General features: G+C 39.3%; 1 protein-coding gene across 1 annotated transcript; it reads right to left on the minus strand.

Moving 5' to 3' along the window:
* Nucleotides 1–10,618: 10,618 nt before the first annotated feature.
* On the minus strand, nucleotides 10,619–186,678 carry FBXL7 (F-box and leucine rich repeat protein 7). Its single transcript, XM_083865099.1, has 4 exons — nucleotides 186,096–186,678; nucleotides 145,851–145,940; nucleotides 18,480–19,091; nucleotides 10,619–13,919 (listed from the first exon to the last, which is right to left on the minus strand). The coding sequence occupies exons 1-4, from the start codon at nucleotides 186,130–186,132 to the stop codon at nucleotides 13,183–13,185; spliced, it is 1,476 nt and encodes a 491-aa protein (XP_083721225.1). The 5' UTR covers nucleotides 186,133–186,678; the 3' UTR covers nucleotides 10,619–13,182.
* Nucleotides 186,679–288,358: the final 101,680 nt, after the last annotated feature.

Raw genomic sequence — 288,358 nt, forward strand, 5'->3', positions numbered from 1 at the left:
AAAAGCCAAAGAATCCCAGTGAATCACTGTATGCCCTCTGCAGCAGAGGAAAGTTGTTCAGACTTCAAGGATCTGCTCAAGGACCACTGTCTCCAGACAGCAGGTCTTTGGAAGAAATCTTGCCCTCAGAGGCATTGCTTTTCTCAGCAAGACACAGGCAGCAGAATGTCCTCAGACCAATTTTGCAAGGCAAAAGAAACATGAAGGTTCTAACTGCCAAAACTGCCGTGAACACTTTGGTGCCATGAAACCAGAACACTTCTTATATCTATTATACTTGATATTTGGCACTTGTATAGTTCAGTATTTTAAACATAAACTATCTTTTCATAACTGATATTATTTCTCCTAGTGATTTATGAGAATGGAGTCTGATATGTACCAAAGCTTTTAACCTAACAACAGTGTTAAAAGCTTTGGTACATATAAGACTCCATTCTCTATTTGACTATAAGACTCTCTTTGTCACATTGTTGTGACAATATGTGGCTTTATTTAGGGAAATATCTATTACTTAAGTAAATATAAATTTAATCACATTTTTTATGAAAAGAATTTAATCTTCTTAGAAAGGATGAAGAAGGAAAGATGGGAAATTAGCTCTGCAGAATAAATCCATTAACACCTTCTTTTTACAAAAATAAATCAGGATAATCTTTCTTTATGGTATGAAGATAAAAAAGGCATTTCTACCTCTTATTTTAATAGACAGTGTTGGTTAGCAACAAGAGCTGATACTGCCTCCAACGAGTATCCCAGACACTGCAAGTCAGCAGAAATATTTATCATTTTCACATGAATTGTTCAACTTGGGTAATGATCCAGGATGACTCTTCTGCAGTAAAACATTCATGCACAAAAGTAAATTAAGTTCATGCTGTCAGCAGCTGCCAGATTTTTCCATACAAACCAGCCTTTACTTGCAAAGGCTATCAACTGTTTTAGCTACCAGGAAAAAAAGAAATTATTTGGGGGATAACATTTGGGGGATAGCTTTCAGCATTTAATAGTGTGAAATCATGGAAAGCAAGACTCTAGCTCCTCTTTTATATATGCAGTTAATGCTTTATAGTAAAATCTTCCTCGTTTGGCCTTTTGAGTCAAACTTAAAAAAAAAATATATAAGAAAAAAGTAAGGATTTCTGAGAGACCTTCAGGGCATCTCCTAGGTGGAGAGAAAATTTTAAATCAAAATGAAGCAGGTAGGGTGTAAAAGCCACCACAGAAGTAGGGAAAATGAGGTAGGAAAACAAACCAACAAAGCAAAAAATACCCAGGGAAAAAAAAACAACAGACAGAACAAAGAAATGATTTAATAGCAAGTTATTTCATACTGAAAAACAGGCAGCAGTGTAAATTGCCATTACCTGGTAGAACATCATGCAGCAATAGAAACCCAGGATAACACTTGGAAACCCTTAAAGGTAAGCATATGTCAGAGTGTGATGCAAACAGATGTTCTGCAGCTGCTGGAACCTGTGCTGCACTCCCCACTTCAACAACTCACCGGGGCTTCAGGTTTTCATCCCTCCCTCCCTCTGACTGCCACTCACCTGGGATGTGAAGGAGAAGAAGGAGAGGAAGGAGGGGACACAAAGACCTCCCGCAGTTCCCTGTGTGGACATCCCCAGCTATGGGATGAGGTAGGTCTGTCCCAGCCCAGGCTCTGGGACAAGCCCTGCAGGTGTTGCCTGACACCATCCCTCACAGCAGCTGTGCAAGGCACACTGAGCTGAGCACCATCCCTGGCACAGGGTTGTGCAGGAGCCCGGCTGTGGCCACCAAGTGTAGCTGGCTCTGGGCTGCTTCCCACAGCCCTCAGGCCCAGCATGAGGGGCTGTTCCTCCAGCAGAACCAAAAGAAGAACAGGGTTATATCCTCACAGCTGTTTTAGGTATTAGGATGTTCTCAGTGATTTCTAGGCTGTGACTCTACATCCCCATCCTTCAGCTGGGGATGAAACCAGTGCCACAGCTTGAGATTACTTCACCTTTCAAATCCCAGAGACCTTCAGCAAAGTCCAGGCAGTAAGAGCTAAGATGTCTCAATTTTTTTTCTTTTTTTCTTTTACTTTTAAACATCAGAAGCATTTTGGTTTTGAAAAGGAAGCCCAAACTGTCCTTTCTTCAAAAATAAATATTTGCACAAAAACTGCAGCAGGCAGCAATACAAAATGATCATATTCTCACATGACAGTAATTTCTACACTTGCCTGCATAGCCAATCATTTGTGGTTTACTTTTTGTGTGTTTGTGGCCCAGCCTGTCTGACCTTAACCACAAACATTTTCCCGATAAGTTTCGGAAGCATCTTTGCCCAAGTAAAGGGAACTAAAGACATTTGAGATGCCTGATGGCATCTGCCTGGCCTCCCTCTGCCAGCGCAAAAGGGCACAAATCTTCCCCAGGGACTGTCATCCTAACCAGCCTTCCATGGATGTCTCAGACACCCTTGTACATCTCTAATGGCATCCAGTACCTCTGTTATGTCAACTAAATTAAGCTTCTAGTGTAACACTTTTCCCAAGACTCTGGCCTTCATTAATGTAAATCAGGAATTAATGTAAACCTGCAAATGTGTCACGGATCCAGAGATGTGTAGATTGCTTCACAGTGACAAGTCTCCCTGCAAACAGCTGCTCTGCACTGATATGATTTTCCCCAAAATGAGTTTACATTTACATTAATCTGTAAAGGTATTACTGGCAGAACACCTTATTAGAAAAAGGAAGGCAGGCTGAGATTACACAACAAAAATTAGCTATCGATGACCCTAGAGAAGAATCAGAGTATAGTTAAATATTAGTGGTATTTTTTCTACCTTTTTTTCATGCACTAAATGGGCAAATTAAGCAAAGTTTGTAAACTCATGAAGCATTGCCACCCTATAGGCAAATTCTGTGAAGAAAATTAAGTGAAGCCCAGGAGTTTCAAATAGTGTCTCAGTACTCCAAGGTCAGCACAGTAATTCTGCACTTTCTTTCATTTTCTTGGTATACCATGGGTGACTTCAGTCCTTATTCAAAGCAAGAACCTGATCCTCTCATACTGCCATAATTTCCTATTTTTCTCCATGTTTCCCTAAAAAATTTATTAAAGAAAGAGTTATGTTCTCCAACACTCAGGTCTTGGTTCGGTTGTGCACATTTGGGGCATTTGTCTGAAAACCTGAGTGTACCTTGACATTCAGCCATGAGGAGAATGCACTAATTTTTTCCAATCTTGGCAAGACGAGCTCACTTAAATCAAAACAACTTAGTCATATTATGAAAGCTGAGACCCTTGCAAATTTATATTCCTCGCTGTGTTTGGGTATTTGTGTGGGCCCAGGGCCAGAAGCAGGCAAAGGGTTTGAAGGAGCAGAGAAGGGACTCTGTGTTGCTGATTTGGAGATAATTTCTGCCTCCTCCAGATGAGTCTGGGAAACATGAGCTGGCACTTGGTGACAGTAGTTTTTCTGTCAAGTGTATATTCATTGGTTGTGTTCTGCCTTCTAAGAATCTAAGGGAGATTTAATTCTGATGCCAAACATCACAGCCAGTTTGACCTGAGTGGTCAACTGCCCTGACACAGCTGCTTGTGTCTGACACATGGCAGGCCTTGCTAAAAATTAATAAAGGGAAGCAGGAATGCTTAAACTTCTTTGACTGAGCAGAGGGTCTGGGCAAATTCTAGTCTTGATTACAAAGACACAGTCTTACAGAAATCAAGAGGTTTCTTGATTTCCAGAATTCTCCCTGTAGATGAAAGGAGTGAGAGAGACCTGGAAAATCTGTCTCTGTGACCAGCTTCCCAAATGGCAGGAGGTGGAAACAGCACAAAATGCTTTCCTTCCCCTGCTCTCTCTTCAAAATATAGACATGCTCTCATTGCAGCCTGCAGCAAAAGGGCTTAAATATGCAGAGTACCAAGCCCTCAGCAAAATTTCAAGTGCCTACTTCCATGAGAGTCAATAGATGAGAATCTTAGCTCCTGAGTGGATTGAGTTTTCCAGTCTGAAGCACAAATATTTCAGAAAAGAGGGTGATGAAAATACTTGATTTGGAGAACCTTGAGCAACTCTGAATAAGGGCATTGCAAGCAACAAATGAGTATGTGCTGTCACAGATCTGCTGAGACAGATACCAAAATATGAAAACAGCTGCTGACAAAAAGGTCCATGTAGCTGAGCAGTCTGGCTGACTGTAGCCAAAACCAGATGCCTAGAGAAGCACAAGAATAGAGCAAGCATATTTCCCCAGCATAGCCTGCCAGGCTCCAAGACTTGGTGCCTCAGGCATTTCCTGAGCCAGAGGTTGCCTGTTGTATTTAATAGCTGCACACACGCTTTTCCTCCACAAACTCATCCAGTCTCTTCTTAAATGATGTGAACATTTAGCATCCACAACACTCCATGGCAGGGGTCTGAGGCTTTAACAAATGGCAAAAAAAGAACCACTCTAATTTACTATGGATCTCTTACCTACTGGTTTCACTTGACGCCCCAACCTTCTTTTTCCCCACTATTATTCATAGTAAATGTTCAGTCCCTTCATCCATTCAGCCATCCATGATTACATTACCTTTGTGTCATATGAGTCACATCTTGCCATAGTTAACTCTTTTCCAGACAAAGCATCCCAGCTCACACTGTTATGCCAGACACAGAAACAATCGTTCTCAAAATTTTTTTGATGCCTCCAGCTCCACAACCTGACAGGCTCCCCATGGATTCATCAAATCTTTGGATTTCTCGTAGAAAAGCTGTGTTGGTTCTTTCCTACAGCCTCCTTTATCCATGTGCTCACTTCATGTAATCTTTATGATAACTTCAATTTACCCTTCAGCTTCGCAGTACCACATTTGACTCCCACAGGAGAAAATATCTTATAAGCAAGAGATTACACATTACCACTTGCAGTTCAGCTTTCAGCCTTGAATTCCTTTGCTCTCTTTACTGGGAATTTCGATGCAATTATTCCTTGTTTTTTCTTATTTCTTGGCATGGAAAGGGGCTGCTTTGTCATGCTCTCAAATTTAAGCTGCCAGAGATTTATGAACTCCAAAGTTCAGACTGCAAGGCCATCTTGTGTCTTCATCAATTTGCCTTACAAAAAAAGTAGACCAATGTTAAGAAATCAGATACCCCTCCGATCTGAAGATAAGCCAGTCTCAGTGGTTTTGGATGAGGTTCCCCTACAAAGGGCAAATACCAAGCAACTCTAAAAGGCCACTACTTAAAAAAATCCAAACCAACAAAAAAACACCCTTCCCTTCTCATTTTACAAAAATAAATTTAAGAGCCTGGAGTTTCTCTTAACATGTCTCTGTGTTGCATCTTCAACAACCTCCCCTTAGCTTATCAGGACATGGTCACTTCAGCCTTGTCACAGCTCCTTTTGCTGCTTCTGAGCAGTCTCTGCTCTGTGTAAACTCTGGAGAAAAATCTGTCCAGGCTGGATGCCAGGAAAGCCCCTTCTGGAAAATGCACATTTCTAGAAGGAGCTCCTGACCCCTTTCTCCAGTTTCTGTCCTGGGTTTTTGACAGGTCTTCAACAGTCCCTGTAGTATGAAAACCCCACCAAACAGACTTTCCTCTTGTATCTCCAGCCTTTTAGGAATGGCATTGGAGTGACCTGTGTGCCAAACACCTGACTGAGGCCAGGCATGTCTCAGGGCACTCCAGAGTCCCTGACTGGCCAGAACTTCTGTACCTCTCCAGCCTGGATCCACAGGGAAGGATGGCATTTCTTTTTCCTTTTCACTGGTAGGATGTTGACAGTGGGGTTGTTGATTTAAGACTGCAGGTCCCCCTGCACACACAACCATGCAAATATTGTGAATGCCCCAGCAGCAAGAATGTACTGCTGCTAAACATTTGCCAGGTGTTCCATTGCATGCCAGGCTGTTTCAAGCAGATATACTTCTGGAATATTCTTCTCTATCCTGAGAGATCAAGTGAACCTGCATAGCTCCGTGATTACTGCCAAATGCCAGGCACTTGCTTGCTTGAATTTTTATTTCCTTCTGGTCCTCTGGAAAATGCAGCAGAACCCACCACGGTGGCACCACTGCTCTCCTGCCCCTGTGAAGGAAGAGCTACTTGTGGTGAGCAAATCTCAAGGAAAGGAAAAGGGAGAAGCAACCACATTTCAGAAGGAACAACAGCAGGGATTCAGGTTTCAGCACTGAGGGAAGCTGTCAGCCCAACTGGGGAGGTGGCAGCAGCAGAGATGATACTCTTGGCCAGTTCCCACTAAGAGGTGGCCATTGGGATGGCTCCCCAGCATGTCAGCTGCTGAGAGAGAGAGGGAGGACAGGAGGTTGTGGGAGCTTAAAAAGCAAACCACCAGAATTTCACAGTCACTTGGGACACAGATACAGAAAGTCTGGGTAATTTCTCTGCTGTTCAGGTACAGGAATACAGTGCCAGAGAGAAAAAAACACAGTGGTGCTACCCCAGCAATGTCACCGAAGTATGATATAACCATATACATCATGTTAGATGTACACCTGATTTTCTACCACACTGCTTTAACAAAGCATTTAATAAGCATCCAATGGCTTGATTATGCAGACCACTTTCCCCCAGCTGATTCACCTTGTAGTTCCACATATCCCCTTAAGAAAAAGCATCAGAAATCATCCTATTTACTGACATTTGTGCATGGACTTCCCACCTCCATTGAGAAACATCAGCAAGATTTGGCCACTGAGTAACTTGTAGTCAATCCCCTCAGTTAATCACCTGGAATGCCTGCCAAGTAAATGGCCTTACTCATCCTAATAAAACTGAGACATCCATCATTTGAATTATCCTGTACTGTGGAGGTGGAATACCTCAGACTGTCACAGGAATTTATGTAACTCTATGAGGACAGAAGAAAAAATGAAAGGACAGCATGGAGGAAAGGTCATGCCTCTACTACCTTGCCCAAAGCAGGAGCTGTAGTTAGCATTTGGTCCTGTCATTGATGTCAAATAAAACAGAAGCTGCTTCATGCAGTTAAGGAGTAAATCACTACAAAAGAACTGACACTGCTAGGGTGGGTATTTTAAGACCCAGAGCAGCCACCACCCATGAAGATGCAGGCTCTGACAACTGCTATGTCACAAACACATCATGTTAGTCCATTCTATTTCCATGTGGAAATGCAGGCAGTCGCTCTGCAGCGTCATGTCACAAAAGACCCATCAACAATTGTAATACCACATGAGATACATGACCATAAAGCAGTCAAATAGAATGTAATTCAAGTCTGGAAATAAGCCCTGTTCTTGAAAGTATTTTCACAGCATACAACAACAGATCAGGAACAGACAACTAGGGCAAAATTGGAGTGTCACATAAATTAGAAATTGTTCTAAATATTTAGAAATATTTTTGCTGTTATCCTGATAAAGGCTTGGGATATATCCTTTGTAGGACAAGTGATTAAGATGGGAAAAAACTTGATCAGGCTTAAAATAAATTAAATCACAAATTATACATTAGCTACACTTATTTTTCATAGCTAGAAATTCAATTTTTCCAAAGCTCTGATGTCTGTCTGCTGAGGCAACTGTGCGAATGGAATATATTGAAGAAGTAACAAAACATCTCAAGAATGGCCATTTACTCACTTAAAAATCCCGTATTTTAAGAGCCATCAAGGATAGACAATGAAATGTGAAACTGTTAAAACATTCCTTTTGGCATGGATCCCTCTCTGCATTCTTTCTCCACTTTGCAAGATGATTTTTTCCATTTCTACCATTTGTGTGAGCTTGAGGCTACAGCATGCAATGTTTCTTTAAAAAACAGAGGAAAACTAATCTATTCTAACCCAAAGAACACAGTAGCTTTAGTGCTAGAAGGAATGGCTAAGATTTCTGTTCTGCATTAAAAGTAACAGAGTCATTTATAAAAGCTTGGGGGGGTTATTTGTTTTAAAAGATCCCTCCTTCTAGTTCCTCTGATTCTTCCTCCAATGCTCGTTTAGTAACTTTTATATTGGCTTAATGTGACATATCTATGGCCAACTCGATTGTTGCACTCGTAATATTTTTTAAAATTTGCATTAGCAGAGCCTACTTGGAAAAGATTTCTACTGAATATTCAAATTTCAGTTGTACCTATGTGATCATCCAGACAACAAGGGAAAAATGACCTGAATTATCCAGTTTTCACAGAACACAAAGATGGAGAAAAAACCTGCTCTGAATCTGTGAAGTAGGGCGCATGAAAATAATGAAAAATCCCTCAGCTATTTTACAGAGAAAATTGATTTAATCTGTTTAATAGCATACAGTAATGCTGTTCAGTCAAATGTATTTTTGTTAGGCTAAGTTTGAATTCTGATGTCTACTGCCTGGCAGTAACTTGAACTCATAATCATAATGCCCTTTAACAGTCCTCAAAAATGGCATGAGTCTGGGTCCACACTGGTGGCTGCACCTTAGCAAAGCTGAACAGCTGATGTTGCTGAAATGCAGTTCCAAAGAGGAACAGACCTCACAAACCTGCCTTCCTTGTTCTTCTCACCAGGCTATTTCACACAAAGGTGTAAAGGCAGGAAAAAGACACTGACGCTGACTATCTCTCAGACCTTCATATACTGATAAAGCTATATACTTCTGCTTGTAAAGACTTCCAGCAGAAGTATATAGTATATATTCTGAGAATATATATCTATGAAGGAAAATATTGGATGCAGTAGATGCAAAATTACTGCTTTATTTTTGGTTTCAAACTTGAGGTATTCTCACTGAAACAGTTTGTAAGCTTTCCTCAGAGCCTGTACCAAGGGGGTGTACTGTATTTAAATGAAGTTCAACTAATTTTCCTCATGTTTCTTTTCCTACCCCAAACTTCATTCTTCACTATTTACTTCCTCTGGCCCAACTCTCCCTGCTCAACCAGCCATACAAACCCACCTCTCTTAACCTCAGTCCCAGTTTCTTTGCTGAAAATTATTTAATCTCTTGTCATCTCAGTCCCAGTCCCCCTTGCCCAGGAAATCTTCTTCATCCTTCTTGTCGCAGTTCTCAAAACCCCATCTTTTAACCCTGCCCTGACTTTCCAGGCAGCTTCCATATAATTCAGGTCATTTCCTCCTTCACACTGCTGGAGTGATAAATGTCTCTTAGCTTTGCCAAATCCTAGTCTTGCCAGACTACAAGCTCCAAAAGATCTGAGCATGTCCCTTTTCTCCCTGGTTACAGAGTTAGAGATATTCAAAGACATGTAATGCAGCTAAATTTAGGTGAAACTTACTGAGAGATCAGGAGGACACATCCTTGTCCCAAAGCTGACCTCCGGGCAAGGCTCACACTTCCATTCTGAAGGCCTTAGAGGAGATGAAGAGCAATGGACCATTTTCAAAGGAAAGGTCACCTGGAGTTTAACATGAGCAAAATGACATTTCCTCCAGCTTTATTTACAGAACCAGATGAACCATTTCAACTAACATTTTCAAAGCCCAGCATGGGAAGTTTCAGCATGAATAGCTAAACTGACAAAATTACAAAAAACTGAGGGTAGGTTACTTTCCTGGGGAATGCTGGGCGAAGAGGAGCCATGCACCAATTCTAAACTAACACTGGCAGTTGAGGGGCAGCCAGCCTGCAGTCCAAATAATCACTGTGTTTCTTTTTAATAAGAGTTTGGACCTGCTTCAAGCCTAGTGCTAAAATTAGATATTTTACTAGCTTTTTAATTTTTCAGTTCAAAGCCTAGAAGTTTTGAGAAACCGCATAAGCCACTACTGAAGGTTTCCGTCTGGATCACGGTTCTGAGTTCAAGACATCCAACAGAAGCTGTTTTGCATTCTGTAGGGAAGCCAGATGAGCACAGCTCAAAGAGGCAAAAGTGTTGCACTTCTCATCAGTTTCATGCTGCTAACAGGAAAAATACAGTTCTACCTTTTACAAAAGCCAAGGGAAGGATGAATACCTATACACAGAGTTTTGGCTATAATCACAGTGCATGGTAGTTTAGATGTGCTTTTTCTAAGAGACCCCTCTCTAGAGGACAGAAATTATTCCAAAGATATAAACAGCATGCCAGCCTGACTGATGTGATTAATTGCTGCCTTTCTTTGATGAGATCACCATATGCTATTGCAGAGCAGAAGATGCCTCAGTGCCTGAGCCTGAATTTTATGGTTCAAGAATCACCTATGTTTTCACTTAGGAAATTTATAGTCTTTGCTAACCCTAAACTAGAAGACACATCAGTCACACATTGCAACCTTTCCAGCAAACTCAGTTCCACATGCACTATTTCAGTTTTTTCCAGTGCAGTTTTTTCCAGTATTTTCTGGTTCTGTCATTTTGGAAGTAGACAGGGGAAAAAAGGTTAAAAGTCAAATCAGGCAAGCTGCATCAATAACTTCTTGAAATAAGTAGCAGTCTCATAGTACCAACTCAAATCATGTAAGACTATGTTCTTAAAAACATTTGGCTTAGAAAAATTACCGTTATTAACTTTCCACCAGTACCCCCAGAGAAGGGTTTCTAGAGCATTCAAAAGGCAACACTGCTCCAGTAACTGCTCTACCCTTTCAGTTGTTCCATTTTACTTTTCTCATCAAATATGTTAACGTGCCTTTAAACCAATGCAGAGACCTTCCTGAAATGTTTACACTTTTTTTTATATGTTGTTTTTTTTCTTTTACTTACACTTCTAGTTTCCATATGAGGAAAAACAAGAGAGAGATAGATGAGGTCATATTCCATAAAAATTTTTCCCTCTTTTAATAGTCATTCACCTACCTGATGGGTTAATACGCTCAAACACCCACCTACTTTTCGAGTTTTTCAAGTATTTAATATTTTCTTTTTCACTTGCAGTAAATCAGTTAGTGCAAATGACGCTGCATGCTCATCAGTTACCAATATATTGCTTTATTTCTTGATAGCAAATTAAGGCTTTATAGTGAGATTTGTACAGTACAGGCCAATTTAAACATTAGAAACTTTAAAAACCATGTAGCACTATTCACTCAATTTAACATAGTCAGAAAAGTAGCTTTTTTTTTTTTTTTTAATAAACAATTAAATGTTGCTACTGAGGCCTTATATTTCATGAGTGCAAATGGCTCAAAATCCCACCATCCTCAGGGCTCAACATTTAAGTTCCTTGAGGCCATTATTAGATAAAGGACAAACAGAGAGTATAGCTGGCTCGGATAAAATATACTGTATTATTGCTGGAGAAGAATCTCTTCTTTTAGAAATATGGAAAGGAAAACCAAAATGAAATTAACTGTCCAAAGGATGGTATCACTTCATATTAGTCACTGACCAGCAACAGTAGCAATAACAAATATGTTTTCCGTGGCCCTCTTTGCTTTAGTATAATTTAATTTATAATTCAGAGGTGATGCCATCCTGTATATAAAAAAAAATCCAAAATTGGAGGAACATACATAAGTTACAGGAATTTTTGCAGCAGTAGGACAAGTTCCATCTCCAGGGACATGTCCAAGCCATTGCCCCTCTTTTTTTTTTTTTTTTTTCGATTTTAGAGAGTATTGTTATAAGTATTTCCTCAGCAGTAACATGTTTTTTTTGAGCATATTGATTTTCACTTCATACCACTGATTTTATTAGTGTTGTCTGGAGATAATGGGACTACTGCTTATGAAAACCAGACACAGGGCTTCCCTTCTTATGAGACACTTACAGTGTTTGAGCTGAACACATGAATTCACCTGTCAGTCAGGCACAGGGGGCCTGCCTGAAAATATCATCACTCCTCACGTGTCTGGCTTTACATTACATTACATGTGAAAATGCAGAGAAACAGCTGCCAAAAAATTGTGAAGAAAGTAACCATGAATCAACCACACACTCAGGGGAAGGAGCCAACAAGATGAGGGACTTCCAAAACACTCCTGCTCATGCAGGAGCAAGAGTGACCATGAGAGTACCAGGAGCTCCCAGTGTCACAGGGCACCTCTGCTGTTTAGTTCTTTGTTGAATGCAGCTGTATCTCCAGTCTAAGGGAACACACACAGCCAAAGTCAAAAACTCTAAATCTAATGTAACACTCCAAGCCCCTCTGTCGCCAGGGCTGTTATCTAGCATCAGGCTAATGTCTTTGAGGATCAGCCATCTATCCTTTGAACTGGAAGGCCACAGAAAAAGGTCAGGTTTCCAAGTGCATTAAGGCACATACTAACTTTACCTCAACGCAAGTGCCTGGTTTGCCCAGGGAGGATCCACTGCAGTGGTGCCACAGCTGCTGAAAAGGTTCAGCAAAGGGACAAAGCCAGACTTTCTGGTGACAGCTGCACAGCAATTGGGACTGCTCTGTGCAAGCTGCTCCACAATGCCTCAGAGCCCCTCTGCTATCCTACAGTACTATCTCAGCTTGTTGCAGAACTACAGCAACTTCTCAGGCTAGTTTGCTGGCCTTTTCTTTTGCCAAGCCACCAATATCTCATTTGTTCTCCTTCACTCAGGTGAATACACCACTGCTTATCAGAGGCAGAAGTCCCTAACTACTACCAGAGGGTGGTACTACACATGCAGGAGAGGACAAATTTAGAAATGAAAGCAAGTAGTGATGACACACCAATGACCTGGAGGTGAGCTTCCCCAGAGAATCCATGCATGGGCACAATCTCCAGATTCACTCTGCAGAAGTGCTCAGCAATGGCCAGCAGGTCTTATTCTGCCTCAAATGAGTATGTTTAAGAACATTACCCAGTATTTCCTGAGGGATTACAATGGATGACTACCAAAAAAAACCTACTTGGAGACAAGAGGATGTTTTACCAGCCACACTGGAAAAAGTTGGGGAACACAGACACAATATTGCATAGTGAGCTTCATGAGCACAGCTAGAATTCAGATGTTTTTGACACAGCTTAGTAGCATTTCCAAAGGAGGGATCATGTGCTATTTCCTTTGGCGGCAGCTACTGTAGCCTGGGACAAGATCATGGCTCTTATGGAAATGACACCCCACTGGGGATGCTGAGCACTCATTGCTTTTGCATTAAGGCAGCCTCTTCACAGAGACCTACGGCACCTTAAAAAGTGATCATACAAAAAGCAAACAAAATAGTCCTCTAGAAACCCCCTTTACCCATAAGGTACAAGAAAAACTGACTCCCGTGAGCGACAGAAAAGACAGCATTACTGAATATGGGAGCGTGTGTTTACACATCAGTGTTTTTAATACTGCATTGCAATGACAGGTGTGGGGTGTCCCTTCAGAAGAAAGCAGGGTTGGTGTGCTCTATAATACAGCGCTTGCAATGTCGTTTAACAAATCGCAGAGCATCCACAGAGACTTCGCAGTCCTGCACGTTCAACATCTGCAGGTCAAAACAGTTGGCAGCTACAATCTGCAGGCCCTGCCCAGTGATGCTCTCGCAGGATTTCAGGCTCAGGCGCTTTAGGTTGAAGCAGTTGAGGGCTAGAAACTCCAGGCCGGTGTCTGAGACCAGAGGGCACTTGCCGATGTCAAGTGATTTGAGTTTTGTGCAATTTTTGGCGAGGTACTCCACGCCGTGGTCCGTGATGCCCTCGCAGCCCCGCGCATTGAGGTAGCGCAGCTTGCTGCAGTACTTGGCGATGTATCGGATGCCCACGTCCGTGATGCGGCCGCAGTGAGCGATGCTCAGGTACCGCAGGCGTGACTCCAGCTTGGCGATCTCCCGCATGCCGAAGTCACTGATGAAGCGGCAGTCGCTGACGCTCAGCTCCTTGATGGATGTGCAGTAAATCATCAGGTAGCGCAGACCCTCGTCGGTGATGCGGACGCAGCGGCGCAGGTACAGGTGGGTCAGCTGAGTGCAGTGGGCAGCAATGGTGTGCAGTCCTTCGTCCTCCAGGACGAAGCAGTCTGTCATGTCCAAGTAGCGGATGGAGATTTGCTTCCCGTGCAAGGGAGACAGCTTGATGGAGGCTTCGCGAGTCAAACTGATGCACGTTACTTTGGAGCAGCCTAAGTGGAAAAACACAGTGAGGTTAAGGAAGCAGCAAAAACAAATCACACAGCAGGACCAGAAAGGCGGGTGTGGAATGGTGTGCTGGACACGATGAAGGTATCCTCATGTTTCAAGAGTGGAATCGCCCCAACTGACTGCTCTGATTTGCTGTGTGGAGTCCCCACACCAGAGGAAACAAGAAACTCCAGTGGAGTCAGTGAGGTTGCTTTGAGATTGTGAGCCCTGGAAAGCAATGGATTGATTTTGTCCATATCCCAAATGTAAAATGGTGGCCCTGGGTCTATCTGGGGACAGCCTACTGCAATATAAACCCAGTGACAGTTAGAGAAAAGGATTCTACGTGACAACCAATGCAGTTTTTTGATCAGTCTCATTGCTGACTGCCTGAATTTGCAAACCAACATCAGAGGCTCTTTCACCATCCAAACTCATTATAGAAAACACAACCCTGCTCCCTTTCCCCCCCTTCCCTGCCCCAAGCATTTGGAGAACAGATGTGAATCCAGCCCCAAGCCTGCAGTGTGGGAAGGATGCAAAACTATGGCACAACTGTGTGCTTGCAGAAGGGTGGAGATTTGGATAACCTAAGGAGAATGGGGAGAATTGTAGGAGCCAACAGACTGGTAAGGGCATGTGAGGATACAAACAGACAAAGAAAAGGATTGTGTCCAATGAGAAAGTCTGGCCATGAATGGAGGTAACTAGACTAGAGGAGAAACATCAGACTTTGCAAGGAAAGACAAAGAACTAGATTAAAGGGGAAAACACACACAGACTTTCCCCATTTTTAACCTCCACTCATTGCATAGTGGAGAGTAAAAGCTTTTTTTGGAAAGTGTGGTTTCTGCTGCACTGCAAACTGGCAGTCTCGTGCTTCTTAGGGAAATTCTTAAGCTGTGCCAAGTTCAGCTGGGCACTTTGTATTAGCATAGCTAGAAACAGCTGCAAGAAGGGAGAGTTTACCCATTAGTGATTAAGGCCCAACAGTTTTAGCCATAAACGACTACTCAGAGAAATTCTGCAGGTTATGCCCCCAGGTAGAAATAAAAAGACCTTTTCTATATTGCTGGAACACTGGCTAAGCAGTATGAAATTACTTATAAAAAACTATGACCTTGGAGCTCCATGTATCAGAAACCCTGCAGAAATAGTGTAGTGTGGAATTAAAGAGCATGATGATGTATGGAGACTGCTTCAAAAACTTTCATGACCCAAAGCTCTATCACTCGCTATTAGAGGTTATCATTCAGAGGCTTAGTGGAAGGTATGAATATGCTTCAGTTCTTAAAAGCAAAAAGGAAAAAAATCACTTGAGATAACCATGTGGACTCACACAAATGCTGTAAGAAGTGTGGGATATGGACTTGAAACGCTTTGTCACCTGCACCTACATTCCTACATTCATAATTTAAATTTATGCTGGATCTTTAACTTGGGTTTCAAATTTAGTTGAACAGATGCAAGGTCTATCTTAGGTCTCCCACAATTAAATGGGCAAATTGCCCACAGGTCATGCAGAAGCAGGACCTTGAAGTATAACACTCTGTTCAACAAACATCTTAAAACTGAATACTATTTTCTCTTCAGACTGTTTCAGATCCGTCTATGCTCTGGAGCAATCTCTGGAAATACTTTTGCCTTCAAGTATGTACTATATACACATCCAGTAACACAAAGGATTTTTCTAAAGGGAAGAAATACAATACTAATGGTGTAAAAAATTCACCTCTAGTACATTCTTTGAAGTAGGTGATACAAAATGCATGAAAGGAGTTTCACAGAAGAAGTTGGCACCTAGGCAGAGTTCTGCTGCACCTGATGTAGCTGCTGCTGTTGCATTTGTCTGATTGCTGAGGTTGCTGGATTAAGAAGTCAATCTGGATATTTTATATTCTGACCAGGATTCAATTTTAAATCTGGCTTAGTGAGAATGATCTCCTCCACAAGGCCAAGGAGAACATTTTGCCTGCTGAGAGTCCAAGAAGGCTTAATGACCATAATTAGAATGTGAATGGGTCAGAAGTCTCACAGCAGGGCTGGAGTCACATATATCAGTTGTGTGATCACTGTTTAGTCAAGCTCAGCATTGCCATGTCTAGTTACTTTGGCTACACTGTAAAACATTTCATGGGAAGGATATTCAAAACTGTTTCATCAGAAAAGAGTCCACTCTGATATAGAACTGACTGATTTTTAGGCAGAGTGACAGGTTCCTGGGTCCGCAACAATTTTTCTGTCCTAAATAATACAAAATGTAAAAATAAAGCTCTTGTAACAGGATTTTCCATAAAGTAAGTATAACTGATTTCTAAAAGGGAGGAGTAGCGTCCAAACAGACTGAAAAACATATTGGTTAGAGTGTTAGATAATAACTTGCAGTCAAGCTCAACCAACTTCTAGCAATATCTCAGACCTGCCCACAAAGCGAATGCTGACAGTGACAGAACTTACATTGTGGAAAGCTCCTAAAGTTAATACAAACATCTGGTTTTGACATTAAAGATTTTGGTAAGTTTTTGCTTCCAAGTAGTCATCCAGGGGTGAAAAGGATTCAGCTAGATGTACAAATGTGAACTGGGGTTTAATTAACTAGCAACTAGTATCACCCCCCAATACACACCCTCACGTCCTCTTGCTCAGTATGGGACCAAACCAGTGAAACACTTCAGTCCTGAGAATTCTTTGAGCATGTAGGTGCAAGCCTTGTCCTCATAACTACAGAGAGAAGCAGGGGAAAATAGAATCTTCTTTCCAAAACATGCTCCAAAATTACCCACATCAGAATGAACGAAGTGGACTCAAAACAAGAGCCCAGAGACTGATTATCCTCAATTCACATGGTACATGCAGCAAAAGCAATATCCAAACCCAAACACCCTGACTTCTGAGCATATTCAAAAGCAGGATTTTTCCCTCACATGCTCCAAAGAGAATGACGAACTTAGGAAAAAAAATTAAAATTACTTTCCTATCTCATTGATGAGACAAAATTGAAGGAAACAGGTGTTTTATTTGCACCCTGCACACTTTATACCAAACTGATGAGCTCTTAAGTACAGACATTACCTTCTGGGTCTGAGAGTAAGAGGGTTGGGAAAACCAAAAATTATGGCAGACCTCAAAAGAATCTATTTCAAGACCTAGTATCATCTTTTCCCTGCCTTTGAAAAAGTCACCTTTGTTCTACAGCACATCCATAAATAAGAACTGTGGACCACAGCTTTTTGAATCACCTATAAGCCCCCAGGTACACTCAGGGTGTGAGCTTCAAAGCTCTAGGTCTAAATCATACAGGTACATACATTTTCTCCTGGCACTGGAGATGCTTCAACCTGAATGTGTGATTAGTAATCCAGAACTAATGTCAGTGTGTACCAACAACAAGTAATTAATATACAAGGTCACTGTAAATAGAGTCCTGTGGAGTTGCATACACTCCTTATTACCTTGTGGTTTCAGAAAGCAATCACAAAAAGGGCATAATTCTGATTTATTGATATTTTTTTATGCCTTCTATGACATTCTGCCATCCTAGGAATGGGGTGAGAGAGTTGGATAAATCAGCTTAAAAAAATAAAAAGGCAGAGAAAAGAATGCAAATCAGTGTACACCAGATAGGTAGCCTTGGAAAAAAAAACCTGGTGCAAGTGACTCAATAGTATCATCTTCTATCCCCTGTTGTTTAATCCCCTGTCTTCATCTTGCTTGTTGCCACTGGTGCCTCTGCAATGGCAAATCTGGTATGGCTGATTTATGATGGCATTAGACTGATAACAGATGAGATCACAAAGTAAATGTTGAGCAGCAAATTTACTTCAGTGCTCTGCTTGGCTGCATCCTTTCCATTAAGTGCCAACCTATTTGCAGAGAGGAAATTCTATGCAGCTGACCTTGGGAAAAATCTTGTATCCCCAGAGCAGGCTTGAAGAAAATTGTCTAAAACATTTCTGCTGATCTAAACAGCTGCAATGGCAGTTAAAAAAAAAAAAAAAAGAAAAAAAATGGAAGAAAAGAGAAAAAAGTTCAAGCTGGCTAAGTCTTGTTAAAATAGCACTGGAAACACAGGGACCTTGAAGTTTAGCTAGGGATGACAACTAATATTATTACCCAGAAACAAAGCCTAGCACTTACTCTGAACTCCTCCTCAAGTCACTTACCAGACTACAGATGTATCCATTACCTATATATAATCTACCTATATATGTGTGTGAAAAAGATAAAACAAATTTTGCTGAAGTATCTAGGCTTCACCACATGATGTAGCACTGACTGCATCACGGCCCCTTCTATGGGTGCTTTGTGGAAAAATCTGTAATAACTTCTTGTGGCATTTGAACAGGCCATCTCTGCTAGCTCACTTCTTTTGTAAAAGGCTTGGCCCCCACCAGAGGTGCTGCTGGCATTAGGGGCACTGAGATTTTAGTGGTGCCTGTCTCACAGGTGCTCTGTTAGGAGACAGGCATTCCTACTTTGGAAGACAACACAGAAAAGATAAGCGTGCAGTTATGGAGTTTGACAAACATCAGAAGCGTCTGTATTGGAAGATTCCCTGTTACCTGACACATCCAGGTGTTCCAGGTTTGGGCACAGTGACACGACATCAAAGACTGCCTCATTGGAGATGTTGTAACAGCCCGACACCTCCAGCCTCCGCAGTTCTGGGCAGCACTGGGCAATGGTGTAGAGTCCTCTGTCTGTGAGCCGCCTGCAGCCACTAACAATTACCGTCTCCAACATGAGACATACGTTGGGAGTATCCTGACAAAGCCTGCGGGTCAGCACTTTGAGAGCCCTGTCCACGTTGATTGTCTCGCCGGTCAGGCGAATAGTCCTCCAAAGGCGCGGGTCCCAGGCCAGGTTGTACCAGCGGCGGCACACGCGGGCACAGCGGCACAGCTGGTTGGTGGGCAGGAAGGAGAAGATCTGGATCATGGAGTGGTCGGGCAGCCGGTCTATGTGGGCCTGCTCCTTCTGGTGCTTGGATGCCAGGCGGATGAGAGGGTGGGTGAGACGGGTGGGAGGCGGCGAATGGACCATGGCCACGGTCTCCCCAGTGACTGAGGACGAAGATGTCGACGAACCTCTGCCATTTTGGAACCCAGGGGAATTCGGAGGAAATATTAATGCTGGACTGGGTGTGCTGAGCGTGCGCATGCTCAGGTCGGAATCTGGAAGAGAGAACACACAATTTCAATGAGCACTGGACGGACACAGAACCCTCTGCACAGCACAGCACCCTGCTAGCCCATTTGCCAATGCAGTGTGATGGTCTTTGGGGGTTTCCTGGGGGTTAAGCAGTCACTTCTGCCAGTCAGAGTGAGAAAACGTATTTCAGAAGCCATGTCAGCAAAGGAGATGATGCAGTTCCAAGTCCTGAAGAGGAGACAGCAGAGGAAGGATTTTTTAAAATCCAAGGATTTTAATTCTTTATACTATTAATTAAACACTGTAAGGAATTATTATGTTCGAGTCACAGGCTTTTTTTGGCAGAAAGTAACTGTCCATAACCTTGGCACAGCTGTGAGCTCTTAGGGGCAGAGAATGCTGTGGTCCTTTACCTCTCAGCTCCTTCAGCCATTCAGCAGGAAGCAAAAAAAGAGGACACAAGGCAAATACTGCTTCCTTCACCAGGTATAGGCAGACAGGAAAAGCTCAACTCCATACACTTATTTTCAGTGTGTCATCAGAGAAGCTAATTTTTCAGTTATGCAAACTGAAACTCAGTTCAACCAAGAGCCCAGTGATTAGTTCTTCATGTGCACACAGAAAACACTCCTTTCCAATGGACTAAAGTGAACTTCAGTTGGATTGGAAGAAAAAAAAAAAAAAAAAAAAAAAGCCCAGAAAAATAACAGATGAAGAAACAGCATGCCTGGAAACTTGTTGGAGAATTGTTATACAATATTTACAGACTTATTGCTAGGGCTATTTGTCACACTGGAAGCAGTCAACTCAACTCCCCTCCCCAAAACAATTTGCTACTTCTTTACCTTCTTTAGTTCATTTTATTGGCAAAAATCAGACACAAAAATTGAGTTATTTTGCTACTAAGAAAGGTTACCTTTGCTGTAAGATCATTCCAACTGTTTTCCCTGTTTGCTGATATTGCCTACAAGTAATTTCCATTCCTGCTCCCAGTTTCTCCAAGCAAACCAAGTAAAACACCAGAAGACAACTAAGGTATAACTTTGATAGTCAAGCAAATGCCATGGGCAATACATTTAGAGACTCAGAAGATATTTTAGCAGTATGCTACTCAATATACAACCAGTGTATGAGAGATGCATGCTGCTGCTGAGCACACTCCCTCCACCTCAGTACTGACCTCAAGAGAAATTCTTTATAAAGGAAAGCTCCACCCAGAAATGAACACAGTAACCACGATTTAGTGGTTAGAATAACAAGTTCCACAGACAGACGATGCTTTTAGAGGACCAAGCTTTTCTCCACATCACATCTCTTGCCATCATATCAATGTTCAGGCCTTTCAGGGAAGTATACAAAGGCAGTCCCTTAAGCAACACTGACTCTGCAACTGTGTGACTCTGACAGCACAGATAAGGGCTAAGCAAGATACAGCCAGAAATGCATTCAACAAACATGTCCACACCTGGATCTGGGCAGAGTTTTTAAATTAAGTACATTTTTGGTGAATTTGATCATTACACATAAACTTCCCTGTCAAGCTTTTACTTTGCCCAGCACAGGCCTGCTCTGATCTCACTACCTACAACAGCAACCACAGGCCTGTATTTTCACAGTGTGTCTGCAAGGGAAAGAGGCACAAATATTCAGCTGAAGAACCCAAGACACAAAATCCAATGGCTTGCTCAAGATCACCTAGCTGAGTTGCAGAGAGATCAAAATCATCTTCTCACATGGTGGAGGAAAAACCTATACTACCCAGTTTCTTCCCTCTTCCTCTTCTGCATCTTGTTTTACTTAGAAACTCACTGTTTCAGCAAATGAAAGGAAAGAACATTTCCCCCAAGGCTTCTGAGTCCGTGCTATGCCTATGTGGTCCTAACAGGACAGGGATTTGTGTATTTATGAGCAAGAACAGTATCTTCATGCTGAGTGGGTTTTGCAGACACCCTGGTCCCTTTGAAACCTCCTAATACCCCCCTGGCAGCTATTGCAAATAATTGCATTGAGGAGTGTTATTTGTAAGCATCTGGTATACGCTGGTATTTTAAAAATGAGATTTACAGCTGGAGAGAAAAATCCAACCAGCAGCAGCCAGGCTCCTGCAGACAAGCACTGACTCCACAGGCCTCTTAGGCAACAGTCCATGAGATTAATTTTTGCAAGGACTTACCATATGTTTGACCTCCCTCACATTATCACCAAAACCAGTGACAGTGCCTGAAGCTAAACATGTGCAGAATATGGGGCAAAGCCTTTACTTTTTGCTCCTTTTTTGAGATTTTAATAAAATAATGTTTCTAATATAAAAGAATATACAGTTTTTTCCAAGTGCTGGATGCATCTTCTACTATTACATGTATTTGATATCATCAATTCCTTTCTTTTTACTTTTCCATTTCCTTTGGGCCTTTTCCTTGGTTGATTGTTGGTTGTTTGTTTTACACAAACCAGAACAAAAAGGAAAACAAAATGACATAAATAAAAAAAACCCACAGAACAAATACTTGTTTCTAGTCCACAAAATAGAATCACAATCAAAAGTAAAAAGTTTAAATTATTAAAATAATCTTTAAACTATTTTTCAGTCCTGGGGAATGAGTACCTTCTGTAAGATACAGCATATTTGGAAAACATATCTTTTTAGCCATTTATCATTAAAAACACCTTAAAATTTCTGTAGGGCTACAGTCTTCATTAGTTTCTTTTTCTGCCTAAGCATAAAAAAGGTTTTCATACTCCATGATTCTCCCCCCTTCCCCTGCTGAGCAATGCTCCAAGCTAATACGGCTAATCTCCACTGCTTTTGGATCAGAAGTGGCATTCCTTCATCACTCCTGGGCACCGTGAATAATCAATACCTCAGACATTCTGGATGCGTAATTAATTACAAATATATGTTTTTTAACTTAGACTTCGAGCTAAGAAAGGCCTGACCCTCTGGTTTATGTGTATGCTCCGTGCTTTGTGCTCTCTTAATTCTCTCATTAGTATGGCAGTTCCAGATGTGCATCCTGTATTTCCTTTCCCTTCAGTCCTAAAGGTGCATCATGTGAAACTTGGTCCCTCCATCCTCGGGGCATGTACTTCCAGACAGACACATACACATGCACCATGTTTCCCCTCCACAAAGTCCTGTGGAAAAAGACTGTAGTCTTGTTATTGTGTTTAAAAAAGGGAATTGCGAGCACATTACTGCTCTGCTGAGCCCGTAATGCAATATGCTCTCAGGCAGGAATTTTGCTGGTAGCTCAGCTGAACTCCACACAGAGGTATTCCTGCTTACTGTTCACTGTACACCCCTAAGGGGAAACAAAACAAAACAAAAAAAATAGCAGGTGAGTCCAGGAGCCTTATTGCCAGGAAAAACTTGGAAAGCTTTTTGCTAGCATTTAAAACTTCAGCAAAACACTTGGTCTACTGTACATTTTCCAGACTTTTCTAATGTTGTTGGGAGGGGCTTCCTATAGCACTATCTCAACCTTCAGGAGTTTCCTCCAAATTTCGTTCTTCACCGTTTATTGAGTGCTAGCCAACAGGCTGGGGCAGTCTGAGAAAGAGTAACTTAATGACAGCAACATTAATAAAAACAACCCTGCAAAATTATAAATGAAGTTGCTCATTACGTTCTCAATACACATCTTTAAACACACACATGCCCTATGCAAGCATTTCTCTTGTAAACTCAATTGTTTACAAGGCAGAAATGCAACTTAAATTTTGGTGATCTTAGAAAGTAAAAGCAAATTAGAAAGCAGCCCTGCACTTCCCTCCCTACAACTTCTTTTGCCCCTTTGCTTCCAATCTTCTGTGTAAGATGCCTTTTATTAAAGCTTTGATCAAGCTCTGAAAGTTGTTTGTTGATGTAAGACAAAATTTCTTAACAATCTTTAAAGAAATCTCAAAAGATGCGTGCCAGAAACAGAACCATAAAAGCTGACACAGAGGGAGAACATGCACTAGAGGGAGTTTTCTTATTCCGCTAGGAATCTGGTTTATTTCAAAGGATTCTTTCACCCCAGTTTGTTTCCCAATTAACACATACATCTGGGAATAAAAAACCTTTAAATATATAAGATTTAAGCCAAGATCTAGTTTCCATTCCTTTTGGCATTGACAATAATATGCAGTCTCTGATTTCAGAACCAGAGAGAGAAACAACGTTGTATTTCCATTACTCCAGCAACACACACTAACAAGGGAGACTCGATGTTTGGATCCCAGCATGGACTTTTTAAGATTTAACCATTTTCCATGTTTAAGGCATGACTCCATTCATCCACACCTTCCACTACGGTATTATTAACGAGTCTTTTTTGAAATTAATACTATACTGAGTTCTTCAAGCTAACAAAATTAAACTGAAAATTTTGCAAATGTCAATCAAACTTCAGATTCTTATCTGACAACTGAAAAGGATTCTCCATGGTGATCTGTCCCCACTGATGTTTTTAGCAAAACTAAGTCAAGAAGTAAACCAAACTGCGTTCAAGCTCTGACAAAGTCAGTATAGCTGAGAAAAATAAAAAGCAATTGCCATTTTTGTAAATATTAGCTGCAGAGCAATGTGCACAAGAAGCATTTACGAGTGCCAAAACCTCACTGACTTAGCATCTCTTCAGTAAGCATTGTGTAGATATTACATATTTTACTAAGTGCAACATGCGTATAGACTTCACATTTTTACCACAGTACCATCAACCTCAGGCATGCCAAGTAAGTACTCCTTTTCCAGGGACTGGGGAAAATGGGAACTTAATGGTTGTAGCAGCTCCAATCAACAGTGCAAAGGGGAACAGAGGCTTCTACAGGGGATTCAGTGTGGGCTGATTCAAGGAGAGCCTTGTGAATTTGACAGGCAGATTTCAAATATGGCTCTGTGCCCTTAGATGAGAGTAGGAAAATGAGGTAGCTAGGACAGCAGGGTATAACATAGCCATTTTCTTTCCAAGACCCTGGGTATGGACTAAGTTCCAGAAACAGTGATACCTACAAAAAAGAAAAAAGGAGAAAAAAAAAAAAAAAAAAAAAAAAAAAAAAAAAAAAAAAAAGTCTTCCACATGGCAAACACCCTCAGGCATTTCTCTCAGAATAAGTTACCCTACTGACCTCAGTTCCTCCCAGTCCCAGGAGGCTGGGAGGAATTGGAGACTCTGAGATAGCAAAAAGGCAGCTGGAACAAAACTCACATGCAAACTTGTGTGGGGCTGCAGCAGTCAAGAATGCCAGAAGAAAAGGGTTGCCCAGTGGAGATACCTACATGATTTTGCAGCCTTTTATGATGAAGAACATACAGAAAGAATTGGATGAGCTCTCATCTCTCTCCAAGAACACTAAGTACATCTAAACCATCCCTCATGAGCATGTCTGCCCTGTTTTTAACTGCTAAAGGCAGTTACTAGTCAGCTCACTGAGGTGCCTGTTCCAGTGTTGTCACTGTATCAAGTTTCTAAGCTTTTCTTCTTATTTGGCCCATATAGGAAGCTGTTTCTTACCCTCCTTCTTGTGCTTGTGAAGAATGTGAGGTCTTCACTCTCCCTGTAAGGATTTCTTATATGCATTTGCCTTTCTTTTTATTAGTCATGTTACTAAAATTACCAGTTCTTCTACCTTTTCTTTTACATTTTCTCCTATCTGTGTGTTTTTCTCTTAAAGTGCAATGCTCCAAGCTGAGCACCATGCACCACCCAACCTCACCAGCAGGGGTGAAAATGGAGTCCTTTGCACCCATATTTAATGGAAACCACATTTTCAACCTTCCAGGTTTCAACAGTCTCAGAAGGCTGATGCATTTTCACTATGTGACTCAAGATAATGGTGGGATTCCCATGTGCCATACAGGCCTAAACATTTATTTTTCTCATCTGTGTTTATAGAATCCATTAATCTACCCTACACCTGTCTCCTCAGACAATGCTATGCTTTCTCTCTCCTCGATCTACTTTTTCAAGAGTATTTTGAGTACTGAGCAACCTTCTCAATGTGTGTTGTTAGTTTTCAGTTTTCCAAATACCTTGCCGCTCCAGAGCCGTAAATTTTAACCCATTTCTCCAGATATTGGTAATTTTGTGTCTCAGTTCAATTGAAAAAGATGGTTCCTAGAGAGAAATGGAAAGTCTGGCAACCTGCTAACAAATATTATAAGCCATCAGAGATGAGACCAGCTCAGTTGGTCAGAGCATGGTGCAGATAACACTAATGTTGTGGGTTTAATCCCTCTGTGGGCCATTCACTCCAGAGCTGGACTCAATGGTACTTGTGGGTCCCTTCCAAATCAGCCTATTCTGTGATTTCCAAAGGGTTCTTTCTGAAACACCATCACAGTTGACAAATATTCAGTGATAATTACACAAAATACTATTCCCCTTCAGTGCCCATCTTATTGTGATTTTGTTTACTCCATATTTCACCTGCTTGTTTCCAATACACACATGCAAAAGCCAAAATAAACCTGAGATATGCTACAGTTACTGCTTCCCTCTCACCAGACAATTTATTTTTGCCAAAATAGAAAATTACATGGAAAACTGAGGTAAAAGGAACAAAAACACTGGCAAAGGTGAAAAGTAATTCTTTATCCTGTAAGATCCTGTCAGTCATACAATTCTCATTTTGAGAGCAAAGACCAGAGCTCGATTTGTCAGTGTAAGAATAAGCAACTTTGGAGCTCACAAAGTAATCACATCCACATGGTCTTGGAAGGAACAGTTCCACAGAACTTGAAATAACCTTTTATGGTTTTTAAAAACCTCCTTCAGAATGTAATAATAAACTGTTCCTGTTGTATAAGAGCAGAGGCATTTTGGAAGAGGGTTGTGTTAACTAAAATTTGTAGCCATTTCACAGTAGTTTCTGTGTGACACTTTACACATTGGATTATACCGGTGTAACTTCCCTGTGATGTTGAGCTCCAGTTTTCTTTAGCCTATAAACTCCTCTACATACATTTGGAGACCTGATCTTGCATTCCTGGCATACTCACAATAGATGCTTAAAGTCAAACAGCATTGCAAGTGAAGTAATCATTACAGTTTTATTAAGCAAATAATTCTTCCTTACAATGTATTTGTCAAAAGCTGGAACTAATTTCCCCCCTACTGACTTTGTCCCCTGCCACTTGGCAGGAATTCATTTTATCGCCATATTTTTGAACAGAGCTAAAAATACAAAGAGGGAGAGGAAAAGTAAAAGGTAATTCATTCTTAGTTTAGGAAGTCAAAGCATCTTAATTTAGCCTTCAGTACCACTGATGATACTAGCACACCAGCTTTGAGGAAAGTGTTTCACAGAGAATTACACAGAGATGGATTGGAAGGTGCATTTTTTCCATGTTCAATAAATAAGTATCTCAAAATGAATTCCACACGTGCTTAAGTACAAGCTCTATTTAAATCCTTCAGGTCAGATGCTCTCCCAACTCTATGGTATGCCAGGGAGCTCCTCCAGCTGAGCTAGTTTATATTGACATTAGCAAGGAGTGTAGCCCAGAAAGAGGAGTTCTGTGGAGCAAAACTAATATTGCTGAAAACCCAACATCCACAGGCCTGTGAAGTGGTTGCTATTTTTTTTGCCAATATTCAATTTAATCCCCAACCCTGAATGCTCAGTAGGGGTTGCCTTTGGTGCTTTAGGTGTATTGCCAGAACATATTTTTTTGCTTTAGTTTTTCCTGAGTATAACTGGTTCATATACCTTTTGGTGGTTACTAAAACAGAGGAAGAAGGAGAGGTATTTCAAAAGTGACCTTTGGACTTGAACAAAAATGCTAATGTAGATAAACCCACTTGTCAGAAGGAGCCCCTGTCTACCTCCTCCAAATCATGAGTTATCATCTCCCAGACTATTCCATACCACTTTGAGGAGAGGTATCCTGTGCCCTGCTGGATTTTCAGGGCTGGATTATCAATGGTCCAGACACGTTGCATTTCATCATCCCCCATTTTCAGGATTATCACACCTATGGGGATCCATGTGGTTCAATGCACTGCTCTGAAATGTGCAAACCAAATGTAGTTAAAATTAAAATAATAATTTTGCAAGATGCTTTAAAATAAGCATCTTCAATTTACTCCTATATATAGGTTTAAATAAGTCAACAAAAAGATAGGAAGTTTGCTTAACTTCAAATCATACTAAAAATCCTGCCATCATCTCTCTCTCTTCTCCTGATAAGTCTGACAGCCTTAAATAACCCAGGAACATCATCCTGGTGTATAAAAAAACCCCTTCTCAATTTATCCAGAGAATGACTTGTTTCAGTGAAACAGGCTTACAACTATAACCTGCCTTTCCTTTGAGTTACTCTAACATGCTCCAAGGTCCAAATTTTGTCAGGTAAAACATTTCTCCACCTGACTGGACAACATGTACATTACTGTGTTCCAATTTTTAAATCTATTGTTCTTTATTTTTCATTTAATATCCGTTTACATAAATGTAAAGAAGATAAGTGCACACTGCTTGATAGTGGTTCTCAAGCTACATATAAATGGCCAGAGCCAGTCACTTAGAATAACTCTGAGACAGAACAAACAGATCCTACTCTGTCTTTGAATGATAAACATTCAGTTTGTGTTGATGCAAATGTATCTTTGCAATTTATATAGAAAACTGGAACAACTGCTTAAGGGGTCTCAACTTCAAAATGCAGAAATCCAGTCAGCTGCTCTGGACAACTGTAGCTGTTCCACTATTTCACCTTTCCAAAATGGGAAAATTTGGAATAAAATATGTATCAGTTTACATTATGTCCTGGAGTGACACATTATTATAAAACTTCAAGACAAGTTGCTGGAATAAACTTATGGAAGAGAAATATTTTTAAAATCCCCAGTTCACATTGGATGAAAACCATGGGGACCTGCAGAACTCTGAAGCATAGTTCTGGTAGGTGTGTGTGACTCTAAAGAGAAAATAATATACAAAGCAGAGGAATGCTTGCCTCTGAGAAAAGTTGACAATATAATCACTTTGTTGTGTAATCAAGAGGACTTCCATCCAGTTGGTAGCAAATGCAGCAGTAGACAAATAATTCCCCCAAGAATGGCTGTTTCCAGCAAATTCACCATAAACAAATTATTTGTGTAAAAGAACATTGTTTTTCATGATCAACTGTTGGCATTTTAAAAAGATGCAGCTCTCAAAAATTACTGACTTTCGAATTAACAGGAAATCCAGGATTTGACCTTCAAAACTGGAGAAACAAAGGGTAAGCAGAAGGATAAACAGTAATGCGAGATTTAAAGCCATGAAATTGTGCTTTTCTCCTATCACTCAAGTTTAGATTACAGAATCATAGAATGCTGATGGGTTGAATGGGACCTTAAAGATAATCTAGATCCAATCCTCCTGCTGTGGGCAGGGACAACTAGTAGAACAGATTGCCATCCAACCTGGCTTTGAACACTTCTAGGGATGGAACACCTACAACTTCTCTGGGCAACCTGTTCCATTGCCTCATTACCCTCACAGTAAAGAATTTCTTCCATATATGTAATCTAAACCTACTCTTTTTGCATTTTGAAGCCATTTCCCCTTGTCCTGTCTCCACATGTAAATAGTGCCTCTTCAGATGCTAATGATGCATTAAATCAATGCAATTTAGAATAGTACAAATAACCTTCCTAAAATGATAAAATTTGGAAAGGATAAATCTGCAAATTATAAGACAGAGTTGTTGTACACAGCACAAGAAGAAGCATCTAGATTAAAAATAAGAAAACAAACTCAAAATCCAATCGGTAAAGCCAATCCCAACTCAGCTTGGCTCAGCCCAACTTGTTATGGATTGTCCATGAGGTACCTGCAAGTGCCCACTTGGTGTCCCAGCTGATGAGTTGTGAGTCAGAGCAGCAGACACATCCCCCTACCAGCTAAACTACCAGTGAGTGATAAGGAAACAACAACAAAAAATGCTGCCAACAGACAAGAGAACATAACCTTCATTTATAAAAACTGCTTAATAAGCTACCAGTGCTTAATAAGTCACTGCTCACTCCAGGGTGAGTTTGGTGGGCTCTTTTCAGTCCTGTAGAATTTCATCGAGGCAGTAACAGTTTTCCTGACTTTACAAAGGAGATATGTTCACTCCCAGACTAAAGCTTTTGCAGACTAGGAGCCCTGCCTGCATCCATTTGTAGGATGCCCATGGATTACAGAAAATCAGTGTAACTAAAGGCTGACCTGCAACACCTGCACCTGATCAGCTCAGATCCACTTACACCTCAGTTTTCAAAGTTTATTTTGTTTTCTAGGAATGAGATTCCTTCAAAAGCACCTGCTAGCATCCTGGCAAGGACTCTCATGTTTTGAGGGCAAATACCTCGTTTCTAGGGTTGTATCCCTCCTCCCTTCTGACCCATGGCCAAACTGAGAAAAACAAAGCTGGTCTCCAGGGCATTTTTGAAGCAATGGTAGAAAAATTCACTTAATCCCCATTTTTGCATTTCTTACAAACCCACAGTGTTGCCACTACATGTACAGACAAAGGAATGCACTCAGCAAAGAGCTGGTCAGAGCCAATTCCCCAACAAATCACCTTTGGGACCTGGGTGACAGGAATACTCTGGAGAGGATGAAAGAAAAGAAACATAGGCCTCCAAAGCAGAAACCCACAACACTAGCTCAATCTAACTTATCCAGCATCTGTCCAACAAAGATACATAAACCAAGGCTTTTTCATAATAAACACGTCACGTTATGAGAGCCCTTGAGTGACAGTGAGCAGTCCCCTCTTGTTACAAACACACACAACACACACACAGCAACACACTGAGCAAGCACGTAGTGCTTACTCAGAACCACAAGGATTAAATTTTTGTTTATGGGAAATTTGGGAGTTAAGCTGGGAAAGAGACATGGCCACTGGCAGCTTTCTTCCACTAGAAAAATGTAACTGGCTCAAGCCCAACTGCACTAAGTTACATGGATTCCTGACCACCAGTGTGAAGCAGCCCCAGACTGTGTCAAAACAGATGGTACTCATGACTGCAAAAGCATTCAGAGGGCATTAGCCACCCCCTGAAACCCAGCCCTGCCGTCTGAGGTCCCAATTGCTGTGTCTGTGACTCGTGCTGTATAAATTGCAGATCACTTTTTATACGCAACAGCATATGGTTCTCTGACATTTGAGGAGTATCAGATGTACATACATGCAAGTAAATCAAGAATTCAGCACTCAGTATTTATGGCAACTTCAATAACTTCCCAGTCTACTGAACGCCACAATAAATAACTGCTTTATTGTGCATAAAATATGAACTGACTGTAATTATTCCTTTTCAATTCGTTATGATTTTAATTTACCAAAATGAGATAAACAAAATTATTCACCGACTCTTTCAATGTCACTTTGATTTCATTAATTCAAAATCAATGTGCATAAAAAGAAAATGTGATGTTTATGTCTACACAATTGCTGAGTTATTATTCAAAGCAAGAACTCTGGCACTATCTAAATCTTTCAGTCTGTTTCATGTTAACCTAAGCTAATTATTTAAAACATCATCACTAGCTCTATATAGAATTTTACATTTATCTTCAGATTTCATTATCACCAGCTTATGGCAGTATCTCAGGGAGTAGACTTAAAGGCAGGACAGCAGCAAAAGTAGCATTTAGAATTGAAAAATATTAGATATTTTGACAAAGTAAGAGGAAGATGAAGAGAAAGGCCCTTATCTTCACAAAGCCCAAGGAAAATGGGTACTGGTCTGGTGGTTCCCTCTCTCCCATGAGACCAGGGTGGTCTCATGAATATGTATATACACTTGACAGGAAGGTGTACAGGAGTCCTTTCTAAATGTAATTATTCTGTGTTTACCAACTCAATTGAACTTAACAACGCTCCTCTTTTTGAGGCCTTGCACAGAAGAACAAACTGTGCCCGATTAAAGCAAATCAAATCCTTGTGAAAATGTCATAATAAATGTGCTTATTCCCAAACTCTGAGTGTTAAGGTTAAGTGATCTTGACCTGCGCAGCTGAAGATCAAAAAGGATATGCTAATATGTACCATGACCTCCAATGCATGTCGATAGAGGACAGAGGTGATGGAAGGATTACTGACTGTACTTGCAGAGCTACGTAAGAAGGAGCAGTAGCCAAGTTTGACTAAGAGACAACATTGTACTTGAGGGTTAAAAATTATGACACAGTACACAATATAGGCCAAGGCATAGGCTGAGTGGGTTAGGATTGATATCTAGAGCTTTCTAGGAAGCAGCAAAATTTTTAAAAAAACCCAATAACAAACCAAAACACAACAACAGAGGAATCTATGAAGAATCACAGACAATCTATGAAGAAAATTCTGCTTTAAGATGTTGTTTACACAGGATGACCCAAGAACTCTCCCACCTTTTATCATCGGCCAGCCCTGATTTTTTTGCCATCCTGGTCTTTCTAAAGCAGAGAAGTAAATCTCTTACTGAATTTGTCAGGGGGCTGAAAAAATGAAGGAGTAACTGATGCTTATTTTCATCATTGGCATGGATACACATTTGGGGCTGAGAAGCAATGCCCTTGCTACAAATTTTTCTAAGTTGTTTCAGTACACACTTTTACAGAATTTGTGCTCTGTACATAAAATATAGACTGTTCTCCATTTTGAGAGGAAAGAGGATGAAATTCACTCCAATGCACATATCCACAGGAGCATATTAAAACCCTACTCACGTAGACTCTGATAAGTGTCCTGAACTTCAGTGAAATTCCTCAAGATTTTTTTTTCCTCACAAGACAATGAATATACCAAACATCCTTGTAACTTACAACTTGAGTTTGAGACTCAGCATTCACCGGCCTCAGTTCTGAGACTCCTGAGCAGCACACTCCACTGTCACTCTTCCTTCTTGCTGTAGAAAAATTAGCATGTGGTCTCCTTTTAAAAGAGTTGAGGCTACAGATTTCTTGGTGGAATGCACTGTGCTAAGCTTGGAGACAGGGACTACCAGAAATACTAAACTGGTACTGAAATCCTAGTGAATTCACCCTCAGACCACTTCCTTTTGAACTGACGCCTGTCCTTATAACACCTGCTTCAGAAGTGAGGCTGATGGACACGATGCACAGGGGAAAGTTATAATCTTTCAAAGAGAGAAGAGCACTGTCCAACTGCTCCACTACCACTATATTTAAGGAGTGATGACAACTTTGTGTTTACAGGATGTGTGATGTAAATTAAGGTAGATGTAATGAGGCTCAGGTTGTAGAAAAGACATTTAACACTGTGCAGTAGTTCCATTAGGTACTGAGGCTTGAGGTGGAGAAATTATAGTAGCAACTTACTTCATCATCTCCCTCCTAATTGCACAAGACTTCAAGCAGAACACTAATGCAAACAAAACAAAACAAAACAAAACAAAAAAAAAGAGAAAAAAAAAAGAAAAAAAAAAGTCTTCCTAGCATTCCTCAGTATAACTTGGAATCACGGAACACAGCTAATAAAGAGAGATCACGAAGTTGCATTTAAAAGCTTTTAATGAGAAGGTAAAAAGAATTTTTATTAGGAAACATTTAGAAGCATGTAGTGACTTCACATTTTCCAGCTCACCGAATTTACAAGCGAAGAGGCTGATTCTGTAGTACCTGGATGCCAAGTAGTTCCTAGGATGTGCAGAGTACCAGAGGCTACTGTAAGTTCAGAGCAGCCAGCATCTGACAGGATCACAACTCTTTTCACTACACACTAAATCTGAAACACTGCCAGGTTAGTTCCCTCTCTCTGTTCTACTTGTGGCAAAGATACTTTTATAGCATCAGTAATTGGCTGGAAAGTATTGCCCACATTTCATCATACTAAGTTACACTCCACTCATGTTGTATTCGTAACTATTTATAGCATGAACCATGTATAGGGACATGACACTGCAAAAGTGTCACTATGAGAAATGCTAAAGTAAGAAGTGAGATGAGATTACAAACACTGGGCCACTAATCTGCTATAATCCAGTTAGACATTTACTTGCTCCATCATTTTAATTCCATTTACAGAACACATGAACCATGTGCAAGGCACTGATACTACTGGTATTACACACAATTCAGGAAAACACCTCCATAGCCCTGAGGATGATTCAAAAACTAGTACAAAATGTTGAAGTTTTCACTATTTAATATCTAATCCAGTCTAGGAGACAGCAAAATCTGTTGCCAATTCCTGATCACCCTGTAGTTTGTGGGAATAGGTGTCTATCACAAGATATCCCTCTTGTTCAGTTTGGACCAACTGTTTTGACATGATATAAGGATGGAAACAGAGGTGGTAAAAGCCCTGAAGTAGAACATTTTCAAAGACACAAGTGCATGTGTGGCTGCTTATGTCTACAGAGGTGTCTCTATACAAGGGCACTGAAGTCCTTCCATTTGTATCTCAGGAATTAAAATCCTCCCTAGGACTATCTCCGTAACACAGGAAATGGGTCTTTTGTTCACTCCCTGCCAGAATGGGATGTCTGTACATCAACCTGGAGATGGAAAAGAAACTCTCTACCAACCTGCTTCTTATGTGACTTTTGCAGTACTTGAATTCTGCCACTGCAAAGTCAGAATGTGACTTAACTCATCAAATCCTGGCACAAAAGTATGGCACATACCTGGCATATACCTTACAGAAAGGTGTCTGTCAACAAGGCTGAAGAGAAGAGTGCAAGGACAGACTGTATAGTTCATATGGAGCATCACCTCTTACTGAAGAATCCCTGGCCTTCACCATCCCACCTTTTTAAGGAAAGATCTTACAAAGATTTTAGTTTACTGAAATGATGTAACAAACACATATGCTGCTGAAGGGACATTTGACTTGCAAGGCTTTTATGTTGAATGGCCTCTGTTGATTTAGCAATTTCTATTTCATAAGCTCTGGAAGGCAACAATACATTTCCAAGTGATCTGCTATGTTATAAACCAGCCAGAAACCATTTGAACACCACAACAAGAAAAGGCTTCAGAGAGGCCACAATGCCTCTAGCCACAAGAGCTGACCATTAGGCATGGCCATCCAGCTCTTCCTTGTTCCAAAACACATGTGGGATGCCTGTCTTGGGACTGAGCCACGGCTCCTGCACACCTCAGTGAAGCAGTCACTTCATTACTTTCTATATCTACGGCACTCACCAGTGATGCTACTGAGTCTTCTTTACTGACTATAATGAGTTTCATGCAAGTGAAGCCATATCTGGGGAACAATTCAGGCAGAATAAGTTATTTTAGCTGAGACTACAGCTGGCAGAGCCTGCCCCTTAGGCAAATTGCCTTGTAAAACAACAAAGCCTCATCTGTCTGCATACACTACAGCAACCTTGCCAGCCTTTCTCTGAACAGATATTTGCTCCTTGAAGGGAATTAAGATTTTTGTTTATAGAAAAACTCCAGACTCTCAAGAACAAAAAGCAATCTCATCACACTGGAAGTGCATTTAGCAGCCTTGCACCCTACCCCACAAAGGTAGGGGTAGAGAGTGTGCTTCTATGCCCTGCCAATGCAGCAGAAGGTTACTCATGATAACGAAGTGAGATATAGGAACAGATGGTGATGGCATGGCCCAACCTTGGCAAATGGTCTGGGACACCACCTTTTAAGACAGAAATGTGAGTGAATCACTGGTAGTGTGCATGTGTAAAAAGCACATAAAATCAGCATGTGCTTCCCAACACTGATCATGTTAAAATGCATGAAAAACATCATCTCTAACCAGTCACCTTAACAATGAAGAAAATCATCATCACCAGACAGAGCAGCTTCCTGGTCAGGCCAGGAGCTGCCTGCTTTCAGGCAGGCTGCTGCAGACAAAGACCCACAGTTCATGAGGTGCACCCAAGCTCGTGGGTGATGCCCACCAGCTGCAGGGAGTAGCATTGGATCGCAGGAGGCAAGAGCACCCACATCTCCTGTAGGATATGGGTGCATTTCAGATGGGGAAAGGGGGGAGTCTGTAACCCACACAAGCTGGTAGAGTGTGTGAGTGTACTTGTGGAAGAGAGTCTATAACTTTTGGGGATTAGTTAAATCTGTTTTCTCTAAGTGCTTACTAACATTAATTCAGTGTTCAGGGTTGTAATTTATCTGTGGCATTACCGGTAATGATCCCAAATAAGCAGTTCATTGACTACTGATTAAATTCATGCCATTAATTAACTGCTTTGATCCTAATTTTAGTTTAAGCTGTGTGAACTGAATAGCACTCCACTGCAGCACATGTGATTCATCACTCGCTGTTGTTTGTTTCTGTTACACTTTTAAGGATGAGAAAACTGATTTATATCAGGTGTTGACAAGAATTTCAAAATAAAGCTAGGGATTAAAGAGTGTTGTTTAACCAGCTGCAACAAGCCATTGCCTAGAAAAGGTGTGGACAAACTCCAAAAGCAACCTAGATGTCACTGTAGATTTGTGGAGCACTGGTAGTGCTGCGTAGTGGAGCAAAAGGGAGATGCTGAACACCTGCAATGAGGGATCATGTTCTGCCTTGGCAAGGACTGCAGCTGATTCAGACTCTGGTTTCTCCTGCAGGGAATCACAACCTTGGTATAATCTAATTATTTCTCAATACATATATGTGCATTATTTCCATATATAGCTACATTTGGCTGTACCTATAGGCAGTTTACTATAATTACAGATGGCCAGAAATGAAACAGCAGCTTTGAATTGTCTTACTAAATATGGAAAGTAATGGAAACCACAGAAGTGGCTATGACTGAATAAAAAGCTCACCTTTCATTTATAAAAGTGTGTGCCAGGGAAAACTTAATAATATACACCTAATATAATTAGGGAACCAAATTAAAGGCAATTAAATAATTTAAAACATTTTTCTAGGAGAAGGTATCAAATTCCTTATGAGTAATATTCTAATCACACAATTAAACCATAATAAATACTGACTTTCTCTCTTTTCTTGTTTTTTTTTTTTGTGTTAAAGTATGTAAGATCAGGAATTGGCATATTACAATAGATGAATGTGAAATAAAGCCAAGCACCCAGTGGCACAGTTGTAAGGACTATTTTTAAGCTGGGTTAAATTCAGCTTATTATGTTAAAATTAATTAAAAATTAATCAGGCAAGCCACAAAATACAGCTTTACAATAAAGGGCACTTGCAGAGGCTTCATCTGCTTTGTTTAAAATGGAGACACTTCATGATAGCACTGTTCAGAAAACAGATGGATACTGTTGGATGGAGCTGTAAACTTTAAGACAAGCCACCAAGATATTATAACTTTAAGTTAAGTTTACACTGAAAGGAAAACAGCTTTTAGTGTGTGTTCAGCACATCCTTGGAACTCAACCAGGCAATGGCCCCTCTCACTTTCCTGAGAGTAATGCTACTTGCACCAATTTTTAAATCACATTCTCCTTTATTAAACAGTAATTCTCCCCTTTCAGCAGAGTGGCAAAAGCATAGACACAATAGACCATGAGAATGACTTTGGATTGTACCAAGCCTTCAGGTGAGCTCCAGTGCAGCCCATGAGACGATGTATCCTGGGGATGCACCAATGCAGGACCAGAACTCCCGACTGTGGAAAACATGGAGCATGGCCCAGAGCTGGGGACAGCTGCAGCTGTGGGAGACATGCTGGGGAAATGGGACTCTTTCCCAAATCATGGGAAGCACCATGGTTTCAGAGGATATGAGCACTGAGCTGTTGTCAGCTATGATGGTGTAAAAAGTGCTGCTGTTTCACTCTTCTCCCTTTTTTGCACACTCTGCTAAAACCCATAACTCCACTACACAATATGATGTCAAAAAAATGTCATACAGATAATGATGAGTGGAGCCAGCGGATGAAGCCAGACATTTATTCTTATGTTGTAACCAATATAAACTGGATTAGGAAATTCAGTTTATATTTAATTGTGTATTTTAAAATAAGCCGTAATAACTGTTGCACTAACATACAAGGAATTCAGAAGCTGTTGGATGTCTTGGCAACCTTGATGTAAATTCATATTCTGCTTCTTTTAAAAGACTGTATCCAAAAGAAACACTGTATCAACTGTATTGTTGAGACTTTCCTCAGCACATTTTGACATCTAGACAAATCTTATGAGTCAGGGTGGTTGAGAAGCTCAAGCAACAGACCTGACACTGCTGCATCTGACAGATTCACCACTGGGAGAAAGCAAATTGCCTGCCTTCTTTTGACAGCTGAACAGGAGATCTCAGCCACTTGGCTTCATGCTCCCCATGAGTACCCTCCTATCTCTCCAGCTTCAGCATGGACCAGCTAGGCATGCAGCAGGGCTGAGCAGCCTCCTCTGCAGCTGGCACTGAGGTGTTCCTGGTGACACAAACAGAGCTCCAAAGGAGCTTCAGGCCACTTTGAGACACCCATGCTCTCAAAGCAGCTGATAGGCGCATAAACTGCATCAGTCTACCTGTGAACATGGCACAATATTATTACCTGTCCCCTGTGCTCCTCACCAAAGCACTGGCAGCTTACTTCTAACACATCTAATTAGTCAGCAGGAGTCATTCAGCAGCCTGAGAGCAAGCCCAACCTGGTCACAGAACAGGTCTGCTTCCTTGCAATTGCACATTCTGGTACCAGAGCATTAAAGGCAAGTTAAATTCACAGAAAGGCAGAAAAATTTCTTTTTTCACAGGAATATTACACATTGGCATAACCACATGGTGTCACTAACCTGTGTTAGGCATCCCATGAAGATCACACAGAACACGACATACTGCAACACATCTAATATTTGTGCTCACCCAATCATGCATCTTTCTTTGCCCCAAGGTCCCTCTACTACTCTGAGTGTTCAGATACAGTTGCTGAAATGGAATCTGTTGTTGGTTTTCCACTACCAGTAGTAGAGCTCATGCAGCCAGAGCCAGGTGTTACTTCTTCACCATCACAGACAGTAGCTGCAGCAGACAAAATCTGAATACACAGATACAAAGCATTCTAGTTTAATGCGGAAAAAAAAAGTAAAGGAAAAGCAAGCAGATTAGAGGTGCTCAGGAAAGAGGCCAATGCATCATACAACAAAAACTTCATTAACACCTCAAGTTAGAGGTGGTAGCAGACTTGAAATACAACTCTCTGGACACACCATCATGTACAGTGTGGAATCACCAGATTCTTGCATGCAATGGTGAAAAGCCTGGCAACCCTAAGGTTCATTATTGGAAACAGTTTAAATTTTCAGTTCGAGTTTTTTACCTGTAAGACAGAATATATCCAAGCTGAGACATGCTGTGAGGATTCTCCTAGTAAGGCAGTAATCACAACAGAAGTCTGTTTAACAGGAATATTGTTTTCACATTCATTTATTAACTGTTTTAAAATCAATGAAAAAAATATTTTAAAAAGAGAGAGAGAAATCAAAGCAGGTAAATTAACCAGCCTTCCTCAAGCCATGGAGGTAACCATTGTTAGAGGCTGTGGTGAAAGCCTTTATCACTGGTTTCTACCAACTGGCCAATACATGACACATGTAAATTTTCTATACACTGTACTTTAAACACACTCTAGATTCAGGATTTTTACATGAACCTTCTACCTGCCAAGCCCAAAATATCATGTTGCCCACCACAACAGAGAGTTGCCATCTGTGGGATGGTTTGGTTCTGCCTCTAACTGCTCTCAGTCACAGCACCCTCCCACTCCCGGGACACCACAGAGGAACTCCCAGAGCTTGTTCCCCTGTGCAGATATCAGCACTCAGCACAGCCCTGCTAGCAAGGAAACTTGGCAGAGGCTCACAAAATACACAACTTAACAATCAAGGGCCTTGTTGAGTTGGACCTTTTATTGAACACAACTCTGGCCCTTGTCTCCTGTCTCTGTTTATAAGGCTTACCAAGTGTATAAACTATTGCTCTTAAATTATGAGGACCCACATTTATGAGAGCAATTATCCTTTGTTTGTTTAGAAAGGCTATTTGTCTTTCTCCTGTCTTTTACATGCCTCCCTGCCTCCTTTGCCCAAAACAAAGCAAAATGTTTGGATTTTTATTTGAGGGTGGGCTCCATCTGAAGTTCACTTAATGAGAGGAAATCTCTGCTACAACAATTGGATGGGGGGAGGAGCTGGAGGAGGAGATCAAGACTTGCTTCAATTCAAATGAAAGTTAGGCAAGGGAATTGTCTGGAGGAATAGATAAAGTTTTTGCTTTTATACATCTATAAAATTAATTACAAAGTTGAGGTGGCTTGGCTTTAAAAAATAATTCAAAAATGACAGTACACATCAGATAGTAAGTACCTCGCTGTCACTGTGCACTGGAACAGGTAGGGTTTGAACATTGGATTGGTCCTTCTGCAGTCTGTTCAGATGAGATGGAAAGTAAAGACCCACTGCTGGGGCTTTAAGAAGAACATGCTATCTCTGGAAAATGGATTAAACTATATCTTCCAAAAGACTAAAATATGTCTTTGTAAGACTGCTCTGTTCATAATTAATACTGCCAACATAAGACACATTTGAGCTCTGCAAGTGAGCACACTTGGCTGTCTGACAGTGCTTCCCAGAGAGGTGTCAAGTACCAAGAATAGATGGACTTCCTTTAACAGTTTCAGAAAAATGATCCCACACACCAGCTCTGTCATTCCTGTAACTCCAACAAGAATCTAAGACCTGAACACCCCTGTGGCCTGCAGCCAGGCAGCTATTACCCTGAGGACCTCTGTTCTTCCTCTCCAGAATGTGCAAACCATGCCCTCTGCTACCAAAGGCAATACCTAGACTGAGCCTTTGAAATCATGGAAAAGAAAGCTTTCTTGCCTGGAAAACCACAGCAGCTGTAGGGAAAGGAATCAGGCACGTGATGTAGCTCCTCTTTTCCTCAGACACACACCTCCTCACTGTAACACTGAAATTGTTCTGTTGTAAGAAATGCCCCATGTAGGGGAAATCCTCCAGTGTCCTTTCAAGTGTGAAACCACACAAGTCCTTCTGGGAGATGAAGATGAGACAGATCTGGAGTAGCTGAGCTTCATCTTGGAAAAGAATTTTAAAAAAATATATTGAAAAGGAAGATATTTTTGAAACAAGTGCTGCAGAACTGTCAACAGAAGAGAACACAGGGCTGGCAGGTGCAAGGAAGGATGCAGAAGGGCAGAGTCATTGCACAACCAACAGCCACTACAGAACAGAAGGGCAGCACAGAAAAACCTTCCAGGAAAGTGGCTGTTGTTTTGTTCAACAAAGTTGATCAGAAGATACTTCAGAAGTGAAATGCATTTTCTAAATTAGGGATTCTTAACTCTGACGAGAGAGACTCAAACAACTTTGACTTAAGTTCAGTGGTTGTTCTGCTCTCCAGTTACCAGGCACCCATCCCCTTAGGTGACTTTTATTATTCAATGTTTCAGTGCAGAAAGCAGAAGCACCAGACACTCACAGGCTGAAAGTACATTTTTCCGTTTATAAGCCAAAGTCACTAAGACTCCCCAACACAGCTTCCATGTCCAGATATGATTAAAACGGATCTTTCAATGGGACTCACTGACAAAGTTACAATAGGAGGTTATCTTTCATGTTGCAGGATGTATTACAGTCTTAACAATGCAGCTCTGAAATAAAATCATAAGTTTCCCTTCTTGTAGAACCTGCTTTTAAGGTTAAATGAACAGTTATCTTTAGGCAGAAATATGAAGTACTATAGAATCACAGAACCATTTAGGATGGAAAAGATCTCTAGGATCATCAAGTTCAAGCACAAACCTAAGACTGTCAAGTCCACTATGTCTCCAAATACCACATCTACATGTCTTTTAAATCCTCCAGGGATGGAGACTCCACTTCCCTGTGCAGCTTGTTCCAGTGCCTGACAACCCTTTTGATGAAGAAAATTTTTCTAAACCTCCCCTGGTACAACTTCAGACCATTTCCTCTTGTCCATTCACTGGTTGCTTGAGAGAAGAGACCAATCCCCACCTGGCTACAACCTTCTTTCAGGCAGTTGTAAAGAGCAATAAGAGAACAATAAGACTCCATTTCTCCAGGCTAAACATCTCCAGCTCCCTCAGGGACTCCTAAGACTCATTCTCTTAATTAATCATAAAAAGCATAAATATGAGCTCATGGAAGAGCTAAATGCCATTTTATTTTCTAGAACCAGACTTTTTTCTCTCAAATTCTTTTTTGGTTTGTTTTTTAATTTTTGTTGTTGCTGTTTTATACCATCAACTGCCATTTTTCCAGAGTAAGTTTATGCCATGTCCTAAATATGAATTTTATAGAAAGCTTTTGCTGTAAAAGAGTTGTCTGGTTTGATTAATAGTCATCTTGAACAGGAAATACTTGCATAATGCGAATACATCTTGGATACAGATCTGGCTCACAGTAGGTCTTTTGTGCTGCAGAGACTAACCTGGAAATGTTCCCACTGATACTGCTTTAAACAATCCTGCTGGACTGCAAAGTGTGGATACCAGCATCTCCTTCTGCAAGTTTTAAGCTGTCCAGCTGGAGAGGGGAATTTACCCAAATTCCACCAGATACAGATGAAGAAGAGAAATCACTCAATTACTGTGCCATATAATATGGCCTTTTGGTCAGAAAGCCTCTAAACCCTATTACATGGCTCAGCATTGCACACTTAGAGAGCTCAGAGCAGAGGGCCAAAATATGGAAAAAGCTAAGGTTACTTGTTAGCTGGCAAACAAAACCACTGCAAACAGCAGTTTCAACCAAAAAGAAAAGTTTTAAAGGACAGAGGAAGATCTGGTGGCTATAGCTCACTTGTGTTTCCAAAAGATACTCAATGAATGTCTACATTGAAGGTCTTGAAAGAAACCCTGCAGCCAAAACACGTGGGAAGGTCTCAAAGGTCTCCTTATTTTTGAGAACAGGAGTTATCAGTCACTTGTCATTCAGGGAAGGATCCAGACAGTTTGATAGGCTCACATGTAATCTAGATAATGTGCTTAACAGGAAAACAATAAGTATGATGGTTGATAGATCAAATTGTTCAAGGAGGTGAAGATAAGGGCTTGCTCTGGAGAACTGTAGAAAAGTCTTAACTGCACTCTGTTATTGGACATTACATTGTCAAATAATTTAATGTAGGTATGAATAAAACTCATTCAAATAAACTTTCAGGCACGCACACAAAAAAAGGTCATTTTCTACACAAAGTGAAAGAGTTTGAGCTGACCATTACTATCATCAAGTAAGATTTTGGGATTGCAATAGACAGTTACATGCCATAGTTCCAAGTATACACAGTCTCGAATAAACAAAGAAGGGCAAAATCAAAACTCTCTCAAAGGAATAAAGAACAGGAAAAGAGCAATTATCACCACAGAGGAAAAGAGCAACTCAAGTTCTGCATGTAGTCCTGATCCTCTCCCCTCAAAACACTTTAGTATAAGCAGAAGCAGTTCAGAGGAGGACATTGAGGACAAGCAAAAAAAAGAAAGAGCTTTTGAATGACAAACATTCTTTAGTCAGAAGAAGAGACAATATAAAAAGAATATGATGGAGACCTGTACAGTCACAAAGAGGCATTAAAAACTATACCTCACTTATTTTATTGCACTAGAGAACAGATGATAGAAATCAAACTAACCATTAACAGGCTCAAACCAAACAGACATGAGAAGGCAACAATCTGTAGCTGGAGTAGAGCAGCACTTGCAAAAATCACCTCCTATCATATTCATAACGCTTATCATTCTTATCCAGCTCTATCAGTATTTAAAATCTCACTCCTTCCTCTCCCATGTGGATTTTTAAATCCTGTAAGAATGCCGTATAAGCATTTCCAATAAATACAGGACTGAAAACACATTATACTGCAAAGCGCTAAGAGCCGCTGTCTCTTCCATATAGAGTATTGCAAACATGATTGAAACTGATGAGTGCTTTCAGGCCCTAAGGCTGACTGGAAGGTGCAATTAAATGCCTCCTTTTATAAGAACAGCTGGAGCCAAATGGTGGTGAAAAACTGGTGAAGGGCCATAAGTCAAGAAAGTAAGCTGTGAACCAGGTCAAGAAAAGGTTAAGTTGTAAACAGGCAATCTGGCACTAAGGACTGAAAAAAAGTAATGTGCGGCCAATTGCTTAAGCGTGTAAATATTAGGCTTCCAAATAAACGTATCTGAATGTAAGGGAAAGAAAAAACATAGCAGGAGATGAGCATTTTCTGTCAACAGCCTTGCAAAGGTAAGGTAGACCCAGGTAACACACATGGGAACAGCAATTCAACTCAAAAAAACTAGTGAGTGCAGTGTATAAGCAAGCCCCTCAGCTTGCTAATACCATAACACTCTACAAATCTCTCTACAGATCCCTGATAAGATCTGATGATCTCAGAGATCATTCTAAATGATTCTGTGAAAACTGCCTTCCTGCAGTTCAGAGAACCGTGAGAATAATTCTCAGTCTAATTCTTGAAATTTTGAAAACAACCTTCCCAGAACCCATACACAGGCCAATGGCTCAAGCTAGCAATACTGCAAGTAAATTTTGAGTTTTGCAAAGTTTGACAGAGTTTTCTCATGAGTTTTTTTACATTTCAGTCAAATACCACCTGTAAAAACTCATAGAGAAGAGCTGTGATCTATGTCTGACCACCTGCAGTATTATATATGAATTCTGGCAATAAAAAGAAAAATTTTATTTCCCCAGAAGGTCCTGCAGGACAAAAACATCCAGAAAATGGTTGGTATTTGGCAATACTTCTATTAAAATCTAGTTAAAAAAAGAAAGGAGAATACTTTCCCAGCTATCCAAATCTCAAGATGAGTAAACAGAACTATAGTATATGGCAAGAAAAGACAAGATTTCATACTATCAGTATTTAAATGTTATTGCTTGTTTTTGTCAGAGATAAAAAAAGTAATACAAAAGAAATAGCTCCCCTCTTCAGAGCATGAGAGGCAACAGCAGCTGAGGACTAGGCTCACACAAGTAACTCATGTACAGAAATACCACCCTGGGAACCCCTGATGTGGATAAAGCAATTCATTTTCAGTGAATGAAGCACCAAAAGCTGCTGTTGTCTCCTAAAGGAAAGGGAACAGGGTGCCAGTGGGGGAAGGAAGAGTGATCCTCAGTGTTTGTGCAGTTTACAGAAAAATATGAAGTGGCATTTCCCCGAAATATATTTTTTTCCCTTCACCATCTCTCTACTCGTGCACACACCTGATCTTCTACAGTAATTAGAGACACCCCTGCAGGGCCCAGAACACCATGGAAAGACTCTCAGGCTGTTCTGTGGCTTGAAGCGATCTGTACTGCACACACCAAACAGTGTCCAGCCAAAGCGCGATTAATCTTCTTTGAGTATTCTCTTGTCGCTGGGTCCTTTATTCACATCTAGTTACGACATCAAGCAGCCCTAAGCAGGACCCAAGTGCAGCAGCAAGCAGCTTTTTCTGCTTCACAGCTGTGAGTGCTGCTTTGGATTAGAGCTGGATCACTAATAAAGCAGCGTAAGTGGCTGAGGGTGTGCTGAGAGGCAGGAGAGTGCATGCCTGCAGAAATGCTTTAATCCCAGGAAGGAAGAAGTCAGCTTGAAGTGAAGCTTCAGTGAATTGTTCCTGCTGACCTTTCGAACTGCCCTAATTTTCCTCGTGCAGAAAGGTCACCTTTGCAAAAACTAGCAACTCTATCAAAAACAGTAGTGCTGAGAACACAGCAGGTCTGTAATTAATAAAACAAGGAAACTCCACCAAGGTGTTTTTAAAGGGTTTGGTTAGAGGAAGAAGGTAAGAAAGCAACTTAATGAAAAAGCAGCAATATAAAAGACATAATGCAAAGAGTTCACTGGAGTTCGGTTTTCATATATTTAATAATTTTTTTTTCAACACTATTGCTGTTTCTAAAATAGTCTGCTGGAGGAAAAATGAACAGGCATATAAATAAGCTAAGAGCTAGGTCCCCTTAGGCTAATTGAAAAGGAACAAGTACCATCTGACAACTTTATTACAGGTTTTTAAGTGTAATAAACACCTGTAGGGAACAGCAAGAGCATTAAGAATCAGGGAAGTGAACTAAGCAGGAACAAAGACATTCATGACAGTATCAGGACAAGAATTACAAATACATTTGAATGCTCAGTTTGAATTACTAGATACACAGTATCTGTAGTAAGGGGGATACTGCAGCAATGTGGGAAAAAACCCCAAACCCCACTCCCATCGATGATTTGTATAATAAATTATCAGTGAGGCAAATCACCATGGTTGGGCTGACAACTGCAGTACTACCAACACTCAAAGAACAGCTGTATGTTGAAGGAAAACCTATGCTGCTGTCAGGGGAAGTATATTGAGCATGAAAATATTAATCAACTTATCTGCAGTAAAAAATAAACATAGCTTTAATGAATCCTCATTTTTTCTCATGCAAACCTCCAGAAGAAGATTTTCTCCAGCCTGATTTTAAGAGCTGTGGTGGCCAGCCTGCAGAGGCATTCAGCTGCCTAGCAGAGCAAGCAGAACCTGTCCAGCCCCATCCTGTAGGTGGGCCCTGCTCAGTTGCAAGGCTGGTAATAACCCATGCAGTCCTACCTGTGATAGCCAAGGTCACTGCCAACACATCAGAATTATAAGCACAAAAGGATCTAGCATATATCCATAACTACCTCAGGGAAGAATCTCAGAAGTTTACCTGGCATTAATTAATTCCAGGAAAAAATATCAATACTGATAAATTCCCTCTCATCTCTGAGTCACACTTTTCCTTTAGTTTCACCCCTTCAGTTTAAGGCACTGGACATCTTTATTCTGCATAGCTATTTATAAATAGTTTCCCATTTAGTCTGTTTATTGTGGCTTGCTTCATTTCACTAGTTTTAACTTTTGAGCTTCATGCTACTACTTCATGCAGTTCTGAAAGACTGTTGTCCACTTGACCACCAAGTTTAAATTCCCATGCAAGAGAGTACCCTAATGGTGTGCTTATTAATGAAACTCTACTCAGTACCATCTGATTTCCACCCCTTCTTCTCCATGACAGTCCCTTCTTCTCCAGTACATCTTTTGAAACATCTCACACTAAGCAGTTCTTGCCTATTGTTTTAATCTTCTGTAGAGTTTTCCACAATATCTCTCATAGCACCACTAAGACCTCTGCTTCAGAATATATATGTGAGATGTTTACCATACCTTTAGTTCCTGGTTGGGAATGGATTGTGGAATAGTAAACAGCACTGTCTAATTTCTTTTGACTATTACAGTTGCTGAATGCAATTGTTACTGCTGTAGTCTTATCAGCGACACACTTCTTTTGCTTTCTTTGTGCAGCAGGTAGGTCATCAAGCTTCTCTCATGCGCTCCCCCCAATTTCTGAGGTAGTTTCTCCTACCTCATACAAAATCCTGTCCTCTTTTCATCATTAATAACTTTAATTCTTCTCTGAACCCAGGACTAGCTCACAGAGACTAACCAATTCACAATTCAGGGAAACATGTTACTCTCCCTCCTTAGCAATTCCTCAGATCGAAAGGAGATCTGTACTGCTGCTTTATATTCCCCCTTCTTCACACTCTAACAGGCTTTTTATAGCCTCCATCACCTTTGCACATTCAGGAAGGGAACAGTACGTAACAGATTGGGGAAACAAAATCATTGAAAGAAAAAGCAGATGCTTCCCCAGCTTACACAAGTAAATATTTTTAACAGCTCTACAAACTCTGGAATGGCTTGAGTCAAATTATGAACCAGTTTTAAATGAATGAAAAAAAATTTAAAAGGGGGAAGAACGCCACCCTAAAACATTCTCAGTGTCGAAAAATATTTTCCTTATCAGTCAAAAAAAAAAAAAAAAAGAAGGAAAACAAAGCCAAAAGGTGTGTGATCTGAAGTGCTGGATTCAAAATCAAAAGCTGGATCTAACCAAAACACCCCACGCAATGCCATGCAAGCTCTTGAGGTTTGACTTTTCTGAGTACCTCTTAGCAGTAAGAGATGGTGATACACAGCAGTTCTAGTCAGCTCTATTCTTATTAATATAATATCTTTAAAGAGGCATGCTTAGACTTTTAGTTGTCAGCATCAAAAGATTTTTTCAACAAGTCACATTAAAGATGGAAAATGTAGAAGAATCAAGAGCTTAAGGTTGAAAAGAGCTAAAAATTTATTGTTTTAAGAACAAAAGCCAGGGACTTAGAAGGAGAAGGTCACAAACTTATCAACAGCTCAAAATTTAGACATTGTGTTGCTTTATATGATGTATCTTCCAATAATTCAGACTCAAGCTTTATGTGATAACCTAAAATTATATAGAAGTATTTAATAAGATTTTAAAATTTTTATACATTTGCACAAGAGCCACTGAATGCCAACACAAACGTGTTTTAATCTGGATCTCAATATTTATACTTGCAAATTCTTCAAATTCTGTTACTTACATTCATACTGCAGAGCACTCTGAATGCATTGCTTGTACTAAAGAATGGTAAAACTATTCCATTTTCACTCTATTTTGATATGACTATGAAGTTTTCCTGATCTTAGGCCTTCTCTCCAATACAAGAACTTTTCATCTTCATAAAAACACAGCTGAGGAGAGGAAAGGACTCTAACACATAAGTGCCTTAATCCAGCCAGACCAGCATTTACCTTCTTATATATTTTAGTTAAAGAAAATATAAGTGACTCGAGGGAAAGCAACATTAATAAACATGATCATATAAACTTTGCAGTGAAAATTCAATTTTAACTTTAATAGCATCTCTCAAACAGTAAACTTTATTATAAGACCAACAACTTAATCAGATCATAGCACCAAAATCAGGTGTTTCATTTTCAATTTTTAATGTTTGTTCAATTACTTCTTGGAATATTTCATGCCCAAAATAAGATAGAAAATGCCAATGAAAATGTCAGATTCTGCTGGAAACTGGACTGATGCCTCCACTCTCCTCAGTTCCAGGAAAATTTTTTCTTGACCAAGGAAAGCATTCCTCTTTGGTTGCTGCAAGATTCCATATCTGAATGTAAGAGATGAAATACTAAGATTTGTCCAGAATGTTACTCTAAAACTTGGGTTAGTGGCAATTTCAGAGTCACACTGCTCTGAGATGATGGCGCAAAATGTCCAATGGCGAAAAGAAAACAATTGTGATACAAGCTGATCAGAGATCTTTATATTTCTTTGGTTGCTTTAAGTCTCCATAATGCTCGACACTGTTCTCCCACACATTATCACCCTCAGCATTTATTCCTAGTATTTCCATTGAAATTTCCAGAAATCCTCTGAGGCATTTTCCTCCCTGCCCTCATCACAGCATTTGCAGTACACAAATATGCAGAGCCTGGCTTGTCCCTTAAGTACACTTTCTGTTTTAAGACACTATTGTTCTTTACATGCAAACATATAATTTGCAAGACACTAATTTCTTTCTCAAGCCATAATGTCTTCAGCATATTTAAAGGCAACTCCACAAACTTTATATGCTAGGCTAGCGCATCATTAACTTTTTCAGGATGCTATATACATCTCTTTCCTAAGAACACATGGAAGAGTTTTTGCCCATTTGGAAATTCTATGTGGAGCCAAGCTTTCCACACTTAGTAGAAGCTCTCAGGTTTCTAGGAGCCTCCAGTTCTGCATACTCAGTTTGAGTGATTACACCCAGACTTGCCATAAACAGTTGCTTCAGCTTCTGCAGTGGGGCACAGGGAAGAGAATGACAGCGCATCCATCATCTGCTCTGACATTGTAACATTTCCACCAAAGTGTGAAAAAAACCCAAACCACTGACTTTCAACTGCAGCTTCGTGTGGCTGAAGAGTGTAATGAAAGACAGCAAGTTAGGGTCCACCAAGTGCAGTTTGAAGACAACTTTGCTGCAGAAGCAAAGAGAACTCTCCTGCCGCTGCAGAGTCCAGGCTGATCATGAGCACTATGTATTCAGCACAAGAGAGAAGAGATGCTCCAGTTCCGTATGGGTAAGATTTTGCCAAAATGCATAAATATTGGAAGGGAAGTAAAAGCTATCATTCATATACAAGGTTAATCTTTGCAGTTCTATGGATTGTCATTAAATAATGGTAGACAAGAACTCATAGAAAACATAATTTTGTTACTGAATCTTCTGCACTTTTGTCTCACTACTTGTTCTCAAAGTGTTGAAAAAGAGCTGCACCCATGAGCCTGCCCTAAACTATGTACCTATCCTATGGAAAATCTAATTTATGGGCAAAGATGCACAGTGGCTGTAAAATATGTACACTTTTATGTCATAAATTTATCCTTTCATGTACATTTCACCTAAGCACAACTATTGAGAATTTTTAATTACTATAATGAATTTTGTACCTGTAAAGGGGAAAAATGCAAAACAATTGCATCTTCCTTCTCCAAAAGCCAAACAGTTCTAAAAGCAGACAAAACTTGTGCACAAAAAGCAGACAAAACTTGTGCACAAAGTATTGTATTGATGAGTTTATCTCCCAAGTATACTGCATCATGCATAGGCACAAACCAACTTGCACATCCTCTGGAAAGAAAAACATGAAATTCCTCCACTCCATTACCTGAGTTTCTGGAGGACTCAGATGTATGTTTCCAGTGCTTCAAGTAACTTGACAGGCTCGTAGGTTTCTGCATTCTTTTAAGATTAGGGAATTATATGACAAGTTGAAGGAACTACAACAGCATTGCTTTGGCACACATGGGGACAGAAAGGCTCTCCAGAAACAGGAGCATTAAGGAATAGAAAAGAATTACTCTTGGAGAAAGCAACTCCATAGGATTCAGCTCCAAGGGACAGTGAAATGTTCCAGGGGATTTCTCGCTATTTGCAGAACACTTCATTACTTCAAGAACAGCTTGTTTCTGCTCTTCTGGATGCCACAAACCTGTCACACGGCAGGACAGATTTACAAGACGTATTTCCTTCAGTGCCCAGCCAGATGCAGGAGGTTCCACCCTGTCAGCTGGGTTGATTTGACTCCACATGTAACCTCATCTTTCCCTGGATAGCCAGAATGCTGCAGCTGTTAGAGCACCCCATGGTGTCCCAGCCCTGCGGGGCTCACACAGCTGTGCCCGGCCCCTCCGCAGCCTGGCGCTGCTCATGCCTGGGGAAGGCAGCACCACAGTCTCTTCTCTGGCATGCCAGAAGAAATGGATCAGTGAACCCCAGGTGGGATGTGCTGTGCAGCAGCCAAAATGAGGCCAGTTTTAAGAGGCCAAAAGCAGCCCTTTGAAGTGTCAATAGATGTAATGCTCTGCATCACGTCAGAGTTTTCTGCAGTGGATCACAATGGAACCCAAGGTCTGCTGCAGAAAGATGTGATCTGTAACTCAGCTGTCACGAGCTCAAGCAAGCTATGACAGCCACTGTGCTTTCCTCACTAGTGAGACATGTTGTAGTTGGGATATATGAAGGAAGAATGAGAAAGGGCACAAGACACAAATCAAGTACCTAAAGAGACCTTTGGAAAGCCAACTTATGACGATGAAATTGTTAACATGAGGGTACTTACAGACATCTGGCAAAGGATTTCCAGTGTTTAACCTCTGCTTTCAAAAACAGAACATGTAGACACTGGGAAAGAGTTGAAGGTGTATGTTTTGAACCACTCTCAGCCTCTGTAGGCTTGTTAGATATATGAAATAATATATTTTTGTTCCCCAGCAAATGTCTTTTAAATGAATAGTGTAGAACCACTGCAAACTATCCACAGGGAGAAATACCTGAGTAGTCATTTTGTTGCCATGTATCTACTCCAGACTCCTTGCTATTCACAAAAAATTCAATTGTTTAGTGAGTTTAGATGACTGCTAAAAGGAATAATTTCTGCCACCTTTTTCTTAATCTTAATAAAGTCTTTTCCCCTCTTGCCTCCTTCTCATTTTAGTGTAAACTATGCTCCCATGTTAAATGTGACTGCAAAGAAAATTACATGTTTTACAACAGAATTCAAGTTATGCTCATAATCTTTAAATTCTGTTTCTTGAAACTCAGTATATAAAATCCCAATTGCTTTTGAGAATTAAAAGAGAAAATGTGCATAAAAAGCTTAGCACAAAATGCTTAAATCCAGTCTTATTTAGCAAGCACATGTTCTACACTGTTGAATGGGTTCCAGAATGAAGTTTCAGATTATTTCCAAATAATCTTTACTGTCCTATAAAGCAGTCCATTGTATGAACTTTTTGGATTGGACACATAAGCAGATAACACAGACACATTTATTTAATACTGTAACTGAAATCAGGCATATATTCAGTATAAAACTTACCCCAAGCATTGAGGATTGACAAATGCCTAGGTGAATGAAATGAGAAAATGGGGCAAAATATTGGGAATCCTGGGTAACTAGACCTGAAGGCTCCCACCCCGCAAGGCACAGGACTAACTAAAGTATACCTTAACTATATCTTAACACCAACTCTTCCAAATCTGAGTGGGGCTTCAAGACATGAAGTCACATTTTGTCCTGCTACTGAGAGGTCATCTCACCCACCTTTCTTAAACATGCTGCAGACTATTGCAGCACCTGTTCCAAATAATTCTGCCTGTTTGATGCTGTGAAGAAGGCTTTGTCGCACCCATTGTCCTTCTCTTGGTCATTAGGATCAACTAACTTTATTTACAGCATCATCAGGTCAAAAAGAAGAAAGCAAAAAGCAGATGTGCCACCCTCAAGTGCACCAAACAACTGAATTTCTTGTGTGCAAAAATGGAGGCTACAACCCTGCCATTCAAGTGCTCAATCAGTGTTCTGCCTAGAGTATGGTGCAAGGCACAACCCATCTGGGCCAGATTAGTTCCCATTCTTTATGAGAGGTAAGTCACATGCTTGATCACTGCTAAGGGGTACCTGAAATGTTACTTCATAAACCTAAGTACTCAGATAGCTTATTTATCACAAAGAGTGACATTCTACCTTCCACAGAAGAAAACAGAAAATCAACTATGTAGCATTGCATTGCTATCTGGCATAGTCCTTGCATAACCCAAAGGAGGTGGTGGCCAAGCAGAAGCAGATTGGACATTTGATCCCTGACTGGTAAAGTAGTGATGCACCACCAGTTCACTTCAGCTAAGTCCAAGTACAACAAGCCATCCTGGCCTCAAACCTTTCCTCATCTAACAACACTTTGAATCAAGTTTGCTTTGGTTTGCTAAAATTGTACAACATCAAAAATGTATTAATGCTTTTAAACTCTGTGTGTCAGAACGGAACTAAACACCTCTTGGGCTGACATTTTTTCTGACACACTTTCCCAACCATGATGGTAAATCCCACTTGCAACAATCAGAAACATGACAAAAGCAGAGGCTTGCACCTCCCAATAAGCAATACATGTAATCTGATGGGCAAAATGCCCTCTGGGAAACTGGGGTAAGAAACCTCAGCCAGTAGATGCCTGAATGAACACACAGTTGATAAAGGCCAAAAATATCCAGTTACCAGAGGGGAAAAAAAAAACCAACAACCCAGTGATTGCTCAGTCTGGAGAGAAGCTGGAAATAAAAATTCCTGTATGTTCCACTGGACACCAAAACAAAAAGTAAAGAAAAATTACAGATTCAACAGGAATAATGATCTTAACCTTAATCTTCCAACCTCCCCTCCCTCTCTCAGACAGCCTCTCCACAATCCACAGGCAGTATAAGTTTCAGGTCATGCTGTTTTACATACAGCTCTGTATTTGTCCACTTCTCCTCCTACTTTATAGCCACCCATCACTCCTGCTGTCAGGTGGCTGAACCAACAAACTCTATCTACACTCCAAGCAGTTGTTAAACTGTTAATGAACTGTGAAGATTGCTACAGGCTATTTTGGATCTACAGAACAGCTTGTTCATCCAGAAACATGTATTCCTCCCACCCATTATTATTATTATTCGCTCCAAAAAATAAATTACCTCTCCTCATGAATCCCTCCTGTGAGACTTCAAGCACACTGTCCATGGAAAAGTGGGTGTTGCAAGGCTGCATCAGAAAGACACTGCTCAGTGCTGCTGCCTAAGGCAGCAGCAGCAGCCTCACCTCCATCTGCTGACAGTCACTTCTAATTGTTTTCCATCCCCGACTACTTAATGCTGCCAGGCAGGCTCTCCTCAACTCCGTGTAATTCACTTAAGCAGTGCTATGATTCATCCTGCACAAGGTCTTTAAGCAATGTGGGTTATTTTCCACACTTGTATTGACATAAAGAATTTCTCAATTGTATTTCCTTTCACAGACCCCAGACTGTTTATTAAGGCATCAAATATCATCAGTGTCCTCCAGGCTGGTGGTGCTCTTGGCCAACCATACTGATCAGACCATGGCCAAACTGTGACTGAGTTGTCAAATAAGTCAGTGGTAAGAAAGATTTTAAATCCTGTTGGGAGATACAGCTTATCCAAAAAACGCAATAAATATGGGTTTTATTTTTATTTTTTAAAATATATATTATGTGGTTGCTTAGTTTCACATAACCTTTTTAAAAAACTATTTGGTGGTTTAAGGAAAGAAAATCTGATATATTCTGCCAATTCTCTCTCATTTATCTATTTCCTTGTTCTATTGTGCTCCAAGTGTCTGCTTCACTTGTTACCAATTAAGTTCAGAATTGCTATGTTTTTAGATGCCTATACACTGAGGTAGTATCCACATACACTAGGAGAGTGTGAATTGTACTGTGACAGCAAGTGAGGCAGTTCCCAACTGGCAAAGCTCATATAACCCATTTCTCAGGTGCTGCAAATCCTTCAAAGCTCCAGTGAGGTAAATCTGAGGTGCTGCCACTGATCCAGCTCAGGAACCTGGGATCTGATCTTTGCTCATCTCTGTCCTGGAGACTGTGTGGTGCAGATGCAAGTGAGTGCAACTCTCTGTTCCAGCTGGTCAAAACCAAAAATGCTTCTAAAAGGTGTACATGAAATTAAGTGCTGCCTTCATGCGGGATATGAAAACATTGCATAGCAGCATACTCTCTGATATGTAGGTAAAAGCACTGATTTTAATTCTGAACGTTCCCTATCTCTGTCATCACACAAGGTAGCAGGTGCTGGAAGTGGCCTCATAAGGATTCAAGATACATTACCTCTCATGTATTGTAACACCCTTCTTGGGATGCCCATGGAATACAATCCAGTAAGGAAGCTCTACAAATATCTTTACAGGACACATACAAGACAAGCATCTTTTACATACACAAATTCAGGGGATCTGCTGTTCAACCAGAAGGCAATTGCAAAGGTACTAGATTTTTATCCCTGCTTTGTGGGGCAGAAAGTATACAGTCCAATATTATCATCTTCCATGAATAACCGCAACGGAGTTGTGGTTTGGTATGAGGATAAGGAAATAGCAGGCAGGGAGAAAATACTGTCTCTGTTGGCATTAACGTAAGCTCAGCTAGCATACCACTCTGTTCTGCAGTGCACAACACAAATTGTATGGAAAAACTAGAGAGAGATCAATAAGAGCCACAAGAGTGACTAAAACATATTTCATCAGACTAGGAAATTCAAGCAGCTGAGGATATTTGTCTTACAGGATAACCGTTTATAAGTGCCAGTAGGAAAAGATAGATTGGATAGAGGACCACTCAACTTTGGATATAAAACATATAATTATGTATAACATTTGGAAATAGCAGTAGACAGTCTTATTGGGAAAAAAAAGTATTTTTATAAAAAAAACCCCATAAATCCAATGAAGCTCTGGAACAACTTACAAGACTGATTGCCTGTATCCATTTCTTCTAGTTGATTTTGAGAGTTCTAAAAATGACATGCTGTTACATAAGGAAGTAAAGGTCTGCATTTCCTGTCCATGCAAGAGGTAATATGCAGTCATTACAGACCCTTCTGCAGTAGAGAAATTACTAAATTTGTAGAAACTTAAAAGATATTTTGCAACCTCTTCAAAGACTTTATTCTTCTTTTAGAATCACTACTAGTTAGGTCTGGAAGTAATTAACATTATGCTGATATTTTGTTTTAATTTTTAAAGAAAAATTACTCTGCCATCATCTTTGCAACCACTTAAGCAATGTCCCTGAGTAACTACAAAGAATGAAAGAGGAATGACAGAGAAGGGAAAAGAAAGCAATATATTACCATATTATTCAACTGCCAAATGAAAGAGCTAGCATACAAGGAGGACATTGCCCATAAAATCTTTTAATTTGCTAGCTTAAAAAAAAAAGAATGAGAGCTATTTAATTTGTATTACAGTTCAGTAATACTTGGAGCATTTGGTTGCACGAACCAAAATGTTCCCAACACATTTCAGAGAATCATAGAATCATTTAGGTTGGAAAAGGCCTCCAAGGTCATCAAAAGTCCAACCTTTGACCTGATACCACCACACCCACTAAACCCTATCATAGAATTGAATGTCTGTCTGTTTTTTGAACACTTCTAGGGATGGTGACTTCATGACTTCCCTGGGCAGCCTGTTCCACTGCTTAACCACACTTTCAGTGAAGAATTTTTCAGAATATTTCAATCTAAATCTCCCCTGGCACAGCTTGAGGCCATTTCCCCTTGTCCTATTACTTAGCTGCCTGGGAGAAGAGGCTGACCCCCACTTCACCACAACATCTATTCAGGTACTTGTAGAGGGCAATAATGCCTCCCCTGAGAGCCTCCTGTTCTCCAGACAGAACAACCCTACTACCTTCACACGCTCCTCATAGGACTTATGTTCCAGACGCTTCACCAGCTCTGTTGCCGTTCTCTGGACAGGCTCCAGCACCTCAAGGTCTGTCTTGTTGTGAGCCCAGAAATGAACAGAGGATTTGAGATGTGACAGCACCAATGCCGAGTACAGGGGCACAATCAATGCCCTGGTCCTGCTGGCCTCATCATTGCTGATGCAGGCCAGGATACCATTGACCTTATTGGCCACCTGGGCACATGCTGGCTCATGTTCAGCTGCTCTCAACCAGCACCCCCAAGTCCTTTTCCACTGGCTTACTTTCCAGCTGCCCTTCTCCCAGTACTGCCCGGGGTTGCTGTGACAAAAAACAACTTTCCACCTTGTTCAACCTCATACCATTGGCTTCAGCCCACCACTCCAGCCTCTCCTGCAAGGCCTTCCTGCTCTCCAGCAGATCAACACTCCCACTCAACTTGATGTTGTCTGTGAACTTCTTGAAGGTGCAACTCACTATCCTTGTCCAGATCATGGATAAAGGTATTAGGCAGGACTGGCCCCAGAAGTGGGGAACACCTTTGGTGACACACCACCAACTGGATATAATTCCATTGACCCCCAACTCTCTGAGCTCAGCCATGCAGCCAGTTTTTTACCCAGTGAAGAATATACTAGATGTTCTTCAGCCAATATGCATCCTCTTGTCTCATTGTGCAAAGCTCTGCCTTCCTCTCTGTGAATGCAAAGTTGCCATTCTGGAGTATCTGAAGAGCTGTGGCTGTGTCACACACCCAGCACTCACCCAGTGCCATGACTCACACACAGAAAAGGAGTCCACTCTTCTGGATTGTCCTCCTTTGACCACACCACAGCCTGCCAATGGGCTCCCTCCTCTGTGGCCTGTCACTACGTGTGAGGCACAAGAGCCAGTTCACCACAGCCTCTGGCAGGGAAGGGAAACACACCACCGCTAAAAGAGGTTCCCTAGGGACTGGGGGGCTGCAAGCAAGCAGCTCCTGTGAGGCAGCCTGCTGCCCCTGCCACAGCACAAACCCCTGAGCAAATGCAGCGACTCCAGCCCCTCCAGCTAGGGAGGAAAGGAAGCTGCTGGCATACGGTGCCTCAGCAGTCTCAAGTCAGATCTTAACAGAATATCCTGGCAAAACCCAGAGAGGACACTAACAGCCTGGAGAGTTGATTTTTATTATATTTATTTATATGTATTTATATTTTTAAATGATTAAACACATAAATACATTATTACATGACTGTAAAACATGTTTCATTAATTATTATCACAAAAGTTACTGAAACGGAATAGACAAATACCTAACTACCTCCTAGTTCTTGAACTAGTTCGCCTTTAAATCTAGATTGTATGAGGTTTTGCTGGCTTTTTAATCAAACATGCAGTTTGATTATAAATTATATTTATAACATATAATGCACAATAAAATTATATATAATAAACATATTAAATATTATAGTTACCGTATTATAGAAAATATATTTTTTATAAAATATAAAAATAATACCCATGGGACTTTCTTTACAGCAACAATTTTTTTGCTTACAGTACCCAAGACATCAAACTGACCCAATGAAAACTTTGAAATCTAATAATGACAGAAAGGAGCATTGGGAAGAAAAGTGAAAATGCTTTGCACTATGCACATTCCATGATAGGCTGCAGCTGCTACCTCCATTCTCCCCAACACCTGGGGAAAGCACCCAGCTTGGCACCCCTTTCCACGCTGGGGAGCTCTGCTGAAGCACAAGAAAGCACAGCAGCACTCAGTGAGGCTGGGCTGTGTTTGGAGGCACACACAGCTGTATGAGCTAAAAGGAGACTCCGCTCATGCCGTGCAAAGCCAGAAGGAGGCATGTGAAGCCAGCTCCCTGCCAGCACAACGTGGAGCACAACCCAACACCACTGACTGAGCAAAGCAGGAGTCTGGAAGAGACTAGAGAGGCTGAGCATACCACTGGCTAGTCACTGGCTTTTAGTTCCACTTGTTAATTTATTTGTAGGAATCCAGAAGGGAAAAGCAGGCACATGTATAAAGGCATGAACCGTCTGCATGTAGAAATTACTTCACCTATTTAGAATCCAGGGGACAGATTGAAGAATACAAACTTTAAAAAAAAAAAAAAAAAAAAAAAAAAATTAAAAAAAAATAGAACCATGAAATAATCTGGCAACTTTCTGCTCAGGAAAGAGCTGGGGAAAACATATCCCTGCTGATTATGTGTCTAATAGCTCCAAAAGCTGTGTTCTGTATCAAACAAATCTGTACAGCACAAGCCTGTTTGCAAAAGGGAGGGAGGGTCTTTAATTGACTACTTTCAGAATGATGTAAGAGTTTTACAAAGGAGCAAGAAAAAAGAAAAAACACACAGCCCGATCCATGAAATTAAGACACTGCAGTTCATAATATAAAAATATACATGCTTTTAAAGCCTAGGCCTGTTCCTGTACCACAAAACTTACATTGTGCCAAAGTATGAGACAGTATAGAAAAAAAAAAGTGCCACCAAACCCAAAAATATGACAAGAATAATGCATGTTTCATTATTACTGCCCAAGAGACTGCTGTGTTAAGGAAATTACTGACCAAGGTCAAAGGCGATAGAATCTACTTTGATGGGATAATCAGCAAAAAGCCAGAAACATTTATTCTAATCCCAGATCTGACAAAGCCCACTTTATAATTTGGCTTGGCATTTAAATGGTTTGTCTAGCATTACACTATCTAAAGACTGAATGAATCAGAATTTAACTCATATACATGTATATCTAGATTTGCGCTAGAAGTCAGGCATAAACACCTAGCCTTTGAAGATATAATGGGCTAATTTTTTTATCCCACTGACTTTTAAAATACTGTAAAATACAGAAAATCCATGTTTCTAAGAAATATGCAGTAAAAGAAAGATGAGTTTTTGCAAGTTTAAACTTCAGTTTTTTTCATATTTTAACAAGACATAAAAATATTCTCTAAATATAGGAGTCTGAAAAGAATTTTTATATTTTCTAATTTTGATAAAGTATTGGAGCATAAAGGAACAAAAGCCATACAGATTTCTCAGAAGAATCTCAATTTCGTGTGTTGCAAGCATTGTTAAAATTTTTTGCAGTGTGGTTAGAAACTTATTTACATTTGCTTCCCAAATTAAAGTGAGATGTGGGGAAACATCAGCACTTTGTGTTTCCCCTTGGTTCAAAGGGAGCAGCATTCTCCCACAGAGAAAGGGTATATCAGTGAGAGCAGCACTTTAGAGGAACACATGATTTGCTCCTGGGCAGGATAAGGAGGCCTCAGGGCTCATTAAGCAGCAGCAGCATCCCTGCTCACCTCAGTGTGCTGCTCACACTCACACCACATGTCTGGGCATTATCAGCAGTGCAGATATGCCTGACTGGGGGTTCTAGGAGAGAAGCAACTGGGCCTTTTGCACACAAAGGCACACCCAAAATCCTTTAAAATCATTAAGCAGTTGTCTCCTACAGCCCCTGGAGAATCAGTAAGCTGCTGAAGTCAGTCAATCAACAGACCTGTAGTTCTGCTCCAGGTGGACTCTGGTCAGCTGGCACGAGGTGGAAGATTTTCATCTGGATCCCTAATTAAGCTGGCAAGGAAGCACAACCCAAAGTGTCAAAGCAAGGTGATATTATTTCCTTGGTGCTACTAATGAGTTGCTGTCTTGGGTTTTGTAACAAAAAAAAAAAAAAAAAAGTTTATTCTATTCCATCTGTTGAAACCCAGCTGGGAGGTGTTTTTTCTTCATCTTTTGTAACTCCAGGAGGGAGGGAGTGACTACCTTTCTGATAACAAGCCAGCTGTTAAAACTGGGTGAGGCATTGTTTCTGATCTCTTTCCACCCTCCTGGGGGATATCTTCTGTTAATGGGCCCTCAAAGCTCACTAGTGACATGACACATTATATCATCCTATTGTGAGATCCTCTGCCAGGGAAGAAGAGCCAAGCCATTTTCACCTAGACAAAAAGGAGCCACAAGTGTCACCAGAAATCCAGTGTTCCCACGGGATTCCCAAAGGAAGACCAAACGCATCTCTGGACACCTTTTTCTCCACAGGACCATCTCTACTTCCAACAGGACCACATCTGCCACTCCAGGAGGGCTTACTCTTGGACTGTTTCCAACACCCTGACAGGGCATCAGGCTGTATTCTTTGTCAGTGGTTTTTTGTATTATTGCTTTTATTCTATTTTACTCTTTTTTTCTCTTCCTATTAAATTGTATTTCTGACTTGGAGTGTCTCACTGGTTTTGCTTTCAAACCACTACACTTGCAAAAAAATGATCAAAGTAAGAGCTGTATTTTTGTGCCCTGCTGCTGATGTGCTCTTTTTGATGTTGGCAACTACAGACTTGACCCAGGGGCTGTCCAAGCCATGTGGTGGAATGGTGCATTTGGTGCAGTGCAGCAGTAAAGCCAAGTATATTAGAGGAGTAAATGTCTACTTGCAGCTCCCCTCACCTCTGCAGATGTGTGGGATGTGTTTTGGGAGACCAGGTATTTCAAAAAAATTTCAGAACCAGTCTGATGAGTAGCAGTCACCAGCTGGATCAAATGTAACCATTTACCTCCATGTGGGCACTCCTGCAGAGAAAGGGTGCTCTGATGGAACAGAACAAAGGAACTTCAACAGGAAGTCTCCAGACTAAAACTGAAGTAATGAGCAGCCGCAAGTAAGATTTGTATGTCTGTTCATCATCGAATATTTGATGAATGAGGACCAAGATTTCTATGTTTTCAATATTTCCATGATCAAGCCTGCAGTTAAACTGTGTTAAATGCAGTGACTCCAGTTAAGAGTTTCTATTAAATATTTTTTGTCTACTGTAAAGCAAGTCCTGAAGACAACAGGAAAAATCCTGTTCTTTTCATACTCAATGTTAAATACATTTTAAATGGCATCCAGAAAAAAAAAAAAAAGTTAAAAGCCTTGTAACAACCAGCACAACTTTTCATTTAACAACTGTCTGTAGTCTTGGGTACAACTGTTTCTAAAACCAGATGAACAAAGGGGGTTTAATCCTTTATTTTTAAGAACAAAGGCAGTGTAATCTAGTCATTAAATATCTGATGATGTAGTTTAATGACATGTGAAGAAGTGCCTTGGCACAGGCTGGGGAACATGTGCTAGCAAGAGCACAGATTCCCATGTTGCTGTGATGGAAATAAAAGCTATGCCAGGCCACTAAGGCACTTGCAAAAATTAAGCCTTTAGCAACAGAGATCAGATAGCTGGATATCCTAAATTACAAAATCTACTTTAGCAATAATAATATCTGTGATGAGTTTTTAGAGAGGAAAAAATACAAGGCAAAGATACATCATAAATGCAGAGCAATCTCACAGACCTTTGCCTCCAATTTAGTGTTAGCTGAAGTTAATGAAAATGGGGGATATATGGGAAAAATAAAGTTATTGTTAGCCTAATACACGGAGTGGTAACTATAGGCTCAATTCTTCAATAATGTATTATGTTAACACTTGAAATGCTAATATTTGGAAAATAAAAAATGTGAGCAAGAAAACAAAGAAAGTAGGTACTGGATGCTGAACTAGAGATAAAGCTTCTATTTCATTAGTAAAATCGGTAGGAAACCTTCTAATCACTGACCATGCAGTTATACATTGCAGTTGAGTGAGCGTGGAAGCAAAAATTTTGGTGATGTACTAAAAACATGATCAGAAATGCAAGCAGCTACCTTCTATAACTCTGTACATGTACGCGCACACACACAGGGATATTTACATTTGGTAAATGTGAAAACACTGAAGTGCAGAAATATTTTGATAATGAAGCAGGGGTAAGAACTATTTGGCTGCTAAGAGCCAGCATTCCCCAGAAGATTAGTTTCCTGCACTGAAACCTGCCTAAACACAAATGACCACCTGGACCTGAAATAAACTTTTACCATCTAATTGCAGCCTTTTATTATATTCTGCTTTCCCTCTCCGTGTTAAATAGGTAAAAGACATCCAAGGGAAGCATTTAGAAAGGTTTTAGATACAGAAAAACCACTGCGTCCAACAAGCATTTAAATCACGACAGTAAAATTACCCCCAATTCTAGAACTATCACTGATGTAGTTTTTACTTTTTTTTTTTTTAATCAGCCACAAGAGGGAGTCAATAGTACTTGAATGACAACACCACACCCTTCCCCCCAACAGAACCAAGACACGGGGTTTAAAAAAAGTTTAAAGAAAACACATTCTGAAGATCCCAGTGAGATGCTTTGTATGCAATTCAGGGAAATTATGAGCACTAGCTAGAGTGTAAATGGGAAGCTTGAGTTTCTTCATATGTGAATTCATATTCACTTATTGGTACATGAATTTGAGGATGAAAAGAATGTCTATAATGCATAACAGTGATCCAGACAGTATCTGATGTGATGTTTCAGTCACTTAACAGCACCACCCCAGTCACAGCCTTCAGCAGTGGTACCAATGGTTGGGTTACCCCACTCTGAGCCCTCACGGCCCCTTCCACTGACTCTCAGGACCTGTGCACACAAGAGCCATCCCTACCCTGTGCGACACTGAGTAACTGGCACATAGTAATGTGCTTTTGCTCAGCCCCTGCCATGTAAAAGCTCTGTGTGCTGTGTGCTTGTCTGGGCATGACCAGGCATGGTCAAACAAGACCAAACAAGACCAAACAAGAAATTCTGCTTTTTGAATTGTATAAAGAGCATGGAGCTTCTCTAAAAGGCAGGCTGGGGCACCTCAAAAAACTTTAAAGTCCACTTTCTCCATACCTTCACAGCCTGAGTAACTGGGAGACTGACTACAAGCTGTAGATCCAGGATCCATCTCTATAAAATAGCAATATGTTGGAAGAAATTAAAATAAAATTAATTGAAGAGTCTGAATGAAAATCAGATCTGTTCCTTTTCCTGCAGTTGAGGTCAGAAGTATATGACTTTTTAGCCTCTTTGCCACCTCTTTTTTTGTATTTTGCCTTACAGATCATTCCTAATTAAGCCTTATTAAAATAATTTTATTCCTCACTAAAAATAATTGAATTCCGTGGATAGCTGCTTTAAGTTGAAAACAATACTCAAACAAAGCTCAAAGATATAGTGTATTCTTTTCTTCATAATCTGCATACATACACAAAGATTTGTTCTGTCCATTCCTACATTTATGTGGGAGCTCATAAAACAGAGAACCAAATTAGAAATACCAGCCTTCATTTCAGGGATCTTTCATTTCTTACACTTTGCTTTTCCCATATTCCATCTCCCCCACTACATTTGTGAGACAAGTAAAAAACCCCACCACTCTTATTGTGAAGCGTATTTATATCCACCTGATTTAAAAAATCCTGCTTTCTCAAGATTTCTTGTAATCTCATTTCATGTTCATGTTTTAAATTTCTATTCAGATGTTCATTTGGTCATATAAGTATGCAATTGACTACTACTGACACAAGCACTAAATATGAGTTTGCTTTAAATGTACCAAAAAAATCCAAATGGAGAAACTCAACAAGCTCTCATGCACACAAAACAAACAAAAACCTGTTGTGAGTTTGTGTTGGCTGAGGCAAAGAGGAATTTCATCACTAATAATGTTCACAGTACCCAAAATAATTCTGGACATAATTGGTACTTTGAATTGTCTATTAGCCTGATGATTTATGATATTGACTGCTTTTAACTCCAGATCCCATTCAAAGACTGCTTTCATAATCGTGATTTTTGTTGTGAAACTTCCTAAGTTCTCCCAGCTACAATGAGGCTACAATAGAAGCCTTTAAAAAGTAAAGATTTATCATCACTAGGAAGTTGCCACAGAAGATCTGCACAGAAGGCCACACGGCAAAACCCACATGCCTTAGGAGGCCAATGAAGAGACAAGAACAGCTGGGTGCTCACATTGGAGCATCCACTGCATTTGGAAAGTCTGTGACATCCTATTCAAACAGGAGAGGATCAAACAGGTATGCGGTAAGGTGCGGGTAACACCCTTTCCACCTTTATTTTTCCCACTAGCTTGTTTCAGATTTGATTAGCATTTGAACTAGGAAACAGCTAGAGAACCCACTAAAGGGGTTCTCTACCACCAGAGTTTAGCCCCTCTGGGAATGAACTTAACTACCCATTAACACTTAAAGATGAAGACTACAAGCAATACTACCAAGTCTTATACTTGATGACATCAAATGTTCTACTGCCTCAGCTAGGAAAAGCTTTTGCTCCAGATCACAGCCAGGCATATGTACTGGGCACATTCTCCCTCTCTTCCTCAGAGGAACATGTCAAAGCTGGGAATAAACAAGCATTCTTTGCTGGTAAAGAGTAGAAGTAAAGTAAAAGTAAAATCCTTCTACTCATGTGCCTGGATAGTGCTTTCTGCTTATACAGTCACTATGGCCCAAAGACAATTCCACTCCCATATCCTGTGATCCCAGAGAGCGCATACTGCAACAGACAGAGAGGACAGCAGAACCAGTGGGAGAGTCAACTCACTGTCCTCTCTTGGAAAACCTGCCCTTAGTTATCCCTTCCATTTTCCCTGTGATCTGAAATAATGCCCCAAAAGACTACAATCACAGATGTCTTTGTGGGCCATATAGAAGATAACTGATGAGAATTGTTGTCATCTTCAGGGACCCAATGCAAGGCAGTAGAACCTAAATCAGCTTAGACAAGGGGTAGGACCACGTAGGCACAATGCAGGAAGTAGGCCGCTCATTTCAGCTGCTCAGATCACTTGGAGCTCAACACAACTCTGAATTTTTGCATGGCTAAGAAGCTGAAACCGCATAAACCCATCACTTTTTACATGTTTCCATCCACAAAAAACTGACCTAGATTCTCTCATTCTTAGATTCCCTCACAGTTCTGGCCAGGTTTTCAGAGGGTTGCTAACCTTGGCTGAGTTATGGGTTTATAATGAAACACTAAAACACAAGCACATTTGAGTTGGTTTGGATTTTATTATGGATGTTTTGGATGAATGTAATGCTACAGTCAATTCGACCATTCTGGGTACTTTTCATCCAAAAATTTCTGCTTGGAAAAAAATTCCCATGTTTACAATAAATTAAAATCAGTCATTATTTTGGGCTTGATTCTCAACTTCACCATTCCAGGAGAGCATCTGGTTTAAAACCAGGCTCCTGAACTTGCAGTGAATGTACCTTGGGTTTTACATCCCCTTACGACAATAATGAAAATAAGCCATTTGTGAAAAAATTTGCTTGCAACTTCAAAAGAAACAAAAATATAAGGTGACAGACATGAAGATGAGTAAAGAAGTAAAATAGTAAGACAAAAGTCAGAAAAAAACCCCTGGAAATTCAAAATACATCAAAAGTAGTGAAACAAGACTCTAACAGTACGAAAGACAGCATCTTTGAGCTTGTGAGATGATCCATTGCCTTGAGACGCATATGAGGATACACCATTAAGGTGAGGCTCAATGGCTTCTTAATTAGTTTGGTAATTTAACTAAGAACTTCATCCTCAAAAAGTTTAAGCAATGACATATCTCCACTGCCAATCCACAGCTCTGGAAGAAGTTGAAACACTTATCTGAGGTACTGGCAATGCAAAGCAGCACTTTCAACATGCTGCTAAAGCAGTACAGGCCCTCCTTAGAGGGTTCAGAGTAACTTGACATTGAGAGCATGAAGGCAAATGAAAACTACCATGAAGACACCAAGCCACAGGCTAAGTAACAAAGGAAGTATTTTGAACACTTCAAGTTTTTTCATACTTTGTTTGATGGGCTGTCAGTTCTGTCAGCATGTAGCACAGACTGATTTTTGTCCTTCAGCCAGAACAGAGACTTCAGTAAGGATGCAGTAGGACAGAGGGAGAAAAAAAAAGGGGGGTGAATGATGCTGACAAAACACTAACCCTGAAGTTCTTTAGAAATCAGACTGATGTCTGATACTATCTTCAAAGCTTTTTTGCTCTTAATTCTTCTTAAGAAAGAAATATTCTTTATCCTAAAGGAAAACCAGTTTTCCACATTAATCTCCCCAAAACTGAGGTTGCAAAAAGTAGTTCTACAGCAGGAATAAAATACTCTATACTATGCAAATACTGTATATACCTTAACAATAGAGAGTTCAGAGATGCCTGTTTTCACTTACAAACAGGGACAGGGTAATTCTTTGTTAATTTTGTCTGCACTTTATTGAAATAGTTATGAAAGGAGGAAGAAGAAACATGCCTCAAGCTTTGCCAATATCCAAACAAAACAAACAGCAGCAGGATTTGTTTTCACTTAAGTTTCATTATAGTTCATATATAGAGAATTAGTTCAACTTAAAACTGGTTTGCATTTAAACCCATGTGTATGACAAGATTAGCCAACATGCTCATTTGCTAGTGGAAAAGTTTTATTCCTGCCATTGTTTCCTCATGTAATGTGTATTCGTATATTCTGGGAATCTTTTTCCTAAAGCAAAAGTATATCTTAAAAAATTAGCAGAGCAGAACCAAAAGCCCAGTCAAGAAACCTGAACTTCCAGGAGTTTGCTACCAATTTTACAATTCTATGGCTAACGTTCCTCCACTTTGATAACTTAACTTGGATAAGGGTGGCAAGAGAACACCAGTCACCCAATGACCAAACAAAACAACCTTGGCAAGGCTTTGGCAACACTGAAAGCCAGAGACATAGCCAGGAGGAAGCTATGTTTTCCCCAAGTCAGTAGAGGCCATTCAACTGAAACCTCTTGCTAGTCCTCATGCTGCTTGTGCAGTTTGGCAGCTGAGCCATTTCCTATTAATTCATGTTATGGCACACTGCAGGCCACCAACATAGACAACCCTAATGACAATCAGCAAGAGAAAATATTTAAATTTAGCAAAAGACACCAATTGTAGGTACTGCAAACAACTCCCAGCCAATGTGTGACTTGTGCATTACATAACACACCTGTGAGAGTTTGGAAGTTATCTAGAAAATACACCCAGGCAGGGAGATTAACTTTGTAACTCTTAGTCCCTACATGAGGATTCAAGGTGTTCAGTCATTTAAGGGTGGTGTTCAGCACTTCAAGAAAGCAGCTTAGAAAGAAATGGCATTAAATCTAGCAGCTAATTAACACATTCAAACAATTCACGGAAAATGCATGCTCAAACACTACGTTTCAATTCTTTGTTACCTGCTCTAGCTGTATGATCATTCCAGTTTTATACTACCCAGAGGAAAGCGCTAATGAGTAAGGGCAATTAGGCTTCCAATTAGCAGAAGGAGTGACAGATTTTCCTACTGACATGGAAAATAGAGAAGAGCTCTCTCCTGAGTCGGTCTTCTATACTGCGCATATGTTGTAGTTTAGGAATGGTATTCCCCAGTTTAGTGTTCCCACTGAAATGCTCCAAAGCACACGCTGTTTGCTTGTTTCTTGCTCCCCCTTCCCCCTCCCACTATGGCAGGATGGAGAGGAAAACTGGAGGCACAAAAGGTAGAGATCATGCGTTGAGATAAGAACAATTTCCTGGAAACAACGAGATAAGAAATGTACACTAACAGCAACAACTTTAACAACAGATAATACAAGAGAAACAAGGACAGTGTATTAAAAATTACTCAAGAAATTTTAAGACCAAATCAGTCTATAAATTAACTATGACCTCAGGTAACCTGACTTAGCAAGGAATCAGAGGACAGCTCAAACAATCTAACTTAAAAGTGTTCAATGATATTTATACTATAAATTCATTGTTTACCCATCCAACAAACATTAGATCTCTGTCCCCATAGTTTTTATGCCAATTTTCAAAGCAAGAAAAATACTCCTCTATCTTTTTACAGACTCTGGTCATCTTTCCACCAGTAATCAGACAGGAGACAGCAGAGCCAACTAATACAGTGGGCAACATGTGACATTAATTGTCACCTGCTGGTTGTGATGAAAGTTGTGACTGTTGGCCTAAAATGCAAAAGGCTCCATGTTTCAACAGCATTCCTACAGCAGCTGCTTCCTGCCTGATTGATCAGCTTGAAAGAGAGAAACAAGAGGAATCTGGGAAGGACCTTCCATGGGCAGAGCTGACCATGAAATTTCCACCACACACAAGCTTCAAAATGAGTCCTTCCAGTTGGGAAGCAACAGATATGCTACAAAGTGCAAGGATCTCAGAACAGTCATGAAAGTGGCAAAGTGTTAAAACAGAAGAATCAATCAAAATTGCCAGAATGCAATGCTTTCACAATGCTTTTCAGAGATGGGAATAAAAAAAAATAATAAAATTAGGAGAGGTTTTAAGGACTATGAGAAGCAAAACACTGTGAAAATATTGCTTAGAGCCCTGGCACTTAAAGCACTAAGAACAAGAACAAAACCATCACTTCCAAGATACTAATAAACCGTTAAGAGAAAGCAAACTCCAACTAAAGAAACACACAGGTGATGTTCTCTAGATCAGCATATGCCATTACAGCCTATAAACATTTGGGAAAAGCAGTTTGGTCAAATTTTTTCCAGCTCATTTAATCTCTAAACAGAGAAGCTTATCTTTTCAAGCCAAGACTAATGAAAAAAGAATTTCTTCAACCTAATAGGTCAAATGTAAACAGGTTTAAAATTAAATCACTTCTAAGATATTATAAATTACACTGTCCACATGACTCTTCACACTCCTCTTCCTCATCTGGAAGAAGTCCAGGCCTGCCTCCAAGTCTCCTGCCCTAGTTTTGTTCCTACCCAAAGCAACCACTGCTTAACTGAGTGCATGTAATCAATTTACTTGACAGGGTTAGTAACACTCAGTGCTATCACTGTGACTGAAAAAGAAGCTGAGAGTTGTGTATTGTTTGGAGAGTCTCAGATAGCAAGATTCTTTCTTGGGAACTGAATGATCAGTCTGCTGCTAATACTGTTTTCAGCCCTACTCCAGCTGCTCCTTTAAAAACATTTAATTTTTCTCTACAAGTTTCTTCAGTTTTACCAATGGCTGAATAAAAAGCTGTCCTGCTTGAAGGTCCTCCAAATATTTGTATTTATAGGTTGTTTCTTGCCCCCAGTCTCCTTCATTAAAATCTACAAAAACCTTACCCCAGCCCACCCCAAACCCAACAAACAAAACCCCTTCAACCAAAAATCTTACAAGCTTCTCCCTCTCGCCTGCCACCCACTCAGAGTTACTGCAATAAATACTGAATCAGAATCAAAGCAAATAAGCTATTGGTGACAGGAACTAAAAAAATATTTCACAAAGAAATTTACTGATCTGAATGACAGCAGAGACAAGCTAGTTTTTGGATTAAATTTTAGCCAGAATTTTTTTCTCTGTAATTTTTTTGTACAGCCTGATATACAAGTACTTGGGTCATACTATTTCTCCCAGAGATTCAAAGCTGCAATTTCATGGCCACTGAGCTCATTTAACAGCACAAGCCATGAGATGCCAAATCCCTTCCGTGAAGTAATGAAGGATCTCGGATATTTCTTGAATGGTCACTGTACCCTCAGTGTATTGCTGGATAAGACCTTCTATTCCCCCTTCATTAACAAATGGTATGACTTGGCATTCCAGCAAATCTGCTGGCTTCAGCAAACTAAGCTACAAGAATGCAAGCTGTATGCAAATAGCCCAATTATTTTCCTCTATCCATTAAATCTAATCTAACCTGAATAAGGACTGATCAACAACAATTTATTTTAGTGTTTTCTGAATGTTTTTTTCAGAGCACTTCTGTTTCCAGTCAAGATTTTACATTAGAGCTATCCTTTCATGCCACAAATACACAAGTGTAAAACTTTTTTTTCACTTAACTTCAGAAAGTTGAAAGCTTACTAGGAATTATCTAGACCATCAACTGAATCTGCAAACTTCCATTTGAAGTCTGTGAAAATATCGATGTTAAACTGCAGCTACTTTTATGATTGTGTCACTGAACGCACCTTTTGGTAGAGCTCAAAGTACTTCTGGGGTAGTCAGTACTACACAAGTGTTGGAAATAGTGATGGAAAGTTGGGCAGTAGGACTTAACTTCTGCTACTGAGGAAACAGCAGCAGGGCCCAGCACGCTCATCAAACAGCCAGTTCAAAGGCACAAACTGAGGTCAGCTCACCTTACTCAGTATGGCCTGAAGAGTCCATCTCTATCTCGTCTTTACTCTTCTATTAAAGTAGCTGTAGGCAGCAACACGATCTCCCCATGACTGTTCTGCAAGCAAAACAAGCCCTGTCCTCTCAGCTTTTGGTTACAGGTAAGTGCTTGAGCCCTCCACCTTCTTTAATCATGTTTCATTTGACTGACTTCATTAGGCCAGTATCTTTCATGCTCTGGGGAGCTCAAACCAAGCACAGTAGAGCGGGTGTGGTTTCAGGTGCCAAAGAGAAAGGACTACTTCCCTCAATTTTACTAATACAGACCAGCCTCAGGCCATTTTTTCCAGCCAGTTGATATTTCCCCTGCCATCAAGTAGATCAGTCATTCCACTTAGTTTGGTATTATCCATAAACTTGCTGAGAACACACTCCACCATCCACCTGCATTATTAATTTGGATTTTAAACAGTGTTGGCCCAGTATCAGTGCCCAAGGGACACCAGTGGTAATTGGCTGCTAGTTGAAATTTGTGCAGCTGTTAACCTGCTGATTCATATTGTAACCAATAATCTCACTTCTGAAATCCATTTTATAGTGTGAAAAAATAATTTCAAAAAAAGTTAATTAAAAACCATCTTTTTGAAAACATTTCCAAGCATTTATCTTCAGAGGCTTGTTTCCTTGAAGTACAAATCCATGTGGCACAAGTTCAGGACTTCATTTTGCTGTACCGGAAGCACCTTATACTCTCAGTGATGCCACAGTTCAGGGAAATAGTCACATCAAGAGCATGGAGTGCTTTGTCAGAAGTACAGGCTTTAAGACAGTCAGTCAAGCTTACCACAGAGAGATGGACAGCTTGTCCTAGCTTCAGCTGGGATAGAGTTCATTTTCTTCCAGGCAGCTGATAAAATGACGTGTTTTGGATTAAGGATGAGAATAATGCCAATAACACACTGATGTTTCAGTTGTTGCTGAGTACTCTTTATCTTTATCACAGACTCTGCCAGTGAGCAGGTGCACTAGGAGCCAGGAGGGACCATGGCCAGGACAGCTGATCTGAACTGGTCAAAGGGATATCCCATACCATAGAATATCACGTCCAGTGTATAAAAAATGGGGGAATCTGGCCTGCTTTTGGATGGGAATCTGTCAGTGGGTGGTGAGCAGTAGTATTCTGCATCACTTGCCTTTCTTTGTTTTTTGTTTTTGTTTGTTTGTTTTTTTAACTTCAATTATTAAACTCTTCTTAACCCACAAGTTTTATTTTTTTCTAATTCTCTCCCCCAGTCCACCATGGAGGATGGGGAGCATTGTGAGGAGCCATGTGGTACCTAGCTCTTGTCCGGGGTTAAACCAGACAATGGCTTCACAGTCATCCCTCAAAATCATTGCAGTATGTAAGGCAGGGATCCTTTCTGACCACGTTCCCAACTGAAGCTTGCTTTTTCTCCACAAGCAGAATGCTGCATATGCAAAATTTCTGCTCTCAGTTCCATTTGCCATAGAATATTGCTTGGGAGACCTGTAAGTGATGTCAAGTATGAGAGTTCTTCCTGAGAAAAAACTGATTTAATAACGCTCAAGTTTTTAATCTTCAAAAATTGACAGACCATGCCTGCAGGGAGTAGAGAGAGCTTATGAATTTCCTGGTTAGAATGCAAAGCCATTCTACTTCAGCATTAAATTAAATTTTCTAATCTAACCCCTCATGTACTTATCCTGCTTGAGAGCCTCTTGATGGGATCAAAAACTATTAACTTTGATTATTATTTGCAGTGGATGTTTCTACAGAAATACACTTCTACCATGTACAAACAACATTAGTTTCAGAATTTGTGCTAATAGCAAACATTGCTTCAAAGTGCAAAGAACAACTTTTCTGCAGGCCTTCTTCAAGAGGCCTGTGCCCCCAGCAGCAGAAGCACATGAAATGTGTTTGTCCTTGTGGTTCTGAGGGCTATGAAATGGCAGAAGGGAGCTGTAAGGAAGACAGCTGTCCCTGGAGAGTTCATCTCCTTTTGGCAGTCAGCAACCATTGTTTTGATCTGTAAAATGGATGTGGGCATCACCAAAGCCCATGGTGGCACTAAAACAGCTTGAGGCTAAGCTTTAACGTGCAGTGCTGCAGCTCCTGGGCCCCACAGAGCACAATGGCTCAGCTCCACCACGGCTCCATGTTTGCAGCCCCACTGCAAACCCCCGAATGTCAAACACACAGCATGCCCCTGCTGAGGCACTTGAAGGTGTCTTTCCTGCAAGCTGCTCCTTCTGTTCTGGATACTGAGTAGTCACAGAAAACTTGTTTAATCAGCAGAATATTCTTCTTCACACTGGGAGAAAAACACATCTCTTCAAAGAAGTTTTCCTGAAAACCGACACTGGCCTTAGTCAAGGAAAGGCTGGATTCGGGTTCATGTCTCCCATGTCTCAGATAAACCTCAGTAACTGAATTTCTGGCCATTTCAAAAACAGATGCTCTGCTGTACCTCTGCTTCCCCAGACACATGCACATCTATTAAAAGTTTTGATTCCAACAAGTCAGCATTTTTTGAAAGGAAAAAACTCTGATCAGAACGATGCTCAGTTTCAACAGACAGAATAGTGCCTTTGACATCCATATCTGAAAATACTGGCCATTTAAGTGCACTATCATCCCTCATGAAACTTCAAGTGATTAAAGGGAATGGAAAAACTGTAACCTGGTCCAGCTTGCTGACATGTCTCTCCAGACATTCTCTCTGGAATCAAGATGCTCGACTTTATCTTCATCCATGCCTTTGAGTTAAGCCCTAGGATCAAGTACCATAACTTTGAATCCAAGTCTTGTATTGTTAAGCGCATCCAGAAGGCAAATGTCATTTCAGTGTGAACCATCTGTTCTCTCTCATCTCCAGTTCCACAGTATATCACTGATAAGTCTTATTGATGAAATTTCATAGCATAGGCAATTAACATATACAATGTGTGTGCGTGTAGTATTTATTTTAAACAAACATATGTTTGCATGCAGTTTAAAAAAATCTGCAGAAACAGAAAGAGAGGAAAACAGAATACATAACATTTTAAAAGGGTATGGACTCAATCAGTATGAGACTGGATTATACAGAAGACTTAATTTGTTACCTCTGTCAGTCTGTGCCAAGGCAGGTGTGGAGAGGGCAACGGAAACACTATGTGCAAGCAGCACACTGCCTGCTATAAACAGATGGACTGTGGCAACCACCTGACTTCCATTAAAATAGTGATTGACAGAAAAATAGAACTTAGAAAAAAATTAAAATCAGAGTTAAAAATAAAAAAGCCCCACACCTCTGAAGCACTATAGGAAGACCTGGGTCAAGCATAAACACCAGCACAAATTTCCCAGAGAACTCAAGCAAACTGGAGACCTTCAGATGCATTACAGGCTTTGTGAAGCCAGAAGGAAGGCAGAGCAATACATGCTTCATGCCAGCAGCGCCCAAAACGCTGGGGAAAGAGGGAAGCATTAAGGATCAGTTTTAGATACAGTCTTACTTTCTCTTCTCACTTGTAACTCTCTTATAGGCAAGTCTTCTTACACTCACTTGACGCTACATTAAGTTTGTATCTTTCACCACAAACACTTTTTTATTTGTTCCTTTATTTTCAACCTACCTGCTGGTAGATGATACTTAAAATACACTAAGTTGATACACCTATTTACTGCACTTTAGCTAACAGACGTTTGCAAACTCTTTGTACAGGTCTGAAGGCGATAGGACCATATTTCTGTGCTCACAGGAAAACATAGGATCTGTAATAAGTCACCAACTGCTTCTATGGCCTCAACTATCCCATTTCATTATCTGGGAGATTTAACTCCCAGGCTTCTATAATAAATTACTCTAACAGCATATCTTGGAAGAACAACTCAGTGGAAGAACCTTCCCTCCCTTGTGTACCAGATTTCTAATTAAAGAGAATCAATTTTCTGCTTCACTTAAAATATGCATTTAGCTTGCAACAGTTGCACAACATTGTTACCTGACTTAATAAACACACCAGTGTCTAATTCTCTCATCTCCTCAGATCCTTTTTTTCTCCTGCAAGCAGGCAATACCTGCCATGACTTCCACAGCAATGCACAGCATCGGGCATTTCACAGGCTCAAACCTTTTAAAGGTTTTATATAATGAGGTTATTGAGGAATCCCTTTCCATGTAGAGAGGTTATTCCTCATCTGAAAAAAGACTGTTGTTAATTATTGTTTTCTTGCCTCTAGGGGTCATCTCACATTCTTTTCTATTCATTCACACGAGGGAAGAAGCCACACTAGTTCTGAATGCCAAGATGTCTCCACACCTGAGGTGGGGAAAAGCTCCTATGAGGATCTGGGAATGGAAAGGGCACATCCAGCACCACTAGCAGAAGGATGTTGCGGTGAGAAACTACAGATGGCTTTTCTACACGAATCTGCACATGGGTGCAAATTATAGCCACACAAAACACATATGTGCTATCTAACACTATGTGCTATCTAAGATCAGTCATCCAGTAAAGCAGATGACTACACTGAAGGCATATTCAGAGGTGACTGCATCTCAGGGCATGCAGCATGGGAACTGCACACCATGCCCACAAAATTAAGAGACATGGCAGGCTAGGGGTCAGGGTGCTTTGCTTTTATTTTGGGATGTTGAAGATTTTTCTTAGAAACTATTGACAGAAGTTGCAGAAGAGAAGCAGGATCCTGTAACAGACTTTACAGAAGATTAGAAGGAAAGAACAATAGCTTAGGGAGAACAGATGAACTGTTTTGTCTGATGCTTTGCCAAGCTTGTGTTAAATAACAAAACAGTGTCCTAAAAGAATTTGTTAATATGGCAACGAGTCTCTCCTGGACTGATGAAAGATAAGGCTATGTAAAGCATTGCTAATCTATTCAAGCATCAGTTTCTGCTACCAAAGTTAAAGCTATAGATCTTGGCTGTTGGAAGACCTGCTCATTTGCCAGCGAGCTGGCATTAGTCCTTGAGATACTTTAAGTTCAGCCAAGCAACTTTCACATCTTTTCAGAGGACTAGCTCTTTCTAAAGTCACAAGTAATTACTTCCAGTAGTTTCAGCCTCCCAAACAAAGAAACAAAAAATTACTAGCTACCTACAGAAGTCAAGATATATCTTATTAAAATCACACTTTTTTTTTTTCCCAAAAGAGCTCTCAATTTGTTCTGATCCTACTAAAACCCAAGCAAGCAATTAAACATATTCCTTTATTGAAGTCCCCTTTTTCCCATAAGTCATCCATCCATAACTACCCTTCAGGTATTTATGTTACTTTATGGCACATCTTAGTGCAGCAGATTAACACAGACTCTGGCCCAGAGAATTTATCCTCTTATTATAGGCAAGATACAATGAAGGGAGAGGGAGAAGAATACCTGGGAATGTGAAAATGAAGCTATATGATTATGAAAAGGAGTAAGGTCATGAATGGTAGAAGACTGGCAAAGAATTTGGAGAGGAATGCTGCTTTACACAATATATTGTGACATTCTCGATTGAAAAGATGAACATTATTTGGGTATGCCACAGATAAGAAATAAGCAATTTACATTACTTAGCTGGATTACAGTGACTTAGCTTTATGGATCAAAACAAAGAGAAAGTCTTAGCTTGAGTGAAGCTACACACTTAAATCCGTGCCATGAAAAGATGCATTCTAAGTTTCCATGAACTGTCAAAAAAATGGATTAAATACAACTTCAGAGCAGTGTCTAATGAAGGATTTTTACATGCAATTGCTTTCCATGATCTTCAACATATGGTTATTGAAAATCAGATTGCTTTGTTCCTTTCTTATAACACAGATTTATGATTATGTTTGTTTTCCTTTCTCTTCTAGAGCAGAACTTTTAACGCAAAAAGTCATGAAAAAAGAATCCTGCCATTAGTGTTACATGCTCCAAGCAGCAACTCCCTCCTCTCCTGCAAGCATCCCAGGACAGCTTGTACTTATCTCAATCACCAGTGTACATATGCAACTCAAACCAAGGCTGTGAGGAACTTGGCAGCATTTACCTTCATAGGATTGCCACTCCCAGAATTTTGTTGCTTTCTGACCTGCATTACAACACAAAAGAAGAAGCCAGAAATGCCTAATTTTGACTTAAGGCTCACAAAGATGTGAAAATCACAAGTTTGCATGGTTAAGGTGGAAACCAGAGCCTGACAGACATACATCCTGTAAAATCATTTTGGAGAAATGGGAATCTTATGTTCCTAGGCCAAGTTTCAGGTTAGGATTGGACACCAGACTGAAGTTTGTATTCAGTCCCCTGACTGCAGCTCCTTTCCTGTACAAGGAGAGACAAAAACCCCAGTACTACCACATTTAAGTAACCTTAGGAGAATTTGGGTATTTAGAGTTTATAGCTTATGAAATAAAGCTAGAAATTGAAAAAGCTTTTTTATTATTATTCTTTTTTTCCCCCTTCATCATATTTAATTTTCTGATTTCACAGAACTGTTCTTTAACAGAGTATTCTGAGTTGGAAGAGACTCAGGACAAAGATAAATATAGGATTTCACTTCTTATACTTGTAAACTTTCAGTGCTGTTCCATGACCTTCAAAATTCTAACAAACCAAAGAAATTAAATAAAGAAAAAAGAATATAACATTTCAGTCAGCATTTTACAGAACCACTCCTATCACAGGTCACTAAATGCTCTTAAAACTTTCCAAGAAAGCAGAGATGCTGAGAAAACATTAAGAAATAACAAACCTGGCCCCCAAATAAAAACAAGAGTACTTGATTAAGATTAATCAATGCAGATATCTCAGTGTTTGTCATCTGAATAGAACAGGGAAATATAAACAGGGCTAGGAGGGGAATATGATAGGATGAAAAGAAGCATAAAACCAAGGAGCTCCTATCCTAAACTGTCCCTCCATGAAAAGTGAGAAAGTGCTTTAAGGCAGAAGTGTATGTATGTGAATTCTTGCTACATCTGCTGCTTTGTGCTGCAGTGTACAGACGCTTGGGGATCTGCCATCAAAAATAAAATGAGCAGTTTGCCAGCAACATACTGAACATCAGTGGTCTTTTACATAGCTACAGGTTTTGCTCACAATAGCGTTGCCAAATGACAGCAGGGTTTTGTTCAAACACTTGCTTCACTTTCGCATTGGAGAACAACTGCCTGCAGAGCTATTGAGAATTACTCTGATAAATATCTGATAAATATGTCTGTTACAGGCATGCAGAAAACCCACAGGGCTTCGGTCATTACTGTGTCACTACAGGGCCTTTAATCACACAATCACTTGTCAAAACAGTTACTGTGTCAAAAGTAGAAAGAAAACGCTATGGTTTCTTGCAACATAATACTAACCAACCCAAAACTGGAGTAAAGAGTTCCACAGTAACACTCAAAGTGCACTAAAAAGGAAACTTCAAATCTAGAAGCTCATCAACTTCATTGGCTTGCTTTGGTTATCATTTTACAAGCCATGAACTCTTAGATTAAGTATGATCTGTTTGTTTCCACATGGTCGAGCTTTACAGGATCACTTGAAAATACTACAAATTGGGAAAGTAAAAATGGCTGGAGCTACTGCCAGCTTAAGAGGAACAAAATAGCACCCCTTAGCTATCCATGACTATGTCACAGTTCAAGTGAAAGCAAACGACTTTTTCCATTAATATACACAAAGCAGAAAAGCAGGTGCCTTCTGCAGTCAGCTAAACCACACTATAACCTTGTTAAATTGCTGATTAGGAGCATAATATTGTCAGAGGAGGGGGCAGAAGATGAGCACCCATGTGCAGTCCACTCAATCATGAAATACTAATCATCTTCTGAAAACCACTAACAAAGAAAACTCAAGGCCAGTTCAGCCTACAGACAAGGTTCATAAGTCCACATCCAAACTGAAAGAATTTGGCAGGACAAAATATCAGCATCTTGCCCTTGTCATTTCTAAGACAGTTGGAAGTAAAATCTTTGCCATAAAGCAGTGTAAAATGATCCAACTATTCTTTCCAACTACTGCTCAGACTAGTTAGTTATCAAAAACTGAATCAAAACAAAAACAGTAACAAAGCTCCTCCCAAGAAACTCAGCTGTAGGAGATATTCTTTCAGAATTACTAGAAAGTGTAGAAAGTGTTTGCTTGTATTATAAAAATGTTTTTCTCTTACTCAAACAATGCTGTGGCTGGCTGTCACATCTGAGTTTCTGCAGGTAAGATAACCTCTGATTAGTCACCAAACTTTGCTGTCCTTGAAATGAAATTTAACTGCAGCTGGAGAAGTACAGGATCAAAAAGTCCAAGTTAAAAAAACCAAAACCAAAAACAAAACAACAACAACAAAAAAACCAAACACACACACACACAAAAAAACCACAAAAAAAACCAGCAACCACAAAAAAACCCCCAAAAAACAAAACAAACAAACAAACAAAACAAAACAAAAAACAAACAAACCAAAACAAAACAAAACAAAAAAAACCTTGTTGGAAAACTTGGAAAACAAATAGCAGTGATATTTGACGGTTGGTTCACTGCTCTTAGACTGCCTAAATTGGGTTTTTTGGACTGTGTCCTGAGGACTATTCTCTCCTCTGCCTGTGCATCTCTACCAGACATCTGGATCTCTTATGAAAATGACAATGCTTGCCTGTGCTGGAGTTGAATTCATGTGTGCCTATGACTGCCCTATGAAGTCTCAGTCACTTCCCATGCTTTTGCCAAAACAGCAGCCATTTATGGAGCACTGCTGAGGGACCTGCTGTTCTGTGCATCACTTTTCCCACCAACTGCTTCAGGAGAACATCCACATGCTGCAGAGTTCATGTTCTTATTGCATAGTCCATGCCGAAGGTGTTTCTGGACCAGATTAAAAATTAATATTGGAAAACCTTGATCCCACCTAGCCAACCTCCCAATTTATATACTGGGCATAATGTTCTGTGGTATGGAATATCTCTTCAGCCAGTTTGGGTCAGCTGTCCTGGCCATGCTCTCTCATAGATTTTTGCGCACCTACTCACAGGCAGAGCCTGAGACACTGAGAAGTCCTTAAAGTAAGACTTAGAGTAAGCATTGCTCAGCGACAACTAAAACATCAGTGATATTAGTGATAACACTGATCTTAACACTGATAAGATCAGTGTTACCAACATTTTTCTCATTCTAAATCCGAAACACAACATGGTACCAGCTACAAGAAAAAATGAAGTGTACCCCAGTTGAAACCAGGACAACATCAAATTAAGTCATCTAAATTCACATTTCTGTTCCAAACAGGAACTCAGCATTGCCGAAGGATTGCCCAATCACCCCAGACAGAAACAGAGCCAGACAAGGGAAGGACTGTCCTGCTGTCTCCTTCAGTCTACAGGGAAACTGACAAGAATTCTCACTGCAAAGAGACTCTGACCCTCTTGAACAGTCAGCAGGGTTGATGGCATGGGCCAGCCAATATTAAGCTAAGGGAGGAAGTGACATCAGAACTTTCTATTTATCTGCATCTCCAGCAGTTCAGCAGAGCAACAGCTGACATATGAAGGTATCAGACAATTTGGCCTCCTGCTTTTGAACGGAAGTTAATCGATACCTCATTACTTCTACTTCCAGAAAACAGCACCAAGAGGTATAAGGATCCATCATCACTTGGCTTATCACAACCCAAGAGGGACTGAACTAGGACTCTCTGGCAGTCTGGGCATAAACCAGCCACAGCCCCCATCATTTGCCTCTACAGTGCTTGCTGCTTGCCATGCAGATTACATCTCAGCAAGATGAGAAGTCATCCTGGTTCCTACTCTTCCTTCTGATACATGTTTTATTTCAGAAGACCTTTCCTTTTCTCACTTCACTATCCCAAGGATAGCAAGGATAGATTTGTGAATCTCTACCTCAAATTCCTTTTGCAAAAAAAACCACCAAAAAACAACCAAAAAACAACAACAACAAAAAAAAAACAAACCCCAAAAAAAAAAAAACAAAAAAAACACAAAAAAAGAACACAAACAAAACAAAACAAAAACCCAAAAAAACAAAAAACAAAAAACAAAAAACAAACAAACAAACAAACCAAACAAAAAAACCCAAAAAAAACCACCACCACCTTTTGGGTTTTCAGACTACTTCCTAGAAGGGGTTCAACTCTTCTGTTCAAATATAAATTTCAGCATAAATTTTCTCCCTGTTTTGGCTACATTTTTTCCTTCTGGAGCCTGCCATCAATTACCTAAAAAGACTCCTCTATTGCCAGGAGTACTCAGGTAAGGCAGCATGTAAAGATTAGGGAGCCCAAGCCCACTTCTCCAAAACCTAGGAAGAAGAGCTTAGCTAAATTGATATGGGGGGAAAGAGAAAATTGAAGTCAAAGGAATTGGAACACTGGAAAAATTGTTCTGAAAGGTTTCATATTTAAAAAAGCTGATTTTTTTTTTTAAATGCAGCAGGCATGTCAGACAATATAACTCTATTTCAAGGCATAGCACTGATCAGCTGCAGCTCCTATAAAACCCAGTGCTGCCAAAACTTATTCTCTAGTCACTGTTTAATTTCCTAAGAATTTCTCCCTCTGCAATGGCAGGAACTGTTTGTGACACTAGAACAAAGTGTGTTGGTAAAACTTTTTTACATACAACAGACTAAGTTATTGATGCTGTCAATAAAGTTCTTTTTGAATACTTCTTTGATGAGATATTATCATCATCATCATTGTGTGTAATGAGGCATATCTATTTGGCAGGTTTTCCTCTGGAAATTCAAATGTCTCCATTATCATGCCATTATAACATTGACTCTATTATGTCTATTATGCCCATTTCTGGGTCTTGTGGATATAATTCTCATTTACCCACCATCAAAATTAATATTTCCTATTTTTACCATTAGAGAAATGAACAAGGGAAAACAACCAGCATGTTTCTAGCTTACTTGGCAACACAAGTCCACTTGCAATATTCAGTACGTTTGATAACATTTACAATGAAAAAAAAAGTCACCCTTATTTCCTAAATCTACTAAAGCAATATTTTCTATCTGATAATTAAATATTCCTCATTTTTCTTACTGTAGAAGTGGTAAAGTCCAGTTTCACTAAGAAATAACTGATGACTGCGGACTGCCCATAAAGCTGTTATTATTCCCTATGAAATAATATTTTTCTTATGCTTTCAATGTCATACATCTCCAGGAACAAGACATCTCTTACCAAGCTAGTGCAAACCATTAAAAAAAAAAATCTAGTTTGTGTCAGAAGGCAGGCTCATAACAGCTTTTAAATACAGGCTCTGCTGAAGATCATATTATACCTGTTACGCAGTTGATTAAAGCCACAAGTGATCTTATCTAGAAGGGGAAGTGTATATATGCAAATATATGTGTTTGCACAAGAAACTACAGAACAATTATTTCATCATTTATATCCTATATTATATATGTGTGTGCATGTACCTATCAATATGTATATTAAGAATAATATAGGTTTGCATTTTGCTATTACAAGTTCTGGCTTAACACCACACAATGCTATTGACAGCAGAATAAGGCCCAGTAAGACTCCAAACTGGCCATGGCAGGAAGTCAGTTGTAGGAAGGTTTCTGTAAATGCTTCCTCCAACATGTAGATCAATACTGAAGTTGCAATCCCACTGCCAGGAGGTGATCCTAGAAATCACCATAACACAAATTACATCTCTCCATACATAGCACTGCTCAAGCCTGCTACAGAGCCCCTTTGAACAGAGATGGGGTAAGGGAGGCTATGCTAAGTCTGATATGAAGTGGAATTTAAAAAAAAAAAAAAAAGGAAAAAAAAAAAGAAAAAAAAAGGAAAAAAAAAAAAAAGTTGTCTGGCCACTCCTTTTCTGAGTTGTACTGACCCAATAAAATTGGATTTGACATTTGAGGTATTTTGTTCCATCAATACCTTTCAAGAGTAGCTTTTCCAAGAAAAGGCTTCATAACTTAATTTACTTAAGCAGAACCTGCCTCCCAGAAAGGACTAATGTGTATTATTTAGTCTACTTTGGCAAGTCATTAAGTATTTTCTAACAATGTATTCCGTTCCTAACAAGTGACTAAAGGGCTCAGTCTGCCAGAAGAATGTACACGCACAAAGGCCGTTGCTCCTCTGCTAGGATTTAATGGTTCTAAAAACTGAACTGTAACACAGCCTGAAAAAAACAAAACAGTTTCCAGTGCTAGATTACTCATATCATTAGCTTCCAGTCAGATATCTACCCCAACTAATTTTGCAGTTCTAGCATTAAGTATCTTCTCCAGCCATCAGTAAAACAAGATGAAACAAAAATGCAAACTGTAGAAGCCGTTTCCAGTAGATAAACTCCTTGCTAGCTCTCTCCTGCCTGCTGCTAAGTCAGCCTTCTATCTAGAGGAAAGACCTTTGTGATTTTTTTCCTGCTTAAGTATTATGCTGGAAACAATGGCCTTTTTGTTCTATGGCAAGACTACAGGAGCCGAAGCTGCGTGCACAATTGTGTGATCATTGCGCGGCCCCGTGTCCCAACCTTTGAGAAACATGGCAGGCACAAAGCTATCCAGCTGACTAATGAGAAGATCCAAGGGAAACAATGAACAAAATTGTCACTTCCAACAATGCAGAAGGCCACTTCAGTATTCCCACAACCTCTTGCCAAGTTTTCTTTCCTTGTGCGATTTCCTACATCAAATAACTACTGTCAGTTTTGACCGCTTAAATGATTAATTATTCTGACCATAAATATTCTTAAGAGAAATGAGAACAGTGACCTAGACCTGAAACATTTATATGCCATAATAATCATAACTAAGTCCCTGAACATGAAGGAGGGTCTGAGACACAGAGCAGTTTATTCCTGAGGCTCCAAAACCTCAGCCCCTGCCTGGCATCTCTGAGGTAGGTCCAAGATACAAAAGCCAGATCATGTCATCCCGATGGAGGACACCTGTATAACAAAACTACTCTACAAGCCAGGGCAGAAGTATTATTCCAAAAATGGAGACACTTTTCTGGAATTCTTTTTGCCTGGTAACATTACAACTAGAGCCTTCTGGGTGCACAGCAGTAGTGGCTGTGCAAATTTTCAACTGGTTTACAGCTGTGCCGCAATTCTGCAACTAATTGAGCAAATGTAGGAGCAGAGCTGCAAAGTGCTGCTAGGAGCCTACTCCTTCACTTTGCAAGAGTAACCTCTTCACCATGCTTAGTGGGAAAACTCTTCACCACAATTACAAGCCTTATCCAAAAAGTGCATCTGTTCCTTAGAGATAATTCCATGATTTAATCATGGTCTGTTTTGCACATGGCTACCAATCGCGCTAAACCCTGCATAGTCAATTCAGCAAAGCCATACAGATTAAATGGCCAATGAGAAACCCAAACATACTATGAAAAGTAGCAGCTTTTTTCAACTCACACTGCTCAAACTTGATGGCTTAGGTCCCTTGGGATCCAAAGTAGTCTCTAAATCAAATGCTGAGGAAGAGAAGATTCATCCTAAACCTAGTACAGCTCTCACCCAACCTCAGTCTCACTGTCCTTTGAACTCCACACCGTAGTCATCATTTCTGGAGGGGGCAGAAGTGGTGGGTATGTCTCTTCTATCATTCTTGGGGGAAAAAAAGAAAGGAACCAGCCAGTATTCTAGTATTTCCTTCACAATTCATTCTTTCCATTGCAGTACTCCTGCCCTGCCAGACATTGGCAGAATTTTTTGAGGTAAAAACCCCTCATTCCATAGTCAGGAGGAGTTCCTTAATTTTCTTCAGATTATAAAAAAATAATAGGTGTTCTGTTAGGCATTTACTCAGCCAAAAATAGACTTTGATCCACCTGGCAAAGCTAACAAACAGAAAAAAACCACCCAAATATTGTTAAAGAAAAAATAGTAATATAATCTACTTCAAGTTATTTTAGAATACTACATAATATATTTCAACGAGTTAGAATAATAAATATTGTGATAATACAGTGATATATCAGGATGAGATAGAATTTGTAAAATACTTCGGTTTTAAAATTTAGCATCCAGCTATTCTCCAGAGCCCCATCCAACCTGACCTGTAATGTTTCCAGGGATGGAGCATCTACCTCCTCTTTGGGAAACCTTTGACAGTGTTTCACCACCCTCACTGTAAACAACATCCTCCTATCTAGTCTAAGTCTATCCACCTTTAGTTTGAAATCATTAGCCCTTGTCCTAACACAAGAGGCCCTTCTAAAAAGCCTGCTCCCATCGGAGAACAAGATGCACATGTGGATGTAGAGGTGGATGTGGCAGGAAGCAGGAGGCGGCCGCATAAACTGAATCCTGAGTCTAAGGATGTCAGTGTGCAGAGTCCTTCAACCACCACACAGGTATCAGACATCTTTATTTTGTGCCAGTATTTAAATGAAGTCTAAACACATAACTGTTGGAGTTGGTGGTGGAAGCTGCAGTGTCCTTTGTACAAGGACTATTAAGTCAGTTTAACTGCTGCCTGCTAAAGAAAAAATTTAGATTCCTTACATCTTCCTGTCGAAGTCAAATGTCAACCTGTCAAATAAAGCTAGAAAGACTTTCCAATTTCACCAAAACTTCATGTCCCACACTCACATACAAAGATGACAGAAAGATTTACCAAAACCCACAAGTTGTATAGTTAGAGAAGGAACAGTTGAAAAAAGAAAAAAAAAATGGAGTATACTAAACATGATCTTTCACTTCGGGGTCTTCTCCCCATCTGACTACCCCTGGTAAAGTCATTTTATGAGGCTGAGACTGCTAGATGTGCTGCAAAGTATTTGTAGTGCTTGTGATGTTAGCCTGTGCTGATACCAGCGGATACACTGTCATCTTCAAAACAGCATAAAGCAGTTCTGACAATTCACGGCATACTTTTAATTGTACTATCAAATTGCAAGGGTTTCTCTCAGGCTTATCAGCCTAAAATTTAGTGGTTTGACTGTTCTGCATTGAATCCCTGAGTACACCAGCTGTAGCACTTACCGCTGTAGCCTAATAGACAAAGCAATAGAAGGGAGTTGGCAGGCAAAAACAAAAATGTGATTTTATGGGCTAGCATATACCCACAAAAACAGTGGTGGAACACAAGCCCAATCAATATAGGACCATAGGGACCCCTGTTTATGTAACGTGAAGCCAGAACACATTAAACTCTTAAGTTCTTTCCAGTGTTAGAGGTTTGCAGCATGCTTTGTACAGACTTTGGAACAGCATCTCATTTACTTTGCCAGCAAAAACATTGCAGATGGAACTGTCAGATCTTCTTGTTTAGTGGCGCCTGCTTTTCTAACACGTGACTTTTTTAAATAACAACTGTCACTCACCAGATAAGCTCAATGTGTTTTCCAGCACCTGCAAAAATGCTTTGAGGACAAAGAATACATTTCAACAACTGACAAACTACAAACTGCCCTTCAAAAAGCCCTTCTAGGATGTTTTAAACTTCATGTTTTTCGCTACTATAATTCTGGTTTATTGTATATTTGTAGGACCTGCAAGGATCTCTTGTAGGTTTGCTGATTACTTGCATATATTTTGCTATTTCTTAATTTTTTCACAGTTAAGCAAACAGTGGGCATGTAGGTAAGATCATCCTAGAGATAAATTTGGTGCGTATATGGTGTAAAAATGGCTAACAGCAAGCTTAAGACTCCCATCCTACAAGTCTCACTCATAATTCATTTCTTCATACAAATCAGGATTCAGAGAAGGGTTAAGAGTACTTTCAGTCATGTCAGTGGGAATAGAAGAAAGCCAGCACAAGGTGTTTTTGAAAGGCAGCCTTGGAAGCAGGACAACATGAATTTTCACTGGGATCAAATCCCAAAACCAAATGCTGAAAAAGAGTTCAGAGTTCAAACTCAGTCTGGCTCCTGCTACTTTTCTCACTTGTCATTAGGAGTGATGACTAAAAATCATTCCTATAGAGTATTGCATAAAGCAGTCTTTTTGCTTAAGTATAATATTATTACAAAAAAACCCTAACAAACAAACAAACAAAAAAAAACTAACCCCAACCCAACATTAGCCTCAAAAAAGCAACAAAAAACCCAACCCCAAACAAACTGATTTCATAAAAAAGAACACTTTATGATTTTGTAATAAAGAAACCATAAAAGAATGCTGCAGCCATACATGCAGAGAAGGAGTTAATAAACACAGCACAACCAAGTTTTTGGGGTCTCCCAAAATTGCCTGGGAAGTTGCATAAAATCACTGCAACTAAATAAAATCAGTTAACAATTAATTTTAGACCATAAACTTTCCATTACAAAAACATCAGTAACAAACCCTATTAAAAAATCCCTCTCAAGAAAACTTAGCAAAGCTGCACTTAATCAGAATACCAGGAAGGAAAAAAACAAACTTGGAAGACTGACACTGGCACAACCCTTGCTGATAAAAAGGAAGAAGCAGGAAGCAGACAGCTCATGTGATATGGCTTAAGCCATACATATGCAAAGACTTAAAGACCTACAAGCAGAAAAGCTAGTATGAAGAAGATACATAACACAAGCAATATAGTAGCATTTATAAGGGGCTTGGTCATGACAAGTATTTCGGGGTTTTGTGATTTAGTTGGTTGTTTCTGTGGAAGGCAGGTTCTTGCTAATTTTGGCTGGTTGAACTTCAAGAAACTATTTCACAGCTCCTGCTTCACTACAGGTGCAGAATCAAGATGGGAAACTATATTTTTCTTATAAACCTAGAAGCATTTAAAGAAGGCCATTAAAAAAGGTAAGTATTCCAAGGTAACTCCTTTAAAAAGCTTTTCTAATGCCAAGCTACATTGACTGTCCATATTAAATTTAGGGAGGGATATTAAAAAGATGATGTTACTTGCTCAGGCATTTCAGTCTCTCCATGTTCAGTCTAGACTTTGATGCATTAGGAAAAATATTACCATTTGCCAAAACCCCCAATGGCAAATTGCTATAGCCTTTATTAGAAGCAACTAAAACAAGTTTAATACCATCCACTTCTCTTGAAAGAGGCAGCATTTAGCAACATAGACCTGAAATTTACTCAACGAATGTAGTTTTCATACATCTATTCTAACTTTAATATTGAAAGAAAACTGTATCAACGTGTTTCTGTAACAGATAATGATTTAATAGGAAGCAACTGCTGACAGGGCTGTTAGATGTTTACATCTAATTGACTACACACACTAGTCAACACTTTGCTCAAGCACTCAGTATTAATCTGAGTTGCTGGCTAATAAGGTCCTATATGCATATATATCCACATTTATATAAACATGTGGTGTTAAATATGATACTGTCAGTCTCCTTTAAGAGAAGAGTTTAAGTTTGTCAGTTCACTCCATGTTTCTTGCAGATGTCTTTGAATAAGTGGTTTCTACCATATTGTTGGGAGAACCTTCTTTCTTAGAGGTGGTTGTTTGTTTTGTTTTTTAAGACTGTTCATTCCATCAAGACAATGTTGAGAAACCATTCTGTGGAAAATACGCAGAACAACCTAAACAGAAAGAGACTAATCTCTCACCTATTCTACAGGAAAAAGACAGCAACAGCTTAATCACAAATCATCTGTTACTCTGAATGACGGTTTTCTATTCTAATCCCTAACCAGCAACACAAAGCATTTGCAATACTGCACTGCATGAACTCTTCGAGCATCTTCTCTTCCCCTGAGGTTAAATGTAACATGTACCTGGTTGGCAAAAGATAGGCAGAGGAGATTCCTATAAGATTTCCATTTCAACTAACTGAATTTAAAATGTTAAACTACTTTGCCTTTGCTTTTTGTAATGAAAGTTGGAAAGTTTCAGTAAAGCAAAGCATTTCCTGAAGGCCCAAAACACTGAAGCTTTATCAGTTATGAGATCTGTCAGCTCTAAAATATTCATGAACACTGCAGTGTGACAGTGTAGCAAACTGAATGATTACATGTCCAAGAAGGCACTATAGCAGTTGCTCTGCCAAATCCTAAGGTCCTAAAAGCATTACTCACAATGCCATGGGAAAGTGATGCTCTTAGGCAACCTAGTGCCCATTTTGCTGTAAGGACACAAACACAGGGCAAGGTCACAGAAGAGGAAGGAAGGACAGCACAAACCTATGCCTTTAGCTGCACAACAGGCAGCAGAGGTGAGGTGGTGAAAATGGGGAAAACACCCAAAGCCATGGTTAAAATCTGTCAGCCAGGAGGCTCAGAGTGTCAGTCCTGGTTATCTTGCTGAAAATCAGAGCAGGAATTACCCATGAATATTGGCTGGTTTCTGCAATTGCCTTCCTTAAAGAACACCAGATTTCTAACATGCTCTTGTGCCAAAGCTCCTCTGATAAAAGTAGGGGCTTGAGGGTGGGCCTTATGTGTGGGTTCTTTGCTTATTTGGATTTTTTTTTTTTTTTTTTTCGGGGAGAGTGGGACTTTTTGTTTGCTTTCAGCTCATTTAGTAGGTTTGGTGGAGATTTGTTGTTGTGAGTGTTAGAAGACAGACCTTTAGTCAGGAAAGAAAGTAAGAAGTCTTAGGGTCAGTCTAGATAATACTGCATTAAAAAAAAAAAAAAAAAAAGAGAAAGCCCCATTATTTTGTGAGAAAACAGAAATTAAAGTCATGTTTGCAAGTTGTCATCACAGAACACATATCTGTGGGTATGAATGAAGCCTAATATCCTATGGCAAATTTAAATTTTTATCCTCTTTCCTATGTGAAAGGCAGTAGCAAAGTTGTCCTTTTAAGTACAGAGATCATTCTTGGGATATGAGTATGTTTTCATATACACAAATAATAGTTTTTTCATCTATGGAAAAGGACACATGTAGTACTCAATTTTTGCTTCATTAGTTTTTCCTTCTTTTCTCCTGCTCTCATATGAATCAGTTCCTGGCTGCCTCCACTGAGTCAAAAGAAGACAGGCAGATATGTTAATCATCTGACTACCAGAAAACTAGTTTGGTTTGATTTGGGGTTTTTTAGTTATGTTTGGTTTGGGGTTTTTTTCCTTTATAAATGGTTTGAGAACCCCTGAATCACAGATACCTGTGTTACTACTCTGTTCTGTGTCAAAGGAAGGACAGAAAACTGTCTTTTCAACATGTGTGTTTACATGAAACATTGGCAAGACAGAGATGCTCTAAATCCTCTCCTCTCCCTTTTTGGTCTCAGTGTCTTGGCCACTGCCTGATAAAAAACATATGAAAGAAGCAATGCAACAAGAAAAAATTTTCACATTCCAAGCATTAACATCACATATGCTGAGCACCAGACTCAATTATAGTTTTCAAATTCATTACAGATGTAGCTTAAACCAAATGGGTGCAAGATGTACAGTCAGATATGAATTTACAGACAAGTGTTAGCAAATAGCTGGCAGAGGACAGGCAATGTTGCTTGCATTTTGCCAGCCCAAAATCTTTTTCCCTTTCCCTCCACCCCTCTCTCCCTTTAGGAGTTTTGGCAGCTGTGCCTCAATCTCTTCAAATTACTCTTCTAATTGGGTGTTTTTAAGTAAACAGACTAGAAGACACAGCACCTCTCCATTAAAGAACTATAAAAACAAGAGGTGTACCATGAGAAAACAATAAGGATGAAGAAGAATAATATAATGGAAAAAGTTCTTTACCAACATTAAGGAACTGTACAGCCTTTAAGAGTTTAACAGCTCAAGGCAAACCAAGACCACAGTGATGCTGCCAAGTTACCACGTAACCAGCCGTGACTGTGCAAGGATGGCTTTTCACTGGAACAGCAAGCATTGTGCTGTTTTTCACATAAAATCTCTCCAGGCCTCAAGTGCCTGTGCCAGTGGCCTGATATAATCTGTGTCTGATCATATTTCTCTATAACCCAAGATAAAAATCTCTTGCAACTCCATCCTCTTCAACCACATACTTTGACAGCCAGTGCATTTAGCGTGATCTCAGAAGTGAGATTTCCTGATACAGCAGAGCATTCCAAGAGGAAGAGCAGAGAATGCCCGTGTACCTAGACTGTGCACCTTTCCTTAATAGGGTCTAGCTTTTTTTATAAGATTAGATTTTGATTGGTATATATTGCATACTCATGTGAGTTTTGTAAATTGTTGGGAAAGCTTACTGAATTCTGCCCCCAAACAGAACTGGCTAAGTACGCTCTGGTAATGACCACTAAGAAGCTGCAGCATCACACAAAAAAAACCCAGGAGGTGCTGATACCCAACAAGGGAGTAAAAGATGAAGCAGGTGTGCTCCATCCTATTCCTGCCTCCTGCAGGGACAAGACCTGGCATTGTTCAATCTCTTAAGGAATGCAGTGAGTTGACCCTGGCTGTGGGCAGGTGCTCACGAAAGTCACTCTATCACTTGTCTTTAACAGGCCAAGGGAGAGAAAATCTAATGAAAGGCTCATGGGTTGAGATAAGGACAGGGAGAAGAGCTCATTCATCAATGACTGTCATGGGCAAAACAAGCTTGACTTGGAGAAATTAGTTTAATTAATTAATAACCAGAGTAAGATAAAGTAAAATGAACCCAAAACTTAAACACCTTCCTTCCCCCCAAGCCCTCTTTTTTCTGGGCTCAACCTCACTCCTGATTTTTCTACCTCCAGATCTCCAGAAGCACAGGGGGATGGGTAATGGGGGTTTCAGTAATTTCATAATTCATTGTCTCTGTCATTGTTTTCTCCTCAGGGGGAGGACTCCTCACTCTCCTCCTCTGCCTCACTGTGGGCTCCTTTCCATGGGAAACATCCTCCACAAACTTTTGGAACACTTTCTCCCTTTCCTTTACTGGTGTCTGCACAGCTGTTTCTCTCACATCTTCTCATTCCTCTCTCCTGGCTGATATTGTGCTGTAACTTTTTTCCCCTTTGTAAATAAGTAATCCTAAGGGTGCTTCCACTGCCATTGATGTGCTTGGCCTTGGCCAGTGGTGGGTCTGTTTTGAAGTGCCCTGGGTTGTAGTGTAGGATGTTCACAAAGTATTTATTCTATACCATCTTCATGAACTGCTAAACCAAGTGGGGCAGTGTTCTTCCCAGGCCCCCTGCCTTTGGGCTGTCTTCTGCTAACGGCCCCATCAATGCCTGGCCCATGAGTCACAGGTAACTCCCTCCAGGGGTTATCTCTGTTTAATGGGCCATCAAGGACCCACTTCACACTTATCATCCTATTGTGAGATGCTCCGCCCAGGGGGAGGAGCCAAGCATTCTCACCTGGATATAATCTGGGATTTGGGACAGTACAAGCAGCCCTTACCTACGGAATTCCCAGAGGACCAGAGCTACCAGACCTTTCTACAGGATCACTGCTTCAGGAAGAGCACCTCACCTGGACTGCTTCCACCATCCTGCTCAGGCTGTATTCTGACTCTGTCAGTGGTCCTTTGTGTTATTGCATTTATTTTATTTTATTTTTACCTTTTTACCTTTCTTCTTATTAAATTGTATCTCCGACTTGGAGACTCTCACTTGTTTTGCTTTCAAACCACAACAGAAGCATTGGCTCTGTCGGACATGGCAGAAGCTTCTGGTGGTTCTCAATGAAGCCACCCCAATAGCCAGGGGCTACCAAAACCTGGCTACACAAACCCAGGACAGGGAGTAATCATTTCACAGAATTTAGACTTAATTTAGTTCTGTCCTGTCCTTGATAATGGAAAAAAAAATTAAGTCTACTACAAAACTCTGCATCTCAGCAACGTCAGGTCACTGAGTCTGATCTCCCAGCCCACCACTTTAGCCCATGATGAGTGGGGGAAATTAGCAACAGACTTTCCATCACTTCAGATGCTGAATCTATTGTGAATCAATTAAAAGGCAGTGCCTACTAGTGAAGGAATTTCACAGCAGCCTCTAAAGAAAGTACATTCAAGATTTAATTAATTTACAGTTAGTTGTTGGCTAACTATTTCAAAAATGCCACTAGAAATACAGGGCATCACCAGCAGCTGCTACTCAGCTGTGTGAGGCAACAGAACCCTGTAACTGCACTGGAATAACAAAGCAGAATTTGTCAATGTATTTTGGGAGGGTTAATGAAGAATTACACTAGCATTCCAAGCAAGTAAGTAATTTATGGTACCTTCTTAAAAAGGAACATATTCCAGCATTTCCAGCAATCAACAAATAATGATAGAACGTACTAAATCCTTGACATTAACAAGTGGTGCTTAGCACTAATCAGAGATTTTTAACCTCAAAAAATAAATCTGAAATCCAGTGATAGTTCTATGCTATGGTAGCAGCAAGGAGGGAAACAATGAAGTACTTTTGTTCATGTTTCAGGTTGGTTTTTGGTTGAATATCTTGTTAGAAAGCTCCATTGAAGACTTCTGTACTTATCAGCCTACTGTTTTTTAAACAATATAGCAGTTAACCTAATCTGATCTCCCTGTTGCCAGGGCCTAAGAGCTGAAATAGAAGTCAGGGCACACAACAATAAGTCATGAAGGAAATAAAACATTAAAAAAGGTGGCCAGCTGCCAACTGCGCTTTGGCATGAGGAGCTTATTCTTCACCCCCATGCTACTCCACCTTTCCCAAATAATTCCCTTAAAGAAGACAGTGAAATTTGACATGTGATCAGAGTTGATAAGTCACCCCATAATTACAGTGTTTTCCACACCAGTTTTCCTCTAAACTGTAATCTACACCTCCTTCTATCTCCACAAAATTTCTCTACTACATTCAATCATATATTGAATTATCCACAACATTCAATCATATAGCATATATCAATATAGGGGTATTTGGTAGTTTTCCTGGGATCCTCCTACTTAAATTACTTAGATGAACACCAGTTTGTCTCCCTGAGGTACAAAATATTGTCACAGCTGCCCTGGCAGGAGAAAGCAGCATCCTGTAAATGCATCTGGCAAGCAGAAAACCCACAGGAGAGGTATGTAACCCTAGGAACAGAGGAAGGAACAAAAAAATCTCCTTTTTAAATCTCCTTTTGGAGCACATATGAACATAAATCCAGGCATAAATAAAGGTATTTATAAAAACCCTAATCTGCTACCTCAGCCGTTTAGCCACTCTTGACTGGGGAGAGGCTTATTTACATGGCCTTTTGATGAAAAAATGCAGAGAGCAGTTTGGGGAAATAGGTGATATTTTACAGAGGCCTGCATACTCACCAATCATGTTAGGAAAAACATTCACCAAATTTCAAGACAGAAAAAACTTTCAAAATTAGGAAAGACTTATTTTATTCCCCAACTAAATACATTATGTGTGACCAGACGAGTTCATCATCTACAACAGTGCTACAAGGAGCTCTTACTTTCATCAGTTTCTTGGTCACTCGTCCTAATTTCCCCAGTGTACTGAAAACTCAAGTTCCTAACATCTGGAGTTCTTGTGTTCATACTGCAATCTATTTGGAAAGAAAAAAGCTGGAAACAAAACCCCAAATAGGACATCTAATTATTCATTTTTAAAGTAATTATATTATTTCTTTAGGTCTGATAATTGTCTCCTTCCATGCTAAGGAAAATCAGAGAAAAAAATATAAAAAGAAGTATGTATTAGGGAAAAATTTTCTGGTTCTCATTAACATGAGGAAAAACACCTGGAATTTCAATAGAATTAAGAAAAATATCAATTTCCTTTAAACAGATATGAAAAAAACATGTTACTTGAGGAGACTGACACAGACTGATTCCTTACTTGAAATGACTTTTAATAGCCTGTAAACTCATTGCTGAGGAGGGCAACATGATTTCATGAAGCTTTGTGCAGTCTCACAAAGATGAGAGAAACAACAGGAGCTCACAATGCTCAGAGCACACATAAAGTGAAGCCTTCCAGGACTCCCACTCAGGCAGAGAGCCAAAGTCATACCTAGATACAACACTGAGTAGGCTACTGATTTACTACAAAGTCAACTGGGTTCATCGTCTAGAAAAATGAATGTTTGCATGCAGGTTCCAGAAAATATGAGCTATTTCCAATGTAGAAAACAGTTCCCATATTACCCAAGTCTCATTTACACACAATAGAAGTAAATTTTGCTGCCCCCGTGCTGGACAGCTGCAGTATATCATTGCCATTTTCCATCTCAACCCTAGACAGAAAACAGAAATACTTCAGGTACACACTCTGTTGCAATTATTTTAAAAGGAGAGAAAAGAAAATTACCTACATAATAAATTAATGCTGCACATTACTCAGCAGCACACTGGAACAAAGGAGAGGAAATTGAAGAATCATGTTGCTTCCAACACTGCTGCAAAATCCTACCTGTCATAACACTTCCTCCATGTGCTCCTTCTGCTGTTCCTGCCCAAAACAATATGCAAAGTGGGACAGTTTTCAATTCCGTAATTTTGAAGGAGATCTAAAGCTACATATAGACTGACCCTATTTTCCTGCTTGCATAATTTGCAGTTATGTACTTAACAATTTCCTGTGACATCTCTGCAAATCTTCTCACTTCCTTGGAAAAAAAAAAAAAAAAAAAAAAAAAAGAACGAGGGGAACAAGCAACAGAAAGGAAAAAGTTCCATTTGTCCAGGTTACTTCTCATTAAGCCAACAACAGGCAGCCCCTTGGACAATGCCAAATCTGGAATAGGATTTGAGACCACTTGGTGCATCCTCACAATATTCCCAAACAAGTAATTATTTCTGGTCTATTGTGTAAGACACAGTTAATATTCTTAGACATCTTGCAACAGCTGAGATGTTTTTAGCAAATATTTAATAAAAAGTTAACAGAGAAATTAGATGAATACATGCAAATTTTAAACACTGAACTTCACAATTTATTGAATGTTTTTTGATTCATCAGGTCTACCAAATCATCAGGGCTGCTTAAAAACTGCCACAAAGTTTGACAGCCCCCACCTCGCTAAGTGCCAAAAGTAATTTGCTTATCAACCCTCATGAACTGAGATGTATTATATTTATTCACAAGAATTGAAGAGTACTGGATGTGCTACACAGTATGTTTTATTTGTTCCTAAAATGCATCCCAAGCCCTATATAATTATCATTCAGAGCAGTGTGATAATCCAGCCTGGCTAAGATCAGAAGAATCTGGGCTCTATAGTAAGCTGTGGCTATTGCTGAGGCAATCCAAATGAAGAAAAGTAAATACCATGTAGTACCAACTCAGATTTCAGGCCAGATATGTACCATTGCATTTCTCTTACACTAACTGATGCAATTAATCACAAACCTTTAAATAAGCTTTTTTTTTTAATCCCATGAAATTGCAGCTAAGGTGGTATTAAAAAAAAAAAAGTACCACTGCAATTGCTCCATGGGTTTATAATGCCTGGAAGTATTGCAGACGCATCAAACCAGACAGAACACCTTCCACGGACCATTTTTCTATCACTAGAAATGCAGGCATATTCCCACTGAGATATGGCAACCTATACTCCTCAGATCACACATCTTAGTAATCCTGGATACATGCCAGAAATACCCACCCACAGTTCTACTTTGCATTTAGTATTTCCCTCTAGATAAAAGAATATTTTGCTCTCCTAAACTGTATAGGAATTTTTTCACATTTTGATAATCTCAGGAACAGAATGGTAAAAAAACAAGGTATTGGTGAAGAAGTAAACAAGACCCATTACTACCTGCAGGATTTCTATCAGCTTCTTTGCCTTTCATTATTTCCTTTCATGGCTGACCTTTTGATTCCTTCTTTTCTGGCCAGTCCATGACAGTTTTAGCCATACACTTATCCCACTGTTCTGTTAAGCTAAAAAGACAAATTAGTACTTCACCACAGTGGGAAGAACAGAGAACAAAACAAAAACACCTGTACGTAAGCAGGTAAAGGAGAATCTGCCATTTAAAAATTAACCCCCAGTTTCATATACATCTTCCTTGTTGTGGCAAAACTCACCCACAAGAATGGGTGAACGGCTGGGTAGTTATTTTATCTTGGGCTCCTGTAGGTTGTGACCACCTGTGCTACCAGTGCTACAAAGCTTACTCAGCATAGGTTTGTTTGGTTGCATTCAATAATTATTTGCTTTACAGAAAGAATACAAAGCCTATCACCAGGGAATGACATATCAAAATCTTAGATAGGCCACAAATGATCACTGAACTAATTTTGTTTATCCTAAATCACAACAAAATTGCCTAGATTTCACTAGGATTTTTACAGAAGGGATTGTTCCTATAGGCAGACTGGGCACTGAGGTTGGACAGGACTTAACCAGCTGTATCCCTGGAGGAAAGGCTGTGAGAACAGTTGCAGCTGCATTTGTGTTCAAAGCTAAATATCAAGCTTGAAGCTCATAAAAATAATTGATGGAAATGGGCGGAGGTATTTCCTATTAGAGAATTTTAAAGAGAACAAGAGTATTTGCTTAAAACAATTGCATTTTTAAAGCCTGTAATTACTGTTTGTGTAGAACAGCACCATTTCAGCCCTCTGCAATTTCGAAAGACTCAGCCTTATGCAGCAAGTTGTTGCCTAACATCTGAAAGGACTGTGTGCTTTCCAAGAGAAAGAAAAATGGCTGGGCAGGGAGGGTTTCCTTAATTTCTCCAGAAGGAACTGAAGAACAACCTCAAGCACATAGTGCCTTATCAAATCCAATTTCACTTTTTTCTGACATTACAGCATAATTAAATATAAACCAGCACCTGCTGCACTTTAAGTGATTCCTCTAAGCCTTGCACAGGCAGAAGTATCTTTTGTTCACTCCTCATAAACACTTATTTCTGCAGTGTCACTGAAAATGCCAGTATTTTGGAAGCCAGTTGGCTCTGACTGATGGCATCACACAGTTTAATTGCTGAATTTATATTTATCTCATGCTTCATCTTTACTTATGTGGAGCATATATTTCTCATATTAATCTGGCTATAGAATTTAAGATTAAAACTCTCAAGGGTTAATATTAAGATCAATACTGTTCAACATCTTCACTAAGGATGTGGGTGATGGGAGTGAGTCTGCCTAATGGTAGTGCTGGCCAAGGCCCAACTCTAGCCAATTGAACACCTGTACTTGGTATGTAAATATGACTATAATTAAGTCACCTTTCTGCATAAATACTGGACACCCTGTGACCAGTTGAGCTTGAAACTCATGCCCAGTCTAAGATAAGACTCTGCTGAAAGCCCCAGTGAATCTGTACTTGCTCACAAAGCTCTCTGGCAGTATAGATACCTGGGAAAGTGATACTCCATCTACACTAGAGCCAACAAGCTCCTACAACCACCCGAGGAAAAGTGACATGGGATGAGACAGCCTGGAAGGAGAGTGCTCAGCTTAAAAAGGCACAAACAGTGACACAATAAGAGAACTACTTTAAGACAGTAAATGGAGCAGGAGGGCTGGCTCTGTTTCAGAAGTGCTTAAACTCAGGAAATTATCCCACATGAGGAGTGTCCTGGAGGGAAGGAAGTCTCTAAGAAAGGACCACAGATTCCCTTGAAAGATGACATCTAGGCATCTGCTTGGAATACTTGGAATGCTTGGAAGAATGTTGTTAAGAAATAAGGAAACATCAAAGGAGAAAACACTGGTCTAGAAGCACAGGAGTAAGATAAAAACTGTCCAAAGTCAAGTGTAACTAGACATTGAAAGGTTAAAACATCTAATTAAGAAGTTCTTCAGTTGTAATAAAAAAGGAAAAAATAGTTTCATAAGTAAGTAGTAGAGGCATTATCCAGAAATAAATGTAGATGAAGATTATTTGGGAGCAGTCTGATAACTAAGATACAACAATAAGAGAATAGCTGTTCTAATGACAGCGTTGCTGAAGAACAAATAGGCGTTTTTGCCTAGAATACTTTTAGGCTTTGACTAAAAGAAATATTCTGGATCCTTAGAGAAATAAAGCTTTGAAATAATTTCCCACAGAAATGAAGGGGAGGGGACAAAGTGGTTACAAAAGGGCTCAGCAAGTTAATAAAAAGAATTGCATGAGGCAGTTGCTCCCAGAGCAAAGCAGCTGGACCAAGTGTCCTGAGACATCCCTTAAATTCTTTTGTTGTCCTTCAGAAAAAGCCAGTAAAATCCTTTCCCACCTTTATTACAAGAGTCAGTATAACATTCACACATTGTAATAATTTGCAAACCTTTTTTAAGTATCATTTCATCACTTAATGAAAAAAAAATCCAGCTGAAGAAGTAAGTGTTGGTGCTGAAGAGCAAAAGCCTTAAAGCATTGTTCTACAAAGCATTTTCTCTTCCAAATATAGTTGATCCATCTCCAAAAATGGACTTAACTGTATGGGAATAAATTAAGGTTCTAAAATCCCAAATTACTATACAAGTGAAGAGACACTGAAAGCATTTCCTCCATCCCTAATGACTTTGGTCCCAGTTCTGAGATGTGATCTGGGCACACTTTGTTAAAGTGTATCAATGTTAACCCAGTTTTAGAAAAAAATGGCTGGAAAAGCTTCAGTGCAAGTACTTTATCAATATGTACTTTTCTTGAAATAAGTGTCTTTCAGAAAACTGTATAGTGGCCAATCATTTGTCCAATTTTAGGAAGAAGTCAGCACAATAGCTGAAGATTTTCAGAAATAAATGTCACTTTCTTCACAGTGAAATGAATGTTTTCTATTGCATCAAGTAATAGGAAAAAGGTATTAAAAGTGAAAACTGAAAGTTTAAAATCAGGGGAAACAAGTGAAAATTCTGACAATCAAATGAAAATATTTTCCTGTTTGGAGTAGTCTTATACTGTAAATTATCTTTTTATTTACAGCAAATATTGATCTCTGTCTCACTCTATCATCTATATTTCCAGACTGAATAAAACCCCACATTTTCTAAACCCGTATTATGCCTCATCCCTGCAAAAAGTTATGCTTGCTTTTATAAAAAAGCTTACTAGCTCTATTAGAATGGGAATATAAGTTCAACAAAGGGAAGACCTCTCCCCCTCAGTAAAAGAACAAATTTGATTTTCTTAGTCAGTTTGCCACTGACATAAATTAGAAAACTCTACAGAATATATATAAAAAAACCAACCCACAGAAATCGAGTAAGTCTTCAGGAATGCATCACTTTTTCTATGCTACAAGGTGTATGTAGTTATGATGCAAGTTTAGGGGCAGGAAAAGCGGGTTTTAGGGATTAGCAGCATATATGTACAGGGTTTTCTTTTCAATTGCTGGGGTGTCAAGTAAAAAACCAGAACAACGTAACTGAAGCCTCCATAAATTAAACACTGTTCTAAACTGCAATTAAATTGTTCTCCGCTACCAGTTTAATAGTCCCTCCTCGGTTTCATCTTCAGCTTTCTGTGGCTTACATTCCTGGCTGGGATATGTCAATCTGTATAAACCACAGCAAGAATTGTTAAAACTTTGGTGTCTAGGCAGCTGCATATACCCAGCCAACAGCAATCAAAAGCATAGAAAAAACAATTAAATTTTCTCCTGCATGTATGTTTTAAAAGAACAACAGACTTTACAAGGCCTATATAAAAGTCAAAGTAAATGAATCACTCTGCTGGAAATACTAAGTCCAACTCTGGGCACATGAGCGCCATGGTGTAAACTGGCATCAGCCTTGAGTTCTGATCAATTGAGTAGATGGGAAAGAGGCAGGAACACTGTTCTGGGCTTCTGGGACATTGGCTTTGGAGGAGGCTTAAGCTCTTGAAGAGCTGCCAGGTGCCATAGCTGAATGGGGATGACACTCTGTGATGGCACAAAGCTAATGCACAGGCGACTGGGGAGAATGGCTGCAAGGGATGAGCTTCTGAACAGCCAAAATCTATCGTTTCCAGGACCTTGTGCTGCATTTAAAGTGCAAGGATAGCAACAGCAGGATGAATATTACCCCTTTCTAAGTGCTGCTGGGACAAAACCATAGGGGACCATTGAGAGAGGTCTTTGGCAGAAGCTGCTGTGAGCCCGGATGCCTTTGCAGAGAAGCAGGCAAGTGGTGGGGTTAGACCTAGAGAGGGTGAACAAAGCCAACAAAGCCAAGCACCAACTTTAAGTAATAGCAACGGATTGCAGAGGAAATTCTCCATGCTTCCTGAATTGCAGGAGAAACATGTCTCCCAGATATTTAACACCTACTTAGCTGTTAGGAAAGCGCCAGGCAATTCAGTGGTTGTTTCGAAAGTTCATCAGAAGATCGTTTCATGCACCACACAAAGCATCTTCTCCTGTGTCACTCCACTGAACTCCCCCATTGGCCTGGGGTCTGGTACTGGAGGATGCTTTGTATCAAAACAATTTGCCTCTTCAGTATTCAGTCCTACTGTGCTGTTAATCTGTATTAGCTATGGGAAGCAGGAAAATTCATGGAGTTTCCAGCTCTGTTGATGCGCATGAAAGTCTTTACATGGCAAAGTCCTTCATGTGAGAAACTGCAGTAGAATATTCATTCTGTCATTAACAACTTCTTGAACTGGGCTCATTTAAATTCTAGTCAAGCAACCTTCACCATCTGAGACATGACTCATGTTTCAGAGTTCATGTGGTTCTCATCTTGGAACCCATTTCTGGGCACATATAAGAATGAGATTTAGAACAATCAGCAAAGCTTAACCAAGAGGAAATCATGTCTGACCCATGTGACTGCCTTCAGTGATTCAGTGACATTGACTTTTTTAAGCCTTTTTTTGTTACCTTCTTCAATATTTTTGCAACCAAATTGGTAGACCACAGTCTGGATAGCTGGAAAACCAGAGTGGCAAAAAAAAAGTTGGATGGATTGTCCATTCCCAAAGGGTAGGGATTACTTGGTTTTACTCTACCGAGGCTAGTAACAAGCACCAGAGGAATCAGTCCTGAAGATTCAGGTGACCACATCTCCCTTACTTCCAAGTTCTGGACTCTCCGATACCAGACTGACACTGAAAAATTGGATTAAGTCCATCAGGAGCCCCTCAAGGTCAGTCATCAGGCTACTGGAGCACTGACCTGTGAGGATAGGCTGAGGGATCTGGGCTTCAGCCTGGACAAGAAACAACTGAGGAAGTGGAGAAGAAAAGAGCTAACAGCAGTTTCCCAATCCTGCAAGAAGACTGTCAAGAAGAGAAAAGCACAGGCTCTTCACAGTAGTGAAGATGAGAGGACAAGAAGCAATGAACAGAAGTTGAAATGAGGTATCCAGATGCTATGACAGGGAAGGTCTCTTTTACTCTAAGGAAAGTCAGTGAAAGAGGATTCTCACCCACAGGCCTTGGAGGTTTACAAAACCCAACCAGATAAAGACCTGGGAATCTGGTGTGATAAAACAGGCATTTGGACTTCTTCACCAAAGTTGTCTTCCAACCTGAATTATTCTATAATTTTGGAAGATACTATTTGTTTTCTTTTACAGGAAAACTGTAAGACTGTAGGATTTCATATTCCAAAATGTGACAAATTTGCTAGTAGACCTTCATTATTATATGTACACAAACTTTTCCAAAGCAGTTCTTCCCAGGATGGACAACCTGTATCAAACTCAATGAAAAAAAAATACCATTTAAATTTCCCATAAGGAACTAGAAATAAAACTCAGAGTGCCTCATTACATTAAACAATTCATTCTATTTGTCCATATTAAAAAAGTTGTTTAATGCGGACAAAGCATCCCAATTACGCTGTGGGATCAAAAAATGTGACTGTATGACCCACTGGATTCTACCATTTATGCTGCATTAGTTAATTTAACCAAAGATTTCTTACCAGCAGAATTATCTAGAAGAATATCTCTCTCATCTGCTTTTATTAACAAAGTCAGGGCCAGGGAACTACTACCTCATGCATGCAGCCCTAGACTCTACTTCTGCCCCCACTTAACACTGAGGTCCACAAGATATTCCCTGTAATAAATTCCATACTACAAGGGTCAAAGCATCCATGAATGAAATGTGCTTACAGCATACAAGATTTAAGTACAGAGTCATTAAGGACAAGTCTACACTCTGGAATTTAACAAGGAACACATAAGGTGTTGACCAAATGCATTTGGAAGAGACTAAAGGAGGCTGTGACACTTTTTTCCAGTTATCTTCCTACTATACTACTATATCCTTCTTTGAATCCTACAGCATTTAGTAACAGACCTATTTTACAGAATTTGTTGATACATTGTGCAATCTTAAATGTAGGACACCATTCCTTACTGTCACAATGGAAGTGTTGTCCTTTGGGGGCAGAGATATATTTTACTGGAAATAGGGGAGGGAAGAAGATGCAAACCAAGGACTTATAAAAGATTCCTAAATCCGCAGATTTTCCATTTCCATCATTTGCACTGTTTGAGCAGTCACTACAGTTTGGGAGCTATCTAGATAAATGACTCACTTCTGGAGTATTCCAGCTGTCACTGATCTCCCAGAAAGATGTCTGAACAAATGAAAACGCTTTAGCAAGTTTATCTGCAGCCAGAAAATCTCACACTAGTAATTCAGTTTTATTGTAAGTGTCAAGATACTGCTAATGTAAATGGACTTTGTCCCTTGGCTCAAAGAACCAATATATCTCAGTTTTTGAGAAAACTTCAACTTGCCATACCTAAAAATATGAATTAATAGAAATTCAAACAGTTGACATGGCTCAACTTTAGAGTGAGCACATTCCCACTGCTACTTTCTAGAACCCCAACAGCACTTTTGGAATCAGGATTCTGAAAGCCAGTATCCAGATTTTTATTCTGCAAAAGGACTAGAGTTCTACTTCCAAGTGCAGGTCTGAGTGGTAAAAACTTTTTCTGCCATGACTGCTTTCATGGAGTTTAATACTCTATAGCTGAAGGTCTAAAGTAACATTTAGGTGTTTATTCTGTAAGGTGACAGTGTCTTTATTTCAGAGCTGCCTACTCTATGCACAAAAACATTCAAAAAGCATTACTTCCATTACATGGGAGGGAGAAGGAAGCTTTCAATCATTCACAGATTCAAGTTACTGCAGATAGTTAAACACCTGATTTATGTGTACAGGCACTGTTTCCCTCTACACATTACAGTAGAAGAACTTCACATTTGTTTTTTGTGGCTCCAATTTTGCTTCAACAAGTCAATTGTGGGTGGAAGTAACCAAATAGCATGCAAGATGCCAAGTAGAGGCCTCTGCAAACTTGGCCCACAGTGTGCATACTTGTTAGTCTTAAGTTTGCTGTTCTCATTTTAATCCCCTGTGCTTCTTGCATCTGCAAATTGTTTAGCAAATTTAAGTTCTGCATTTATCCACTTCATTTATTCACTTACCCAGTCTGCTTTCCTACAATATTTTATCATCGGATTTGTGGAGTCGCTGTTGTTTCACTTTGAATTTAAATTAAGTTAGATAGTAAATGATGCTGATCTTTAAGCAGTGGCCACCAAGAAGGTGCAGGTATCAGTAACAGCATGCTGCTTATTTAAAATAATGCTGCCAGAAATGAGAGAGCAAATTTGAAAGAGAATTAAATGCAGCCAGATATTTCAACTGCATCATATCTATTTTATTATTTTATTCCTGCAGGTTACATCATGATGGGCAAATCTAATCTGCTAGTGAGATGTTAATTACCCAAATGATTTATGATATTTAAACCTGCAGGTTCTTTCTGAATGCAAAATGCATATCTTGGTATGTTCTGTACCAGATTTCCTGGGACACACAAGGTATCTTTCTTTTCTTATGACCGTTTGACCTAGCCATTAGTGGATGGAATTATTAATACATTGAAACACCAGCAATATGGGAATTTTTGGCTTACAGAAAGGAGAAAATGATAAGATTATATTACTATGATATAGACAATGTCATTTTTCTGGAAAAAATAATAAAAAACTATCTCGTAAAAAGCCACAAAAACATTAGATAAACAAAAGAGAGAAGTTTATAAGCAGCTCCCCACTTTATCTACCAAAACAGAAGATACAGAAATAAAAAGGAAAAAATAAATACAAAAGGTCTGACATGCAAGGAAACTAAAAGAATCGTACCTCACTTCAGATTTCAATGAGTTGCACATTTCCAGACAGCTGTTCTGTTTCAAACAAACAGACAAGGTCTGCCTCAGGATATGAAAGCTTTCTATCAGCATCTTTCTGGCTAGATAGGGATAATCTGGCATGCAGTACCTATATCTGTATATCCTAATGAACTAGGATTGTGTCTCCTGTTACACTAGAAAAAAAGAGAAATAAAAAAAAGAGAAAAAAACCCACCAGACCTATGAAAAAATACCTCCACCTCCCAAAAACAAAACCAACCCTAACAACAAAAAAGAACTCCATACACAAAGAAACCAAGAAATACCAGGTCACCAAATCCCAGACTTTTAGGAGATAAATTCCTCTTTTAAATAAAAAATGCTACAGGTAACTTTATTGGCACAGCATATCATTGTTCATTGAGAAAGCCTTGCAATAGAAGTTTCTCTTGCCTTGCAGATTTGATTTCCAGTTCCTAGATGAATTGCAAAAATTAGTCCCATGAGGTTCTGGGTAATTTACTTGGCTCCCACTGCTCTTCCAACCCTTCCAGGACTGCAGCCCTTCCAAGGCAAGCACAAAACCCAAGCATATTTGCCATTTGATGTGCTATGTAAGCAAATAACATGTCTTTCTTCTGGAAAGAGATGCAAGTCTGACAACTTATTTCATGCTGCTTAATTTATTTCAGATCTGAACAGCTAAATTACTTAATCGGTCTCAGCAGCTGACCACTATGACTTGATGGCCACATATGGTCAAACCCTCAGGGAAAAAGAATGCTGGATTTAGCATGACAGCCAGAACTTTTAAATGAACAAACAACAGGTGAGAACACAAAATCATCTGGTTACCCAAGACAGGCAGCTGCAGACATAGAAAACGTGAGACAGCTGCTTCCAGTTGGTAGTATTGACTGTTAGAAAACTAGTTATCCTTAAAAACTTAACATATTTGCAATATATATCCCCAGAAAGACATCTGGAAAGGCACAGAGGGATCTTAATTTCCCTTAGAAACAAAATTCCATCATAATTCAGCTTATCTGTAACAGATGCTCATTCTGGAAAAAAAAAAAAAACAAACCAAACAACCAAAAGCAGTCCACCATGGGATTCCCCATCAAAATTCAGCTATAAACTTTGAATAAAAAAGTGATAATCATGTCTAATTCATAGCATCTTGGGACTAGATCCTGGCCACTCATTACAGAAGAACATGAAGAACATGCTGCTCAATGCAGATGCCAGCTGAATACTGCCACCAGACAAGAAACCTGGGAATTTGAATTCAGATTAAAAATCTGTGCTTTAAGACTTGAATTCTGCATTTGTTTTGGACAACAGAGAACTCATCTCTTTCCATGAAAAACACATGCTACTCATCAAAAAAATACATCTAGCAAAAGGAACAGTAGCTGACTAGTGGACGAGTGAGTTATTGATGTCTGAGAAAGAGAAAGCAGTTCAGGTATAGAAACCAAACTGCTGCAAATTTAAGATTTCTTATCGCATATTTGCCCAAACCACCTCTTCAATACTGAATTATAGATCTACTTTTTTCTTCTGAAGAGCAAAAGAAAATACAAAACTGACAAAAGATTTTAAAAGATTCACCAACAGGGTTTAAAATAACCAATAATATCACAGAGTGAGCAAATGGCTTAAATATGGTAACATGCTGGAGAGATAATTTTTTGTCAGCCATGAAGTGCAATTTGACATGAATGTTATTGCTGGCAATAGGCACCCATAAATAGCATCATCAAGAGCATGCTAGTGTGCCAGAAAAAGTCACTGCCAATTAAACAAATTCAGCCCTTGTTTCTTGCCCTGTGTTCCCTTACTATATTCAACAGCTCTGCAAGAAGAAACACAGCCCTGAATTCTAATTAGCTGCAAAGTACTTGGAGAGCACCTTTCTGAAACCTCCTCAAGCACAGGGCAAGTAAAAAAGCTGAGGTCTATCTGTCAGCAGGGAATTTATTTCAATTTCATCCATCCAGCTCCACAGTTCCATCCCTCACCAGGTATTGCAATATTAATACAGAAATTGAGGTTTCATTACAACTACAGTGCTGCAAAAGAGCAGTGTTTGCCAGCTGCACAAGGGCACCAACCTCACCTGAGCTGCTCCTAGAATTACAGACAACAGAACGGAACCAGAACACCTCAAACAGAAATGAGAGGAGCTCCCTTAAAGGCCACCATGGTGAAAAATATGAGTGGTAATCCATCCTAACAGTTTGCTTCCCATTTTTCTACATTGCTCTACCTGGATGTACCAAATAGGTTTAGCTTTTAATGGGTCAAAACAGAGGGAATTTTTTCTAGGATAAACAAAAACAGGGGTACTGGGGGTTGGAACAAACCATATTTCCATATTTGAGAACAGTAGGTGCTTTTTAAACCATGAGTTAATTCTGTACAGAAGCAACACAATTAGGTTAGAACTTTTAAAGCAATCTAAAGTCATTAAACAACCAAATCCTGCAATAAAACAAGGCCTCAGGTAAATTATTGTCATCTTTGGACCCTTAAGGAGACTAATTGTAAGCTTAACACTTGTAAAGATGTTTTTATAGCAGTTAACAAACAGTGGCAAAATTTTAAAGTGATGCTTGGATGCTTGAGTTTACAAATATATGTCAAGGACACAACTTTTGGCAAAGGTAAGTGAACTACACAATGTCAAACCTAACAGCTGACCAATTTAACTGTAAAGGCACTTTGGACTTCATTCACCTGAACTTATGGCTGAGTAGCCAATACTGAAGAGAAATATCTCAGCATAAGGAAACCATTGATCATAATGGTATTTGCTAGGTCATAAATATATGATTATACTGCAACAAGCCTGTTCTAAATCAACACTAAGTGTTGGGGTTTAATACTGTTTATGCAGCAAACATAGTCACTGAGAATTATGATCTATTTTGTTTATGCTTCTTTTGAATGCTTTTCTCCTCAGATGATTTACAGTGTAATTTTTTCTTCCAAGGCTCAGTTCCTAGAATTCTTAAACTGCTCAAATTCATTCACTTCCAGATCATCCATCAGTTGTTCCAATAAAGTTGTGGATTTACAATGTCCACTCAGCATTCTCATCACTGACTCATGTTCTCATCGGCAAGCAAGTTCTGACCAGTAACTATTTCACCTCAAAACTGAGCTCTGCATTATCTGTACAAGGCACCTTGCCAGCATACATGCCAGTATCAACTGGGCACCCAGTTTTAACCCCCTCCCAGCAGCCGTTTCAAGGCTTTTTTGGAGATTCCAACATTTAGTCATGCCTAGCCATGCAGTCCTCAAGCATCCAGTCTCCTTGAAATCTCATGTCAGTTGGACGGTACCAGGAATGCAGGTAATACATCTGCCTTCCCTCACATTTCCTCCGGCCTTCCAGTAAATATCTCCTGCTTTAAGGCAGCCTGGCAAATTCCATTCCTCCTAGAGCCAGGAAGAACTGGGAAATAAAATGCTCAACCTGAGAAAGACTAAATTAGAATTAGTTGCATCCATGTTAACACTGGAAAACCATCCATTTTTCCGAATATAGAGCAAAGGCTTTTACAGAAGAAGGCTCCCAGAAGGCTGAGCATTGCTCTGTAGATCTGTGAGTCTCCATGAACCAGAAAGACTGCTCTCTAACACTGATAAACAAAATCTGAAATATTACTATCTTTAAATAGCACTGAAAAGGGACTCTGTGGTACTGCTGTCTTGACTGGCTTTCACAATGGAGCAGATTGAAAGAGCAACACTTAAATGTTTGTCTGTACATCACAGGTTTTATAAGAAAACAAAAAAATAAATAAAACAACCCTGATAGAATCACTACTTTTTTTCCTCCAATCTTTTTATGCTGTTTCCTATGGATTTCTTCACTAATGTGTCCTGAATATCTTATTGCTTTAAATTCAGGCATTAGTTTGCTGCAGTGCCACTATCTTTTAGTTTGCTAAAGACATGCTGCAGTTGGAACAGTTGCTTTTAAATTAAGTTCTGTAATTTGTGATAATTTCTATTGCCTGTATTCATATGTGTAAGTTTTAGATCTAATGTAAGAGAAAATAGGCTTCATCACTTGAAGATGTGATAGATGGATTTGAGCTATAACTATAAAAGCTCACCGATCGCCCAATATTTCAAGTGTGATCCCTCTTAAGTCTTCCATGGTTGGAATGATCACAAAATGTAAAGAAACGCCAGGAAATAAAAATATGAAAGTGTAGACTGGTGCCATTTTAGTACTCCCAGACATGAGCAAGCTATGGTGTTAACATATCCATTCAATTTGCTTGAATGCCTGAATGCCCATATGATCCTCCCTCAAGCACAGTGTGTGGTTAGCCTTTAAATGGACCAGTCTTAGCTTCTCATATACATATCACTCATCTGATCATACAGCTTAAATGTGAATTGTACCATTTTTTTCCAAACAATTCCCTTAAGATTAATGCCATTCACATTACTAATAGGCATACTTATTTTACTCCTCAGTTTCTTGCTGGTATGTTAGCCCTAGTAGCTTCTAAAAGGTTAACCATAACATGACTCTCTAAATTTAAACTACTTCAAGTTCTGTCAATATTCAAGTCTTAAAAACAAAGAAACCAAAAATATAAAGGCAAACAAAAAAGGAGGATTTTTCCATTATTTTACTACCTCAATGTGACTAAAAAAAGTATCTTACATTGTTATGCTTCATCCACTTTTTATAAATGCAAATAAGTCCATTAGATAAAAGGTGTGTGTGAGTGAAATCAGGCACATCAGTCACTATACAGCTTACCCACATAGAAATAAGCTATCAATGCACTGCTCAGCACTTCAAAATACAGCAAAACAAACTACATCAGCTGCTGAACACAGACTGATATCAGGGAAATTTCTGAGTTAAGAAAGCAATGCACACAGACTCCTTCTTCTGCCTGCAATGCCTCTGAGAATAAATTGTATATCATTGTTAAATAAATCACAGCTCATTACTAAGTCATATAATTCATCTTCATGAGAAATAACAAAAATGTCATGTATCAGTAAGAATAATTCTTTGTGCCTAACATTACCTTTCTTCATACTTCTAGAGGTTCCCCCCTAATACTTATTTCATACACTCATTACATTCCTATCAAGTGCTTAGATACATCTTAATTCCTGCAGAGTGAGTACCATCAGTCTGAGTGTAAAGGTCAAATTTTGCTCTCACATCAAAGCCATGCCTTGGAAGCCCTGAGTTAAACTAAGATAATATGAAGAAAACTGAAGCAAATAGCTTCATATATTGCTAATCAGCCAGTCTGCCAGCTGTGCTACTGGAGCAAAGTAAGTTATTCTGCCAATTCTTGAGCAGGTATGTGCTCTCCACATGAAGAACCAAGCCTATTGAAGCCAGAGGATTATGTTTAGATAGCTTCTATACTACTTACATAAAAGTACATTTTCTCAGGCAGACTATATATGGTTAGGACGCATTATCTGGCTGATGCACATTTAGTAATGTAGGACTCCACATTAAGACAAAAAGTCTTTGTTAGAAGCAGCACTAACCAAAACTAATGAATTTACAAGCACATTTCATTCCAAGTAGGGCTGAACTCAACATCACAGGTTTTTGTGAGGTTAGTGCCTGATACAACACTGAACATTGCCCTGCAAGCAGAGGGTGAGAAAGGAGTTTGCAACTTCCAGGGGATCTTAGAGAAAAAACAATAGCAAGAGTCACTGAACTTTTCATTGCTTCCAGCTAACCCTGCCAAATCAATCATTGTTTAAGATTGTTTTCTTCTTTATTTTAGCTTATTAATACACAGAACTTTCAATTATTTATTCTGCTCAAAGAACATGCAGATTTCCTTTCTTAAAGACCTGATTCTGTTTTGGTCTCTGCTGTCATATTCTGAATATGACCATTTCCACTACATTGTAAGATTCTAGTGAAACGTGAGTTTTCACTGGTTCAAGAACTGGAGCTGTCAAATATAATTTAAAAATGCATTCAAATAATGGCACAACATTACTACAGTATTTCAAAGATATCTTAAAAGAAAATTCCTTAATACGGTATCCTGTCTTGGCATAAGCAAAGTCCCATTAGAAATCTTCACTAATTAGTAACTTATATTTTTAAAAGAATTTTTAAGAAATCTCAGATTTCAGACTATGAATTGAGCTGAAGCCCCAGAGGCAAACTGCATGTTTAATTTAGTGTAAGAGAGTCTCATCATTTTCATCAAGCATGTTATCTGGAGAGAGATTTGAGAGACAACTGATGACTTCCAGACTACAAAGCACTTGACTTCAAGAACCTACTGTTCTGTCAAGTCTCTTAGTATCACCTAAAAAAGAGGTTAGAGCAGAATTGCTTATTGTTCCATGTCAGAGCTGCTCAAAATTTTTACTTCTCCTGCCATGCATGCTTCCTCTTTATTGAATCTATTCTGAATAGGAAGCACAACTCATGTGGACAATGTAATTGCTTAATTACTGCAGCCTGCTTACCTTCCAAAACAAACGAATCTGAAAGAAATCAGAGGAAAACAAAAAGCAACTGATTGCATCTCATGAGCCAGAGCATTGAAAACAGTGGGGAAAAAAAATCAAATAGGATAATGATCAAAAGACATTTTTCTAGTACCAGTGCCACAGAATTCATAAAAAAGTTCAAAGGAAACTTTCCAATTAGCATTTGGTAGTTCATGCTCATGTCTTCTGCTCCCCTTCCTGCTCCATCTTACTCTGTGGCAATGTCTGTCTTGTAAAACTTTAGCAAGCACAGATTATTCTCTCTAATAATGGTATGAATGAAAGCTTATTCCTTGGCAACCTGAGTACAGCAATAACAGTCACTACTGGTCTTCTATAAGACTTTGACCACAGCAGGACATATCAGGAGCAGCATCTGTAGTTCCATCCTCAAAGAGAATCTCCATTCAACCAATACTGCCCACTGAGGGACCAATGGGAATTCAATTCTTTTGTGCTAGGTGCTTCAGGGAGAACACAGCCTACCCATTAACCATTTTGGGCCAGTCGTAGTCTGAGCTAAGTTCTGAACTGCTGTTTTAAAGACAGAGCTAAAACCACCCAAAATACAGTCGATTTTCCTTTTCTTTCAACTCATGTTAAACAATAAAGGTAAGCCCTGAACTCTTCATGCTTTAACATGCAGGATAACTCTGCACATGTGTCTTGCTTGTATCTCTTCTCAGGATGTGGGGAGAATTACTTACAATAATATTCTTTACAAGTTCTGCTGTTTGCAGACTAATTTTCATCTAACATTTAATCAAAGTTTTTAAAAAGAAGCAGTATACTGAATAATTCTCCATTCTCTTATCACATGGATAGGTTTAAGCATTTCAAAGAGTCAGCTCTGCAAACTGAACTAGTCTGACTGTGAAGCTGCATTCCTTTTTTATTGTACAACCTTCAGGAAATGCTGAGAAAGTTAACATTATTCTCCAAGCAGTACTTGTGCAATTCCTTTGAAAGCCATAATCGATGGCTGCCTATTAAATATATTTCTGCCAAAAATACATTATTTGACTACTATAATAAAAAAATCAGTAGGGCATGCCATATTAATACATCTTTCACACAATACTTCACCTCAGTAAAACTTCAGCATGAGAATTAAATAACTTTTGGAAAACACTGTCCTCTTTCTTTAAAGCAGTACTATCACCAACACTGCCCAGCGACATGCACATGGCATAATACCTACCTGTTCTGTGCTGTTTCAAAGCAGCCCCTACATCAAGACATTTCCATCTTTGCCACCTGAAACAATTACAGCAACAACATAACACTGGACCTTCTCATTCAAAACTCCGTCTCCCAAGTGGGGCAGAGGAATTCCAGACTTCAGTGTGAGGGACCAAGAGGTAATACTGTTTTGAGCAAGGGTCTCAGTCTGAAATGGACCCACTTCTGTGGAGAGTGGGAGGATTTGAAGAAACCAGGCAAATGGTATTTGACCTTTGCTCTTAAAACAAGCAGAAAAAACCCCAAAAGCCTGAAACTCACTGGGTGGCACATGTAGACCCTTTATGCAAAGCTTTGTTTTTCTCCTTCAGTAACGCTTGAACAGTCAGAGAAAGCAACATGCAAGAAAGAAGTTTTATTGTCCAGCTATCTGACACTGCACTCTCCCTGGAGGCTTCCTCTCAGATTATCTTGTTGTGCTTAGTTGGGTCACAATACGTTTCTGTAAAATATTTCTATATATTTAACATTAAAATATTTCTATATACTATATATTTCTATATAATATTACACTATACTTGAAAAAAAGTCTTAACAGCAGTCTCAGGGAAGATGACCAAGAATAAATGTCAGGCTACTTTTCCTAAAAAGTGGCAGATATGAAATGAACTTGATTGGCAGGGTTTGAAATACCCCATCACCTGCTAGACTGGCAGTTCTTGAGTCAAACACAGCAAGTACCTCCAAGCACTCTGCAGTTATCCAGCCCTGAGATAACTATCACTGCTAGATTAGGTCAGTGCAACAAATAAAGGAAGTTTATTTGAAGCTTCTGTTTACATACAACCCCTAAGGTATTCTCATTTTGAAGAGTTGTTCAAAAATGGTGTCGGCACAGCTTCAGCATTAAGAGATAAATTTCCAAGCAGGGCTGCTCTGACCTGACCTAATAAAATAACTTATCCACAAATGCAAGCAATATTTGTAGAATCCCTATGCGATCTTAAAACAAGAGTCATTATTTTTCCATACTTGCAAAAGAGGATTGATATTTATTTTAAATACTTAAATGCATCCTCCCTCTTTTTCTCTGCAGGAAAAGCCCATTATTTTCACAGCTGAAAGCAATAATTTCTAAATGGGAAAATATTTCCAAACAAGAAACTTCTGATTATCACCAAGCTGCTCAATTGTTATTTTGTTTGGGTTTTTTTTTCCTCCCCTCCTCCACAAACAACCATCTGTGAAGACGGTGGAATTTAGGAGTGTCTAAGAACACACATTTACAGGCAATAAACTCTTCAAAGCATGTCCAGTTTTTCCAAAAAGCACCATTAATACGGCTCTCATTTGGCACAAGTATGCTTAGGACAGGAAAAGTACTTTTCTCCTAGCATTTGGGAGAGGAACGTGAACATCTTTCAAAGTCTTACCTATTGAGTCATAGCAATTATAACCACCTTCTTCATAAAAGACACAAATCAGAGGTTAGCTTCTGCAAGAACCATCTTTTCCCTAAATGTTCTTCAAGGCTGAATTAGGCTAACTGAAAAGATCAGTGCTGGTTTTATACAGGTTCTTCTCCTCTGCTGGTCCTAAGGCTGTTCTTATATGCAACCACCAAGTGGTAATCTTACAGCCAAAGATTACCTAGAATAAGCCAAATCTCTTCTCACAATCTTGCGCCTACCCAGATGTAAATATTCTGAACCCCATTCATATCAGAGCAATGGCAAATGATTCCTGCATTAATCTGATACTGAAATGCTTGAAAACTTGGACAAGGCGTATCAGAGGCAAAGGCTTGAAGGATAGAAGCAAATTTGATAGAGCAGAGAATGTCATAAAATATAGATCCATTAGTATCATGGGAAAACCAGAATACATGCAGCTGTCCAGAAAATAATCAGGAGGTTACATTAATTACAGCCCTTTTCTCTGCTTGACATTTCACCCACAATAAAATGACTATCTTTTCAGCAGCTAGTAGGATTTATACCAGATTTTCCTAAATTGAACAGAATGATAGCAAAGTGAATTAAGTTAGAGACTATATAATCTGGAACTGTTGTTTTTCCACCAGATGTCAGAGAAGAACACAACTCCATTTTCACAAAAGACTTTCCAGGCAGATTACAGATGTTTACAGATGCAGCCAGCTAGAAAACCAGAACGAGCTGGGCTGTTACCCTTTCCTTTCTACAAGGAAGAGATGAAAATAGTGGAAATATCCCTCCCCCTAAAAAAACATCATAGCAAGTTGGTGGACTAGGTCCTTGTGTTTAAGTCCTAGAAGACAAAGTCCTCAAAAGTGGCAGAATTGACTCTGACTAAAAGCATGCAGTAGCAGAAAATGGAGCTTACTATTCTTCTGTCAGCTCAGTTTTATGAGTAACATTAACACATATAAGTCATGCCTGGCTGAAGCCTTTCAGTGTTTTTATCCCTTTTCCCTCATTGTCAAAAATGGTTATTATACAAGGGTATATATAATTTAATGTTAACAGTAGGAAGACTCTAGACTAATATCTATAATACAGTCTTTATAATACATATAATTCTTTATACATATATATTCTTTATAATACATATAGTTCTTTATAATACATAAATATAATACTAATATCTATAATACATTCCTTGTCAGATCATAAGTCCTTTCCTATAAGTACAGCCTACAAAAGAAACTGTCCAAAGAGTTAGCAATAACTCAAGAGTTGCTATTATGGAGAAAGTCTCTCTTCTCAGCTTTACCCAAAACAAATCCACCCAGAATGAAATTTCACAAACTGGATTCTTAAGACACCAGTGCACATTTCCAGGCCATTAACTGGGTTCTTGGCCTCAATTCTACAGACAGAAGAGGATATTTTAAGCTCTACCACTTCTCCTCAATACCTCTAACTACTAGTAAGAAAAGCCTGAAAAATTCTATGATCTAAACAATCCTATGTACCTCCATTCTGAAGTACAACCATTTCAAATTCATACTCATGGCAAATGGCCACAAAGAAAAGAAAGATTCACACTGGATGTGAATTGTCTCTGCAGCTGGCACAAAGACATCACGACTGGAGAGAGAACATTCTATTTTTCAATGTCTACAGGCATTTGGGGTTTCATGATGGCTAGGAAAGTGTCATGAGTTTATGTAGAGTATGCCTAAGTCTACCAGAAAAATTAAGAAAATAAACAAAAAAACCCCAGGTTGTACCGTAGAACTTGGACAATTGAGACAACAATTTAACCCAGAGGAATCCTATAGAACTGCCACCTTCAAAATAATCCAAGTAAAGTCATGGCTGTGAGGTAATGCTATGTTTGTCCTTTCTCCAAGAAATGTGGTTCTACATGGCTTCACAAACTCCTGCACAAAGCAAGATGGATGAAGGAGAGGCAAGGAGCAGGAACACCAGAGGAAAGACTGGCTCTGATCAAGCATCAGTCGTGACTTTAAAAGTCAAAAAGTAATCTTTGTCCTAGAATGTTAGATCACAGTTAACTGTCTGTTAAAGGTGGCTGCTTCTCAGGGGAAAAGGGAGTTGGGTGATGGAGACTAACACAGGGATTAAACCCTCTTTCTACTTCATAAATTTTCTTAATGCCTCACGACACAGGATAATGAAAAAGAGCATAAACTTGCAGATTGGAAGCAGAGAAAAGCATGGGTGAGTTAGGTATGCACAAGAAATGAAATTAATTTCTGTAGGTATAAGATGGAATGCAGACAAGAACAAATAAAGTTTGGAGTTCTAAGGATCCAAAAGGGTGCAGCTGAGTACAATAAACATATAAGATTTATGGGAGGGAAAAAGAGAGGCAATGAAGACAGAAAAAATAATGTTACATTCTAATTCTCAACACAAAGCCTAAATACCTGAAAGCAGAGATGTGCTTGCCAGAGAGAATGTTTAGGGGTGATGTGAATGGCAAGGGGAAAGCAATTCAACATGTGGAACCACTCAACAGTTTTTATACAGTTACTGTCTTTTCCACCCTCAGTGCTCTGTGCAGAGCCCAGCAGAATTAATTTCAGCACATTTACAAGCAGGTTACTAGCCAGAGGACACATCCTAGCTGGGTTAAGATAAAAGATAGACTCTGGGAGAATTACAAGTAAATCTCCTCCAGTACACCCTATAATAAATTCTCTGTGGGGTTTTGGAGCTCAGCAGGAGCAGTTCCATTCTTTTCAGCTCCATATTCCTGACTCCTGAAGGTGATCATCACTCCTTTTCTTTCCCTGCATTGAATGTGTATCCCACTTATTAAGCAGGCAAAGAGTTTTGCCAGTGGGTACCTCCTTTTGTGGCACAATTATAGTGGTACACTTACACACCAGCAAAGAAACACACTTCTGCAGACAAGGCTGCTGATGCTCAACAGCCCAACCTGAGACATAACCATTAAATGGGATGCTCCCACACAAGGGTTGACCCTCATATCAACTGAACAGGTTTGATTAAACCTGTGACAGCAATTCCATACTTTATACTGAGCCAAGAGAACCGTACCTATTACAGACCCATAGAATATGCTGACTTGGAAGGCAACACCAAGATCCTTGAATTCAATTCCTGGCCCTGCACAGGACACCCAAAGAATCAGACCATGTACCTGACAGTATTGTCCAAATGCTTCTTGAACTCTGTGAACTATGCCAAGCTTGCTGCTGTGACCATTTTCCTGGGAGTCTGTTCCAGTGCTTAATGGTCCTCTGGGTGAAAAATCTTTTCCTGATACCAAATCTAAGCCTCCCCTTACTCAGTTTCAGGCCATTTCCTTGAGTCCTCTCACTCATCACCACAGAGAAGAGATCAATGTCTCCCCCTCCTCTTCCCTTCATGAGGACATTGAAGACCATAGTGAGGTCTCCCCTCAGTCTCCTTTTCTCCAGGCTGAACACAGCAAGTGACCTCAGCTGCTCCCCCACCAGATCTTCCACCATCCTCATAGCCCTCCTTTGGATGCTCCCTAATGGCTTTATACCCTTCTTATACTGTGTCACCCAACACTGCCCCCAGTGAGGCTGCCCCAGCTCAGACCAGAGCAGGACAATCCTCTCCCTTGCCCAGCTGTGATGCTGTGCCTGATGTCCCCCAGGGCAGGGTTGGCCCTCCTGGCTGCCCAGGCAGCGCTGACTCACGTTCAACTTGCCAAGGACCAGGATCCCCAGGTCCGTTTCCACAGCACTGCTCTCCAGCCTCTCTTTCCCCAGTCTGTACACACAACCCCACCCCAGGTGCAGAATCCAGCACTTGCCCTTCTTAAACTTCATGCAGTTGGTGATTGCCCAGCTCTCTGTAAATTAATTGGTACCAGTGCCTTTTTCACTTCCTCATGAATCTATGTAACAAAGTAAGGAACAATTTCTCGAGAAGGACAAGTCCTCCAGCTGTAATTGAAGCCCTGACCTTACTATTTACTACTTACCCACTATCAACGGGATCTCCTTCAAACTAGAAGTTTAAAAAGACTCCACACATGTATGTGTGCACACACACACCACACCCCCTCCACTCCCTCCTTCTCAAATACAAAACCATCTTCAGTTAATTTCTTCAGATACTACAGGCATTAAAACATGAGTACACAGGAACATCAAAGTTAGGATACAAGTCAATGCTGGAAAAAATTTTAAATGGGAGCAACACAGCTATACATCTCTGGTCAGGTTTTATTACAGTGATCCAATAAAAAAGTACTCTTCAGTCAATAGGTTTGTCTGTCCAAACAACACATTGCAGCTATTCAAGGTTCCACTGGTGAAAAGTCTTTCAGACTTATTTATCTTTTTCAGATACAGAAAGATAGCAAGGAAAGCATGAAGCAATCCTCTTCTTGGTGCAGGAGATGCTCTAATTTTTTTTCTTAGGGGTTAAACAGGAGTGATGAGTTAGTGCTACCCATGCTCTTAGTACACTTCATTACTTGATTAATATGAAATGTCAAGTATGTAGTATTGCTCACAAAGAATTTTAAATATTAATGTGAATAGTGAAGCAGTTTGCTATCTTCAGTGCAAAAGATTTAATCTATAATGCTAAATACATGAACTAACAATAAAAGTTTATGAAAAAAAGGTGCACAAGACTAAGTCCTAATGCTATGATGTGGCAATTGTATTTTCCACTGTCCAAATAAAACTGTTACATTTAAGCCTTCATAATAAAAGTTTACAAACACTTCTTTTGTCTGACATAAATTCACATTTGTATTTTGCAGGTTACTTAATATAAGTGTAAAAACATTAAGATTAATGCTCCCGTGCCAAACAGGTATTTTTGTGTTTACCAGAAACATCTAATTGTTTTTGTCTACATAAGTAAGGAACATCACCTAAAGGGAAGTCAGTTTCATCTAAAGCATCACTGCAGTAGAGTAATTCTGAACTTGCTGAACTAGCAATTCTGTGTACTGATATTTGTGTTGACAGGCATAAGTCACAGCTATATTTTTAAGACATCAGTTTACAGCTGAAAAAGCAGCCATTTGACAAAATGCCTGCAAAGGTACAAAGACTAAAGTAAGTTCATTAAAATTAGGGAATAGGATAAATCATGCTTTAGGACTTGGTAAGGCAAATAAGATAAACTGAGCAGACAGGAGCACATTCTTTCTGCAAATGACCATCCATCTTAACATTGACCAAGTAATTTCTTCTGCATTGAATATGACTGAGATTGAATCATATGTTTATGAAAACTCTGCATCAGTGTTAAGAAAGTGCTGGCATGGCTTACAAACTTAACTGATTATCCATGCTTCAAGAAACAGCTCTGTTATTTAATAACTGCATTTCCATTTCATGTAGGCAAGGATAAGAAAAACTGCCTACAGACACAGATACAGCTAAGAAGATGCAAAATCTTTTTACTTTACAGTGAGAGGTCATTTTTAGATACTACACCATGAATAAATAGAGGAAAACCAGTTTATACCATGGTATGACTATATTTCTCTCAACAGCCAGCCCTGAAGATCAAAATGCAGAAATCTAACTCATAGCAATAGAGTATTTGAAGTACAGGCGTCAAGCTTTGAATTGCTTAACAGTTTTTCATTTGCGGGATGGAGGGCAAGAATTAAGGCAAGAAGATTTCAATCATAGCTCAGGAATTGCATTTTCTGCAATTTTTTGCACCTTTATGTACTCCCAAATTCAAACAAGGCAACAATGTTTTTAGCAGCTACTTTGTTAGTCTGAAGTCTGATCTCATCCTACCTAAGGTCCATAACTTGACAAAAGAAAGAAATTATTGCAAATTAACATTGGAGAAAAAGTTTTCACATTCCCGCTAGGAAAAGAGAGACCAGAAAAAGAACACAGCAGATCAAACTCATGGTTTTACACAAGATACCCACAACATAGCAAGAAGTCACTTAGTGCAACACACTGTGACTGCATGAACATCCTTTTCAAGGTATTTGTGAAGCACTGGAACAGGTTGCCCAGGAAAATGGTGGAGTCACCATCCCTGGAGGTATTTTTTAAAGTCTTAAAAGACTTATGTGCCTAGGGACACAGTTCAGTAGAGGACTTGGGAGTGCTGGATTAAATGGTTGGACTCAATGATTTTAAAGGTCTTTTTCAAACTAAACAATTCTATGATTTAAAGGAAAAATGAATAGTGGAATTTTCCCACCACAGCTTAATGACCAGAGGGGAAAGGGATGGACTTCAAAACCCAAGAACAAAGGCACAGTTGTTCATTCCTCTCCCTAAGCCAACATGTTGTTTGACATGAATGCATCCTCATCTAAGATCTGCAAACAAAAGGCCTCATACAGCATACAGGACATACAGTGAGATTTCAGCTAACATATATCAGCAATGCACATATAGATGCTGGCAGGGTTAACCTCATAATATTCAGCCATGGGATCCTACATGTACTTTGTCTGTATCTTCAATTTTGGATGTCTGTAGCAACCAGTTTTGTTTTCTTTTTCAATTTCCAAGAATTAATCTCCTCAATGGGTAGCTAGCTGATCATATGCAAAAGCCAGTAATTAAACTCAGTCATCAATAAGTTACATCTTCGGTGTTAGTACAACTATCCAAATTTTTAATCTTTTTCAGCTTCTGAACTACCAAGAAAATTCAATTACCTTGAAAATTTGACCTATTAAATGCTCCTTTGACAGTGAGTACACTGTATTCAATCACAATCTTTTTCTTGGTTAAAACCAGAACTCTATTCAGAGCCTATGCAAAAAGGCTTTTTCACATTTAATAATTACTCAACAACTAATTTTGTGTCTTTGGACCTAATTTGAAGTTTTGAAACATCAAATAAGTTTTAAATTTTGAAACCTCAAAACCGAGTACATGATAGGGGGAAGAAAGCTTTCTTTGCATTTCACTAAAGAAAATGCATTCCAAATTCAATCCTGCATTCTGCATCTGTACCATAAACCTGATGTAAGCATATTTAGACACCAATAAAGCTGTTACAGTGCAACAGTTCCTCACTGTATCATGATACTAATGAAAAACACAATCTTCAGTGGAGAAAAAAGAATTTTTTTTTTCCTTAGGAGATTTTAGCAATACTTTCTCACAAAGTGATTTTATTTTAATTACAATTTCACAGAATATCAAAACTGTGCCTGTATGGAACACCTCAGTTACTCTCTTAAATTGAGATTTATTACTTAGCATTTTGAAACTGTTGCTTATGAATCCTTGAGTGAAAATACATAGAAAAGGAAGTTTTAAACCATTTTGGGTTTATTGAGCAAATACTATTCAAGTCAAATTAACAGACAATGTAACCTCATATTCAAGGTCTCTGCCTTTTTTTTTTTTTTTTTTTTTTTTTTTTTTTTTTTTTTTTTTTTGTACTTGCTAAAATAACATTATTATTTGAAACATTTAGATGTCATGGAGAGTGACTTTGATTTGAAAAGTAACAAAAATAGTACCTTAAGATACCCACAAGTTTATAGATAACTATATCTTTTATTACATTGGTGTTGCACAATCCTTGAGTTGCTTCCCAATTTAATGTAAAGAAAATAACTGGCATCAATAATTCAAGTTTGCTTTTCAGACATTGTCAGGGATGTGTTCATTCTTAAGAGCTGTTTGTGAGTTAACTGAAGTGGCAGTAATATTTCCATAATGCAATTAAACCAAATGAAGATGTCTTACATTTGCCTAATTAAGAGTAATAGACAATCTCAACATTCAGTTTAAGCCTAAGTCATAAGGTGCTATCCAAATGAGTCTCCCCTTCTGTCTTTGACTGAATCCTTTAAAAGAAACATCTGGCCTCAGATTTTAACAAGAACAGGTAAATCTTTACAGTCAACTTCATACTTCACTCTTCAGAAAGAAATTCCCATACCCTCTCTTCCACTTCCCTCCAGGGGAATTTTCACAAGGAATGACACTTGGCACACAAAATGCTGCTGTTCCCCTTCCTCCGCTCCTCAAACTCTGTTTGACATGTTTGCTGATAAGTCATTTGCTCATACCCTTCTTGTTAAGAACATTTAAACTCTGAGCTTCCATCCCTCCAGGGCTGGAAGCTAGAGAACACTAAGGTGGGGAAAGGCTTTTGCCATCCACAACTACGAAGCTTTACTGGACTGACCACTGGAGCTTAAAGCTGACAAATTTACCTTCCTAAGTAAAGTGATAATATACAGGTAGGAAAAGACTGCAAAGGTTATATAACAACACAGAATACTGGAATTAAGGGAAAGTATCTCATATCTACCTCTGTGTCCTTAGGCAGCTTACTGGAAAAGCCTAGGTCCTCTCCAATTATCTAAAGAAACAATTATAAGGATAAATGTTGCTTAATTTTAGAGACTTTGTGATGATGGGCAAAGAACCAAGATGTAACATGTTCAGGTAATATGCAAAATTAATCCACATTCTCTCTTGAAAGATGTAATGTTTTCCAAACAAGCTTGTATTCACAGAACTCTAAAAGCAGGCATCCACATTCTGCATGAAACAGTGTTGTTGCTGATGCTTAAACTCTTGTTAAATCTCTCCCATTTTATAGCTAATCACATTTATATAGCAGGCATGAAGCACTCTACAAGGCCCTTGCTGAGCTGTTCTTGTAAATCAAAACCTTATTCCATCTTTCTGCTTGCTGGCAGCAGAGCAGGGTTACTTTTACCATTTATGGTTATAAAACACATCTAACTTTTTCCCCCCTTCAGTTGCTGCCTTTTTTCCACTATTCTTTCCCTCTCTCTCACTCCAAGAAAGATATTCCAAGTTCAGCTAAACAAGTTCAGAACTCATCTATAACCTTTTTCTTGTCTCCCGGTACACTTACAACCTCATGAAAACATCTAATGAGAAGATAGCGAAACATTAATACAGTATTTAGGTCAAGAGCCTCCTTCTGACCTCAAGTCACATGAAACAAACAAAAACCACACAAGAACAGCAGGAGCTCAGAAGCTCTTTATGATATGTTATCACTATTTGGCCCATACATGTATCAGCTCACAAAATAAGGTCCAGATCAGACTGGGGGTGCTCAGAATGATACCTTACTCTGATATAAACACTCAGTTCAACACACAAGCAAGAAGAATGAAGAAATACAGATAAATCTCACTATCTGACCCATCTATAAGCAGCCACTACATTCTGCAATAAAGCAAGGTTAAGAATGAGGGAAGAAAATTCCTAGATTTAGATATGCTGTCCAATTACATCCACCCCTCCTGGCACACAGGGTATTGAACTGAAACAGCCTCTATTTACAATGACCACAGACTGAAACACCAGATTCAGTTTCTTGTCAGGTCTGGTTCCATTTTTCTCTCCTCCAACTTGGAGCCGGAGCATCCTGCCACAGAAACAGGACACTCAGCCCTTTCACACGCCTCCGCAGGGCACATTATCAACACAGCTCTATAAGAAGCCATGTGGCATGGAAGAGCAAGGATGTCCACTGGAAACTCCTGAATTTTCAGCTAGAAAGGACTCCAGCCCACACTGCATATGGGAGCAGTCAGCACACACGAAAATCATTACAGGGATGTTATTACAGGAGAACACATGTCCAGTTACAAAAGCAAAGCAACTCTGCTGCTTAGAAATGAAGTTTTTCCTATAGAAGTGAAATCTACAGTGTTTCAGAAAGATATAGATATATTTAGGGACTAAATCAGATTTATCTGAAGATCAAGAACAGCCTCTGGTCTTAAATCACCCTTTAAGAGTGTCAGCCTATTGTTTAAAATTGGATGTTCAATAGAAATTCAAGCATAGCACATTCTCACATATAATTCCTATTGTCATCTTAGACAGGGATTTGCTGCCACAGAGAAGTCAGAACTGAAAAACTACTGACCTTTAGACTTCATATTTCCTGAATCTTACAGGTGAAATAACCAAGCTACAGCACTGGTGATGTACAAGTTTACAGAAAAAGGCTTCCTAAGGAGATTATTCCCACATTAACTGCGTGGTTCTTGACAACAAGATGGTTTGTGAACCCACATCACTCTGTTCTTTTTGTTCCATTTTGCCTCAAGAAATCTGCAAGCAATCAGTAAAAATGATGCAACTACCTGCTTATCAAGGGGGTTTGGTTCTGATTTCTGGAAGTATGCCTTAAATAACGCTGTTCACTTAAAAGATGTTTGATTTTGTGCATAATTTATTGTACATATTCTATGCAGATGTGAGCATAAACTGTTGTTACAATTTTCCACCTGGATATTCACAGTGACTGCACTGATTAATGGCTCCATAACTATTACATCATTCTTGACCTCATCCCTTGTAGTTAAACGTATTTCATGAACAATAGAACAGAGGGTAATCAAAGGAAATCAGTTTTCAAGGTCCTAAGTTCCTGACACACAGACCACCTGCAAGAGGTGCTCAAAATATCTTTGCATTCTGAACTCAAGGCCAGGATGAGGCAACAGAAGCATTGAGTAAGAGCTGGGTGCTGGACATTGGGGAAATGGAAGCCCATAACGACAGAAAGGGAGGGAGAGGAGCCATGCAAAACCTTGCTCTGCCTGCAGAAGTAGCCTCCTCTTCCCCTGCGCCCAGCGGGACAAGGTACCAAGAAGTGAGACTTCCTTTCACCCAGAGAGGGAGTTCCTGAGGAAGAGCTGCAAAGAACAATGCCAATGAAGGTACCTTCATGCTTGTATTCTCTTTTTCATGACCTCACCTACACAGAGGGCCTCACAGCTGCTCCCTTTACCTTCCCGCCAGGGAGAAAAGGTAGAGCATCCACTGAATCACTCTAGAAATTAGGTTGCCTCCAAATGCTTTCTGATAAGAAACTTCAACAGAGCCATCCTCTCTCATACTTAACATAATTAACTACAGATGAATGCCTTTGCGAGCTCATCAACAAAGGCAGAGAAGGAACTTGCTATAACCTTTCAGCTCCATAGTTCCCCTATCCCAAATCAAACCAAATCAAACATGGGTTGTTTATTCTTCAAAAACAAAGGTCAAATTACAATTTCATGGTAAGATGAATAAATATCTGGAGAAACACTATTAAGTCAATGGAGATCCCCTGGATTTGCACAAATAATCTGGCTCATTGTATTCCAAATTGCTAAAAATGTGGTTGATATCATAGCACAGTAGCTGAAAGATTTGAAGAAAACTACTTGCATGCATTTTTCTGAGCAAAAAGAGCAGAAGGTTAGATTCAAATCCTACTGACAACATAGCAAGGGTCAACATTAATATTTTCTTCTCATGTAATGAATTGTCAGATCTCAGCTACACTGCTGTCCTGTTATCTCCTGGGAGGAAGGATAAATTGGTTAATTTAGTTCTTTCCAAAAAAAGCCTTCAAAAGCAGAAACATCTGGTATGTTTATTAGTCACTATTTGGCCTGAGTTCAGAAATAAGGCAAACTACAAACTCCATTCCCTTTCCCTTACCTAGAGAGGTCACAGTAAATGAGAGCCTAAGTTTACGGAAATCATCGCTAACTGGAAGGAAGATGGCTGTGAAGCTTACAGATACACTTTGTTTCCTGTTCTCAGCAGCAAAAAATGCATTCACACACACTATCATCTAATGGGCATAGGAAGTCATATGATTTACAAGAGACACAGGGATTCGGGTAGTCAAAATATTTTTATATGTGGCATTAAAGAAACCCAGAATATTTTTTTTTTTTAATTTAAAGTATGCTTGGAGTTAGGTCAAAAATCTAAGCCTACAGCCAACATGAAAAATGGAAAGAGTTGCAGAAATTATGCAGTGTGAATTAGTCGGAAACAAAGCCAAGAGCTGAATTCAGATACCAGAAGTTTGCATTTAACTCTTCTGGTCAGCTGCCTGTTCAACTGGACTGAGCAATACTGGAACCACACCCTTGTTTTTACATTTAAGAATATGTATGGTTCAACCCTAATTCAAGCCTGTCAGAGTTGGAAAATAAACATCAGAGCCTTATCAGTCTTTCTCCCTGGCTGGACTATACCAAACAGCAGCCATTTACAAGACAAAATACTGTTTTTTAAGTCATCATTCAAGAGAGAGAAGTAAAAATAATATGCATGAGGCCCACTGTCCAAAGAGAGCTGTGAGATGAGATGAGGTTATTAATGGGATAGTTTAATCATAGCAAAATCCACAATAGGAGTTTGCTGTTGTGATGCGCAGTATTTTTTATAGCAGGAGTCTAGACATCCCCTACCAAAGTCCCTAAAACTGTGGGCCATTTTTCTGCATGCACCTAATACATTTTCACACCTGATTTAAGGTAAAACTTAGGGTTAAATGTAGGACACCCAACAACGTAGTAATTACACAGCCCTTAGGTCATCACTTCAACTACCCTTAGGCAGCTGAAGAGTTTTTTACATGCAGCCTGCCCCAAAGCTGTCTTGACACATCAGAAAGACAGGCAAATGGCACTCTATCCAAAATATGCTGTGAGTACTACAGCTGAAATATTGGCACCACAATTACAGTGACCACAGAAAATAAACAGTAGGTCTTTGAACAAGCATTGTCTGGTCTTAATATAAATTGAGGCAGAAAAGGTTCAAAGAGAAAAATTTTCAGAATTCATAAACATTACAAAGGCAAGGTAAAGTTTTATAGATTTTCCTAATTATATAATGCTTGGGTTCAAAACCATGAATACCATTTCAGCTTAGGTCATATACTACTTTTAAAATTATTTAAAAGAAATTCAATGTAAAATAAAATTTTGGAGTGTAGTCTTGCATTGAAACTTATTTGTTTCAACAGTTATTGACCACCTTCTGATCCACTACACGCACCTCTGCTATTCAAGCAAGCAGAGAATTAAAAACCAGCAGTGGAGGGAGCAGACTGGAATGAGGGGCTACCACTGGGTTTCATAGACATTTACAAACAGAAGGCACTAGCTATGTACCTGTGGGAGATCGCCTACCCTGTCCCACTCTTCCTGACCAAGTAAGTCTTTCACCACTTAGGCTTTTATCTTCCCCCTTGAAATACCTGTCAGATTTCCTTTTCATTCTTACAGATGACTGTAAGAGAAAAACATTTCCTCATCCAGTGTCTGGGGGGCGGATGTGAGTGTGGAAAGGGTGGAATTTTTGTGTTGGTTTTTTTCCTTCTTCATCCTTGCTTGCTTATTTTCTCCATTTTCTCAGTCCAAATCACAGAATGTGTGCAAGCAGTAGAGGGATGGCACTGGGAAACAGTTTCTTGATCAGCTCTAGTACTCCTGCAAATGATGCTAGGTTGTGCTCATGGTGACACCAAAGGTTTTAAAGACACAACTCTCATTAAACACAGATGTTCCACGGTTTACAACTCAACATAATTTAGATCAGGCACTGCAAGGGTACAGGATTCTAACAAAAATTAGCCTAACTAAAACCAGGGACTCGGTTTTCCACAGCTAGAGAAATAAACAATAGAACTTCAGTAAAAATTATAGTATGACTACAAAGTATTTTTTTTCAATCTCCACAGAAATAGTTAATATACTGCAATGAAAAAGGCTAAAAGAAAGTTAAATATTAACAGCACATGCTACAGACACACCAAGAAAAGATGTAATTAAACTTCTGTGATCCTTTTGTACAGGTATTGTGCAGGTTTTCTTTATGGTTAAGCAGCTTCAACACACACATTTAAGAGCACTGCTTCAGACTGTAAGAAACTCATCTGTTCCTCTTAAAAAGTCCAAAATTATATTTTATACTATTATAAGATCACCACACATTTAAAGGGGGGGGGGAGGGGTGGGGTGAGCAGCACAATGCCATTTTATACCTGAATTATTTAAAAAATTTAGCTTTTTCCATAAGAAAATGAAGTTTATTTTAATCTCATTACTTTCCATATCTAGCCACTTCTTGGTTTCTAGCAGCCCTAGCAATTTCAAAACTAGATTCAGGTACTAATCTTACTAAAATTGTTAAATATTCCTCAGGACTGAAAAATTGAACGACATCTCCTTATGGTTTTAATTCTCTCTTTTCTCTTCAAAATAAGCTTGTTCTGTTTACCTTCAGGGATCTTTAATATTTACTATGCATTATCTGCATTATTGACCAATTTCACTTTCAGGAAATAAAATTTTCAGCTTTTGTTGTTAACATTTGTTTTTATCCTTCCTGGCAAACACACTATTATTTGCCTATATCATCAATGTGAACCCAAAAGGGAGAAACCATATCTGGAAAATACCCTGAGCCTACAGTCTTAGTTCACTGAGAAAAATGAGATGTTTTGAAAGCATCATTCAGCATCTAGAATTTGGAAGTTAATTCCAACTCTATCAAACTTCACAGCGAGGTTAACATCCCTAGATATGCATTATTTTAGTGAGAGCCTACAAATTTGATACAGCAACTAAGCACATTTTATTAACTGAGGTGGAGACTAACAAGGTACTTCTCCTGACCTTCACATCTACAGCAAATAGCGATCCCTTTTATATACAGGTATTTTCTCTAGCAAAATTGTTTATTCATTTACTGTAGATCACACTTTCAACAAAATCCCTGAACAAGTTTTCATATGCTTCACCTCCGTCCCACACACAGGAGAACGTCTAAGGTCTGTTTTATCTCACACGTTTCTACAAAGAGTCTTCTACATGTTTCCCCATGTGTCCTTTTGCTAGATTTTCCTATTGTCTTAATGCCTAGAAAAGCTGACCCTAAAACAGAACAGGTACCTTAAAAGAAGACTTCCTGGAGACACTTTACAAAACCTCACAGACATTTCAAAAAAGCTACCATGGCAGTTGCATCATCAGAGATACTTTCCAGCCTGTGAGGCAATTAAAATCCTGATTTTCTTCAGGCTATTACTCTCTAAAGGGAAAAATGCATTATTTTGTAATAAAACTGGAAAGATTTTATCTTTTGCATCAGCGGGCAGAGTCTGTCCACAGCGTGAATACACTCAACTCCTAAATGACTATTTATTTCAAATTTACAGATTAAAAGTGGCACTAGGAAAAATACTTGTCTGTGGATAAGTCCAGCATGAGAGCAGAGAAGAGACAGAGTCTGCAAAAGGTCATAAATAGTCCCTTTTCATTTTTCATTCTTCTATTTCCCAGCAGTGTCAGCTGTTAGTTACAAGTTACAAGACTTCAGTATCAGTCCTACAAATATCTAGGCCAATCTTTCTTTCCTTCATGACTCAGCAGGGGCACCAGAACTTAGCACAGGCTAATTCAATGCTCATAGTAAAATCTGATTTATTATTAAAATCTAATTCTCTCATCCACACCAAGCATGGAGAAGATCTTAATCCTTTCTCTTTGCAGTAATTTTGTTCTGTATTCCAAGACACACTTATGTCCTCTTCCTTTCCCAACCTTATACTAGATAAAGGAAATAAAGAAATTCAAGTCATTTCCTTTACAGGTCAGGTTTTCTGAGCACAGGTTCAATCTTTTATTGCATTGAAATTACTCGAATTATTACACTTGCAATGAAATACATTCATAAACCCTCAAAATAGCTACCAAGATGCTTCTTAAAGAAAAATAGCTTAAAAAAGCTTAAAATACAAAGTACTTGAAATGCAATCTAGCAAGGAGCTCGTATATTGTACTTTAACACTTTGCAAACTGAAGGAAGGCATTTGAAATGCCAATGTGAAAGAACTCTGAAATAACTTCATTTATATGAAGTTGCCTTTTTAGGACACTGTGGTACTTTTTGCCACCTCTATACAACATAGCAGCTTTTACTTTAAATACCACAGGTTTTATGGTGTCAGCCAGGATAGCTGGGTCCCTTCTTGCTTACCAGGATGACTGAAATGCCACCTAAGAACTACAGGACATGGACTTCATGGATTACAAAGGCACTTGCCTCTTGTGATACCCGATAGACCACATACATCTGAGAACGGAAATACCTTTAAAAAGCCCCACGGTGTTAGAAAGTGCAGCACCAGACAACCAAAGCTATTTCACTCAAGTTTGTTTTGGCAGGTTTTCAACTCTCTAGTCTATCCTTGCCTTGTATTCACACACAAGACTTGGAACAATTCCATTTATCAAGTCTACCTAGATGAAGCATTAAGTTGGCCTCTAAAATAGGACAGGGACAAAAGGGAAAAGTAACAGAATTCAATACTGTTAACAATTTTCTCACTGTAGTCTTACATATGCAGGACAAAAAATGTAAGGTAGACAGGGAGAAAAAAAATCATATGAAATCTGAAGATACAAAAGACTACTTTTCAAGCCATGAAACTTGGCCTAACACAATATTAGCCAAATACGAAGACCTACTCTTGTGAAAAATCTCATCATAATATCTCAGAATAATTTTCAATTAAGCTAACAAAGGGATATGCACTTATTTCCATAGTCTAAATCAGACAATTGCTAGTGCTTTGTGTAAGACTGATGAGCTTCCAGTTATGCATGTTATGTTTTTATATATTAATAGAATGGCTACAATTACACACATATCATATATCCAGCATACATCTGCTAATGGAAATATAAAATTACTCTGTGTTTCAAGTAGAAGCTACACTTCATTTTACACTGTCTGTCAAGGGAAGTTACGTTTTTGCAATACAAATACTTGCATTAGATGCTACCAGGAAAGAGCTACTAAATATGTACACTTGGGCATCTATTTACACAAGAAAAGCTTCTCAATTGCTGAACTTCTATAGCAACTTTAAGAAAAATGAAAAAATTTTGGCTAGCCACTATCATGCATTGAACTTGAAAAAAAGAAAGCAACATCCTCACTGTATTTTGGAATTTAACTTGGACAAAATTCAGCTTCCGTTTTATTCTCAGGTGTTTCAGTAAACCATAACCAAGTTATGATCTCGTTTAATTAAGTTAATGGATTATGAAAAATAACTACCTAAAATCACACAAATCTTTTTCATAGAGTCTGCATTTGGCTTCTGAAATCTGGTTTAGTTTGACAGACACTTATACCTATCAAATGGCAAGAGCAAGAATAAAAAAGCAATGAGAAAACATCGCCACTGGAATGACATCTAATATCTTAAAAACTGTCTCCACTAATAAATATATCTTCCAATAATATCGATGGTGTAATTTATAAGCCTTTAAGGAAGAAAATGTATTCCTATAATCATGAAATTCCCAAAGCAACTTTTTTGAGCATTTTTAAGTACTACTGCAAGATACATGCCATCCTTCCTGCTCTATTTGCTGCATGTTAGATAGCTATCACATAGAGCACATGCTCTAAGTCAGTCTTGTGCTCCAAGATTTTGAAGACTAATACAATTTAAGTCAGAACCTTAACTCGATTCAGAGTATGAAACGGGTAGATATTTGTTTATTCAAATCATAAGTAACTTTTTTACATATAGAACAAACCAAAGTATAGATAAATGAGTCATTAATAACACAACCATAAACCATTTAAACAAACAATAAAAATCCTCACCATTTTATATCTTGTAACAGTTTGCTTTCATGGCAGGCAGCCATCCTGCATCATTCGTGGGTGAGGAAATGGACTGAAATGATAAATGACAGGAGTGGTTTCTAAAACTTACAAGTTCCTCGATTCTCCCCAGAACAGCACCTTTTTTCAGTGGAGATGTCATTACATCAGAAGTTTCTACCTGAGGCTTCAGAACTTTTTACTATCAATATTAAAAAGAACCAAAACAAAACCTATTGTCAGCAAGCTTAAGTTCATGACTGGATTCTGTACTTCATGGAAAAGTTTCAAGATCTGCAGATCAACGAGTTGACATTCACAGTATATTACTTCAGCTCTGTTAACCACTTTGGCAAGGAGTCAGTCCGTGTACAGTCATCAAGAAATATAGACAATAATTCTTATCCTTTCCCTTCTAGGTCCACACTACGTGCTTGATTAATGACTGACAAGTTTCTCCAGTAACATAAATCGACACATTTAGCAGGGAAGCCATGGAAAATTGTTTGCCTATCAGTAGAAATTAAACATAGGATTTGTACAAAGATTAGGCTTATGAAAGATGGACAGATAATTTGCAGCAAAACAACGCACCTGTAACTTCTAGTAACCACAGGAGGCTTTCTGCAAAAGCTTTACTATCTCCACAAGTCTCATCTTGGACAACAGGGAGTAGTAGCAAAGTCTCAGTAACACACAGTATTGCACGACTGCAAGCAGTTGTGTTTCCCTGTATTAGCAGGATAATGAGAACATATTTTCAACACCTGAACTTGTCTACTTCTGGTGTATTCAAAGGTTCTCACCCTGAGCAAGTCAAGATTAAGCTACTCAGCTACACCTTTACTTCTCAAAACAATTTAAACAGACATTTAAATTATCCAAGACAAAAGTTTACCTGCTCCTAATAATTTATTAAGCTTCAGACCAAAGCAGAAGGTAGATCAAGATGATCACTGACAGCATTCTATACTAGATTTATGATGCTGAAGCTCTTTCATGCTTATAGAAAAAAAAAAAAACTGACAAGGTTTTTATTTCCTTCTTCCCATACACAATATTTGGTGAAGAATAGTTATGACTGTTACTCCAGCAATCAAGCCTATTTTTCTACTTGTGGAAGTAAATTAATTAATTTATGACTACAACTGCTCACTAAGGAATTTTTTTCTGAATAACTCTACAATACGAGATATGATTTCATTTCAGGTGAGACTATCAAAATACAAAGCCTACGACTCCAGGAAAAAAAAAAAAAGAAAGCCAAACAAGACAAAACAAACAAACACACCAAAGAGAAAACCCAAAACCTGGAAAAGGAAAAAACCCCACCACTTTTTTTTTTTTTTTTTTTAATGAAATAGCACTCAAGTCCTCTTTGCAATTGCACGAAGTTCTGCCAAGCAATTCCATTTCATTTTCATCTCCTGCAGGCTGTCCTCTCTTCATCCATGTTTTCCATTTGAAACTGGACTATGTATAGGCAGTAGGTGGGGATATTTTTGAGAAAGCCATCAGCCACTACTTTACACCTCCAATGCTCACATCATCCGAGAGAGCTGGCATCAAAGTCTTGATTTCTCCTGCTGGCCAGCTGAAAGCAAGCAGTACAACAGAACTGAGCATTTCCAAAACCAGTCCTCGCTGAGGTCAACAGATAGTAGGTCTCCAAACCCAACCTTCACACTGTCCAAAACTTAAGACTCCAGAGCTCTGCTTGGTCCCAGCAAAGAATTTTTGACTACATTAGATGAAGCACATGCACAACTATGAGGGCTCCAGAGAAATTAGTGACTCGTTTGCCTTTAGTCCTATGAATGCAAACATGAATGCCCTATGGCTCTACAGTCAACCATGGCTTAGCAAAGTCATGTGTCTAGCTATCATGAAAAAAATTAAGGTCTTAAAAAATTAAAGCTAAGCAACTCCAGCCCAGGCAAGCAATGCAACAGAACAGGGCTGTGAATAGCAAGTGGCTTCTGCCTCCCGCACGACCAACACCCTCAACATGTAAACCTCAGCGCAGCCATACTTTATACATCCTTGGAGAGGATTAATTTAACTTTGATTTCCTCTCTGTGTTTGCTTTGGAAGTTTGCAGCTTGAGCAATATATATTCGGCCAAAGTTTGGCAGCAAGAAGCCCGTAACTATGATGTATATCATTTCAGCCTGGCGAGCATGTTCAGAAAAATAAGCTGGCAGTGAGGACAGCTTCTTCTCACATTCAGAAAGTGGAAGACTGGTGTAGGAATAAGGAAAAGTAAGACATGTCCAGGAGGTAAATTTAACATGGATGGAGTCCGATATCATCCATGTGACTGAGGGAACACAGTGCTCAGCAAAACAAGCTTTGATCATGACAGAGGAGGTGGCAGGCATAAAGATCTTTAAAGGCTTTCCATCATACCACAGGTTTCTAGCGTGTTGGTTATTGGTACCTTCCAAAGCTTGCCAGAGTAGGGGTAAAACCAGGGCCATGCAGAGAGGTATTATGCCACAGGATAGCACACAGAAAACTAAGAACTTTGCTATTCCAGTTTGCATGGTTGAGCATAATGCTAGACTGATGAAAACACTATTTTCTATAATACTTTCCAATAAGAGGAATAGTAATGAACTCTGAACTGTACCATTCCCAATTTAAGTGTCAGTTAGACATTAAAAATTTCAGTCTCAACTTTTATTTCAACAGCTGTCCATCACAAAAGTTAAAAGCATGTATAAGGTGCTATTCTAGATACGTAATATTCTATTCCATGTAATCATAAAATCATGCTTCTATGATAATGCCTCCCAACCTATAACACATTCTGTGCACAATAGAAAACAGTTTCTATTGCATTCCAACTAAATACAAGGACTTTCTTTTTAGCTTATTCATGCTGTTTCTATATAGCTGCATTTGCTCAGTTGAGTTCCCTGGTATCTCCCTTCAGTCATAAGCTCCAATTTATGAGTGAAGAAGGCATTATTGCCTGGAGCAAAATAATCAATCCATCCTGACACAGACCTTGTTTCAGGGATTTTCTAGCATACAAGGGTTCTTCACTGTGCACAAACTCAAAATTATCCAACATCACAACCTATTACTGTTTCAATAGTGTACTAGTCTTGTAGCATTTAGATTTCCATGCACCTAGAATCAATAGGGTTCCTTTTATTAGACCTCTCTATTAGTCTGTCAAGATTATGTTGCTGCTTCCACCAGAAGCTTTCTGTAAAGAGAAACAAGAGTTGGAATGCAATGGTCTACATTTTCCTTAATGTCTTGTTATCACTGCTTATCAGTGTGTTATCCCTACAGATGAAACCTAAACCTACCTTTTTAATATTATACACCATAGAAGCTTTATTTTTAACTTTGGTTTTACTACATTTGCTATCTTTTAACAGCACTGCTCCCTTTTCCCAATCTAAATTCAGGGGCTTTAATTTGAACAGTGCCTTCCCTCCCCAAAATTCAGTCTGGTGTTTCTGTGATAGAGAACCAAAATAACTTGTGCAGAAATTGCGAAAAAAATTAAAACACAGTCCACTCAGATTCAGTCACAAGCTCAATGCCAGAGCTAAGTATGACTGTTCCATTAAAACTAAAATATTAGACATAGATGAATAAGAATTATCAGGTTCAACTCCACAGTCAAAAGTTCACAAAGTTCACACTCCCCACAAAAAAAAAAAAAAAAAAAAAAAAAAAAAAAAAAAAAAAAAAAAAGGCAGGGGAGGGGATAAAACATGTTAAATCAGTATCACTTTCCTACAGTATTTCGCCCAGCCCCAAAATTCAGCATGCAATGTTCAAATACAAAGAATAAGACCATGTATTTCAACAATTATATATAAGCTTTTATTTTTTACTTTTAAGCCTTTGCCATCAAGTGATTCATGGTTTGAATATGGCTAACTGAAAACTCATACTCTGGAAGTGTAAGACAATATCATTTACAAGATGGTGCAACATAGTTAAACACCTGGTTTTCCCTGGCCTTGTTCTGTCAGCCTACAATTCTTTCCTGGAGGAAAAAGAGAAAATGATTTTTCAACTACTTCCAGATGTTAAATGGCAATGGCTCTAACCAGGATACCTGAAGCTTCAAAAGCTCCAGCTAACTTGTGCATCCACATTAAGCAGAATCAAATTAAGTGCATCTGGCATGGTAAGCAAAAGCATCATATCACACTTCCAGAGCTCTCTGCACAGGATGCCTCGACAAACTGGGGGCAGCAGTGTCCTTCATTTGGATTAAATTAACACAGACATGATGTACAAATGAGGACTTTCAGCCAACATGTCAATAAAACAGCACAGGAGCATAACCACTTCCAAGCCCAGTAGAAGATCTAATTCTGAGCTGAACACATCATTACCAGACCACAAAGCTTGCCCACAAAACTGGGTCAGAATTGAGAAGATCACAGGCCAACGAGAACCAAATTTTTTCCATTGGTATTTAAACCACATTAATATTAAAAAATACTCAAAGTCAGAACAAAATTGATGTTGCTTGTTTAATTTTCAAGAAGCAACCAAGGCAACAAAACCTTTCTAGCTTTTGAGTAAACACACACATGCCACAAACTACTGCAGCACAGTGTTAATGAGGTGAGGACTGACGATGTGTTCGCAGTTTTGCATCCTCCCATGCCAAAATTCTTGAAAATTCCAATGCACACACAGATGGGAAGAGTTGAAGCTCATCCAAATATTGAATTTAGTTTCCTGGACACTAGTAAACAAACACAAACAGAAATAAATAACTCTCCAACACATAAATAGCACCTTAGCACCTAAAATACACACATTTTTCTTGCTACAGAGAAATGTGTCAAGACATGAATGGAGACCAGTATCATTGATGGCCATGCATTTTCTACCAAACAACATCTTGTCCTCAGGATAAAAGAAGCTGACAAACATGACTCTGATTTCCACTTAAATTTCAACTGTTCTCTTTTCATAGAGGCTTTGTGTAATGATTGATCATTAGATCCAGTTTATCTCACTATTAGAGGGAGTCTTTTTAAGAACAGCTCAAGCTGTTTTTCATGGGCAACTTCTGGATGGGACATATCCAGAATCACAGGTTCAATGAAGTTCAGACATCAGCTGCACTCCTTCAAAGCTTTGAAGAAATATGGCCCCTCTGAGGACTTGAAATTAGAGACACTTGCTCTTGAATTTAGCGTAAAAGTATAATTCAATCCAAGACAATAAGCAACATTTTCAGACTGGTATGTCAATTATTTTTCAGAACCACACTCGCAATCCTAAGATAAATATCATTAAGTTTTACAAAGAGCTTATGATTTATCTTTTGGATTACGGAAATCTATCCCGTTACGCAAGTAACATCATATTGCAAAGATTCACTGTGATTACATTTGCTGTTAACTAAATCATTCACTACAAAATGCTTGTTTCTCTGGCATGCACTGCCTAACCATTCCAGCAAAAAGTCACAATTTCCACAAAGAGGCCCAAAGGAAACACTTTGTCCTTTCTGCAGTATCTGAGCCTGCTAACTTTATAAGCATAATATATCATACCGAGCAATAGACAGTAGAATACAAAGGTTTGGTCACTCATACTTTTAACCATATTCTTTCTTTTTTTAATGACTTTGCAGGTACTGCTTTTCAGTTTCTTTTACCTAGTTATATGCCTGCAGTTCCAACATTTTTTTTCCTATTAGGCAAATAGTCAAGTTTATGATTTTATTATTCTTTCTTCGAAAACAGTACAGAACATCAAATATTTAAATAGGGTTGTTTCAATTTAGTTTAAGGAAATGTTCTACAGTAAGAGTTCATGGAATATTGTCCTTCTACACTTACCTTATTTCCAAGATACATGAGAAAAAACTCTCTCAGACGAGGATATATAGGGAGTTGATGTAATATTTCATGCTCTGATTTCTGTTAAATTTGCAGGTTTAAAATTTAAGCAGCATTGAAGCAATTATAGTTCTGAGTTAAAGCATGAATTAAGGATAATAATAAATTACTCTAATATTCTGGGTATTAACTTAATAATTAATAATTAACTTAATATCAAATTCAAGACTCCTGTCATTCTTTTGCTTTAGGGCCCTGTTCATATCAAAACTGGAATAAGCGAAACCAGAAATCAGGACGTGAGATAAGCTACATTAGTTCTGAACCTTGTTTTTTCAGTTCACAGCATTTGCCAGCTAACTGAAAATGGACATCTATCAATAATCATGACATAGTTTCTCACAATCAAATCTCATGTTTGCTTCAGAATCTTCAGTCGCCTTACGAACAGTATTTTAAAAATAATTAGTATCATCACAGCAACAAAAAAACCATAGTAGGTGGGGATATTCTGTGTGTGGTTTTGGAGTTTGGGGGATTTTTTGCCATACACAAGCACATATTCTAAACAGAACTGAAAATACATGAAAGCATCAACACATCAAGGTGAGAAGATACCAATTCTCCTTCATTCCACACAGCTATTTAATATGATTGGCAAAATCTGAACCCAGTGGCAAAATGGTATTGCTATTTTGAATTGGATACACTTTCATTGGGAGTGACATTCTCAGCATAGTCCAGCAAACATTCATGTTTCACTAAATGCTACGGGATTAGACCGTGGCAGAAATGATCTTTACAAAACATTGATGGACAGAAGTAGATTTATCATTCATCTAATGCCATTTCAGAAGAAAGAAAAGTAAATATTCTTTGATAGCTTTTTCTTTTCCAAAACCAAGTTTGTTAACTAGTCTGCCAAATTAACGGCACCAACTGATACCCGCTGATGTCAGCTTTTTTTACTGGAATGACAAAGCATATTCAGAATATTGTGAATTTTAGCCAGGTCTAGAAAAATCTCCCATTAAAACCAGGCACATCAGCTTCTTGATCAACTTCACATGTTTTACATGGCAAAAGCTTTCAAAAGACAAACCCAAGGCTGGACAGAAAATCTGTAATACAAATGAATCTGAGGTACGAGGGCATTAAAAGAAATTTGAGAAAGTTAACTCTACAGGAACAGCAAAGGGAAAATACACTCACAGCTAAAATCAGATCAAGCTGTCATTTTCCCTCGGATTACAAGCTACTAAAGACTTTTTTTTAAAGTAAAAGAAAAGCAAGAGTAACAGCATTTTCAGAAAGCAGAGTTCAAACTAATGGTTTATTTCAGCTCACAATAAAGAAGGGTCAATAGATTTCCAAGATCGAGCTCACAAAATGCAGTCCAATTGTAATTTTATCATTTAGACTACGTGTGCCTGTTCTATAGGGAAAACTACCATATAAGTCTTTCTTTGACCAAGGTAAATGACTGCTCTGAACAGCGAACAGTTTCTGAACTTCTGGGTGCCACACTAAGATTTTATTGCTCAAATGGAAGCTCAAACTCTACCTGACAAGGTTTACAAATGTTTATCTTATGGGGTGGAGGTGGAAAATGTGGGCATATATAATAATCAAAGAAATAATCAATGTTTACATATGCCTACATGGACATATAAATATTCATATTAAGCAAGCATTGCAGCTGGAAAAATTTTTTTTCCCTACTGCACACATCCTTGAGATTTCTTACTGTTTGTCTTTCAAAGATTCCCAAACAGCATTATTTACCTACAATGAACAAGGTAAAAACCTTCTGACAAACAATGAATACCTCACAGTTCCATAGGATTTCACTCTCTTTGATATAGAAGGTGGAAATGAGAAAATGACATAAGATGTTAGAGAAAACTAAAAGCATTATAGATTAGATTAGGCACTGGAAAACTCCAAAATGTAGTTATGATAACTATGATAAAAATTTACAATGGAGATTTATGATGTATCCAAGTCACTGCAAGCAGCATGCCGGGTTACAGTCATCCAGTAGAGCCATTGAGCTTCTTCCCACCCACACATTCATATGTCCAAGGCAGCACAAACACGCCACAAGTAGGTGACAAGCCTATAAAAAGTCTCCATACTTCACCTTCTGGGAGGGTAACTCAAACTAGCTGATCTAAATTGACTACAGGATCTTGCAAACAAGTGTTTATAATGTATTTCTCTAAGGAGATCCTATCTGCCTTCTGGCAAACCTGTGTGTATACCCAAGAGGACAGAGTTAGGAAGTAAAAAACTCCTGGCCCAGTAGAGATGACAGGTTGCTTTTCTCTATTTAAAAAAAAAAAAAAAAAAAAAAAAAAAAAAAAAAAAAAAAAAATTATTTGAACTGTTAATACTGCAATTTCACTTTGAGGTTCAAGAGTTACAAACTCCCAGATCTATCATCACAGCTCAAGATGAAAACTACCCTTAAAGAGGAAAGAAGTATCACAATGGTCAGTTAGTGATCAGGCACACCACAGGTTCTGCATTCAGGTGTGGCTGATTAAGGCTAGAGGAACACATAAATGGCAATTCATCAGATTATATTCATGTTCACAACTTCTCCTTATACTTCCAACCCAGTGTGATGTAACTGCCTCAACCAATGATGATCCAGCAGTCAGAAGTAAAAGGAGCTCAGGAATTATCATTATATACCCTTGAACTGCCATTTTCATCAGCCAATCCCAGTACATACATACTTCTCAAGGGAAATCTGGGAATGCTGGCAGAAACAAGGAGATGCCAACCTTGAGAAAAACACAGTGGCAGGAACTATGGCACCATAGCCAGAAGAGAAATACAGAATGGCTCAGCAATTCGAAGCAGATATTTCTCAAGCATGCTGCTAGTTTTGGCACGGTTGGTGGTATCAGTCTTAAAAATTACACAGTCATTTAACAAGTTGACATTAAAAGATATAGGAACATAAGGCAGGATATTTTGTGCAATAAATTTAAACTACAGCATCTTAACAGGGATTGTGAAGTTATTGTCAAAAATTTGCTCTTCCAATTTTATTTCTTTATTTCAATCAAAAACTACAACTAATCTGAAGGAACTTGCTTGTCTCAGTTCATAAATTCTGAAAAATGGATAAACCTGACATATTTAAATATGCATTATCAGGCTGTATATATTCTTCAAGAAGTCTTAGGAGACAGTCTAGTATTCAAGAAGGATGGGGTTTTGACTAACAAATGCTAGGCACTCTTCATATCCTTTGAGATGAATTCACTCTTCAAAGAGGGAAACTACTTTAGACAGCTATCATAGGCAATAACAGGAAGAACAGTGAAGTGTCAGAACCTCCCTGTGATAACAGTATTTAAGTAGTCTGGTACAGCATTTTACCTAAAGAATTACATTTGAGGTCTTGGATTCCTTAAAATCAGATTTACAGGTAATTGAATAAACTGTAATCACTCCTACCAAGCATCAGACCTTAGCTGGAAAAACTAATGCCAGGTTTTTAAATTGGGATCATTTCTCTTTAACTGTACTGTAAGTGCATTTGCTCTGGTGGGTCTCACATTTCAGGCAGCAGATCAAATAAGACCGAAGTTTCATGTACCTTTCCAATTTGTTCTTGGTATTGTTCGGGCAAGTTTTAAACATTCAGCTATAGCATTTCAGTACAAATTAGCCAGAATAACGTAAGGTTTCAATTTCCAGATTTAACCTTGCCAATGTCTCAGCTACTTTTGCCTTGTATTTGAACTCTAATTTAAATGCTGATTATAATGATATTGTTGTAATTAGCAGAACAGCTCTGCAGGAATACTGCCTATTAGATAGCAAAAGCATATCAAGACATGGTTAAGCACAAAAAATAGTGCTTAAGAGCCAGCTCCATACTACTTCATACCTTCACATACTGCTTAGGTGATTATATTGGTGTATGCATTCAGATATGTTAGTTAAAGGAATTTAAATAGTGGGCTCTGTTTATTCGCCCAAACTGTTTATAGTTTTGGATTTATTAGCTGTCACACTTCTCAGCACCCTCTTACTTCTCCTCAATCTTTTTGGCTCGAAATGATTCTGTTTTGGCATATTCTGCAATGCAACATTTCACTTTTCTAGAAAACTCCCCTGTTAGAAAAGTAACACAAAACCCCAGGAAACTTACCTAGTCTTCAGTTTCACTACCAATTCAAAGCAGCCACAGTTCACCCAGAGCCAACTGAATCTCTGCCCAGTTCCAAGCAAGCAGGGGCAAATTCGGGCATTGATATCAACTTCTGACACACTGTGGTGTACAGAAAGCCTACTTTGACAGAACTTCAACAATAGAACCCAGAGCCCAAATACCCAATAAGAGGCTGTAAAGACACGAGGACAGATGAAAAGGAAGAGAACTGCCATCAAAAGAATAGAAATTACGCAATATTTGCATTCATCCAGAAAGAACACCTACAGGTTTTAATTTCTGATACCGGGTTAATAAACTTCTAATGTTAAAGCAAAAATGAAAAGCAAAATGGTAAGGAACTGAAGCGGGAAAAGATTTTTTTAACAGGTATCAGATGAAAAAAGGGATCTAAAGTGCTCTTTCTCCCAAAGGGATCATCAAGAAAATCTGGGTAAAAAACTGCATCTCTTCTCAGCAATAGTCTTTTACCCCAACACCTAGCTCAGTGCCCCACAAAGGCTACACAAATGACTTAAAAGCTTCAATGGAACTCCGATATACCAAACTTCGCTACCTACCTATTTATGTCAACCTTAATACACAGAAAGCATGTCTGTTTGCAAACTACTTTTCTGACATTTTTATCTCCCTCTGAAAAAAGATCAGGATTGTATTCACCTGAATCTCAGTTTGAGCTGATTCTCTATCAGGAACCATTTAAAATACAAAAGGCATTCCATAGCAACAAACCTGCTCCGTCTTCCCAATTTTTTTAAATATTGTCCATCACAGTCCACAATTCAAGAACTTCTCCTCTTAAAATCATTGAATAAATTCATAATTACTCAGAGATCCAAAAGATACCATGTTTTGAAAGAATACTTTCAAAATTAGGAATTAGGAAGCTAAAAGAAATTAAACTAACTACAGCCTCCCTGAAAGTATCCTGTAACAAGTACTTTGTTCCGTCACTTGTAAGGTGAAATGAGAGGCACACAACCCAAATAAATTTGTGTTCAAGAAATGTCACTTAATATATTCCCATGTAGAGCAGTGATAAATGTTTTCTGATACTGAGGTCAATTTTTTATGGAAATAAAAAGCTTTCTATATAGAAGCTTCAGTGGCCAGGTCCTCACAAAAAAAGAATGGCCAACAGCCCCAAACACAGCCTGATCAGCCAAGTCATCATCTTGCACAGGGTACAGTAGAACTTTTACATGAGTAATTAAAGCAAAGTGCTTCATTTTTGCAAAGTGCACACAATTGCCCTCTCAAGATGCTTTAATGGAGGGAATGGCTTTGAATTAATGTAATTGTTCCCACCAGGCTATAGGCCCCTGCTGCTCTGAGAGTGATAGAATCACTTAGGTTAGGAAAGACCCTTGATATCATCAATATCAACTGTAAACCCAGCACTGTCCAGTCCAACAGAATTACTACAAAACCCAGATAAAACAGGAAGCAGGATACATGTTTGAAAGAGAGAGCTCTTCTAGTACACACCTAAACTGCAACAGAAATGCCTCTTGTGTCAAGATGCACACAGCTATTGCCAAAACAAGTGGGATCTCTTGTTTTGATCTCTACACTAAACATAAATTTCAATTTCTAGAATTGTCAGAGTGCTGCATAAGGAGAAACAAAGTAAAATACTTAGTCTTTGAAGGTCCCTAGAAGCCAACTAAAAGCAGATAAAATTTTAACTTCATCAAAATACAGCAGCTGGCTTCACCATGTTTCTGCAAAACTCAAAATACTAAGATTTAATGGGATATATTCAGAGGTACTTCACCACTGAGCCCTTCTGCTAAAATAGTATTTTATTTCAGACCTAATCCTTCAATTTGATTTTACAGAAACTGTGAAATAAATTAGAACTTCTACATTGAGCTCACACATGAGCTCTCAATTTAAAGTTGCCTCTGGATTACTTCTTAATGGGGCTATACATGAAGTGCAAACAGTATTGATTTTTTTATTTGAAAACCAGTCAGTCAGTCAAGTTAATACAGAGCATCCAGCTTGGACATAACATTCCATGCTTTGCAGGTAAGTGTTAGACAAAAACTCCCTGATCAAGGTAAACCCATACAAAAACAGTCATTCAGTCTAATCTTCTAAATCAAGTTTCAGATAATAATATTCCAACTGAGACTGTGCCAGAAAATTGCATTTAAATGGTCCACAAAAATCCATTTAGTCTTTCACTTGCCAGAGAGCAATGGGGGGTAGTAAAAACTCATGCAATCTCACATTTCTGACTATAATTGATTGAAAGGGTAAAGAATAGCAGACCATGTCTGAGACTGGAAAAGAAGTAAAAGGCAGTATATATTCAAAATTAAAGAAAACTGTTTCCTCAGAAGAGGAGACAGTGTGGAGGCATCAGTGTGCATGCACACCCACAGGTTACCATGCTTCCACCTAAGCCAAGCTGTAACCAAACAAACAGGTCTCTCCAGCCTGTGATTTACAAAGAGGACCAGACATCTGGGTTTTGCCACCTTCCCTTCACTGAAGTACATAAAGTGAGAGCCACTGGACTCCAGTTTCAGCACCTCTGTGTCGCTCTCAAGTGCATCACTGGTATGTCAAAGCCTGACTTTAGGAAGCTGCATAGTCTGCCAGGTACTGTCTGATTTCCTCTATGCAACAAAAACAGAGTAGTGGTTACCTCTCTGATGAATCATTGAGGGACATTGAGCTTCTTCAGCTAAGGATAGCTTCCTTTTCTGGGGAAGATGTGCCCTTCACCCAGACACACTTGGTAGCATGGCCAACATTTTGTCTCCAAAACAAAATAATTTCACAACTCTACAGATGCTCTAAATCCACAGTGTAAGGGAAGGTACCATTATTTTGCCCACAACTACACCACCCATGCCCATCGAGAAAGTTAAATTATGTTGCCTTAATAGGATATCTAGGAATGGAAGAACAAAAGCCATCTTGCTTGCATCTTGTTGCCTATTTCTGGTACTCATTCTTTAGAGAAACATCACAGCTCTGAAACGTTACAGATAACATGGTTGCAGTCATCAGGATGAAGAGTGTGGTTTGATTGCTCAAAATGATAGCAAGATAACACCTGCCATCAGATACTTCCTGAGGTGGTTTGCTCTTCCAAGCAAGAGTCCTGCTTGACATTTTTTGCAGTTCTTGGGAATATGTAGCTGGCTAAGTAGTACTTTACATGACTGCTCCTCTGCAGTAGAGTAAGTGCTAAGATGGATCAGTCCCACAAATTTCTTTTCTAATTGCTTCAAGGCATTCATTCAGTTGATTCAGCTTCAACAAGTGTTGTGTTACCTGTCTTACAGAAACAGAAGACAAGCTGTCTGGAGACAAGCAGAACTGGAAAGAATTAAGTCTGTTTAGAAAGCTGGAAAGCAGGAGCTGTGAAAGGCCTTCAGCCCCAAACAAATACTATGCTCTTCACAGAGCAGGGCACTCAAGAATGCAGCTGGCAATAGAAAATCAGAGGATGCAAAGAAGCTGTCTGCCATTTGCTCCATCAGGATCATTTCCCATGGCAGTGAAGGTGAAGAAGAGTTCACCTGCAATGTTTTCTAGTCCTTCCCACACCAAACTGAGCTGCACACAGCTTGCCACACAACATATGGCTCCTCCATAGAACAACACACAGTGCTGTGAATTTACAATATGGGCAGAACTGGAGCATTCTGTCCCTGCAGTAGACAGTTTCTGGTGAAAAGAAATATACTTGTACCAATCTCTGTGCTGGGCAGGTACTACTGTACCATGGCAAGCAAATACTAGAGTGGACTGGGTAAAGATAAATAACAGTTTAAAAATGTTATGCAAACACCCCAAGATACTTAAGTGCCACTGCCTGTACAGCATCTAACACAATCAGACTCCCATTCTTAATTGATCCCTAGACATTACTCTATAACTGAACAGTACAAAAACATTCAGTCTTCTGTAAGAACAGAACTCAAGTCATCTTGTGGAAGGAAGGAGTCTTTATTATCAGCTGAATCTTCCTTCAGCATAAGTTTACTGCTCATGGGCAAAAGAGGCAGCATTAGTAAAAAATCCAGACAGAAGTTGATAAATATGTCTTCCATTAACAGCACCAGTTTCAACAGCACCTGTTTTGCCCCAACTACTTCCATGTCTCTGGTCTCACTTGCCTTCACAGAATTCCTATGCTCTTTGGTTATGACATTCAAAATATCTGCCAGATTACGCAGCAATCCACCTGAAGATAAATTATATTAAACTGCTGCACATTAGTAATTCTTCAGGAGAAATAATGGTAAGAAAATAGTAATGGAACAGGCTGAGGAAGAAGCTAACTCTGAATCTGTTGTCAAAATAGGTGTTTGTCAAATCATTCTATTTCCGGGCACAGAAAAATTAGGCAAGCATCTGAAATTGCCTCCAAGTATAGAACATCCAATTATGCTGCTCTGAACTCTGATTTTGCATCTGAACTCATAAAACCATATTTCTACTAGAGCATCTGCTGGCCTGCATTTAAACCTCCCTCACTAATGAGTTAATCAGTTGCAGACTAGTGGTGAAGATTTCAAGGTCAACGTTAATATTCACTGGCTCAATAATGGGCTAAATTAAGAACATGAATCTTAGTAAAGGCTTATTTTGCATTATCTTATTTGAATCCAATGGAAAAAATGCTTTACAGACTGAAGTAGAACAGAAATTTAGAGTAATTATTAAGTATCAACTTCAGAGTTTCCAGTATTCTTTTGTGTTTTTTCTTTTTCATTCTTGGCTGTCAAAAAGAGAATACATTTCCTCAATTTATTTTGTGTCCTGGTAATCCACCTCTTTCAGGTACCTCAAAACTTTTGAATCTAATGTTTAGAAAAACCTTAGCCTGAAAAAGAAACTACAAACCTGAAAAACCTGAAGTCTACCATTCAACTTAACACTATTAGCCATTTATTTGTTCGTTGTTAAATGGACTAAAAAGCACAGATTCTAAACCAGTATCTCTCACGATGCATAGGTGCCAGATATTCATTCTTGGTAGGGGATTATGCATGCCCAACAACAGAACTCTTGTGATTTATGTGGTCATCTTTTACTTACATGAACTGCTTTTACTGAACAGATTCTACAGTCATAGTCAGACTTGCCAAACTAGAACTATTCAAAATTCTGAATTCCTTTAACTATATGAAATAAAGCTAGACTGAGAGCAATCAGAGCTTGTAACTTAATTTGTAGTGACAGAAGTGTAAGAAATCAGAATTCTAACTTGATTACTACCAAGTATGACCAAATCATTACGACAGACTTAAACAGAAATACTGATTAAAGCATACAAATGTACAAATTTTTAAAATCCTTCTGGCTTACCTCATTAAATTATATATAATTATTTCCTCTCAGCCTTTAAAGACACAACTGCAAAAGCTACTCACATGTAAGAAGTCAAAGTATCAGCATTTCTCTGTTCATAGGCCAGTTAGTACAACACTATACTGATATTCACAGATATGACACCTCCTTGCCTTGGACACTAAAGATCTAGGTGATGACATACATTTTAAGGTTTATTGTAAGGTTTATTGACTTAATTATATCTGTGTCAAGTCTTCAAACAGAAACTATTACAGGTAGTAGTGAAAACTGGTTAAAGGAAGAACCGTTTTTGAATTTCTAGCAGACCAATGCTACTGTACACAGAAGGAATGAGGAGGAGGGGCTCCTCTTCTGAAAACTGCTAGGATTCTGCTGGGGGCCTGACCTAGGTAATGAGTACCAGCTGCCTACCTTCACTGGTGGCTGCATTCTTCTGGGCTTTGGTGGGTGTGTGATCCGTACTTGAGCTCACGTCGGATGAGATGCTTGAGCTGCCCTTGCCTGCAAAAGGAGAAAGAGGGGGAGAGGGAGGGAGGGCAGAGGAGAGGGAGAGAGAGAGAGAGTAAATGTGAGTATCAACTCTGAAATAGAAAGACCTTCAATATTTGAACCTGAAACAATTCCAGAAAGCTTTAAACTAAGTTTAAAGCAGCTGATGTTCATTTTGTACACACTAGGATGGAAATTCACTGTAACTTCTAGCATGTGCATCTTCACATGCATTAGTCTCCTATGCCACAGGGCCTCTCACTACATATTTGCTAAGCTCCATTGAAAATTAAATGTTTGTGATTAACAACACTAAGGGAATTTAAATGTTCAGCTCACTCATTCAAATACTTCTAACATAGATCAGGATAAATGGTTACATTCAAAATATGTCAAACGAGTTTAGATTCCAGTCTTATTTGTTCACATCATGTATTCAAGTCATGTGGTCATGTGAAAAGGAAAGCAAAGTACCTGTTTTCTCCTTCACCATGCTCACTACATGATGTAATACACCATTTCAAAGCTAACTTTTCACTAATGGTGGAGGGTTCTTAACTATAAATCATAATCTATGGATGTTCCTTATCTTATTTTCTCTCTTAAAAGGATTTCCTGAATTTCCAAATCATTGTCTTCAGACCTATATTCAGTATGTCAAATTCTAGATGCAAGTAACAAACAAAAGAAATCCATGTACATATTAAAGATTAACCCAGACAGATACTACAGAAGAACAGAGTTGGCTAAACCAAATCTGTACTCTTCTGTACTTGTAAGGGTCTAAGAAGGAGTCACTTCTGTTTCCCTTCACTCATCCAACTCAATCTCAGTAATTACTAACAGGGAATACTGCTCTACTTTGCAGCAGGAACCAAACCAACCACCCAATGAGCAGTAAGTGAGATAATTCTAGAGAAAGGAAATGCAGTGAATACTGGTACATTTTAAGAAATTGCCTATCCCCACAATCACTGCATCACTGAAGCCTTTAAGACCTATGTTATTTTTTGACCAGAATTAGGCTGTATGCAGAAAGCTAGCTGACACCAAGTTTCTGTCACTTGAGTAAATCTATAATCACAGGAATGTTGCAAGAGACTTTTCTGATCTGTTATTTCAATCAAGCATTCCTTGGGGTTCTGGGTTACAGTATGCCTGGTTTTCATAACATTTAGATGTAAGAGAGAGGTCTGCTTTTTAAAGGTGCCACAACAGAACAAGGATTTAAATTTTAATGGGAAACGACTGGAGAATGTGCAAATGGAGATTGCTTCACAACCAAGGTACTGCCACTTAATCCGTCATTCTCCACAGAAAGTTGCTTGAGTTAACATGCTTAGATTTGAGAGATGATTATGAACTGGAGTGAAAGGATATTAAAATAGCCAGAAGAAAATAAAAAAATAAATGGCTAAAGCTAGTAGTTGGTGAAGAGAAAGAAAAAAAGTGTATTTCCAGTGATTCATTAACTGCTTTTTACATTCCTTTAAGAAGTTAAGCAAAACCAAGAAGGAGCACTTGAGAATATCACTTCAATTGCTCTCAAGCTGTGACACGAGTTGTAGGAGTAATAGACTGTGGAAATTACTGCCCCAAAAAAACTCTATGGCTAAGGCAACGAGGTTTGTGGTAGAAGAAAGGCAGAAGATAAAAGGGAAGGGTAGGTACTAAATGCTCTTTCCCAGGAAGAGGCCAAAGAACAAGAAACACCAGCAGCAGCTGATAATCAAATCACCACTACCAACAACTCCTTATGTGTCAAAAACTGCAACTCCAGAGGCAGAAAATAAAATTCCAAGAGGTATCAGCACTCCTTAACAGATTAATAGAAAGAAAACAAAACTAAACAGAGTAACTGGAAAATTTCCTCAAAGCAAATAAACAGGATTTCCTCTAAAAAATAGCTTATCTTTTTTTAAGATAAAGGGAGAGGAAAGAGGGAAAGGAAGTCAGTGATATCAAATAACAGCAAGTTGCAAGATGGTCCTATCTAGCATGGACTGTTTTCACAAAGTGAATCCTTCCCAGGCTCCACACCTCCCCATTAACAACAGCAGTTCTATTCACCCCCAAATACAAGCCCACCTCAAACAGCATAACCAAAATATTTTACCCACTGTAGGCTACTAATTGTCAGTACACCTAGTAGCAACATATTTACAATTGCATACTTCTGTAGAAATTATGAAATACCTGATATAAGTGTAGATATTTATCATTTAAATCTACTTGAACTTTAAAATATTTTAACACCTTGCAAGAATTTAAAACTAGAAGTTAAGAAAAAAAACCCCCATAGTTACTGCTTTGGTTGGCCACAGTTCTACCTGTAATTATATTTGTAGATGGAGTTCTCTTACTGCATACAATCCCAAAACCAGCCTTTTTCCTTACTGCCTACTCTGAAGCTCTCAACTCAGATGAAGGCAAAGCAAGAGATACTTTCTAGCAATTTTTAATGTGTTTCAGATAGACTAGCTGACACTATATATCTTTTTTTTTTGCTTTTTTTTCAGTGCAAAACAAAGCTTGGAGTATGCTAGATTTGGCTACTGGAGACTCATGTACACATGCCAGAGCTAAAACATAACAGTATTTAAATACTCTCCAAAGAGGAAAGGCTAAGAGAGCAACAGCTGTTCAGCCCGGAGATTGTAGCTGGCCTCTTCTCCCAAGTAAGAAGCGACAGACAAGAGGAAACAGCATCAAATTGTGCCAGGGGAAGTTCAGGTTTGATATTAGGAAAATTTTCTGCACTGAAAGGTGTTCAGGCATTGGAACAGGCTGCTCAGAGAAGTGGTGGAGTCACCATCCCTGGTGGTATTTAAAATATATGCAGATGTAGTGTTTAGGGACATGGTTTAGTGATGGACTTGGCAGCGCTGGGTTCACAGTTGGACTGGATTGTAAGGGTCTTTTCCAACCTAAATGATTACATGGAATATTAGAATCACAGAAATTCAAAGACTGCTGATTTCCCTAATGCCATAGGGAAAACTTAAAGCACTGTATAACATTGGTTTCCAGAGACCAGTTCCTCTCCAATTCAAAAAGTACACTGAGAAAGTCATTGCACATAAATATACCCTGACAAGATTTCTAATGCAATGACAACTAGAAGGATCAAACAGAGGGCAGTATTGCAGACTACAGCAGTAATTACTGCATTTGATCCTCTGCTTAAACAAATTAAAGGCCTGCCAAAAGCTTCCCTAACATGACTTGCAATCATCTAGAGCTTCCTTCATACAGTCAACAGTTTTTTATTTCTAAGCCAGAAGCTGCAATCCAAAAGAAAGGAAACTGCACTATGGCAGTAAGTAGATATGACAGAAGAAACCTATTTTCTAAAATACAACACAATTCACACTGGGAGTGAAGGTAACATGTACTTCACAACACCTGCAAAGAATCACACAGCTACACAGTTGCAATTCAAGCAACGTCTCTGACCTGCTTCTGAAGAAGCAAAAGTACTGACTTTTTTTTTTTTCTGCCCACCAGTGCCAAAATCTTACAACAGTTGTAGGAACAAGATTCCAGCCATCTAACCTAGTACGCTGTTTCCTACAGATTACATTTTGATCCTGCTGGAAAGAAAGCTAGAATCAGGTAAGCATATAATATAACAGATACGTCTCCTGAACATTGTCTCCAGGTCTTTGTAGCCCACAGAAGTTTTTCAGCCGTTGGTGTCTTTCTACTCAGTAGCCCTACAGCCTTATTAAATTTACCTTGTAACTTTTTGAATCACAACTATTAAAATAATGTCTCTTATTTTCTTTTTATTATCACAGATGGCTATATTGACTATGGCATTATGTTTTTTTTTTATAAAAGTGTTTGTATCTTCAGTTTTGCAAACTTTGGATTCTGCCAGTCACAGTCACTGAGAAGTGTCAAGGACATCATAGATCAGTCAGGACAGAATCAATGCAATTTATACTTCCCTGGGAAAGCACAGTCTATAACTGCTTGCCGCTAAAAAACCTATTTTTGGAACCACATATGCAAAGGCTGGCCGAGGCTGAAGAGCAGTGAGTCCCCCTCACCTGCCCTGGAACAGTTTTACTAGGTTATTTTTTGCAGGACACTTGTATTGGATTCTGGTTTATAGGCATTTGCATGTCATATTTTACGTCCTTCTAAGATCTCAAAGACAGGCTGACCTGAACATTGTTCCTTATGTGTCAGCCTGGAAAGTAACAACAGCATTTCTCTTGACATCAAGTTCTTATGTGATGACACCTTTCTTCAGCAGGCAGTGACAGGTACCTCAGGAATTAAATGGATAGTAGGACCAAATCAACTGCTTGCCATGCTGAAGTGAAACATTAGACAAAATGCCAAAACAGAAAAACAAAATAATCATCTAGGAAAAGAGAGCAGAAAGCAATTAAGTCCAGAATATCCATTAATCTTTTTAACTGTCCAAAAGTGTTACATTACAATGGCTTTGATGTAAAAAAAAAAAAAAAATCTGAAAACTTTGTTTACTTAAGCCATCAATTCTTATCCAAATTACATTATTCAAATTAAACTTCTCAACATGAAAGCACATATGTGCATGGTTTTCCTACCAGATGATCATTACTTTCTCTTTTATATCTTCAGACAAGTTCTTTTAAAATCAAATACATGCCAACCACATCAAAAAGAGATCCAGAAAAAAAAAAATCAATCCAAACCTCAAAGCATCAGGGATCATTCAAGAGGAAAGAAAAATCTCTTTTCCTTCTCTTGTTTCCATGACACACATTATGCTGGTCCAAGTCACCAAAACCTCAAGTGTATCTCTTTACAATCTGCACCTCCAAAGACTGCAGGCTCCTAGTATGTTTCCAAGTATTCCCATGGAAATCAGCAGTCTAATGCAGTACTTAGGCTTTGTAGATATATAGCATCCTTTAAAGATGCAATCTATCAATTAATTTATCCAAAGTACAAGAAAAGTTGGACTACACACTTTGGACAATCATTATCCTTGAACTTTACATTTGTACCAATGGAAATTATATGTCATGAAACTGGTTTCCATCTATTAATTCTTAACTGCTGAGCAAACTACCACTGTTTCAACACTGAAGTTACCCACCTACAAGCATTGTTACTCACTGAACTGCTTTCAGGACTAAATATGTTCATCTACAGATTCACATTGACCTTCTGCCCTAAAATATTAAGAGTATGTCTCTTGAGTTTGCTGCTTTTTTATTTTCTCAAATTAAAACACGTGCCAATATAACAAGCAGGCTCCAAATTTCATTCCACCCAACATTTGTCAGGATATGATAAAACAAACAGTAATCTGCATAAACTCCAATCCCAAGGAAATGAAATAAACAATGTTTCACAGGAAGCACACTGAAGTTTGAAGAGTTTGCAGATATTTACTAGCAGTAGTACTTTGGGACAATATTTCTTAAAACTGTCACAAGTGGAATCTCCACAAGCATTTTTACATTACTTTTTTTAATTTTTAAACCACAACTCCAGCTTCCAGGATTGTGAAATTTGGCTGTGAAATCTGGCATAACTTAGCTATGAAATAGTACACTTAGTTCTGCAGCATTTCTGTAAGTTTTAAGCTAAATTTCAATTCAGGTCCTACAGGCCAATTTGGCCAGTTTTGTTCTTCCAGTCAGTGCCTGCCTCACCTTCTCAAATACCACAGCACACGACTAAACCTCCTGCAAATGCCAACAGGGTACACTAAACTAATATATCTCTGGTACGGAGTAAGTCACCTTATGTTTTTTATTTCTTTTAGGAACTTTTTCCAGGTGCAGGTACCAGCCAGCTCCACTGGCCCCACCACAGGGCATGGCTGAGCCCCTCAGCCACAGGTGGGTGGGCACGTCAGAGCAGGGAAACCCAGAGGCTCAGCCCCTCAGTGTCACCTTTTTGAGGCAGGGTTACAACCAGATACAAGAAGCCACTTGAAAGGTGAAGCTGTAACAACAAAGGCAATAAGCATTATTTAAATCTGATGTAAATATGGCTGTGGAAGTTCTGCAGCCAGCAAGACCCGATAGTTTATCCACTATACTGCAAAAGGTTTGAAAAACATACATTAAAGTGCAGGTGGGGGATTGAATTTTTCAGAACTGTTTCACAGAATGATGTTTATTACCAGCAAGTCTTCAGAACAACTGGATAAAAATCATGAAACTTAAATAAAATTGTTCACATAGTCATAGAATCTAACTGCTGTGCTAGAAGCCTACTGGGTTTGTAGTCGGGACATCTTTAACTCTCATCTTGGTGCTAAATAACACAATGAGTTTAGAATAGCTGAAGGCTTAATTTAATGAAGACTTCAACTGGATTCATCTAATCTAATGACTAAAGAGAGGCAGGGCACATGTTGCCTCATCTGTGTAACAGATGATATCTTTTCCAGATATTATCCCCTTTCTAGAGAACTTCAAGCCTCACTGATGAGGCTTGTTAACCAAGAACCTTTATATTGGACTATGAAGGTCACCCTACTTTTTGAAGACAGTACACATCTGCTTTATCAAAGGATTTCACGATACAGAGTGACAAACAACCCACACCACTGCTAGGTTTATAAAGAATCAATAAGGCATCAAACTACTCTGAGGCCTTTACACCTGCTAAGCAGCCTGCATGCCAGAAGGTAATGCTTGTTTGCAGCCAAACTTTGCACCCAGTCCAAGTGTTAAGCTCTACTTTTCAAACACACTCCGATAAAAGCCCATGAACTGTTTAGTCTAGGCTGCCTGAGAAGGAAAGAATGCAAGATCTTTGCTTATTTGAACTCAAAGTGAGAAAACAAGATGAGAAATCTTTAACATTCTTTTATACTACTCAGCAGCACTAGCATGTCTCTCGACTAAGTATTCAAATACTATCTTTCATTGAAATGGCTCAGCCTGTATTCCAAAAATGGATCCTACTCTGTAACCTTCTACTTTGCCAAGGAAACAGGGAAAAAAAAACTGTGGCCTTCCTACCAATCACAGAATTTTCTTAGAAAATGTTCATTCATTCAATATAGGACTTTCCATTACAAGTTGTCATCCAATCACCACCATGTTTTAAGATGGGCATTTACTCAAGATACAATGTTCTCAAATTTATTACCTAACCTTAACTCTACTACTTTAATCCATCAGCCAAAAAAAATTATTAAACCAACATAAGAAATTAATAAACACAATTAAATCAAAACAAAACCCTTTTTCTAGTTTTATACTTTCTCTGAGAAAGTCACTTCATTAACAAGTTCACCACTAATGGCTACTTCGATTTTGGTATTTTTTCCCAGCTCTATTGTAATTTAAACAATATGCTAATCCTTTCCATTCAGAAAAGGCAATGGCTATCCAGTTCAATACCAAATATAAATTGGCAGACACTTTATTGCATGAGACATGCCAAAGAGTGGAAGCAGCCTGAGAGGATGAATTCCAGTATAGATTCTGAAGTGGCTGCAACCTGCTATTGCATTGGAACGCATCAGACATTTGGTATAGGTCTGAATTTCATGATATAGCTCAGTAGTACAAAATCAAACCCACCAAATACATGTTTGATTTCCACAATATTACCATTAACACTGTATGTAAATTTTCACAAACAACTAGTTCCAAGATCTAAACAAAAAAAGATTAATATTAAACGTAACACTAGCAATTTTACTGTTCAGTCAGGTACAGTGGAAGCAGAAGAAACCTCCACGTGGAAGTGGCTGCTATGGCAGTGCTAAGGGAGCAGCTGTTTTGGTGTAGTACATAGTAACACCACAAAAATCAACCTCACAATAGCTCCCAAATTTTCAGCCTGACTATTGAGAGCTGTTTAACTCAGAGTTAATGCTAAAGAGTTGAGGAAGTGAAAAACCCTTACCAAGACATCATACAAAGTACTCTGGTACCAGTGTACACTGTTAAAAGTGATACAAAAATCTTTTGTGTGAGAATAAGATCTGACAGCCTAAGATGACATCTTGAAGAATAAGAAAATGACCTGACAGCTAAGGAAAAGCAGACAAGGATCACTCCACTCCTTTAGATAAGCATAGTCACTTCCAGCTTTTCTTTACTGATGGATACAGGGAGGGGAGGAGATGGAAAGGGAAGTGGCTGACTCAAGGATGCAAATAGGAGGAGCCTTTGAAAAATAGTGGGATTACAAAAAGTAAATGAAACAGATTTTTGAAAAAAGACATATTGTGATAGAGAATGGTATCTTAAAGGCAACTAAGAGGAGACAGCCTACATACTTGAGAAATATTCCTACTTTTTTAACTGACAATCTAGTTTGGCAAAATGACAAACCTCATACTAGCAGGTTCAGAAATGAAACTCATCAGCACATAATAACTGAGTTAAAAACAATTAAGAGTATGAAAGAAGCCATACTTACAAAGAAATCAAACTAAGGCTTCACACAATACATTTGACAATCAGCTTTAGATTTCTTCTTCCTTTTTCTCTGAATTCTATGAAATGCAAAGTTCTAATGTTGCACTAATCACAGATGTCTGGCAATGATTGCACTGAAAACTAAAAAAAAGAGCCAAACCACAAAACAAAAAGACCCAGTATCTGTCTGATTTTTTTACAACACAGTTTTAACAGATCATTTTAATAAAATAGAAAATGCCCTTATTCCTGTTGAAAATTCTCTGTCGTTTCAATTACATAAATTAATCTTCTAGTCTCAACTCTGTACAGAGACTGTGCACACTACTGTAATTTGGCCCTGCAGTCACTGCATGAACACTGAGAGTAAAATTTTGTTACCCAAAACAACACATAGGCTCATCCCCAGAATACGAGTAAGACAGTAATTCTCCATAGAGATGCTGTGCTTTCAGTGCCAATTCAGCGTTTTTATTCCTTTTGCATCATTATCTATATTTCAGCTGTCTTTCACAAAAAAATCTTCCTGTCAGAAAACATGAAAACATGGCATGGAAACTCCAGAAGAGTTAAACATAAATGTATCTCCCTCAAGGCATTAGAATTTCTTCATCTATTTTAATCACAGCATACTCCAAGGGAGTCCAACAAACCAGCAACAAGAAGACAAGGGACATTTTTTTAGCTTGCCCTACAGGCTTCACCAGGACCACATTATTTACAGCTCTCACTGGTTTTCAGTGAAAGAAGGACACATTAAGGAAAAAAACCAAAGGTAACTAATATCTTCTCTGCTGATAATTCAGTATTTAATTTTGAAATGTTTTTCATTCTCACTCTTTAGTAGTATGCATGCCACTGTCAAAGATTGTTTGGTTACAGTTCGAGAATTATAAAATTCCTTCTGAAGTATACCCATAAGGCTCAAATTAAACTGAGTAATTCTGAAAAAAAAAATCAAAAAAATTAAAAAGGCACTGCTTTCAAAAGTGTTTAATCTAATCTTTTTGTGAAAAGACATGCTTCATCCCCCTTCTTTCCAGCAGAACCAACAAGAAGTAGTTCTGCTCTTTGGTATATAACTCATTCTTCAGTATTGGCAATATTAGTATCTCATTACAGGAAAGAAAGAATACTGGAACTAGGGTATATCTCCAGCAGATTAAAAGAGAGCAGAAGCAACAGAAACAGAGTGGGTATGCCAGTGACCACTACACATGACAGTTTAAAAGAATCTCTTGCTCACAATATTCTTGTCTGGATGGTTTCTGGGGACCAGCAATAATGCAGCAGGGCCAGTCTCCAGCTCCCAATCATCCTGCCCAGCACCACGCTGATTCTTGCAATGCTCTTTAATTCATCCTAAGTTGCTTACTCTGAGCCATCTCACTACCTGTACAGAAGAGAGGACAGAGGACGTGCTGCTTGCATTAATATTCTGTCATTTGACACCAAATCTTCACCACACTTACTACAACATCATGTAAGCAGCCTTAAAACACTCAGGCAATCATCTCTGCTTCTTGATCACCCTTTTGTGCATATTTTTAAATTAATCAATACTGGTAAAAAACTAACAGAAGCCACACCAAAGAAACATGGATCATTTTAAAGAATTTTTCCAAACCAAAACCAAAACAAAACCCAAACAAACAACACCAAAAAAAATCCCAAACCAAGCATAAACCCCAAAAGGAACAAAAAACACCAAACCAAACAAACAACAAAAAAACCCCAACCTTTTAAAAACCCAAATTAACAAACAAAAAACACCACTACAATATCCACAACCTACCAACCACTCAACCATTATTAAAAGTTGTAATAACTGAGGTAACTTAAAAGTTGAGAGAAAGACCATAAAGTGGTGCAATGCAGCAGTAATTACTATAGAAGAAACAGCTTATTATACAAAAACTGCTGTCAAGAATCAGGTTGGTAACATGAGAAGGAAACTAGAAATTCAAATAGGGATGCCAGATGGGCTGAGGCTAATGGCAGACACAGACCAGGCTCTGTGGATCTCAACATCTTATCCTCAACAGGATAAGGTCCAAGCACACTATCTACAAGATACTTCTGGTTCTCTCCTTGCATAAAATTCCACTCAATTATACATTTTTATGGCTTTTGTATCACCCTGAATCCAGGTAAGCTACTCATGCAGTGTAATGTGAAGATGGCCCAACTGGTTCTACTTAAGGATCAGCCCCTTACTCCTCTTGACTTTGAGAGATGTGCCTAGTAAACCAAACTGAACTGAGCAACACCCAGGACAGCAGCCTTTTTTGGCAGACCTGTCAGGCAAGAGTAGCCAAACAAAGTGAATAGCTTTGCCTTTGAACAATACAACTCAACTTTTCCTAATTCTTTCAGTCTCTGGTTAGTTTCATTTTGCTGAAAGCAGTGACCACCACTAACTCATTTCTGTGAGAACTGTTCCAACTCCTTGACCACAATCTGTCTGACAAGAAACATTCTCAAAGTGTTTTTCAAGTGTGGAGTAGAGATGTTCAACAATTCAGACGTGGGATTTAGTTTGCACCTTCCTGCATTTGCTCCAACCTGTCTGATGGTTTCTAGCAAGTAAGTCTAATAAAATTTACAATCACATCAGTTCATTTTTGCTAGCAGACAGAGAAAGTCTGGACTTCTATATGCATCACAGAGCATGGAGCAGAGTAGTTCTGTCCTGGGAACTGACAACAGTTGTGCATTTCCTCCCACTCCCTCCCCTTTGAAAATCTGTCTAGTGCCATTTGGCACCTTTCATACCCAAGCACTTCCTTAACCTCTATGCATCTCCTTTTGTAGTTGTAGGCAATAGCAAGCTGCATTTTATTTCCAGGGGAGAATATAGTTTACATGAGCCAGAGGGAAACATCTGCACCTCTTCGGTCTTGGCACATCCATGGCTGTGTATCAGATCAAAACACAGCTGATGTCAAAGAGCCACAGGTGCAGGAAGCTTGCTCCAGTGCTCATTTCCACAATATCCTATTAAAAGGACAGCTTATCCTTTGCTAACTATACTTAGGAGAGCTGCTAACGACTCATATGATTCTTTTTCAGACATAAGTTTTAAGTAAATGCCACTGTAAAACTACATTTGAGAAATACACCATGCCATGCTAAGAACCTGATTTACTTCTCTTAAAATTTAGTCTTCAGAAACGATCTGTAGCATGACAACAGGAGCAAAACTGCTTGTCCAACCCAGCTAGAAGTTTTGCTGATTTCTTTCATTCTCTATTATGCTAGCCAGGATAAATCTATGAGCAAAACTACTGCTGTAATACAGAAAGGGCATTCAGAAGGTTGAGACACTCTTCTACCAGTTCATTAGTACATAGTGCAAAATGTGATTGAAATGCAAAAGTAAGTCCGTGTTTCAGAGAATTTTTGCAAATTAATACCAAAACCAAATCACTCTGTACTGAAACTCACTTCTCCAAAACTAAAACAACATATTGAAACTAATACTGAAGCAGTGATTTCTCATGTGATTAATTACCATGTGTTATTTCCTTGGGTACTCCTTACCTTCATTAAAGGAAATTTAAGGCTAACGTTTTTTAAAGCCAGGTATAAAGCCTACAGGAGTCTGGGACAGGCAAGCCCAGTAACTCTGTCCAGGGAGCATGCATCAGAGGCATTTTAAACCAAACAGGCTGATTTTTCCACTTGTGGCAATAAGTGCACATTCATCCACTACCAGAGGGACTGAGAGAAGGCAGGAGTGCTTAAAATCATCATCTGTTTTTCCAGTGCTTCTCATAACCTCTGTCAAAAGAAGTCATTAAAAGGTACTTGCTCAAAACAAAAGCAGTGGCAGTGTGTACGGGTTGGAAAGACAGAAGGACAGAAGTGAAGAACACAAGAAAAACTTGTCCTATGTCTATGTCAGAAAACAAGTAGGAATCTATCTGAAATGCTGAATAGCAGAGGTGGGATTGTATAACTACTTTCTAAAGAAAACTTCCCATGCTTCCAGCAGTGGGGAACAGATACTATTGAATGATTATACTACACATCTGAAATAAAAATCAATAGCCACCTAAACAAAGTTGCTATAGGAAAGTAAGAGTTTTAGACAGATTCCTGCTGCGATTCCAGCATAGCACAACTACTAATTCATAATCTAACCAAAAGAATAAGTGCTATTTGAACATCCATGCTGTCTTGAAAACTCAGAGGTACCTGATTTCTGCATATAAATGCACACACAGATGCACGTGGTCATGAAATCCAAGAGTGTGTCCATTTTTAAGATCACTTCAGAAATCAAAGCTGTACAATGCAATAAGTGCACCAATATTACTACTACTTTGAAATTCATAATCTGGATTTCAGATGTCAGTGACCACCTCAAGGAAAGCTTTCTCAATGGTTACTTCTTAATCTGCAGTGTTCTGATTTTTCCTTTGCAATACAGCATACTTTCTTTGAAATATAAAATACTCTTACTTGAACTGAAACCCAACCTCAGAAGGCATCACTACAAAATCTGAAGGTGTAGACAGAGGCACCTATTAATAACAAATATCTTTACTAAGTCAGTCGACTCACAAATAATAAAATGCATTTTGAATCATATGTCTAAGGCATTTTAAAATATACATAACTACAGAAGAATATTTGCCAAAGTGGTTTTGGCACACAAAGGAAGAGATGGATACTGAGCATGTGTTCACTGTTCTAGGTCAGACAGAAAGGTCGATTCATCTCCGAGCTCTGCTGACAATGCCCAACAGCAGATGCCTTTTTGGCACAGTTATCACATCTGACTCTGAAGAAAAGCACGCCTCTCAAAAAGGACTACTATCACACTCTTTTCATTTTCTCTTACCTTAAAGGCCTGTAACAACCATTAGTAAATACCTGTTTGAAAAGGAACTTTTTCTTTGAGGAAACAATCACATAAAGCTTGATCTGTCCCCATGGTGACCTTCTACTGCGTAAGACTATCTCTATTTCAAAGGGATAAATCACAGCCTCAGTTGTCATTATCCCATTCCACTAGCTTGCAACAGTGCAGAATAACCTTTCTTAAGCACTTTCAGTCTCCCTTTCCAAATCAGCACCACTAATGCACAACACCTCAGGGCAAGAACTTGCATTATGTGCATTGCTCCTTTTTAAAAATCAAGACAACAAAATCTATCCATAGGCAGTACCTGACATAAGGGAGGTACTGTTGGCTTGAGATTTATTCACTATTTACCATATCCTGTCCTGCCAACTGAAACCAAAAAAGCCAAACAGCTCTTCCTTCACAGCCTTCCACTGCATCTACTCCTTAGCAACATCTGCAGGCACTTTCCCAAGGTTCTCTTCAAGCCCATGAAATCTCTTTAAAAATACTGCCCTCTTTTAGTCTCTCAGATGAAGCCCTCTATTATTTAAGCAGTCTACTGGTAGGTAGGCAAATATCTATTAAGACAACTAGTATCAAACACTAGTTTTTTCCTCAAATCTGCTTTTCTATAGCCATCTGACTCTTTCAACAAAGAGGATAAGCTCTGGAGGACTGGAATTTTATTCCATTGCTGCAATCCAGCAGCAAGGAACAACCAATATTTCAATTCTGGAAGACTGCAGGGAAAGCTATTTCTCCTATTACTGGCAAGAGCAAGCAGTTAATCTTCTAATTTTCACTGAAAAGAACAGCAGAGAATAAAAACTCTGCAAGCTGATCAAGTACCCACCACAGTGGGTAAAACAAACTGCCAAGTGACATATAACAGGATCCATGCAAAGGAATGCAAGGTCATGACATGCACAATCTTCCACAATGATTTATTATTTTTAAAAAGTTGTAAAAATCAGGGGATGAAGTAGGTGGTCATGTCACTCTTCATCCAACAACTCTGCACAGATACAGTGCACTCAAGTAGACAAACTTTCATAACACTGCAAAAACCCACACAAGTTTATCAGTAACTGATGGATGACTGAGCTGTGCTTGAAAGTAGCTACTTGCTCCTTCTGCACAGGCAGGAGGAAAAGATGCAGCTCACTGAAAACCTTACAGCTCAGCAGATGAGCTTGTTTGCTCCCCATCTGTTCATCCCCTTTTGGTCTGTGTTCAAACTGGAAGAATACCCTCTGGAGAGCGTGATCCCCAGGGTGCATCAGGTTTCTGATCCACACTGAATGCTGGGTCAGAGCTTGCCTGTGGAGAATGTTTTAATTACATCATGCTGGAACTTGGCAAGAGTCCTGGCATTTAATTAAACAGTCGTTTTCTGAAGCAAAGCTCACAGCAGAGCAGACAAAGAGACACAGAGGCCTGATGATGTGCTTCATAGCAGCACTTCCCCTATGGCCCCATGCCTACTCTGTAAGCAGTCCCAATTTACCAGGAATACAACATTCCACATCACCAGATGCCTAAAATCAGGTTAAATGGGGTGGTCTACACCCAGGAGTATGAAAACCACTCACATTTTCCAAGAACAGTGAAAACCATAGTAGACTGAATTCAGGCACATAAAAGCTGAATAGTCAATATTAGGAAGAGATGATTGGGGTTTTTCCTGATGGCTTTCTCCCATGAAGAAAGGTCCACAGAGTAGCCATGCCACCATATTTCCCAGACATTTACAAACATAAGGCCCAAACAAAAAGATAAAAAAAATAGCAAGCACGATGGTCAGCATTTTTTAGGTATTTTTACCTAGAAAGTAACTTTTTCCTGATGTGACAGAGAAAGGCCAAGGCCCTTTTAACAGTTTGAAAAACTCCTGCTTGAAAATAGAATCCTCCTCATCTGCTGCCAGGTCCAAAAGATACTTTTGAAACTACATTCCTGGGATCAAGCATTCTAACTTCTAGTTTCAATCATTTTTATTTTTTTTTAAACCTCTCAGAGATTTATAACAGTCTGAACATTTGAAGAGGAAACAGGGATGAGTCCCCAGAAGCAGGCAGCAAGCACATTCGCCCAGAACATCTGTTAGACCTCGGGGAAACAAGACCCATTCCTAGTTTCACAGTCCTGAACACAACAGTCTTAAAGGTAGCCTAACATGTAAGATATCATTCCCAATTTCTCCAAGCACTCTAGTGGCAATTTCTGACAGGTATTCTGGTTTAGACAAATATTGCTATTTTGGCCCTCTAAAAAGGATCTTTTATGCTGATCCTAGTGTTCATTCATTGCAAATACTTTCCCCTGTCTCCATGCTATGCCATGCTGACAATCCATGGTCAGTTCAGCAGCAGATTCTTGATCCCTTCTCCTCAGCTGTCTCCTATCAATGAGTTGCTTAATAAAAGTTTTACTGTCATGGTCTCCTCCCGGCACTACTCAGTATTTTGCGCCAATGAGTTCATGCCATTTCCATTTTTACCACCTCACAAAGTTCTGTCAACATATTCTGCTATGGTCCTTTTGCAGTAAGCATGTTTCCCATCATTACACACATTGCTGGCTCATCTAGTTCAAAGTCAATAACAAAAATGTTAGACAAGACAGGTCTCTGAGGGAATACTACCAGTAACATCACCATTGTTGCAATTCCCTCTTGAAAACACCTTACTATGTGCTCTTCACATCAACTAAGGTTTTGTTCACCCAAAAACATCTAATTTCAGGAGACAGGTTTACCAGCACTACTAGCAGTAAGAGAAAAGCCAAGAGCTTCAGTGAGCCTGCAGGTACTGTCCAGTAGAAGACACTGCCCTTTAGAAGAAATACCTGCTTTCTGAAGTATTAGACAGAATTCCTTTATTAAGGAATTAAAACTGATGTATGCTTGGTTTTGACACAGTTTTCCACTAAAATTCAGCTTGAGAAAGTTTGAAAACCTAACCCAACAGCATCACGTTTAACACAATGACAACCATTACCACAAGCATCACCAAACCTTACAGCTTTCTATCTGTAAACAGTCAAATGTTAAACTTACTTTGATAGTATTTGGAGAGAAAAGTAAGACACCAAACATGTGACAAGTTCACTTTCAAAGGTCTCCTCTCTCTTTAAAATTTTATTTAAAAAAAATAAAAATAGAACAGTTGCCACCAAGATCAAGAACACAAGGTCAAGTGAAGACTCATAAGACCGATTTATTGTCGAACCCGATAAAAATGGACTTAAACTTCTAAGTTAGTCAACTAAGATTTATACTTGCACATGTAAGAACTGAAAGCTAAGCACCGCCTCCCCCCCCCAAAAAAACCAACCAAAAACACACTACCAAACAGATTCCAACAACTAAAAGAAAACCCACAAATCAATAATAATAATAACACCTGCAGCTAAAAGAATTCAAATGCTATGAAATTCAAGCTACTTGCCTTAAGGCTAGCCTACGTTTTGACAAATACCTGATCACAGTATACAAGCCCAGTAGTGCCTCAAATACATCAAAAACTTTGTATGCTTGGCCATGAGAAACCATTAACTTGAGCAGTTTCCAAAGCACCTTAGAGGGAAGATGTGAGGTTGGACTGTCAAGCACACTGCATGCTCAAACAAAAATTTATGGGAATTTGGAAGCTTTTTAAAGTTTCTCTACTGTACACAATATCTACAGCATGAGTTGTTCTCATGCCAAGGATATATTTTTCTAAAATATGTAGCAAACACTAAATTTCAAATTTAATCTGATGTGACACACCAGATTTTAAGTTCTTATATGTGTAGTCATTTTAACTCTGAAGAGACAGACATTTTAACAAGTAGATGATAAAATTCTCCATAAAAATTTTTCTATCTCCAGGCTGCCAAAATTCATATGACTGTAATGATTTCAAAACACAGCTGAACTGAAGACACCTTGGAAGCTTGTATTATGAATGCAATTCTTCATGTCACAATTAATATATTCCTGGGTCATCATGCCAGTAATTTCCATTCTACCTAAGCAAGAGGCAAAGGGTGCCCTAATGACCTTCAGCAAACACTTGTTTTTGTACACCACATTTTAGATGAGGCTTCTGGAAAATGTTTCCACCAAAGACCATTGTTAACTTGCTACATAGAGAGAAGTACTGTGTCAGGCAAGACAGGAAATACCTGAACAGAGAACCACACTTGCTTATACAAAACCCTACACCACTTAGGGCCAGCAAGGGAGACGTGTCAGATCTCATCTCTGAAAGTTCCTCCTCTCAATCTCCTGCCATCAAAAAATTATTTAACTACATATGTTCTGATGAATGATCTGCATTGTTTGGCTAACAGCTATAATCTTTTGATTTGTACTTACAGCTGAGTCAGAATTGTTAAAGAACCACGGAAAGTTCTAACTATAATCTGACTTCATAATGGGTTACAGTATAATTAATGTCACGCATTCCCCAGCTGGCTTACAAATTCACTCAGAACCAGTCACAATGACTGTCTGCATTCCAATGCCAAGTTTTATTTTTAACATTAAGAATATATATGCTTATATTTCTTTCATTTTAAAGGTTTAATATGTTCTTGAAAGGGTAGCATCTTTTAACTAGACTTTTTAAATTGGGTTACTACATGCAAATTATTATGTGATAATTAGTATTACTAACAGTTTACCATCTACATATCCTTAGGAGCCCAGAAACATTATTTGCATTAAAAGCTCCCCAAGGATACCCTCATAGAAATGAAAACTTAAAATTAATGCTAAGTGTTCCCTGTAACTGTTTTGATTGCCTTTAGAAAAACCTACTCCTAAGATGCAGCTCTTCACTGTATTTGTAAATACTGTATCACCATAAAATCATGTAATCATTTAAATTGGAAAAGACCTTTAACGTCATCAGCTCCAACATGAACCTAACACTGCCAAGTTTAGTACAAAATGACATCCACAAGTGCGACATCTTCGTGTCCTTTAAATACCTCCAGGAATGGAGACTCAACCACTTCCCTGGGTAGCCTATTCCAGGGCTTGACAATTCTTTCTGTGAATAATTTTTTTCTAATATCCAATCTAAACCTCCCTGGCACAACTTGAGGTCATTTGCTCTCATCCTATCCCTTCTTACCTGGGAGAAGAGACCAACACTCACCTTACTCCACCCTCTCAGAGTGGTAAGAGCTCCCTTGAGCCTCCTCTTTTTGAGACTAAACAACCCCAGCTCCCCCAGATGATCCTCATAAAACTTGTGCTCCAGACTCTTCATCACCTTTCTTTCCCTTCTCTGGACCCACTCAGGCACCTCAATGTCTTTCATGTTGTGAGGGACCTAAAACTCAGCACAGGATTCGAGGTGTGCCCTCACCAGTGCCAGGCGGACAATCACCGCCCTGTCCTGCTGGCCACTCTATTGATGATACAGACCAGGGTGCCACTGGCCTTCCTGGCCACTTTGAGGCAAAACCATATTAAAAAAGAGGCAACCATGATAACTAGATAACAGCCATTATACCTAGATAACTAGATACCTAGATGTGGCGGCCAGTTGCACAACTGAATAAGCAAATCCCAAGGAATGACGACAAATTATTACCAGGACTTAACACAGACCACTGTCAACTTGAATAGCAGAAGCCTTAAAATGCCTAGAAAGACTGTTTAAGCTTCTGGGTCCTGTGCCTGCTATAGATGATTTGGACAAGAATATTAACAGAAACAGAAAACTCAAAACAAAAGCAAGTCTCCAAGCATGGACCTTATAACAGAAGTCATAACTAAGCAGAAAACAAAACAAAAGATTTATATGTTTTGCTTCTAAAACTATCAAGATATTTACCTTGTTTTTCTCATGGCAGGAAGTCAGAATGCCTGCTTGAAAAAACTTCTGAAGACCTAGCCACACTTCTACATCTGCTTTAGGCTGTCATTTTCCATGTCATATAGAAGCACAGAATATCCTGGGTTGAAAGGGACGCACACAAGGATCATCAATCCATCTCTTGGCCCTGTACAAGACCCTCCAGGAATAACACTACGTGCTTGACTATTGCCCAAATGCCTCTTGAACTCTGTCAGGCTTGGTGCTGTGACCAGTTCCCTGGGGAACCTGTTTCAGCACTCAAACACTCGTGAGGTGAAGAAGCTCTTCCTAATATCCAGTGTAAACCTCCCCTGACACAACTGCAGGTCATTCTCTTGGCTCCTGTCACTGTCACCACAGAGAAGAGATCAGAGTCTACACCTTCTCTTCCCCCTACAAGGAAGTTGTAGACTGCAATGAGATCTCCCCTTTGTCTCCTCCAGGCTGAACAAACCAAGTGACCTCAGTCACTCCTCTAATTGTTTCTTAACAATTTCAGATTTATATGTGAAGTGAGAACCACATCTTACTATTACTTTTCTGAACTTACCCTGGCAATTCTCATAACAGTTTTTATTAAAACTTTATTTTCCATATGAATCAATCAGTGACTGGTAAGTCATGCAAGTACTTTAGCTTTTAATAAAGACATGGCATTTAATTAAAAAGAAGTTGGATTGCTTCTGTATTTCCAGAATCACAAAATCAATAATATACCTAAAATTCATTGCATGTAGATGAAAATCTCAGGCCTAAGTTTTCTCTCTGCTTACCCAGAACAAGTTTCCCCAAAGTAGGTTTCTTCCTGTTTGAATCACCTTTTAGAGTTGTTTGCCAATTTAAGAATGAACAGTCAGTGCTTCCAGGTCCAAGTTGCTCCATTTAATCCAGAGCATTAAGCAGATTCCCTGACATGGGAAGCAGAGCCACGCTGACATGCCTGCTGACATACCAGAAGCTGTTAATGCCAGGAGACACAACACATGAACAAACGGGCTGGTAACAAGAATTCTTCTTGAGAAAGAGCAGCAGATGCTAACAGTATTCAGCTTTTAGTTAAGTAACTAAAATATTTAGAGTACTTATCATTCTTCTTTTAAGATCATAGACCAGAAGACAGCAACAGCCCTCATTAGGCCTAAAGAGAAATACGATCTGAAGAACAAGCCAGAAGAAATCAAGCCATTAATATCAGATTTTTTTTAGACTTGGAGCATCCTACCTTGTGATGGGAAAGGCCCTCAGTCTGTATTAGTCCTCTACTGCAGGAAATGCTCACCATGCAAAAAACAGTATTCCGGAAAAGAAAGCCTAAGCAGGATTAGATAATTACAAACAGAGACAAGCAAGTTAGGCAGCTTTGAGTCACAGCTGTTGTCAAGCTACAAAATCTGCTTTTTGCAGGATTCTGCCAATAATCACAGACAGTAAATGTGTCCATTTGCCTGTCTTCTATCCTTACCAAGGAGGAAACAGACACCACAAGTCTATTCTTTTTTTAAACCCCTGGAAGGGCTTCAAGTCCATAAAGGAATTCTGCACAAGCGATTTGAAATTCACAGACCAGACCAAATTTAGAAATTTGCTGAAGAAGCAGTGTCCATTATCAACGGAATTTCTTCCTGTGCAAAGCTTCTACATAGATGAGGATCAGAGTTTAGACAATTATACCAGCAACAAATGGATTCTCCAATGGTACCTTACCTGATCTGAGGAAGCTATTACAGACTAAATTTGAAAATGCCCTTTCCTCCGCATAAACCAAACTAAAACTAAGGGGGCTTACAGCTATATCCAGCAGGTAGATTGGGTTTCCCTCTAGGTTCACTCTCAGTTTAAAAGGTAGTCTCATTGTTCTGAAATAGAGACTTCCAGAAGAACAAGGATACTTTCTACATGCAAACAAATGCCTAGACTCACAGTCATTCTCAGGGAGAGTTGCCCCAGTTGGACCCACCAAGTCCAAGTCAGGGCTTGGAGCTACAGTACAGTGTGATACAAGCAAAGGATTTCAGAAAAAGCTATTTCAGGGTAAGATGAACTCAAACAATGATATGCTTCAAAGCTTTTACTGTAAAAATGTTTATAAAACCCATCCCTTAGTGAGAGCTATTGAAAACAGATGAACAATAAAAATGCTTAAGCAGCAAAAACAAAAAAGCTTAGAAAAGAGCAGCTTTATTTCTTATGATCTATAAATTCAATCATTAGAGATGTACTATGCATGCAACATAACTCCATTTCCAAAAGCCTAGAATGGTCCTTCATAGTTCACTGCAAATTCATGGAGCTTAAATTAATTTTGTCATTATGAGAGGAGTAGATGACACAATTAAGTTAAACATTGCCACTCAGCAAGGCTGCACTACTGGAACAGGGCTAGAAACACAGCTTTAGCTCTCTAACAGTCCACCCATTAAATCAAAAGGCTAAAAGAATAGGGTTTGTTGAGATTGGAAAAGAGAAGACTTTGGGGTGACTGAGGTGTGGCCTTTCAGTACCTGAAGGGAGCCCCCAAGAAAGATGGAGAGGGATTTTTACAAAAGCATGGTGAGGACAAGGGTGAAAAGTTTCAGACTGAGAGTAAGTTTAGGTTAGATACTAGGAAGAAATTTTTTCTTATGTAGGTGGTGAGGCTGCCCAGAGAAACTGTGGATGCCTCATCCCTGGAAGTGTTCAAGGACAGGTTGGATGGAGCTGTGAGCAACCTGGTCTAGTGAAAGGTGTCTCTGTCCATGGCAGTGGGGTTGGAACCAGATGATCTTTAAGGCCCCTTCCAACCCAGGCCCTTCTGTGACTAAACAGCAAGGAAAAAATAAATTCAATCTCTCTAATAAAACTTCTCACATTGCTGCTGCTCCGAGGCTCAACCACAAGGTGTCAGAAACAAATGTTTTTACCTAAACTATAGTGATGAAACATCACAATTGCAGGATTTCATTTTTAAACACAAAATATGACTGCAGCTTTTCACTTCTACTGACTATTGTAGTCAAGAGAATTGTAGTATTTCAAATAAGTAGCAGTGAAGACCTAACAAGAAAAGAAATAAGAAAAGAGTACCCACTTATCTCTCATTCTTGCTTCAGATACCAGTTGCACTTCTGGAATATAAAATTCTAGCTTACAGATCCTGTCTTTTAAGTCTTCACAGGACTCTAATAAATTATTCTTTGTTCACAAGTCATTAAGGGTCACTGCAAAGGACAAGACACCAGGCTACAAGGGTCTTATTTCAGCCAGTTCATGTATTTTAGGCTCTACGCTAAGGTACTCCCAGGAGTGCCTTCGGAGAAAGCAAGATTGCCCATACAGCCCTTTTCTTCCAATCCTTACTTCTGTCACTGCTGATAACTGCCCCAGAGATTCTAATTTAAATGATGGGGGACACACAAATACTGTGCAAACTCTGAGTTGTCAGCCTGGAGAGATGATCATCACCTACACAAACAATGCACAACATTTCATAGGATAAAAGCAAAGCATTAGGATTTACCTCCATAACATAAATACAACAGCACAACATGAAGAGTCCCTTTCCAATGAGAACCCACGTAAAAAAGTACTGCTCTGAAGGACAAACCCACAGATGCCTTCCTCATTACAGAGGAAGGCAAGCAGTCCCACAGCAGCACACTCTCACAGGTCAAGGACAGGTCTTGGGTTAGCAGAGAGCATGACAATGAATCCAAAGGAAGTGATCACCATTTAAGTTTAGCATCAACGAAAAATAAAGATGTTCAAGTCTAAAAAGGCACTTTTAAATTACACATGAGCAAATATTTTAAGATAAAGGCAATACTTTGCTATGAATGCAGCATAAAGTACTTTGCAACAATTTATCTTATTGCCATTAAACATTCAAAGAAACAGCAATTCTAGTTTGTTTACTATGGCCAAATGCCCAGATTTAATTTTTTTTTTTTCCACAGATCTGTTTAACCTAAAAATTGCACAGTTTAGGCTGCAAGAAAACAGAAGGCTGAAAATGCAAACACCTTTGCCTTGAGGTGAGAGGACTTGCAAACTTGGTAGGCCACTTATCTTTACAGCAACGTAGGAAAACTCTTGCCAAGAGTTTAGATTCCCAATTAGTTGAGACAATACAAAATTGTCCAGTATTTTACAGCAATTTCCTCACTTAGAGCATTTGTCCTTAGCATCCTCCACTTTCATCTGCAACTCAAACTAGCAAAAGAAAATAATGACCACTTATGTTAAGTGAAAGTGGGAGAAAATTCTGCCTCCAAGTTTTCCTACAGCTCTAGTACTTTCTTGAGAACTCACCTACGGATTATGGAGATTTGGGGGGAGAGCAGTAAATGTTTGTCCCTTTTCTAGTAGATAAACTGGCTCTGAAGTTTTAACTTCATTTCCCTTCTTCTGTTCTAGAATGAAGGAGCCTCGATCCAGTCCTGTCACTAGATTTATGAGGAATGTGTAACACAAACCCAGTGGGCAGCAGGGCCCAGTTCTGTCACTCCTAAATTTTCCTTTGCTTCAGGGGAGTTTGCTGGCTGCTATAATGTAGTTGGTCTTTCCTATTTCCTGTGCCTCTCACAGACAATAAACAGAAATATTCCAGACATTACTTTTTGTCTGGATCCCAAGAAGCATTTTCAAAACAACACAAGCACTTATAGTGCCCACTCTCCCACACTTCTCCTCAAAATCACACAGCGGAAGAGAAATACTCAAGAGAAAACCGTGCCATTAAGCAAAAGAAGGATAACCTCTTAGCCACTTCAAAATTTACTCAAAATTAGGAGGTGTAATGGAAAAATCTCCAGGATGTTAGCAACTTCTGAATGACAGTCTGAATGATTCTAATGCAAAAAAAATTAAAAAAAAAAAAAATATATATATATATATACTACCTGAGCTACACAGAATCAAGCAGCTATTGCCACCAACCAACCATCTGCACATTGGAGCATGCCCAAGGCTTTACACACAGTAACTGAACTATAAGGAACTGTTGTCAGATTTTACAAGAGGGCAGCAGGCAACTGGATTTACTGTCTGTAAGGATCTAAGGATCAGAGAATCAAAGACAACCAATGTTCACCTCTCAGAACACATTAAGGTGAATTCAGACTAATCTTAGACTGCAGTTCGCTTTCAGCTGCAAAGAAACAATTTGAGAGGCAGCTCTTGAAGGAACAATACCAGATTTGACCCAAAATTACAAACAAATTCCTTTGGCAGCTTCTGGATGGATTCCCTACCTATTCTGTTTTTAACATTGAAAGCCCTGGAAAAATGGTAGCATCTTTCTTACCTATCCTTAATTGTTCCCAACATGGTCACAGAGCTTCATAGTAGCTCACACAGCAAGATAGCACAGGAAGTAATTCAAGTGGCAAACTCTATTTAAAATCCTTTTGAAAACCTTTGTGCCACTTATCTAAATGGCGTTATCTATCCATACAGTGTTACCAAATCATAAATCCATTACCCTCCAGAATAAATCCTTGTGTAAATGGCAAAGCAATGACCAGACATCAGACAGGGAGAGTTGTCCATTTACTCTCTACAACTGATGCAACCTCTTCACAGAAGCTTTCTTATGTCTAGTGTAAAGAGTCAGTCTTCAAGAAATGAAAAAAAGCAACAGTGATACTCTTTCCAACTTTGTTGGCAAGCACTGAAGGATCACCTCATATGCCAAGTCCTTGAGATGCCTTGGACTACTGCCAAACAGGAAAGATAATATTAACATTATGCTGTATGTCTTTTTACCTATTAAGAGCAAAGTAAGTCCTTTAGTAAACAGAAGACAGCAACAAATCTGTTAAAGTTCATCAAAGCTGTGATTGCACAGCTCCACTTCAGAGAAGTTACTCTGCCATTGCTCAGATACAGTATCCCTGTCTCCTCCCACAAAGAACATTCCACCAAAAAATCCTAGGGGAATACCTAGCTTATTGCAGCTGGCAATCAGCAAACTAAGAATACATTACATCAAAAAAAGAATTTTAATTCACTAGCTTTCCAAAGGGCATAGCCCGACTGAAGGGTAGGGTTGTCACATTTCACTGGGTCAGCTCAATGCACTACATTATTATTAATTGACACAAAGCATTAGTGTTACGGTAAATTGTTTATTAAAAATGCATTTAGTTGATTACTGGACTGCTGGTAACCAGAATTATCAGGGCTCAGCTGATGCATTTCATAAGATAGTCAGGATTTAATGACTTCCCTTTATAACTAAATGTGGCTAGAAAGTCTCAAGGAAAGTACAGTGGTCTGGCTTCCAATCTCCTTAACACATTTCATTCTTGCATGACTTGTGCTTGGGTTTTTGCATCTTTTTCTAAAGGCACAACGGTACATTGTCCTTACATTTTAAATTTAAAAAGTAACAAAAATACGGTTCAATTCCTCAAATGAAATATTTCAGAAATAAGCCAGCCTTTTTAGATCACAAAAGTCAATGCTGGTCACACACTGGTCACTCAAAATCATATTCTTAGCCTTAACTCTTCAAAGCCATTTCACTAGAATCAGACTGAAAAACTCTTTGAGGATTCTTACTAGAATTTTATAGCTTAAAGTTTTAGAAATTCCATTAACCTAGCACATGCACTAAGAAGAACTAGGAGCTCAAAGAAAATTGTGAATGCTACTTTTTTTAAAAGATACACTATACAGGTAAACAAAAAGGTCAAAGTATTAATGACACTATGTAGTATGAATATACATCTCTAATATATGTACAGAAATTAAAATTATTCACTAAATAATTTTGTTATTCAGGTATTTCTATTCTCATATTTTTTATTTCTGCAAAGTTGTATTACTTGTGTACAGTCCAGTTATCACTAACACAGGACTTCAGCTGCCTGGCAGACAAATATAAAGCCAACACACAAGAATCAGCATATTATTATTTTTTTAAAAAAATTATGGCTTCAACATGAAGGAGGATTTTAAAAAAATATTAAGTCCTTTTTTAAAAAAAAATCTCTTTTGAAAAAGCAGTAGCTCTTGTTCCAAAGGGAAGAGGCTCACCCACACCACAAGATAAGGTTCTTTTCCCAAAACTGAAGCAAACTCAACTTTGATATTGGTGTAGAAGAGAATAGCAGAGAACACTTCATGTAATTCACTATTCCTCCACTATTTTCTATCATCCAAAAAGGCATCACTAGGAACATCCAGCTCACCAGATGACTTACTAGCAACACAGATTAGCCTATTATCCCTAAAGTATTCATTCATTTTTGTAATTCAAGCAGAGTTTCTACTGGGTACCTCCTGAATATGTTATGTATGGTCTAGGAAGAGCACACACCTTTTCACTGCAGCTCCACCTCTTTGTACTTTCAGCTGTAAGACTCAAGACTCCAGAATATGTAATTGAGTTTACATTGTTGGTTTTTTTCCTGAGACCTCCTGCAGTCAAGTCTACAGAAAAAAGTTTTACACAAAAATCTTCACACCAGAAGACCATATGTTGCTACAATAAAATAAATGCTGGTAAGAAGCAATCTTCAAATCAGCCTAGAACACCTAGGATTTGCAAAGCGGGGGAGAGGAGGTGGAGCAATTTTATTAGTCTTAGTTCTGACATCCACTGCTACAAGCTAAAGTGCAGTGGCCCGAACCCACTGCACCCCTACTTTATTCAAGAGGCAATAATCTGTATTGGCAACACACCTTCACCCTCATATGTTTGGATAAGGGATAGCAGCACTTCTTGTTTATAACAAGGTTTTACATAGAACACTAAAGAACCTCAAAGAGGTGAAATCTCAAGCAAGGGAAGTACAGAACCTGCAAGAATTATGAAGAGGAAACTATGCATACCTTTTACTCCTGTGGAAAAGTAAAGCTCTGCAAAGACAGAAGAAATTGCAAAGGGCTTGTGGAACACTTGGAAAAAGCTGACTGCAAAAGTGTCACAGAACAGCATTACACCATCATCACACAGTATTTGGAGATCATTCTAAATCAAATGGGATTAGAAATCAATGAAGACCCCAAGAAATTTTTGCATTTGCCCTTGAGGTCTTTCATTGCTCATCCTGCACTTCTCGTACTGCTGCAGGTTAAAAAACACAAAAAGCAAAAGCAGATTTTTCATGTAAAAGTGAAAATAAAACACAACACACCCCAGTGTGGTCGTGCTGCCTACAAGTTAAGGATTTGCGTGAAAGACTGAGGAACTCCAGTGACACCACCCTCTTCTCTACCCTGCCCTTCCTTACCTGGATGCACAAAGCAGCACTTCTCATGAGGCCTAGAGAACTTCATTCCAACCAGAGAGCTTGATCTATCCTATTCATCAGGGAGAGCTTTTATACTACAACATGGTCGTTGTCTCTGGAAAATGCCATCCACTTCAGGACTTCACTAGGCATAAGAAAGAACTCATCTTCTACAAAACAGTTGCTTTTGGGTATGAGCCAGCAGAAGTGAGGGCTCCACTCACATGAGGGCTGCCCAGTAGCCATATTACCACCACTTTCAGTCCTTGGCAGATATAAAATTTGTTCAACTAAAAGAAAAACTTAGAAGAATGAGTTCTACTGACTTTACTGGGGTTTTGTTCACACTTCATACCCATTAGTCGGCATCTACAATGTTAAAGCAAGATTGTGTAACCATCCTTCTTCTCCCAAGTGCAGACTTACAGACCTGGCCTTGGCTTGAAGATACCTCCTGAATCAACAGAATCCTTCACAATTTGTCTTATATCTTCTCAAAACCACGGATAGCTAGCATTAGCAACAAGGCTGTTACCAGTATGACTCAATTAACAAAAAACCAGGCTCTGAGTCCTACCTACCACATGCCTTTCAGTCAAGTGCCAATACCTCAATTAAGAAGAAAATTGAGGAAAACATGGGTAGGATTAATTGGTGCTTAAAAGGCACAAACCACACAACCACTGACAGCCAACTGCTACATGAAAGGCTCTGTGTCTGACTAGACTTGTTGTGGTTTAGACCCTAATCCTGGGGAAACTGAACTTCACTTTCTAGGAATGTTTTTGCTCACGTAGGGACTTAATGAAGAAACCCTACACTTCAGTGACAGACATGGCAAGGTGAAGGGCAGGGGGAGATCTTATCCATAGAAGGGCAAGAATGTTTTCTGTAGAAAATGAGGCCTGGCAAAATGAAAGCAGGAAACCCAGAAAAGAACAGATCTGAAACATTCACTGTGTCCTATTTCTGCTGCCAAATCCTGTGCTCAAAAAACAGGTAACCAATAAGGTTGTTCAATTCTACTTTATTGCCTCACACACTATGGAAATGTACCATTTTAAAGATGCTGGGCAGTCATCACAGTTCAACTCCTGAGGAGACAAATACAACTTGCCATACTACCTACTTTCATCATGAGAAGCAAATTACACCATTATCAAAGACCTAAATCAAAACAATATTTGAATCAATAAATTCTTGGACAACCAAAGAGAAACTATCCCTTCCCTTATTCACAGGTTCTGTGCAACCTCTTGATAAACTGTAAGGAAATTCACAGTTGGATTATTTCTCAGAAACAGAAGGCTCTCACATGGAGCTTTTTAAAACCAGAGTTAAAGCAGGAAAAATTAGTAATTGTTTGAGGGAGAGGAAGTCTCACAGTCACCTTTGTTCCACTAGTTCCTGGCAAGAGAAATAAATACTCACCACAAGCATTTGTGTTTTTCCATAAAGACAACCATGTAGGGCAACAAAAGGTACACCCACAGGGGAGCAAAGAGCAATAATTTCCCAAGAGAAATGAAGACATAAGCAAAATATTCTGCTCATGCCTAATTGAGCGCCAAAGAAAACTTTAGACAGGACTACGCTGTCTAGTATGTACATACAAACGGAAAGAAAAACAGTTTAAAACATCGCCCCTAAAAATCTTACATTGGACCATTTTAATCCATGCACTGTGGCTATAGTTCTGATGCCACAGAACACTTAACCTCTCACCTTTCTAGAAAGTTACCCCCTCTCCCATATAGAATAAATGTTCAAGCAATAGATAACATTAACAGGTGAATTAGCCTAGAAGTAGCTTTTTGGTACTAAAATCAAGATACAAATTCAACCACCAAGTAGCATCAGACATAGCAATACCCAAAACCCATTGTATTGTACACAACTTTAGTTTTAAATAGAAGACTCTAAACTGAGAAGCATCTACTAGCACTTTAGACTATTAAAATTAATCACATTGTCTGGTAGTGATTGCCTTCAGAAGAAAATTTATGACAACTACTTTTCAGTATTTCACATTTGAAAAGTAAAGGTATTTCTTCTAAACTTGAATATTAATCTTCCACAGCCTAAATGGGGGACTTAAATCCCCTTTGAGTCAACCCTAGAATACATGAAAAGAAGCAAACCTTATACTAGTAGAATAAGGATTACTGTCAAGTATTTTTACCAGTCATACCTACACTTGAACATGGTATAAATGATTTCTTATTATTAATCTCACTTTATTAATTAAAGTAACAATCTTCATTTTCTAGGAGAGCAAAAAGAACGTCATCCTGGACTAGCTGTACTTCCTGAAGCATGCAAAATTCCACTGAAGAAGTTTTTATGAAAAGTATAGACCATATTGCATGTTGCCAGAAACAGCAACCAAAAAAACAGAGCCAGATTCTACCACCACAACTCTTAGGAGGATTCTTCTATTTTATCTGTTCTCTGCCAAGAGAAAGTGTAGTCATGGAGAAAGCATGAGTTTATCCAGTGGAAATGAAGACTCTTAGCGTTAATAATACAAGGTAAAAATAAATTATAGCTGAAAAACTCTAAACCAGCTGTAGACACAAGTTTACAGAGTACTGTTTAGAGATACTCAACAACTGTTATAGAGCTTTCACACTTGCCAGAACTTGCTACTGCTGAACTCTATTGCTTCTGAAAACCTCATAGTAGCTTTTCTAAACGTAAGTAACCATTAGAAGTACAGGAGGATCAAGTTAGGGAACATTTAACCAAACTGGACAGACACAAATCCATGAGATCTAATGGAGTGCAGTGGTAACGGCTGCAAGATCTGGCCAATGGCATGGCAAGGTCTCTCAATTACTGCAGAAAGGTCATGGTGATCAGGAGAGGTTCCTGAGAAGTGGACAGAAGCAAAACATGCCCCTGTCTCTAGAACAGCTTGGAGGACAATCTAAGGAGCCACAGGCTGGTCAGCCTCACCTCAGTCCAGGAAAAGTGACAGAGCTTCCTAGAGAACATTTCCAAGCCAAGAAGGTGATGGGAAGTCATTATTATGGATAAGTGGAAGTCATGCTTGGTCAGCCTGACAGACATGGATAAGGAAACAACTGGCACTAGGGGAGTACAACAATGGTTTATCCTGAATTCAGCAAAACTTCCCAACTTTTGTTTTCCATAGCACCTTTATGGACAAATGGATGAAGCAGAGACTACCTAAGTGGACCGTGAGACAAAACTGAAAACTGACTAACCTGCCAGACAGAAAGATACTTAGAGAGCTAGGACATTTTACTCTGGAGAAGAGGAGACTTTGACAGAATCTTATCATTGTGTATAAATACCTGGAGAGGAGAGAGAGTGGAGTAAAGAAGACAGAATCTTCTCAGTGACAGCCAGTGAACAGACAAGAGGGAATCGTCACAAATTGATGTATGAGCATTTCCATTTAAATATTAAAGCATTTTTTTCTTCTTTCAAAACCTGCAGGCGACTGAGCACTGGAAGAGACTGCTCAGGGGCATTGTAATATCTTCACCTTTGGAGGTGCTAAGAAATCTGATGGCACAATATTCTTTGCAACCTGCTCTAGTTGGCTTCATTTTGAGCAGCAGGTTGGATTAGAGATCTCCAGAGGTGGCACTTCCAATCTCTGGATTTGTGTACTTCAGGCTCTATAGACATTAAAATATGGTCAAGAGTTGATTGGAAAATGTTGTAATGTAATTTTACTGTCTCTACAGAACTCCACTGGCAGTCTAGTACACCAAAACAAGAATAATTCCAAAACTAGAGTTGTGCTCTGGAGTAAGAGCACCCATATTCTCAAATCATGCTAAAAATAGATGAGGACCTTCAAGCTTACTGGCTACAAAAGAGGACAGCCATAAATGAACCTGAGGAGGAAGGTCAGCTACTAGATATTCTTAACATAAAAGAGCATACAGTTAACTTCAACTTGATGCTAGATGCCTAACTGGAATTGAAATCCTCTTGCTTCAAGGCCCTTTTTATACCTTTTTTAGTATATCCTGAAGTTTCAAAAATTCTAAAAGCTCAAATTGTAATAGTATATCAAAATTTTTCACATAATTAAGCAATAGCTTAGGTTGTTTCCACAACCTTATTTTAAAAAAAAGTTATGCAAGACCACACTTGGAGTACCATGTCCAGTTCTGGAGACCATAGCACAGAAAAGACATGGACCTGTTGGAGTAAGTCCAGAGGAGGACCACAAAAATGATCAGAGTGCTGGAGCACATCTTCTCTGAGGACGCGCTAAGAAAGTTGGGGCTGTTCAGCCTGGAGAAAACTCCTGTAAGACTTTACTGCAACCTTTCAATACTTAAAAAGAGCTTGTAAGATGGGGACAGACTTTCTAGTAGGGCCTGTTGCAATAGTACAAGGGGTATCAGTTTTAAATGAAAAGATTTAGACCAGACATAAGGAAAAAATATTTTATAGCGGCAGTGGTGAAACACTGGAACAGGTTGTACAGCAAGTTGGTGGATACCCCATCCCTGGAAACATAAATGGCCAGGTTGGAAGGGGCTATGAGCAACCTGAAGCTCATTACAGGGGGATTGAGCTAGATGACATTTAAAAGGTTTCTTCAAATCCAAACTACTCTATGATTCCATGTTGACATCACAAACAACTTCCATATAAAGTATCAAAGAAATGGCAAATGAAAAACTGGAATAGAAATACGTTTTACTAGGTACTACAGAAAAAACCCAAAAACATCTGTTGAGTACATCTGCTGGTGACCAGCTGTTGCCTTTTGTCTTGCCCTCCAGTGACAAACAAGGTCAAGTACTGCAATCATTGCATCAGAGTCAAAACAATAAAAAAGCCATGAGCACCATCAGAAACTCTCAAATAAGTGCACTTCGTCTTCATCAGTTCCCACAACGGCATTACTATCTCTCAAGGACAGGATTTAAGCAAAATACTCACCCTAAGTAATTATTACACAATCTAAGAAAAACTTCGAAGTTTCTCCTTGCAGCCACTTACACAAAAAGAGGATTTTGTGCAATCTGGCAATAAAATAAGATCTAAGCCTTAAATATACAGCATGCTTCTCCACTGCAGCCGCACAAGTAGTAAGTCTGAACTCCCCATGAACTGACAAGATTACACTTGCCATGTGACAACTACACTTGATACAAATTCTATTTTTACTGAAACAAGGTTGTGTGACTCTTGATCAAAATTGGTTCATCCTAGTTGACGGTCTTTGATGTTATGCCAGCGTTTGGACTCCCCTTTCTTTCCTAAAGAAAACAAACAAACAAAAAGACAGCCAACCTCATAATTGCTCCTTTTAAAATAGCATCTAAGAATTTGATTTGGTTTTCTTTTTACAGGGACAAAGAAGGAAATTGAGGAAAAGAATTTTTAAAATATATTCACTGAAAAGAGTATTAAAGCACCTCCCTCCAAGCTAATGGTGTTTGAAAAGACTTCAGTATAGCATTACTGCAGTTATTATGCACATTTGTACACAAATGCCTGAGAAAGAAAAGTGCCACATGATTTCAGATGTTGATTTGACAAATTTATGTACTGCAGACAGGAATTTCCTGATTCAAAACATGGGCATGAAAAAGAGCTTCCTGTTGCTCATTTTACTCCAAGAGTAAAAAAGTCCCCAAAAGACAACAATTTTCCCCTTTTCCTTAAGGGAGAGATTGCAAAAGTGTATAGGGTGAAGAGACCTATTTTGCCAACAGATTACTTTTGTTGAGTTTGGATACTGGCACAGAGTTGGAACCTTCTCCTTAAATACCTGTTTGGACACAGCCAACTCAAGCATAACATCAAGATGGTAACACCTCCTTTGTGCTTCAACTTCTTTAAGGAGGTCTCACATAAACCTGTCCTCAATGCCATGTTGGTGCTAGAAGGCACACAAGTAGATTTGGAACTAAAATGAGGGCTATGATCAGACAGAACAGCTTTTTGCCCCCCAAGGTCAGCTACAGGACTATGAGTTCTAAACCTAAATGATACTTAAATAACAAAGTCCTGCAGCTGGTCTATCCCCATCACAACCTGCACATTTACACACATTGAAAATGTTGCGTATTTCTTCTTCTCATCAAGAAGGAATAGATTTTACTGGGCACACACCACCTGTTCTTCAGCTTTTGAAGGTCTCTACTCCTAAATGAAATAGTCCTAATTTAGCAAAGCACATGTCCTGTATTAAAAAATAGGGCACAGCTAACTATAAAATGAAGAGCAGAAATAAATCACTTGTGCATTTCAGCCTTCAAATGTCATCTACTGCCTTCTGCCAATCACTTTCCTAATGCAAACAAGACACACAAAGGAGCAAACCAATTCCTAGTTAGGAATTGTTCACAGAAGTAAGGAATCCAGAAGTGGGAAAAGAACTGAAATTGCCAAAAAAATAAGTTTGCTGAGGAGTTCTTTGGGGTTAGTGGATTAGACTTAAAACTGCTTACCCAATTCTGAATACAGGTTGATTTTTATTTTTCCCTCTCACAAGGAATGATATAGTATCAACTTCAGTTTGGATTTTATGAAGTCCAGTTCCATAGAAGGATGTTCAAATTCAGCTTAGGAATGTTACCAAAGCAGCCTCATCTCCTTCCGTGCCTTTGAGGAGTGGGCAAAAGAAGGATGAGAATGTGCAAGTCCTGGACTCCTACTACCTTAGATGAGACAGGTCTGCTGGGAGCTTTCCATGTCATGCATCCTCAGCTTGAAAGTTTATCCAGGCCTCTGACTGGCACCCAGTTAACAATTTATTATTTTTATATGTACAGAAGAGCATCCAGTTAATTTTGCACCATACAAAGCTACCAACCAAGTCAAAGATAACTCCCTAGAGCACAGTTAGTTAGCTAATATCTATTTTAAAAAAATAAAAAATAAAAAGAGACTCTTCCTTCTCCAGAAGGATCTTATGAAAGAATAACATTTTATAAAATAACATGGATGTTACTGACTAAGTTACTTTTTAAAAAGCTATCAATAAAAGTAGCAACTTTTAAAAGCCTAAATCTCCCATAAATCTGTAGCTGTGTGCATGTGTATAAAAGCACACATTTGAATTGCACACAGTCTGGCCATTTTTTAGAAAAGAAAACTCTGTTTTATGAAGAACTGACAGCAGCACAGCAGCTCACTTAAGCACTGTGTCCAACCCTCCTCCTGCCCCTGCCATATGATCTAGACAACAACATGCAACATAAGCACTGAGCTTAGAGCAAATTTACTTTTTGGAGACAAACTGAGTAAACACACACACACAATCATTTTGCATTGCTCAGTTGACAGTTATATTAGAAAATGAACATCATAAGCAGTCTTTTTGAAGATTGCTTTTGGTTAAGAACAGTTGGCCACTGTCAGACTGCAAATCTACTTTTAGAGAAACAACAGTGCTTGAAGGATTGACATTTGGAATATTGCTATACTTCCAGTGTAACAATTTCGCTGTTAAGAGGCAAGTCTCGCCTCTCTGAAGGTAGCTAAGTGAAATTCAGCCAGAGGTAAAAGGCAAGAACAGACATTGGACAAGAACCAAAATGCAGAATACAATCACATAAGTAAGTGCAACACCAAAAGCACTATTAAGCAGCACTCTAATATTTACAGTAGCCACATGGATGTTAAGGCTAAAAAACAAGCAAAAACACCCCACCAGAACAGTAAAGTAAGACAGTGGTAAGTGTGATATACTAAACTTCATGTTTAACAGGTCAAATAGTAATGTGTAAATGCAACTCAGACATCAAAACAAGGTGAGGAAAGAAATGCACAGCCTAGGAGCCTTTTAGTGTCCAACTTGATGAGACTCTTCACTTGACTCTGGGGAACCTCATGGGGTAGAAGATAATTAATACCAGAAAGAAAAGCTGCCCTTGCCTCTGAAGATGCAGTATACAGTTAAGATGTCACAATTTCGTAATTAAATAATGTAGTAAAAGCTAATTTATTGCCTTTCCCATCCCCTTACCCTCATTAAAATTTCCCACGAGGCTTCACAGATTCTAACCACCAATATAAATAATTGGTCAATTATTATCATTCAGCTCTTTAAACAAAAGACTACCATGGTACACTGTTTTTCACAGCTGACATAAGCACTGCATGTGAAGTAAATCCAGCAGCACTTTGTGCAGAAACAAATCCTAACATTTGGTAAAATCTATAGGTCACAAATGCCAGAACTTTTGGATTAAAAATATTTCCATACACAACATCAGGTGTATCAGAACACTTGCCATCAGTGAATTAGCAGAGATCTACTTTGAAATGAAAGGCAGCATTCACATTGAATGAGTGTGCAACAGCACCTTCAAGAAAAAGGACAAGTCTGAAAGTCTGGCTCTATAATGCAGACCTTGACCACATTTCCCAGCTGAAGGGACAGATTTGAGAGTGTAACCTACTTCAAAATGAACACAGACTGACCCTTTTCTCCACATGTTACATACTGGCATATCCTAGGAAGTTTTAGCTACTGTGTACCAGGTCAGACATCATAATTAACACTGCCTTTGTGGAACCATGTTCCCTGTGCTTTGTAGCAACTGTATCTCATGACAAAGGCAGGTTTCTGCGCTGGTGCTCACTTTAGCAGAACACTGGGATCTACACAGGAATTCTCCCTTCAAGTGCTTAGTGAATAGAAAATACCACAAACAAAAGTTTGAAGAAGGAACATTTTCAAACTAAGAACAGAGTGAAAGTTATTCCTAAAGAGTTTGCATTAAATCTCCCCAAATTAAATATTCAGATTCAAAAAGAAAAAGTTCATCAACAAGGCTTATGATTCAGAAACATTCAGAAATGTTTATTTCCTTGTCCAACGTGCTGTTTCACTGATTTCACCCAGAGTTTCATCCATTTTTCCCCTGCCATCCTCTGTTCTCTTACAGCACCAGGCTGCCATGTTACATCAAATCTTTTACATTTTAGCTGATCAACTGGAGCTGCTGCTCATTGTCATCAATCCTGTCTAGACCAGCTTCTGGAAGGAGAAAGTGGAGAAAGTGCAGGAGATGTCCAAAGTAAGTTTTATCCACAACTGCAGGATTCTGAACACTTGACTTATTAAAAAAAAAACCCCACATTCTTTCATATGGTCTGAACATTGGTATTGTCAAAGTTTTTTACCATCATTTAGCCTCTCTCAAATTTGACTGGTTCTCAGGTCTCAGTTTAATGAAGAAGTCACTTGTGAAGAAGACAAAAGTTGAAAAGGTCTTTTGCAAAGCAGCAATTTCACCTCAATGCCACAGCTTCCTTTCATATGTAATTATTCCTCCAACTCATATCCCAAAGTCAATTTTTTTGTACTACAAAAGCCTGTGGTTTTAAAGTCCTTCCCTTGAGGATGAGAAACAGCCTCAGGAGGAAAGAAGGACAGCATCCAGTTAACCTTTTCCCAAAGGTCCCAGGCCAACAGCTGCCACTACAGTCAGCAGCCACCCAGCCTCGTCCCCAGCAGAGAAGGTTTTTCTGGGCAGAAAAATCACAGAAACACTGCCAAGGTGTCTCATCTGTGATGAGTAGTGTCTTGTTTGGTCAGCTGCATTACATTTTAAGACAAGTTCTTAAACAGAACACCTGACTTCTGATAGCTTCTGCAACAAAAGGCTGCTCTGTCCACTATCAGACACAAGGCCTCCTCTTATTTAAAAACCAAGCAAGGAGATAAATAACCGAGAGAAACTAAAATGATTTGTCCCCATGGCAAGAAAGTGAAAGGCAGCAGTAGGACTCTTGCTGTGGTACCCTGATGATTTCCATCAGTTTACCTGCCTAAGCAAAAGCCCTACAAGTTCTGCTCCATGATAAAGTGGATTTCTTGCTCCAGTGATCTATTAGCATCAGTAGCACTGTTCAAACACAACTGCTGGAGCACATTCAGAAAGATTCATCTCAAGCTCTAACACTTCAGTCTGAATCTACTGTATAAGACAACAAGCCTGAAAACTCAAGCTCCACATACTTTTCAGGTGAACAGATTTCCAGGAATAATCTGCCTTATAACAATTATTTTAAAAGTCCAAATGAAAACTAGCAAAGTAAACTTGTATTTAGTAGTTTACATTCCGGTAAACAAAGTTCTGTTTATATATTAATTTATTGTAATTCCTTAAATGAGTGTCGTGTTCAGATCCCATCTGCATGACATGATTTTTCAGGTAAGTAAATTTATTTACACTTAAGCTTCATTCAGAGCAAGTTTTAGTCTTAGAAAATTAAATTAATGGAAAACAAATACATTCAAAGGCACCAGCAATCATACACCAGACTCCTCAAACATCCAGCTCCCCAGTGCATCTTAACATGACAACTGTAGCTTCCAATAAAATTGCATTCAAGAAAGCCTTGGCCAACCAAATAAATAAAGGCAGTCCAGTGTAGTTTATGTGATCAGTCACAAACACTTAGCTGCCTGAGATTATTTCACATACAGCACAGATGTGAATTTCAAAAAAAAGTTTATTACTGGTAAGTGTAACAATGTAGCAATCCATGTAACACCCAATTTCCTGGTCATAAAAGCTCCCTATTTTAGAAGTGGTATCTTGACCAAGAGTTATCCTTGCCCTAATGTATCTGTTAAACACTGAGATGAGAACCAATTTGGGCAAATTCATGAAGTTCTGCAGTTCCACAGCAGATAGGAAGGAAAGCTGTGTGAAAAAACCCAGCCACTTAAAAAATCATTTGCAGTCGTCTTCCTGAAATCTCACCTAATATATCAGCAAGCAGCAAATGGGAAAACAGCCTTTAAGAAGCTCAGCTAACAAAGGTACTTTTCTCCACCCCTAAAATGACATACCATAGTCCAGCATCAGCCTACAAAGCCCAACAGGCTGAAAACAGTGTACCACAGACAGTGCTTCATGAACTTCAAAATGGATATTCAGGTTGCTTTTAAAGTACACAGAAAATGGTGTTACCCCTCCACCCGGGAGCATAATCACATCCTACTAAAAAGCAACTTTTTACAGCAATTAAATGGTTCATTTGGCAAAGGCACCAAAACCCCAAGTAGTCTATTAAAAAAAAAAAAAAAAAAAAAAGCCTCTCTTTATCAGGTTTAGATTTGTTCTCCTCTATACCACTCAGGAAACAAAACTAGTATGAGAGCTTCTCCAAGTTTCTCAGTAATTGATGATGCACAGAAGTTACCAGGAAACATGATCTATTAGCACATTAATGATGAAGTTCTGGTCATGGGGCTTGGGGATCTTTTAAGTTTATTTTAACTTTAAACCACTATTCTAGTTAATTCTCAAGACAGGTAATGGTCTGCACTGCAAAGATTAATTTGCCACATGTAGTCTGCTCTTCTAGGATCCAATCTCCACTCTGAATGGAGGAGAGAGGTGAACTAAGAACACCCTGGTAAGCACTGTGAGGAAGAGGAGGATTTGTACTATCAGGTACTTCTGGAACAGTTAATCTCTCCTTCCCTTCACTGAGGGTTGCAAAAGACTGTGTCAGTCACATCCCCATCCCCCCAAAAAATTGTACATTTGTTGAAGTAATCAGTCTTCTGAATTCACAGGAAAGCTCAGGCATGCATCCACACTTTCCTGTCACTGAGGTGAACAGCCCTCAGCAGCATGACCAGAACTATCAACAATGACCCTTTCAACTCTGGAGAAAAACTAAGATTTCCCCTCTCAGAGGGAATCCAAAGAGCCTTTGATTGCAACCTCCATGTTCATCCCATTTATGCAGGAGTTTTTCTAGTGATGGTATCAATTGACTGAAGCCCCACGACAGGAAGAATAGCTTTAGCTTAAAGCATCTGACTTCATCAACTCCTCAGAAAGCAGAGCTCATTTGGCAAGAAATGAAAGGAACTGCAGAATCTGCTCTAGAAGTGGCGTCTTTCCCCTTTCCTTTACACAATCTTCATGCATATTTTGGATGCGAGAGGTGTATTCTTTGGCAGCTGCCGTCTGAACTCCTAAAGAATGGAGCAGACCACAAGATCTTCTCCCTCGCTCCACCTACAAACCCTCAACAACAAAAAAGGGAGGGATGATGATCCTATACAGTTGCCCAACATGCCAAGGGGATGGCATACATCCTACAGAGTTGCCTAAATACTTGGAAGGCAATACATACAGAAGTCAACTAGAAGTTAAAGAAAGCTTAAAACCAGCTGGCAGAATGACAAACTTGCTGTACTTGCCATTGGTTTGCCTGACACCAGCTGACTGCTCCAGTAGTCCTTCACACCAGAAGCAAAGCAGCTGAAATTCATCCTTGATGCAACTCCAGCGAGACTAATAGGTTTCCACAAGAGCGAATCAGGCCCTGTATATCTAAAACCAAGCCCACTAAAGTTTCACTGAAGCGAAATAGCAGGAGTACAATCTCTGGATAACAGCTGGAGAACATTAACTCTCCCCCCAACCCTTGCCGGGGTTAATTTTTTTCTTTCTGTTCAGACAGGAAGCAGTCATATAGCATACTGCATAATACAAGGATCCTGGGATATAAAGACGAGTTGAAAAGGATCACAAAGAACGCTTTACAAGTTTTTAGAGTTAACGCTGCCCTAACCCCCGAGCTGCCTTCGAACAGCAACAAGCCGCGCCGCTTCCCCGACATCAGCAGCTGAGACAGCGCTTAAACTACTCTCTAGTAAAAAATAAAATAAATGAATAAATAAATAAATGAAATTAAGGGCGTTTTTAAGGGGCGCAGCGGAGCCCAAGGACTATGTCGCGGATCCGGGTGGGAGAGGAGGACCCCGCCGCGGCCCCCCCATCCCGGTGATCCCTCCCCAGCCGGGACGATCCCACCGCCGCTCCAGGACCCCTCCTGCCGCCCCCCCCAGCTCAGCTCACCCTCGCTGCCGTACTGCTTGCCATTGTTGGCGCCCATCCTGCCGCCTTCATGCTCGCCGCCGCTTTCCCACGCCGCCGCTCAGCATCTCTCCCGCGGCGGGCGGAGCGCAGCCCGGGGCACTGCCGGGGGAACGAACGGGCCCCGAGAGTTTTCACGGCGACATGTCCACAGCAGCCTTGCAGCTTCCTCCGCTTCTTCTCGGGTGGCCGACACACCCTCCCTTCCCCACTTCACATTGAAAAAAAAAAAAAAAAAAAAAAAAAAAAAAAAAAAAAAAAAGGGAAAAAACTTTAAAAGCGAAAGAATCAAAAATGCGATGTATCGGCGCGCCCTCCCCAGCCCGATTTCCAGCCGGGGTGTCCGGGCCAGGAAGGCGGCTGCAGTTATAATCCACAGGCAGGACGGGCGGGACGGGCTCCGGGCGCTGCCTCCTCCGCCCGGCTGGCGCTCGGCTCCTCCGGGGCTCCAGCGCCGCTCCGCCTTCCTCCTCCTCCTCCTCCTCCTCGCTGCTCTGCCGCCTCCCCCGGGAGGCCGCCGCCAGCCACTTGTTGCCCGGGGCGGGAGGAAAGGGAGCCCCGGCCGCAGACTTTTGTTAGCGGCAGGCGCCTCCTCCCGGCGCCCAGCGCCGCCGGCCGGGGCGGGAGGGATGGGGATGGGGATGGGGATGGAGGGGGGGAGGGAGGAGAGCCCGGCCCCGGCCCTTAAAGACACAGCGCCCGAACGGGGGCTTCCCTGGCCGCTGTCCCCCTGTCCCCACGCTGTCCCAGCAGAGCGGCCGGCGGGGATGGCTGCGGGGGCTGCTGGCAGACCCGCCCAGGGCAGCCCTGCCCGGGTGTCCTCCCCACAGGCAGGACGGGGCTCTGCACCCTCACGGCGCCCCGGACCCCGGGCAGCTCACCGCGGGCTGAAGCTCTAAGGAAGGCGCCGTGTGCAGGAGGAAGCCCAAGCACAGCAAGGGCGCTGACTTCTCCTTCCCTCTGGCTGCTCCAGAGTTCGCACTTTCTCCTTGCAAATGGTATTCCCACAGTCACTCAGTTCCAGTGAATTACTGCCGGCCTTTACCACCACATCGAAGAAAAACTTCTGCAGGTATCCTATAGGGATATATCTCATCCCTTGGGATGAGGTGTTTCTGTTTGATTCAGCTGTCTTTAAAAACAGATTTTCTGCTTCTTTCACCCCGAAAGGCAGACTCTTAGACCACTGGAGTTGTCAGGGATAGTGGACGCCGTTAATGGGTTAAGCGCCTTTCCCCAGTGCAGCCCATCCAAACAACGGCATTGGGAAGGAAGGACTTCGCAAGGAGAGCCCACAGCACCTCTGCCTGGCAAAAGGGGCTGGATAACAAGAGTCAAATTGGAGTGAGACAAATGCTGTCAAATGGGAGAGAGGATATACTGTGTGTGACCAGGTTAATACAAAACCTGCCAGTCCCCAGAGGGTACTTGCCCCCCATGGGCTGGTGAAGAATATCAATTAAGAATATCAATTAAGTTTGCTCCACACAACTGTTACCCATATTAAGTGGTAAATCGGGTGTTACCAAAGGCTTTTTGGGAAAGATTCAGGTTTAAAAGAAGTGAGAAAGAAGGATGAAAGCTTGTGATAGGTGGGGAGAGACACTAGAGCAGGCAGTCCTGGCTTGGTGCTGGTACCTCACCTCTGCCTTGGGCTGATGGTGCTGGCCTTCTCTCTGGTTGGCAGATCAGGGTGTTACAAGCAGGGATCCCCACCTCGGATGTGCAGGGCAGTTTGTGGCACATATGTTAGCACAGGGAGCAGCACAGGTACATGTAACTGTACCTGAAATGTGGTTACACAGGTACCTGCAGGACATGTGGGGAAATAGAGAGACCTTTCCAGAGGAGGAGTGTCAGTTTGCAGCCCACACAACTGGGGAGTGGCATGCCCAAAGCAATGTATGATTGAGACTAGGAATTTTTAGGGTTAGTTTCAAAGTTCTTTATTGCAAGTATCTCTGGTTGGTGTTTATGTGTTGTATTGCTCATACTGGCCCCAGCACAGAGCTCACTGATTGCTGGGTCAACATGTCCTTGTTAAAAAACCACTTTAATTCTGATTTGATTAAAACCATGAGCTGAGCAGTTTTCACTGCACCACACTATGATCTTATGTATGAAAAAGCCTGTCGTCCTAAACATATCACAACACCCACAAGACAATTACTGCATGTGCAGATAATTCTGAGTTAACTACATCTTTGTCGACTTATACAAATGGCATATGAAATGGCAGAGGAAAAAGTATCAACACTGACAGAAAAGGTGTCTAAAACCTGAAGTTTTGGAGGTGGAGGGGTTATTATATTTTTAAGTACATTTTCATTAAGAAGTGACCTAATTGCCAGAAGCTGAAATGGGTGTCAGCAGCACAAGTGACTGACAAGTAATCAGGCAATGTTTATTAACTTTCTCCTTGTAAAAATGGTTTGGTCCTGATTCAATACTGAACACTACAATACAATGCTACACACACCCTTCAATTCTCAAAAATCAGTGAAGGTCTAAGAAAATAGTGTCTTCTGGGGTCAGAATCATCAAATGACCAGCCTTGGTCCTTTGAAACAAAATATGAATCAATCTAATAATACAGGTTTCTGTAATCAAAGGTTAATTTCTAAGCACTAATATGAAACAAACTTAGTACTGTGCCAAAGCAAGTAGACCTTGACACAAGTGTCTGCTTTTAACATTCTCTACTCTCTTTTTGAGAATTACCTGTTCAGGGGCAGGGCAGGGGACAGGAGGAGCAATCTGCCTTCTGTAACCCAGTAAAAGGTTGTGGGTCAAGGTTAATATCTGCTCACAGACTGCCAACAAACATACATCCAATGAATTTTTTTCCTGCTGTGTGGCACCCCAAACACTTGTTAGCAACTCACCTAGGCAGGGTAGGATGGTAAAGAAAAAATATAGGGCTTTTACAGCACAGCAGCCTACCTTTGTCACTCAAACCCTCACACCCAACTCGGCTGTGGGCCAGCACAGCCAGCCATACCATCCTCCTCACCACTGTTGCAGGGCAGTGCTAGTCCCCAGCTGTGGGACAGCACATGCAGGCTGAAAACAACACATGTCCCTGCTCCATGTGCAGCACAGCTGTGCTTAATTCTAGCCTGAAATACAGCAATGGGAGTAGCCATTGCAAAGGACTCCTGAGGCAGCCTCTCAGCTTTACATGTCACACTGTGTGTTCTGCATCCCATGGCAGTCAACCACCCAAAAGTTTTCCTATGTTTTCATAGGACCAGGAAGGCCAGTGATCCCACTTCTAACCCCTAGAAAGCTGTGCAACCTTTTTGACATATAAGAGAGAAATTTCTCAGACTGGTTGGAAACATCGCCTCACACAGACTCAAGCACACAGCTATATGTAAAGAATTTTACATCATTCAGAAATGATGAATTCACTCCTTGAGAGCAAATATAGTAGTTTCCCTCCAAATTCAACATCCAAGGCACCACAACTGGAATTACTCTCTTTGCCAAGGGGTAATTTTGCTTATGAAAACCAGCATAGGCTGGTGCTTTGTGAGACAGGAAGCTCAGCTGTTGAGGGAGCCCTGTAAAGAATAAAGATGTTAGAAAGACATATTACCACTCTGTCAAGTTTATGACATAAATCCCAGGAATATTCCACCGTGGCCAGAACCAAAAGGAAAGAAAACTAAAAATAATAAAACAAAATACACCCCCCCAAAAAAGCAAAACAAAAACCAACCAACCAAACAAAAACAAAATACACAAGCAAACAAACAAAAAACACCTAGGGGTAAAAAGTCTACAGAGGAAAGAAGGTCTTGGTCTAGGAAATTTGAACAGAGCTTTCTGATGGAGGACTGAATATTGCTGCTGCACATTGCGTTACACTCTCTCTATAGAAGAATGAGGTGGAGGACACAGGGACAAAGAGTAAAGTACCAAACTCATTTTGTTATAAAGACATAAAACTCTCACCAGAAATGTATCCATCACAGATGATACTGCTGAGAATGGGCAACTGTTTCATGCAAAGCATGTAAACTTGGAGCTTCATTAGCCCAAAAGCATCAACATGAGCAGAGAAGTTGGGAAATGCTAGTTTGAAGAGGCTCTACAAGTTCCAGCTAGGACTGAGTCATCTTCTAGCCCTTCAGTATTTACCATTTGGTAAACACTTGGTTCATTGTGGGATTCACTGTGGCACCCTGGGAGGCCTATTATGTTCAGACATATGGTTTGGAATTCAGTACCCTTATGGTGCCTGCACATGAGACTTAAGATATTTTCTTTCAACAGTTTCAGAGATGTTTCACTCATTCTTAGCAAAATTAGGTTGTAAGGTTTTCCCTTTTTTTCCTCCTTGTCTTCTAGTTGGTCCATACCTTATCCATTGTGATTATTCAGCTTGAACTACATAGTATATTTATATATAAATACAAAGGACAGGTAGGAGTCTCTTGGCTGTGACTGAATTGAGCTGTCTGAACCATATCATAACTCCTATATGAAGCTGTTTGCAATAACCCTTTAAGGCACTCACACCTTCAAAATGGTGCAAAGAATTTGAAAGTACATCAGTGCTGCCATTTTTTCAATGATCCAAAGGAGATACAGTGCTTTCAGTAAGGACAAGGACAACTTTTGGTGGTTTTGCCTCTTAATCCAAGGAGTACATGCCCACTTCAGACAGGATGAGATGAAGTACTATCAAATGCTGGTTTTGCTAGAAAGAAAGATTTGTTGTTCCATATAAGATGTGCCTTCTTATGCTTTCCTTCTTCATAAGGAGACATCAATGTATTTTGCTTAGACTTGTATCCTATCCGAGCAAGAGGAACTTAGAAGTTATTAGATTTGAGGAAAAATAAAGCTATGGGCCAAAATGTTTCTATTTGGATGTGTTGCCACAATCATTTCTCAGAATGTTTGTATTACATCTGTATTCATTATGGGCCTCCCTCTGTGGTACATTACACGTCTCATGATGCATCATTTTTCTATTTCATGAACAAAACCACAGCAATTTTTGAAGAAGTAGCCAAAAAAATGGTTCTGGATAAAGAAAATAAAATTTAAAAAATTGAAAGCAGCAGAACTATTTCCATGAGGTATCATCATGGCAATTTCAGGGCTAAATAATTTGACTTTGAATTTTTTGCCACAGTTTCAGTAGGGTTTTTCCTTCAGTTTTAGTTTAAGCTTTCATCTTTGAAAGAAAGAATAAACAAATATCAAAAATTTCCAGCTACTTCCAAGTGGCCTTATGTCAAAGTTCAATTTAAAAGCCATTTGTATTTAAGGTCTTAAAATTCCAGCAGCAAGTCTAAGATTAGTTTTCTATTTGGTGAAAGAAACTTTGATTTTTCCTACCTTCCTTTCCTTTCTTGAACATTTTAAGCATTTTATTTTACAATTTGAAATTAAATAAAATGCTTAAAACTTCAGTATCCTTTTAATGACAGCAGAATCCAAGTGATATTGTTTTAATTAAGTCTACTTTTACATCACCATGTTCATAGGGCTGCATATATTTTGTGAATGCTTCATGATAATATCTGTGTTGACTGCTTTTGGGCATTGTAAAAGGAAAAAGAATCCAAAAGAAATTTGACTAATATGTTGCTGGCAACTTAAAACCATTATCAAAAGCATATTGTTTCATTAACTAGAAAATGATCCATTAATGCTATGTACCTCCTAAAGAAACAAAAAAGTCTAGATTATCTTCATCATTATAGAAAAAAGTTATGGCCTCATTGACCTGTGACCTGAAAATATGTGCCATTTTCTCATTAGTAGCCTCATTATCATTGTGAGTGACTTGATCTACATGGCTAAAAAGCTGCAGGATCTAAGGATAGCTGAGACTGTATTTTGAGGGGCAGCTTTTAGTAGAGCTTGTTCTGGCTGAGAACTCTCTCAGCATCCACATGCATGAGGTCAGGCTGCTCCAGCCAAGCAAAGGCTCTGGTCCCACAATGACTTCAATAGGTCTGGTTGAAATGCACTAAATCAAGGTGGTGCTCAAGTTCTAGGACATTTTGGATAATATAAGTTTATGTTCTGATAGGTTTGTCTCATGGGATTGCAGACCAGATGAAGTACAGGCAATTCAATCAAATAAGAATCCAGCTTTATTTTAAACTTATTTCAGAACTTCAGCTAATTCAAATCTTTAAAAGTTTTTAACCAATCTGAGATTTTAAGACATTTTTGCTGATTTTTTTTCAGTTTTACAGGAGAAAATCCTCATTCATATTTGATTTTTCCTTCTTCCAAAAACAAAAGCAATAACTAAAGTTCAGACTGTGTTGAAACATGTTTTACATTACATGTAAAATCTGTTGAAAAGAATAGTGAGTTTGAAAAGCCAAGCTTCTAAGCCTCAAGTGTTAGCAAACACAGGAATGAAGACTGTGTACAGCTCCAGAACCACCATCCTGAATTCCCTTGCCTTGTCTGCAGTACACCTTCCACCACAGACAAACCTGAAGGCCTTCAGCCAACACTGCAAAACCACTTCAGTGCCAGGAGCACTTTGCAATTATGTAAATTGTGGCATTTTAATGCATAGGCTTGCGCCTATGCATTAAGACATAGTAGGACTGTAGAAGCAAAATTAATTCTGGCATTTCACAATTTATGTCTGACCTTGCAATTTTAAAATAGAGGTTTTTCATTGGATTTAAAAAACAGTGTTGGCTGGTGCATTCTCCAAAAACTGATCAAAGAATGAACTTAAGATGCATTGCCTCATCACATTGACATCTCTAGCAATGATTTTCAGGGTTGGAAGCCTGAACTCTGCTAAACAGGCTGCTGTTAGTTGGACTAAGAGAAGTAATGATGGAAACATAAGACTTTCCAAGCACCATGATTGTGTCTATGCTTCTTCTCAGAAAGAAGTTGTGGCCTCTTTCCTGGCTTGGCCAGGTTTCCTTTCAGTCACAAGCAAAGCAGGGTGAGGGTTGTGCCCAGGTTGTTCATAGTAGACCTTTACTCTGTGGACACTCCTACACAGGGATGTGGACAAACTCTGGAAACCCCTGTCTAGAAACGGCCTGCGGGAATCAACTCTGGGGAAAGACAAAGCCTTTTTTTTCAGTGCTGTGTATCTTCTCAAGAAGCAGCAGATATTGCAAGATCACAGGGTGCTGGACAAAGGATGCTGCATTAGACTGAGCTTTTTCTGACCATTGCATCTCCATAAGTGATGTTTCTTTTACTTTGACCACTACCCCACAAACAGTGCCAGACCACATCCACACCAAAACTATATTTCACATCCTTTCTTCCCATCTGTCAAGTTGTAGTCTCAGCTTCTTGTGCCTCATGTATGCCAGACAAATCACTCAACAAAGCTCCCTCTCACCCTTTAGCCTTCTCTCCCTTCTTCCTGCCTCTACATTCTTACCTCCCAAGCTGGTAACCAGTACACTCTTGCATTTCCACAGAATTTTGCTCCTCAGCAGTTATCTCCGATAACTTCCTTCTACATTCAGTCTTTGTGAACATTCTCTGAACCAATTTTCTTCTGGTCTCTTGCCACTGACGCTGCCAGTTCCATTGTTTTGCCTCAGACTGATGTTAATGCAAAACATCCTAAGAAAATTCACAGTGGCTCTTGAATTGTTCAGCCCTGATGAGCTCCCTCCCAGTTTTCTTCTTTTCATAAGGAGAGGCAGTGAAATTTAGCCACATGAAATGGAGTTTCACCAAGTTTCAATCAGAAACTTTCTTAGATATCAGACCTGAGTTGTCCAGCCTGCAGCCAAAATGTCTTATTTTCCCTTGGCGGTGTCATTCCCTGCACAGCCAGCCTGGATTTTCTTCCAAGCTTGGATTGACTTTCAGTGAAGAGTTCACAGATAGGTCTGTACAAGGTTTAGTGAGGAAAAAAAAGTCTTTCTGCTGACCCTAGATCTCCTCACAGGCCTGGTAGAATCATATCTTGCCCAGTCACTGGGTCACTCAAGCCACAGATAGAGATGAACTATGTTTCTTCTGAGGGAGCTTGCACCCACTGAGAGCAAGTTGTGTGTGCCTTCTCCCAAAAACAAAGCCAGCAAATGGTGACTCTGTTGTCACTAACACTAATCCCACTGTCAGCACATCCTGCACTCTTAACCAAGAACCAGAACTTGGTTTGTAAACTGCAGTGTGGTATGCTGAAAAAACTAGGTGCATGAAGAAGCATGCACAAGAAGCTTTTTCAGTGCTGCAGGCTGGACTACTGTGCCACAGTGAAAAAAAAAGTGCATATCTATGTAATTAATATTTATGCGCTGAAACAAAGCTAAGGCATGAACATCAGCCGTGAACCTGAAGGGGACACCAATGGCAGCTGTCTGGATGCAAAGGAACAGTTCAAGCATCAGCCCTGGAAGAGCACATGTGCTTCCCCTCACACAACAGGACAGTTTTGTTTGTGTGCTCTGCTAAGTGGTTTTTCACAGAGGACACCAAGACTCTCTGCCTATGGCAAATGCTCCGGTGGATGGCAAATGTCCTGGCAGAGTGATTCTAGCATGCAGTGCACCATGTCCAGTGAAAAGGTCCCCTGCCTTCTCCAGTTTTCATCCCCTCACGAACAGCTTGCCTTGTCCCATATTGTCATGGTTTGGGAATGATATTCCTCAATGTAATGTTCCCACTAGAAGACCCCAAACCATGCACTGCTCCCTCACTCTCTCTTCTCACTTCCCGTGGAGGGCTGGAGAGAACTGGAGACACAAAAGGTAAAGATCATGAGCTGAGATAAGAACAGTTTACTGGAAACAACAGTGAGATAAAAAACTATCAATAACAGCAACAGTATCAATAACAGACTGTACAAGAGGCAAGTGATTCACATGAGAGCTCACCACAAGGAACACAAATCTCCCCCCTCAACTCACCTCCCTCTATGTGACCAGGCGGGACCCTTTCCCCACTAAAGCTCCTGAAGATGACATGAAGTGGTACAGAAAAACCTCAGTGTCCTGGCCACATTCCACTTGGCTACTGCCAGGAAAAATTGACCCTTACCTAGCCAGAACCAAGACACATGAGTCTATGACTAATTTGGGGATTTGCTGTAAGGACAGTGTTTACATGTGAAGGCAGCACAATTAGTATGCATTTAGTATTAGCAGAAATTTAATGAGACATCATCTAGCAGGCTAATTTCTGGCTCAACTAAATCAGTGAACCACTTCTGGAAAACAAAGTATCATTGCTTCCTTTTTAACATTCAGATCTACCATTCTAAAGATTTTTGCTCATACATATTAAATTTCTTGTGCATGTCCTTTGTGGTTCAGTGAAAATATTATAGAGTCCTTGCAAGAGAATATTATAGAGGTCTTACTACAAAGTGAGCCAATAGCTGAAGCATTAGTTTTCAATTTGACTTTCATTGATACTTCCATTTTATGAGACTCTGTCTTTCACTACACTTCCTGCTCCCTGATGGCTCCAGGAAGAGTCTACACATTCATTACCACAAAACTTTGCTCAGAGGAACACCTGATGATAATGTAAAGAGTGCAACCTACCACCTGTGTTTTGCTTCATCATATCACAGTCACAGAATAGATTTTAGATTCTGGATTTTTACATCAGGGAGACACCATATTCAGGGAAACAGTTTTCCAAAGTGATGGACCTCGTCTGAGGTTTTCCTAAATGTGAGAAACTGGACAGCAGTTTCCAGTTCTCCTTGCAGTAAGCTCTAAGAAGGACCAGACACATCTGATTTTACCCCAAGTACATCAGTGGTTGATAATATATCCATTACTTTCTTATACTACAATTCCTCTTCAAAATTACTATCAGTCTTCAACACAAAGACAGCTTTATATCTATACTTATGTCATTTTCTGCATGGTACACGTTTGGTTTAGGGCAGAAATTTTTCAACATTTCATCACATGGATCATCTTTCAATATGGACAGGCTGTTACCTCTTATGCCTTTGAAGTAACTAAAGCAACTGCTTAATGAAAAGTAAACAACCAACAGTGGTAGCTTTTTGCATGGATACTTTCTCTTTTACTACTCTAAAACCTGGTAACAAGCACATGCTGTGTGTGGCACAAGCCTGGGCACTAGGCCATGGCCTGACCTTCATCTCTGAAGGTCTCAGTTAGTCTGTGCAGTTCTCCCTGTGATGGCTTCACACTTCATTCTTTGCCCAGCTGGGCATATTTAGGATGATGGCCAGAATTCAACTTGGTAATGCAAGTGTCTAGTGCACCCTGACCTTACTCAAATGCTGGTGAATGTACTGGATCAACAAACACCATTATCTTCAAGACAATTTTTCTGGAAGTTTTCTACCATGAACAAGGCTAAGCAGAATACAAAGTTGCATTCTAAAACAGAGGCTTTTGTGCCTTTTGTCCTTTTGCTGCCCCTTTCACTGGCAGGGATCAAGTTAAAGAGTCCAAGGAACTTAAGGCATTTCTAAATCCATTTCTTGGCACTTATGAACTCTGGTGACCAGGTTCAAAATGGTAGTAATAAATTAATGAATAATTCAAAACCACTTATGGAAGTCACCCTCAGGAATTTCCCTTCACATCCCATGTACCGAACAGTGAAGACAGCTACAATGGTTGGCTTTATCAGGACATTAAAGCTGTTACAAGGGTTTAAAAGATAAGAATAGCAGCACACACAATTTCAAGTAGAAGTTGCATTATACATGGCGATATCAAGCCAGTGTTCTCATGAAAGCATTCATTTAGTGAGTTTAATGAGAGCAATTTGTCAACAATTTCACACACCATTTGCCTAGAATTCTCCAATGCAGGATTTCACTGCAGGCTCCTCCCCCCCAAATAAAGTGCACGTTGTATACAGTTCTGCCCATCATTAATCATCTTTTCAGCGCTGCAAGTTCAAGGCTGCTTTCCCAGTAGGAGTCCAAGGGAGCAACATAGCCAAAAGAGGGAAAAGTCATGGGAAAAGAAGAATATAAATGTTCGCTTCACCAAAACAAATGTAAAAAACAAAATACAAGAGCAAAACTCCCCAAGCCCTACTAGGACTATCCTTGTCTGCCCACAGCAACTGCTTCTAACAGCAACTTCTGGACCTCTACTTTTTCCTTGAGCTGAGTGTACAACTATCAAATCCAAATTGTGCTTCATTCACCTTAAAAGTTCAAAGCAGAGGTTAAGACCATTGGTCAGTTTAAAATATGAAATATACAAAAAGTTTTTTAAAAAAGTCAAACCACTCCCCCTCTCATACTGTCATCAGCTTCTGGAATTGCTGCATTTTGTTTTTCAACTATGTCAAATTCAAAGATAACTCTTTCCAAAAAAAAAAAAAAAAAAAAAAAAAAAAAAAAAAAAAAAAAAAAAACCCCCCATGTATTTCTTGAAACTTTATCTGCAAAAAGCTTGACTTAATAAATAACAACTGAAGAAGTCATTACTGTTGATTGTCAGCATTTTTCTCCTAACCAATATGACTGAAGGAAAAGCATATGGAAAGTAATTAAGAAGACCAGGCGTGAGGTTTGCTGGAAGTAACTGATACTGTCGGTAAATCTGGGACTTATAAATTATCCTCTTCCATGAAGGAACAGAGGCAGATGTTTCTGCTATTTCAGTAAGGAGCTAGGGGAGAGCAAGTAAAAATGAAAAGAAAAATCAATGAAGAACAATGAACCTGTTAAGTACACAATCCGACTGGTATTACACACTTCCTTCTTTTCTCTGGTGCTCCTTGTACTTTTGAAGGCTTTGAGTGATGGAGAAGGAATCCCCTGACATGATCTTATTAAAAAAAATTCAAGATCCCAACAACCATAGCTTACTTCATCTTATGGGGACTTGTGCAGTAGGAATACAGGCAAAACAAAGCATTAAGTCTACTTTTAAATATCTGAACTTCTAAAGATGTGCAGGAAGAATTGCCAGCTCTGCAATATGTTTTATGTTATGCTTAAACAATACTGAAAACCTGAAATGAAGTAAAAGAAAAAGGGAAATAGGTGGAGCTAAAAGTTTATACTCAACATAAGATCCCTCCCTTTTGCAGGAAAAGCATTTTAGAAAGTTTGTGAGAGGATAGTGGAGGACAGGGGGAGCTGTATTGAGCACGTCTAAAGGGGCAAGATGTGGCTCAAGCTACAAAGCATTTCCACAGAGATAAAGTCCTGCTGTCATCTGCACTAGCAGCATTTTCTACCCAGCAGTGCTCTGTTTTATTAACTGTGCTGTCTCTTGCCAGTGGCATCTTAAAGGAGAAAGTTGTTTTCTGAAGTGCAACAAATGAAGATTTTACTATTTTGGCCTTCAGCAATTATCAATAAAAGGTTAAATGAAATGTGGGCTTGTATATATGTATAACTGCATGTGTATGACAAAGAGAAAAACACTCCTTTTAGATTTTTTCTGTATCTGTTTAAAGATATATGTGTTCTTCTGAATACTTATCCACCCACCTATCTTTCAACATTTAAAAAAAACACTTTAAAAAATTTCCCCAAATATCTGATACTGCATCTGAAGGAATAAGATGTTCTGTCTCAGCTGCTGTTATCCTGCAGGTTTTTGACAGATTGTCTTTTATGGGGGAAAAAAGATATATCCATACAGAAAGGTCAGGGATATTTGTTTTTTTTTTTTTAAATTAGCATAATAAACATTCTATTATTTTTTCCATCCTGGAATTTGTTGAAGAGGTTTCAATAGTTGGCAAGAAAAAATAAGATAAGATAAGATAAGATAAGATAAGATAAGATAAAATAAAATAAAATAAAATAAAATAAAATAAAATAAAATAAAATAATAGCCTGCTTCCCTAACCCCAGGTGTCCAGGTATGAACCTGTTCAGATTAGTGAAAAAGAAGCTACTGCGGAAAATACACAAATGTTGAGGGGTTTTCCAATGTCTCTCTACTGTCTAGATTTAATCTTTTTTCTGGCTGCAGTAATATGTGGTAAGCTACCATCACAAGTCTCAAATTAGGGAAAGTAATTACTGAGAAACTTCAGAACTGAGCTTTGAAAACGTACCTCTGGCCATATTTTACATTATGGTTACAGTCAGAAAGGTCCTGTAAAAATGACATGAAGATGATGTAATATTGTCAGCCACAGAAAATTCTATTTGTTCAATTAGCAAGGTCAAAGGTTTCTCTTTTCCTTTTACTCCCATGCCACAAAATTCAATTATGCTGAAGAACTCCAGAGTGCATTTCTGTGTTATAGAATCATAGAATCATTTAGGTTGGAAAAGACTTCTAAGATCATCGAGTCCAGCTGTTAGTCCAGCACTGCAAAGTCCATCACTAAACCACATTCCCAAGCACCACATGCTTCTACATGTCTTTTAAATATTTCCAGGGATGATGACTACACAGCTTCCCTGGGCAGCCTGTTCTGATGCTGGACAACTCTTTCTGTGAAGATTTTTTTCTACTATCCAATCTAAATCTCTCCTGGCACAACTTGGGGCCATTTCATCTTGTCCTGTCACTTGTTACCTGAGAGAAGAGACCAGTGCTTATCCCACTCCATCCTCCCTTCAGGCAGCTGTAACAAGTGATAATGTCCCCCCTGAGCCTCCCCTTCTCCATGGCTAAACATCCCCGTCTCCCTCAGCTGCTGCTCAATGGACTTGTGTGCCAAACTCTTCACCAGCTCTATTGCCCTTCTCTGGACATGCTCCAGCACCTCAGTGTCCTTCTTGAATTGAGAGCCCCAGGACTGGACACAGAACTCAAGGTGTACTACCCTCACCAGTGCCACATACAGGGAGACAATCACCATCCTGGTCCTGCTGGCCACCCACACTCTTGCTGAGCCAATCCAGGATGCCATTGGCCTTCTTGGCCATCTGGGCACATGCAGGCTTATGTTCAGCCAACTGTTGAACAGCACTTCCATGTCCTGTTCCAAAGGGCAGCTTTTCAGCTACCCAAGTGCAGGACCCAGCACTTTGCCTTGTTGAACCTCATACAATTGTCCTTGGTCCATCAATCCAGGCTGTCCAGATCCCTTTTCAGAGCAACAGGCACTACAGGAGAAGAAAGACTGACTTAACATTTTGCACATAAAGACATCTTGTGGACATTCAAGAGCCACCTGAAAAACTCCAGAAGCCTTGGGCCATCAACAGAAACTTCTGCATTATCAAACCCTTCTCAAAGGAGATCTGTGAGAGGCCCAGGAAGTTCCAGTGGCTGTCTCAACAATAGGTTCTCCTGCACACAGACAGTGGGCACTCAGGGCAGTGGTGGAGGCAGGATCTCCATACAACTGGCTTCACCCATAGGTGAGAGACAAAGGGTATGCCTATGGAGGATAATTCCCAACCCCTATTGTATTGATATACCAGGAGTACTCATGGTAGTTTCTTCCGTGTAATATAGCTACTTCTACACCACACATCTTTCTGCCAAAGGATGTGATCCTGACCTGATTAGCTATCAGTACATGTAAAACATTTTGCTTAAATACTAAACCTCAGACAACTAAAGATGAGAGTGTTGGTTAACTTAATACTTTAATTATTTCTGTTACCACATGGTGAAATATAGAGACCATCTTAAGGATACATCACATGGAAGAAAATGGATAAAAGGCTATAAGGATGCTTTTAACTCCATGCAGCCTCACAAGCAGACAGCCAAAAGTCTATGCACAAGAAAAGTATGCACAAGAAAAGTATGCACAAGTATGCACAAAGTATGCACAAGAAAATCTCATCCCCAGCCCTATATACTTCAAAGCTACTATTTTTAAAGTTATCATGGTGCAGGAACCAAAACTCTCTAGAAAGAAAATCAGAAAGGCAGGCTCATGATTTCCTCTGAAAATCATACTATATCTCATCTCATCCAAAATCATACTATATCTATATCATGTCATCTAAAATCATACTATATCTCATGCGAAGTTTGTGAAACTTGCTCACACAGGAAATTGTGGAGACAGAAAGCATTGTCATATTCAGAAATGATCATACAAAATTATGGACAGTAGGTCCATAAACAGAGAGGTAACAGGAGGGAATGCACCCTGTAACATTCCTAATCCAACTGTGGACCAGTGCAATCTAATGAGAATGGACCAGTGAAAATGACTAAGGTTGCACAATCTCATTAAATGGCAACTATAGTTATCCGTGCTGGTGAAGAGGAAATGTACTGGGAAACACAGCTAGGCTGATTTTATGGAGCATTTAGAGAATCTATGTCCTTCCTCATTGGTACTTAAAATCTCTACTACTTGCAACTACATCAGGAATCTGTGTGACATTGAACAGACATGCCTCAAAACTATTGAAGTTTGTGATCATGTTTTCTGTACTGGATAGAGCTCTGTTAACCTAGATATAACAGGCAGCCCTAGAGTTATTTCATTATTTAAAAAGTCTGAAGAAAAACAGCATTGTAGTTTTGTGTTCTTTTATCCAACTCCTGTCTGCAATGATGGTGGAGTCAGGCACCAGTCTACTGCTTAAATCTAGTGTCTCAGCTGTGTCCACCCCCACATTGCTGTTCCCTAATGCATATTTGTGACAAACTTGGAACAACATCTGACCTTCGAGGCCTCTATCCACTTCCCTGTGGTCTGCCAACAAATTCTGGCTAACACTTAAAGGAGATATCTCACCACTGACCTGGCACTGTGAGTTAACAGCCTACAGTGAGGCCCCTGCAGTTTAGTAAAGCAGTGCCCCAAATACCCCAGGATTCCTAACCCTGCACACTCATACTCCACGTTTGTCAGAACAGTGCAACTGAGCTTTATTATTGCATCATTATTAATTTGAAGTATGTGTGCTCTTTTGCCTTCAAAAATAAAAGAAAATGTCCAAATCCAAACAGAAAAGGGCAAGGGAATACAAATAATCAGGGATAACCGTCAAGAGCTTTCTCTAAGTACTTTATCCTTTCAGATGAGTTGGCGGAGGCAAAGTGACTGGTCTCACAAGTCATCTTAGGACTTGCTACACCTACACCTAGATATATATATACTTTTTCATATTCAGGATGGCTGTCCCCACTTCAAGCTTTTCTGAAGATGTTGTTAAAACTTTGGAAACCGTACATCTTTAGGTAAGATATTTATGAAGTTTTTGTAAAATTTAGAAGCTCTCACAAGAAAAAAAAACCTTGCATGTTTAACAAATTACAGTAGGACTGGGTTCTTAAGTAGGTACCATTGCTTTTAGGCTATGTCACTGCAAGGCTTGGAAAGAAGAAACTTAGGTCATTTTCCTACAGAAATCTCAAGGTTAGTGAGAGTCTCACTTGGGAAAGGCAGGGCTTATGTGAACTTTCCTGGGCCTGTGTTTATCTAATCCAGTTGCAAGGCTTGTGGAGATGAACACAATTTCTCCAGTACTTCCACATGCTTGCTGAGAGACTTTTTTCTAAGTCAAACTTGAATCCTCCTTGCTGCACCTGACCAAATGTTGCTCTATCCACTATGGACATGAAGTGCTCACATATATGAACACAGGTATCCTACCTCCTCCCTCTTCCATCTCTGATGTGAGATTATGTCCTTCATTGAGATAAACACTGTTAAGAGCCTTGATCGTCCTCATAAGTGGTCTTAGATTTTCTCTCCCTAAGCTGCAAGTGTCTTTAAGCACAGCACCCAGAATGAGGCACAATATCCAAGTTAGAACCTCACCAGAACTGACCATCTTGCACAGTGCTGGGGCTCCTTCCCACACAGCCACCTCTCCATTTCTCCCTTGGATTGGGAGCTTTGCTGTCTAGGCAGCAGTTCTGTGTTGTCGATTCATGTTCAGCTTTTGACCCATCTACAGGCTGTGCATACAGGCACAGGCAGCTCTATTCTCTTGCCTCTTTGAGCTGCTGCAGCCTTGGTGGAAGTGATAAATAGACTGCTGTAGATTTATAGTCAGTGAGCAGATGACTCAAAATTGCACAGACTTTGCTTTTATTTCTTCTTTACTTTATCAACAGACTCAAACTCCACAGGGTGTATAAATTCCACAAACTTTTCTTTCTTTTTTGGACTTTGGAAAAGTGCAGGTCAGGCAATGGGGGTCCTTTGTACAGGACATTGCTTATCCCTACATGTGCTCATGCTCAAAAAAACAGTTTGCATTCCCTCAGGAATATACAGTTTATGCATAAATACCTCTTTCCTATTTGGAAATACCCCTCAGTCTTGGATTTCAAGAGGAGTTCAGCTACTCAAGACCAAATGCGGATCTTTGTTATGAAGATAATTGGCCACACAAAGCAACGTGTAGTAAGAGATTCAGGGCTAGGAAGAAAAGTTGGTCTGCCTCATACTGAGTGACCTTAGATTTACATGTCTGGAGCCTAAATTCCCAAAAAAACAAACAATTAGCACAGGAAAAGCATTGGGACAATAAACTTTCTAGGAAACTACTGGCAGTTGTTCAGTAGATAGGAACAACCATGGAAGAAATGGTTCTAGGAAAGTCAAAAAACCCTCTTAAAGCAAAAAACTACCAAAGAAAGTAAAGGAAAAAATAAATATATCAGAAAAAAAAAAAGTGATACTACAAATATAAGGCATATTTTTAAAGTTATTCTTTTAATAATTAAGATAATGTTTCTTGTGATATATAAATAGGAAAAAAAAAAAGAACTGTACTTGACAATCTTTGAAAACAAGAAAAGGAAAAACATAAAAATATTCTTCATCTGAAAAAGAAAACCTGCAACAATCTTAGCCAAAATGCAAAATAGATATTTTAAAATTCCAATAGTTGTTCACTGCTAATTTTAAAGTTACAGAAAAAGGTTTTCTTGCATATTTTAGCATTAAACCTTTTCACTATGTAAATCTGTAAAAAGTGAGATATTAATAGATTTCTTATATATACACATATATAAAACAAGTTAGTTGTTAGAAGACACTTCTCTTTTTAAGTATGTAAATCAGAAGCTTGCTTAGAGTCAAATTTAAGAAGTAAAAATCTTACGAATTTTACATGCTTGCCAATTTAATTTCTTATTGACAAGTACTATATTAAAAAAAAAAACTAGCCATAAAATGCACCTCTAAAAAAGCCAAATAAAATTAGATTTTTTTAAAACAAAATCTAGTGTCATATTTCATCACCTCCATTAGCCATGGGGTTTTTGATATGGAAGCACAGCTTAGGCTGGCCCTGAAAGTGCAGCTGCTGACACCCACCACCCATGCAGAGTGAGCTGCTTTTGAAGTCATTCTCATGCCACTAAAGTATTACTGTGCTATGACTTGTGACAATGCAGAATCTGTTTTACAAAAATGTAAATCATACAGTGAGCTAGGCAGACAACAGAGCTGGAAGAATGGGTCACTTGCATTTTGAAGCTTAACTTCCCTCTTCAGTCATGTCTTCAATTATTTTAGCCCTAGCTGCTTGCTCTCCTCTTTCAGTCTTTTTATCAGAGGTGACCATATGAAGAGAAAGAAAAAGATAGAAGCAAGGAGGCACTGGTGACTAACCAATGAGAAGCTCACGTTTGCTCCTATTATTTTAAATATTTTTTTTAAAAAAGACATGCCTCCAAAATACCCACAATAATGTAGATGATTTACAGGAGCCTCTAACCACTAGACCAACAGCCCACAGAAATAAATAGTCATTACAAAAGAATGTTCCAGTATTCCTTTCACAGCTATTATTATTCTAACATCGAGGAAGGAAAGCGTTCACTCTTACATTCAAGGAAATTGACTATTAATTTTCTTTTCCTGACAAAACTGTTTTGCTGAAGATATCAAATCTTTTCCTCGATTGGAAATTATCACAGTATTGTCTTTCTTAAAAGCTCGTTATTTTAAACCACTCTGGACAACTGGCCTAGCAGAAGGCTGTGTTGATGCATCTAGTTCAACACACAGAGCTCCATTAATTAGTGAAGATGTGTTTCATGGATAAAATCAAGTTGTGTTAGTAAGTCTACTCCAAGCATGAGCTGAAGAGGATCTCAAGGTAAACATATTTCAGTCAAACTTTAATCTTTATCAATCATATTGGCACAGATTTAAATGTAACCACATTTATCATCAGAAATCTTCTCCTCTATTAAAATCTAGACATCAGACATTGATTCATTGGGCTATACTGATTCAATGATGGAAGTGTCAGCAACACATCTCAGAAAGGGAGACAAAAGCACGAGGAGGGATAGTTCAGCTTATGGGGTGTTGCTGTTAGAAAACTAAGAATTTATGTAAATCAACCCCAGACCTCACTGTGTGGGGAGAGAGGGAAACTTGAACATCACCACACGAAATGATGTGGTCCTACCACATACTCGAGCTTGTTCAGTTTACTGTAATACCCAATCTGCCAATATTAATTTCTTAATGAAAAACTTACATGTGGGAAACTACATCACCATCAAAGCGACAAAACCCACATCCTGCTTAAATTTCATTCACTTGAATGGCATATCCATGGAAAATCACTGCAAAGCAAATCAGAGCTACAGGAGAAGCAGACAAGAAAAAAGCACTATGTTTATTAAAACTAAAAGCATGTATTTTTTTCCAAAGAAGTCAGGCCAGTATACTTGCTACAATCTACTCAATTAGGAAAAAAACCCCAAAAATAAGAACACACAAAATCCCCCAAACAAAAACAAATGAAAACCCAAAAAAAAATAAAAAAGCAAACCAACCAAAAAGCAAAAAAGCTCCTAAACACCCAAAAAAAAAAAAAAAAAAAAAAAAAAGCCAAAAGAAAAAAACCTCACTAAACAAAGTATCCCTCCAAGCCCCCATGTAGCAGAATCACACAGATTCACTGAGGTTTTTTGTTGAAACTAGAAACCACATTCTATTGAATACTTCTGATAAAGAAATAGGTCTTTCTTTAGAAGTGAAATAGTTAAATTCTAGATATCCTAAATACTCCCACCTTTCCTTGCTGCTGAAGCTGTCTGCACATAATTTGAGAAAGTTGAATTAAAGGAAAAGAATACTGTATACATAACACGTTAAACAATGAGTATGAAAAGAATGTATGTGAAAATCCTTCATATTTTCTGCTTGCCATTAATTAGAGATGGATTCCTGATCTTGATTATCCTAAGCAGAAAATCAAGACCAGTCTCTGAAACCAAACAGTCTTCCCTTTGTGGGCCTCCTCTTGATTTATGTAGGGCTTTAAACAACACAAAACCCCCAAGAGCTGGGGTTACTGTTCTTTCACATTTAGTTGCTTTTTTTGAGGCTGTAGATGGGCCTATGCTTAAGGATATTTATTTCTTGTTATGCCTCACATTACAAGAGAAGAGAGAGCTGGGAAAAAAACACTACAGAAAGTGATACACATTCAAAATCATATTTTGTTAATCACTTTATTATCTTTTGATTCAGAGTCCTCCCATTTTAAGATGGTCCTCCAACTTTTTTGGTTTGGCTACTACTATGCTACTTTTAAGACAATTAAATCTGTTGCAAAGTATTTTCTGATAACTGCTCTTGGCTCATTCAAAGTAGCAGCCAGATACGCTGAATAGCTTATTTGACCTAATGAGGCTTCAGCCACTTTGCCACAGGAACTAAAGCAATGGTATTTTCTGACAAGCTACATTTTTAGGTGTGACAAAATAATATGACAAAGTCAAAATTCTGAGGTAGTTGCTTGTGTGGTTCACAGCTTGCAGGGGAGAGATAAAAACAAGGTGAAAGGAGAAAGGGAAAATTGTAATGCTAGGAACAAAAGGCATTAACACTGAATTAAAGGCTTTATCATCACACATTTTAGCTGCATGTCCTCTTCTTGCTTGTACAGAGAAAGATTTCAGGCCGACAGCTCCCCCACAGAACCTTGAAAGATTTAGAATCTTTCTTCTGCCCCTTGGCTATATAGAGGAAGATAGGGAGGCTGAAACCACTCTCTGTTTCTTACCCTCTTAGGCAAAGCAATCTTTGTCCCTACCTTTAGGAGGAAGGAGAAAATGGCTGATCTCAGGAGAGACCAGCTAACCAAATTTCACTGGCATTCAGCCCACTGGAGGGAATACTCCATGGAAAATGTTGACACAAAGGCAGAGGGAACGGGGTGTGTCCAAAGCAGAAAACTCGGCCCTAATCAAGACAGAGCAGAACCTGTTTCAGTGCATAGCAGAGACTACATTGCCATGACAGATGCAATAGTCCAGCAGGTAGCTAAATTAAATATATGTGTTGGGTTAAAAAATCGTTACAGAAAATATTCAAGTCTCAACTGTTTTCCAAAATGAGTGAAGGTAGCAGGTCAGCAACATGAAATGCTTACACCCTGGTCAAGTTCCCATTAGCTGAATAGGGAAAAAAGAGAAAAACCTGGTTTGTATTTGTTTTTTTCCTAAAGCCACAGGCTAACACATCACTGTACGGCACTGGCAATTTCTAAAGTTATCATGAGATCAGCTATTATACCTCATCTTTGTTTTACAACTTTTTCATCTGTTTCACATTTCTTGGCTCTTTTACACAGTACTTTTAATAGAAATCTGACCACCATGACTACGGTACTATTAGCTTGAGGGATATGGACAGCTCATCAGCAAGAACATGTGAGGAACACAAGTCCCAGAAGACTGAGGGAGTTTTCATGGCAGATTTCACTCTGCACAGCAAGAACAAGTGCACAACACGACATATGAGAGGTCTGTACCAACTGCAGAGCATGCAACTCTCCTTGACTCAGGTGACCACACAGCCCATATTTGCCATTCTGAGGAGTCAGTATGAGTGGTTTCTTCTGGAGCCCAGCACTCACATGTAGTTACTACACTCCCGAAATTTTTATGAAGTTGTTCCTTTAATTTAATTTCAAAGCCCTGCGGGATTAATTACTTGGCCAGTAAAGAAACAACCAAATGATTCTGCATACAGATAAACACTTTTTTAAATTTTATTTGAAGATGACTTGCAGTTGAAGTTGCTTTAATTTAGACCGTATTTCTGTAGATCTTGAAAATTGTAACATCAGATTCTCCCTCAATTACCTTTAATAAGGTAACTAGCCCCATTAATAATATCTAGGTAAATTCAGTAACCTTGCATAGGCAAGTAACTGAATGCTTACACTGTCTGTCACACCCTGACATGCATATTACTTAGCCACTTTACAATTTAGCTGTGTGAAAAAGCTTGTATGTGATTAACATTGGTCCTCAGGGATGGAAGAACAAGGTTTTACATAACGACTGACAAAAAGAAAGAGAAAAGGATTTATTTGGAAAGTTGTACTGGGAAAAGGGAAAATAACAGAAGTTATTTTGGAAAAATATTTTGGAAAAATATTTTGGAAATTAGAAAAGGGAAGGCACCAGTCACAATCTTCTTACAAAGTAAAGTTACTATAATCATGAAATCTATGCATGGAAAGTGTAGGCTATGCCTGACTCCTCTCACAGGCTTACAGAAACACACCACACAACAGAAGAAACAGAAGAGTGAAGAAAGACTGAAGAACTCCATCTCAACTTTTATCACCCTGCAAACACTCAAGGTCAGGTTGGACAAGGCTCTGAACAACCTGATCTAGTTGAAGATGTCCCTGCTCATTGCAGGGAGGTTGGACTAGATGGCCTTTACAGGTCCCTTCCAACCCAAAACAATCTATGATTCTATGATTTTGCTGCAGCTCCCAAGGACACAGCAGTGATGGCTAGATCTGATAATTCTAATTGTAATTTTAGGTGTTTCTCTTACATGAAAAGGAAAAAAGATACCTCTAAGAAATGCCAATGTCATAAATCCTTATTAAGGCAGAGTTTAAATTATTAAGTGGTATTCTGCACTCTTGAAACATTTGATTGGCCTCAAACTCAAACCATCTTTTTTGAATGATTCCTGTAATGCACATACTTGCTTATCTGCTTTTGAAATCACACTGAAATGAATTACATTCACTGGGCTTTAACAAATGCCAGAAAAAGCTAGACACTAAATCATATATCTTCATTCTTAGGGACATGTTTCCATTTAACATCCTGTATTAATATGATTTTATTTTTACCTACATGATTTATTTTGGAGCAGCAGCACTAGAGATCAAAAAGAACATTAAGAGAAATTCTCATCATAGACTGTTTGTGTTCATCTCTATTTTGCTTTGCCTTTAATTACCGAGGAAAAATAGATTATTTTAGTAAGTTTTTGTCACGCTGTTTGAAGTAACAGCCTGTCATTAAGATCCATAAGAGTGCAACAGAGTACAGCAAAATCAATACCACACTTTCGTTCAGGGGAGTCTGGTGTGTATTTACATTGCTGTGGATCCTGATGCTGTAAAAGTCTGCTGACTGTAATAACAGTGGAGTTGGCACACTGGTACAGACCTTGGCATTTCACCATGGGGCCCTTCCTTATATCCACAGCTCTTGTGCACAATTCCTCTCAAGGAAGTTTGTCTCTGGACAGGATCACTTTTTCCTGTGAAAAGGGAAGAGAAGAACATGGTGAGGTTTTACATGTAGACATGTAGTCTCCTCACTGATTCTGATCAACTGCAAAATATTTGTAACTTGGAAACAACAACAAAAAAATCCATTCTTTGTTCTCTGGATGATAGGTCTGATACAAATCAACTGCACTGAGAGCATCTACAAAATTAAAGAGGCAGGGGCATAATTTCTTGATCCCAGATAGTGACCATGATGTAGGAGCTGTCCTGAACTTAGAGTTGCATGAACTGAGGTGCTTATGGTCAGCACCAAAACAAAAACAGGGTATGAAATACAGCACTTAAACACAGAGGTTAGGGACATGCTGAGCTGGGCCCCTGTGGATTGATTACCATTTTCCAACTTGAGTAGAATGTAGGGACACATTTTGTTAGAGATGTTGGTGGGACAACACTGTAGAAAAATTTAGCATCAGGTACATCTAGAAAAGCAACTGGCCCATCAGATTAGAAAAAGACGAGTTCACATAATTCACTGGGAATATACATTGTTGAGTGGATGCTTGAGATGACCTCCAACCCTCCCACTGAAAGGAAAAGCTTATCTCAAATCCTAAATCAGTTTCAAATTTAATCTAAATTTTCTTTATGTGAGGGAAAAATATTTCTATTTCATACAGTTCAGCAACTATTTAGAGTTAAGCATCTGACTCTACGTAAAATAAACTAGTTGATAATTACCAGAGGAAACCAATGAGTACACCTGTGAAGGTATTCTCAGCTGTAAGAAAAACAGGGCAAGGTATATTATTAATGATATATATTTTAAGAGTCCCCAGGATGAAACAATCTAGCAGACTTGGCAAGTGAAAGTAAAGGTCAGGAATCTGACTCAAGCATGCATTGATGACCTGCTGGCAATATACAGAACATGTTGTTTTAATGAATTCCACTGCTGGAACAAAACCTTGGTACAACCAAACAAACGTATTTGTTTAGCACAGTTGTGGGCTTTTTACTGAACTATTCAACAGGGCAAGTGAAAAAAAGGTCAAAGCATACAGTACAGAGGCACATCATTTTCCTTGGACAAACCCAATCCAACAGATTTAACGTGCCTGATTGATCTAATCCTGAATGTGTTAAGGCACTATCTAAATTTATTTTCTATGGGTTTCTTTACATTTTAATTGGCCCTGGAACTCTTCTTTTTAAATTTTTTTTCTCAGGATAAAAATTTAAATATGCTGTCATAATATCCCTTGCATAAAAATCCTTAAAACTCAGAAAAACCTTTTCAATAGCCTTGTTTAACCCACTAGCAGGGCAAGAGTTAAGCAGAAACAAGGCAAATCAGTGTTGAAAAACTGACAGTGTTTTGTACAGTACTTCAAGCCTGAGGTTCTGGACATATCATAAACCTATTCCAGAGATACTCAGAATTGTTGTCAATTGAGTCACATGCATGTAAATTTGCAATGGCCAGAACTTCTCCCATGGTGCGATGATAAACCCCAAACACACAAGACTTGTGTTCAGGTCTGATTAGCTAAGATTTATTACTGTTGCTACCATAATTCAAAACTAAACATGAAAATTATGAAAACAAGTCCATACTTACAGTCACCATCAAACTACTGCATAAAGCGAAGGACTTTAGTGAACTGGAACTGTCATAGTGATTGGTAGTATATAGCCAGAACAAATCTGATAGACTCAGAAACCTTTATTTTTTCAGCTGAATGATTGATTTATCATTTAAAATGCTGATGTTTGAGGTAAAAAGCAAAGAATCTGAATTGTTTCCCTAGTCACTTTGAATATTGAGAATGTATTTCCAAAACAGGATATTTCTCACCTTCAACATGCAAACCAGCCAAATTAAGATAAGGCCATGATGATCCTAATCAGCTAACAGTTTTGGATAGTCATCTATTTTCATCTTATAAAAAGAGAACCTCCTACAAGTATTCTCAGTTCTTGAATTACAGACAGAGTCATAGTGATCTGCACGTGTTAAAGCCTGTTTTCCTGATGAGTACGTTAGAAGGTAATTTCAGTTATTTCAACACATAGAGATCTGTCTTTCATAAGAGATAAATCTAAACCAGCACAACACAGATGTTATGTATTCTGTTTAAAGTATCAAAGCAGTGCTGTGCTCTAGAAAGCACAACGATCTTGCTGCATTGCTTCCTATTTTAATCATTATGAACTGCTGATATTACAGGTCAAGGAGTCTAGGGAAATTTCTAGAAGCAATTACAGTTCTAATTTGCTGGAAATAATGAGAACTTCCATTGATTTGTTAACCTACAATAATAGTACTGGCACACATGGACTGCTGCCAGCAGAAATTCCAGGTGGCACATGTTATCTTCTGTCTTATATATGACAGGGCTGCCCTCATCACTTTGCATCCCAAAACCTTGACTCATCTCCCTGCTTCAGTTTTCTCACCTTCTATGTTTTGCAGTAATTTTATTTCTTAGTCACATAACTAAAGCTAAGTTCATCACATGCAGCCTGCCACTGTTGTTCAGTTGACCCTTACATGAATATCTTAGATATTTATTGAAGTACTTTATGCTAAGGAAGATTTTTAAGCCTATTAAAAGAGTCAAGAAGTGATTAAGTCTGTACAGCTACATGGGAATTTTGATTTTGGGTGCTAACAGAGTGCCAATTAGGATGAAAGAGGTAAAAAAGGGAGGAGAGTGCAAAAAGAGGGAAGAATGACACATAAAGTGAGAAGCTATTGCAAGGGAAGAAAAATCAGTAATTAAAGGAGAAAGTAGGAAAAAAAAAAAGGCAAATTTTACAGTCAAGGTTTAATTGCCTCTCAAATATAAGTTTCCTCAGATTCTGAAAAAAAGATGAATGCTCTCTGCAATTACATGGGAAAACTGAAGTCCTTATTGCAGGCAGCTTCTCACAGTCTTGTGCCCTGGGGCATTCTGCCCTTTTTCAGAAACAGGAGGAAGTAGTCTCTAACCCAAAGAAAGAGGTGACACAAAACATTGAAGGGACCACAATCAAGGAATAGGCAGAAAAAACCTTACAGTAAAACAACAATTAAGAAAGTTATGATAGTGCTTGAGATGGAGCTCTGAAGGGATCTGTGCACATTGATGGGGTCAGACACATCCATGGCTGGTGGCTTGTGCACTCATCAGAAGAGCCGAAAGATTGGTGAGCATGAGGAGACATTCCTTCTTCAGCAGTGTCGCAGTATCTGACACACAAAGGATGAAGCAGACAGCAGAAAGTCAGGCAGGAAATTTCTATTTTAATATTTCTGGCTTCGTTTATATACAGTTTTTACAGAAGGCAAAAGATTGGCTACAAAGGTTGCCACCTCTTTGACCTCGCAGGTGAACATCACCATCAATCATATTTCTCCTCCTAGAGGACAAATACGTAAACAAAGTAGATAATTCTAAATATATACATAGTTTACATGAAGCTGCATGAGAATCTCCACTACAAAATTGCAAACACTCACAAGGCAAGAAAACTTAGTGCGACACAGCGACCACTTGAAAATGTACACAATTGTTGCCCACAGCCAATACACCACAAAACTCCTCATCTCTGAGCAAACATTAACTGGATGAACATGCTAAAAAAAAAGGATGAAGAAGAGTGATGGACAGGACACTCCAGTGTCAATGATCTGAAGGGGGATCCGTAGAGGAGTGTCCTCACAGACTCAGCATCAGCTATGTGTGCAGCAGAGAACTGGAATCTGCTGGGGCAACTTAGTTTCTCCAGAGCAGTGTTCCCCTTAGGATAGACAGCAGAGATACTTATAATAGACAGGCCAAGCCTGTGGCAAAACTGAAGATGAAGCTAAGCATTACGTTTTTCAGGTAGAGAATTAACACAAATGAGTGAACAAAAACCTGTTTTTTAATGAAGAAGAGAAGAAATATATTTTTCTACCCTTTTATAACTGTGAGGACAACCAGAAAATGCTTCCAAAATTGATACCATACGTGCAGATTAAAACCAGGCTGCAAGCCAAATCCTTCTCTTCAGTTTCACTGGCGGAGCCCAGCAGACTGCCACAGAGCTACACTGGAGCAGCAGGGAAAAGAATTTGACCCTTTGACTGCTGCATCAAAAGCAGCTAACTTCCCACTCTATTTGGTAGCCTCAAAATTAAAAGTTACAAATGGCTTTGTGCTCAGAAATGTATTGATTTCCTGCTAGAATAGTTATGTGCTGATGTCCTTCTGCCCTGCCCTCTCTGAAATGACATTCCCCCTCCCCTGAGGCAGCATAACTGGCATTTCCAGTGTTGTCCCTGTCCAGCTGAAGATGGATTGGATTGTATTGGTTGCTGATGAAGGAAGTTCCTCTACTCCCTAGTCATTCTCCCAACACCAATAATCTGTGAAAATAGCAAACAATTATTTTTAAACTGGTTTATCATTCCACTTCTTCCATACTTATAGACTCAAGTACAAAATGTGCTCTCCCATCACCTTCAAAGTCAGGCAATTCAAGTGTCAGGGTTTATCTCATGATCACAGCTGGTTAAGCTTTATTTTTATGAAACAGAGGCTACATATTCTATACAAGAATGTAGACCCCAGAAGGAAGAATATACAATACTTTGCAGTAAAGCTAAACCTGAAAATGTAAAACTTGAGATAGCAATACCTCTTTTTACCATGAAATTCTGGATTCTCTTGGTACAGACTGAAGACTAGAATATCTTACTCAAATGATAGATATAAAAAGTATCCTGACTGAAAAAGAGAAGTACTCACAGCATGAAAATAACTGTTTTGTGACTCTGCACTAAAATACCTTATCACTAAACCTGCTAAAGCAAAGCAATGGGTAGTTTTGTTGTTGTTTATGAAGAAGCTCACACCAAGAGTAACCTTCATATAGAAACTTGATTTGTCCCTTAATGCTCTTGGATATAGACTGTATTCCCAAGCGTTTTAGGGAAAGGCAGGGATGCTACTTTCCCAGAACACACACCAGCTGATGGAGAATTTAGTTTTCAGGTGATGAATTTAAGAAAACAGGAAAGGGAGGGACAAGAGCAGGAAAGAGCACTTTGGTGCTCTTTTTAATGCTATGTCTCTCCTATAGATGTGAAACCTTCTTTCAGTTCCTTCTCCCTCCTCAGTGCTCCCTACCATCCAGCCTCTAACTTTGCTTTAGCTATAGCCCATGTTTTTACCAGATCCCTTCCAACAGGCCTGACTCCCATCTGCTTGCTGGGTGTATTGGGTTTGCACAGCAAGGTTTTGGTAGCTGGGGGCTGCAGGAGTGGTTTCTGTGAGAAGCTGGTAGAAGTGTCCCCCTGTCCAGCAGAGCCAATGCCAGCTGGCTCCAAGATGGACCTGCTGCTGGCCCAGGCCAAGCCCAGTGGCTACTTTGGTCGCATCTCTGGGATAATGTATTTAAGAAGGGGTAAAAATAAACACTACGCACCAGCATCCAGAGAGAGGAGTGAGAACATATGAGGAGAGCAGCCCTGTAGACGCCCAGGTCAGTGCACAAGGAGAGGCAGGAGGTGCTCCAGGCACAGAAACAGATATTCCCATGCAGCCCATGGAGATCCCATGGAGGAGCAGAGATCCACCTGCAGCCCATGGAGGGCCCTATGCCAGAGTAAGTGAGTGCCTGACAGAGGGTGTGACCCTGTGGGAGGCCTGAGCTGGAGCAGACTCATGGCTCATGAGCAGACTCCGTGGGCCCACGGAATGAGGATGCTGAAATCGTTTGCTGGCAGGAGTTGTGACCCCCTGCAGGACACACAGTGGAGCAGCCTTTTCTGGAAGGACTGCACTCCTGGAAGAGACTCACACTGTTTGTGAAGACCTGCAGCCTTGGAAAGGACTCACCTTGAGGGGACTGCCACCAGGGGAGCTATGCTTCAACTCTGCAGGGATCGATGCAAACAGGCAGAAACCCCTCTAGGTCGTAGTAAGAAAAGCCTCCCTCCCATGGGCCTTTGCAGCCACATAACGATATCTTTTAAGTTCTGTTACATTATTGGTTAGTTAGTTGATGTCACCCCTGTATAACCCCTGTTCACCATGTAAGTACCCTTTCCAGAGTATTCTTCCCTCCTTTAAGCCCTCCCCTTCACTGGCTTAATTTTGCCGCAGTACTCCACTCCTGTTACCCTGTTGCCTCCCCTTGGTTCCTGTTTACCCACCTGCACCAATTCCCCTTATCCCTATTGGCCCTTGACCCTCAGACTGCCCCTTTTGTCTCATATATAACCCTGTGCCCTCGGCCTGATCCTGGTTCTCATCCCTGAACCTCTATTCTGTGTCCCTGGACCCCTTCACTGCTCCTGTTTGTGTCCCAGAATAAACAGTCTTCGAATATCCAAACAAGAACCCGTCCCTTCACTGTAGGGTCAGTGCCATCACAGTCCTGTGCTCTGGGATCACAGACCCATCACTCTTTGGGACCCTGTGCACCTGTAACAGGAGCTCATGCAGGACCACACCCCATGGGAGAGATCCCACACTGGAGCAGGGGAACACTGTGATGAGCCCTCCTTCCTTCTGAGTAGGGAGAAGTGGCCCAGATGACATGAAATAAACTGATCACAGTCCCCATTCCCTATCCCCCTGTGCTGCTGGAGCAGAGGAGGTACTACAAAGCAGGAATAAAGTTGAGCCCAGGAGGAAGGGAGGAATGAGGGGAAGGTGTTTTATGATTTGGTTTTCTTCTTCATTGTCATACTCAAATTTGATTTGTAGTAAGTTAAACTAATTTCCCGAAGTTAAGCCTGTTTTGCCCGTGACAATAACTGGAGAGTGATCTCTCTTTGCCCTTAACTTGATTCATGAGCCTTTTCTTGTGTTTTCTCTCCCCTGTCTGGTTGAGGAGAGGAGAAATAGAATGGCTTTGGTAGGCACCTGGTGTTCAGCCAAGGTCAAACCACCACACTGAACCAGACCTGCTCCTTTCTCTGGCACCAGAAGCTTCTTTGCAGTCCCTGTGTCTCCTTACCAGCAGCATTCAAGGCAGTGCTGCTTGGATGGTCAGTAAGAGCAGAGGAAAATTTTCTGTTTTCCAAACAATTTCCAAGATCCACACAGTCCAAAAAGGCAGCACAGAACAAGTCAGGCCTACACAAAAAGCATGCCTGGTATATACTTTTTCAGAAATGGCTCACCTGGAAAAAAAAATAAATCACAAAACCAAACTTATCATAAACTCATCTTGTACTACATCTATTCTCCATAAGTTCTGTTTTAAGATATGATTAAAGTTTTGGGTAGTCCTGAAAAAAATGCAGTGGAGAATCCCAAGACAAAAAGTTTCAGATAATTTTTTCTTTTTTTGGTAGGGGCAAAAATACACACAACATCTCAAAGATGAAACTCAAGCAGACAGCAATGACTGAAATGCCTGACCTGCTTAACATGATACAGGGTATAAAAGAGAAAGAGCAATCTGGTAAAGGAGAGTCATCAGTAACTTTCAGAATGGATGGTGATATTCATTGGGTGGAGGGAAAGAGTAGGCATGTTGCATCTTAAGCAGCCAAGCACTGCTATAGGCACTGCAGTTAATCAGCATTTTTGCTGGTATCTGTTCCCTTACAGTTCCAGGAGCCTCCTGCCACACAGGAGGCCACTACAAAATTAAGTTGTCAATCTCTGGACTATTTCTGTACAAGATAAGGTAATACAATCTTGTTAGATCCCAATATAGCCAAAATAGTTTTATAAATTTAGTTTATCATGTGTTTCCAAAAAGGTAATTTAGAGAGCATTAATTAAGATGACAGCAAGGCAAAAGAAAGCTTATGGAGGGTGCTTGTAGCTACACAAACAAGGCTTGAATGAGGTGACAGCAATGCTTACAATTGATGATTTAGCATTAGCATCTGGTGATCAAGACTTCCATAGAAGGTATTGAAAATAGTCAGGTCTAAGAACACCTTCCCAGTCTCTCCTTTTCTCCTAGTTGGGGCACTTCAGCATCCTTAGCAAGTGCTCTTCCCTCCTCAGAGGGAGACGGCCTGAGCTGGGGTAACATGCCCTGTTATACCCACCACAAACACAGATTTTTATGTAGTGGTTGAAGGAATCCAGAGAAAGGCAAAGAGGTTGATCAAGCAGTTAGAAAATAGGATCTAATAGGAAAAATCAAAGGCATGAGATCGTTTAGACAGGGAAGAAAGAGACATAACCATTTTCAAAATGTAAAGGGTAAGTTTGACCAAGACAGGCAGCAACATTGGGTGCTTACATATTATAAAAATGCAAATGAGGGATTTAAACAATAAGGAGGCTACTTATCCAAAACAATTCAGAAAAGCCAAGAGCAAAGCTCAAGCTCTTTCATAAACAGTTCTGTGCTCTCACTGGTAGCCATTATTTTCTAGATACTGTTAAGGTGACAGGCTCTTCCTGAATGGAAGATACTGAATGACTGTCATTTTATCCCAAAGCAAAGTTTCTACTGTGGAAGTCTTACCTGAGACTGTTTTATCTTTACCCTTATCGGTTGTTCTTATCCTCATTTCTACTATGCATCCAGCTGTCTTTATAATCTTATTTCTTTCCCACCCAAACAACAGTATGAATAGCCAGAAAACCCATTTGTAAAAGGTGAGAGAGGTAAGGGATAAATAGAATGATCTAGCAGTCAGGTTTACTGTAATCTGTTGACAAGCATCCTTCCAGCTTTCAATTCCTTGGACAGCATAAACAATGCTCAAAAATCACAGTGGTGTATCTAATGCAAACGGCACTTTTCTCACTGTATTTTTGCTATCAGGTGTGAGTTGATAGTATTGCAGTGTGAAACTAAAAAATAAGCTTATGGGGATCATCACTATATTGATGGCTGCTCTACAGTTTTTGAAAGGAAGCTGTCCATAGCCCTTTTGCTTGCTCCCCGGGTATAAATTTGTACCTGCAAGTTTGGGACTGGGCAGGGATGATGCCTGAAAGCCTGTACAATTTGCTACTGGCTTGGAAATTGCTACAACTTAAGTGAGTCCAAGTAACAGTATGTTTGAAGAACAATCTCAAATTCTAGAGCTACGGGGATTACAGAAGCCCTCCCTGTCAAAGCACAATCCTGCTCTCAGGCACATCACAGATGCAGCACTTCCTGCCTTCTCTCACTGCTCTAGAAGTACTCACTCCACTGTTTGCAGTAATGGTCCTTGGAACAGTTCAGGCACCAGAGCCATACTATGAGCAAAACTCTGCTATTCAGCTACATCTGGCTTCTACAATGGGTAGTGATTTTTTAAATTAAATCAGCATGCTGAGGGCGTGCCAGCTGGACACAGTAAAAGATGGATAGCATTCTGTTGAACAAAAAAAGAAAAGAAAGATGTTCAATGAAGTACATTTGACCCTCAGTTTGAAACCTCTCCCCAAAAAAGTAGTTGTTTGCAAGGACATCTTGGAAAGAGACACTCTAAAGGCTTAAACATCTGAATTTTCTGGTTGTCCATATGGCCAGATACCAATCTCACCATGTGGTACATAATCTGAGTGTAGGTAATGCATCCTAAATTAAGTTGGCTATCCAAGAAGCAAGTTGCTTTTACTTAGGTACCAAACAACATTAAATCCATTGGGAGTTAGAATGCTCAGGCATTTTGAGAACATAGTCAGAAAGGAGAACAGTGTGATAGACTAGTCAGGACTTCCCATTATTGTACTTTTTTTCATTTCAGGAACAAAGGGGTTTTTTGAGTTGAACCAAAAGACTCTGATTCACTAATGGTGTTATTTAGAACATCATTTCTCCAACTGATCTCCTGTTAGGTACTATGTGCAAGAGGCCAGAATGAAGTCAGTGCAGTAAGTCATGAATTGTCATAACCACAGTTTTGGTTGGCTTTCTGTAAATTTTCTTAGACTTTCTTAGACATGATTAGTGTAAGGTAATTTTTTAGTACAAATACCACTGTAGATGGAATATCTTTTAACACATAAAACTGCCAATCAGTAGTCTCTCTTTCTTTTCTTTCTTTTTCCATGGTGTTTTGGTTTGGTTTTTTGTGTGTTTGTTTGTTTGTTTGTTTGTTTTTGTGGGGTTTTGTTAATTTGTTTTTGATGGGGGTTTTTTGTTTGCTTTTTTTGTTGTTTGTGATTTTTTGGGGGTTTTTTTGGTAGAGAATAATCTTCCCTTTGACACTGGGAACAGTAAGAGAAAATCATAATTTTATGTCTTAAAACTTTGCACTTGTCTCTGACAATATCTATATTCCCTTGCTTTGCATGCAAACCATTACCAGCTTGATATTTAATGTCTTTGAACAAACATATCAGGTTGTAGGAAAAGGTGAGAGTTAAATAGATCTTTGGTTTTGTAGGTAGTTGCATTCTTAATTTTTTAATGCTTTCATGGAATTCACAAAGTAGAGAGGTCATATTTGTTCCAGTACAAAGACTTCTGACAAAAGACTTGAATTTTCAAGAGTTACATACTTGAGTGAGAGCTCACTCCTTATATAGGACACTTATGAGATCAGACTGAGACGTCAGCCTACTTCAGGCACAGAGCATTTAACAGAAGGCATCGTTAAGGTCAAACCTAATAATCAGAAAGGACTCGCATATAGCAGCAGATGACTGTGAGATGGGCATGGAACTCAAGTGGAGAAACAAAAATGGATCACAGGAATACCTGAGACTTTTCTTAAAGGTGTTGTGCCCTCTGGCAAATCTGCCAGACATCTCACCTAAGTGTGTGCACAGAATGCCACATCCTATTGAGATGAATATGCTGTCAAAAGTATAACAGAACAATGAATAGAAAAAACCCACCAGAACAATTTGCATTATTTTTCTTAATAAGAATCATATATAAGACAATGTAAATATCTCAAAGTTCAAGTTCTGTAGAAACAAAACAAAATAACTCCTTCCTCCCTATAACATCACATTTTGTTTCTTTCCAAAAGTCCTGATATAAACACTTTCTTCAGCAAGCAAGCAACAAGCCAACCAAGCACTGGAAAAGTTTTCAACCATGACAGTGAACTGATGTCAGCCAGAAAACAGAATTCATCATGAATTAATAAAGAAGGAGGGAGAGGAGGTATTGTCAGTTGGTTTTAATCACTTACAATGAAGCAAAAGGAAAAAAAAAGAAAAAGAAAGCCAGCATGAGAATAGGAACTCTATATCTTTTCATTCAATACTGTGAGTAATGTAGATGTGCTCTGTACTCTGTAGGTCTGATGTTCAGGAAGATTTAGCATCCAAAATTTAAGTGTACCAGGAATTCTCTGGGGAACTAAGCACTTCAAAAGCCAGGCCATTCTTCTCTTTTCACTGTCCAAACACATTCACCTCCTGTAATATCCTAAAAATGAATAGCTGAGATTGACATATCCCATACTCTGTCTGCTTTTTTTTTTTCTTTTTTTTTTTTCTTTTTAATTTTTTTTTTTTTTTTTTTTTTTTTTTTTTTTTTTTTCTGTATTGTGGAAGCCACTGTTGAATGACTGAAATTTAAATCTGTGTCCAGGTTAAATTTAATCAATCTTAGCATTAATCTCAAAGTTAACACAATCACTTTCTAGGAAAAAAAAATAATTTTATCTCTAATATTGGGTCCCAATTAAAATAACCTCTCTGGCTTGAACACCAGCATTAGAGATGAGAGACCAAACTAATGTGCTTTGCTTGGCTGATTATCTAAGTCTTTCCACTGGCACCTTCTCAAACTGACAGCAGTGGAGGAAGGCAGGGGCAGCAACAGTATTGTGGGGATTGCTGTCAAGATGGGAGACAAGAAAACAGCATGCAGTGCTATGGAAAAGGTTGAATGTGGTTGGGAGTGACTGGCGTATAACTGGTCCTGACTGAAATGTTTCATAAACATACTTAACTCAAGAAATATTTTGTAATTTCCTCAAATATGCCCCCCACTCAGCACACACACGTCTCTCATTATGGACTTAATGTGCAGTACAATCATCTCCCTTTCACTTGTGCAGAAAGAGGGTTTCAACATGTAAAATCTTTGGACACTATTGCAAAGTTACATGTGTGTGTGGCCCTCCTGCCAGCCACAAGGATATAGTTTACATTTAAAGAAGTTTTTAAAAGAATACTGCCTTGCCTCTAGGGAAGGAGGAAGTCCCTGAAGTATAGCACTAATGACAATTTACGTTGTTGTTTGGGGGTTTTTTTCTCCTGAAGAAAAATACTAAAGCCCCTTAGTTGTCATTTTGGACAAATAGCAAGTCACCTCAGAGGATCTGTAGTCATGACATTTTCCTACAGTGGGCCCTGCTACCTGCCATGCACTCTTCTTCCCTCAGCCAGTCATGCATCAATCCACCCCTCTTTCTAAAAACAGTGATAACTTCCCTGCCACTCTGCTTAGTTTGCTATTTCAGCTTTTTAGAAAGTGTGGATAACACGGAGAGCTAAATACATTCCACCAGGAATCTCCCTTAAAGGTGATTCTTCAGCAGCTGCTTTTGTTTTTCAGCTCCCTGGAAACCCATGAGAAATCTTTTCTGTGCCAGAGTTTGCCAAACACTTAGAAAAAATCATCTCTTTCTCTTCTCTTCTCCCTTGTCCACCTTAATCTTCCCACTCCAGCCCTGGAAGGAACTATTGCACACAAGGAGATGAATTTATCCCAGGCACAGTTAGGGTTAATTGGCCTGAAAGTCCTCTTAAACTTATTAATGCATTAAAACCTAATATATTTTAGGTTCACCCATTGGCCCTCCTTGTCTTCCTCACACTCCCTGAGATCTAAACAGAGCACTCATAATTTTTTAGGTTTCTCTGCTCTCTGCTATTTGGGCAAAGTGGGGAACTGCATTGCAGGGGGTTAATTTTCACTTTAGGCCTCTGCCAACAGGCTTATACATATATTTTACAACTTGCATGTTTTGCCAGTGAGAATAAACTGATGTAAATAACATTTTCTGCAGTCATCTGGGTCTTCCACAGCAGTGTTCTGCCCAAGAACCTGAGAAAAGATAGAAAATCCCTCCGGAGAAGAGAGAGTGATTATATGAAGAGGTCTGGGTCTTTGACCACAGCTACCAGAGAATATAGGTGAGAAAGTGGGAAGGGGAGATACACAAAGCACATGATTTCAGGCAGCAGGATGTTGGGCAGCAAGAAGAGAACTTGTAAAAATTTTTTTGCAGGAGAAAGTAAGGAGTTCCAGTTAAGCAAAATGCTGAGAAAGCCTACTCAAAATGCACCAGCAAGGAGGACTGAAGAAACTTGGATAATTGGATAGGAGGAACCAAAGTTAGATTGACATTTGGAAGAGCTGAGCCCCTGGCACTTTTCCCCCAGAAAAACAACGCATCGACATTGCACGTGGTTCTTGCACAGCTGCCTCAGCAGGTACTTGAAGGAACCCTGTACCTGGAGAGTCACATACCAACCCCAGCCCAACTCAACACACAAGAGCCTTATCGCCTGCCATCCTTGCTCTGCTGCTTCTCCCTACACCTCTTCACTATTCCCTGTGCCCATGTCTGTCCCTCCCACTTGTAATGAAGTCTTCTGAACCTCTTTTACAAAGAGGTCCTTTAATAAAGGAGGCGGTGCCAAATGGATCCATGGCTTCTCATTTGCATGAAAGAGTACTGCAAGCACAAAAACATCAGGGAAGGGGCAGGGGTGGGGGACAGGTGAGGTCATGTCTGTAGTCTCAGCTCCATTTGCTAAGTCCCTGATGTCCCAAAGAGATAGTAAGAGTCAACCAAAGCAATGGGATGGAGCTGCACAGATACGCACAGATACAGAAACTCTCACTATTTGGGCATTAAAAAAGGAAAAGGAGAGAGGCTGCTAAACTCCATAGTTTTCCTGGCACTTAATGAACCCCAGGGCTGGCACAGATGAGTGTTAGGTGCATTTGGTGTGGTGGTATAAGGAGAGAAAAACAGAACACCATCCCAGTGAGTAAATTGTCCAGATTAATTACCACGAAAAGAGAGAGGGAGAGAGATGGGGAGGAATGGAAAAGGAGAGGAAGAGTACATATAAATTACAAGCTCTCTTTTCCTGGGCAAATTTATGCCAGTCAGAATACTTTCTGCATCCCCAGACCTTCTGAGGTGGTCAACTAGAGTTGTTGTTTTCTTCTTAAGTGACCTGTCCACAGTGTATGCTAGAAGCTATGTTTTACAGCATTGTTAGTGAAGATAGCACTACATTCCTAGCTTTTTTTAAATTTATGTACCCACATGAGAGTGGGTACATAATCATGCAGCCTGTCCATTGATCTCAACCTGAAATTTTCCAAGTGGATTTACAATTTTAAGTGAATTGACCCACTGCTCTGTGCCTCACCTCAAGTCAGTGTGAAGGGGCAATCAACAATTCCATGTTACAGAAAGGTTCAGAAATCAGAACTATTTCTTCTTCTTCAACATTTTCTGCAGTGCTTCACTTTGAAACTTTTTAAATAAGTGGAGGTTTAGTATCCCTTCAGAGAAACTATTCCCAGCTTGGTAAGAGTAGATACCAAAATAATTTTCTTCTGCCATCTCTTCTGCTTCCCTACATCATTTTCATCTCCTGAAAAAGAATGTCAGACCTTGCCTGATTTCTGAGAGGGTATTGTGTATCCTCTCCATGTACTAGAAACTGACACTGAAACCCAGGTTAAAGACCTGGCAGATGTACCACATATTGCCAGATAAATAAGCTGAATCAGTCACCTCAGAAAGTCTACTCAGTTTATGGCACTGCTAACTCACTACAGTGAGTTTCTAAACAAGAAACCTGAATTCACATCTCTCACCCACTGAGAAAAAACATTTAGAAGTTGATACACATCTGGATTATTTCTACCAAGTCTGATTAAACAAATATAAAAAAAACCCAGTCTGCTTCCAGGTCCAGCTAACACTCAAGTGAAGATGTTGGCAGAAGAGTCTGCCACGAGATCCTGGTAACCTCAGCTCCAACTCCCAATCCTGCCCAGGGTAGCTTTCTGGAATCCATTTTGTTTCTAATAAAATTGTCTTCTTCTTGTGACTTCTGTTTTAGAGGCCAGTGTTATTCCTCTCCCTGCAGCCTTTCCCAGGACTAGAAGGAGAGGAAGCAATGACATGACAGAGTAGGAGATAAATGCAGCCGTGTTCTCAAATCCAAGCAGCTCAGAAAGCAGACAGACAGGTGAGTGTTGCTCACTGCCTCTGCCTCTCTCAGAAATCAAAGGAAGGAGGTAAGCTCCAAGGAGGAAGGCTCTAGGGCTGCAGCAGAGAGTGGGAGCATGGAGAGAAATGTCTTGGGAATGATAAGGCTTGCTTGGCACATGGCAGTGGCTGTGCTGCTTGGACTACAGGATGACAGTTCTCACTCTGTGCCATGCCAGAATAAAATTACTGTCTGACTCCTCTTCTGCCTGACGGATTTATACACAGGTAACATTACAGCTGACAGACTCCATTGCAAATAATCAGATCCTGACAGATGGGAACATTTCCCCACATCCCTTTCTGAGGGTGTAGCTACCAATCAATGGAACTCCAAACCTCCTAGCTTCATAATTAGCAATAATGGAGGCACTACCAAAATCTTAGGCAGTATGTTTTGGATAAATTTCAATCCTCTCTGCTTTTGGTCCAATCACTTATTTCTTCCCTTCTACTGTGGTCCCTCTCCCTCTTACTTCTACACACACAGCCCTGACATATGGCATGTATCATACCTTCCCTTCTTTGCAGGGTGGAAATCTTCTCACTTGCCCACTATAAAAACAGAAACTATAAAACTATTAAATTACTTTGTTCAAATTATTTTATTTATCCTACTCCTGTTTCTGTCACTGAGGGGCAAATAGAGCAATCACAAGCATAGGCATGAGCTAGAGCAGCATGCAATGACTCAAGGAGCTAAGCATCCCTCTGGAAAACCAGTATTAAGAATAATTGCTTAAACATGGAACAGTCTGGTTGCCTATCTGAGGTGATCATAGACATTCTGGAGATACATTGAGTTTTAATGAAGGCAATATATTGACCTGAAAAAATGAGGGCTGCTGGCTTTACCAATAACTAATTCCTTGCAAATTTCGTTTACTTGCAAATTGTGTCTTATGTCACCAGATTCCCACAATTGATGTCTTGTAGACCCACATGATTGTGGCTGTAAAATAGCGCAAAATCTACTTTAAGGATTTGAGATTTACTACACCAGACTCAGATTCAGTCATCTATTTATAAATTCTGAAATGTTTGTGGCAAGGCTCATTTCAACAGCCACTTAATTAGGCATGCTCAGTCTTCTATAGAGCTTAGAGCTGTGATCCAGGCTCCTAAGACCCATTTTGAGAAGAGTGGAATAGTCTTGTGCATGCAAAGATAAGAAGACGGCAGTCCAACCAAGTGACTCAAGTATCGTGTAAACAATTGACTGTTTGGACTCATTTTCAAGAGTGTCTGTCCTTTATCCTTAACAATATTCAAATTAAGGCAAAACACTGCTGCTGCATTTGTCTCAGACTAAATAGATTTCAATCACTGCTCTACTAGGAATGAACCTAAACATTAAACAAGTTAATCTTCATCTAAATGGGTTGTAAAGCAGCTTTTCTCCATAGAAAATGTAAGCTACTTAAGAAATAAAGTGTTCAGGTTAATACCATGTCTACATGTCTACATATGTCTCCCACCAAAATCTATACAATTTTTATGGCTTTATAAGATTTGTCAATGATACATGACATATGTAATAAGAGCAAAACACCATCACATATCATCATTTCTCTAATGTAAATTCTTATGCATCACAAAAGGAAATTCTGCTCACAATACAAGGGTAAGATCTAGGTGTACAGTTTCCACTGTAGTGTTCTCTTGAATCACAACCATCTTCTCTGGCCTTAAAAATTGATTAAGAGATCAAGTGTGCTTAATAGCATATAACAAAGAGAGGGGAGTGGCAACCAGACAGATGTGACATATAAATAAATATTTTTTTGCTCCTGAGGAATTAAGCAAAACAGCTTGGCTCAGCTAGACTATATCGGCTTCTCAGAATGGAAAAGATGTGTTCAGGAGATAATCAACAAATGGGATGCTTTTGTGTTTGTGATATCCACTCATCCTGCATTAAGTCACCATAGTAACTCAACTTCTTTTGCTCCAGGGATTGCCTACAAGAAAACAGACGGAAACCTTGGCCTAGAGATCATGCTGCCATCTGGGAGCATGCTGTGGGGCAGCAGTCTGCTACTTTAATTATATCTATTAAAAAAAAAAATGCTGCTGCTCATTAAACAGATCAAATCCCTTCAGTTTATCCATTGTGTAAGGCTACTTACATGGCTAAGACTGGCCCAGATCTAGACTGTAAGTTAATGCTGCCCTAATTTTCTGCTGACTTAAGGCTGCCTTACCTCCCACTATCCTGAGAGTGCCAATATTTCTTACTGTCCTCAGTCTCTCAGCAGCACAGCTCCCAGCTGTAAACAGGCTGTAAGAGCCCAGCTGGCTCAGCAGAACTGGGATCCAGGAATTGCTATCTGCTGTGCAAAAGCCAAAAAAAGCTTCAGGGAACATAACAGAAATGACCAGAGTGGCTCTCAGACTATATCACTAGTCTGCTGCACTATTGAAATCCCTAGATCCAGTGAGGAAATGCTTCTAAGAAAAGCTAAGGGGGGGAGGGGAGGGAGGGGAGAAGGGGAAATAATCTCATGTTTGCAGGCTCACATGCCTTCAGGCTTTTTTTCCCAGCCTGAAAGAAAATCTGCTGTTTTGATTTCTGCATGTCAGGTACTGAAGTAAGAACAGAGCATTCCAGTGCAGCACACGGCTCTTTTCATGGACATACTAGCAGCACCCTTCTGTGCAACTTTCCTTTTATGGAACCTGTGCCAGAGTTGTCATTCAAATAGTCTGAGGAAAAGCATGACAAGATTAAGGTGTGGTCGTATCCTTTTACAGGCAATTAATATCCATAAGCACTAATAATTCAGTAGACACCTAAAGCTTTTCTTACTTTCCTGATTCAGTAGTGCAGCTCATTTATCCCATACAGAGTTTGTTTTGCCTTACTCTAGCCATATAACCTACTTCAAAGGTTGGGCTTTTTTTTTGTACAGGTTTTAACAGACACATAAACCCTCACCTAATCAATCCTGCTCATTCTTATTTAAAAAACCAAAAACAAACAACCGAAAAACAACTTAAAACAAATCAAACTTATTTAAGGCCGCATGTAATTGCTCTAGAGGTAGAACCTTTATTGTGCCTCTATTGCCTCGGGCAGTGTTTCCATCTCATCCTAGAAAGTAGTTTAAGACACAACAGCACCATCTACTGAGATGAGCCTCTGTAAACGCTAGCATGCCTTGCCAAGTGTGTTAGATAAATGGTATAATTAATTACCTTGTTGTTCGTTACAACTAGGAAACTTATTTCATCTTGCCGTGAAAACCATTTAACTTCACGTATGTTGCTTTTCGGCCTGTTTATTCAGGAGAAGGCTGAGAGGGGATTTCATCAATACATAGAAATATCTCAAAGGCGAGTGTCAAGAAGATGGTGCCAGATTCTTTATAGTGATGCCCAGCAACAGGATGAGGAGCAATGACCGTAAACCACAACACAAGAAGTTTCGCCTCAACATGAGGAAGAACTTCTTTGCATTGAGGGTGCCAGAGCACTGGAATAGGCTGCCAGGGTAGATAATGGATTTTCCCTCGTTGAAGACATTCAAAACAACCCACCTGGACACATTCCTGTGCAACCTGCTCCAGGTGACCCTACCTTGGCAGGAGGGTTGGATGAGATGATCTTCAGAAATCCCTTCCAAACCTAATGGTTCTGTGGTCCTTAAAGCTATGGAAAACTCTGCCCCCATTTCAGCACCAAGAGTTAAGAACAAAATTGGTTATTCATCATATAAATGATTTTTTGTGGGTGAGATGCTTAATTTGTACTGCTGACTATATAAAAACAAAGGGGGAAATCAGCATAGCTGTTTCAACCTGGTAATATAAAAAAAATCTCCTACCGAAATACACCCTCATTTGAGCAAGTTTTCCACACAAGTAAACAATTAAGATAACTCACATTTTTTCTGGGAAGGTGGTCAAACTCAGAGAATGGTTTGAACCAGCTATTTTGTTGACTATATTTAGGTGATTCATAGTGAAGTGTCTAAGAAGTAGCAATCAGGTGGCCTTAGATACTATATAAACTTAATATTTCAGTCTTTTTCATCACCCTGTTATGAATTACATTGCAATTTCTCTTCAACCTGTATCAAATAATCATCCACAACTGTGGCAAGATGATCTCCCAGTATTCTTTTTTTTTTAATCTCATATTTATTATTTCTAGGCACCCAGCTTAATATGACTTGACATTGCCTTTGAGCCAGTGCCTAAAAATGCATTCTGCCTGGCTGGCTGCCTGGCTGATTTGCTTAAATCTGCTTTTAAGAAACATTGAAGACATTGAGATTCTGTCTCACTTAAACAAATAAATACAGTCTGCTTTTTAGAAAGCAGATACTGTGTACTTCCTCTTCCTCTTTTTGTTCCTGTGTAATAGGGTCTGAAGAGTGATTAAAGCAGAAAAAAAAACCACCACAAAACAAAGAAAAAAAAAAAAAAAAAAAAAGAAAGAAAAAAAGTCCTGCAAGAGGTTTTCAAGGAGAAAAACTAGGTTCATGTCTACGGCAGGGTTTATGGAATTTCACTGTCTCTGCCCATTGCTCCTCTGTGGTTTGACATACCACAGGCTACAGTATCAAACTGATACATACTGACATAGGATGTTCAGAGACACCCTCTTCAATCAAACACCTGAAATTGCATGAATAAGAAGAAAACCTGGGCCAAGAATGTAATCCCACCTGCTTTAGCATTTTCAGATATGTTCCTTGCATTTGCCTGGACCTTCGGTTCAGTCAGCTGCAAATAGGATTCTGAATTTCGAAATTCAATCTCACCTTACTATCTCACTTTCCCACCTCCTACTTGGGTTTTTTTAAGCTTTGCATCTGATTTTTTACCTTTTAAGGACTAATCAGGGTTACTTACATAGCACAACATAGCACTGCTTAAGTACTGTGACTACTTACATAAGTAGTATGACCTCTTAAGTACCATGGCTACTTAAGTACTATGACACCCTAACATCTCTGTAGCTTCATATATAGCAGGGACAACCAACAAGTGTCCTGGGCTCTGTCAACAGGGTCACAGCCAGCACATGAAGGGGAGGAATTCTATCTAACTGCTCAGCACCTGTGAGATTTCAATTGTCTGTGTCTAATTTTGGACCCCTGATGCAGGATGGACATCAATAAACTAAAGTGAGTTCAGTGTTTGGGGGCTGAAACATTGTCCTCTGAGCAGGGCTGAGGGACAGGGGGTTTTTCAGGCCTGAAGAACCAAAGGCACTGGAGAGACATCATGGCAGTTTTCCAGTACATCCAATGAGATCACTGAGAAGATGGAGACAAGTGCATCTTAGGGCATCATTTACAGCAACCACAGTGGGAGGATGGAAAGCAATGAGCATAAACTGAAACATGAGAGCTGTGTATGGCAACAGTGGAGGAGTGGTAGAGATCACCTAAAGAGGCTGTGAAGACACCAACCTCACCACTTCAGAGCAGTAAGTTACTGTCCCTGTATGCACTTTCCTTCTTTGCTTACCTCCAGTACTCCACAGATTGACATAGTGCCTCTTCACTCCTCGTTTTTACTTTAAATATGAACAGTAACACCTTTTAGCTATCCATATGCTCACCTGTAACAAATGTAAGCTTCGTGAACCCACCAAGTTTAAGCTCTAATAATCTGATCATAACAGGAAAACAAATTCACTCTGTACTTCGTTCAACACTATTGCACATACTAACACAAACAACAGCAACACCACTTAACCATGTCACACAGCTGGAATTTTCCTGAATGTTTTATTGATTGTGGGGATTAAAATATTGTGAAAGACTTTTATTAATGTAGAAATGCACCCCAACCCGAGCTAGTGTTTCTATATAGGGAAAGGTTTAAGACTCGCCCCAAAACTTTCTAAGGGAAGAACATTAGAAATTTCTTTGCTCTTCTGGCAATTACTGGCTTAGTGCCAAGACAAAAACACTGATAGGTCTCTTTACCTGTCCCTCAGAAAGTAGTTATTCTCTATTGGGCTGTTTGCCAGAAAACCCACCTAAATCATTCAATACTTAAGGGAGCGCATGAGGCTTCTCAGCGCGTTCTCGAGGTGTGTGGTGTGTGGGACCTGTTCTTTTATTTTTGCATTGTTTTCTTCTTTTATTAAAACCTTTTTGCTTTTTCAAGACATACTCAACCATGTCATCTCACTATTGATTTAAGCCATTTTCTGTGAGGTGCTGGACCACCCTCAGAGGTCTTGAACCCTCACAGAGCTGATTACAACTGGCTCTTAGAGAAATTCAATATATTAATAAGATGAAGATTTGAGGTTACAATATGATGAAGCCCTCTTAAACACTGTATTGTCATCAATGTAAAATGACAGCATTATATTTTGCTGATGTTTGAAAAAAAACCTCCCAAATCTGAGGTGCAGCTGAAAAAAACCCCTCCTTATCAGGCATCCAAATAGGTTGTAGAGGGCCCTTGGGAGAAGAGAACACCTATTTGTCCTCCGTTTGTGCAGAGCCTTACAAATTAAGCTCCTCATCCATGACAAGGGCTGTCAAGCACTGCAGCAACATAAATCCAAGGGTAAACATAGCAGACTTATACTGATGTGTATTACAAATAATGGAATGTGTCCCTTGGCAATAAAACCCAGTTCAGATAACTATCAGGCTCTGTATGTATATAATTATGCATACAAAACTGGATCAAATTTGAATACCTGCTTTAAAAATATCCTTCGAACCACATTTTTTAAGTTCTTCAGTTTCACATGGTAAAAGCACATAAGAAAAAATAAGCTTCGCAACTGTGTGGTTATCCAAGTCATTCCTGTGTACAACTGTTTCTTCTCCTAGCAGGATCTTGTCTCTGCTAGAGGATCATTTAAACACAAGATAATTATCAGGAAGGTGTACATGAACATCATACGCAGGAGTGAGTTTAAGGCCCTTTCAAATTTGGCTCAAAGATTACTAAGAGCAGAATTTTTGAGAAATTTCTGTATGCTGGTTAATGTTAAGGTATGTTTTCCATTCCTGAAGGATCCTGCCAAATCTAAGAGAGGGGAGAAGGGGGGAAGATATAAAGTGTTCATTGTTCCTGCTGAGTTTCCTTCTTGGTTTTTTTCATTTTATCATTTAAAAGGAGTATTGTTTTACTTCAAAACTATTATACAATAGGGAAGAGAACTTGGACCCTTAATCCAGCAAGTGAACTTTATCCAAGTTTTTGTGCATATGAACAGTTCCCGTAACTTTTGTGCAACTTATTACGGGTGTAAATTGAGACACGATAAGAACATTATGTAGAGAGATATGTAGAGACATAAAGAGCATTATGTACATACATCTGAGTTAACATTTTGTTAACTCAGATGTGTGTACATAATGCTCTTTGATTTTTCTTTGATCACTTCTGCAAAGCATTCGCCCCACTCACTTGAGCATACTGAAAGAGAGGTGCCAGCATTACTCAGAGACTTACTCTGTTTGGATCATAGTTATTACTACCACTATTTCTTCTTCTCCTTCCTTCCTGTGTGCTTGGCATCCTGCACAGGAAAGGGTAGGGGGGAGGGAACCCATAAAAACAGCAGTATATTTATGATGGGTGAACAATGGAAGTGATGGAACAGCAGCAGAAAGAAGTAATCTGGTCTGAGAATGGGCACTTTTTCTACCTTTTTTGTTATTTTAATTTTTAAAAAGGCCTTTATTAAAAAAAAAATTAAAAAGAGACCTAATCCACTTTACTTGTGTGAGGTTTATGGTTACAAGCTGAAAGAGACCAGGACAAAGGTCTGACATTGCAGATAGGGCTATGGAGAAGGACAATACCTGAGTCTGAACAATGGGACAATAGGGCCAAAATGAACTGGCAGGAGGAAAGAGGCAAGAAGGTGTAAGCACAGGCAAAAGCATCAGTGTTGTAATGGAGTGAAGGGAATGGTGAAAAACTCCATTCAATCTCCCTAATAGAAAGGATTCATCAGAGCCACAAGGTCAAGTTATGTAGTCATACAACTGCTATCAGAGCTGCAGGATCAGGGCCCTGTCCCCACAACACCAGAAAGAATATACCTGAACAAAGGTCACCAGATTCCGTGAGATGTGAAACAGGCATTGCAAAGACATTGTCTTGCTTGTAATCACACACTATTACATTGGAATAAACATAACTATCAGCAAAAATTAATGATATTGAGACAAGCAAAAAATTGCATTTCTCTCACAGCCAAGGTCACAAAACAAAAGATGGGGAAAAGCAATCTAAAAAGAGATTTTCTTGGGGAAAATAAAGTATGTATCTTTCACTAATAGAAAAAAAAATGCCAAAACAATAGGAGGGAGTAACTTCTCATTTAATCTTCTTTGATTTTCACCATGAAATATATTTACCTCTACTTTACCCAGATACTGATATTTTTTAGCTGTAGCAGCTGGATTGGACAGGAACCAACTGGAAAACTATAAAGGTGCTTTGCCTTGAGCAAAAAGCAAAGCAGGACATGAATTTTAGCTCATGAATGGGATGCAGTTTTTTCTCAGGCCTCAAATCAGGGACATGAATCATGTGGAGTGAAATCAACCTCTACTACTACATTACACCTACCTTAGTGCTTGAGTGAGCCTATCAATTTGTGTGAGGCATGACACAAAAACACCAACTCTGTGCCAAGGACTTGACAAATCCACTTCACCCCAAGCAAAGGAGATTGGAAATACACTGTTTTGAAAGTTTTTATTGTCTTCAGTATTGTATGCAGATTCATATTTTTGAAACTAAGCAGTTTCTATCAGTTCACTGAGTCTGTGTGGGTGGTGAGCAGGTGTAGCTATTACAGTTCAAAATGCAGGGCAGGTGTTGTGATGTTTACATAGACTTCTTGTCATGAATCCTGCACTGATGCACAGAGAGAGCTGGCTGGACCTGCAAGAACTACACTAAGTCAGTCTCAAGCTAGGAAGGGTTTGTTTGTTTGTTCAGAGATGTCTGTGCTGTGCCAGCACTGAGGTGACTAGGACCCCAACCACCTGATGCAGAAGTCAGATACACAAGTATTCCCCAAACCAGAAAAAGAAGCTAACCATTTTTGTAAAAACTATTCCTTACCTTTTACATTTCATGCCAAAAAATGCAGTGCATACATTCTCTTCAGCTCGTCAATGACACAGGCTGAATGCAGCTGATCAGGCCACCAGCCAACTTTGTCTGTGAGCCTTGCAGCAGGAGAAATATGGCACATTGCCCAGGAGCCAACTGGGGTGTGCTTCTCCTGACTGCAGCTCCATGCCACAGCTGGAGAAAGGGAGCTGCTCCCACATCACAGTCATGCGGGGCAGCCTCAGCTCAGTTCACATGCTCAAAGCTCAGAAGATGGGGCGCTGAGGAAAATATAGTAGTTGTCACGATGACTGAAGTGCAAAATGCCCAATTAAATAATGGAAATACAGCCCTCTGAAACCAATTACTCAATTCACAGAGCTTTGCCAGTAATCATCTATCTTCTTTCTTCAACCTGTAATAGTTAAGGTGACATGGGAGTGATAATTCATACTAAAAAAAACCCCAGTTTGTGGTTTTGTCTCTTTTCCCGTTGTAGAACACAAATTATATTGATGGTTTCCTCACAGCTATACCTGCTCTAGAGTTTGCCCAAAGTGTTTTCTAAAATTAATTCAGTTATTAAAAAAAAATAAAATGTTTGAAACATTTCCATGTTTATTAGACTCCTTCCAGATATTGTTTGACAGTAAGAAGGATAGTATTAAAATGTCTAAGTACCCTTACTAAGGAAAAACAAAAGTACATTTGGGCTAATCTACTCTGCCAGAAACATATCTTGGGATCAAAATTAGCATTCACATTTGCTATTTTTAAACAAAAAGCTCTTTGTCCTCCACAGGTTACCTGTTACCATTGTTTTCAGTTTTCAGCTAACTTCTCAGGAAAGGCAAAGAATCAAACAGCATGATATAAATGTAAACAGACATCATTTAAAACAACTGTGAGAATGGTGTGGTTGGCCTGATCAAACATTATGGAACATAAATCACTGACATTCCTATCCATTTCTGCACAGGAATGTTGGCCACGGGGTAAGACTGGGAATTACTGTCCATAGCTATTCAAGTGGCATAGCTTACTCCTGAGCTGCTAAATTTAGGCTGAATATTCGATTTTCTAGACAAAATAGCCACAGAAGAGAGAAAATAAGGAGCTGTGGAGTTTACACCTTAGGAGATCCTAGGCCTTATACAGACCTGAACAAAAAGTTAATTATTTATTATATTTCACCAAATACAGACAGAAACATACAGTGGGTAGCAGAAATTCCTCCCAGGCCACACTAACTCGTCTTAAGTGGGAAAGTATCCAGATACTTGCTAGAAAGAAATGTATTAACTCTGCAAAGCTATTTATGCATAAAGTCAGTCACAATTAAGCAACAAATCCCTGAACTGGAAAAAATGAGCAACAGGAAAGATTATCGTATTTGTATTTTCATTGTGACATTAATTTAACTTGACTCCCAGGTTCAAAACACACTATTATTTTTGGTTGGGAGCTCATATTTCATGAAGAGTTTTCCCTCCAAAGGATACCAGTAGGGGTTTAAACTTCTCATTACAATTTTGAAAGATGTCAAAAGCTGGGCAATAGCAGTACAGTCTTCCCTCAGCATTTAGGATAACATGGAAAGGGAAGATCTTTGCCACTGTTTGTCATCAGAGCTATTGCTCTGACCAGCCTTACCTCACTAGTTTAACTGATTTTCTTCCTTTCTCTGGATGATTTTGCAAAACTGTTTGTACGAGCAAGCATCCCATATGTGAAGCAATTTACCTGTCAAAGAAGAAAAGGTGAAGAAACTAAGTAATCACAGTTGGTGAGATTAAAGAAAGGCCTTTGAAGAAAGATGGAGACCATTTGGAAGAATACTTGAAGAGCCAAGTAGTGAAAATTATCAAGAATAGCCCCAACTCCTATACCTAGAGACAGAGTTAGCTTTCTGCAGTCAGTTTATGAGCTATAGTTTGTATCTTCTGTTACACCAAAATGCTTATGCCAAAAAATCCACAAAAATCAAGGAAATACAGGACAAATAACAGCTTTTTCAGACTCCATACCATATTGCTACACACATCTTGCACTGAGTATTTATATTACGTCGTGCCACATATTCTGGCCATACAATTCAATTAGTAAGTCACAATCCAAGAAAGCTATCTGCTTTGTGACAATTTAGTTAAAGAAAACCAGCCTCCATAGACATAAACACCAAAAGCGATGTAAATAAATGGGGAATGTAAAGCATGTGAAAAGTTGCAGACAAAGCAATAGACTTATTTATTAGAGCAAAGACATTCTCAAGTATTCTCAAGCTGTAACCCTAACAAAAATGTATCTTGGAGACTGTTTTCATAATTTCACTCCATACCTTCTTCCTCCCTTCCCCAAAACAACAGGGACAATGGGAGGAATGACATCATACATTTCGCTTGTTGAAGAGTCCCATAGGCAGCTAAAATATTACATGGTAGTTTTTCTTAACTATTGCTAAAGCCACAACAACACATTCCAAAATAGTCCCAACCACTTTTCCTACTGGAACACATTTTCCTTGCTCTGAGCTCATTTAAAAGGACTTTTGTGTTCATTTAGCACTGTGTGCAATCAAGCCAACATAAAAAGCCCAAACAGTAAGTTTTTCATCTACCAGCACGGGGACATGAGAGAAAATGGACATTTAACATTAATACCAGATAATAGGGCTATTACATAAAATTCAATAAGCTCAGTGGGGAGTTTTTCATGCACAGTTCCCTCAAACCTCTAATTAGCAGAAGAAACACACAGAATGTTCATGCCCCCTATGTTCTTCCTTTTATTGGAAGGAAGCAGCAGGGTTGATTTCTTTTTTAATATACTGAGGTCAGCATCATTTTAGACAAGTACCAAAAATCATTTGTTGAAAGCCTACTGAACCTTTGTGTTAATTCTTGTGTCCATCTTTGATGTTTGTGGAGAATTTTAGAACACAGAATAAAGAAAATTATAATGATCTTGATACTATTTGAGTACCTTTGAATAATTTTCATGGGACAGGTATGTGTTAATACACATAATACTGACTCTGTGTTTTGGTACACACAAGAAATTAATAATTGATCTAAATGTAGTAGGCTTAGTTCAATCAAAACTATCTCAGAAAAAACCCTCAACCAAATATTCAGCAAAAGCATGAAACCTGTCATTGAAGTTAAGCATTGATTCTGTTGTCAGCCCATAGCTATTTTTTACTTCAGTGTATCTTATTGTCAGCCTAGCTTTCCACTTTTTAATTTCAAATTATGTACAGCAGAGCAGCGGCAGAAAGCTGTATTTAAGGCAGATAATAGTCTTTTGACTGAAACTTTTCTCAGTCCTCCCATTTTTCATTCAGATGTTCCCAGGAGATACCAAATAATATTGATTTCTCATCACTGTTTATAAGGTTTGTAAAAAGTTTTGAAAGAGATCTGTCAAAGTATATTAAAACTGCAGCATTTCCAAAAAATTCCCAACTGATTAACAGGAAGCTATGCAATAGCAACCTATTTGTTGAACTTTCTTAAAATGTCATTTTTCTTGGACTGTTAAAATAAAAAAAAAAAAAAAAAGGAAGAAAAAGGTAAGCATGGGATTATGCAAAACTCTAAATCTAGTGCAGACTCAGACCTGTTATGTGCAGTTTTTTAAACTGACTTACTCTGTTGTGAACTTTTAGTGCAGTCAAGGTCTGGTGGATATCTGGCACCAGAAACTACTCCTTCACAGAATCCCATTACAAAGTTCCATGTTCCATGCATGGAAATCTCAGAACCTCAGCACTAAAATGGAGGAGAAAAAAAAAATGCTCCTGATAGCTAAGAAACAGAGACACGTCAATTCCAGCCAGCTGCTGTGTAGAATAAAACAACCCTTTTTATGATTACAGGGTTTATGACTACATGGCTACAGGTGCTCAGCAGGCATGGTACTAGACCAAAAAGACATCAGTGACAACAGTAAAAAAGTAGAAAATATCGTAGATAAGAAACATTCCAGCACACTTGGGGAAGATGAAGGGACAGTGCTTTAACAAGAGAAAAAACTCTAGACATAATATCAGCAACAGTGCAAGGAGGGCACTAGCCACCAGTGATGACACTGGAGGTACAGGGATAAAGCCCTAAGGATGGTCCTGAGGGAGCAGTAATGCTAACACACAAGCAAGATAAACCTCTTCTCTTAATGTGCTGCTCTGATCACTCTTTACCTTTTGCACCTTTGCCAGCAGTGTGTCCACACACCCAATCCCCATATTTTTCAGTACCAATTTGCTTTTTAACTGAGCATTACCAACTAATGAAAGGTTCTACACATTTCCATTTACCAATTCCATGTGGCTTTTGCCAGAATTTTGGAGATTCACTTCCATAAATCTCCCTTTTCCAGCCAACCCCTGCAAGTCCCAGAAAGTATTAACCTAATATTAACCTAATGGACAATTCCATGTTCTTATGCAGATGGTTGGCAGTGTGCTGCAGCCTTTGGAATATCCTACATTTCACACCCATCTGTAACATCTGTCTTGCAAGGTATCTGATCTACTGCTGTTGATGGCAGACCTTCATCAGGTTTGGACACACCACATCCCGGTACTTTTAAAAATAAATCCATTTAACATCAAGAGCTCCACCTACAACTGAATTTGGGAACCAGGAAATTCCAACAGAAACCTAATTCTGAGCATGAGCAGCAGAACAGACAAAGGTATCTTTCATTTTGTTTTTATTCATGGGATGAGATCAGACAAGCTATTTTTGCCATGACTTTACGAAAAAAAGCACTGGCTGTTCAAACAGTGCACCAGGAAAGGAAGCACACTTTGAATCCTTCCATTTTATCACACAAATCAAAGCAGATCAGGCACTGCTGACAAGAATTCCAAATTTAATTGAGCAATAAAATTCATGCTTTCTTATGCATCACAGACCCTGAAAAGGACTACTGCTTTTTGTTTCATACAACCATATTTTCTCAAGCCAAGAAAAGCACCAGAGTAGTATCTTCCTGTGCATATCAGAAGTCATCTGAACAAGGGTTGTAAGGATAACCTGGCTGGAAAACTGGTGGTCTTGTCAAGATATGCACAGTTGGTTAAGAGGAGATATTCATCTCAATCACAGTTTTATTTGGGTAACTCCTTCACATGTTAACAAAAGAATAGATCCTATAGATTACAATACATTAAAATTCACTTTTGATTTCTCTTTGAAGAGATTGTATGAAATACAATCTGCGTTAAAGAAAGACAGAGATTATGAAAAGCAAGGGGCTGTGACCACTGGAGGTGAAGCAAGAGAACAAAAGAAGTGAAAAAAGGAGTAAAGAGGTAAAGATAAACCAAAAAACAGGAATTGAAAAAGCAGTTTGAAGGAAAAAAACACAACATACATATGCAATTGGAACTGCTTTTAAAAAAAAGTAAAATAAATACTTTGAACCTAAATAATGCAAATCCTCTCAACTGTTTTATTTGGGGTTTTATCCACCTTTCATGGGTTATTCAAGAGATGTGAGTAAGTAAAGGAAGCTGTAGTTGCAGACACAATAGGGAAATGTTCTTCTGAGTTTTTTGATATTCCTATTTCTTATTATTCTCTAAATCATCCAGCTCAATTGACTTGTCTGAAGTCCAATTATCCTGTAAAATATTTTGATATCAACAAAAATCTATGAAAGAAGAATTTTGCTATTGGCTTAGTTTCCAAGTTGCAGAATAGGCTCTTATGTTCTTCAACTCTTCCTTATGTAGAAATTGTAAAACCTTGATATATTATCTGAAACTTTGTCAGACATGCAGGGGGTTCAAATATGCCCAGGTAGGAGACAAGGTACATAAAACTTAACATGCTGCCTATTTTTCCTTGAAAAGTCTGATTTAGAAAGTGGACAAGCATTTAAACATTTTGAAGAGGTTGACAACTAGGACCCAAATTGTCAGGTGTTTCAACTACAGCAAAGTTTGACACAGTGAGACATACAGCTGCTCCCTGTCCTAGATTTAGACCCCCACTGGAACATTCCATGCTTTATCCTGTGTTTACCATGACTGTTGGGCTGCCTATTGAGAATTCTAATTTTCAAGTCTGTATGAAAACGTAAGTAAAAGTTCTGCTATATTTAGTATGCATACTTAAATAGGTAAACACAAAAATCAGTACATTAGGGCTTGTATCTGCTTCTGTTCCAACTGTGCCAGCAGATAGGCTGTTTTACTAAAACACTGAAGGCTGAGCAACATTACAAGACAGAAAAAATAATTAAGACAATAAATATTCATTAAGAGTACATGCACTGCTGTATCTAAGATTATAATAGCATTTTTCAATTTCTTTTACTCACTAAAAATAACTCTCCCAAAAGATCAAAGCAACATTAACAAAAGTCTATTAATTTAAATTGAAACTACAAGATAAAACTAAAATTTCTAGATGAGTTATTAGCAGTGTAAATAAAAACCACACTTTTTGATCTAAAAATGTTCCTTTCTCAAAAATAGAAAGGACTCAGGTGTTCCCAAGCCTTACCATATCATGAACTTTATGTTCCAGCCCCAAGAGAAAAACAAAGATCAGTAATGCAAAGATTAACAGAAGCTTTCTTCCAGTACAAACATTTTCAAGGCTGCAGCTCTAAAACCAGGCAATCGGACATGTTTTTGGTTAGTGTTATCAGTTTGAATGTTATACTAAAATGAGATTTAAAAAAAAAAAAAAAAAAAAAAAAAAAAGGCCTAAATTTAGGCTTGGAATGATTCTTGATCAGAAGAGAAACCACAGCTCAGATCTCTTACAGCCAAAGCAGAACCCTACTTCTGACACAGATTGCTAGTGAATGCTGACAGCCAGCAGGCAGGCAGTACAAGTTAAAGCAGTGGGAATGGTTTGAGCACTGCTTGCCTACTGAGGGCACAAGTATGTGTTTTAGTTAATGTACCATTCACTGCACTATTATCAGAAGCACCTGTCCTAGAATTCCTTGGCAATTAATGGATATTCAAACCCTACCAGAAGTTGCACAATTGGTTCATGTTTTATTTCCACAGCAAAATAAACCTACTGTTGACTTCTGTTACAAGTTTAACATAGTAATTTTAGAGGCAAATGTAAACAAAATTAATATTGCTTAAAAATATATATGTTCTACTTTCTCTTTGAAACAATATGTGCCTACATTTCTATGCATTAAATAGGCATAGGCAAAAATACTTCCTTTTGGTAAATTGGTTGAAAAGTTGATCTTAATTTGCTTTTTCCTGTATTTCTACACACACATCCCCCCATATAGGTGTATATGATGCTGTGTTGCATTATGTGCTCTGAAGCTCACCAGACCAGCTGTGGGTGAACAGAATTCCTTTACAAAACAGTTATTCAACATTTTTCCCTTTTCTTGCTGCTTTATGTATTGCCTTGGGCATATTTACTGCAGGGTAAGATAATTTAATTTTTTTTCAACAACAGGACAAAATACTATTACTAGAAAAGAGAAATAGAACTAAAACTAATACTATTATTTGAATGTAACTAATATTATTACTTGAACATAAGTGGCTCATGAAAACTAATTTGTATCCATACCCTACAGTGGAATTATGTTCACCTTCCACAGGTAAAAACAAGGTACATCCATATCAACATTGTAAGCACGAGTTAACTCTCAGGGCTTATGTTCTCACCATTGTACTTCATACAGTGTAGTAATTCAAAGCCTGGTGAACTCTGTTGTGAACATATGAAATATTGTCATTCAAAATTTGCAAGTCTCAGCTCTTGATTCAGACACCATGTTCATAGTACTCTAAAAGGGCTTATATATTAGCCAAATTGGGATTTTTTTTACTCTCCCTAGATGAGCAGCAGAATACTCAACAGGAAGGTAGCCTCCTATTAAACATAAAGTAATTTCTTCACAGTAAGAAGCTGATAAACTTTAAGAAAAGAGAGGATATAATCTCCTCTGTTCTTTGACATTGTTTAGTCTTCATTGAAGAAGTTTTAGCTCATTTCCCCACCCCAAGGTCTGGTTGAGACAGATATCCAAAATGGAAAATTGCAGTTCAAACTGTTAAAGCTTAGCAAAAATAGCACATAAAACTTAGAGAAAAAACTTACTTACAATGAGAAATACTGAGCATTATGGATTATGTTATCACCTAGGCTAATGACATGTCTACAACATTACCTTTCAAACACTCAAAGTTACACATGTAAATGATTTAAAACCTTGCCAATGAATTACAAGGCTTTTTCATGGTTTTGATGAGCAGAGTACATAGCTGCCAGAAGGCTGGAAAGTAACCTGAAACAAAGGAGTTTGCTGCCAAATTGTTTCAGCAGTACTGATGAGATCCAGTTTTGGGGATGGGTTGGGATTCTCACCATCTCCATCTTAGGCCTTTTGAGTGCAACACCACAATCTTTTTAGAACATTGCAGATTTGTGGCATATTTTCCCCTTACCATAGAACAGAATTTCTGGATAAATGAATGCAGTAACTGCCAGCTCCAAATGTACCAGCTTACAGAACAGCCCATTCTGATGGGAATGATACACATTCATATGAAACAGAAAATGAAGTAATTCAAACCACATTTTTAACTGTTATGCATTTCTTCACCAAAATATTCATTATTTTCCATGTGTGTGTTTGTATGTGCATATAAAAAGACCCAGTTGTTGGCCCAGCTCCTGCAGCTGAGCTCCCCAAATGAGTGTATGAACATGTGGGTGGGCATTGCAGACCAGAAGGAAACTTTGCAGTGAAAGGTAAAAGAACCAATTCCAGGACAATTTACAATTACTGTAGGTATTGCCTAGTGCTAACCTGTAACCAAGCAGAGATGCTCCACAACTCAATGAAACGGAGTAAGTTTTAAACATTTTATAGCAGCAGTAAATTTTTGATTAGTAAAATCATCTTTATAAGACATACATAAAATACCAGCTGCTTTCCAGAAAAAGAAATTATCCAGGTTTAATGAGTTTCCGGCTGAGAGATCTTTGCTTTAGTCCTTCATGGTATGATTGGGATCTTACAGAGAATATCTCCAAAAGAATAATACACATTTCTGTGAAAAACACATTTTCTGGATATGAGGAAAGGCATAGTGTGCCAGTATAGTAAGTTCTTTAAAATAGAGGGAGGTACTCATCATGCCTCTGAAGCAACTGATTCCCAGAACAGAAAAACAGTCATGCCTCACATGCCTTGGAAAGAAATTCACAGGAAAAAAGCACATGGCAAAGGAAGTTAAGGGATTGCTCAGCATGCTTCACATTTTTAATTGACTGCTTTACATGCAAAATCTCTTGTAACCCCAAACCATGTGCTCGTATATGCCATATGTTCACACATCCAAAACCATTTCTGTGCCAAAGACCTGCAACAACAGGTTATGTCCCTTCCCTTGCAGTATGGTCACAAAAGCAGACACCTCCTACAAAAGTGAGAAGGGGAATAAGGCGCCCACCATCAGATGAAGGACTTGAGCTCAGTGCACTCCAAATAGGCAACTTCAACACCTGTTTTCACAGAAAAGATATTCAGACCACTGGGTCATAGATAAAATTTCATAAATCCCCTTGTGACTGTGCCACTATACCTTAGAAAATCCAAGACGCTCAGAAGCAGGGTAGAAGAGGGAGCCTGAATATGAAAACACAATATTGGATTTAGGTTCAGGACATGGTCAAGAGTACTGGGATAAGACTTTTGGTGCAAGGCATGTCATTGTCTTAGTTAGGAATTCAACACCATCTATCTGCCAAGAAGTGAAGGCTCATCACAATGGCCTTTTGCCAAGGTTGTGTAGTCACAGAATCACAAAAGAGCTTTAACAAGAATGAAATAAGACAGAAAATGGTAAAAAAAAAACCAACCAAACAAACAAAAAAAAAACAGTAAAAAAGAGAAAGAAACATATCAATTTGATCTTTAAATTATTGGGGTAATATCCTTTCTCTTTAAACACAGATGCAACTGGGTATGCAGCTCCCAATCTGCTTTCTTTTGGAGGTGGCTGGATTCAGTGAGACCTGCTGCAGCCTTAAAAGGCTTCTCACCCTGTCTGAAGCTGCATTATGCAGCTACTGAAATAACTGGGGTGCAGTTCATCAAGCAAGTTCAGACTTTTTAAAAGCTTAGTAGTAGTTCAGGGACAGAGCACAAAACAATGAAATGGAACTTCATAATGAAGAAAAGCAACTTGCAACTTTCACTCTACACTGACTACTAGTACCCATAATGGACTCCATATCCATAATGCACTAATATCCAATAATGTATTCTAAAACCATAAAAAATATTGCAAAGCATTAAATCATACATTTGAGAGGTGGAAGGCCACTACATACAAGATGTCATATGTCAAATTCTGTTGAAGGAAATAAAGTCCATTATTTCACTTTTTTTGCTGGAGAAAAGAGTGTTTTGGGTATAGTAGAAGGCAACAGGACCCCCTTCTCTGGGAGGCAGAAGTATGACACTCTAACTTTAGACTTCACTGTCAATGAGTTATCTTTCCAGTTATCTTCAGCAGAATGCTGGTGGATATGGACATGTCACCAGTACCAGACATGAGTGAACCCATCTTAGCCTGTTGGAATGCATTGAGTAGCTGTCAGCAAACTCTTAAAAGTACTAATAATGCCTTCTGGCAACAGTCATTAAAACAAAACTAGGGCCTTCCTCATGAGCACCCTGATCCCCAGTAACTGCCAAGTAGGGAGCTTTTCATTGTGTGTCACACTAAGGGTATCCAATGCAAAAATCTGGAATTGTGGACTTGAATTCTTTATAATGGTTCAGCTGAGCTTTTTTATGGACTAGAGGATGAACGAAGTCCATATGCATAAACTAAAAAATCCCTTCCAATCTTTTTTACAATCAGGTTGAATTTTACAGCCTTATTTAGATTTATGAATAGTCATTTCTATATTTATAACTATTGTAAAAACTGAGCAGCTTATTGTTTTTGTAAACCTAACCTCTAATTTAAGCCAGGAAAATAAAACTAAAAGCTTTCTAAAAAAGGAACATAGTTCTTACACTGACAAAAAAGAGAGAAAAATAAAAATTTCTGAAATTAATTAGGCTTTCCTGGTCAAGGAGAAGTAGTGTCATGAAAAGAGAAAGCATGGTTCATAGTCAAGTTTGCCACCTGACCTTCTGTGAGGCTTCTAAGCCCTCAGGTCCTTCTTTCTACTTAGCTCACTCTAAGGGTCATAACCACAGCACAGAAGTAATTATGCTGACCTTCTCTCCCTCATGTGTCTTTATGAGAAAGATAATTTATCACTAGTAACTATGACAAATTCAAGAACTTACCACCCTAGCAAACAGACTATTTGTGGTTACTCGCAAGGCTTGGAAAAAGGGAAAGTGGATACTCTTGGTAATGCAAGTGGTAGACTGAACAGAAGACTTGGTCGAAAGATAAAAAACTGCTTAATACATGCAGTTGGTTTAGTACACACATAACCCATGTCCAAGACAGAAGAAAATTCTCTTCCTTTTCCACTAGCTAGTACAGTGAGACCATTGCAATAAACACTTCCTGCATTTAATTGACAAAACCTACACCTACTATGCTGTCTAGTATACCAAAAGTTTTTTTAAAAAAAAGAGCCTTAAAGGTATGTCAGTCTGACAATTAAAATAAGATCCTGTTATGCTAAAAATAGCACTAATAGCTAAAAATATCATAAAATATAATAAAATTACTGCACTGAAGTCTACTGAGAATCCTTTGATAGGCAGGAGAAAACCCAGCAGTCTGGTTCCTATGGCAATTGTTTGCAGTAGCGTAGGGATAAAAAAGTTCCCTGAAAAGGCATCCCATCACTTTTCTCAGTGAAACTCAGCTACTAAAACATAATATATATACTATGGAAACTGAAACTACAATATTAAGTCTCTGAATTTTAGGGAAGGAATTTATAAACTTTTCTAAACCCCTGAAATTCAAAACTTAGCTTGAAAGGCTTCCATGACCTCTGTCCTTTCAGGGTATCTCCCTCTACTAAAACCATACATCACATATTCTAAACACTGCTGTTGCATTGCAATGAAGCTACTGCACACTAGTGGCCTGAAGGGACATTGCCACATTTCATTCATTCTAGTTTTCTCAGAAGAGATGGGATTACCTCCAATGTGATCATACCACTTCCTAGATCAAGAGCTAACAATAGCTAGACTTTTCTGACAATATCTGGGAGTCTGATGGTGAGGATAATGCCAAGACAAACTAGAAGAGGCTGGAACTGAAAACTGAAAGTTAAATGTTCAGGCAGGGCAGAAGACTAAGCAAAAAGCAAATATTTAGGAAACAAAAACAAACAGAAAAAAAATCTCAGTCAAAGAAGTGGGTACATGCAAAAGAGAAGGGGAAAGCAAGGAATAAATTAAAATGCTGGTTGAACTACTGATGATGGTTTTAATGGCAGACAGCAAATAGGCATTATCTCTTTTTTCCTGAAATTCAGATTGTACTTATAGCCCCCCATGTGTGCACTGAAAAAAAATAGTTAGAAAAATGCAAAGAAGGTTCTAGTGCACATGCCACTCCCAAGAACTTTTAAAAAACCAAACCTAACTATATTTGAAACTGCAGGTCATCAGTCTAGACTCAAGCTTTTTGTTTAAAATGGTACTGGTTTTCCCAACAGCAACAGAGAAGCATTTACAACAGGAAGTAACAGCAGAGGCCACTTTACTACACTATGCAGTCAACTCACCCGAGTGTTCCATCTCCCAGTAGAGTTCATGTCAGGACCCTGCAATATACCCAGCTGCAAACTGTAATATTGATGAATGAGTTATGCAGCTGATGCAGAAAATCAGAGTGCAGCTTACTCTACTTCATCATTCCTCAGATATTTAGCATAGCTTTCACCTCCTTCCCTTACAATTCACAGAAAGGCAGATGGATATGTTTTTCTATGCTTTGATAGAAGAAAATGACTGTTAGCTCTCTGTCTTTATTTAATAGTTGTTAGAAGAACTTTTCAACAAAGAGAGAAAAAATTCCAAAAAGCAAAAGGAAACAATCTTCCCAAAAGGCAAACTACTGCAATATTTCCAAGTCAGAAGGAACAACATGATCAGGCCATTTAAATTATGGCATGGATTTCACTCTCACCTATGGATTCTTTGACATATAGGTCAGTCTTCTAGTAATGAGGTGTCTGGTATTAGTATTTATGTATCAAAAATTTGGACACTAATTTTTCAACACTAGTAGGTTTTCTTGTGGTTTTGCAATGTTAGAAAGATCACTTCATTGCTTCTTTTGGCATTACTAAATGTGGTTTTGGAATGAGGAATGCAAAATGGACATTTTTTTAATCAGAAACATATTCAATGACTACATTAGTATTTTAAAGCAGTCTGCTTAGTGACAAAGCAATACCCATCAGCTGTCCACTTGGCTCAGAGCTCAGTGGAGCTCTGGTGTGACTGTTGTCCCATGCTGCAGAAAGCAATGTGCAACAGGAACAGAAAGGCCAGAGGCTTCACATCTTTAGTAAACCAAGTCCCCAGGGGATTGAGACCTATTCTTCTCCTTAAAGGATGAATGTACACATAAATCCTCGTGTTTTCATAAAACATTTATAGTTTGAGAACAACAGAGCAAACATAGGGCAATTGCAGGGATTTGATTGTGTCTGCCTTCTGTAGAAATGTGAAATTGCAATAATTTTTCTTTTACAAGAGCTTTTGTACCACGCACATGTGCCCTGCTGAATTAGCAGTAGTACTGTCTGGAAAACATATGTAATTGAATTGGTGTAGGAGAAGGAGAAAGACAGTCCATTGTCTATTGTTCCTAAAAAATTAAATATTTACGTATCCAAAACATAGGAGCCAATTGACGCAGCTCTTATTAAACCATAGGGACAGGATAAAAGGGAGCATCCTCCCACATTGTGCTGCCAGAGCAGGCCAGGGGACACTGTAAAAATATCAGAGAAGTCCTTGAGGAGCTAGTGGAATTACTTGATGGGGGCTGCTGGAGGGTCTCCACTGCAAAGCCAGGTCCTGGAAGGGTCATTTCAAGGCCCATCTCATGGAGGAAAATCCTGCTTCAGCCTTACAGAACAGATGCAGGCCTCTCCAGAGATGAGAAACACCAATCCCTGGATGTGCCTGGGGCTGTGGTGCTTTTTCACCTGGGTAGCAATGGCAAGACCAAGGGAATGCCTTCTTGAATGTCCCTTCTTGAATGCTCCTTCCTGAGGAGCACTGCAGAGCTTGTTACCCTCATCCCCTTCAGAGCCACAGGCAGCAGCCATAAGAAATGGGGTCCAGAAATGTTGTCATGGGGTCTCAGCACTTTGTAGTACCCACTATGCTTGGGAAGGATTCTTGCCCCCAAGGCTGATCAGGACCATGGCATTTGGCCTTTCTTGGAAGGCCATGAGATGGCTTCAGGTTAAGAGAGAATAGGGCTTGGGCATTTCCTGGAAGGCGTGACCAGAGGGCTGCGGGATGAGGAGACAGGTCTTGCTCACATGCTTAGGGAATAGCTGATCACCAGTCCTGGGGTCAGGAAGGAATTTTCTCCTAAGCAAATTGGCACTGGACTCCAGAGTTTTTCTACCTTGCTCTGCAGCATGGAGCACGACCACTTGTCAGGGCTCCTCTGATCCATTTTGGCTACATTTCTGCCTGATGCTCTTGTACCACAAAGACACCTCTTGTGTCCTGCAGCTATGGGAAGGAAGGCTTTTTTTACCCACATGGTGGACCAGAAAATGTCTCAGAGTGGTCATGCCTTCCTCTGCTACCTGGAGCATGGTCCCTTGCCAGGACTCCTTTGGACCATTCTATAAACAGGTCCAGGATCTCTAGTATTTAATAGGTTCACATTATCTAGGAATTAATCATAAAACAATTTATCAGCATACCTGTTCATCTGTTTTCTCCCAAATATAGAGTGCAGGGGTGCGGTGCTTCTCTCGGGGCTTTTGCCCGCGTTTCCTGGCTGGCTCTGGCACCGGCGCCACAAGCAGGTGCAGTTCTGTATTTTGGAATGCAGTTCCAATCCTGTGGGTTCTTGTCTCAGCAGCAGCGTGAACAATGCGAGAAATAAAGGAATGGAACTCCGGTGGGGAACTTCAACTGGATTTATTGAATGTCTTCTCAGCCAGGAGTCAGTCCACCGAAGCCCACTGAACTCCTGAACTCGAGGGGCTTCAACCTAAATATGGAGGTGGGGGAGTAGGGAGGATACAGTTTGGAACCAATCCAGAATGGGCAGGGAGTGACCCTGAACCAAAGTGACAATCCATAGAACAAATCAAGGAACAAAGGGGGAAGGAGAACCAGGACTCTGCCAATCATTGGGATTCCTCACCAGGATTTTCTAGACTTCAGGGTGAGGACTCAAAGTGACAGGCAGGACCTGGGTGTCATATAAATTATGATTGATTAATAACAGTAACTGGGGTGAACCATAATGGGGTAAAACATGGGATACAGGGGAAAAAACCATTGGGAAACAGTATAAAACAAACAGATGCATATAGAAGAAAACAGGTAAAATCCCAAAACACATCACTACATTACAACCCACTTAATTTCCTTGAGCTTAAAAGAACAAAACATTCAGTATTTAAGTGTATAAATAAAGCTAAGTATTCCTACTGAAACGCAATACAAGTTAACTTTCATTTCTGAAAAAATTGTACAAAGTGATTTGTATGAAAAGAAGAAAGCTACTCAGATCTCTAACAGAAACCCAAACATTTCAGCTGACTGCAGTGAAAATTCAAACTAACTTCCCAAGAAGGCTGTTTTATTTTAATGCACAGGTGCAACAAAACCTAGACCATCTGTGTTAAGGAAAGATGAACAAAAGGATTGAAAGTTGTGTTAGCTGAGTTTTAACCACCACAGATGGACAATAAACCAATAGTTACACACAGTGCTTCTGCAAAAACAAAGAAAGGGGGAATTTATTGAAAAGAAACCTGTTTCCTTTCTTCTTCTTTGCTGAAGTGGAGGCCACTGTACAGACTTCTCTGAGCATGATGAGATGTCTATTTCTAACAACTTTAAGCCAGAGTTGGTATCCTTTTCATGCTGTCAGTCAGCATCCAAGGTATACCAGTCTGTCTTCTCTGCAGTAATTTTTCCTCCCATGCCTTTTTTGTGTGGATTTAATTGCTCTTCCACCTGTTCTCTACAGCTTTACCACAAGTTCTCTGTGATTTCAGGACCCCACAGCCAAAAGAATGCTGACAAGTGTTTTGGATTCCCTGAAGGACCTTCAAGGAAAGCAAAGAATGCAGCATTTTGCTTTCATTTCCCCCTGAGTGGAAGAGGAGCTGCTGGCCTAGCAGTTCTTGCTCTTTTTCACCTGGGACAAATCTAGTGTTCTTGCATTTCTTTGGGCACAACACCATAACAAAGAAATCAGCATTACTGGTCACTGCTGAGGTTTTTACTGGGATCAGACATTGGGCACAACAATAGCATAATAGTAACAGCCTAGCCCTCCTGTTCCTCCTCAGAGTGCTCAGATGGGCCACCAAGAGCCCTGTCCCTTACCACATCTTGTCTGTCCATCTCACTGGGCAGCTGTGGGCAACAGCTGTTTGAGTGCTGCAAACACAGCTCCCAGCTGGGTGATAGGCACATCCCACTCACTGACCTTCACCCTGAGCTGCCAGAGAAAGAAGCAAGATGAGGACATTGGTTTTGTTTGTGGTTTTGTGTGTGCTGCGTGTGTGTTTGTGCTGATCTGTGCAGCCAGCCATGTGCATGTGTGTGTGCCATATGAGTCTTTGTGTGTGCACATATTGGGAACACACTCAGCCTCACTACTGATAGGACCTGGGGCTTGGAGCTGCAGCAGCTTCCCTGCTACCAAGCTGCCACAAAAGGCAACAAAAAACTTTACTGGGTTTATTCCACTTGGGAAGTTTTAAGCAACAATTGCAACAGTGGTCTGGAGAGTAGCTCTTCTGACTTTTCTTGATGGGTTTCACAGCAGGACACTGGGGAAAACACTCTCTTGGGAGAGCCCTGGGAGGACCCTTGACAGGGTGTGTCACCTTCACTGGAGAAAAGGCCCCCATTGCCACTGTCCCTCTGTGCTCCTCTGTGTGAGTATGAGCATTGTACCACAAAACCTAACAGTCATATACGTGAATTCTAGCCCTTGAAGACATTTTGTCCACCAGTTCACCACCTACAAGTCCTTTAAGTGCTTCAGAATTTCCCGATCTCTCTGATGCTTAGAGGATCGTATATGTTAGTCTTTGCATCCAGCTTTTCAAAAGAATAAATATGACCCTTTACTAGCCAAGCAAAATTTTCATTGCTTGTTTTGTTACTGTCTGGGTTTTGACTGATGCCAGAACAAGTTTTTAGCTAAAGTGGTGATCAGCCCAGCCAAAAAATCCTGATGCTGAACAGCAATGTCTGGTCAGAGCTTTAGTTCTCTGGGGAAACACTTGCAAAGAAAAAGAAGTCTGGTACACAGTCAAGGAGAGCCTTTAGTTTCTGTGAGCTAACTGTAGGGACCTGGGACATATTTGAAGGGTTTCTGGTTTTAGGGAGTTTTAGCAGAGATGGATGGATTAGCTCTTGATTGCTCTTTCAGAAGAGTATATTTTTTGTCTGTTGCCAGACAAGAACAGGATTATTTGAACAGAAATTGTTTGAAAAAGAAACACACCAAGAAGAACTAAAAGACTGCATTTTGTTTAAAGTAGTAATTCTTTCAGTTGTTTAGCTTTGCCTAAGTCTTAAATGACCATAAGAAAAAATAAAACAAGAATATCTGTATTCTCCAATGCATTCTATTCTACTGAAGAGATTTTAGCTGCTCTGTTCTCAAAATTTAAAAAATAAATCGCACAGCAAGGAAATTTTCTAAAACTTAAATAAAACGTATTTTGAAAGCAAATGTGTAAAAATGCCACAAATTTCCAAGACATGCATTGGTTAGAGTATTATCCCAGCCCCAAACTCATGCAGGTTAGGAACAAATCTCAATTTTATACAGTTTCAGAAAATCATTGTATTGCTTTTACAGAATTTATGTTTCTGGACACCAACAGTTTACCATTTATCTTGTACACATCGAGTCTGTGTTCTGTGTTCCACAGGGAAAGCAACCCTCATTTTTTAGCTCTGTCCTAGTATGATGATAAGTTCTACACAGTACCCAGGACAGGTAGTGCAGGATCCTCAAACCAAAAGTTGGTGTGCCCTGGAATCTGTTCAACCACACTCCTTCACTTCAGGTACACAGTTGAATTGGGAAAGGCCTTTTAGGCTTGTTCCAAAATCAGGATTGTTACCCAGTGTGCAGTAAGACACCAGGGTATGATTTATTTCCTATTTGTGCTTGGATGGGTACCAGGTAGTAAATCCACAAAGCTGGCACCCTGAGCAGAGAAGACAACTATTATTTATACACTGTTAATCTAATATATTACACCTATCTAATAAAAATCAATTTTTATTGCTCTATTATTGGTTATTCATAAAAAGGCTAATTGTGAAAGATGTTATTTAATTCATTATTAGCTACTGTTTATGATCAGAGTCTTTTGTTTGTGTTAAGAGGTCATTTGATTGTGATCTCCCCCTGTGAGAATTACCCTTTACTCAGTTGCAACAAATTTCAACACAGTTGCTGAATTAGTTTAGTTAGCGCCTTCTTATCTTGGGTGCTCTTGCTAAGTTCTAAGTTCTGCATTCTTTGTGTTCATTATCAGTAGCACTCTTCTTCCTAAGCTTTGCTAACCTCCCCTTGGGTCTGGGATCTTTGGAACATGCCAAGCCCTAAACTTTAAACAAGGCAATTCTACTGACAAGTAATTTATCTTAGGATAATCAAAACTGCTCCGCAAATACTGTCCCCAGAGCTCTCCTACTGCTTTGCCCTGACTAGGACTCTGCCTGCACCACTCCTAGTTCCTGCAAATTCTGGGCTCAGCCTCTTGTTGTGAGCAGGAGTCAGTCACCACAGGCAGCTGTGAGAACCTGTGGCTGCTGCTGCCAGGGCTGCAGTTAAAGAGCAAGGTGGGATCACGTCCAGGGAGCTGCCTCTGAGCCTTGCCATCCCTGAGCTGGCCATGAACCTTGGCCTCCACACATCCCAGAGGAGGGGCATCCTTAAGATCTGTCAGAGTGAGTGAGCTACAATGAGCACTACGCATTTAGACTAACAGGAACAGAAGTCAGAGTATGTGGCTGATGAACAGGACAATCTTTGAGACATCCAGTTTCTTCAACCCCCAAATCCCTGCCAGCCATCTGTGATACACACACAGGCAGCTAAGCAGTGCTGTAACCCTAATTAAAGTCAGACTAGTGCCTCACAAGCTTCTTTTTATAACCCTTCCTTTAAAATACAATAAATGGACCCTACTATTGAGCAGTTTCTCACTTCCCTTACAACAGATGAATCTTAGAGAAACTCATACATTTTTCCATATCAGCTAATAAAACTATGAAGAAGTCATTTTCCTCTCACACAGTACTAAAATCAGCTCCTTCCAGGTTAGTATTATCTCTGAGGCATACTTGAAGGGAAAGGCTAAGGCTGAATAATGAAGTCAGCACTATTACCATTTCATCCACTGATTACTTTTACCCAGAGGCTACATTTCTGGGATGTAATTATTTTTCATGCTAGCTCCAGCACAAGAGATGGCATGTTGGACCAACATGAAACAGAGAAAGTCTATTTTCCCACTCAAGTGTTTCAATATGGCAGTTAGGTTTGCCAAATCCAATGCTTCCCTGTTGAATGAATCATGAGGTTGAACAACAGTATGCTTCTTTGAGTTTTCTGCACACTAATTTTTGTGGTAATGGTGACCAAGTTGGCAACTTGGTAATTTCTTACCCTTCAGAAGAACAAAATACTTCTTAAAAAAAAGAAAAACAAAACAAACAAAAACCCCAACAAAACAACAAAGAATGCAAACCCTCAATTAAACCTCTGACAGCCATTTGAAGATTAGAAACATCTCATTGACAAATATTTTAACAGTGAATAAAGTTCTCCCCACTGTGTCATGAACTCCTAGACATAAGGACAGAGGGCATAAAACCACTGTCTTCAAATCCAGAAGTCCTACTCATTCTGGATTTCTGCCCACAACTGTAGGATTTTTTAAATTGCCACAGATGTCGTGGATTTGTTCAGTCAGTATCAGGATTTTCAGTTCTGATTTTGAGCATATTGAGTTAGCAAAGAAAATTCCCTTCTGCAAGATATTTCAAAGTAACAAAGACCAGCAGAACAGATTAATGAATTTTTAAAAAGGCCAACTGGAAAGATGATGTTATTTCCATTACAAAGTATGCTGCTATGGGTGATTCTAAAATTTCATGTACTTTAATCAGGTCAAATATAAATCAACAACCCTTCTGTACTCAGCTTCTCAAGTAAGTAAAATGAAGCATATGTTTCATCCTAGTACTTTACCCACACTTTATTGCAGTTTAGTACATATGCATGTATGTTTTTGGAGTAAAACAGTACAGTAACTGAAGTATTCCTGACATATCTGAAAGCAAAATACCCTAGGCCTTCCCTAGGAAGACAAATAAAACCATTAAAAATGTGTACTATACCTAATGATTAGACTAATGGCTCCTGGCTCTCAAGAGTCTTATGCCAGTTCCTCTGGTCCTTGTAGAGTAAGGACCATGTCCTAGCATAGCTCTGCATTACTTGTATTAACTGTCTGGCCCACAACCTCTGCTGTTACTTAAGCCAAGGGAACAACACCAAAAGAACAATAAACAGAAGAAGGAGATTGTATTCACTGCTGTCACCTGCATGAAAGGAACAGAGGCTCCATGAGTTTTTCTATGGCAGTGACAAGGGCTGCGCCAGACCCGACTACAAATGTGCAACCAGTTGGCTCTATTCAAGATAAGCACATCTCCTACCTTTTTGCCTCAGCCTTGAAGAGAATAAGCACCTCATTACATACCTAATCCTCACATAGAGCTTTCCCAACATGTGCTTTGGAAGCAGCAGTTTTGTAGCTTTGCTTCCCTGTAGATTTTGCTTTTGGCACAAGGCACCCAGATCTCATGCTGTAACATGATATACACCTTGGCTAAATGATATTATTTGTCAACGAACCATGCACAGCTCCTGCTGGCTTAAATTTACCAGCAGACTGACATCAGATTTTCAATTCATTATAATGTCACGGTATGTTGATTTAATCTGCTTCATGCCACATTTTTAGCTTATCTTTTCTCACAGGAGTTAAAAATTGAAGAGATGGACTGGATCACTTGAAACAATTCAGGACAGAACCATGCCCCACCCTGAAATATTCAAGGACAGGCTATTTTGGTTGTTCCTTAAAAAAAATAAAATAAAACAAATAGAATATTTTAAGCTGATCAGTAAAGTGCCTATAAATTTGTTATTTGTTCTAACTGAATGCATCTTCTTCACAAATGCCAGCACAATGGCCAGCTGGTGTAGTTCAGACACTTCCCTTCTGAGAAAGGAGTTTAGTAACCCACAGTGACATAGCCTGCAATAAAAACTTGCCTGTGTTTTTCCTTGAAGTGTTGGATCCCCCACGTTTTTCTAGTATCTTGCAAAACTAAATCTATCTGCCAGTTTTTTCATTTCTCAAACTTCAATGGAAACACAATACGGCAGCCTCTTGTAAAGTCAACTAGAGTAAAATGCACTTAGATATCAGCAATGACTTGTTCTGTCCTCATAACTTTTCTATAGCATGGTTCAAGCATTATTTGCAAAATAACTGCTTGAAAACTTAACATTACACATACAGAGTTAGGTCTCTTTGTACATGTTCTGAATCCAAAGGCAGAGAGAAATACAACCGTTACATGCTACCGAAAGTTAATGGAATATCAAATTGCATCAGACACCCTTCTAAGCCAAGCCAAGCTAAGCCACACTCACACACTGGGAATGTGCAGTTCCCACTGTAGTTGAAAAGCTCCACATGCTCTTTTTCCAGACAGGGAAGTGCATGACATTTTCCCCAAGCAAATTCTCCAAAAACCACCCAGAACTTCTCTTTGACGGTCGAGCCATACCATGCAGAGGAACACAGAAAAGTGTCCTACACATTCTTTGGCTCCTTCACACTTGCAATTGCAAAGAACTAAAACAGCTTTTAAGTGCTTGGTCAGTTATTTAAACACTCAGTGCAACTACTGAGGGGCTTATAAACAAATAATAATTTAAAAATAAAACAACAAATGAAGGACCTCATCAGCATACAATGTTTTCCTCATCTTTGTTCATAGGCATGCACACACAGTGTTTTAACTACTCAGGACACCAGAGCTAGGCTGTTAGGCTTTTCTGCTCTGGTATTTGCACCCAGAAAGCCCTTCAGAATTTTCTACTTCTGCCAGGCATCTATTCCTGATTGAAATGACAACCCAATAATAGTTGCTCCATCTTTCGTTGCCCTTCAGCAGTGTAACAGGGGCAGAAGCAGATTTATATTTCTGCAGACAAGGAGGACCCTAAAACCTTTGTATTGATGCAATCATTCTTTATAGACACTTAAAAAAAAGGTCACGGTGTTCAGAGGATATTCCCAATATAAAAGAGACAAATTATGTATTCACCTTAAAGAAGGGTATCAAGAGATTCTTGAGAGTCAATCAAACTTCAGCCCCTGACTGGAGTACTGAGCAAAGTCCAGTGGGCAGCCACACTGCAGGGTTATCCCTCAAAGAGTGATGACATGGTCTGTAGTGCTTGATGTCATTATTAATGACCAGGCTGGAGGCAGAGGTCACTCTCAGCAAATAAGATACCAGATTGGAGTCAGTCAGTACACTGGAGCAAGTGGCTACTCAGGAGCCTGTAAAAGCTTGAGATGTAAAAGCTTCTTGACTGGCAAGAAAGCTTGAGATGTTTGAAAGATGCCTGTATCAAGCCCTGCACATGGAGTGAAATAACCCTACACAACAGTAAAGGCCAAGGGCTGATAAGCTAGAGAGCAATCTATGCAGAGATAGTCTGGGTGTGTTGATAGGCAGCACATTAAAAACAAGAGTCAAGAGTCAAGAGTGTGCCCTTTCTTGCAGTGAAGAAAATCACCTGCATACCACAATGCATGCTAGCAGGGTAATGGAATTGTTTATTCCCTTCTATTTGCTATTTGTAAGAGCACATCTAGAATGGTGTGTCCAGTTCTGTAGTAGGAAAACAAACAATCAAAGCCCCTACCAGACCAAAGAAAATCCAAAACAAAGAAACAAACATCACCCACAAAAATGACAAACTTTAATATCCAGTTGCAAAGAATTTATCCTGATGTTCTGTTCATTCCTGCTTTTCAGATTTCACTTTCTTACTTTGTCATACTTTAAAAGATTTATCAAAGGGAAAGGGAATGCTTTCTACTCCCTAAAGTACACAAAATAAATGAGGAAATAAAAACCTTCATTTTCCCTGGAGTCTCATACCTGCCGTGGTAGTTGAGGACCTCTCAAAAAGCTGTGATGAATTAGGAGCTTCCATTCCTCGGATACATCAGCACAGAGCTGTCACAAGTGTAGATAATATAAAATATATGTTTAAAATCTCATACATTTATGAAGTGATAAACAAATCTTGCCATTCCATTTGGATAACTGTATGTATATATTACCCCCTGCTTTCCAGCTATGCTTCTACAGTTGACTTTTACAACAGGAAAGCCATTCATTATACAGGAATATTCAAATAAGATTGAACTTTTACTTTTATAAAAGGGTTGGTAGTTCCAAGGCTTTTTTCATTAAGTCCTTGCTTTTAATTAACCTAATGTTTTACTTTTATTAAAATGTATTTCTCAACAATCATTTACAGCCCATCTCGGTTCCCTTTTGCAGAAAAAAAAAAGCCATTTGTTAAATTATTTATGATGAAAATGAATGGCAATAACTGCTTTGAAAATAAAAATACGAAGGACTGAAAACCCCTTTTTTAACAAAACAGGAACATTTCAATTTCACCCCCTGACTTCTCACAGTAATTTTAAGGCACCTGCACTGGACAACAATCAGTAAACAATTTTTTAATTAGTTTTTCATAAAACTGTCTATTTCTCTATGCAAGAACGTTGTCCAGTATTCACAATAAAGATATAGAGTGAATACAGAGATTTCTATAACTTTCTCCCCAGTCTCCCAGTAACAGATTGTGTGAAATAAACACTAGAGTTACATTAGGGTTTTTTGTTCAGCCTCTTTGCTCCAATCACTTGAGCTGGTACAGTGATACAGATGTTAAATCTCTGGGAATAATTTAATCAGCGCTACACTGAAATGTCAAACTTCTTTAACAAAGAAAAGGAAGTTCAGAGAGGAAAAGAAATGTTCCTGTGCTGTCCTCCACCACCTTCTCCTTTCCCCTCAATGAGCTCTATCCCAACAGATGAATGGATTGAACCAAGTACCATAAATATTCTCTCCAGATGTTGTAAATAGCAATTTTGGCTTAATGTGCTTTTCCAAAAAACATAAATTAACATTTGAATTTCATGCAAGTAATTTCAGTGGAATATGATCTCAGTCCTAAAAGGCTTATACTGATAGACCAACCAATTTCTGTCATTGCACCATTATAAAACACTGCAAGCAAATTGCTACCAAAATAAATACACCTTTGAGCTGCTGAGAAGTCAGAATCTCTTCATATATCTTCCAAAATAACATCATAGATAAAAACTGAATTTTATTGCTGTGAGGAACTTCTCTATTTCCAAATTCACTTTGCAGAATAAGAGATGAGGAACTTCAAACCAAACCTGAAATATATAGCAACACCACATTCTCAAATGCTTATTTAAGGTCTACTACTTAAGGGGTATCCTACTGTGCTGGATCCTTCTTTCCTTTCTCATCTTCAGCAAAGATTTTGTAATAGCCAATATCCGCTAGCCCTATACATAGCCACAAACATGCATTCTAACTGTGACCTCCTGACTGATAGTGGACAGGATACTCTTGCCCTGTTCTTGTCTTTCCATGGGCTTTCCCTAAAGAGTCCTGGCAATTCTCTGGCTCCAGCAGTTGAGATCACAGTAACAAACATAGAGTCCATATGTATTATTTGCAGTTCAAATTTTATAACCTACAATCCTGACACATTCCAATTCCAGTACAAGTGGTGACTGAAGTAGTCCCTTCCATCAAGGCTTCTCATGCCAGCACACTAAAAATCAGTTTTCATTATATTCCAAAAATATAAACTGATACTGCTGTCTAAGGTTTATAACTGCAGAAAATGGCAAGCAAAAATAGTTTGCTTCAAACAAGCTGCTTCCTTTACCAAAGATCAATGTGACTATGGCTGGTTGCTTCAGCTGTCTTGCAATTCATCCCAAGACTGAGAGACTTAAACAAGAAAAGACAGCAAGGATCATTAGCCCACACATAAAGGCAGGTTCACTCTCTGCTTGCTGTCATTACAAGAGGAATTTACCACGGTTGCACAAAAAAAAAGAGCAGCCCAACATTCTGTCCATACCATTCCACAGGTTGCAGCACTTCTAGCAAACCACATTTTGTTCTGCCTTTCACATTATTAGACCAAAAGAGGAACTCATATGCAATACCCATATTATTGAACTGAACAGCTTTCAAAATGCCACCAGGATGCACAGCAGCAAAAGAAATCAGACTACTTGCTTTCAGTGAAGAGTGCCACCACCTCCCACAAGAGAATTTTAATTTTACCTCTTTGGAGTATGGTCTCCTTTTAAGGATAATAAATATCACATTACAAGTCCAGCTATGTAAAGCATACCCAGCCATATAAACTAAGAAGCACCGTAGCACAGTTTCCCCTTAAATAAATGACCTCAATTGATGACTGGGCCTGCAATTAATTTTTTTGCCTTCCAACAGTTCAAAAAATGTATCCAGTGTCAGGCTCCCTCTGTGTAGCCTCAGACATAATTAGTGCAGCTCTTACTTCAATTAAACAATTCCCTAAGCCTGCCTTTTGTTTTGTTTTTCTGATTTTTTTGAATTTACCACACCCTGCCATCTACTTGACATAGTGAAAAGCAGCTTTACAGAGATTGGCAGTGTCTCTCCCCTCTTTCAGACCACCAGAGTTAGTGGCAGAGGCATGCCTTTCCAAACTCACAATAAGATCCCATACTCAAGAAGGAAAAAAAACAAAAGCTTTTCAACATAAGGCTTGCAATTTTTCCCATATGCTGGCTTCAGAAAGAGTTTGAAAGTAGTTAATCCCATTCAGTAGGGGCATCATTTTTGTCCAAGAGAGCTCTGCCAGTCAGGTGCTGCCACACAGTGCTATACTAACGCAGCACTACTCACACCTGTACATTGTGTCACCTCAGGGAAAGCACATACTCATGGAACCCAAGCAAAAGTATTTTCCAGAACTTTTGTTTGAGTATTTCATTTTAAAATATTATCTGCAACTTTATAAAGCTAATAAAGCAGCTACTTGCTGCTACTCTTCAGTGACTAATTTAGCATGCTCTCACTAAACAGCTCGGAGCTGGAAATTCAAAATTTCTGGTCACAGAGTGGTAGCTAAATAATACTTTTTCATGGTGTGCTGGTAGCCTCATCTAGCTCAGTTGGTTAATGCATTGTGCTAATAACACCAAGGTTGTGGATTTAATCCCTGTACAGGCCATTCATTTAAGACTTGGATGTGGTGATCCTTGGGGGTCTCTCCCAATTTAGAGTATCATGTGGTTCCATTAGTTCACCCTGCTCCAGGCAGGAGATTGGACCAGGTGACCTACAGAGAACTTTTTTAAGGCAAAAAATTCTGTGGTTCTATGTGGGAAAGAGAAGCCAGATGATATTGGTTATTTGGTTATATGTTAATTTTGTAATAAATTTTGTAGCAAAAAATAATCATGGGTAATTACTTGTGGGTGAGAAAGTGACTGTCTTCTTCTAAACTTTTCTGGCATAGTATCTGCTGGAGGCTGAAGCTTTTGAGAACACAGTTTAAGTCTATACACAGCAGCAAGTGCAAGAGATACTCAAGAGATTTAAAATATGCTTATTTCCACTGTGGTTTATTAGAAAACTGCAATGGTACTGAGTTGAGTGTGGACTACATCAGCTCTTGTTGGATGGCAGACTACAGCAATGAACACGAGCAGAGAAATACCACTGTCCACTTGTGAGATCTAGTGAATTCCTGCAGAAAGCAAATAGATTATATTTCTGTTTAAAGACAGTCAGGTTTTGATTTTCCAGTTTAACTTTTCACAGCATGGCATGTCCCATCAGTTCTTCCACACAAACACAGATTTCTCTACACAATTGTTGCCAGCTCTCCTGCCTATGGAGTTGCATAGTCCTGCTGGATGCATGTTTGTAGGTAAACCACTAAACTAGAAAAGAATTATCACAAGAAGTCATGGGAGGAAAGAAAGCTTATAAGCAAATAAGTTTGCTCTCTCTTACTATCTTTTTATTTTCCTATTTCCTGAACAGAGAAGACAAAAAAAACCTCTTATTTCTTACTGCTTATTTGATCAAAATAATATTCTAGCAATGACAAGATGTCAAGATCGCAAAACCCTGCTTTTTACTGATCAAATCTTGAGGAAAAATGAGCATTTTCTTTGTTCACTTGTTCCTGATACCAACAGGATGACTTTCTGTTCTGCTGCTCAGCAGTCCTGAAGCATCTTCCATAGCTGCCTCAGAGGCCAAGAATTACCTCTTGAAAACCTTCACTGGGGAAGGCTGACCTTCAAGGCATTCTGTCAGCAGAGACTCTTCCTGCAGCAGTTCAAGACCCCGAGAGGCAGAATCCATTTGAGGATAGTTAAAAGCAGGAACCTCTCCATTATTCTATCAAGATTTCTTCTCTAGTTATGTTTTTAAACCTAAATTAACCCCAGGGGGTAACCTGCATCCTACTGTCCTCCCATAGCTTACACTCATGTCATAGCACAAACACCACTTCATTTGCAGCAATGTTAGCTTTAATTGAACTTCCTACTTAGAGGAAGATACATATACTTAATGACAATAACAATAAAATGGACCAAAAAGGACCACACAGAAGTACTTCCCACCAGAGTTCCCACACTTGGCAGTACAGTGCAACATACAGGGATTTACGTTCACCTGGCCGGTTCAGGTTTCAATGCAGGCTCCCTACACTGTCTTACACTATCAATTTTACTGCTATTGCACCTGAGCCAGCACAACCATGGTAAGATATGAGGTCAAACATAGCACTGACAGCTTCAGCCCCTCTAATCCCACTGGCTCTTGGTTCTCCACTGCTGCAAGTCCAGTGTGGAGTGCAAGAACGGAATGAGCGTTGCTAAAGTTGCAAGCAAGTACTACTGTCAAGCTTTACAAATCATAACAGACCAGGATGAATGTTTTTCAAACCATGTCTTTGCAGCTGGCCAGCTGTTCCACAGATCATCTTTTACTTCTCAGGAGAGGTGGAATGCCCTGCTGATGGAATTGTCATAGCAGTATGGCTGGTCATCTTGGTGTCAGAGCCAGCAAATTAGGGATGTTTGTTTAATTCACATTCCATTTGGTTGCTAAACAAGAGACTCCTACAATTCAACTGTATGGTAGTGACAAGGACAAATCATTGACCCTCAGGCTACCTTTCCAGCCACTCAAACCAACGCCTCTGATACAGCTAAAAGGACTTCTGAGGTTCCGGTTAGATGCAAACTTGTCCTTTCAGCAGAAGTTCAGTTTAAAACATTTAACAAACTCTAATCTGGGAAGTTTATTTCTATGGAGATTTTTTTTTTCCTTTAAATGCAAAATCTAAAGAAATAGCTAAGATGAAAGTATTATGACTCATCAAATACATCAATGTTTCTAAAAATAGGAAACATCACCCTCTAAGAGCTAAGCTTATCACAGAATTTATTAAAAGACTGAACCAAAGAGATATTCCCAAACTACATGACCACTTCAGATCATTTTTTATAAGACTGACAAAGTATAATAAATACAAAATGTGTATGAGGAGCAATTAGATACTATAAAAGTAGTTTATTACCAGGTGGACAAAGAAAGACAGGAAGGAAGGAGGAGATTCGTGTTTAAAAATGAGACCAAGCCAAATTTCAGACACATTTAGGTACCACCTGCTGGGACATCCCAAGTACCCACAGAACGCTGCACTAAGTAAATGGCACTAAAACATTTAATTAGCCCTCTTCAAATTATTATCATTCTGAAAAAGTAGAGAAAAGTATAGAAATGACGACACTAGAAAAGACATCAGTTACACATAGGTTTTTCAACTCTGAGGTTTCCGTTTGAAATTTCACTCAGCTCAGTCACTGAGCACTACAGAATAAGATGACAGAAGAAGATGGCCTGAATCCATTCCTTAGATTTGTGTCTGCCCAAGGCACTTATTACAGAATTAATCCCGCTCAGACGTGCTCATTAATCAGATGCCCTACGTAAACAGCATCTGATCAGATACAGTGTTTGAACCACCCACACTGCACTTTCCACAGAGGGCTCAGTCACAAAAAACGATATAACAGAACAAAAGCTTCTTTGGAAGAAAAGCAAAGAGCTGAATGAGACATCAGAGTCTTGCCACACCAACATCCAGCTAACGTTACATTAGCAAGACTACTATGAAGGCAATGCAGGGGGAAAAAATATTAAACATTTCTACAGGATATGAAAACACTTGTCTAACATCAAATTCAGCAAAAGCAAGTTCATCAGCCAATTTCAGTTGTCAATAATATAAAACCATTCTGTGTGGTCTAACCCCACAAATAGAGAATGAAAAAATTCCAGGGAGACCCGACCTAATTTTTTGGCAAGAAAAATTACCTTTTCCTAAAGGTCCTGTGTTAGAGTTCCATTTCTCAAACTACCTCTACAGTCAGAAATCAGATCATATATTTAGAAACACATATATACTTGAATAATTGAAAAGTATCATATTACTGTGAAAAAGATTTTACTAGTCTTACAGAGCTGAGATTATTAGGGCAATTAATTACGTGATGCTCCTGAGAGCAAAGAGATAAGACCTCAACCTGCTAACCCCTGTTTATTGTGTAGAGTCATTTTTCAGCATCAGAACACACTCCCTCTACAATATGGAACCCTCTAGAAAAAAATACTTTAGAAAAATTAATTGACTGATACGTGAGATGGTGCTTTAACCTCAACAAAGATCTTAGCTCCTTTTTTGTCCCTAACTCCTGTTTTGCTATCTCAAAAATATTTTTTCAGAATCAAATTAACTCTTTCATAGCCATGCCCTTTTTTTTGGAGTCGGGCTACTTCTTTGGCCAGCAGTATCCTTTAATCATTGGCACATTGGCAAGGGAAAAAAAAAATGTTAACAAGGTTCAGAAGTAGGCATCTGCAGCATAAAACAAACTAAGAATTGTGGCCAGGAACCCTTGGCAGCAAAACTGCTGAGACTATTAATTATAACTTATGTTTTCATTGGCAGAAGCTACTAAAAAGTTAAAATATATGGTGCACTTTGATATCATGGGGAGCACAGGGAATAATGCCAACTTCAACTCAGTCCAGTCTAAAATTATGTTTCAGAAGAAAGAAAAGCACTTACCCACAGATAATGCAGAGGCTTCATTTAGTTTAAGAATGATCATTTAAAAATTTGCTAGTATTACAAATTTAGGCTAGCCAAACTGGAAGGTTGATCTTGATTTCCATCAGTTCTGCTTTCAACTTTTAATATTTTTCAAGGCTAAACCTCTTCTAGATTTTCAGTGGAAAGTATCACAACCCAGTTGTTTCAAGAAAACTGCTTCTATTTTTCTACTTTTTAGAATTTTTGAGAAATACTGGAGTCCAGAGAAGACAATTATTGTCACTTGTACATCATAATTTCCCATTTTTAAAATGTAATTTCTTAAATATTCCCATACATCATTATCATAATAGGGATGTCTGTTGTAGTAGAGAAAGCCTGAAAATGGCCTTCAAAAATGCAAATGACAGCAGCCATACCTTCAGCTATCTTCTTCAAGAAGTGTTTGTGTGCAGTATTACAGAAACTGGCTACTGGATAAATACCAGTAAAACCAAGCAAAGGTGTGTGTGAGTTGGAAAAGTGTGAGGGAAATGGAAAAGACGGTGAGATCTCCAACAGGGACAAAGAAACCATCCTGTCATCTGCAAAACCCCAATGCTAACCCCTTGTGTAAGTTTTTTTCCAGAGATACTTTGTTTTAAATCACTGGTCTTGCTAAAAAATGTCTTTCACCAGACAAGCTTTCTCTCTTTAGACCATTTTGACCATTTTTCTAATTAGAGGTCTTTAAAAAACATATGATATCCTGATCCCAGCTCCTAAGTCTGTCATCATTTTTCTCATCAAAAATACAACAAGAAAGCATTGGCTTCAGTAGTTGGCCTCCAATTATGTTTGAAGCCAACAAATATAGGATCTGTGTTGTAGGAAAAAAAGCACACTTTTCCAAACTTCACTTTTGGAATGTCAAATGTCAGTTGAAAATTCAACCAGTATCATAAATTTTAGAAATGGTAGGCCAATTTTCTCCATCAGCACCGTGCTCAGGGGCCATGAGCTGCATTAGCAGAATCAAAAGCAGAACTGAAGCTGGTGTACAGAGCAGAGACTTGAGACATTAGTGTTCCTGCATTAAGCCCAGAGATGGCCAGTCCAACAAAGTGTCTAAATATGGGTCATAAGGCTTATTCTTAAAAATCAGGAAAATCCTGTCTGAAAGACAAGCAGCCTTGAATGAGCAGTTCTGTTGGTACAGAAGTCACCAGTACCCTTTCATCACTTTTTCCAAAGGTTAATTTCTTCCACTACTAGAGAGAGTCTTTTCAGTCTGCAGTAGTACGGCTTTAGTTTCTAGTTGCTGCACCCTACTGTATCTTTTTTCTACTATGTATGTGTACTTACTTTTCAGCTAATAAGTCATCTTTAATTGATCTTGAAAGTCTAAAAGTAACAGAAGCTCCTCAGGACCTCCACTGAATCACCATGTCTATTTAAGCTGACTTTAGATTAAACAATGTACAATGCATTCCACCAAGCATTGTACAGGCCATCAAGAACATCTGCTCTCTGTTCTGTTCAGGGCCTTTAGCAGATCCTCACCAGCTAATAATTATCAGAATCAGACTCATTCCCTCATCATTAATGATCTAGCAAACTCTTGTTAAAGGTCACTTGTGCCAGCCACCTTGCTGCTTCAAACACAAGTTACCAGCCAGTGATTAATGGGGTGGTCTGCTTTAGAAGATTCAGAAGTTTCAAAGGCTGTTTTCTAAATCTAGGAGCTGTATATGAGAATTTTATGGTCCAATTCTCTTGGACAAGGGAAGTTTCCAGATTTCTAGGGAAGTCTGGTGTTCAGAAGAGTAGGGAAGGGGGTATTTAGGAGAAGAGAAGAAGAAAGTGAGACTTCATCAAAGGAGCCTGTATTACAGTCAAAAAAGCAAGGAATGTACAAGCCACATCTGAGAGTCACCAAAAGGCTTCCATGGACCTGGACAGGATAATAAAAAGTTTGCTGTAGTCCAGAGGGCCACAGTGTTGCTATCCCAAACCAACAGACAGGTGTCTAAGCAAGAATTTATGCAGTTATGCCCATAGCAGTGTCTCATCAGACTATGGAGTCAGGTTTTTGGGATTTTCTTAGCAGAGTGGGTTGGGTTATTTGGGGCAGGGAGTAGAAAGTTGAGAAGTTTTTTTAATATTACAGCAAAATACTCCACGTGCAAGTTGCATCAACAAGCTCTCTGCACCAGCCTATCATGGTTCTTATTTTCTCATTTCAAGAGAAAAATAGGAGGTTGCCAGCTACTACAGAATGTCCCTCTGTTCTCCCCTTTCCAAACACATTGAGTGCTTCTGTCATTCCTACTGTATCAGCAGTCTTCCAGCTTTTACCACTGCTGGTTTCTTCACTTTCAGGTTAGTTAGAAAAGATTTTGCACTGGGCACTAACAGTGCCTTTCTCCAAGTGCTTTCATTCCTTAACTTTTCTACAATGGGACTTGGCAGATATTTTGGGAGATATCATACTAGATTCCCTTTGCTGCAACATACTTGTCTTAATTTTTAGGCAAGTAAATTCTCTTCCCAATGAAGAGGCCATCATATAATTAGCAAGAACTTCAACATAGCGCTCATTATCCCTCTTTCCCTTTCTTCTGCAAAGTCAATCCCACAACACACCGAAGAAAATATAGCTGGAAACAGTAAAAAAGTATGGCATCACTCAGAACTGCTTGCAAATACAAATTTTAAGCTGACTGCTGCTGTCATAACAGTTTTTCTCTTCTTATTTTCCAGGATAAATGAGAAAGACTTGAAAAGAGGAAAAAGAAGTGAGAGGATTATACTAGCCCAAGTGAAGAGTTTCCTATATGCACACTTTCATCCCAATAGTAATTCTCTGTAATTCAATAGTAATGCTCTGACTGAAAGATTGACAAATTTAGTTCAATATGCAGTACACACACAATACCTCATAATGATACACTGAGAAAACTACACTTGCTAAGGGCAGAGATATGACTTGGGGGGAAAAATAGTTAAAATGCTATTTTATTTAAAAGAATACACTAAAACACGTATTCTATACCTTCTAGAGCATAACTCCAGGGAATACTCTAGGAATGTGCAAGGATGACTACAAATAAATTTGAGCTTCCCCAGTCTGGTCAAAGAAACTGGTGCTTTGTGAAGGTCATAGGTGGCACATTAAGAGATGAAGCAGAACTACCAAAATTCAGTCTGAAATTGGACTGGGGAGGAGGGGTGTTTGCATTTCTCGGTACACTCATGGACAAGACAGTAAGCACCTGCTGGCCACTGTAAGATATCCACTCATCATCTTTAAGTCAGTTCCTTGGGAGGAATGTTTTGTTTACATTGCAGATACAGGCAGAATTTCAGAGGTTTTGAACCTTGTAGCACAAAAGATATAAAACAAAACAAAACACTTCATCAATCATGTGACCCTCTTTCTACTTTCATGCAACAATTTTAGTGCCAGTAGCTACTAATGAACAACCTGCATGCTAATACATCATACTTTGCAAAACCAGGAGTAAACCAGCAACTCTTAAATGAGAAAATAATGAAGTTAATTATAAAGTGTTCATCTGTTTGGACAAGGATGTACTACAGTTGCACTCAGAGTAGAAAATCCACTTGCCGAAGGCAATCTTTCGTACATTTTTGTTTTGACTTCAAATTTTTGACACTGGACCTTTAAAGAGAGGCCTTAACAAAGAAACCATGCAGCAAAAAGCTGACTTACGTGGGGATTTATGTGGTGATGAGACCACACTTGCTGGGTTTCCTTGAGTATTTGACAATAATTTTCCTCCCCCTCTAGGTTTGGCACTCATGGGGTCCCTGTGGTGGGTCCAAAGAAACGGTCTCACACTGAGACCTCTAGTAGTTTACAATGAAAAAACATCTTCAGCCTGGAGACTGTCCAAAGATAACTGCATAGCCAGTAATATTTTAGTTCCTTTATTCAGTCTTGGAACTTCTGCATTAGTCTTTGGCAAGGTGACATCACAGCTAATTTTGCAACATGCAGTCAAAAACTGCACAACTAAAAAAAATTATGAACAGTTCACAGGTTATGACTCTTGCACCCAGCAGCCATAAAAATTTTTGGAAGTCACACTCCAGTGTCGAGTGCCAACCCTGACAACCAGACAAATGCTTAGACCGAGGGTAGGAGAAATGGATATTTAATTCAAAACTGAAGTTATATTTGAAATATGGACTGAACTGTGCAGAGTGGTTTTTCATTTATTGGGCCCACGCCTCATATTATGCTATTATAAAGGTACAATATTACTGTAGAAAGGATACCAAATGAACCCAAACTTGTCATGATATCACCTGACACTATATATTTATTTCAACATCAAAATCAGTTAAAAGGTAATTTCCAGAGGTTTTTTTTTTTTTTTTTTTAATTTAATTGCTCTTATAAGATATGTGAGCTGAAGACATACCAGCCTTTACCAAGAAGGAAGTAAATTCCATTAGCCTTTCCTTTAATGCAAGGCTGATACTAAAGATCAATTCCTGCCTCATTAAGCACAGAAACAACACTGCTATCTGGTGGTAGTCTCTGGGCAATACACAATTTGGCAGATTTCTGCCGCTTAAAAGTTCATAAGGACAAAATAAAAAAAAATAAAATAAAATAAAAAAATAATAATAAAAAAAATCATCGATAACAACAACAATACACCACAAACCAAATCCAAACCCAAAAGAAGATTGCATAGCAGTTTTATTTCAGTCCTCAGATATCAGAAAGTTCAGATTCATTGAACATGTAGAAGATAATTGAAAAGCATCTCATTTCTCCACCCATGAGATTTCTCTCTCTCTCATCCCCTCCAGACAGAGGAGACTTCACCTTAATCACTGCTGCTATCCACCTTAGCTGCTTACTATTTAAGTTGGTGTCCTTAAAAGGTGGTCCTTGAATTTCCTCTAAGTGTTCCTTCCTGAGATAACAATTGGCTGCACCACTCAGTCTTCTGCTGTTTCAATACCCTCATTTCAGAGTCTACAGGACAAAAATAACTCAGCTTCCCCACACTGACTCTTTACCACTACCAGGAAGAATCTGTTGGTTCTATCAGATTTCGTAATTGCAAAGAGACAAAATTAAACATTGGATGGATGTTTGGCTTCCTTAGGCCCTCAGTGCCTTGGTAAACAATTTTCTTCAAGTCCACCTCTGAACAAACATTCAGGAAAATGTACTAAACAGTAAATCACATTACTGAGCAGTCTGGATTATCAACCACAGTCATGTACAAAATAATACTTATGTCTAAAATTACGATTATATATATAAAATCAACTATACATATTTACCACCAATATTCATGCCCTCTAAAATAAAATGTAAGCTCCAGTTGTGGTGATTATGGAAGTTACAGAAATATGCAATATACAATATAAATTACAGAGTTGCCAAGTATGCATACAATCAATGGTGTAGATTTGTTTATAGTTTGCTAAAATTCTGTTTAAGGCAAATAATGAATGGCAGTCATATGGCAGCAATTGTGGTCTGCAGTTTTTAAATTACTTTATCATTACTGTAAGGAAACAGTCTTCAGTTTTACAATGCTTTTAGCTCTTTACTGTTAGACCAGTAAAACTTTGGCATCATTTTTTAGCAGTCTTTTCTCATTTCTTTTGTGGGAGAATTGTCTTAGGATATACTTGGAATCATATTTGTTCCTTTTAAGAAGTAGACTTACAAGTCTTGCGACTTACAGAGGAAGTAAATTTCTTGACTTTTGCTTCATAGCAAAATGTTTCAAGAAAAAAAAAAAAAGCTATTGAAAACATTTTCTTTCAAGTCTTTCACTGGTAAAATAAATTTCTGTGAAAGTAATGAACTTAAAAAAAAAAAAAAAAAAAAAAAAAAAAAAAAAAAGACAAAAAGTGGTTTGCTTGTTTTCTGAAATCAGCTGTAAGTATTGTCTAAGTACCCTCTACTATTTGCTTTGTGGAATAAAGTAGTCCCCCCACTGCTGACTTTTTCAAAATAGTAACACAACTATTAATTCAACCGTTTTGACTCCAACACTAATTTGCAAGGTAAACCATCCTTCCACCCTACCAGAAGACTGCAGTCCTTCTCCTTAAGAAGCAATATCAAAGACACAAAAGATAAATTACTGGTTAGAATACCTTTAAAAATAGAGACTACTTAATTAGCAGGGCAAAACCTTACTAATCAACTATACTTTCAAGCCCTCATTCAGCTGTAAAAATCCTGCCAATTCTGTTCATTTAGAAAGCAATTCAGAATCTTTTGTTCTTACAACATATTTTCGTAATAGGATATGAAATTTGAGTGCAAGTCCAAAGTTAAATAAGCATAAACATATTGGGATTATGCATCAGCAAGTCAGGAAGCAAAGAGATCTTTAAAACTCTTAACCACTCTTAGTGGGTGTAGAAGCCGATTTAAATCATACAATAGTAAAGCTTTTTTGTAATACAAGAGTTCTTTGAATACAAAGTACTCCAAAGGCAAGACCAACACACAGAGCCACCTATAAAAGCAGAAAAGCATGCTAGCAAATAGCATAGTAAAAGTTGATGCTTTTCTCATGTTTTTACTGTTTATAAAACTTACTAATTTTCCAGTCTAGCAGACCATGCAAATAACTGAATTTATTCAGACATATTTTCACGTCAACTTTGGTGGCAGGACTGTAGCAAACTGGGTTTTTTTAGAAGAATTCCTTGGAAAAGCCCTCAACATCCAGTAGCAGAATCATCTATTATGGGTTTTTCCCAGAGGAATATATCCCAGTACTTGATTTCTCCTACCTATAGTAGTAAGCTGTGGTCCTTTAGAAGCAAGTGAGATTGAGAAAGACTGAATAATAGTCCCATTTCTACAACAAATCTCAGCTGAGAAAGACATGAAAATTACATTTTGTCCTAATAGGCATTCTGATTTCAGCTGTCAGATTTGAGCAGGTGTTAAGTAAACAGAAATACATATTTACTAGTTACTAGAGATTTTCTTTAAATTTTTACCTTTGATTTAATGTCTGCACCTGCTAGACACATTTTTATAATATTCCAGAAAGGAAGGTATAACATAAACTACAAAACATTCTGCAAATATCCCTTCTGCTTGGAAATGTCCTCCTTTTTCCAGAAGGAGTGGGGGAAAAAACCTAATGTGAAGCAGGATGGCTTTTTGGCACTATGACCTCTATTCATTAAGAGCCAGCTGTACTTTACCAGCACCAGCTCATGAAGCAGATTCACCTATATTAATTCTGTAGGAACGAAAAGAGGGGAAGTAACCAAGAGACTTCTGATCCCATTTCAACTCCTACACTGACTTGGCAACTGGACTCTGCTACATTAACATTTTCCTGCTTCACAAAGAGGCATTACCAAGAAGGAGTGAAATCAGAATGTATCTATTTTAGATAACTCACGAGAAGTGTTGCTGACAACAGCACTTCAATCCCAACCCTACAGCTCGATTCTCCTCATGACACTTCAGAGAGCCAGGCATGGGCAAGATGTAAATGGAAAGTACAACACAGTTAAGAACCTGAATGTGACACCTAAGGCACATGAGGTTCTATGTTTTCATAAGCAACTATGTTATTTCTGTAGTCTACAATCCTTACTGCCATTATTACGTTTGGCAGTTAAAGCATCTAGTTATTAGCAAAGGATAAAAACTTGTCTGGTTTTCATCCTGAAGGGTCAGTACCCAATGGCAGTCAGGTATGAGTCTGTATCCCAGACTGTCACATCTTTCACTCCAGAATCTCACATGTGATTTTTGGAGAACTCCTTCATTGAAAGTAATTGCCACTCCTTCCCTCCCAAAGCATCGTTCCCAGACAACCTTTGAGCAGTCACAAAACCTGTTCCACAGTGTCTCAGTTACTCCAGAGTCACCATAGCCCTGCAGCAACACACCAAGCTCCTGCCTCTCATTTGTTTCTACACTTTTCATGCACTCATGCAAGTGCTTGGGGTTGGCCTCTTGTGAACATTTTCACTTTTCCTAGGGGTTCTTTTCAGTCACCTTCCTCCATGTATTTGCCACCTCTAACTTCTGTTCCTTCTCTGTTGCTAAACAGCTGTCACCTCACGTCTGGTTTAAAGCCCTTTACAATATGTTGTTTAGTCCATAGCTAAGGGTGGTTTCATCTCATTTTGTCAGAGGGGCCTCACCTGCCATTCTTTGGAAAGGGAAAAATAGTCACAAAAGCCAAAGCACCTTGTGCAACTCCAGCCACACCACCACTAGGTAATTTACAAGAGGCATCCATTCCTGCACGAGTTTTCACTTGCACCCTTGAGGCTGACAAGACAGCCTGAGCTCTCACATCCTTCACCTTTGCCTTCAGAGCTTCTCAGTCCCTCTTAATTTGTTCTAAGTGTCACTTGGTGGCATCATTAATGGCCTGCAGGCAATCAGTGAAGGGTAGCACTCTGAGGGACAAATAAATTCTAGCAGTCGTCTAAAACACCCTAGATCTGGGCCCCAGCAAGCTACAAAGTTCTTGCAAGTTCCAACATAAAAATGAATCTCCAACCACTAATATCCCCCACTTCCTCTTGGTACCAGCGCTCTGTTCATGCCCAGCTGGCTCTGATCTCTGACTCAGTGCAGTTTGTTCTCATGCCTTGGTTTTTGCAGCACAGTACCCATTTTGTACATGCAGATCAAAGAGAAGAAAGAGCCTTCTCTTCCTGCTGAGCCAGCAGCTTCCAGCCTCCCCCTTCTTGGCAGTCACTACCCACCACTATCCTTCAAGCCTGGTGTCTACCTGGGTTACCTTCTTCTACTGTGGGGTTTGGGCCTCGTTTCTGCAAACACTCTGTGGAGACCCTGTCACTGTGTCTCCCCTGCTCATCTCCTCCCTCAGCTAGCAACTCTGCCTCAAACACAGCACATGCCCCACGAGTCAACCACCTATCACAAGCAGATGTGGCCCCAGAGCTCCCTCCAGCCTGGAAACTGGCATTCTGTTTCTGGAATCCAACATGGTCAGGGGTGAGTAACCACAGGAAGAAATAAGATGATCCCATAGAAGAGAAACTGCCCAAGTGAAACCCCACAAATATAGAAATATCCTTTCTAGTGGTGTAGAAGAGCTGAGAGCTAATTTAGGTCTCCTCCTAGTCCTCTTAATAGAAGAAATTTTATCTATTTCACTTTTGAAAACAATGGGCCTGTGCTGAATTTGAGACCACCTGCAGTACAAAACTACCAACAGAGGCTTAAGTATTTCAGACAGGATAGCAGGGTAGGTGTTGAAAGACTTAAAGGAAACCTCAAAAGAGCATGCAGATTGTGATATAAGAGCAGAGGTGAAAATATGGTTTATGAAGTGGAGTCACTCCCTACTAGTGTTTGTGGTTGGGTTATGATTTAAATACCATAGGGTATTGGGAGAACTTGCCTCTGTGGTGTTGACCTTGTTGAACCTCATACAACCGGCCTCAGCACATTGATCCAGCCTGTCCAGATCCTTGTGCAGAGCCTTTCTATCCTCTAGCAAATCAACATTCCCACCCACTTTGGTGATGTCTGCAAATTTACTGAGGGTGCAGCTCTATCATCTCATCCAGATCATCAGTAAACATATTGAGCAGGATTGGTCCCAAATACTGATCCCTGGGGAACACCACTGGTAACTGGCCACCAACTTGATTCCCCGTCACTCTCTGGACCCAGCCATTTAACCAGGTTTTACCTCAGTGAAAAGTGCACCTGTCCAAGCCATGGGTTCTCCAGGAGAATGCTGTCGGAAGCAGTATTGAAACCTTTGCTGAAGTCCAGACAGGCAACATCCTTTTCCTTATCCACTGGGTGGGTCATAAAAGGAGATGATTTGGTCTAGCGGGACCTGCCCTTCCTAAACCTGTGCTGGCTGGATCTGATCCCTTGGTAATAGGTACTGTACTATGGACTGAGTTACTTTATCCAAACTGAGTGATGTTATCACTCTTCTTTGCCTAAATGCAGAAACTTACAAGAGGCTATAGACACTTTTTTCTTCCAAATACATTCTCTAGGAAAAGATATCATGTATCTCAGTAGGATCTAAGAGTGTATAAGAAAGCAATTTTACACCTTCATATTTGATTCTTTTGCCAGGGGCATTGTAGTCATAGAATCACAGAATCAAGGAATATACTGAGTTGAAAGGGACCCTTCAGAATGATGAAGTCTGACTCTCCAACTGCAGGCCCTGCACAGGACACCCCAAGAGTCACACCATGTGCCTGAGAGTGTTGTCCAAACACTTCTTGAATTCAGACAGTCATGGTGATATGGCCACATCTTCTCTATTAAGCATCTCATTCAAAAAGAAGATACCATTCCTGTAGGGATAGGACAAGGTAAGTTCTTCTGCAAAAAATTGGAGTTCTTTTCCAATAAGACACTCAAGTCAAGTATTTCTGTCTAGAAACACAGAGATTCCCTCCATTTAATTAAATTTCAACTCGGGAGATTCCAATAGGATATCTAGACAATCACTAGCAATTAACCAAACAGCTTTCTCATAACTGCATTAGGAAACTGCATGGGTTGCTGCAATAGCCTAATTATGTGTTAAAAGAGCTTTAAAATAAACTTTCCTAAAGGAAATACTTGGCAGGCTTTGATTTTTATTTACTGGCCTGGTTGCACATTCTGTAATTTTCCCACCACGTACCACAGCAAAATGCACAACTTCCCACAGTAACAGCATTCAGGATGAAGATTTTTATCTAGATGGTTTATATGTGGGGTATTATAGCTTCAAAAGAAACAGCCAGAAAGAGAGTATTCAGGAAACTAAAGCAACTTGTACCTATGAGAAGATTGAACATACTAAAGAAGCTGCAAGTATCAGGCAGATAATGAGTTGTAAGAGTTACCTTCATACATAATAACTACTAAAGGTAGGTCAGGAAATAAGACTAAGTATTTTTAGCAGATTAATTTGGTTAAGGAAATGTATTTCTCTCATAACCCATGGGGAACCACATACAGCAGCAGGTGGATTCCCAAATGAGGCCGTGACCCTGTGAGAAACCCTTGCTGGACCAGGTTTGTTGGCAAGACTTGTGATTCCATGGGGAACCAACACTGGAGCAGCCTGTTCCTGAAGGATTGCACCACATAGAAGGGACCCTATGCTGTAGCAGTGGAGGAGTGTGAGGAGTTCTCCCCCTGAGGAGAAAGGAGCAGTAGAGACATGTGATGGCTGACTGCAGCCTCCATTCCCTGTTCCCCTGCACCACTGTGGGGGTGGAGGTAGAGAAATTAGGAGTGAAGTTAAGTCCAGAATGAATCAAGGGGTGCAGGGAAGGTATTCTAAGATTTTATTTCATTTCTCAGTAGCCTACTCTGGCTTGATCAGTAATAAAGTTCACTTCCTTAAGTCAAGTCTGTTTTGCCCATGATGGTAACTGGGAAGTGATCTCTCCTTGTCCATATCTCAACCCATCAGCCTTTCATTATATCTTTTTCTCCCCCACCCAGCTGAGGAGGGGAATGATGGAATGGGTTGCTGAGCACCTGGCAACTGCTTGGGTCGCCTATCATATCAATGTGTATAAATACCTGAAGAGGAAGGAAAAAGGAAACAAAGATGGACTCTCTTCAGAGGTATGCAGTAAGTGGAGAAGACACAATGGGAACAAAGTGAAATACCAGAACATCCACTTAAACTTAAAATAAACAAGAATTTCTTTGGTGGTGGTCAAGCACTGCAGTAGGGTGCCCAGAGAGGTTGTAGAGCCTCCGTTCTTGGTTGTATTTAAAATCCAGTTGGACAGTGTCTGGATAAATTCGATCTTATTGACCTGCTTTAAGCAAGGAGGTTGGACTAGATGATCTCCAGAGGTCCCTTCCACCTCAACTATTCTTTGATTCTGTGAGGCTATATGGGAAACTGATGTCTAAGCTTGTAATTAACTTACAGTAGCTTTTTTTTTTAAAGAATTTTCACACTGCCTAGGCAGACAAGATAAGGCTACAATTAAAGTAAGAATGCAAGTACAAGCCTCCTTCAAAAACCATTTTTTTAATTAAACAGCTGACAACTAAACCTATGATTCAAGCCTGTAAACCCTGTTTTGCACAACACTGCCTTAGTGTGTTAGTATAAGCTGTCTTTCTCAAAAGTTTTATATTATTCTATCTTTTAATGTTAGGCTTCTCTTATTCCAAAATACCCTGAAGATAATTTTATCCTCTTCAGGCATAGAAGTTTCCAGGCAAAAATCCCTTTCAATATTGCAAACACACACAGTTATGAATATATGGAAAAAATTTTCATCACACCTTTAAATTTTTCAGCCTACAGGGATTACTTGTGTCCAAAAAAATCATCAGTTTATCATATAAACCAGAAGAACATCAAATTCAGCTGTAATTAGTTTTTACTCTACCTCCCTTAAATTAGCCATTCAGATGCATGGCTAGCCCCAGGCAACTTAAACACCTAATCACAGCACACAGGAACTATTTGTGCATTTTTCTTCTCCAAACATCTGCTTTGTGCCTGGCAGATGAAGGATCTACACACATGGAAAATTTCACATGTGGGGTCACTATGTAGACTAAGATCATGAACTTTTGCCTTCAATTTCATAGACATAAATTATTGTATGATTCTACTTGCCCCATTCTATCAAATCTTAGCCAAGAGATAATCCTAAGCAAAGCACTTTGCAGCCTCCTAGTTGCCAGTTCTAATAAACAACAGGCATGTCCACAGTAATAGAAGAAAATCTCTGCTGTCCATCTAATCACTCCCATATCTTTAACTGCTGCTCAGCCGGGCGGTAGAATTGTTTTGTCAGCAGTTTATCTACCATTACAGGTTACCTTAGGTATTATTTTATACCATCTGCAATGTTTGGGATGCCTGCAAAAGTTGGGCTCTGTCTCTAGGAGGGGTTCCCTTGTCTCTTTTGTCTTTGTTGAAAATGAAAGTAATCTCTCCCGCATCAAAATATCAATAATATTTAATTAATTCTGTCATGGACTTTGTAACACAAAAGTTTTGATGAAGGACCAAGGAGAGACCCATTACTTTCACCAAAAGAAAGTCAAATGACCACTAAAACATTATAGGGCAATAAGAGAATTGGAGATAAGTTGTATTCTTTGAACACTCCTATATCTATAAATATGAGGGGGGAAAAAAGAAAATTACATTTACTGCTTCATTCTACATACATTTGAACTCCCTTTTTACCTTCCTTTGTTAGAAGTACAGATGAAAGTCAACCAGGGCCACAACAAATTGTCCAGAGAATAATATTCAGCAAGATTTTTTTTTTTTGTAACATTTGGATAAGTTCAAGAAACATTTTGGAAAGTGATTAGTGAGTATCTGCCAAGGCTATGCCATAACATACAATATATCAGATCATGCTTGAAGTGTTTTCTATCCATCATATGGACAAAGCCATGGGTTAGTGCTATGGCACTGACTTTGAAAAGCAAGCCAATAGAACAGACCAGTTACCACAGCAGGATAAAAAATAATAATTTACACCATGCAACAATGGTGACTAGCCAAGGGGATGGACGCTTGACAACCTAGCTATCTGAAACAATTGAATGTTCACATAGAAAATAAATTCATGAGAATCATCTAGACTTAAGATATCAAGATAAGTCCCACCCACCTCTTGTGAGTGAATGGGAATTCCTTTCAGCATAATACACCACTGAGGCTTTTTGCAATTGGTATCACCATGTCATTTTTGCATTACCCTTTTACCTTTAAATTACATATCCAGATGCAAAAATATGCAACTGGCCTTCATATTTAAAGCTATCAAGTTTTATCTTGGTTCAGCCTCTTTCCAATCTACCTCTGTACCTTATCCATGAACCAATGCCTCATGTCCTGAATCAGGATTGTGAAATACCTACAGAATTCCACACTAGCAGCAGGCTGCTCCCTCAAACCAGCCCAGTTTCTCAGCACCACTGAGAACTCCACATTCTTTCAAAGTTGCATTTATTGTGTTCCTATTTGGTTTCATGTTTTTTACCTTTGTAATAGCTTCTCCTACTAGCTAGGATGAGCATATAGGCCTACCAGTCAGCTGTTCCCTTACTGGACTTCTTTTTACACAGCATCGTGCAGAATCTAAGATCTTTAAGATGGCATCAGAACACATGAGAATCTAAAACCCCACCATCACAAAAGAAGTAGCCTGGCCAGTCCTTCATTTCTATGCAGGATTTCCTCCCCTCTCCTCCAGCTGCAGCATTACCTTACACTAGACACGACCAGAAGAGGCAGCCTGTATCTCCCCTTCCAAACATCACTGTAATTTGGAATCATAGAATAGTTTGAATTGGAAGGTCATCTAGTTCAATCCTTGCCGCAATGAACAGAGATGTCTTCAACCAGATCAGGTTTTTCAGAGCCCTCTCCAGCCTGACCTTGAGCACCAGGCAGAGGGTGGAGCACCCATCACTTCCCTGGGCAACATGTTCAGTGCCTCATCACTCTCATGGTATAAAATTTATCTCTCACATCTAATATAAACTGACCCTCCTTCATTTTAAAACTATTATCTCTTCTCTTGTCACAACAGGCCCTGCTAAAATGTGTGTTCTCAACTTTCTTTTAGGACCCCTTCAAGTATGGAAAAGTCACAATAAGCTCTCCCTTGGACCAGGCCTTCTCCAGGATGAACAATCCCAATTCTCTCAGCCTTTCCTCACAGGAGAGGTGCTCCATCCCTCTATCATCTTCATGGTCTTTCTCTGAACTCACTCAAGAAAGTCCATGTCCTTCCTGTGCTGGGGGTGCTAAGGAAGCTTCCCAGTCTGGCCATTCACCAGACTCTGCCAGTTATTCCCAAGGACAGAGTCTTTCACTGCTGGGACCGAAGCCTCTTCACAGCTCCAGTGAGCTAAAGGGTGCCTTCATGACACCTATATATCCCATCCACAGTCAAACCAGCCTTCCTTATCAGTTTGACCCCAGATTTCCCATAGCACAACCTCAGGTGTCTCATTCAACAAAACAATTTAATCACAGTGCAGCAACAGAGAAAAGCTGATGCCTCCAAGGAGGCAAAGGACCCGACAAAGGACCCCTGATCTTTTGTATCCTCATAGTCTAAGGGTGCAAAAGTCTTGGCTCTTTCTCCCGAGTCTTTGGGTCCAGTTGTGTCTCTGAGTGTCTGAGTGTCACCTGGATGGGCCATAGGTCCCTGGGCCCTGTGTTATACAAAGGGTCAGCTCCTCTCGGCCTCTTGCCTGGGGCTTCCACCCAGACCTCATTCTGTAGCTGCACCCTGAGCTACCTGCACTGAAGGTATTCCTCAATAGGGAGCTCCACAGCTGGACACAGGACTCTGAGTGGAGACTCACCAGAGCAAAGTGGAGGGGCAGAATCACCTCCCTCAGCCTGCTGGCCACACTGCTTTGGATGCAGCCCAGGACAAGGCTGGATTTCTAGGCTGCAAATGCAACCTCAGCTTAAATGGTTCTCCAGCAACTTAAAGGAATTGCCTCCCAAAAGTCAGCTTCCCATTCTGTTCAGGTGCTGAGGGAAGGTTTCCCCTTCTCCATGGGGCAGAGTCAGCAGAGCAGCTCAGCAGAGTCCTCCAGGGCAGCTCTAACCATCTGAGGGTATCACCTATCCTCAGAGTTTCCAACTCCCAGAGGCTCACAGAGGGTGGGAACAAAGACCACACTAAGCCGAAAAGCTCTACCAACAAGCACAGTCTCTAGGGCACGGTACAGAAAGTCTCAAAACAACTGCAAGGTAAATCAAGGTGTCATTCCCAGTCCCATAACAACACTGGATTTATGACAGCTTTACCTTCCTGGGGGAACCTACATTGTACTGTGGCCAGTAAGATATATGGGAGGGGAAGTTATAGCCTTCTTTGTTTATGTTTTCCCATGGAAATCAGTTTCACCTTCCCTCCTGCCAAAACTGTTCAGCATTTCCCCTGTAAGCAGAGCTGAAGGCAATCAGCTTTCCCAGAGCGCTCTCTGCAATTTCTTAGACAACATGGGTAATTATTGTTCATGAATTCTACACAGCTCTCAGGACATTCCCACTCTGTGCTGAGCACAAGCTGTGTTGTGTCTTATAGCAATAGAGGGAGGCAGTTTCTTTGCCCTATCAAAACATGTTTCATACATGGTTATTGACAGACTTTGTTTCTTGTGCAGAGGAAAGAGAAGATAAGTAGCACCTTTAGCATGTCAGAAAGATTCTATTTGGGGAGAAAATTGTCAATAACATTGATATTTCTGCATTCGATCATTTGTATAACACTGTCTCTAGAAGAATGTAGTGCTGCAAAAGCACCAGTATAAAATTTAACTAATTAGCCCTTTAAAACCAAGAAGAAATCATTATATTAAAAAAGACCAGCTGCAGAGTGATCCCTGGACACATCCTTCTCTCGTAAAAACAGAGCACAAAAATTCTCTTTCAGTCTCCTGGGGTTCCCACATCAGTACCTTCATTGAAGAGCCAAGAGGCAGAATTCAGCTGCCTGGGCAAGATTGCTGCAGGAAACACCAAATATGAGGAATGTGGACAGCAGTTTTATGAACATTCCAGTGACACCTAGTACAGGCAAAACCCCCCCACATTTCTGCAATAGATTGTATTCCAAGTAATTTCCTACATCCTGGCTCTTCCTGAATTCATAAAAACAGGACCTGTTCTGGTGAAGTATGTGTACCACAGTCCTTGTGGGTCTCATTCATGTCACTTCAGCCTCAGTTCAACAACTGCTCCAGCCCACAGCTGTGTGCATGACAGTCCAGCCTTTTTTCTCTCATTCTCTCTAATTTAAGAGGACCATTTTCATGAATCAGGCAATATTGCAAGCACTTCAAGCTAACCCCTTTCATTACATTACTTGCCCTGTGTCACCTCTGCATGACAAAGCCAGTTGCAGGAACTAGACTTTTGGTACTTCAGTGCTTTTAAAATGCTGAAACCAGGAAATTGTTGCTGTGTTCCTTGGAAAGCACCAGACATGAGCACTTCAATAAACATATATGTCTTTTCTCACCATTTTATCAAAAAAACCTTCAGCCAGGTCCTGTGGTTTCTGCTGGTATTGCGCTTTAATAGCCCAGACATAAATATAAAAGCAGTGAGCTGTGTGACACCAGCACAGCTGTGCAGCTCATTTAGTTGCTCAGCATGACGTCATTCATCAATTCCAAACCTCTTCCACTAGATACCCTTTTCCCTTACAAGATAACTTGTCCAGTACTGAATTTATATCCCAACTGTAATGTGTTCCAGTGAACATTATTCCACTGAAACCACATCAGGTTTTTTTTGTTAAAGACTGTGAATCTAATAGGGCAGTTTAGTTTATTCATACCTATAATAGCTCTTATTTGTGTGAGTCACAAGACAAACTTTGACAACAGCCAGGCAATTTTCCTCATTTACATGGGAACATCATCTTTACCTCCTACCCATAACTCTGTCCCAAGCTTCATTCCTTCTTCCTGTCAAGTGCTCTCACACAGCTCCTCTCTACTTGCACAGCTGTCTGGGAAGAAAACACACATCTTTATAAACATTACTTATGCCTTGTGACAGCTCAGTACTCTGAAAGGGCCTACTGAAGTACATTTCACATTTTTTTCTTTAAAAAAGGATGCTATAGCTATCTTGAAGAACTGTCTTGCTATAGCTGTCTTGAAGAACTCATTATTGCCTCTTAAAAACCACACACACTACTTTTCTTTATTCTTGTTGAAGACCCCCCCAAAAAATTATCAATTCATGTTTAAAAAAATAAAAGCAATTTTATCCTTGCAATTTAAAAGAAAAAAATGAAATAATGAGACCAGAACAAAGGATTTACTTCAGTCAAATCTATTTGGCAGCACCATTTACGTTACTGGGGCTGGCATCGAACTCTTACCTAAAATAAATCATCATTATTTCAATACAATGCATTACTGAGTAAAAAAATCAGTACATTAAGTAGCATTGCAATTACTGATACGCTCTCATTAAGTAAACTCTATAGATCTTACGAGTGCCTCCAAAGCAACTAAAGGCAAAATTACAGAATAATGAAGATAAATAAATGAAGCTGGCACAATGATTCTGTGATTTTTATGTTTAAACCAACAGCCTTTTGTTATAACTACACAACTGCAGAAGGAAATGTAACCACAGGATTCAAAGTTCTTATCTTTTTTTTAACGGAAAATTATTTTAAGAGATTCTACTAATCTAATCTCATCATTCTTACAAGACACTGTAGCTCTACCATTTATGAAAGAAACATCTCCAACAACAAAATTGTCAAGGTAAAGAAAGTTTGGTTTGTTCAATTTATAGTTAGACAGCCTTTATCTTAAAAATATATTCTGCAAATCACTATTGAATTTCAACATATGAATCCCTGTACATAAACTGTAACTGTTATCAGCACTGTCTTCCCACCCAAGCAAAGCTTGTTCTATCAGCATTTGGGGAACAGCAGACTGACAGGACAGCTATAGCTCTTCTGTGAACTGGCAAGCAGCCAGGATGTCTCAAAAAAGTCTAAAATAACTTTCTAAACCTCCATTAGAAAAGATAGCACCTTTGAGACAAGAAAGAATGATTTAATACAGTTCACACAAGAATTCAGAGGTCTGTAAGTCTCCACACTGCCAAATGGGAGCAGAATGCAAGGTAAAGAAGCACAACAAATAGATGGGTTTTGTAATCATTAGTACATGGTTGATTTCCTCTCTGTGCAATATTTCGCTCAGTCACCATGTCTGGGCCAAGAATAAAATGCCACCTAGGAGGGGAAGGGTAGCATGCAGTCAGCAGACCATTACTTCAAATGTTCCTCTTCAGAGGATGAATGGTCTTGAAAATATCCCTTCCTCCCCACCAAAACATCATCTTGTTCCAACAGGCAGTGGCTAGATATTTTTCATTAACATAAAACATATGCTGGTGTTCACACATGCAATCCTTACTGCTGCAAAGAAGTGAGCTACCTTTTACGTTTGAATATAAGCCAAAAATATTTTGGTGCCCACGCAAGTCTTCAAGAAGAGGATTTTGAAAGGCTGGGATTAAAACTGAACCACGTGTTGTAATCAGAAAAGTTTAAGCATAAGTAGCCTCCCAGTACTTGCTTATAAATAACCCTTATCAATGAGAGCAGCCCTGCTGAACTGTGATGGACCTATTATTGCCAATACACCTTGCATGAACAACTTATTTGGTATCTCTGTTTATAGATCAGTATATTTTCCTGGCCAAAAAATTGCTGTTGTACTTTAAAGAATTTTCTTGTTGCTTGACTGACTACTTCTACAGATGGCAGGTCAGGACAAAAAGAAAACCCAACAAAAAACCACAAAATGCCACAAAAGAAATTCAATCTTTGGAAAATGCCTGTGTTGGCTTTCACTTTTAGTCTTTCGTCACCAAGAAGAAAATTCCATCCCCAGTGGGATGCAAGTAGAATTTAGTATTCTTTTTTTATTTATTTAATTGGTGCTCTAAGTACTTGTAGAATTACACATTAAAGATTTATTAAAATACACTGTCATTCCAAGGAAAAGAAAACTTGTCAGACTTGAAACTTGAGCCGCAAGTCAAACAACACTTTATTTAACATAACTGCACATGACAGGCTACTTCAGTACTGGGTTAGGTATGAAGAGAAATTTCTAAAGAACCATGTATGAGGTATTTATCCATTGTTTATGCAGAAAGAGAGCCCATCTGTGACAAAAATTTATTTACGACTCTTGAACAATGAGATTTTTGAATAAACCTTAGCAGAAAAGTCTCAAGAAGATTAACTGAAGTCAATGTGACAGAACCTCTCACCTTGAAGTTGTCTATTGCAGATTATTGCCTAATGAATACCTGGAGGCAAGATCTCCCACTGCCTGTTCCTTGCACTTTTATCACAACCCTTTCACTACTGTAAGAATTGGCAATTTCATCACTGTTCATATAGGTACGGAGATAGCAATTATCTTTCAGTGAAAGGAGGTATTTTCAAAAAAAAAAACAACAAAAAACCCCACATAAAACAAACGCAAAAGCTTACAAAACCCAAAAGAAGCCTAAAAAAAAGCCACAAAACTCACAACACAAATTTTACACACATTCTGAACGTTAATCTCCTTCAGTCAATGAATAAGTTCATTACTCTTTTGCTGTTAGAGTTAAAGATGTAGTGTTTACATCTCTCTCAAAGGGTGACAAAAACTGCCTCTAGGACAAAAATTCACATCTTTCAAGGATTTTTCTCACAAAAAAATACACTAAAAATAAATAATAATTGCACATTTCTGCCACTAATATCTTCACCAGTCTTTCATCCAAACTTTTCTGTATAACAGCTTGATTGACAACTACAAAAGCAAATTTATCTGGTATCCTTAGTCTACATGTAGCACTGGATGCAGTCCAGACTCAGTTGCATGTCTGATCCCTGTAGATAAAGTAGTCAAAGCGCTAAAAAGAAAAGGTCTTCCAACACAGCATGAAGTGTTCAGGAAGGGATGGCCATTATGTTTGAGGAAAGGTCCCTTTCAGCTTCTAGATTTGATGTTCTGCTCACTTTGGGATCTGCAAGTCTCCCAGTCTACCAAATCTCTAATTTCTAGTTTACCAAAAGGATTATGTGCCCATGGCCCTAAAATTATAAACCCACTTTGCATCCTGAATTCCAGATCTGATAGCACCTAAGACCCCTGCGTCACCACTTTGGATCTGTTATATATTCAACAGAAACCAGACTTATAAGCAGCACTGGTAAAATCTGCTGAGCAATCTCTGAGACAGAATAACCTCCCTGCTCAGGTAATGCAGACCATCCTCACACCATTTTCTCCCCTATTTCTAAAAGATCATTGTATACTTTGTAAACAAGTATACTATACTTGTAAAAAAGTATATGATCTTGTAGAAGATCATTGTATACTTAGTGAAAATCTACCCAGCTGCCCAAGACGTTTCTCCCATCAGGAGCTACTACTTAATGTCCCTGAGGTCACCACTAAATGTGACTGCTAGGAGTGCTGTTGCTTCCTCATCAGCACAGCCACTGACACAGCAATAGCTCAGGGACTGTCTAGACTGACTGTCACAGATTCCCATCACATCTCTTTGATGAACACATTTTTTCTTGGGCACAAGAATCTTTGTCATCTGAATATTTTTGGAGCCAGTTTAAGGTCCATTTGGAGAAATCAAAAGACTGATGTTAAACACTATAAATACTAATTCTGGCTCACAGGTAGAATTTTATTTTTAACTCCCCTCTTCAACAAAAATAATAGCTCAGGAGGATGGTATATATCAATATGATAATTTAAAAGCACATGAGAGAAGCGATATGCAAGGGACAAATTTTATTTTCTTTTTCTAACTGAATTTTGATCAAAAACCCAGTAAGTATCTGAATTTGATGCATTTGTTGGATTTTGAACCTCCAGCTTGTGTTAAACTGGCCTTTTGGACATATCTTAGTGATCTCCACCCACTGTCCCTAACCACAAGACAAAAAATAAGTCTTTTTCTGATTGTATATAAAATTTGATCTGCAACACAGAGTTTAGAGTCAAAACACATACCGTCAGATAAATACAGCTTGGCCAGTATTATGCACCCCAGGACCCCTTGTAACTGGTTACCATTGCATGGATGAGGTAAAGAAGAAACAGGACATGTAGTTTCTCGCCTGAATGACACATCCCCTAGTGCAGCACAGGATCTTGAGTGGCTGGTCACCAAAAAAACACCTAATGCATGCTCACTCACATGTGTGGATTTTTCCCAGGATTATGAATGAGCAAGATTTGTCAAAGGAATACTTGACTGTGGGTGGAAGAAAAGCACACGATATACACTACAATGCACCCTAAAAACATCTTCATTTCTCAGCACTGAGCTGGGCTTAGCCTCATCATCCACTTCAATAGCTCAGATCTCTTCCAATTTCTGTGCATAGGGGATGATTCAAGTTTGCATATTGGTATTTCAGCCCCATAAGAAGTTTATGTAAATCTGTTTGCATACTGCATCCTCTCTTTGATGGGAGAACACAGAAGCCAAGGAAAATGCAGGAGACATCACTCACCTGGATGCTGAAAGACTTCAAGTGTCTTGAGCTAAACCAGCCCTGCAGAATGAAAGGCTTTGCAACACCCTTCATTTTCCAGTTGCATAGAATTTTCAGTGAAATCAACTCATTGCCTGCTTTACCTTGGCTTTTGATGCCAGCAAGAAGCCAAATTAAATCAGGCATCTATTTAGTAAACTTTCTCACGTAGTTTTGCTCTGCATTTCAGTACATACTCGGCTGTTACTGTAAGAAGGGTTGATTACATTTAAGAGCTTGCACTCACTTAGCTGCTAAGAATTTACCTAAGCCCATTATGTAAGCTAGAATTTGGATTTTTGGTTCTTTCTTACAGCAAATTTGACATGTTTACATTTGTCTTCATGCTAGTTTCTGTTTAGTCACATCCATGATAGCATGTGAAGAAGAGTAATACGAGGTTACATTCTAGGTCCCTTGTTCACCTGTTGCCACCAAAGGCTCTGGCTGTGGCCACATGGGGATGACCCTCCCTCCTGCTCCTCTGGCACAGCACACAGCATCGGGAGCGGCAGTAGCTGTGCAGCGAGAAACACTAGAGGGCAATAAATCCCTTCAATAAGCTTAAGGGAGCCCTAAGGTGTGTTTAACACGGTCGCTTGTTAGTTTTGCCATCGATATTATCCTTCCTCGGTTGCACGCTCTAGTCCAGGTCCCGTACAAAGGAGGTGCACGTCGAGCCTCTCTGGCCAGGCTACAGCAGTACGGGTGTGCTCACTGAAATGCTTTCCTTTCCATCTTTTCCCACCATGATTCCTTCTTCCCTTTAGAGACTTACCAAAGTCTTTCAACTGCATAATCCTTTCCATGGGGTACATTTGTTTATCGGCTTTGCCATACTAAAGTACCTCCCCATTACTGGAAAAAATTGCTTCAATATAAGAGAGGATTAAGTCTTGACAGTGGAGAGGGAGAAAGAAGGGAGTTCAGCTGACTTCCTTACAGGATTCTGCTAACTCTAGTGAATACAGATTTATGATTTTTGATAGACAAATCCACTCTTAGCTCTGATATGTTCTTCCTATGACTCATTTTCACTTCTTCACAATAATAATCCCGAACAGAACAAATGGAATAGTCTTTTCACTTATATATGAAGGTATTGTTTTCCAAAAAGAGTGAGAAAAATACAATCGGAGAGCACTTGACCATGTCACTCACTGGTAAATTTGCATATGAAATTAGATAAAGAAGAAAAATCCTTCTTTTTAACTGTTTGCTGAATTTGTCCCAGGTTTTTAGGGAGAATAGTTCTGCCACTTGAAAATTTTCATACCAGTTGAGCAAGATAAATCACAATCTACTGGGAAGACCATACATCAGGTGTTCCATAATTTAACAGATTTCCTCAGTGCCTAAGAAGCATAACAGTTCCCAGATGGGGCAGAAGGAGTTGTAGAAGGATTTTTCAGGTTCATAATCCTCAGTAAGTATGGTAGCAGCATTTAAGAAAAATAGTAATTTGTGAGAACCTGTTCTGCCTATTTTCTTGGCTTCTCTGACCACCTCTATTTTCCACCCCTTATCTAACTCAGAAGTACTACAAAAAGAAACTATGTAAGAAACATGTAAAAAATCTGCTAACCTTCTAAAAAGCCACAGTAAAAATGCCTGGTCTAGACTGCTGTGAAGTTGAGACATTTCAATAAAATACAAAATATTAGTGTCTGTTCATTAAATGTTTCCCATTTAATGAAGTGATGGAGGCAAGCACTCCAAAGAGTGGGAAGCCATATTGTGATTTTACCTGCAAAGGCTGCATGTGTCGATGAGCAAAATTTTACATCTGGTTTGTCTCAAATACCTTATTATTTTGCCTTACAAATTCATTAAATGTTTTAATTGAATATTTGTGCAATCTGAATTTGCTGCCAAACATTATAGGAATGAAGACTTAACAAGGCTCTTTACAATTCTAACATAAAATGTGCTCCATGACATTGCCAAGAAAAGCTACGTTGCTCTACTTGAACATGCTCATACAGCAGCAGTGACAGTCATTCTTGATGGGATTCAGTCCCTATACAAGGAACAAAGAAAGGCATGAACTTG

This window comes from Zosterops lateralis (assembly GCF_965231275.1).
Source record: "Zosterops lateralis genome assembly, chromosome: 1".
Lineage (NCBI taxonomy): Eukaryota > Metazoa > Chordata > Aves > Passeriformes > Zosteropidae > Zosterops > Zosterops lateralis.

What these genes read in the sequence shown, in the direction of transcription:
- FBXL7 (XM_083865099.1), bottom strand. Translation starts at nt 186,132, where the DNA reads ATGGGCGCCAACAATGGCAAGCAGTACGGCAGCGAGG. An exon ending in CAAGCAGTACGGCAGCGAGG is followed by an intron (nt 145,941 to 186,095) that starts GTGAGCTGAGCT and finishes CTCCTTTTGCAG; the next exon opens with GCAAGGGCAGCTCAAGCATC. An exon ending in GAATGCAGCCACCAGTGAAG is followed by an intron (nt 19,092 to 145,850) that starts GTAGGCAGCTGG and finishes TCTCTCTTCCAG; the next exon opens with ATTCCGACCTGAGCATGCGC.